Genomic DNA, 288,358 nt, shown 5'->3' with positions numbered 1-288,358 from the left:
AGCCTTTTTGATTTGTTTCTGTTTAAGCAGAACCCTTTGCAGAACTGAGAGCCTGCTCATCTTATTGGAACCATCATCTTGAAGGGAGACAAGCACAGCTTTGAAAGGATTCAGGTAGTATGTGGATAGATACATGAGGGAGCTGAAACCTGAAGATGGATTTCACAAGCTGAAAGAGAATAGATCAAATTCATCCAGCTCCAAACATTGATTAAATCCATAGCTGATGGCTGAGAGCTCAAGCCAACACAGATTTACAACTGAATAAAATTCAGTACCAGAAATAGTTCCATCAGTAGTGTTTGCAGAGCAGGCTACAGTTTCCCCTTCTCTCATTTTTGAGATACTCGGTTAATATCTCATTATCTTGCTTATGGAAGGAAGAGGGAGAAGACGAGTTACATTTTTCTAACCTGCAGTTCAAGGACAATAGGTGCCTCTTTGCTTTTACAAAAAGAGAATTGCCTATAAAATTGTATTCAATTTTTTTTTTTAATAATGGAAGTATATAAATTCAGGAAATATTTAGAGCTATATTTTTAAGACAATGTTAACTAATAATCAGTGAATATGGATAGTTTGTTTAAATTCTTGAAGCTATGATGACAGCAGGCAGAAGTTACTTTCTGTCTTTAAGTTAGCCACATCTGAATAGTTGCTATTTGCAGCTGCAAAGTATTAGGTCATGGCCATTGTAGGAAGCAAGATATCTGACTTGATCAGTCAATACTCTAATGTGATTCAGAGTCATATGTCTCTATCTTCTCTAAAAAGCACAGAAATACAGATGTTACACAAGTAGACCTGATAAAATCAGACTACTTTCATGGTCTATTTCTAATACACAAGGCAGACTGCTACTGGTGCACCAAGCATAAACTCAATCATATCAAATGGTTCTTGAAAGATACAGCTTGTTGTTTACGTTCTGCCTATTGAGAGTTTTGTTAGGAGAAGCCAGGTACTGATGAAATGTCATGGCCTTGCAGGCTCCCTTTTCTCTGATGACTATTTCTTATGAAGTCTAGTTTGTCAAACTGGAGGAGTAAAAGGCAGCAGAATGCCCTGCAAAGTGCTATGATTTCTGTACCAGCAGAGTGTACGCATCTATGTAATTCATACTGAAAAGACATTTGGCATGCCACACGCTTTCCTATGTTGTTGAGGGCACAAAATAAACCAACAGGAGGCATATTTGTTTTGCTTTTTTCAACACAGAAAATAGAAAATGTCAGACTTGACTTGTGCTTAGAGCTTTCCAAAGGATAAGATTCTCTAGGTCGGTTCTTCTCCTATTTAAATTTGGTTTTCTGTTGGCAGAATTACATTCGCTCAAATGGAATCACTCTTGATTTACTCAAGTGTGAGAACAAAACAATCTGATTCCTCTGTCTGTTCCAAATCAGCATTATTGTGATACTCCCAATTCTTTCAACACTTTTATGATTTTCAAAAAATATCCTGGTCTTCCAAAAATTGGTCTTTAATCTGTTTTATCTTGGTCAAGTTCCAAGCTTTGTGTAATTTGTGTTGCTAATATTACCTCATTTCAAAATAAGGCTTTGTACATTTTTTCAGCTCATAACCTTCCTTAATATAATCGCTATAATTGTACTTTAGCAAGAGCACTTGAATGGTTGAGAAAAATATCTTATTAAATCTATGATAAAGTAGGGACTGAGCAATTATATGCTGGAAGGGGAAAAATCACCAGCAACTGCACATTACAAAGGTTGCAAAGTGCCTTGATGAGCTGACTGTGGCTCACTGATTGATGAACAGCAGTAGATATGCATAAAAGAGTGTGGGTGCCTCGAGCGTGTCTCTGCCCTCAGTGAAGTCAGAGAAAAGGGAAAACAAAGTGCTTTACAGAAACTCACTCTCTTGCCTGGACTGACAAGTATACAAGATAAATAATATGCATTAAACATAAGTAGAATGCAGAGAGTATATGTCCTCATCTATACTGTGTTTCAGCATATTCATCCAAATTAATCTCCTGTGCTATTTCTGTGGAGCTATTTAACACAGGACAAATGTGGCTCACTATTGACTTGTATTCTGGTCTGAACCAAATCAGTGACAATAGCTGTGTGAAAACCTAGGACTGAGATCCAGTCCCTTAATCACTCGTGGAGAAGTGGCACAGTTTCAGGTGATGGGGTATCCAGCCACTCTGCCAGAAGCAAGCAGGGAGATTACTAGGAGTAGCAGAAAAGGTGTAGTCCCAATAACAAAAGACACCGACAATGGCATATGCTCCCTCTGCAGCTATACAGTCTTTGCAGAGGCAAGTACTCCACTTATTTCCTAGACTCCATGGGACAACCAGACATTAAACCCATACAACTTCTTTAGCTGCCTCAAATGTAGAAAAACCTTAATCGTAAGAATTTGTCAGGGAAGGAGAGCTATGAGAATCTACAGAACGCAAGAATCACAGTAAAACACTCCTCTCTGTAATATCTGTACACACCAGTGCCCACATTGCAAAACACTCCCAAAGAGCGTCTCCTAGGAACGGCATTAATATCTGCAGTTTCTAGTAGTGTACCCCAGTCTTTGTAACTGGTGTTTTTTAAGGGCTACGTGGCAAATATGAATAGAAACTTACTTTGCCCAATACAAGAAGGAGATGTGAAAAACAACAGCATAGAGGAACAAGTTTTTAAGGTTTAGGGAAATAAAATCTATAGAATTTTAGAGGGGGATGGGCTTTTCTTTGTTTTGGGAATGAGTAAAATCAGATGATGGAGAATTAATATTCGAACTCTTTCATGTTAAAATTTATTTAAGTGTACCCACTGATTTCTTACCTACATTCTGTTTTGTTTCATAGAAAACCCATGCCAATATTGTTCATCTGTAGTGGGCTACATTTTACCCACTGCTATAGCAACAAGTCCCCCAGTTCTCTCTCCTCCGATAATTCCTAGAAGGAATTGTAATTTTCAGCAATACATAGTTCTTTCCTATAGTTACAACTTACAGGTCATGACTAATTACATTCTGTATCAATGGCAAAACTCCACTGACTGGAAAACAAGGTACCAATACTGAGTTCCCTGGAGAAAAATTCACATTTGTGTTAGTAAAGAAATAAACAAGTCCAGTGTCTGTAGCTAAGGCAATACTATTCCTTGCTACTGTATCACACAGAAATTCCTACTAAATCATTCCTGTAGCTTAAAACTTAAACTCTATAGTGACTCAAGGAAATGGAGGATAAAATTTTCAAACCTATTACATGTCAGCAATGGAAGACCCATTTCTGCCAGCTTTTTGATCAATATCTTTCCACTGCTATGTCTTTCTGAAATGATAAATAACCCCCTGTGAAAAAACCACATTGTATACTGGTTCTTTTAAATTTTACTATTTGCAAAGCTGTATATCAGATTAATTTCTTTTTAGTCCAAGTTGTTTCAGTGTGTTAGCCCAAGTTGTTTTCAGTTTGTGATCTGACCCAGATATCCCAAAACCTAAAAGCAGCTGCTTTTATCAACGCATGGTCATTAAGAAGCATTGCACCAAAATAAACAGCATGCTTTCACTTGCATCCTGCCTTAAAACTCAAGAGCCCAAGCAACTTCTAAACCATCACAATTTAGTGGACAACTCTCATTGTCTTGCACTCTCCACTTCTTGTTTCCCTCCATATGACCTTGCAGATGTTCCCACAAAAAGTTATGCTAAAACAAGTAAATTATTATCTGGGAACTTATGTCTGGAACATGGCCCTTTTGTGCATTGATACAGTTCAAGGAGGAGATCAGCATGCTGTAGTGCAGCCCTGCAATCTAAGAAGCTCTTCTGTTTCCAATGAGATCAAAAGTATTTTGGCGTTGGCATTTAGAAATCTAGATACCGATTAAAATTCTGGAATACTTTGACAACAGCTGCTTTAAACAGAAGTTACCAGATGGTAATATTTGTGTGGGTACCACGTCGTCTGGCAAAGAACAAGCTAATGATGCACAAAATGCTTTGATGCACAGCCTTCGTGCAGTAAACTTAAAGCGATATGAGGCTTCATACAAGGATGCCTTTGCAATTATGTGTGATACAAATAATTTTTACCAATACAAGTGTACAGGTAGAGAGACACAAAGTTATTTGGCACATAAGTGGTGTTGGGATTCAAATGAGTAGCATCCCTCAAAATGAGTAATACTTGTGAACTTCTGCGTAAATTTGCGGGAAGCTATAGATCATATTTTAGATGTATTGCAGTGAGGATGATGGGTGTTTGGAATATAAAAATCCAGCAGACATATGGAGATTATAGCACAGGCCTCTTTCAGTCATATTTTGGAAATGGAACACAATGACAGCCTAAAACCCAAAATCCAGCTAAGCCTATCAAGTTTAAGGAAAACCACCAGAAAACTCAGGAAATACTATTTGTATGGGTATATCATCAACACAAACAAGACTAGAGCTGTTCCCTACGAAGAACAACTTTGTATTTCAAGGCAGCTAATTTCAGAGCTATCTGCTGTATGTATATGCATAAGAGGGGCTAATTAAACTCCTTTGGTATGAATGATAAGATTGATAACAGAAAAATGGCAGAAATAGTAAGAGACTTTCTTGCACTGGTCTTGCAAGGATGTGTGAAGACTCTGAAGGCTCAAAGCATCATCAATATCCTGATTTTTTATTTACTGAAGAAATCCACAAAGCGTTGTTCATGCAGAAATAAAAGAAGCAGTACCTATTGAACTGTGTGCTATTTCAAGAAATACGTGGTTATAGTCTGCCTTTCTACTCTTACTCTAGAATTCACATACCATATTTGTAACCAACCTGGCCATGCAAAACGCAAAACTAAAAATAGACCTTCACATGCACCTTGATTTCACTTTTTCATTCGACCCTTAAGCACCTGCACTACAAAAATAGGAACCTATTTAAAGTATATGCTTTAACAGATCAGGTCTCAGTTGGAATCTCCGTGAAAATCATGTTGAATAGGTACCCTGCTGATTTAAATTGCAGTGTTGAAACCTTTATCAAAGAACACAAAATAATGCTGAGTGATTAGTTCAACATTTTTGTGTGCTGGAAAGCTCACTGAATTTGTTGGTTTGGGTTTGGGGTTTTTTTGTTGTTTGGTGGGGGTTTTTTGTTTGTTTTACTGAAAAGTAAGTGCAGTGAGTGCTTTGAATTAAATACTTTATTTCTCGTAAAATAGATTTTTCATAAAATAAGAGAAGTCTGCTGACAAATAACAGATAACCAAAGCTTGCCCAAGGTCAGGTAAATTATATTCATTAATATATACCTGTATAAAGCACAAATATATTACTCATTAGTATTATTACTTCTCTTAGGAAAGAGTCCCATTAAGTATGCATATGCTAACCAATCAACTGTTTAAAATAAACTAGAGCAAAATTCATCAAAGATGGTCTAAGTCAGTTACTGGTTTGTGACTCTGGTGATCATACTTTATTCCTCTATCTTGTGTTTCAGGACTTCTGAGAAAGAAATTAGAGTGATAATTGTTGTCTCTAGAAATTTAAGACAGAATAATCACATCAAATCATATGAACTTATTTATGTATTTTTTTATTTGTTCTGTTGGACCATTTCTCCAGGACAACTATTATATTCAATATCCTCAGTATATTAGCATCCTGCAGTAATGTATTTAAGTTGGGCATGTTTATTATATTTATTAACCAAAGGACAAAAATAACAGAATGAGATGTAATAGAACACATACATCTTGTGTATAGTTAGCAAGCAATATATTTAATTGTTTCTTCTTCATGTTTGTTGATTTCAATTAAAGTCAACAACAGATTCTAAATTCAATACAATTTACTTAGTATAGACCAAATTCTGTTCTATGGGTCTGAGCAACCCTGACCTTTAATTACTACTGTAGCCCTAGAAGTTTCTGCAGCATCAGTGAGGAGTTCCCACTGGAATGCATCTGTACGTCTGCACTGGGGAAGAGAGAAGTGTCCTACACAGCCCTGTGTCCATCAGTAGGATGTCCCATTGTATGTGGCACTGACACATGAAGAAACCTGACCCATGTACACCCCTCATTTTCCCAACACCTGATGTTGGAGAGAAACTCCTGTGCAAGAGTGAAAAAACAGAGTGCAACACTACTATCTGGAATGAGCTGGAGTGAGAGCTACAACTCGCCCAGACTGCCAACAACAGAAGGTCAGGGGCTCAGCATCAGCTGAGGCAACAAGTGCCTGAGGTCACCATCACTGTCCACCGCTCCTGATGTGAAGCTATCAAGTCAAGGATGTGAAAGAGTGGCATATGGCATAGCCTATTCCCATACGCAGAGGGGAAAGGGTGCAGGTCCCGAAAACTTCCACATCTGCCCAGACTAAAGGTCCAGCCAGCTCAGCACCTATCTTTGAGAATGGACACAAGTATGTACATGGAAAAGAGTACAAGAACAGGGTAAGCAAAAAACATCTCTCTTGGCATACCCTCACAGATCTATCACAATACCATTACCTTTTTTTAAATGGGTAAGTTGTCACTGTTTTACCCTGACTTATTCCATCAACTTTCCCCAGAGATGGGTTTAAGCCACAAATTTCACATGCAGCTCTAAATTCCCCTGAATTTTCAGATGAAGAGATATGCCAGGAATTTTAAGTTCATTTTCCCGTAGCTGGAAAATTAGTCTTACAAAACAATAGTTCTCTCCTGTCCAAATACCGTAAGAGAGCACACGTTTTATTCTCCTAAACTGTGCACAATTGTACAATTAAGCTGTTCCTATGCCGTTCATTTGTCATGATTTCACTTTGATCACATCCACACATTGAAGTATCCAGCTAACAGAACAACTGGCTTTTTTTTAAACAGTGGATGAGGAATGATGAAAGTAAAGAAAACATGCATCTGACACAATGTGGGAATTGATAAATAAATAAATTGATAAATAGATACATGATAAAATATCTAAAATGCTAAAGAATGTTAGGGCCTAAGGGGCTTTTTTGCCTCCTGAATTAGCATAGGACTTTTTTGAATGTTACATGGAACTGGGGTTGGAGACAACACAAAAAGTCATTTAGTCCAGGCATTGCAGTCTTCAAATAAAATGTAGATGAAAATTGTAGAAACTGTGGAGGTCATCCTACTGTCATTAAAACAAATTGCAAAACTGTTGCAAGACAGAGGCAGCAGGAGCCAGCTATCTGATAAGTTATTAAATACTTAGCCCTACTTAAAAGTATGTGATTTCTTCGATACTCAGTCTTCAAAGCAATTTGTCATACACTATCTAGTTAACCTTCATTAAATAAGCATTGTTTCTACATTTTGAAAATAGGGTAACTAGGGGTGATTTAGTGATCCTCTAGCAAAACTGGGGTAACTGTGCCTCAGGAGCTGCATCATTCTTTCTGGCTCTGAGTAAATGTCAGTATCAGGATTTAAAAAACAGAATTTCTTGGCTCTTCTTCTCAGGACAATATCCAAAACGCTATCTCACTTTCTATGTTGCATGAAAACAGAATTAAAATAACACCAGTATCTTCCACCTTGTACTATGTATATCCTTTCATTTTAAAAATATTTCATGCAACTCTATCCAAGCTTAAGGAAAAGCACCTCCAATCTGAATCTGAAAGTACCAAGTATAGTATTCCCCAAGGTCACACCCTCACTAGCTTTATTACACCTGTGCTACACCACCTGTTAAAATAGTTACCCTATGGGCTAACTTCTGGAGAAATTCCTGCTTTTGCACATCTGTTGTTGTTAGCATGCAACAATATCAAAGTCATATAAGGCTTGCCAACCTTTTGATCATCTCTTTACACCCTGTGGGCAGACAACAAGCACAATTAACGCAACTCAGTCCCTTAAGTCAAAACTGCTGAGACCCAAGAATTTCATATTTTTCTAATAGCGAATCCATCTTTAACCCACAGCACTGGAACATGAATTGAATATAGAGTAGGCATAATGCCTTAGAAAATATCCTAGATTAACATTTCAATTACTTTTACTACCTTAATAACAAAGAAAAATTAATAAAATAACTGCAGGATTAAGCAGTTACTGTCTAATGTTTCCAGTCTTATTATGATTTGTTCAAACCCATTACAGGTACTTACATATCTCAGTTCTCAGAGAAAGAAAATGCAACCCATTTTTGTTCAAAGATAACGTATTATAACAGGAAGCATTCCTAGTGATGCACAGGCCCTAACAAAACCATCAGCTGGATAGAACAGAGGCAGTGTGCTCCTTAAAGACATTTAGCAAATGGGATTTTCATGTCAACCTGGACCCGCCACTTTTAAGTGACCTATCCTGACCTTCTGCAAGAATAGGCAAATAGTGTTAGATGTTTCCTAGGTTTTTTTGACAAAAATGTCTACACGTAAACATTGCCATGCTAAGCATATTTCTTTTAACAGACTAATATAAAAAAAAGATCCTCATTTATTTTATAAAGATGCTCATAAGGTTTTCCATTTTTCTTATCTCTGTTATCAACTTCAGCATGAAGCTACCATGACCAATTAAGATAATGACAACAGCCTCCTTTAAATTACTTGTTTCCTGCTCTGTTTACACCAGTAAATTGCATTAAAATGTGTCTTCTGAGATGGGGTATTCCATGTTTTGTTAAAAACCTCTGACTCTAATACAAGATCGCTTTATAGCTTCCTGTGTAGGTAAGCAAGGTTTAACACAAATGAGAGCCCAACTCCAAAAATGCAGTTGTGTTTAGCACTGTGTTTGTTACCACATTAATTTCCTGCATTCCTGTTCCAACCTTAATGTCATTTCCCAGTGCAGAGAAGCCTCAGTTGTAGACAGTTTACAGAGATCAGCCTCAGGCCACTAATACTCTGGAACAGAAATGTTATTCTTTCCTTGGAGACCCATGCCATCTCTGGAATGAAGGCTGATTTGTCAGCATACAAACGAGGATGCTAAGTGTACTTCTTGAACCAGGCATTGCTGAAATTTTCCCAGGAATGGTACAGATTATTCTTCCTGTGATATCAGTACTCGAATTACATATTTTCAGAAGCAAGGGAATGACTTTGGGGAGTGATCAGTTCTTCTCCTTTACTTCCCACTACCATCAAGCAGTTCCAGACCTTTTTCCTTGCTCTTGGCAGGCTGATCACTCTCTTTATCTCCCTATTTAAAATTGCGAGGGAGGAAAGAATGTTTTATCACTGCCAGGAAGGAATGGTTGCACAGGGTGTAGGGAAGGGAACATGAAGGAGGGAAAAAGGTGTGTGGGTAGGGGTGGGTTTGGTTCCCTATCTATGCAATAGTCCATAAAGATTCATGCCACGGCAGCCTCTCATAGCACATATTGCCTCATGTAGACTTAAATCATTTTTTAATTTGGAAACTTAACAATCAGTAAGAATGCTAGCTGGCAGTACATAGCAGCTCCTTCATCCAAGCAAGGATTCACATCTCCAAGAAGGACATATTCCTTCTGCTGTCAGTAAGCCATTTTCTACTTTGTGCCAAAGAGTCTGCAGAAGGTCTGTCAGTCAAGATAAAACACATAGATTCAAAAATATGGTGTACACTTGGCCATGCCATTTCCCACCGTCAGCTATACCACTGAGGGAAAAACATATAGCATCTGTGGAGGATATGGGAGAAAAGGTGATCTCCGGTTCACCAGTGTGTGTGAACAGGCAGGAGAGATGCATTGCTTCTACTATCCTGAATGCATCTCACCCCCACACCCATGTTCGCACACAGAATCACAGAAGCACAGAATCACAGAGTGGTAGGGTTTGGAAGGGACCCCTAGAGATCATCTAGTCCAACCCCCCTGCTAAAGCAGGGTCACCTAGAGCATGTTGCACAGGATCACGTCCAGGCGGGTTTTGAATATCTCCAGAAAAGGAGATTCCACAGCCTCTCTGGGCAGCCTGTTCCAGTGCTCTGTCACCCTCACAGTGAAGCAGTTTTTCCTCATATTCAGATGGAAAGTCTTGTGTTCCAGTTAGTGCCTGTTGCCCCTTGTTCTGTTGCTGGGCACCACTGAAAAGAGTCTGGCCTCATCCTCTTGACACCCGCCATTTAGATGTTTATAAGCATTGATGAGATCCCCTCTCAGTCTTCTCTTCTCCAGGCTAAACAGACCCAGCACTCTCAGCCTTTCCTCATAAGAGAGATGGTCCAGCCCCCTAATCATCTTTGTAGCCCTCCACTGAACTCTCTCCAGTAGTTCCTTGTCTGTCTTGAACCGAGGAGCCCAGAACTGGACACAGAACTCCAAGTGTGGCCTCCCCAGGGCAGAGTAGAGGGGGAGGATAACCTCCCTCGACCTGTTGGCCACACTCTTCTGAATGCACCCCAGGATACCATTGGCCGCATTGGCCACAAGGCTACATTGCTGGCTCATGCATACAAACCAGTGCTGAAACCCACAACATAACATGCTGCATTGCATCCTTTGCATGTTCATTCGGGACATGCCAAGAATGACACCTACCCATCCTCCCTGTACAGCATCACATGAGGGACTGTCCCTCTCTCACACCACCATTGTTACAGTTCTGGCATTTCCTAAGCTCTCCTGCTTTTCTCAGTCCCTCTGCAGATGTCGTTGTATCATTGCAAATGGCCTAGGGCAGCCATTCTTACCTTCACATCTTGCACCAGGATCTTCACCAACAGCAGCTGGCATAGCTCATGTGACTCATGATCAAAAGCCATGTATATCATATGTAGCACTGGTTTGGTTGGAAAGAAGCTTTACTTGAAAGAGAAAAGTGAAGAGACAAAGATGGCTGTACCATTCATCTCTCAGATATGTCTGGAGGTACATGTTGCTGCAACAGACTTACAAGTAAACCAACTTTTTTTTTTTTTCCCAATTTGTTTTTAGTGCTCAGGGTTATTTTTGGCCAAGAATGTTATTCTTTGAGTGTCTGAGCTCCTCTGGAGGCTTCTTCTTCCTGTGAACCGTGGACTGGTTCACTGAGCAGCCTCCAAGTCCTGTGTGGTAAGCTATCAGTTCCAGGAAGAATGAGTCAAGTGTTTGCCCACATGAAATTCATTCCCTGTTATTTTAGGAAGAGGCAGAGAGGCTCATAACTCATTCTCATCGCTGCTGGGAAGCAGTCACCAGGTCTCTTGCACAATGCAGTGAACAGAGCTTTCATAGTGATTTAGTCAACATAACGTTACAGCCAAGGTAATACATGACATGGCAATGCCATGGAATATGCCCTTGTAACACAAATTAAATACTTCAATGGATATCCCTGCACTTTACTTCAACAGGGATCATCCATCTGCATCCAGGTTGAGATTTGTTGAAAATATTATGAAACAGATTCTGCTAATTATTTTTAAACTAGTTAGTTAATGAAATAACTGCATTACTAAGAACGACAGTAATAATTTGAATTGCTGTTAATACCATGAGTTAAATCCCACATGTGTCCATCAATATCTATGCCGGTCACTTTTCCTTTGAATGTGAAGGGCTTTGAATCCCTGGGTCATAGGTTTCATTTTGGAAAGGTGAAGGTCAATCTGCAAACCCATATTTGATCTTGCCTTTTTCTAAAACAGACTTAATCTATGTTAATCCTTCCTTTAGCTGTGCAGATGTATTTTCTGCAATGAACACAGAAAAGTGACACTCAGCAGGTTCTCAGGTGAAGATGTTAAATCCTCCACTCCAAGACCAACTTGACACAGGGCCTAAAGCTAATCTCCTTTATCAGACTGCATATTTGTATCTTGAGTGCCACTGAAGAGACTCAATTACTGCAGTGCTCCATATGGCTGGTGGATGGGTTCATCCAGGCTGAGGTACTTTATAACTGTAATGCCTAATTAGCTTCATGACTTCAGGACTTGTAGAATCCACCAGCCCTGCTTACAAAGTCCACAGCATGAGTAAAGGTAGTGATGGTGTACCCCCAAACCGAGCTTAGAGAACACACTTCTTGCACCAAATCCTGCCTTCTCTCACAGGGTTGCACCCCATCATGTAGTTTCATATGAAGGATCAAGGGACGGTGTCCGCTCTACAGAAGGCATGACAAAACAGTAACTAGCACAGAATACAATGCCATATAAAAAGAGAGTGGCAAGTGGTCACTGTAGCTGAGATTGAGGTTAAATTTATTTCTAAAGCTTCTCTGTCAACAAGCTATTTATGGCTTGCCTCTATATTTTTATCCTTCCTGCCGGTTTGAGTTTCTGGATCATTACTGCAAATTAATGATAAAGATATTAGTAAGATAGACTTCCTTCCAGTGGTTGGAAACATGTATTTTAGAAATATGTTCCTCTACCATTCCATTGCAGCCAGAAATTAAAGGTTTCCAAGAATCAAATCGGGCTATTTATATATTAGATGAGAAACACAAAGGATAGATTTTAAAATTTCAGAAACAATAAGAGTAACTTATAACTGTGCCACTAAGATGTACTCTGGAGATAAATGAGCAGATGTAAATACATTTATAAGTACCCATCAGTTTAGCTTGGTTATGAGTAAGAATGCAGATTTTGTACGTTACGTATAAAAAAGATGATGGAAATAATTTCAGCAGCAGCTTGATTCTGCAGTCTTTATGGTGTGCTTGAACTTGCAAGATGCACCATCTCCACTAATGTTCGCAGGCTAGTATAAGCATTGGCAGTTAGTATGTTCACTAAAGAAGTAAAACTTGTGCTTTAGAGAGCCCCTTAAGAGAATGGTCTCCTCCCTAGTGATAGTTGTGTGTGGCAAGGACAGACAATAATACTTTTCAATTCCTGTACTATAGTATCCTTCACCTGCTAGTTTGAATATCACATTGATTCAAATGGGATCCTTTGCTAATGCAACCACTTCACGAGATAAGAGGTATGTTGGTTAAACTCATGTGACTGCTGCTTCCTGGAAAGAAAAATTGGAATAGTAAAGCCATAGAAAACTGCAGAGAAAACTCCAAACACATTAAGGTACACTCGGCTTATAACAATGTCTACTGAAAGACGCACAGAGGGAAAGAAAGCAGAGGACCAAAGGATAACATGAATTTGTATGAAAATCCCACAGATACATTGCCAAAGGCTGGAAGTATTCAGTTATTTCTGATATTTATACTTCTGAAAACTGGGCTTTAAAGCCTCTAAGGAGTTTTTGCAGCACAACTACATTTAAAATCTTAGTCTTGATGTTTGTTTTTACTCCAGCATTGTCTGCCATGGTTGGACTAGCCCTGTATGCCAAGATGGTGACTAAAGACTGTAGTAGGGCAGCTAGAGAAGCTCTTTAGACCTCTTTCCTTTCAGTGATTTAGCAAGAGGAAGACTGTCATAGATTGGTTTAGGTTTTAAAATGGAATGGCATCCCACTTTTGCCTCCCTTACCAATTGTTTTGAATGTACCATGTGCAAGTAGGTGTTGATCTGCTTGTGTTTTTAAGATAGAGGATGGATGGGAGAGGGAAGTAGAGGGGAAGAGAGGGCAGACAGGGAGGGAGGGAGGGAGGGAAGGAGAAAGAGAGAGGAAGAAAGGGCAAGCTGGTTAATGTTTTTCTTTCAGCTTGTTTTTATGAGTCACTCCACTAAGTATTTGCATTAGCAGGTCTCCTGCTGCTGCTAGATCACTCAACTGTTTGTTTAGTTGCTGTGCCTCTTGAAAAGTCCAACAACACTGAATTTTTATACATCTTCCTTGTATTTTACTAACTAAATCTTTAAGAACAAAATAACTTCCCATCACGGTGCTCCCTATAGCAGTAGCAGTCCCCCCCAAACTCAGTGCTATTACTCACTTGAATAAAGACCATACTGATATTTATTGTTGCTTCTTCATATGTTGTCTCCTGACCAAGTTGTATCAGAAAAAGTGAAAATAGCCACATCACTGAAATGTCACAATAATCAAGTTTAAAGTTCAAAGCTTTTTATTCCCAGTTGTGAATTGAAATTAAAAAGTTGCTTAATCTTGAACAACATTTGCAAACCCAAACACTGATTATAACTTTGATCAAATCACTTTGAAAGAGTTTTATCTCTCTCTTCAGGTATAAGACTAATATTGCTCAGAAACATATAAAATCAGAAGCTACATATGCACTGAGACTGACATTGCCTTATTCCTGCAGAATAGGGTCTTCAAAAAAAATCTTGTTACTGAGTTAAACAAGAGTAGGGCTGTAAGGAAAAGTCTAGCATGGCCAGCATGAAAAGAAGCTGCTAAGTCTAAGGAAAGCAAAGGAAGAAAGAATAGCAGACAGCTTTTTCTGTCTTTATGAGGATAACCAGCAATTTTCTGTTTGACCTCCTTTATCTCTTGCTTATCCTTCAACATTCTGAATCTCTTTAACAGTTTTCTTTCAACAAACCGTTTTTGTTTTTTGGTTTTTTTCCTTTTCAGGAGTGCCAGCATAAGATAATTAAATACAAGCTAGAAACCTGCCCATTAGATTAAAAGGCAATAAAAGCATCAGAACTTACCTGTTCACAGAGAAGGATGGTTCAGACAAGAGATCCACTCTATGTGAGAGACTGCGTCCCAAGAGGAGCATTTGTAAAGGAAGCTCATCAAAATAGCTCTATATCTTCTGCATAAGGTGTTTGTTTTGTTTTTCCTTCTCTTCAATCAAAACAATGACTGATAGGAGAAAAGTGAGTGTTTAAAGGATCTAAAAGCCTTGTCTTGGTTCTAAAAGAATCAGCACATTAAGAGCAACTTTTCTTGATTGCAGGCTTATGATCTACGCAACTTTCTCTCAAGCACAGTTCAACCCCAAATAGGGACTGTGTATAAATGGTATCTTCTTTCTTATTACATCTGTTCCCTGTGTGAATTCGGAGATGCGTGTGCTGACTTCAGTAACAAAAATACTTTTTTTTAAGTTACTTGTTATTCTTGCTACACCAACATAACTGAGGGAGCATGAGCTATAGCTCTTGTCTATCATCAACAGAACTATGGGATAATTAAAGGTCTAGTCAGTTATTTGTATGCAAATTAATTGCCTAGGTGAAATTTAAAGCATAGCTTGCCCTTCAGAACATTTGTCACCTGTAGTGGTCTGCTAGAAGACACGAAGCTAGACGATGAAAATGTTTAGTTGCCGGATGTAATCTGAAGACTTTCAGGGAAAGAAAGTCTGTCTTCTGCTTGCCACCTGGGCATATTTTATTTTGAAGTGTCTGGAAACATTGAACATATTTTTCTAGATCTGGAAGTTTAATCTCTTTCCTGTGTAACTGTTGCTTTATTTTAGATACATTCTTGCTCTATACAGCACTTAGGCTCCAATACAGACTTTAGAGATGGGATGTCACTGGGATGACTCTCTTACAGCAGTGTCACTCTCTACTTGAACCTTATAGCAAGACACTGCTACAACTTGTGTTCTGCAACTTAGACTATTTTCTGGAGCATGGTATTGATGTTTAAATCTCTTTAACTATACACAAGGAGCACCAATGACTGGGATGTTCTACTCAGAGAGTCCAGCCGGTGAAACTAGCTAAAATAAAGATGTTCCTCTGCAGTGGCTAGAGCCCAATGAATGGGAGTACATAATAACTAGCAGTTAATGAAAATATTCCTTCAGGTGAAGTGCTAAGATACTATCTGGCCTCTGAAAAGGCTAGATTTAATCCCTTCTAATAGTCCTGCAAAGGACTTGTTTCAAAATTACATGAGCCAATGCGGTTGCTTTGCCTATGGTATTTGAACTTTTTTGCTTAATACTGTGGCCTGTAATTCTTCCACTTTGGTTTCTTTGGTTCCAGTTTCACTCTGTGACACAACTTCTTAACAGCTTCTTTTGGAGCTGCATAATCTGAAAGGCAAGAGACACAGAGGTCTGGATAAACACATCTTTAAAGAACTGCAGAAAATTTATCCTCTGGTCACTTGATACAGATAATGGACACTGGTGATGGAATGTGCATGCCCTGGGCTATATGCTGGTTCATTACGTACATGCGGCTCCCTATAAATTTAATGTGAATTTAACGTACCAAGGAAAGGGAGGACATACCCTTCAGGGTGAATGCACGTTCTCAAAAAAGCCAATGAACTCCTATAATAATGCCTGTTTCTAAGATAATGCTAAAGACTGAATATTGATAAATAAGCAATTTTTATCACTGAAACATTTGCTTCAATCGTTCATATCCCAATCAATAGTATGTTACTGATGGCACAGAAATGTGTTTTTCTGCCAGCTCCTTACCCATCCAATCTAACTCTTAACATTAAATGTGTGGGGCGCAAGGTCTTATTTTTTATAACTCCTTTCAAGAGACACACAGTTAGGAAGCGCTCAAGGGCAGGCTCCTAGTAGGCCGTCCTGACAGTCAATATTGCCCTCTGGTCGCTTCAGTCTTTCTTCCACCTCAGAAAGGTGGAAGGTTCTTCGCTCTGGCATGCCTCAGGCATACAGCCATCATTCGCAGCCCTGACCCCACTCTGAAGCTCTAAATATTTAATCTGATGAGCATTTTATCACTCACCCTTTGCTACCTGTGTTTCTGAAAGCACTTGGGGCGATGCACTGGCTCCCCGGCCGCACACCGCACACGCTTCACTAGCCTTTGCTGCTGAGACCTAGGCTCTAAAAATAAGACGGAAGAGCTATAAATAGGAGTCGCTTAAAGCGTTTCCAAAATGCCCTGTCAACGCTGCTGCTTCGGAGGGGAGACCTCCTTCAGGAGGGGAAGGCAGGGTGGTAGGCAGCGAGCCCACGGAGGGCGGCCGTTGGTGGCGGGCAGGGCAGGGCAGGGCAGGGCAGGGCAGGGCAGGGCAAGGGGAGCAGCGGCCCGGGCCGGCCCGACCGCGGGGCTCCTCCCCGGGCAGCCGCGGTTGCCAGGCGGATCCCCGCGGGCCGGCGGCTGGTGCTGTGCGGGTCTCGGGCCGAGGGATTTCGAGGGCTCCCTGCCTCCTCCCCTCCCTCCGCCTGCCAGGTAACCCGGCACCCGCGGCCCCCCGGTGTGCGCGGGAGGGAGCGCCGCCCTCGCCGGGGGCCGTGAGGGGACGGGAGGCCTCCCCGAGTCTGTGGGGAGGGCAGCGGGCAGCCCAGGGTGCCGGGACCCAGGCTTTTCTCAGTGGTGCCCAGTGGCAGGACCAGCGGCCACGGGCACACGCTGAAACACAGGAGGGTCTCTCTGAACATCGGGAATCGCTTTTCCCTGTGAGGGTGACAGAGCACTGGCACAGGTTGTCCAGTGGAGTCGGCATCCTCGGACACATTCAAAAGCCATCTGGACATGGCCCTAGGCAACCAGATCTGGGTGGCCCTGCTGGAGCAGGGGGGTTGGACCAGCTGACCTCCAGAGGTCTCTTCCCTCTCAACCTCTCCGTGATTCTGTGAAATCCTGTAGAGCCTCGCTCAGAATTACCTTTCGCTCAGAATTCTCCTTTGCTTAAGGCTTTCGGGATTGTGCTTAAATTTAATAAGAGCTTTATAGTCTGCTGTTGCTGCTGCTTATGGCTTTATGGTGGAGAAGGTCTCTTAGGGTAAACTTTGATTGCAGCTAGCAGGCCTCCAGTAGAGAGCTGCCTGTGCCTTAAGAGAGCGAGCAGCAGGGAATTACATTTAATACCTCCTCCTTTCAGTTCTGACATTCTTTCAGCAAGTAACAGCAGGGCTCCCCTACTATGTTGTATGATCTCGCTCTGTTAACTAATTTCGTCTTGTAACAGGAATCCTCTTGCTTGCACAATGAAAAAAAAATAATCATGTGGCTGTAAAGCCTGGTAGTTTAACAGTGCCGTAGTTTTAAACGATGTTGTTTAGTCCTACTGAATGCCCTGCTTATATTCTCATCTAACCTGTGCCTTGTGTCATTTGAGAAGATAAGAAAAAGCAGATAAATAAAAATCAGAAAACTGTCCCACTTCACTATAGGTAGTTTTTTTACTGAGAAGAAGAGCCGGGTCTCCATGATGAAGACAGCCAGTGTTTTGCTGCAGTAGCATAGCCAGCAGCCCATTGCAAATGTTCATGCATCTGAAGATAGTCCCGCTTCACAGAGATTCATTGTAATTAGGTACTTTGTTGTTGTTGTTGAACAGCTAGCAGAAAATGGCTTTTTTCAGAAAATGGAAAGTTTAATTGCAATAGTCCAGTTTTGCTATGCATTTTGGAGGGTTCATTTTATGATGTCTTTAACTGCCAACAAAGTCTTTTTCAGCCAAGCCCTGATGGTATTTGAAGAAACTACTTGAGTACATATAGTTTTTGAATACAAGACAGAGGTGTGGCCTCTCTGTTGCTCTCACAAACACACATGTACCTGCCCATATTTCTTCATATCTTCTCCTTGAAAACACCCATGAGCTTTTAGAGGATCAAATTGTGACCTTGTCGAAGTCATTGTCACCATCATTATGAACTTCAGCAGGGGCCAGAGCTGCAAGCAAATTTACATTGGTGATTGAAAATCGAAAGCAAAATGTACTTGCCTATTACAGTCATTATAGATTTCTTAAATATTTTACTGGGCCAATTCTGTAAAGGAGAAAAATGGAAAACAGATTTTATGGGGGTTTTCCCCGCACATTTCTTAATGAATTACAAAGAAATGAAAATATGCAAAAAAGGTGTCCTGATGATTTCTTGACTAACATAATATGATAAATATCAAGAAATTGCAACAAAATTAAAAAGTTCCCGTCTAAATAAATGGTTACATCGCTGAGATTATAGAAACATGCTCATTCATGTAAGAAGAGCTGTTGGTTGCCCAAAAATGTGGAGACCTGAGATCTTTTCTAAGAAACACCAAGGAATATATAGGTGCTGGTAGGTAAACAAAGACTTAAAGATCTGGCTGGTGCTGGCAGCCTGATCCATTAAGATAATAAGAAATTCTTAACTCTTTTAGTTATTTACAACTCGTTGCCCCCATTCTGCATGTGAAGTTAATTCTTACTGAAAGCTTTTATGCCTGTCACTCAGGAAAGAAGCATTATACTATCATTATGTTCATCCTGCAATATCTGATTAGCCAAGCCAAAACACACAAACATATCATGCTAACTTTATAACTTATAATTCTCCCAAAAACTTGTTGGTCTCAACCTTGTCTGAGTTTATCACTAATATCTGATTGCATATTCTTCCCTGTCCTTCAATACCACATTAACTTTGTGACAGTGTAACTTTAGAGAATTTGGCTGTAAATTATGCGTTTAATTTTATCTCAGCAGATTTAGGTATCAGTGGCTGTCTTTAATTATTTAATTTTAAACTTGGAAGTTGTTCATTTGGCCTCATTAGTCAAAGTGTCACAGTATAGAGTTAACAGGAGTCGTACTTGGAAAATTTGCAAATGTTGAGTTAATATTACTTAGCGCTTCAGAGGAATTGAAATGCTTTCAAGGCAGCTGCTGAAGTTATTGCTAAGTATTGATGAATACCAAGAGCTTGTTTCTCATCCTTTTAATTGTGTTTAGAGATGACACAAACTAAATGATGTATCAACTACACTGTAATGAATTCTAATAGATTGGGAAGAAAAATAAATCTTTATTCAGGAGGTAACTTCTGGGTGTTAGAAGATGTAGTATGAGGATAAGAACAGATGGGGTTGTGTGTGTGTATATATATATATATATATATATATATACTTGCTGAAGGGTTTTTTCAGGTGCTTGAAAGGCAGGATCCTGGTGGCAGAATGCTGAACTAGACGGGCTGCAGTTCTGATAAAAAAAGAGCAATCATTTAATTGACATACGTAACTAAAAAGTTACAGAAAGCTCAGCTTCTTGAACTGTGTTCATATCCTTAGTGATTTATGGTGGCTCTGTAGTTATCCCCTGAATTGGGCTTCACACATTCTCCTATGGGTGGTTTTTTTGCGCTTAGGAACAGATACATTGCTGTTCCTGCTGTCCTTATGCTGGAGGCTTTATGACTAGACAGAGCAGAGCTGTTTTATTGGCTTTTGGCCACTGGCAGGTTTTTTTGCCTACTCTGAAGAAATTTCCAGTTTGCTAGCATCCGGCGCTTCACCCTCCCTTGTCACTGCTGTGGCCACAGTTGTGGCTGATCTTGGTTTGGCTTTGTGACACCTGGCACTGATTATTCCTCACCAGGGCTGAAGGTGCCATAGTAAGCTTCCTGGCAGCCCCACCAAGTGCACAGCATGCCCCTGAAGTGACATAAAGAAAAGGAAAAGTTCCCAATTTTTTTTTCCTGCTCTTCAACCATCAGTCTGTTATTTCTATCTGCTGCAGCTGCTGCAGGAAGAGGCTGTATTACCTTTGTGAACTGTTGAATCTTGTAGCTAACTGCTGTGAGCCAGCAGGTTTCAAATGTGAACTGTAGTTCCTTGTAAAGATCTTATGTTCAAGATGGTCACCTTTGACCTACCACATGGCACATCAGTGATGATTTACAGTCCTGTGGGTTGAAAAATGGAAAATAGAAATAATAGAATAATAATAAATAGTATGACAATTTAATGGAATTAAATGATATTCTTGTCAAAGTCCTAACAAAATAATTGATAGACTTATTCATGTAATTCATTCATGTAATACTGTAGTTTCAGCAACTGTACTGAACACTCGTTATATCTGACAATGCATTATACCTGACGAAAAGGGGGAAAATTCAGTAATTCCTCACTGTATAGAACAGAAGTTGGCTTCAAAATTTCTTGCTTTGTCAGGCAATAACACATCAATGTCATGTCACGTAGAAAAAGTCAAAGCATGCGCATGAGCAGAGGAAACCCAGTTGAGTAGAGGAGAAAATATTTAAAACTCAAGGGAGAGGAGACAGCAATTACCAGCTGCTCTGGTTAAATATTCTTTTCTGTGCTCTTTTTCATACTTTTGATTTCATTTCTTTTTTAAGGTACATTGTTATTTTTAAATGAATATAATTCACGCATGTCCTGCCATGCCTTGGCATTTAGGCACTAGGATAAAATTAACAGAATATGTTGTATGAAAGCCTGTTAGTTAAGAATGCATTTGCTCAGTCCTTTTTTTCTTTTTTTCACTAGGCATTAGTTCCCATTTCAGCCTTTGGAGACAAGAGGAGCCCAGACAGTCAATAAAACATGCAAGACTGGTAGAGATTGGCTTTCTTCTGGGTGTAGGTCAGTGGCCCTGATGCAGCCTGTGGCTTTATCTTGCTCAAAACATCTGAGAGGAGTTATCAGTCAAGCTATACTGACAGAAGAAACCCAGTCTGAATAATTTTTTTCCTAATTTATAACTTGCAATAATATGTAATACAATATATAATATATATGATATCATTTATAAGTAAAGAAGGTTGTAAAGTGGCAAAACACTTTATCAGTGCTGCCTTGCATCTGACTAGAAGTTCATCTAGTCAAATATGTGTCCAGTACTGGCCATAAGCAGATGCCTGGGAAAGTACAAAAACAGGGCAAGAATACAACACTTTCCCCTAATACTCTCCCTCCTCCCTTTGTTCCTTTCTCAGCTCTTTGGGGAAAAGTGGCCTTCAATCTTTGGCTAACCAGTGTGGTGGACACATAAACCTCAGAGTTTTCTAACAGTACTCATCTCTTGTTTCAGTGCTTATTTGTACTTAGATTATTTCTCCTGACTTGCTGATTGTGCTGCGTATTTAAATATGACAGATCAAGACTCGTTTTGTGAGGCACATATCTGCATAGAGTGAAGGACAACTATTGCCCTGAGAAACTTTAAACCTCTGGTTTAACTAGACAAGGCAGACTGGAAGGGAAAAAGGTACGCATCATGGTCTTTGATGCTCTAAGTTATGCACCAATTATAAATATATTCCTAAAGTCATTTCCAGTCTGCTGTTGCTGCAGAGCCAAGGCAGCAGAAGCCTTCATAGCAATTTGAAGCTCAAGGAAAGTTCCACTGCCACAGCACTCGACCCTCTTCACAGGGAATAGAGAGAAAGCATTTGCTTGCTCTGGGGGAGAGCGGAGCATGCTGGTGGAGTAGGCAGCACATCCTTGGCCAGATGCTGCCACAAACCTCCTAGTCAGTAGAGAAAGGGATACTTCAAAGCCATAGACAGTGTCCGAGGTGACTCTTGGGCACCGGGAGAAGGGAGAGACTGTATTGCACCCATCCTGCTAAAGTCAGCCTTCTCCCTGCTGAGAAGAGAAATAGGATTTTGGAAGGGGCATGGGGGTAGAAGTGATTTCAGGGCTTGAATTTTCAAAGGACTCTAAAATAACTGAAGTAATGTGCCAGCAGCAGGTTCGTATCCATCAGCAGAGACAGCATAAATTTATTTATATCTTGCTTTTACCTGCCCAGGATGGGGCCATATTTCTTGTTGATAAATGCAAGCTAAAGTGCTTCACTTACAACGTGCTTATTTTAGAAACTCAGAAAATGGTTTCTGCCTTTATTGAAGTAACTACTTGACTGTGTTGCCCACTGAAATCCATGGACTACCACAGCATGGCTGCCTACTTGAGAGGTAGCTCAGTTACCTTCTCAGGCAATCAAGTCATTTGTTCTTCATCAACTAGAGTTTATATATTAATGAATAGACTCCCTGCTGTTAAGAAGTTCTCTCATTTGGATACTGTGTAAAGGATAACAATTTGCAGATGAGCTCTGGCCCATGGAAAGCCCAATAAGAGCGATTCATTATCCTGCAGGGCAAGAGTATAGGCTAATCAGTACTTGAGCAACCCTCAGCTATTTAATTGGGATAAAAGGGCTGATACAATTATGGTGCTCTTTCTATTTATTTAAGAATCTTGAAAGTGTTACTAGAAAATAATGAACATGTCCTGGATGAGAAGAAATAATTGATCTGTATGCAGCTACCTAGAGATAACATGCAGAAGTGAGTGAAAATGTCTGAGCTCTTATAAAAAGAAAGACACCTTTCTAAAATGTATTGCTAGTTGAACCATGTTCTATTCTGTTAATGAAAAGAGATAGAGAATAAAGAGTAGAGTCATAATTTTTCCACATGCTTTCATGGTTTTCTTATTATTTGTCTTCTGTTCTTATTTTTCTGCCTGTACAGATACCCAGACTATAACATCTCCCTTTTACATCAAAGGGAATTGATGAAGGACTGCCCTGATCTTTCTTCCTTTCATCTGTCTCTTCTTGCTTCTCCACATTTTCTCTCTAGCTACAAGTGGATACCACCCAGTGACAGCAAAGGCATTTGAAACGGAGTGTCTGTGCTCCGCTGAGGGGCCTTGCAGCTGACAAGCACACTGCTAAAATTGGATCCTGCTGATCAGTGGGAGGATGGCCTGGGTCTGGGTTCATGCATATCTTCACAGGGGCTCTCTAGGGTATCCCTTATATAACTGCAACAGTTGCTTAATTTGCCTCTGGCTCTTAATAGTTAATCACGCAGTTTAAGTTATCACATAATTAAATACCACAAAGTACAAACATCAGAGTGTTCGTGCAATACAAGTATGGTAGGCTTTAGTAGAGGCAGTCATCAAGTGGTAGAACTCCTGTTCCACAGGAAGGTCCAAAATTAAGGAAAATAAATGATGCCATATTAGAATGTGTATTGGAATCCCTCTGCTTGTGCCTTTAAATTCTTTTTTTTTTTTTAAAAATTCATTTCTTAATTCATTGAATCTGGAGGCTCTGTCTCATAGGTTCCCAAATGCCAGGGCTTCCACATTTTTTAGTTATTCATACCAGAGTGAGTCCCGAGAAGCCCAGAGGAAGGTCTCCCAGGGCTTCAAGACTCAGAGCCTGGGAATAAGCTGAGTTCTCAAAGATCTCAAGTTTCCTGCTGCTCAACTGGAAGGCCCAGTGACCTGTAGCTTTTGGGTTCACAAGAGAGTAAGGATGGCCCCACTACTTCCACAAAGCCAGCGGGCCTGGAAACGGCAGGTGTTGGAGTGGCCGACAGATGGGAATCTGCACAAACAATAGTCAATTTGGTGTTGTTTTAATGTTCTGGATTAAGTTTGTGAATGCTGCTTCCGTATCTGATGCCTGGTGAGGGATGCAGGCTTCTGCAAGTATTCAAATACGGACCCAGAGTGATTCCAGTCCACTAGAAAATGAATGTGGATTTAGGATGCTGACAAATAATGCATATCAAATAATCAGTTCTGAACGCTAAATGCCACATGTATGTGTCAGATGCTGTAGTTCTGTATTCCTGTGGATGAAGGTCCACTCCTTTTTACCCAAACTTACTCTATCAATGGAAAACCCCTGAGAACGTTTTCAAGCATAAATTCCATTGCTTAATATGTATGATCAGGTCTGTTTCTGTTTCAGAGCTATGCTAAACTTTCCACATTCCCCTGAATGGCAACGGCCTAATATGCGGCTAATTTTTAACCCACTATAGTAAGCAGTGATAAATCCTGGATGAATACGTGAAAGAGGATATTCTATCACTAGTGAATAATAGTACAGGAGACTAGACTGATGCTGAAACCTTCTTAAAAATTGCACTTGTCACTAATTTTTGTACTGAGAGCCAAGTCTTGCGACACACAAAGCCCTGCAAATCTGGGAGCTGATGCTGCTCAGCACCTTACTGGAGGCAAGTACAAAGCTACAGAATCAAACTCTTTGTTTTTGGAGAATGATCCTCTCACAGCAGCAACTGCTTAGCTGTGTGCTTTAATCTATTTCATTGTACCTCATTCAAAATATTCAGAAAGAGTCTGTCTTATGTCTTCTGTGAATGCCATTAGCAATGTCATGTATCTGTGCATTATTATTAGCTAAAATGTAAAAAAGCATCTCTCTCTTCTCTAACTTCCATTCAGCACTTTTACTGTCAACTTTTTAGGTGTGCTATGTTTTATATTCAATAGAAACAATTCCCTGTGAAGCATTTTAGTATCTATCTGTCTGCTATAAGACAGACTTGATTTTTCTTCCATATAATTTACAGCCTGGGTCTCCTGTTAAAAGAACTGTGCATTGATGTGAAATAGCAAAGTATCACACTCACTGATTGAATAGTTTTGTTATAATCCAGTGAAATTAAAGCAGCTTGGCACAAATGAAAGTAACTGCTGCAGCGTTTGTGTAGGGAGACAGATTCAGGTATTATAGAAATGCTGAAAATACAGAGAAACTGAAGACACTACATTGACAACAAAACACATCATTAAATAGAAGTGAGCCTCTGCTAGATCTGGGACTTATTCCCTTACCTAATGACTGCAAAGATCAGGGCTTAATTTATAGTTGGATAGGTAACTATTGAGTATGCAGTACTCAATACAGGTTTAACAGAGATGGTCATAAATTATGATAGATTTAGGAAAGCCTTTCTGAAATTATCCCAAAACACAGCAGCTTCTGTTAATATACCTGAGTTTAAGCAGAGATGAGGCAGAAGCTCTCCTCTCTCTCTCTGTTTGCTATGCCTCAAATGAAAAACTTCACAAAAATTAACACTATTCCTTCAAAGGCTAGATACTACTTGTTTTCTTTCTAAATGTCATGGTTTACCTCCATAACCCCAGCAGGTAACTGAGCACCACGCAGTCACTCGCTCACCCCTCCCCTCCAAGGGGATGGGGAGGAGAATGGGAAAAACCTCATGTGTTGAGATAAAGACAGTTTAATAGGATAACAGAGGATAACAATAATAATAAAAATAATATCCAAGTGATGTACAAATGCAATTGCTCACACACGCAGAGAAAAAAAAACAACAATGCCCAGTCTGCTTCTGAGCAGTGATCCCACTTCCCCAGTTAGTTACGGAGCATGCTGTTCTATGGCAGGGAATGTCCCTTTGGCCAGCCTGGGTCAGTGTCCTGGCTGTGCTCTCCCAGCTTCTCGTGCACCTGGCAGGGCGTGGGGAGCTGAAAAGTCCTTGACTTGGTGCAGACACTACAACTACTCAGCAACAACTAAAAACATCAGTGTGTTAGCAACGTTATTCTCACACAAAATCCAAAATGCAGCACTACACTGGCTACTAGAAATAAAACTAGCTCTATCTCAGCTGAAACAAGGAAACTGAAAAAACAGGCAAAAATAATAGCACCTGTATAGCTGCTGAATTATTTTACCAGTGGTACTAAAGTATGGTTTTACAAAGCCTGTGCGTAAAGCCAACAGGACTTAAGCTTGTGGTAAGGAGCATTGCCAAATTACTGCTGTTAAGAGACTACCCTTTGGATTCAGCAACTCTGTCAGACAGCTCCATTGTTTCACTACCAGACACTTTGCTCTGGAAAAGGGTCGTTCCTCATTCAAGGCCTGATCCTGGAGTTAACTGGAGTATATTGCTAGTGGCATCACCTTGGATATGGTCTGTATGGTATCGGACCACCATAATGAATCATGTGACTTGAACACAATAGGTTTTATACTGTCATCTCATTGGTTTCCAAAGTACCTCTTGCCAAAATCATGTACTTTTTGTATGGCTTTCTGTGGGGAAACACACCACTCCTAGAAGCTTTTAGGGCTCCATAAATCAAAAATGGTTGCAGCTACGGAAACTATGCAGTTTCTTCTCATGAGAAAGAAAATTCCACATACTAGATATTTAGATAAAAATGAAAAAAAAATGTCTTGAGGTTTAGGCACTGGTCTGGTACTCAGGAAATCAAGTTTAATTTCTCTGCCACTAACTCTCTTGATCTTGTTACAATGAACAAATCACTCTTTTTCAGCCTCTGAAATTGAGAAAATGCTCCTCTCCCACCACACACACACCTGCTATTTATCTGGTTTGCAAACTTCAATTGTAAACTCTTTGGGTATGCTAATGAGGGCCTGACTATTTGTACAGAGCCTGGGACTCTGATCTGATTGAGACCTCGGGAAGTCACCAGAGTTCAAACAACAGCAGCAACGTTAGTGCAGGAGGTAACTGCTGCGAATGCACGTGTAAAGGACAAGTTACTTAAAGTTCTGCCACTATAGTGACTGTGTTCAACCATAACAACTGTTTAGTGCCTGCCTCATGTGTTACACATAGCATGCACATATTAAACTAAATGTATTTGGGTCAAACAATTACAATTTTTGATACGTGCTTGTTCCATTGTTATCTCTCCTGACTCAGCAGTTTCCCACCGATGTTTTTCCACTTGAAATTGTAGCGGAGTAACTATTGAGCTAAAATGGTAGGATTGGACACAAGAAGATAAAGAATGACTTCCTGTTCTAAAGTTGCACATGCTTAAGAGCCCTTTCAGTATAGTATCCTTCTACCTGCCATGCCTTTCACGTATGTTTGACATAAAAAAGAAAAAGCCAAAAGAAGTGAGGATTTAGCCGGAGATAATTTATATTTCAAAAGAAATTAAAGAATCAAAGTGATTATTAGTAATACACAGTGAGACGTAGCTAAGCTAATTTGCTTTTAAGTCTTTAGCCAGTATATATGAAGCTATGATTAAGTTCCACTAATTTTCAAAACATGAATAAAAATGCTTAAGGAATGTATCTAAATAAATAATTAAAAAAAATAATCAAATATTTTCATGTGTTACCTTGGATTTGAGAGCAGTAACTGCCTTTGTCCATATCCTGTTGTGACTACAGAAGGATGTTTTCAAAAGACAAAAAGAATCTGACCTTTTGATGATTTTATTAACTTAGGGACCCATGACAATTAGAAATATGAGCACACAGAAAAAGCAATAACATTTACTCAAATCCAATTTATTTCATAGTATTTTTATTTTAAGCCTGTGATCTAAGGTGGCAGAATTTGATGACTGCTCATAATCTTTTCAGCTTTTGTTTTCTGAGAACAGTGTTATGATACTCTCTGGTACCTGCATCCTTTTATCTTTAAGAAGACTGTCCTAGACAAGTGATTTTGCCAAAAACTAAGCTACCAGTGGTGCAGCCTGAATTTCAGAACAGGTTGAGAATACACTCTCTGAAAAAACAGGCTCTTTGACAAGTGTCACCAAATCAAGCTCCAAAGCCTGTAATCACTTGCTAAAGTCCCTGCCCTTAGGTTTTGGTTATAGCTGTGTAAACACAAGGTTTGCCAAGTTGTGGCCGTGACTTTGAAGGCAAAATTTATCCTGAACTGTATGTATGAGAACAAAAGTAAAGGTTTCATTCTTTAAGAGTCAGACCCCTGGTTCCTCCCCCAAATTACAATGTTGCCTTGAAACCAGAGAAAGAATTGCATTGATTTTTCTAGTTCTGATGGCACTTGGCATGTCCTTTGACATTCAGGATCATCTCTAAGGAGATATTTCCTTTGCAATTCACAAATCTAATCAGGCAAATATAAATTCACAGTTAAGCCACTTCTGCTGGTAGACAACCCTTTGGCATATAAAACTACTGAGCTTTAGGCTCCTACATGCCAGTTGGCTTATCTGCTTAAAAAGCATGGACTTTTAAGTGTGGGCTTAAAGTGACAAGATTTATCTGGTGGAGAAGATTATGTATGCACGTCGCATTGGTGACTGGCTTGCTTCAAGTTAACCAGGAATAGATTTAAGCTGAATCAAAATAAGTTTTTAAAGTGGAAAAAGTCTACTTAAATTATAATTCAAATTAACGCTGGAACTTTTGCATATAGACAAATTATTTCACTAATTTAGAAGTAAGTTAAAAATGAGGACTGAAGTTTAGCCTCCACGATCAGACTTCCAAATTAAGGTACCAGCTTCTCCTTGATTTTAGTGGGTGTTAGGAATATGATTGTGTTGAAAACCATACCACTGGACAGGTAGGGACTGAAATCGCCTGGATTTCCTATGAATCTGTGTCTGTCTGACTCCTGTGAAGCTAAGTGGCTTTTGAAATTGAGACTTGGCCCTTTCAGCTGTTAAGGCATACAGTAAAATTTACCCTGTAATTCATCTGAGATTAATTCAGCTGTCAGCAGTGGGACATATCTTTATAAAATGGGCAGAATTCCATGTATTTGGAATTTGTGTTCTTGTGACTTTTACCCTAAATTTGCAGAGTGGGCTTGTTTGCTTAGTTGGGCCTGGCTTTTCTAGGCCTGGCTTCTGTGTTATGAGCCTATACTATTTTGTCGAGTGTCTTTAGAAAATCTTTAATGTTGTGCTTTTTTCCACACTGCTTCCCTTGGGCACAAGCAGCACAGTAGCATACTGAGCTGCTGCTTCTTCTGCCTGGAAAATTTATGTTTAGCAGAGATGATCTTTCAGATTGCAAAATACGTGACATTTGCGCAATGCCACGGCTCATTTTTGTGGCCTGCAGAAAACTGGCCTGTCGATGCTGTTGTAACAGGGAATTTTCTCTCGGAGTATCTGGTCAAAAGGGTCATACTAATTGGTAGGGATTAAAACAAACAGAAGTAATCTGGCGGGGAAAGTAAACTTGAAAATACCAGTCTTTTCATACCTGGGTCAGTTGTAGCAGAGAATTCTGGCCAGGAGATGACTCTTCTGTAATCCCCATAGGACCTGCAGATAGATGATCGTCTTTTTTAATGTTTCCTTAATACGTAACCAATACATTTTCCTTCCCTGCCGAGGGTCCCAGATAGCCATGGTGCCTACATACTCCATGATGGGACTTTTCAGAGGACACATGAGTCTGAAAAGTAGCCGTAAGTATTCAAAGTGTTACTTGAGAGGTGCCTATGTGCTTCAATTTTGGAATAACAGCTTGAATATTACGAGATTATTAAAAATACTTATTTTATTATTGAAACAATATAAAGTAGATAAGTGTTTCTAATATCTGCTATTACAAAAATCTCACCCTCTTAATTCAGGCAAGCAGCTTTCCTGGTCAGGATCTCTGCCAAGCACCTGTAGAAGAACCACTAGAAAGCTGTTCTGCCTGAAGCTTCCCTTCTCAGAAATGCTCTTCTATGATACCTTCCATATAGTTTCAGTCTTTAGTTAGACGCTGGCAAACACCAGGCAACCACCACCCACCATTTTTGTCCTTTCGTCCCTCACTTGACGAAGTCCAGCTGCAGTCAGAGGGTTTTCACTCTCTGCAAATAAGGATTGCTGCATTTCAGGGCCCACAGCGCATTGTCCTACCATCCTCCTCTTCCCACCTTTTTAAAGGAACCCTGAAGGATTTCAAGGAGAACACCTATTGTGTCCCCACCTCAGCAGTCTGCCATACTGGTTTCCTTTATAAAGTGATGTATATGTATTTGCTGAAGGGAACAGAAGCAGAGACACCTCTGTTAGAAGCTCAGAGCAGAAACCAAAGCTCAATGCTTGCCAGTGCTTCCTGTAGCTCAAAACAGGCAGAAATACCCAGGAGGAGACCAGCTTGAGATACCTATACAGCTGAACCAAAGAAAGAGGATCTGCAAAACATTTGTCAGCCATTGACAGGGCCACTCTGCTGAGAGATGATTGTTTTATTGGGTACTGTATTACCTGCACTGAAGCAAGCACTGAGGCCATAGCCATGGGCAAATGTTCTACCTTGTAAAGCATGAGACACAGACTGAAGAGTTGGTCCCTCTCCCCTCCAGATTTAATCTCTAAATACAAGATGAGGCAGAAGACAGATACAAACAGATGCAGGACCGTAACTGTGAACTACTACTTATGGTATGAGATAGCTCTTTCCTTGCAAAACTGGAGGATACTTCTACCAGTTTACAAAAGGCAAAGCCAAGGATGTTGCAGAGATGGTTCCCACTTGCCAGTAACATGAAGGGTAAATAATAATGTGACATTTCCAAGGTTTTGAAGCTTAAGTATCACTGAAGAATTTTTATTTGTTGGTTATAAGTACCTATAGCTTTTTCCCCAAGCTGTGAAATTTCAACTTGTAGGAATTAGTAGCTAGCAATGTTATAAAGATAAACTATTTGCAGTATAGCAGCACTGCAGTTATACTAATCTTTAAAAGAGTAAAATAGTTGACATGTTCTTGAGAATGGGCTTTTTTTTTTTTTGCTCCTATAAGAGGCAAAAGGTAGTGGCTTTGAATTAGCAGTCTGGCGAGGAGCAAAGTCACCTCTTGTGTTTTTCAAAAGCATATTTTTGTTTTTCAGCTACATGGAAAAGACATGTTTTATCACTGTCATTGTGTATCAGTCAAATTTTAATACTCCTACGACTGGATTTATGATATGACATTATACATCTGGACATGATAATTCTCCAGACATGATTTGCAGAAGTAATCTCTTGCAATTCAATCAGTGGAAACTAGGTAAATTAGTCATTGTACAACTACACATTCAGGACTATAATAAATTACTAGGAAAGTCATTACAAAATAGGAAATAAAAAGAGTCAGTGTTGAGAGAGTTGTCACTGTTCTTTATTGCTTGTTCTTGGATCTGTGTTTCCCAGAGATCTTTCCTCATATATAGAAGCAAGATGTAAATGTCTTGAAAGTACAATAGTACTTAGAGTTTAGAAAATTTTCAAAAGCAGGCAATTTTCTGTAGGTAGATCTGTGGTCATATATAGAAAATGTTGTAACTCTGAAATTTTGAAAACTTGGATAAAGCAACTTGCTAAATGTTGCAGGTACATGACATCTATCTAAGACAGCAGAAAATACAGTTTAATTCCATTCAAAAATGGACTTGAGAACTCTGCCTGTCTTTACAGCATACAAAGGGCTGTTTCAATTTGACCTGATGCGTGTTTGCCCCATCATCAGAGCCTCATAACAGGGCCACTTAAATTTCCTGGAAGGTTTCTATTTAACATTTCCCTCAATTTGAAGTTATTCAAAGACGTAAAAGAAAACAAAAGAATCTATTAAAAACTGCGATCTTTCCAGTGAGTTTTAAATAAGATCAGCCTCTCTAAGGGTGGGAAATACTTAGATGGGCACCCACTAAATCTCCACATTTTATTGTTTTTATCCTTAAAAGATCTTCTTTGAGAAATGGATGTGGTTTTTTGTGTCCTCTTTTCAGAGAGATTGAGACACAGAAAGACAAAATGACTTGCCAAAGTTCAACAGAAAGTCTCTGGCAAAGAAAAGAATTTGTGTTTTTTTTTTTCCTTACGTAGGAATAACCACAATGCTGCTTATTGCACAATGTTAGTTATTTTCTGTACACAGGATAGAGTTAGTTTTTATGAAAGACAAAAAAATTAGATTAAACTACTAGTGCCTTGTATATCTTCAGCATTTCAAATTTGAGGCAGTAATTCATTTTGAGAAGAATGTTCTTTTTATAAATGGATTTTCCATCCCTTTTTAATCCTTGGATATTGTTTGGATTATCACATTGTTCTTCTGTCATGCTGCCTTTTTCACTGCGTATATTGAAATCAGGCTGTCACTGCCAATCAGGGAAAGATTTGGGGCATTTCCCGAAATACTATTTTCTTTTCCTTAGTGACAACAGCCTCTAGCTGCTGTGATTTAGGGCATTGCCATTCCTTGAACTCGGTAGAGCTGCCCCACTTTACACCAGCTAGGGATGGTGCTGGATATTACTGAAGAGCTTGTTCCAGTTGCTTTTGCCAGCAGGACGTTACAGCACAACTGGCAAAATTAATGAAAAAAATCAAGTTTTCAAAGTTTTGGAAGTGAATAACTACTGGTCTCAAGCACATAAAAGCTTTGAAAGAGAACAGTACTGATTTTAACTACTTGATTTCTTTACTATGGTACTGCCACACGAGTGGTTTGTTTCCCTGATTGCAATTGGCCACATGGTAAATGCTCATGATTAGGAATTTTGTGAGCTTTATATTTGTCTGCTTCAAGTATCGGATTCCATTGTGGTACCTGTACTACTCATGCGAAATTTCATCAAGGCAAGAGATAAAGGCAGTTGGTCATAATTTCGCACCAAGTTTTCCATTGCTTTACAGCAAACATAAAGTCATTATTTCTATTGACGTCTCTGCACCTGTTTCTGTCGTGGTGTAAGCACTCTGGCTGTGCTTGCGCGTTCGATGAACAATCAGAATGGATGGTCCTGGAGCTGAAGTAACACCACCTTTCTGTGCCTGGTCATGTTGGGATGTGATGCCACACCTGGAAAGCCTGTTGAAAGCAGGTCTTCATGCCAGTGCCCTTCTGGCGGGCTTTTAGTCACTTGCGGCAGCACATTAGTAAATATTACTGAATGAAGCAACAAATACGGGATAAGGTGTTCTGTGCCACTCTTTCTTATGGTGCTTATCCAAAAGATGATGCAATAAGTTGAATGTAGTCAAACTCCTTGGCAGTGAAAAACAGTTTGTAGCACTCTCTCATTTGGTAGGCAAGAGATTTAGACAAGAAAAAGCAACACAGCAAAAAAGCAGCCAAACTGAGGTTAGAAGGATTGATTTCCAGACTCTCAACCCAATGTCTCCTATTCTTTCAAAATACAATAAAAACTTTGAAACTAAGTCATTAACTGAAATTGTACGTTGGGGACATAAACGATGAAACAATCATTTACTTCATTGTGTCAGAAAGCCAAATCTGAATAGGTTGGATGGGCTGATTTTCTCAGCATAAAGGCTATTCTGCATCTTTGGATGAAAGGCCCAAGGCACGTTAGATTTCTGGTCTCCAGTATTCTGTTTATTTTTCAAAATTATTTGCTAGTAACTTTCCATCTACAAATCCTGTCTGATGATTTGAGAAGGAATCCAGAAATAATATTTTTGTTCAGAAACAGGATGAAATACAATGATCTATCTCAGCTGCACTACCAGGTTAAAATTTAAGACGAGTAAATGCTGATCTGCTTCTTGACTTTTTTTCTGGGCTAATGAATTTATGTCAGATACAGAGATAAATTCTTCCTAATCTGAGAAGTCTTGTGGGTTAGAGATTCAGAGGAATGTCATGGTCAGTCTGTGCATAACACATTTCTGTTCCATGTTCTGGCTCCTTTTCTGGGCCCACTTCTGTCTTTGCATCTATCCAGTCCATTTTCCTCACTTCAGAGTGCCACAGTTAGACCTGGTATTACCAAGAGGTAAGATATTCATATACAGTTTTTTACAGTACTTTGTCCTACTCTCTAGTATTAAATCTTTCAAAATGTAAATGCTTTTTATTATATCAGATATTAAACAGAGAGATCCTCTATTAGTCTCCAGAGTTCTATAATATCCAAGGCTCATACATTACTTATTGCAAGCCATAATTCTCAGGTATTCAAAAACATGCAAAATGAGAATAACTTACCACTTTTTCATGTTATATTTTGTGTTACACTTACCTTTTGAAAGAAACGAATGAATATTGACTTGATTTTATTGCAAGCAGGAGAGTATAAATATTAAAATGTTTTCAGAGCCATGGTTGCCTGAGACATTTCTTGCCCCATTGAATGAACTAAGATTTTTACCTCTTGCAGCTTTTTCTCCTGGATCTTCCTGCAAGCTCTCCAACCAGTACATCATTCAAGATCACATGGCTGCTCATTACAAGAAACTGATGTCCGCCAAAGGTATGTACAGTCTTTAATGACAATACCTGTGTTGCTGAAAGATGAAAACATAGTCAAGGGGTATGTTGGTTGCCCTTAGTTTTGGCTGGCTGCTGAATTTCTTCCCCTTTCTTTCCTCCCTGTCCCCATCACTAACTCAACAGTGTAGGAGCATTTAAAAGTGAGGCATAACATGGTGTGCCCTAAAAGAGGAGATACGTAGAACCCTCAATTGGAACTTTAACCTCGTCTTGGGAGAAGCAATCCTAACTGTTGAGAGGCGTAAAGCCTACAAGGTGAAAGCGTTCCACAAAATGATAAGTTCATGTTAGGAAGGGAAATATTATTTAATTCCCCTGTGTTATTTTAATAATGGTTTCTGTTTAGATGTATATGGCAGTTGACTAAAAGGAAAGGTAAAATGAGAACTAGGGCAAGTATTTGTTTAACTGGGAGAAACCACTGAAGAGTAATAGGGAGGTTATGGGTTTTGATGTTTAGAAAGTTACAGTATTGGTCCTAAATAACCTAGAGGGAAGTTCCATTAGCATGCAGTCATGTTTGAGAGGGCTCCTCAAATACTCTCTCTCCTGTAAGTAGCTGCAAACCACTAGAAAGAGAATTTGGAATTAAAAAAATGTCCTACATCAGTTGTCTGGAGCTGAGTAAACTTCCTGGTGCTTCAGGTGCAGGTGAAAACAATTGGAGTTGGATGGTCATAGCCATAGTTAGGTTAATGCAAGACTTCCAGTCCTTGGGCTCCCCAGGCTTTCTAACCAAACAATTCACTGATAACACACAGTGAGCCTTATAGCAACATAGCTGTTGAACAATAGATGAGATTGCTGCTGCATTTTTGCCAGGAGACCAACCCTTTCGTCAATTTGCAGTGTCAGCTGCTTTATTTTAAACTACCTAGCTCAATTCTAGCGTGTCTTTTTATCATGGTATCAGAACCACTATTTAAAAGGTTCATGACCTCCACCGTGCTGCGGTTCATGACCATCCCACTCATACGAGGAGCTGGAGGCTGGATTGCTGTTGTGTACTGCTGTACCTAAGTGCCTTTTGCTTTTGCGTGGCTAATGTCACAGAAACAGCGAACTCTAAGGACTGCAGAATTCACATCCTAGTGCATTGCTCATAAATATACAGAAGCGTCAGGACTACGTAAAAGCAGCAAAACCTGCTGTATATAATTGAAATTTGTTTTATTCTCAACTGGTGAAGGCTAAATGAGGGAGCAAAGATAAAAAAATAAAAGGAAGAAAACAAAGGTGCTTTGCAGTTGTTTTGTCTATTACCTTCTTAAAGCTCAGAAGAAAATACACGGAAGGTATTCTTGGCATAAAAGGAGCCAAGTGCTTTGTTCCTAAGCAGGTTTCAATTTTCTTTTTTCAAATGTCAGACCTGCTTCTCTGTAGCAGAATTCAGTCAAGCTGGAAAGAGCTTTTTAAAGTAGGTGCTAATCAAGATTTCCAGTGGCTAAAATTTCTAATTCTTAGGTGTTTCACCATCTGAAGTTATAGTTCTCAAAAGTCAGATTTGCAGTGTACTACAGTACGAACCTTTAATATTAAAACACTTATTTTACTTATTATAGTGCTTCATCATTACTACAGGTTTTCCTCGTAGAGCTTAACTTTTGCATACATATTAAAAACTGCAATATTGCAAGGATATCAAGATTCTCTTCTGTACATACCTTGATGCTCTGAAGTGCTGACTTGCCACATGTTCTGTACATCCATAGAGGAGATGATAGGATTTTGTGCCTCTGAAAAATATGGTCAGGGCTGTCTAAAGGCCTTCCCCACTATCCTTCTAAATATTATCCAATCTTTTTGAAATACAGCTGCTTTTTTAAATACAACCAGTTTGTATCACTACTCACTCCAGGCAGTGGCTAGCCCTGCATGTCTGAAATGTCGTTTGGAGCACTTGTACAAACTCCAATTTGCTGTGACATTTGGCAGTAATCACAAAAGTGTCTTGGATGGAAAAGGAGTCAGTGTCCTTCAAATTAAACTGGAATATTGAACTTCTCCTAGGTGATTGCTTTTCCCTCTACAGTCAAAAACAGTAATTCCCTATATACTTCAGCTATATCCAGGTACATGCAATCAAACATACAGCTCCATTAACATCCATACCATCTCCTGTATGGATCATGACTTAACGAAGGGTATGCAGCAGTAGAGTGACAGGGCTTCCATGAAGCTCACTTGATTTAACCTTTTACCATGAAAACCAAATGACTGAATAACAGAAAATGCTGTGTGCAAAACTGTAATTGTATAATCAAATAACGCCTATTGATAGAAAGATGATGATGAACTGGCAACCCTGAGCCTAGGCTCACTCTCGGAGCATCACTTGGCAGTTTCCCCTGGCTGATAGCAGCTGTACTACTCATCCCTGAAATATAAACTTTCTGGGTAGCAGTAGATGCCAATGCAAAATGAGTACAGCTTTTCTGAAATTGTAAACTAAAATGAAGGTTAATAAATGTAGCAGTACTGGCTCTTATTTCTATACCTAAGTAAAGATGGGTGAATGCCAGAAAATTCAGACCCAGGTTTGGTACTGAGCTAACAGCAGCACTGCTGAGGCACTTACCTTATGCTTTTACCCAGATAAAGACAAGGGGCCAAATCCTTAGTTGGTGTAATTGTAGTTGGTGTAACTCAACTCACTGCACTACATTTAAGCTACGCTAGCTTCTGAGAGCTGACCATTGGTGAAGATAATAGAAGGAAACAGGAAGAAAATCGTATACATCACTAGGGAAACAATAGGATGTGGTGGTTTGTAGTTATGCATTATTAATAATGCTAGTATCATGCAAACTGGTACCACGTTCCCACAGGGAATTCAACACCTTAGGATGATCAGTTTCATCTCTGTCCATTTTTGTATGATTATTTGTGATGTTAGTGTTTCATTGCACTGAACCTTCTTTTTGTTAATACAGCTGCTGTTGATTCATCTGCACCAAAGAGTTTGCGTACCAGTGTTAAATGCGAGTAGTTCTGTTTTGTTTTCAAAATAGGTCTGGCTCCATTTGTTTGGCTTGGAAATACTTGTCTTCTTTTATGATGAAGGAGTTCTGAAGAGGCATATACATGCTGAAAATATGCATCATTGTGGTTAAGTATCTAGTATCTAATATCTAATCTAGTATCTAAGTTAATAGCTGTACCTAGCACTTGGTTCCTGTTTGCACAGATACATGCTAACTTGCATCCATGGGACTCCTTGATATACATACTTTAGGCAACGCGGCTGTTGGAGGGATAAATTGCTTTAGTTTTCCAGTCTAAACTCAGACCACTGGCCCTTTGAATTCTTTGCTAATCCACACGGTATTTTTCATTTTCTTAAGTGCTTCGTGTATTTCTGGGCATCAGGCATGCTACAGTTAGAGCAGGTTTTGAGTAATGAATGGGATTTTGGTAAGAGAACATTGCGCTGCACCTTAACGCCACCTCTTGGCTGAAGCCTGCAGTACCCAATGTGTAGGGAGAGTCTCTCCTGCCCTTCCTTTTTTGAAAGGAAGAGAGATTGGTGAGAAGCAATACATTCCTCCCTTTCCCTGGAAACAGAGCATTCACTCTAGAATGTGTTTAGTTTTCTTCATTCACCAGGTTGTGAGGCATATGCTACTTCTCTGCATGGGAGCACACACCCTTTCTACACAGAAAAGCTCCTTTTTAAAATGAAATTTAAAAAGCTGGGAAGATGAAAGCTTCTGGTTTTCCACAGTACACACATAGTGGGAACCATGTATCAGAGATCCGCAGTAGGCTATTGCTCTGAGTGGGGTATAATGTACTTGTAAGCAAAGACAGCTCAATGGCAATGGGGAGATGCAGTTTTTCGAGCAAGATACACACAAGCCGAGAAGGCAAACATAACTCTTGCCCATAAAGACTTAGAAAAATGTATGATATGAGATATTCAAAACAGAAGAGCAAAAAAACAAGTTCAGGATCATAACACATCACAAATCAAAATTCTCTTCTCTTTGCTTTTCAACTCCTCATGCTCAACAGTATGTTTTTCTTTTTTCAGTGCTGTCTTTTATATAATCATTTTAAACCTAGTATTTTTAATTAATCATTTTATGAAAACAGTGCTGCAGTAGCAGAATGAAATGTCGCAGAAAGCTTTCTGAGAACATGAATGTTTGACAGAGATGGTCCTGACACAGAAGCGCATGAGGAGTAGAATCCCACTTTCTTGAGAAGATCAAGAGGACACAGAATTTGTTAGCGTTAGCTACAATAGCAAGTTTTCCTATATTTTGTATCAGAGGGAAACATTATCTGTGTTTTTTATAATCTGTGTTTTTTATAATGCTTTCTTAGGAAGGTTTTCCTTTCAAACAGCTAAGCAGGACTGTACTGCTGTGTGTAGTTTCTGTTAATTTAGAAGCCCACATGAGTACAAGGTTCCTGGTGCACACAGAAGCCATAACATGAGATTCTCAGTTGGAGAAAGTGAGGACCCAACATCATTTTTGTCAGTATCCCACAGGGAAAATGTAAATCACCTTTATCATAATATTTATCTTCACTAAAAGATACTATGTATCAGCTAAATCCCTTTTCTGACAGGTTGGCTCCAGAAATGTCTGTCTTGGCAAAAGAAGTTTTGTTCCTCAAAGGATAAAACTCAAAATTTAGAAGTCGCGGTGCAAAGACACATCAGAACTTATGTCTTCTGAAGTGTTAAGCAGGGCAGTAGCACAATGGAGGTACTGTTGCTGCTAATGGCGTTGATGTGCAAATCATTTGTGCAGCATAAAATTACTTTATGCCTACAAAAATAGGCTTCTGTTTATCATTTGCATATTCAAAGACACAAAATAAATGAAAGCTGTTTTGCCAGCCTACTAGAATGATAGGAGGAGAAAACTAATTTTCTACTTAGTAGATTACAGCATTTTCTTCTTTTCATGTTAAATTTTCTCCCACTATTGCTTTTACTAGTTACTAAGTGTGATGTGCTTTTAAAACCTTGAAATTTAACAGAACTTTGACAGATACACATTCTGATGCAGTATAATTTCTTACCGGTTCTAAATCCATATGCTCAGGTAGGTATAACCTTGTTTTCCACATGTGCAATCTGTAGTGGCTACCACCTGTTTCAATGGGTATGCTGCAAGAAGAAAATTCGGATCACTTAGTAGTGATGCAGACATATGCAAACCTCTTAAAACAAAAACTCAAACAGCTGCAGAGATTAGTTCTGAAAAGACAGAAGAAAATACAGTGTTCAATGTTTTGTTTCATTTTAAGAATAAATGCACTGTAGATAAAACACTATAAATAATTAGCTCTTCTGGCAATCCGAAAATGCACCATTGCACAAGCTGTCTGTACTGTTGCACTTCAAATTAAGAACTGTATAGACAATGTGGGAGACGTGCAATGTGTAGGACTTTCTCCTGAATATCTTCAGGTATATCTTGGATTTTAAATTCTGGGGCACTGTTTTCATTTTAGTGCTTCCTTGGGCTTTTTGCTGGTTTAGATTTCATGAAGTGACTAATGTTGCAGTTGGTAAGAGAGTCATTAGCTGAGTTTATTTCATATAAAAAATTCTTCTAATGACCTTTAAATATGGCTTACAAAGCAGTGCAAGTGCCAGCTTTCATCAATTTCTGTGAATAGTTGTGCCTGTTACTGTACTGTCAGAGAAACATTCAAAATGCTGTTGAAATTGTATGAACTTACGACAAAAGTTAGGGAGAAAGAACTAACATGAAGCCTCCTGAGCAGTCCTTTCTCTCCGACATGGAGCTGGCTTTGTTGTAGCAGTAAGATTGCATCTCTGGTGTTCTCAAGCTAAGGACAGAAACATGTAGCTGTACCCTGCCTTAAGACTAGATGTATCAGCTGGAGATGCATCAGAGATCAGGAATACGGGAGATATAGTTCATCGTCATTAGTGTTCTTGTGGAGATAAAATTAAGCTGAGGTGTTTTAAGAGTTGTGAAAGCAGCATGACTTACGAAACTACTGTGACAACAGTGATTCCTCGGCCATCTCAGTGTGGATAGTGTCTGACTAGGAGGATGTTTACATTTCTTACTCTCTGCAGAAGCCACATTTGGTACAAAGAGCATCTGAGGAGTATGGAAAGAGCATAAGGTATGCTGCTGAACACGCCAGTGACTAGGTTTCAGTAGAGTGTCTTAGCCATCAAAAAGAAGAATTTCTGGTCCAACAGAAATGTCAAAGTTCGGGGGGGGGTGGGGGGAATTCCATTATGAGGCATTGCTTCTATTCCAACAAAGGAGAAAATTCAAAATAATTGTTTGAAATCAGATGCCTTATTTATACAGCATTGAGCTTGAGACTGAAATGTGACACCCAGGAAGTCCTGCAAATTTGTCAGTTATTAGGGATTAATAATTAACAATTAATTAATAATTAGCAACTGAATTACATTCTTAGACCTTGGAAGCATGAGATAGTGTTCCCGGGTCCAGCTCTAGAAGTCTCTTCCAACCAATATTTCCATGACACTAGGATGCTCTGCCCCAGATTCACAGAGCCCAAGTTTGAGTCAGATCTCCTGAGGCTGATCAGCTCAGTAAGAGGAGCAGAAACCTTGGCTGATGTGCATATGAAGCTGTCCCAGATGAGCTGGCAGGAAACTAGGAAAAACTTAACACTCATGACAGATTAATCAAAACCAGTGCTAAATGGGGGAATCCATAAAGGTAACCCACACTTCATACAGGAAAATGAGCCACCCAAATCGTTAGGTGGTCCTGCAGTTCTGAAAATCCCGTACTAATGCTCAGCTCTTTGGCTCCATCACAGACTCGGTCCACCACTCCAGGGAAGCGTGGTGGTCCACCGCACCCTGCCTAATTCTCTTCCTACTTTCCCATTCCAGGAACTACAGCGACTCCACCAATGCTTGCTCTGATGGATTGTTTTTCTCCTAGTTTTGCTGTGTCAGCTCTGCTTCCAGAGTATTGGGTAGCAGTCCAGCAAAATAAGCACACCAGTGGTAGGAAGTGGTCGAGTGCTTCAGGCAGGAGTGAATCTGGCTCTCTGGGAACAGCTTTAGGTCCCCGTAATCTTGGTCTTAAGACAAAGCCATTCCTTCCCCTCTCTGTTGAACTAGGATTTGATTGCCAAGCCAAGGTCAACTACTTATAACAGCAAGATGAGCAATTCAGACCACTGTACATTCTGCACAATTCCCTTGCACTTCTAGGAGTACAGTGTATACATTTACCCAAAGGAATTATAAGTAATATTATATGTAAGTACTTGAGGCTAGGTGACTGTTTCTCATTCACCCTTTATGGAGTGTTGATCATATAATTGCTCCACGTGCTGTGACTCATTTTTATAAATATGAAACCCAAACATACATACAAGTGTGCGCAGAAACACATGCTTCAGTAGCTAGAAAAAGGAAGAGTAGCTTTCTTTAAGTGGAATTTTATTTTTCTGTGTACCAGCAGAGTACTTAAGTGCTTAGATATGGCACACAGTGGTCTTTTTATAACCTGTGTTTTTCCCTTTCCAATTCTCTGCATGAGACAGACATTAGTCAAAATAGTAATTTCCATTTGGGTTTTTAACCAGTTTAAAATGAAGTTTCTTTGTGACTTTCAAGACCGTAACACCTGTGAAAGAGAACAAGTTTTTTCTCCAGACAGTTCAAAGACATACAAAATTGCAGCATTTTATCTACAGTTTCTCTGTATAATCTATACAGTCAATTATATAAACATAATTTTATCCTTACAGATGTAGAAATCTTAGCTGTCACTAATCTTGGGCAATTGAACGGATCATTAAGCAATCAGTGGAAATTAATGTGTTTATACATGCAAACATCAATTTTCTATCATTGCAAGTTTATGGAGCATTAGTGAGATGGTTTTAAATAATAAATTTTGCAGTCTGTATAAAAGAAACATGTATACCACCACTACAAGGGAGCTGCAGTGAAGGGAATACCAAATGTATGACTACACTGCGTCATTCAGCTACTGATGATTAAACAGCTAGTCTGGTTCATAAATTCTTCTCCTCGGACTTCGAATCCTACGCTACGCTAGCAGCTCCAGTTGGGATCTGAGTTCCTTTGTGGAACTGCACAATTTAAAGATCATCTTCTGGGGATATCTGCCCAAAATGACACGCCAGCTAGAACAGAGTAAACATGTGATATTATCCTCTTTTACAGGGAGGAAATTAAGACACCAGAGATTAATTAACGTACCTGTGATCACACTGGAGCCTGTTGTAGAGCTGGGAATTAAACATTAGTTTTCTAAGTCTTACTGCAGCGCTTTAATCACAAAACCATCCTTCTCATCAATTTCAGAGTCAGCGCTGTTGAAAGGAGTTTTTGTAAAAGGGGAGGAAGAAGGTAGCGGGAGCTACTAGAGGATGCAGAGAGCAGGAGTCTTGTCATAACCATTGTGCACTGACTATTTTAACTTTGCGTTCCTACTCCACTGCCAAAGGAGAAAGCAGCATACATCAGCAGTCAGTACTTTAAACAGGGATGAAGCATCTTGACATTTCTCTTGTACTCCAACTTCTAGAATTCCTTTCCTCCTTGAATATCTCTGTACAGTAACAGTATAAAAAAAATGCCATCATCCCTTGACAGGCTTGTACATTCCTGTCAGTGATCTGCAGACAGATGTTATGACGCCTACTTCTGGCCTTATCAACAATGTCTTTTCACCACAAAATATAGAGTGACTTAGCTATAGGAAATGTTGTTTGCCAAAGTAATAGAAATTCTAGAAAAAAGTTCTTGATCACTCCTTGGCATAAAGCAGAGTTGACAATTGAGCATCCCTCCACCTGCTGCCTGTTGGCTTCAGGTAAGAGGTGAAAATCAGTAGCTTGACTAAAGTTTTACCAATTTTTAGTAACTTAAGAGATCAGAATCTTAAAAAATCAAAAGCAATGATGCTGGATGTATCCTTCTGTTGGACCTCCTTTTCACAGTGTAAATTACCCTTGTAAATCCGTACTGATATGAGGGATGTAGGGAAATCTGGCCTTTTGTATCAGAAATGTGCTGACACATGCTTTAGACAAGAAACAGAATGGGAGATGCTCTAAGTGTCAGAGTTTGCTCTTATTTGCTTATGCAGGAAGTTGTGAATACTTAGAGGTTAAGAGCGGGTGGTAGTTACAGAGCTCTGAACCTCACCTTTTGAGTCGATCTTATTTATATTCACTAAAAGATTAAGAAAAATAGACTACTTCCCCTACATAAGTAAAACAAGTGCCAAATCTTGTCTTTGCTCGAATAAGAGAAGAAAGTGTTTTCGTTCTTTATTTTGTTGTGGTCTATGAAGGAATTGTGTCAAGTGCTGTCAGCTCCATTGATGTCCATAAATGTGGGTTACGGCCAAAGATTTCAAGCAGTTCAGAATTGCTGGAGTGGGTGGTTTGTTATGGAGAGCCGATTCCTTCTTGCCTTCCTCCTGGGGAAATTCCTGTTAATGTCAGCGTGAGCGCTCGCATTAGCAAAATGGGCAGAATTTGGCACGGGATTAGGAAACGACATGGCAAACAACAACAGGCAGTGCTGCTTAGCAATGTTTCCTGAGTATATCTGGCATTTCAGAGACTTTTCTTCTCCCATAAAATCATTGTTACTCACTCACTTGATAGTATTGCAGCATTTAAATATTGATGAAAACAAATAATGCTGAACCAGAGCTTGGGGCTTAAAAAACACCCACGCACTGTAGATTGATGTACCAACATAGGCTTTTCGTAACGATAGCTGGTATGGCAAAGAGCATCTGAAATCAAATCTACACACTTGAGCCTCACTTACCACTGGTTTCTGCTGAAGGAATGGTCTTGTTTGCTCTGAAATGCTAAAATAATCAGTCCTCACACCAGACAAACTACTACCAGTGCAGACTGGAGCATTCGGCCCATAAATGTGAACATCATGAGTAACTTTCCTTGTCTCCCTCTGTATTGCACTGGCCCAAAATCTGAGATTACATCAGTTAACAATAGAAGCAAAAACGGAGGGAAAAAAAAAAGAAATTTCAGAGAAACTGATAGGTGATCCACAATGACTGACACGTGTCTCAGAGTTTCATAGACACAATGAGAATGAACTGTTGCAGTTATACAGCCTGTTTTTTCCCCAAGTCTTCTCTCTGTTCATTGCTGTTTTACAGAGTTGGGGGGAAAGGGTTTAGAAGTATGTCCAAACCTTATGTATTTACATCCCATTTCTCATTAAACTGTTCCAAAGACTAACTTACCTTGCTATGAGGAACATACGCCTTTTTTTTAGGATGAATTTGTCTAGTCTTGGTAAATCTTTGCTTGACAAATTGTATTGTTTAATTTCTGTTCTGTCCATAGGTGCTTAAAGGCTCAAATAAAGTTACTTCTTAACCACACTTTTGAGGAACTAAACTCATTTGGCTCCATAAATCTGTCACCATGAAGAGTGTTTTCCAGACTTCATCATTCTTATGGATCTTCTCTGCATCCTTCCCAATTTATACACGTTTCTTGAGCAGTAAAGTTTTAGAGCAAGATACGTAATTCCAGCAGCGGCCATCCACCTGTCAAAGGAAACTGCAGTAAAGGCTCACTGTACTTACACACTTGAGATTTCCACCCTTTATAGGCAATGATATTACACTAGTTTTAGCTATACTGTCACTGTGGGAAATTACAGGTAGCTGTTTGTCTACAAGAAGGTACGAATGTTTTTCAGCGACACTGATTCCCAGATAAGACTCACCTCCTTTAAGTAAGAGCCTGAATTTTCTGAAGGGAAGCGTTCCGTTATCCATGCTGAAAAGTATACTGCTTGCCTACACCTGCCTCACTGAGTGATGCAGATGACTTTATTACAGTAAACCACCCCCTTATTATTCACGAGTTCCCCAACTGTACTTGTTCAAGCTTTATCAGGAATGATTTTATAGTTCCTTTCAGATAACTGAAAGAAATAATTTAATAATATAATAGAAAAAACTATCCCTGCATTAGAAACACCTGCCTAACAAGGAGTCCTCACTTCTAATTACATTTTCAGATCTGCCAGTTAGCCATTTTGTAAACACATGTAATTTTTGTAGTGCTCTAATTTCTTAGTCAAAATGTCATGCAGAACAAAGCCTGGGAGCTTACAGAAGTCTTTTAAACCAACACCTTTATCTCACTCAACCACAATCAGAATCTCTCCTTTTTTTCTTATCAAGTTAGCATGATGACTTTTTTAAACCTTTTTGATTGGCGTTGCTCACTTTATTTAATTAGTAACTGAGTCTTGTAACAGCCATTCAGTTGTTATGCTCAGGACTGATATGAGCCTGCAGTTTATTTACCGCTTTTGCTCTTCTTTTTTCCCCGCAGTCCTTTGAAACTTCCTTGTTGTTTCAAAACTCATCAGGAGTTAAACATCAGCCAACTCTTTTAAAACACTTGGTAGGAATTAAACCAGAACTCCCACTGCGAGCCAAAAATGAAGGCATGAGCCAAGGTGTGGATTCTATTTCTAACTATAATCACTGAGTTTTGTAACATCTGGTAAACAACTTAAGGGAAGCCTGTTCCGGCTTTATATCCCATGTTCATACTTGGGCCATAATGTTCTGTCTTAGACCTGAAAATAACCTTCTGTTTTAGGAGGCAGCTGTGGAATCAGTCTAAGGTGTTTGCCGGTTCTTCTTACTATTTAAGATAAAGATAAGCAGAACTGAAAGGCGCTAGATTTTTTTTTTTTTTAAAAGTGGTTTAGTTTGTTTCATTCTGATTGACCAATACTATCTGCTAAACTGTTTCTACTATGTCAAGTAAGTTTGTGGCTGCTGATTTTGTACACGGGCCTTTCACATAGCAGCAAAGGAGACACAAGATGTTTTATTAATTGGCAAGCAACAACTGCCAGGAAAAGAGAGTGGGGGCTATAGTATCTGAATCTTCCTGTGTTTTTCAAAGGACCAGATTTCAACCAAATCCCTTTTGTTTTCTGTACTTTTGTCGCATTGACAAGTACCAGATACCAGTACAAGTACCAGTGAAATTGTAGAAAAGCACCGTTAAATTAACGCCCGGCATAGCAGGAAGGATGATAAATTAGCAAATAAATGAGCTTAACAGAAAGGCTGTTGAATACATTTGCCTAAATGACTGCTGCACTGCCCATGCTGCATGATTCTATTCCCTGGGAAGCGGCAAAAAGGTAGGCAAGAGATACCGGCTGTTGCAGGAATAAAAATAATCATGTCCTGAGAGGAGTCAGGTGACACATTGAATCATGATATGCTTCTATAGGTGAAACCTTCCTCCTCCCTCCCCCAGTTAATTATTCCCAGTTAAGGTTTTAACCATAAACTATAGCCAGTTCTTAAACACTTCAGCTAGAACACGAGATCAGAAGGCAAGTGATGTCTAATTTTTGCTTTTCTAAAAGCAAAAGAAAAAACCCCAAACACCTATCATTTGGGATGCAAAGTTTGCATGTTATTTTCTTTTTAGTTCTTGGTCGTTGCTAGTTGTTGTTAAAAAGTATTCAGAGGATCCCCTGCAGAACGGGCAGATGATCCTTTTCTCCTTGTGTAGCTCTTGCCGAGGAGCAGCCCACGTGGCTGGGCCAGGCTGCTGCGTGTGGCGTGATCACAGCTGACTTTCAAACAGAACTCTAAGGAGTACATGTGAAAGCCAACAACGTGACCTGAAAACCTACGAATGACTTCCACTCTTAGCCCCTTCATTCATGCATCTGGGGAGCATGCCAGGTCACCACGGGGCGAGGTCATTTTAGGAAGAGAAGCGTAGGAGGGGAGAGGCTTAGTAAGGAAGCAGCCTGCAGCGCTGCTGGCAGCCGATGGGCGCTGGGAGCTGGGCGAAACTCAGCAGCCCCAGAATCATGAGAAGGGAAAAACATGAATGAGAAAAAATAGTAGTGAGAAAAGAGAAACTGGAGATATCAGGGCTAGAAGGTGGGGAGGTAAGTAAATCCCTTAGCAGACATGTCACCACACCAGGATGTGCTGCAGGACTCCTCAGTCTGCCTCACGTGGCAGAGGCACATAGAAAACGCAACAGTCTGGGCAGTGAAACCTGGCGCCTGTTAGGTAAGGGGAAGCAGAGCTGCTATGAGACATTCTGGCCCAGAAGCTTACACTAACTACTCAAAAAAATAAAACTATAATGCAGCAGAATAGTACTTGTTTGAATAGGCTTAATGCCACCTGTATTTATAGTAAAAATATCAGTGAAATACTAGACAAAGTCTGTTTAAAACCTGTGGCTCTTTGACCTGGAACATTTTATTTTCTTGTCCTTGGCACGGCTCGGTGAAGACTGACCCGTGCCTCGGGTAGACAGCTGTTGTCCTGCCTCAGCTGCGCACAGACAGCACGTTCAGAAGAGTGGAGGGGCACGGATGTCACTTGTCCCCAAGGCCTCACAACAAGTCATTGGCACTGCCGTGAAAGAAGCCAGGTACCCTGACCGGCGGTACTGTTGCACAGACACGACAGAAAGCTGCCTTGTCATTTTTCTTATGTCTGCAGAATGCAAAGTCTTTAATCAGAATTGGGGGGTACTTTTATTGGGCACTGTACAAACCTAGATAAAAGGGGAAGGTATTAGTCTCTGCATGAATGCGATTGAGCAAGTACATTTTGTTATTTGTTCCAGTGAGTTGTATAATCCTGCTTCCCAGTCATCCAAATAGGATTTAGCATTGTCAACATGTTTTTCTTAATAGGATGATGCTATGAACTCATGTCCATGCAAGACTGGAAAGCCAGATTACATGCCTCGGGAGACTATATATCCGGTTTTAGCTATTTGTGAAATCTGGGTTTTTTTTCAATGACCATGCCACAGCCTTGAGGCCACCTTTCAGGGGAATTGTCAAGAGGTGGTGTGCCCCATACAAGAGCCATCGCAAACTTCAGAGGAGCCAACTGTTTAGCACAGTATCTGAGTGGTAAAAAAAAAAAAAAAAAAAAAAATTCTCAGCTATTCCTTTTCTGAAAGAAGTATCACTTTCTTTAAGATTAACTAAAACCCTGTAACCCTTCTGCTAATTCAGAAATGTGCGATACTAAATTCAGGTCAGTGCATCTCCCCTTCAAAAGAAAATCTGCAGTAAATGCTGCTTTGCCAGGTTACAGGCATTATTCTGACACATTACTAGTGAGATGTGCTGCAGTTACACCACTTCAGAGGAGAAAGAGTTGCTGCTGCTTAGCAGAAAAACTGCAGGTAATTGTAAGCGTAAATTCTAGTGCATTGCCACAATAGCAGTGTAAGGGGGCAAGGGGGCCCTAGGCTAATCAAGATCCAGTCGTGCATTTTGTCAGGAATAAGCCAGTATTATTCAAAGTAACTTCGCACCGCCAGAAGTCACATTTCACCAGCTCACCTGAAGCCTTGCTAGCCCTCTAGAATTACCTGTTTGAGGCATCCTTGCAGCTGCACCCAGAGGGGAAGAAACAGAGCGGTGTCTCTGCTGGCCTGCCTGGCCGCACTGGCATGTGCCGCCATGTGCCAGAGCTCCACAGGGCAAGGAAATTCTGAGCGCGCTGCATTTTCAACCCAAAAGAGCCATATACAGCTTACGGGACGTCGGTGGACCCAACTTTACTGATATTTTCTGTGTGAATCCTTAGTTTCAGCTAGAACTGCTGGGGCTATTATTTTTTAAACACCTTCTACAAAGAGAAAACTCTTGTTGCATATCACAATTCATATCCCTTTTCTCAGAGCTATGCTTGGAAGGAACACAGCAAGTAAAAAGGGTTGAAAATTTTGGTCATGCATCATTCTTGTTTGAATTCCTAAAAGTATGGTTCTGACAAAAGACGGTGAATTGCGAGAGGCTTTGCATTATCCATGAATATGCCCCTGTGGGCCTCTGTGGTCTTGGGTAACTCATATCCCCTTCTTATTCCTATGTATTCTTATTATTATTTTATAATACTTAGTATATACTATAATAAATATAAAAATATATAATATGATATATAGCAATAATGCTTATTATGAGAATAAGTATTCTTATTCCTACTTTCACTTGCATATATTCAGTGAGATTGGAAGATCCAAAGGACTATGTCTGTTTCTGTCCTTTTTGTGTGTGAGATGCTAGCAGAAGCGTCGCTCTATACTTCTCAGCCTGAGTTGGATCAATACAGAAAGTGCACTTTCTTGGCATTACAGCCTGAACAGAGCACAGTGGCAGTCTGGCTTTGGTCACTCAACTCTTAGTCCTTACTTGATTGTCTCAGCTTTTCTTCTGTTTTGACCTGCTTCAGCTCCTGTCTAGGACAGGGGAAAGAGTGCTCAGGCGGTAGAAACAAAATATTGCCATACTCTCTTATCCCTCTAGTAGCTCATTACTTACTGTGTGAGTGATGTAATGGAGTCCTGGCTTGCATTTATTTCAAATTCAGATGTCTGCTGAGCATGGAAGCAGCAAGCGCCAACTATAAAAAGTAGAGTGATTGTCTCCTCTGCCTGATACTTGGTATTAAGAGGAGGAGACAGAACAGTCTTTAGTGGCAAAAAGAAGAATGAAGAGTAACACTGTATGACTTGACCATTGATTTAAATGGAGATGGTTGTGTTTCCATATTTACATGTACAGACAAGGATCAACAGAAAAGAGACAGACTAATTCAAGCCCTTGAGAAATACAAAAAGCATCTTGTACATGGTCTTCCTACCTCACCGTTCAACTCCAGAAGTGTTTCTCCAAGCCAGCAGAAGGTATGTGATATTCTGACAGCATAGAACTTGTCACACAGGTAGTACCGAGTCGCATGATAGAAACTGGTTTCCCCTTGGTTAGCTGTACTCTGAAGTACTGGGGAGTGCCTGTAACACAGCAGTTAAGTGCAGGTTTATTCAGTGTGGCTTTTTATAGTCTAGTTAAAGAGATAATATTTGTCTCTCAGTTTTGCCAACTGGCAGGCAGCTATCCTCTCATCTCACTGTTGCTATCCCTACATGGCCTACAATGACAGGTACCCATGTCATGACTACACGTACATGACTAAAATGGGTCCCTGTGCTGACGGCATGAATGTGCACGTGTCGCTCACAAACCCACATGCGTTCTCTTTGCTCCTTTGGCAAATGGAATTAGAATTTTTAACAAAGTATTACATGGGTGCCCGGAAAAAAAATTGAGTGAATTTATTGAAATAATATGCTGATGTGTGTAACAACACTCTTATTAGGATGATTTCTATACACAATATTTTCAAGAGAACTAAATCCCAATGATTTTCTAGTATTCCCACTGAACACAATGCAGTAACTTTGCACTGTTTTACAGTATTCTCTGAATTTCAGAATGGTATTTACTGGTAAAAGCAAGAGCCTAAAGTAATTAATCAGGTACCAGAAATTGTACAACCTCATGCTAGTGTGAGTAGGCCTATTCTTCACCAAATTCTGCCAGTGGGCCTCACCTCAATAGACAAAACATCTTGCAAAACATTTCATTCTGCCAGTCCGGAGTCTCTGTGGCCCAAAAACGCCTCAGCAGGCTATATTTACATTGTAAAACTTTCTATTTGTTGAGAATTATAGTGGGTTTACCACTAGATTACTAATGATGCTGTTTATAAAGAATGTCAGCCAATTCAAACACGTGCATTATTTTGACTTGTAAGATCTTGCTCCCACTGAGAAAAATAGCAAAATGATAGACCACAATTTCACCTATGGTATTTTATGAGGATAACAATGGCTCTGTTTGGCTTCGAACTCATGAGATGGAGTCATGCTCACACCTGCATGGGCATACAAGGAGAGAGAATAGAAGATGCCACGGAAGACGGTCTGTGAGATTGTCATTGAGACATCAGTTCCATAGGTGAGAATACACAACGTCCAAGAAAGAAAAGAAAATCTCCTGTTCTTCCTCTGTGGGCCCTGGCAAGCAAAATGGAATTTCCCAAGACTACTTGTCATTAGTAACCTCAGCCTTGTAAAGAGAAGGAAATAAAAAGAAACTAGAAAAGGGACTCGCTAACTAGCTGTAGCACAGTGGCAGGGTGGCTTTACTCCTAACTGCAGTTCCCGAAACTCAGCCAGTCATTTAGACCACTTGAGATAGTTTGATTCACACAGGAGGAATTTTGATTCACACAGGAGGAATTTTAAGAAACTGTTTTAAAACTCTTAAAATTCCTTGTGTGTGAATCAATTTGTAGGAGACAGTGTCTTCAGTGAGTTACTTTTGTGATTTTTCTGTTATTTTGTTCTTTAACTTACAGGCAAGGTGGTCACTGTTGGAAAATGGTCACCTACATGTGATGTCTGGTCAGAACAACTGTTCCAGGACAAAGAGAGAGCAGCCCCCCTCCGTATCTTTTCAGAAGTTCACTTCAAGGACTCTGATGCCAGCTCCTACTGCAAGAAAGACTATCCAACATACTGCTCGGCATGCTTTGTCTCAGACTCCTGTTCACAACTCTGGTACAGACAGATCATTTGCTTCACCACTTCTGCAGCCTCGTGTGCATTTAGGCAGTCGCAACAGGAAGAATGCATTGCAAAACTCTTTAAATAAAACATACTCTGGAGACCTCCTTGACAAACATTCAATTTACTTCACAGAAAAGAAGCAGCGTTTTACCCCTCAAATCTTAAAGACATCACACCAATCCTCTCTTGTAAAACAGAGGTATTATAATCCTCCTCCCCAAAAAAAGAGCTCCTCCCCTGGCAGACCATCACTTAAATCAGCAGACATCAGTAATGAAAAGAAAGGAGAGTTGCACAGGTGCTTACTCAGGTTTTTTATACATCAGTGCTAAAAGTTAAGTAATTTTCCTTTCAAATACATCATTTTAAGCATAACTGGTTTTCCCTGTGCTTTTAATCTTTCAGATTTTTAGAAGATGCACATGTGAGACCACATTTGGATCACTTTACTCAGCAGCCAGTTGAGGTTGGTGCACCCAATTTGTTACAAAGAAAAAACAATGGAGCCCACTGTTCATACACAAAAGTTGTCCCAGTTGTGTGGAAATGAAATCGATAATGGAATCATTGGCTTTGGCGGACGTATAAGAACGAGACCAAAAAATCAAATCATCTTGTGATAAGTCACTAAGATTGCAATTGAGAAATCTAGCACGTGTGGCTGGGGCTAGATAGGGCCAACAGACTTCTGTGAATAAAATAGGAACAGCTAAAGTAACTGGTCTCTGGGAACCGCAAATGAGGCATTAGGTGACGTGAAAAACAGCGTATTCCAACACAAATCTGTTGTTCTGAGCTTTGTCCTGCTTGACTGACATCTTGCTGCACTCTTAACGTTTCAAGCAGTCATTTCAGCTTTTGATTGATTTACAGCCCTTCACTCCATCCAACTAATAACAGAAACATCCAGGCAAAGTGCAAATCATTCAGCCTATGGTCAGTGCTGTAGTCTGCCACACGGGACTTTGTCTGGAAGTTGCACTCCATTAGTCACCTGGATTTTTAAGATGAATGGGGGATTAATTTAGTAAATTTTAGTGCTCTTAAAAATAAGGGATGCTTAACAGTAGCCAAAGCCACGCATGATAGTGAGGTTTTGTAAGATTCCTTGGCCTGCCCATCCCTTTACAGCATCAGTGTTGAACTTCTATACAGCTCAGCCGAGGCACCACTGGCATGATTTGTGCTAGCTGGGACTATTCCATTCCTTGTTCCAACCACCAAAACCTTATTTTACAACATCAGCAAGAGAAGCTCCTATTCTCATTTGATTATCTGCAGCAAAAGATAATTTCAATATCAATCTGATTTTCTAAGTCTTCTTTCAAAGGTACAAATGTATTTTGCACATCCTTTTAAAGAAAAAGCTGTCTTATTTGAATGGGGTTTGCAAATATTTACTATTTTGTCAGAACTTCTGATTTCCTTTATAGCATTTGCACCATTTTTCTCAGGTTATACAAGCTTGTTTCCATTTCTGCTAAGAGGAACCTGCCTAATAAGGATACTTTTTCTTTATTTATATGAGTGATTGACACTCAAGACATTTATTTCACATGAGCTGCTCTGTCACTTCAGTATGATGTTGTTGGGATTCTGATACGTTATGAAGTCAGATCCTTTCCTCCTGGTGCTCTTAATGGAAATATAAAATGTTAATACTAAGATAATAAAAAATCTACTTCTCTTTACTTGTTTGTGGCAGAACCATGAATTATGGATTCCCGATTCTGAAATGCCACTTTCTCCAGGATCACAACTTGAAGAAAAGTAAGTTAAATATTTGTTTGCCCCTTTTAACTGTTTCTAAGGTTTATATCAAAATATTAAAGTAGGAATCTAGTGGAAAATTGAAAACATGGCACCAGAGCCAATTACCAATGGCTGTATGTTGTGAGTAGAAGGGACTCTATTAGGGATACAGGGTTCAGCTAATTGCTTGAGAAGTGCGGGATCAGAAAGTTGGAAGAGATTTTCTGAGTCATGCTCCCTGCGCCTTCTTATTCTAGGTAAACTAAATATGTTAAGAATAAGTAAATAATAAATAATGTTGATAATTTATCTTCTGATACCTACACTTTGTGCATTAGAACTATTTTCATTTAACTTATTATTCACAGAAGGCATAGATATTCTTGATTAATGAAATTAACGGATTAAAGTAATGGATTAAAGTAATTAGGGAGTTGACCAACAGAGCTATGAAAATCAGTCATTTAAAAAAGTATAAACCTCGATGGTAAAAAATGAAGACTAATAAATAGATTCATCACTTTTGAATATGTTGGCAAAATTCTTTATTTGAGTTAGTTTAATTACTCTAAAACTGCTACCTCTTTGGATGGTATTGTAAACCTTATTTGTATTCAGTGTATGTTAAAGAAAGATGCTGACAGCTTCTGTATTTGTATAGAGAAGAAGAGGAGCTTCAATTTCTTCAAGATCTTACAAATGATATTTTGATTAGAAGTTGTTATCACAAAAAGTAAGTGCTTTACATTTCTTATTTATTCCTCTGAGTAACAAAATTTTGACAAATTATTCAATCAGTGTAAAGAATTGGTGGGTTTAATGAGATTAAAGTGAAATTTGAGATCAGTTCAATTTGATGAATACTTTTGTGACTGCACTTTATAGGAGTCATGATTTAAAATATGTAGCTGAACAGAAAATATTTTCAGCCAGCCTTGTATTTCCCACTGATTTCCAGTAGAAGCATGGAAACATCATGTTCTCTGACCCTGTTCTCAAGCTCCTTCCCTTATATAGTATGGTGATAGACATTGTTACAACAGTCTCATTCCAGTTCCCAGTCAATCCTGGGCTAGCAAGCCATGGAGCTGCAATGAGTCTTCTCTAGCAAAGTGCATCACAGCAAAAGATTTTGTATTTAGAGTTTTTCCTCCCTCGTGTAAGAGCAAAATAAACGCAGTAATGCTTTTCTTCAGGATGTATGCGCTATCAGGTTAATGATCCACACATAAAGGCTACAGCCCAGTGCACCCCGTGCTGCTGGTGTCCAATTGAAGCATCCTTTTCTAGCTTCATGTTCCGTATGTGACTTCCCATCACACACACACCACCTCGCGCTCCCATTTCTATTAAAATTATCACATTTCTAACATTTAGAGAGGCATGATAAACCACAGGTCTGTTTGTAGGCCTGCTAAAAGCGACAACGCTGTGTGCTCCTTTTCTATGCCATTTCCTCTCCTGCATCTTAAATCAGAGAAACTCTTCCTTTGATAGAGGATTTAGCCCCAATGTTTAAGATGTTGGTCTCTATCAGGTGCTGTGCTTTGATGCTGGAGAGGTGCTAACCCCCTGAAATCAATCAAACTCAGTCTGACACCAAACCAAGATATTTCCCTTTCAATCTAGAGGATTTCAGTTAAAATCCCTAAGGCTCTTTTAAATATATTTGTAAGCGACCGCTAACACAAGTGGTTAGCTTGTTTTCTGAGAAATCAGTTAAAGGTGAGAGTTCTCTTCCTTCCTTCTAGGTATAGCAGTTTTCAGACAAACTTCAAGGCACAAATTAGAAGCGCATTTTCGGGTTACACTGGGAGGAACAGCAGTAGATTTGAAAAACACCGAGTCACCACACATTGAAAAGGCTGCTAGGTACCATGCCTGCCCATACATACAGTTAAAAAAAAGATGACATTAAAATAAAATGAAGCCTCAAAAAGCTACTGTGTGGCAGCCCTCATATTAACAGGAGGATTAGTCATCCTTCAGAAAATAAGGTTTTTTCTCTATGGATAGCGAAAACCAAATGAGAGAACACAAACTTGTACCTGTATGATGCGACAGCAGCAGGGATCGTGTGTGTGGTCCACATTGAGCCCAACTCAGAACACCGTGGGGCACCAGGGTGTCAGTGCTCATGCTTGTAGGGTGAACGGACCTCTCTGTTGACTTGAGATGGAGGTTGTTTAGATGCTGAGCACTCTTCCCTCACAAACACAGGTTACTGAAAATACATGAAAAATCATCCAATGTTTTCTTGGGTAGTCTCTAATAACAGAACTTAATTTCTCCCCAGAATAAATGTGAATAATCAATAGTGGCCTTTCATTTTAAATCAAAAGTTGAATTTCTAAATAGATTTTGTGACAGACTAGAAAAGAAAGACACAACTAATGGCCTCAGCTAACCTGCCACAGGATTAATATGATAGATGCATGTTTTAAAATCTCAATTTATTTAGACCAGTTTCTCTACAGATAAAATTGTAACTGCCCTCCCAATTCGAATACACAGCACCCAACCAAAACAGCTCTGCTGAGCCCTCCAGCCCATTGGAGATATTTTCGGGTTTTATGATTATCTGAAAATGCAACCATTGGGTTAGATTTAACTGAGTTATGATTCTAGAACCTAGAGACCTAATTTCCCTAGTCAGCTAGGTCTTTATTTTTACCGATGCTCATCACCATGGCTGGTCATAGCCATCAAGAAAAATACTGAGAGCACTTTCTGAAGGCATCTCTTTCCTTAGTATGCCTAGTTAACAAAACTGTGACTGTGAAAGTTCAACCTTCAGTGTTTCCCTTAAAAGTTACGAAAAAGGAGGCCCAAGAACAAAGAGACCACGCAAATGACCTTCACAGGTCTAAAACTGTTAGAAGCAGTTCAAAAGTCATCTTGCAGTAACGCAGTATCTTAGGCAAAGAAACTACAGCTACAAATGAATCTGGGAAGAATCTGCTTGCAGTACTGCCCAGTACCCTCAGTAGTTTCACCCAGTTAACATGGTGGGACAGTACTTGACAGTAGCAACAGAGACAGGCCCCACCAAAATACAGAGGGGGACTACTACGTTGCAACGGAGAGCACCAATACTCATATTTGTATTAAATATGGAAGAAGAAGCTGGGATTATATACATGAAAACTGTCTCGTTCAGAGTTCCTGCTCTGCCATGGATGGCATGCATTTGGAATGAGAATATTCAACAACCTTAAAATGTTTAACATTTTACCTTTTGAATTAATTTACAGGTATGGTAGGGACAGGGAGGGGATGGAGCAAAAGTGAAAAGTTGGGATGTATTTTCAATAATCTGAAAGACAGGCTGAGTGGTATTTTTCATTTGGAAGTATGTGGCCTTTGAATAGTCTTTTTTTTTCACTGATGTTCCTTTTTTTTTTTTTTTAAGGGCATTGGAAGATGTATTTCAAATGCACATTAAAAGTAAGAGGCATAACCTTGATGAGGTGAGCAAAAAACATCTATTATTAAATACTCTGTCATCTCCAGTAGAAATGTTGTACATCAATGCTGAGCAACAATTTATGGCAGATCGACTGCTACACAATTTAAATGCAAGGTGAGGAGAAACTACTTCTACAAAAGCAGCAGGAAGGGTGTTTTCCATGGAGGACTAGTAAAGAGATATTTTTCTGTACATTTTTGTGTGTTAGTTTAATAAGGTTTCTAAAAGACAGATAATGTACTTAGCATGCAGAATGGCTTTAATTACATAAAACCTGTTTACGAAGAATGTTTGTTGTTGCACTTTTTTGCTGTGACTGCTGTTTTCTGGAGTAGACCAGCAAAAGACCCACTTGTACGCTATGACTACATCCAGTAAGAAGACCTTGTTTTTTAATAGCTTGCTTTTAGGAGTTTGGTCACCAGAGCAGAACATAAAACTCTAAGTACAACATTAAGTCTCCCCATGTGACGTCTGCCAAGAATTATACACCTCAAAATGCTTATCTGAAAATCTGACATGCTGAGAGGGAAGCAGCCTGTGGAGAGACAATAGGAAATGCCAAGCACAAATACACGGCCACAGTCCTGTCTCTTTCCTCTGCAAGTCTGGTATCTTATCTAGGATGAGCGTAAACACTTCTGCCTGTTTTAATGCAGAGCTTAGAGCCCTCTCTTGAGAGCAGGGCTTATAACTGCTCTTTGAAAAATTGGAAAGAACATACTGTTTTCCTTTTAAAAGAAGTCATTCACAGAGAAGATGGTATTAGCAGTGTCATCGTTATCTTTGCTGTTACCCCAGATTGGTTGAAGCATTTGCCCATGAAATGGGGTAGGCAGATTCCAAGGCCTCCCCAGTCTGAGGAAGGCACAAGTCCAACACCATAGCTCATGAGCAGATGACTCAACTGGACTTTTGAACTAGATACTCTAGGTTAGATAGCAGGAGCAAAATGGGAGACACTAGCACTATAAGTTGAGGTTGCAACACTCATGTTAAAGTCACTAAGTTTTCCTCCTTCCCAATAACTGTGAAATATTAATCCTTTCTTCTTTACGGTCTCTGTATTAAAGAAAGAAAAAAAAAAGGAAAGACAAACACATTCCTAAGGGCCTGGAGCAGAACTCCGAGCTCCACAGAGGGTGCAAAAGTTTAGTCACAGTCTTCCACTTGCATTGCCTGCCAACTGCTTGTTGGAGGGTCCCTGCCCAGTGCACAGGGTTTGAGTCATGGGGCTCTTTCATCCCACACTTCTCCCATGTCCTGCAGGGAGTGAGGCTGCTAATTCTGGCCTCGAGAGGGATTTTATGCTTAAGTCCTCCTCTAGATTTGACTTTAAGGGCCTTTGTACAAGAAGGCATTTCATTCAGTCTGATGATCCAGAGGATTCACAGTTAGGGGCTTGGACTTTGCATTCTAAAGCTCATATTGCTGCAGCAGATTCAAGTGGGAGCACGTCCGAGGAACTGGCATAGCGTGGCTTTTAAACGGGCTACCTTTGCTTATTTGTTTCTGCAAATTTGTAATGCTGCCATTTAGTATTGCACTTTCTTCAACACTAGGCATGTGGGAGTTATACATATGCTTTGCACAGTGAATAAATAGCAATCAAAGGAATTACAAAATAATTAGAATGCAGAAGGTTATTTTGTCTTTCAAAATGCCACAATTAGGAGAGAGATGGTTTTTAGATGCTGGTCTGAGTGACAGTCAGTAGGCAGCAAGAGTGTTTGAGGAATGATCTGAGCTGAGATTAGTAAATTTTAAGTCAGTTTTGTGGGAAAAAAAATCAGCAACAGAGTCTCAATTTGAGGGGATATGTAATTTACATCTGACTAGAGGATGCTGAGCATATTACTATGGTCAACTCCCGCAAGACCCTGAGTGCCTTAGAGATAGAGCTGAATATCCTTTAATAGGAGACTGAAGGTACTTGATTCCTTCTTCCAGAGGGCTCCTAGCACTTCCAGAAGGATGAGTTTGTAAACAGTAGTGGATTTTGACTATATCCTGTTGTGACATGTTTGATATCTAGCAATGAATTGTTCTCTACCTGAGTAGAGCTTAAGCCTGGTGTTTTCCTCTGCAAAAATACCAGCTGAAGACTTTGAAGAAACTCAGAAAAGATGAATAAAATTCAGTGGTGGAGAACAGATTTAAAGGCTTTTAAACCACATATTTGCATGTTTAGTCATCCAACGATGAAAGGAAAAAGATCAAAACTGCCTCTATATATTAGAAGGATATAGCATGTGCAGGAGAAAGAAGTGTTCTTTGGAAAGATTAAATGAGAAGCATAAGCATAACCTACACCAGAAGAAGCCTCTGGGCAATGACATTTATTAGAACAGGCACAATTCCCACAAGAGAAGTAATGGAAACTGAATTGCTTTGAGACTTTCAAAAGTGAATTGGCCAGTGGATGGAAAGGAATTCCACAGCAAGTGGACTTTTTGTCCTACCAAAAAAAAAAAAAAAAAAAAAGTATTTTTCTCTTTTAGGTTCTTGTCTTCAAACCAAACTCTTTTTATTCTCTATCAGTTTTCTGGACCAGACAGACAAAATTAGAAGATGGAAACATTTGTCAAGGTCTTTGCAGTGTTTTTTTACCCATGCTGGATGCCTGCCAACTTGTTATTTGGGTACTTACTTCCCTAGGCTCTGCTCTTCTGTGTACTTGCTATACAAAACCAAAATCCCTCTCCAAGTTCCTGCTGGCACTTACTCCAGCACAGTTTCTGAGATCTGTTCCCTAAAAAACAGGTTTACTGCCCGTTCAGGCAATTCAAATGCATTGCCTGACCCACCATCCATGTTCAGCCATGCATCAGCCAAGCAACACCCACTGCTTACCAGGGAATTTACGACTATAGTACCTGTAGCCTCTTCTCCAGCTTTGAGAAAGAGTAGCACCATCACTCCAGGGAGAAGGATATGCACTCAATGGGATGTTACATGGGGACTGAGGAGTAGAAGAAAGCAATTAATTGCCTAAAATTAATTCCATTAAAAAAAAAAAAAAAGATGGTAACTGCATAGCAGGGAAGGAGAGAGTGAAGATAGAATATACTAAAAACATACATGGAGGAAAGGATAGTGCGTCCAGGACAAGAGCCTTTTAAAACAACTAGCACCTTCCACCTTGATGTTATTCTCTATGTACTTACATGACATAGTTATTGATGTAAAATGGGGGCACAGAGGGCAGTTCTTTCACTGGACTCTAGCCTAAGGCAATTTTAAACCTGGTTCATCAAGGTATGTCTGAGGAACAATTTTCCTTGCTTTAGAACATGTGATTTCAAATAACGTGCCCAGGAGAAAGCATGCACCACTCCTCCCACCAAGATATATGTCTGTTATTCACACTGTTTTACTACTTCTGCAGACTGCATTCTGTGGTCTGCTTAGAATCTTCAGCTGAGGGTGCTTTTCATCTACCCAGCCCTGGAGGTTCAAACATTCCTTTATGTTTTAGAACTATAATTTTTTTCTAGCACACTTATTAAGAAACTGGAGAGTTTTTCTAACACATTTGCGCAGAGTGAACAGGCTCCCCCTTTTTCTGTAGTAATGAAATGGTCTCCACTCAGGAAAGCTTGTAAAAGTTGGGGTTTTTTTTATCTAGCCACTTGCTCAAAACCACCATCAGGCAGTTTTATACCTTCAGAAGCACAAGGATGACATTTCAGCTGCAGAATAGCGGTCTCAAAACCTGATCCATACACAGATACAATTCAAGATGCCATCAATTCCATGAAAAATATTTCCTTACAAAGAAAAAAATGCTGGTTCTTGCAAGGAGGTAAAAGAGAAGCTCTTAGAATCCAGGAGAGTGGGGAAAAATGTCACTCCTGGGCTTGAAATAGCCACTGAAATGGGTCTGTAAATGCATCATTTCAGGAAATTGATAGGGAACTAACACAGCACCTGCAAGGGTGCAGGATCCGGTGCCCATCTGTCTTCCAGTGAGCAAACTGTTCCAAGTAACTTATTTCCTGGAATTTTAGCATATAAAGCCAAAAGCTCCTGAAAACACAAAGTAATATCCTACACTTGTTTTATGCCTTTGCTTTTAGGAGGATCATAAAGCGTTTGTTCTTAAAAAAAAAATTTTAAAAAAAATGCAGTGTAAAGACACCGAAAGATTTACCTCAGGTGAGGGGGAGGTGGAAGACAGCTGATAAATGGCATCCAACAGTGTTACCAAACATTTCGGGGCAGGAAGACAGAATAGCATAGGCAGCTGAATGCAGCAGCGGTGTGGAAGCTGAAAGGCCATCTTATTCAACCAAATAAAATTATTTGCTTTGATTACTGTGTGAGTATAGCCTCAGTGATAAGACCTGGCAGGAAGTCTCATAGGGTCTTTCATAGCTAGTAGCGGAAAGGTCTATTTTTACATTTCTAAGACAAAAAAATCCTTTTTGATGTACCATGCCCCAGCACTATCCTTAGTCACACTGAAGCAGACACAGGAGAAAGCAACCTCCGCTTCATCCCTGGCACTATCTCCTACACGTTCTTTACCCTTCCCTTCTTCAAAGGCCATACCCTTTCTACTTAGCCCATCGCATCTCTTGGGATTGCCTTCGGAGGAGATATATCAGCAGACGAGTGTGGTTTAGGATGCTAATGCAATAATTACTGGCTTAATCATCAAAGTGAATAAGCAATTTACAAACAGTCCATTTCAGCACTGTGCACTGTTACCATTTAAATACAGATTTTTTGTAATGTACCATAATTAGATACTGCGCATGGGAAAGTTTTAAAAGTAAACCAGTAAAAATGAAAATGACTGCTCTGAGATGAGCACAGAACCCAAGTTTATTCTTCTCACAACAGAAAATGTCAGTAAACTGGTATGTGGAAACTTTCTTCCAAACCAGTACTGACCCAGTGGCCCCATCACAGGCAGAAGGGGAAATGTCCTGTGAAACAAATTCTGTTCTGCATGGGACTTAAAGTACGAATTTTGTATTTGGGCAAAGTGGCATGGCTAATATTTTTAGACATTCCAGTGCAAATAGTTTCATTTCAATCTTTTAAATTTCTTCTGAAGTTTCAACTGGACATACTCATTTCACTGCCTGCTGTGGCAGTATATACAGCATAGCTGAACATACTGAAACGTTGCTCCCAATCTTCCCATTTCATATGCACATTTGACTGTGTGCATGCAGTGGCAAATACCAATTTCTTCAAGTACACAGATAGCTGCCTATGCAAACTAGGGTTTCCATATATGGAGACAACTGGAAAATATAAATGGATGAGTGTAACGTAAACATGGTCCATCTCACAACCATAGGACGCATGTACAATAGAATCTTCACGCCTGCATAGCTGACAGCTTTGGTTACTCTAGCCACTGAAACCAAGCTTAACGCAGACCATGCTTTAAGTTATATGTCCACAAGCTCCAAAATTAGATCTAGAGGAGAAACGAGAAGAAAAAGTAACACTCACATAGTTAAAACACAGGATCAAATCTGCTGGCTCAACAGTGTGCAGGTCTGGCTACAAGCTCTCACAGTCCTCAGCCTTCCATAGCCTTGGCTGCTGTATTGAATTTTTCCTTTTTGTTGAAGGTTCACTTTAGGAGTCAAGTCAGCAAAACAGAACACAGCAGATATAAAATTACCTTATAGTATTTACAAAGAGCAGCCTTGCAGATAGATTTTAATAACTTTTAGATTAGTTCAGAAGTTATTGTAAGAATCACTTTAGAGCCACAGAGGGGGGTTTGAAGTTGCTCTTTTCACTGTTCTTGGACATTTTTTAATGTCTTATCTAGGCCATAAACTTCTCAAAAGAAAAAGAAATCCCTTGACATTGAAGACTGCAAATCTCATTTGTCAGTTTAACAAAGCATGTGCCTAGAGAAATCCATTGGATCTCTATCACAAGGAGTTTGGATTTCTCCATGTTTTTTGAACACTAGTATGCTGTGGCCATCATGATTACCATCTCTTTATCAAACAAAACTCCATGGGGATGCTCTAGCAATCCTAATTGATTAACCCGTAATCCATTTTCCACTTGATTCATTCTTACTGTAATATTAGTAATATTCTCAGTCTTGAGCAAGTCAAACTGCACTGGTCAGGTGCTCTCTCAGTCCATTCTGCAATCATCTGCCATTCAGAATCTACTCTTGTATTTTTCAAGACAGGTGAAATTTTGATGGCTTACTAGCTATTTCAAACCCAAACTGCGGACCGCAAGTTTCATCTCCATTTTCCCTTCTCCCATTACGATTGTAATGGATCATTGATTTATTTAGCTCAAATGGTTTTGGCTCTTTGTAAGGCTGAAATAGATAAACACACGGGGTCACAGGAAAACATGCAACAACAACAACAAAAAAGCCTGTTTCGCTCCAATGAATTCTAGAGCTTCAAGCTGGTGTCTCACCTCTGAGGAACGTGTGCACGTGGTAGGCATAACCTTAGACTATACAGAGTCCTAGGCTATGATTTAGTAGCAGTCTTCCACATTCTTCTTACAAAGAAAACGTAAATCTGGTGCTACCTTATGCAATGTGTTTTGTGGAGCTGCTGCTCCATGGTAGCTTACCATGTGCGGGCTCTTATCTTCCCTCAGGCACTTACGGCAGAGGAGGTCATACTGAGGGAAGGGAGATAAAGGTGAGAGCCAAGCGCTTTCAAGCGGTTACCTGCACTGTAGATGCCTAAAGACATTCCTGTACAGGCACAGAAGTACCCCAGATGTTGCTCAAGCATTGCTAGTGCTATAATAGCTGCAATCTTGTAAAGCAGTGCTTGCTTCTAACTTTGTCTGTTATTTAGCATAGATGGAAACCACATTTGCAATGTTGAAACTAAACTCTTCACTGCAAAGTTACAAGAACGTTCCAGTAATACGTTGTGACTCCTGACCAACGCAACTCTTGCGCTGTTTCAGTCACATGGCTTTTTGCCATAGCTGGTTGAACAGCCTTCTGAAATGACCAGCTGTGTTTTGCTCACCTGCACTCACTGCAGTTTTGGTTTGATACTGGATTGCTTTTCACCACCTCTTCCGCAGTCCGGCCTTTGTTCTCCTTCCCAGTGTGTGATGCATTTTCTGCGGAGACTTAGCTATAAGAGAGATAATCTGGACTGCAAAATTTCTTGCAAATGAAAGATAAAGTCTCTGAGACTACTTGAGTGAGCTAGCGGAAATAAATGAATGAGATAGTGGGGACAAAAGTGAAACACCTACTTAACTGAAACCTCATTTCAGTCTTTTTCTCCAGTTAATTAAGCATTGAGGAAAATGGGTGCAGAAAGCACATTTTAAAGCAATCAAGTACTGCCAGAAATCAAACCAGCAATTTGAAACGAGAACAACACTGCTCTCTGGCATCTGACAAAATAAGATATTTGACAGGGAACAATATGTGCAGTACTGGTTAATTGAGAGGTGAGGAGAAGAATAATCATAGCTGCATTACTGAATTTATAGAAGTATCTCCAGTGTACCACAGGGACAATGTGAATTTGTGGAATCCTCCTGCTTGCTACAGCAAGCCAGCAATCGCTTACGTTCCCATCAACATTTTTACAATGTACCCTAGGCAGCAATGTAGAAATAGCAACTGCGGTGGCTGAAACCAGGAGACTTGCCTTTAAAATGTCTGTAGTACCACACTTTCCTCTGCTGGTGAAGAGATACAGGATAATAAACAAGCAGGGAAGAAATCTTCACTAACGCTTGCTTTCATCAGAGCACAGTACAACCTTTTAGCAGTTCCCAGGGTATGGAATGTGGCTATTCCAGCACCAGTCCTACCACAGTTTAGGTTGACTGTGTGTTTTTTCAAAGCGTCAGCATTAGAGCAAAGACAAGACTTTAGTTTTCCCACTTTTTAGTTCTAAGCTGTAGCCAAACACAGTGTGAACTCTACCAAGGAACTTAGATATTTTGGAAGCTCTGGCAGAACTTTCAAGGCTATATTCTCTTTCCTGCAGTTGATTCACTAACCTTCCATTTTTTTCCATGTCATTTTAGCACATTAAAATGATGGTTACACCACAGGCAGCATTCTTCTGTGTCGAAGCCAGCAATGGGGATTGAGACGCCTAAACAAACCAATCATTTGGTACCCTTCCCATTCATGTTAAAAACACTACGTAAGGGGATGTACAGTTAAATGGAAGATTGTTAGTTAGATTCTTTTATATAAATCAATACTTCCAGGTGTAACAGCCTGTCTCAGCAGAAGATTTGTTGATCTGAAGATATAATATCAGGAGCCAGACACCAAACACTTAAATAAAGAAGGGGGTAAAAGAGCAGCTAACCAAGTTAAACAAGGAGTTACGCAAGTAGGAGATCTGGGAGTCACAAAACAGATTCTTTCTCTCTGTAGTTGCTCACAGTAAATTGACATGAAAAAAAAATCCAAAAGGATAACGTATCAGGCATCTCCATTACTACTTTTAGCCTCCATGATCTGAATATAAGTTAATTAAAAGGGATCCAAACTATGCTCCTCAGGAGAACTAAAGTCTTCAATCACTCAGTGCCAGACAATAACTAAAACCACACATATCTTTAAATATCAACAACATGTTGAATGTGAAAACACATTCTTTTTCAGCACAAGGTCAAAAGAATACAGAATATTTCCCTTTGTCTATAGTGAAAAAATTGAAGCAGTCCCCAACCACAATTAATAATTTCCCACTCTCCTGTTTTGCCTCCAAAAAAAATAAGTCAGTAATCTGATGTGGATACGCAGACTTCATAAAAAAGGCAGCCTCCCTTCACAATATCAGACACATTTACAGTGTATTTCATTCGGTACTCAGCAGGCCTTCTAAATAAAGGAACCTTGAAACACCAACTGGTACTGAGAGCAGATTCTCACTGAGCTTTCATCTGCTTAATTTATGAAGCACAGTAGCAGAAAAGGAAAATACAGAAAGCTGCTGATATTTCTGTGCACCCATCAATCATCAGTGCGTTCACCCAAGTATTTCAACAGTTGAATTGTGAATAGAGATCATGATTTGTCTGCTGTTAAAAAAGCTTCCAGGAAGACAAATAAAACAATGCAAAAAGCAAAGCAGATTTAGCTATTTTGTAGCTACATCCTGTTTTCCTGAGTTCCATATAGCTTCTGAACTCTACACTGAAATAAGGACTCGGGTTTGCCTGTAAGTGTGTCAGAGACCAGGCACAGGCACACAAACAACAGAGGAGCTATGCCTATCTCCTGTCACTGGAACTAAAGATACACTAGTCCAGATTTTAGTAAATCTACAACATTGCTTTTGAATACTGCTATTGCAACCTGCTTTCACAGTAGTCCACCATGTATTCAGTTGTCAACATCTTTAAAAAAATTCAAACAGCTGTTTTTAATTACTGTTTTCTACAGAAAATTACTGGCAGCCTTATTGTAATTTATAGCTTTTTAGGATAAAGTGGCAAAAGCAGAGGAAGATGAAGTCATTTTAAGGGTTAGACAGCTGAAATCTCAAAAAGCAGGAACAAGGATCAAGAAGCTGAAACCAGTTCTGGGACAAATTTGGAGTGTTCTCACCACAGAGGTGGCACCTGGGCCATGAAGTGACACTACTTTCCCTACTGTACAGGGAGTTTACCTTGTTCAGCTGTTTCCCTGTCTAAAAGAGCTCATTTGCAATGTATAGTACAAAGAAAATCCCCATTAGATGTGTGTTGCACTTTTCTCCATCATTGCCTTCAAGGTTTTAGGGGACTATAGGATTTTTGTCCAATACGCATGCCTGGGACTAGACAGATTTGGATTCAGTGCAGCTCCAGCTGGTATTTTTCTTCCTCTATTTAAAGTATATTAATTTATATCAGTTGGGCACATCAACAGAATTAGTAAGCTGGATAGCGAAAATGTGTTTCTTATTTAGCTCCATCCTTGCCTCCCACGGGTCGTTACTGGACCAGCAGCCTCTTCTGTGTGATCCTGCTGTGAGCCAGTCATTAGCAAGGGCAGCACTGTACCCAAGAGTGGAATTGCAATGCAATGCAGAGCATCTTCTGGAAACTGATGCTTGAGAAAGTAGCACATGCCCATGCTCCATAAGTGGCATTTCTCTTACTAAGAATTAATTTTAAAAAATTTTGTATGAACTCTACCCAAATGATAGTTGATTAGACTGTGGCTATGTCATGGGAAGCACAGGGCTGTCTCAGGCCTGCCACTGCTGTGCTGTTCCTGTGCTCAAGGCTTGGAGAACTCCTGAGGATCTCTGCAGCTGAGTGGGCTGCAAGAAATCGGGGCAGGATGTGACCTGGGAGCATTTTAGGTACTGACACGAGAGATCAGTTTAAACGTTGGCCCTTAATAATTATCCTGGAAGAGCAGCAGCCAAACAAATCTGCTTTTATGTTTTTCTTTCATTACTAGGTAAAAAGGAGAAGAATAGTTCAAAGCCTGAAGAAAGAACTGAACATCACAAACCAACCAGACCCTTCCATCAGCTGTAAGGGCACACGGCAAAAGGACGCCAGCATTCCTGCAACATGCTTTTAACCTACAGCTTTGGGCATTTCAGAAAGCATTCAAAATTAGTTAGGACAGCAAACTAGATTTTACACTAATTACAAGGTAAACCTTGGGCAAACAAGAAAATGAAGAAGAGATCCAGCTAATGCATCTTCCTGTGATGTAACACAGTATCGCTATGGCAACAATCAGGTTAACATGCTAAGAACAATACCAGAGCACTAAAGACTGGCATTTTTACAGGGACTTTCACAATCAGAATAGAAAACCAGATACAAGTGTCCTTTCATTCCTTAGGGATAGCTGACACTGACAAAACACATCCTATGCAATCCTCTTACTAGGAATTCTGATGAGGCATTTTGATTTTTTTTTCCTACTGCACATTTGATTTACGGATAGGTTGGAAACAAAGTTTTCGATACAGCTTTCAAAACCCTACATGAGTTGTGACCTGAAGTCTCTCATCAGTCTGCAATAGGATGTAGACTATTAAGTCCCATTTTCAAGTGATTTAGGTATTAAGCTAAGTAACTCAAGATCTCTTGAAAATCTTGACTTATATTAGCTCATATGCCAAAAAGCTAAGATTAGCTAGCACTATATTACATGCTAGTTTCTGAAAAATAACAGGCATTGTAATCTTTGAAAATGCAAACATTTCACACTTACTGAAATCTAAAGGCTTATAAATTACAAACATGGCCAAGTAGGAAAATATGTAATTACTAAAACCTCAATTCTTTATTTTAGTGATGATATTTACTTACTTCATTATAAAAGAGTTGTTTAAATTTGTCTGGTTAAGATTAGAGAGCTTTCTAAAGATAGATGTTTTTCCACACTCTTCTCCAAGTGGGACACTTTTCAAGGCCCCAGATTAAAACAGAAAAACAATGATTGGGATAAATAAAGCACATCAGTTTTGGTTTGTTTTTTTTTTTTCTCCTATTGTCCACTATCGATGCTTTTTCACATCCACACTTCTACCTCAAGAGAGTTAATTTTTTAAAAAAATTGCTACAATTCCACACATGATCCCTAAATAATGTGAAGATACGAAACTTTGGCTGAAATAATTTAACTTTTATGAGCAGCTTTGTTGGGATACTGACAGAAGATGAGGCAATCAAAATGCATCCTTTAAGATGGGCCTCTTTCACTCTCCCTGGAAGACAGATGCCTCTAGGCATAGTGCCACAAGGATTGTTTTAATTACCTAAGACTCAAGTTAACAAAAAAACTAGAGATGTTAAGAAAAAGCCATGAGATCTACTGATCCAACCCCAACCACAGGTATATCTAGTTACTGAGGGATAGCTTGTAGATAAAGTTTTTGTTCAATTGAACTATATGGAATAATTTGGTTTGTCTTATTTTGTTAGACTTGAGACAAATGCTCAATTTCTTTAAAGGTCTTTCAGTTAGACTGATGAGTAGGTTATTTGTTCTCATAAACACACAATGCTGTGAGCAAGGCAGAATAATGGTGCGTATGCATATGTAAATAGAGAAACACACTCTGAGTGTAAAACTAACTCGACTTCAAGTAGAATCTTACCTTTGTATCATTAGAGAAGCACTTGTTATACTTTGAAAGTTGAACTTGGAACAAAAGTATTGGCTTTTATTTTAAGTTAAGGAATCTCTTTCAAGGAGTAGAAAACATTATTACCCACTTTTGTTGAAAGGAGAAACAACATCTTTCTGACGGAAGAATAAGGTGAAAATAAATGCCTCTCTGCTGTGCAACTTGGAGTCAGGGCAATACTGCTTACATACAGGAGCTTGATTTTCCTAATACCTGGCCTGAGGAGGCAAGCATAAGCAATATGAATTAATGGAAAGTAATTTCTGTTCAGTTGGATAATGACTGGTTTAGTTGATGTCACCCTTTTCTCTTGCACAGAATTGCTCTGTGCTACTGAGCAAGCCCAATTAGACCTTTGAAATCCACAAGTACAAGCTTGTTGTGGTGAGCTTATTTCTAATGAATCGTCCTAAATCCAAGTGCACTATCATAAACTAGATGGACTTATTTTCTTACATTGATGATACCAGAATCTTAAACACTATTTCTAGGAGACTTACCTTCTTTTTGGAATCTCAAATAGTATTTTTCTTAAATGAAAAGGGATTAAGAGAGGGCATTCTATTCAGATATTTCTTGACACCTGACCATTTCTCCAACACATCCTCTCTCATTACATCAGGTACAAGTCTGCAATGATTTTCATATAAAGTGACACATTTGAGACCGAGCATTGTCAGGGTGAAGGGTGACCTGCAGAGACTCAGACTGGCTGGCCAAGGGCCATTATGCAGAGGTGAAGATTAACATTGTAAGACCTTTAGCTATGGTCAAAGCCAGTGCCAGTGCATACCAGGAAGTACAAAGAGATGGACTGGCACACGCTCAGTTTCAGGGAAAACAGACTCCTCTCTAGGTTTGTTCAGATCAGGTCTCATCTGCCTTTGCACAATGTTATTCCAGCTGGAAAAAGAGATACCAAGACACTGTGCACTGGACCTGTGCACTGGATGCATCTTACATCTGGTCTTATATTTGGGTTTGCACTTGCAAAGGAAGTCACTGCTTCATTTTGAATCATCCAATAGTGTTTGGCTCATTTTTTCTGGAACCTAATATTTTTAGAGATACTTAGGTATCTCTATATCTTAGTTTCCATTTGTAAATCAACCTTCAGTACACAGAAAAAATGGCAACAATGAACTACATGGCAACATGGTTTAATTTTTTAACAGATTTATGAACAATTATTTACAGAAAATTCTACATGGGATCAATTATATCTGTTCCTTCATTACTATTCCACAAGTTTGAGTGACTATTGGTATTAGTAAATATTCAAGAACAAGCTCTGCAGAACCCATATATTGTTAAGCATTGGATAAGACAAAATGGTGCCCTCCATATAGTTATGATATTTATTTCACAAACTGGTTTTTGATCGTCAGTTATTCTGAGTTGTGATTAAGTCCACATAGATTTACTGCACCTTACAATCTTCTTTTTGCTCATCTTGCTCAGGTAGTCCTTGTTCATTTAGAGAATTTTTGGCTTTGTGCATCATACGACTCTCCCTAATATTATCAGAGACAGTTTTTGAAGATTGCTTATATGGGCAAAGTGGTGACCTTGAAGTAGATTTTATTGGTGGAAAAGCTGTTACTGCTTGGGACCGCTGTTCGTCATTTACCTGTAACACACACAAAAACTCCTATTTTACTGGTAATGGAAAACCATATTAGCTTTCTGCAGCAGGTCAAAAGACTAAATATTTGGAATTTGCAAAAAACCAAATATATATGTATATTGAAAACAGAAAAATATTTTGAAGACATTTATCACTTTGGATATACAATACAGTGAGACTTGATAACAATTGTTTTGGTGTGGTATAAGATGGAATATCTGCTACACAGCTGGCAAGCTATTTGCTAGGAGCAGAAAAAAGCTAAACCAGGAACAGACAGTACTCTTCATCTGTTTATTAAGGTACCAGGTATTGTGTACTGAGATCTGTATTTCATTTTTCCTATACATATTCTGCAAACATAAAACATAGTTGTCACTCTTTTTGCTGACATCTGGACAGAAACCATTGCTTTCATGTTTTAACTGATGAGCAGTCAAAGCACTCAATTTAAATTCTACATTAAATTCACATAGGAAAGTGAATAAATTTGCATATGAAAATGACAGGGCACATTTTAAACACCATGAGAAATTTGCAACAGTTTGAAACTGGGTGTCTGAAATGAAGTACGTATAAGTGCTTGTCAAAGAGAAGGAAACAAGGCTTATTTCACTTTTAAAATAAGACACACCGTTTACTGTATTAATATAAAAAGCATGAAACAACAGGTTTTGATGGTTTCAACAAATGATGAAATTATATTATGAGCAATTCCTCCAGAAATTCCCAGATGTACATCACCTTGGTATAAAACAAACACATATATCCAGCAATGCCAAACAGAGAAGGGCACAAATTCTTAGACCTGATGACTTCCGCATATTTACACTTGAGGAAAAAAAAACCAACCCTGAAATCTTAATTTTGCCTGTATAGTGGAAGGTAAGGAGTAGCCTGTCCTTAGACCTAGACAATACAAGCTTAGGCAAAGAGGAGGACTGTTTGGGATATCCCTCCCCCAGTTAAATTAAAAACAATTTATTACTGATTACTTGTTATTTGCTGTAACCTTGACTATGGTCAGCGAGAACCTACAACAAGTTTACACCATGCTGGCAGGTGATTATGACAGCTTTCTGCAGGCAAGGCTTCCTTTCTTTTTTGCACTACTGAGTTTCTTTACAAGCAACACCCTCCCTTTGTTTCTCAAGTTACAGGAAAACATACATAAATGAGTGTAAATAAAATTTATTGGCATCACTTAATGAAACAGTAATAAAACACAGACCTCCAGGCAATGTCTGAAAGCAGCAGCAAATTTTGGCAAGTAGGGTAATTAACCCTTGAAACAACATAGACGAATTCAATGAGTTCGTGCTCTTTTCAAAAATACAGATTTCCTATTGCTATAGCTCAAAACAAATTATGGCTCTGACCTGACTCGTCTTCCCAAGGGTACTTTCTGGCCTCAAAACCTGTACATCCACTAAACTCTGTAGCTCTTGCCTTTACTTACTTTTGGTATCTTGCCAACATACATTATGTGCTAACACAAAATAGCTGCAATTTATAAAAAACAAACCAGCAAAACTAGTACTCTTGCTTTATGGCTTCACATTTGGCTGTGTGGCAGATTTCACTTATTGCCAAGAGAATGCTTTTGTGTAACCTGGCAAACTGGAAGAATTTTTATCTATTGGGATATTTCTATGTAGCCCTTAGTAAAGAAGTATCACTATATAATAACTATTCTCAAATTCTTATTGCTTAGCTTGAGATAGCATGGTTAAAAACTTTGGAGATTTCAGACAACAAAAGGTCTATTTCTATCCTAAAGCTGAAACATTTTTCTCTATCTGCAAAGGATTTGCATCAGCTTAGGAAGAACACCTTATTCTGATGTACTACGAAACATTTAGCAGTGTATCATATTACTGAAAACACTTGCAAAATTAATGTAAACTTCAGTTACTAAACTTTTCTTAGTAAAAATCAGCTTTCAAAACCTAACGCTGTAGTATTTATTTGTTCTGATAACCTTAAAATCTGGTAAGCACTAAGTCTAGTTTCTTTACCATCTAAATGTTCCCTACTTACATGTTTAACGGTCTCTCAAATATCTATAGTTATTTTATAGCATCTTGAATCTGGAATTCCAAGAAAAGTTGTTAGAAGAAAACTTTAAGCCTCAACTCAAGACTCTCAGAGGTTAATTCTTTTGCTGTTTACTTTTTCTGAAACCTAAGAAACCACAGTATAAGGAATACCTGCTCTTTAATATCCATTATAAGAAATTGAAATTATACCTGCATTTAATTTACATTTCTTAATGGGTTTCCCTATGAAGTCACAAATTACATCACAGGGACAATTTGCAGATTGCTAGCACGGTCAAAACCTCTGTCATGCTTTAGTGATTCAGGATTTATGATCTTATCTTCACTGTATTGCTGAGAAATGTAAAGAACAGTGATATGTCCACAAACTTACTTGGCAAGATGAATACATTTACTGAATGTATTAGTTTTCCCCATGGCTTTAATACCCAGATAAATTTTTTTAAACTTACCTTTTGTGGTTTGCTGCCACCAGCTGTCGAACAGGAGCGCTCACCAGGATTATCTGGTCTGCATTTTTGTAGATCTTGTGTAGGCAAAGGCAATTTCTCACTTGGGGAAGCCAGCTGGGGACTGGTTCTTAGATTTAGGGTTGTTCTACGTAAAATATAAGGGCTAATCTTTCCAGTGGGGATATCAGCAAACCCTGAAAAATAAACAACTTTATTAAAAACAGCTAAATAAATTACACTTTCTCAAATGAATCTTCTTTTTTTTTTCAGAACAGGGATAAAAATAGCTGATTAAAATAAATAATTTGTTCTGTTGAAGTAAACAGATTAAAAAGATTGCTGAACAGATCTCATGTATTCCAAAATTCACATGCAAGCCCTGGAAACTGTAGACAAGGTACAACAGTAATTCTATAGCAAAGTGTTTGGTGTTTTTCTTTACAGGTACATTATTATCTGGAGAATAATTTCAGTCTGAAAACATGTACTGGTCTTACTAGAATTCAATCAGAACACAATACGATGGCATGATATTCTTGATTTTTCGTATTTTTCTCTACATAGAACTACAGTGTTATAGACTGTCTATTATATCTCTATTTAGCCTAGAAGTCAAACAGTAACTGGCACATATGTCCTCAAAACAGGTGTATTTCCAGAAAAATAATAATCATAGAATCATAGAATGGTTTGTGTTGGAAGGGACCTCAAAGACCATCTAGTTCCAACCCCCCTGCCGCGGGCAGGACACCCTCCACTAGACCACATTGCCCAAAGCCTCATCCAACCTGGTCTTAAACACTTCCAGGGAGGGGGCATCCACAACCTCTCTGGGCAAGAAAATGAAAGACTTAGAAATCTTGACTTCTGGGAATGATCACTGAAGTTGAGGTGATTCACTATCTCTATGTAATGATTGCAATTGCATTTATTATAAAGGGGTACTTAATAGGTAGTTGAACACACAATGTATTTTTCAAGCCCTGATTTGTGCAATCTTCTCAGTTATTTTCTGCTACCATGAACCCTTATATGGAATATCAGTCTACCTAATTGCATTCATAGCAGAATGAAACTGAACTCCCGTGAAGATGTTAATATATTACTGCTGCGAGCAAGGCAGTTACAACTCAGGGAATTTTAATCAATTTAATGTATTGCCAATTAGCACACTTTTAATTACTGATTCTGGTATTGAAAGAAATAAAAGCACACAAATAAACAAACACTTGGGGAAAACACCTCGGCTTCCCTCCAGACACCTCTCCTCCCCAGTTTCTGGTCTCCAATTGCCTTACCACATGTTATACTCAGTCCCTTCTGTGGGGTGACAGGAGTGCAGGAGACGGAGTCAGATTCTGCTCCTTGTTTTTAACTCAGTTGCTCAAACATGGCGGAACCCACCAACTGTAGTCTCTTTGGGGCCGTACCTCCTCCTCAGTCTCCTCTCAGCCCCCCTTGGGCCACCACCACTGCCCTCGGCCCCATAACCTGCTCAGTATGATACTTTGCTTCAGCATCAGTCCCGTCCCTCCAGCCCTGCCATTGTTTTTCCCTTGTCTCAGTATTTACCACCCTTTCTTACTCACATTTTCACAGAGACGTAACAAACACCTCTGACTGGTTCCATTTTGGCACATAGTTTTGTCCTTCGGAGCCAGCTGGAACCAGCCATGTCCAGCACAGGACAGCCCTCACCACCAACCACTTGCCAGTCAGAACCCACATAGCTATTAACCACCTCTTTCATCTTGTAAGGAGTAATACTGAAGGAAACATGGGGCTATGGAGGGAGGAACCATGACTCCATCACAGCACAGTACTCTAGCACTCCCAACTTGTGGCCTTTAAGATTAGATTCACTCTACATCTATTCTCCTGTAAGGTTCAGTGAATGGTTTAATAATGCTTTTCAATTACTAGAGCAAGTCTTTTGTCAGCAAAACTTTGTTGCTGTTACATATCATATGCTTAGCCTCTAATACAAGCACCACAAAGAACTACCAAGTTGTGACTGCCAGGACCATTTAACTCTTAGGCAAAACGGTAGTTATTAAACCAACACGAACATTATGCTGGCCTAACACCACAGCTCCACAAACACTAACTTGGCACTAACTGGCACATCTCCCATTGACTACTTTCACCTTCCATCATTGTCACCAAGAATACTTGCATAGTCATCTACTAACCCAGAGTAAAACTAATTCAGCAAAAGAAAAGAGAAAAACACACCTGCTACGCTCAGAGAACGTTTGCCTTTGTAAAACACTATAAATACCTTTTTTCACTACTTCTGGAAGACCATCTGGCTCATCGTCTGTGTTCTCCTGACCCAGCAGATTTTGACAGATATCATCCTTCCTTTTTTTTTTGGATGAAGTCTCTGGCACAGGGGATCTTGGTTCTCCGTTATCCTTCCTGTTGTCTTCGTATCTCCGCCTTTTACTTGAAAGCTTAGTAGTATCTTCATCTGACCTCATCTCTTCGACAGACTGATTGCTCACTGTTAATGAGTTACCTGAATTCAGCAAAGGAGTGCTGACAGCATCACTTGTTGGCTGTTTCAGCTGAGCACTCAACAAACTAACTTGTGTTTTTAGCATCTCATTTGCTTCCTCTAGTTTATAACATTTAACAATTAGAGAGCAGTATTTCTCCAAGTTCTCATTTGCTTCTCTGGTTTTCACTTCTGTAGATTCCTGTAATTCTTCCAGTTTTAACTTAATTTCTTCCGTAATGGCATTCTCATCAGCACCTTTCAAAGTAAAATATTGTTATTCATATAATCGACGTAAAAAAATAGATGTATATATAAGAATTTATAATGCAATGGTCATACATCTTTTAATTAATTATACATGTTCTATAACTGTGCAACTATAAAAATGTCAGTGTATAACAAAATCAATAATATCTTAGATATAATAATGTATTTGCTAAATAGAGAACAAATATGCAAAATTTGAAGAGAACCCTTGGCCAATGCATGGGCATTTTCCCTGTCATGTCCCTGAATGCTCAAGTTTGTACTCCTAACTTCTTTCAAGTATCATTTACAAACAGTGCATCACATGAGATGAGCTGAAATATAGTGAACAAAGCATGAGAGTGAGAGGGGAAAGCTTGCTGGAAAATGATAAAAGAAGTACGTAAGCTTTTGTTATTAAGAAAAACATTCCCTTTCTTCCTTAAGTTACTTTTAACCACAAAAATGTAATATTTCAAATATATATTCATAATCCAGAGTTGCCTCTGATACTTTACGAGAAAGAAGATGAACTAGATTTTCAAAACATTTGACAGATTTGCCATTGTACTTATTTTATACTAGTTAAGAATCATGCTCTGTATTAGAGCTGCTTATGCAAATGGGCATTTTAGGGAAAAAAAGTTTTACAAACTAATGCCTTGCTAGGAAATCATTAAGACAATCTAGATTCAGTTACCTTCTTTCTTAAACTTTGACATAGCTAGATTTTTCTTCTTTAACAGTTCGTCACGTTCAACTAGTTGTTTCTGCAATATTTCCTTTTCCTGTTCCATCTGCTTACAGGATTTCATCCACAGCTGCACTTTACTGTGAGCAAATTCATTTTCCTTCTTCAGTTGAACTATAATGTTGATATTTTCAGCCTACAAAGTAAGAAATGTAGTTATTACACCAGAAACATAATTCTTCCATTTAAGCATTACAGTGTCAAATGTATTTGACGATATTGGCTGTAGAGCATGGTTGTAATGTATACTTGTTTGCTTGTTTCCATACAACCTCATTATAGCAGCTCCTTTACTGCAGGAAACACGAAAGTCCTCTTACTAGACTGGTACATACAGGTGATTAACTCAGCAGAAAAACAAGAATTCAAATACCAGTAAGGAAGACTTATTCTCTTCAGCTATACCCATAAATTATGAATGTTCAGATTACTGATGTCAAGACTAGCATCCTAACTATGAGGAGGCTGTATGAACTCTGAGACAGTAGTCCTTTTTCCACCTGTTGCCACTTCATTGACGTGGCATAAAAAAGCACTGCTTTCCAGGTAACAAATCTCAAACCAATAGTCTAAAATTTAAAGTGCACTCTCCTAGTCTGAGTCTTCTTTATTCTTCTTTTTATCCCTAATACATCTTATTATCACAGAGGCAAGATAACCCCGGCCTGCTTTGCGCTTTAAATTCCAGCTCAAATATACTATTCTGAGCAGCAGCAGATCATTCCTTTCCACCCACTTCCGCTCTCCTGGGCTTCTGCCTGCTCATCTGGTACCGACCTGTATGCAAATACCACACAGTGAGCACATCTGGAAGCCCTGTATGCTACATTTACGGTACCATGGGTACTGTTTGCTGTCACTGGCACATATCCTATAGTACTACATCATCGGACTGCTAGCATTAAACAAATTAACACCACAGTGGAGGGCCCTTTGGAATAAAGAACTGTTGAGCACAATGAACATATTGCAATTCAGTGTTTACTTGCAAGTAAATTGAATTGATTATGTTTCTTCAAGAGGGCATTTAGAGACACACTCATTGCCAAAGTGGGAGTAGAGAATTGGAGCCAGCAATCACATACAGAAGGACAAAAAAAAGTACATGAGAAAAATGCAAGGGAAAATTAATACAGAAATTCAGTTATATGGACAGTTAAACTCCACCTGTGCTACTAGAAAGCAAACCGAGCACATTTAGAACTAGAACTGTTCCCAGCTGTCAGTTGTTCACAGTATGTGGAGCTCATTCTATCATCACTGAGAACAGTTCTGTCATTTAGAGAATTATACTAGTTAATTGCAATGAGAATTCTATATAAAATGGAATTTATAAACTCTAAAGAATCAAGAGCAATGTATCAAAACTAAAGCTTAAGACAGAACATTGTATCTTTTATCATCAAAGTCATTTACAAATGGAAAAGAGAGGCACTGCAAAGTCTCTGAGTGTGTTCTAACCACGTCATAACCCACTTGCAGTGTTCAGCATAGACAATAGACTGCTGCGTTTAGTATCACAAACCAATTCCAGGTGAGCTCACTCATGGCATATATAACAGAATTTTTCTAATGTAGATCAATAGTAACAATTTTGCCTCCGTGCTCCATATTCTCATTAATGAAACAAAGACTGTATCAACGTCAAGCCAAAACTCTGGAGCACTGGTTCCCAATTCTACATTTGCCTTGGGTGTCATGTAATTGGCAACGCTTACGTAATTTTTTTCTTACCTTAGTTTTTAGGAGTTCTCCTAAAGTTTGATTAGCTTCTTTAAGGGAATTATTTAGTTCTTCTTTATTTGACTTCAAATGCTCAATTTCCAATTTTTGTGAGCTAATAAAGTGCTCCAGTGATTTCATCTTATCTTGACAGGCCTCAATTTCTACTTCATTCTAGAGAAAGAAAATGTACCTAATTGCTATGATACCAAAAAGGACATTGAGTTGTATTTTAAAGATGTGCATAAAAGCATATCACAGCCCACAGGAATTCCACAGCAAATGTGCTTGGTATGTTTTGAGGAGTTTAAAACTGGAAGAGTAATTTTTCTCAAATTTACATTTTGAACACCAGAATCTTGCCTCTAAGAAGTCTGCCATTAGAAAGCCATTATATTTTACCGTAGCTTGCTCTTAAATTTTCATTCTTATGAATATAAAGTAAATTAAGAAATAATTATAGTAAAATGTTTGCCTGTGTCCTACTAACCTCAAGTACATCTTCACAGACAGATATTTCTGCAGAAAAGATGATGGCTTACTGTATGCAGCATGGCTGACACGCATTTCCAAAAAATTTGCCCTTATATCCTACAGTGGTTAATCTTTCTTCCCCATTCATACCAAAACAACCATTTCCTGGACTAAAACATACTGTTGCTTTCCCTTTTTCAAATGTATAGTCCCATATAAATTTATATATATGCTTAACGCTTACTGAGTTCTCAGGTAAATTGACCTTTTACTGCTAGCTATATGGAAAAAAGTTAATTTAATACTCACTGAGTTCGAAGGTAAGCATATATAGAGTTTGGAAAAATTGTTAGCAAAGATAATTTCTTTTGCAATAGGATCAGCAAAATTTTGTAAAATACATAGAATTTAATTAAAAACTTACAGCACCATTCTTCCCATTTTCTGATTTACCTTTCGGTTTGCTTCTGTCAGAGCATCCTGATGCTCTTTCTCTGCTTGAAGTAGTCTGTCTTTGTATTCTGATATTTCTTTTTTCATTTCACTTTCTTTTTCTTGTAGTTCTTTCCAGACCATCTCCAAACTCTTAGTCAGTTCATTTTTTTCTAACATAGTTAGATGCAGCTGATTCTGTAAACAGTAATAGCACATTCTTTGGTATTTAGAATTTTCTCAATGGAGAAACAGTTGACCCATTAAACTATTTGACTTACATCTGAAATATTTGAATCTCCAGAAACAACTTGGTAAGAAAAAAGTACTTAACAGTGGCTAAACACACTTTAATCAAAGAATGGAACGCCTGAACACAAAGGGCAGGATAGGAGGCAAAGGAGGGTCTTCTGAAAAACATTATGATCTGAGTGGTATGCCGAGTGCAAGTTTGCAAGCAATGTTAAATCAAGCAGTACTGCTAAAATTAAAGCTTAACCTCTCCAAACATTGTTCCCTCTCAGAGTGACTTGAGAGGTTAAGGGTCACTAGATCACTTTCCTCACCCTCTTTAAGATGACAAAACTTTCTAAGCATTTTAATTTTGATCCATTTTTATAACTGTACTTTTTGGACAGCTGGCCTGTATTTCCATACAGGATTTCTGAAAGTTGCAGAAATCTCTTTTCTTTTCCCACTCAAAATCCTCAGCACCACAACAGTAGCAAACATCTGGTTATAAAATTTTGTAAAAAATGTTAGTAGGTCACAAAACCACTTAAGCTGGTTTAAACACATAATATTGTTCACAAATAAGACCTACAGTCATCTAGATGGTAAAACAGCCTCTAAGAATTAAATATAAACAAATTAAAAATAAAGACTCTAAAATTGTTTCTCCCTTGACTTTGTCCTAACAGTACTTTAAGACTATTGAAACAGTGAAAGTAGTTTAGTTTTAAAACAAACTTGAGGAACTTGTTACATTTTTTATCTAATATCCTCAGTCTGATGATTGAATGCCTGTAGTAGAGACAATTTCTTGGCACTGAATAATTTCTACATATCCACCTGTGGCCTTTATGCCAAGAAAACATAGTTTCAATAGAAGGAAGAGGGGAAAAAACTATTACTTAATCATTCTATCTCAAAAGAGAACATTAATTTTTTGGAAATTCAGAAGCAAGAACTTCTGATACTGTACATTAGCACAGCTCCCTTAACCAACCTCCACACATTTACTGTACTTGAGCAACTGGCCTTGAACACAGAAATACTACACATGGAGTAACTAACTTTGTTCTTTTCTGAATGTTCTTGGATAAGTTGCCTTTCTTCAGCAAGCTTTTTTCTTTCTGTGGTAAATTCTTCCTGTAATTTGGAAATCTTCTGTTCAGTATCACTTAGCTTGACTTGCAGTTCAGTATGACTTTCAGTCAGTTCATTTACCTGAAATTAAATTTTCCATAATTATTTTTAACAAGTGTCATGCCCTCCAAAGAATTTTCTTATATGCAACAAGCAGTTTTTAAGATGGGTTATTTTATTCCCATAGCTGGTCCAACTCCAAGCAAGTCACAACAGGCTAACACTGTTTTCACATGGCCAGTGTCCAATTGTTGTTTCTCTTTCTTTTGAGCTCCAAAGTACTTATTCTTGATATAAAAACTCACTCACCCAATACTAATTTGTCTTTCCTCTTTTTTCTTCTACAGGAAAGAGGAAACTATCCCGTATTATTCGATTAAACTTCCATGCCTACTTTCGAGCAACCTTCCCATTCATCCTACACAAAACAATGTTGTGCTTTCCAGCTCTGTAACTTCAATGCAAACTCACGATTGCATTGAAAACATAATTGTAAAAATAGGATGCTTACTATAAAAGTCTGAGGTTAAAATTATTTTAAGATATAATTTATTAAGGAAGTGGTAAGCCCAGAGGAAACTTCATCCTCCTTCTTAAAAAGGGAACCCTACCCTAACAGAAATGGTGTTACCTTTTTACATAAAGTGCTCTTTTCACAAAGTGTAGATTCCAGTTCCTTCTCAAGATCCTTATAAGACACTTTTAGAACATTCAGGATATCCAGAAAGGTTTCATTATCAGAAAAATGTTGCTCCTTCAGCTTCAACTCAGCAATCAAATTCTGCAGCCTTTTTTTTTCCTGGTACCAACATTCCTGCTCATGTTGCATGTGTGTCAGCTGTAAAGACAGCTCCTCTGTTTCTTTCACCTGCTTTTCAAGAGCACTGCTTTCCTGCACTTTTTCATTGAGTTTTTGTTTACAATCCATCAATTCTTGAACAAGTACTTCCCTCATTTGATCCAATTTGATATTTTCATTTTTTATTTCCTGACATTCCTGTGATAGTGTTGTTTTATCTTGCTCAAGACGAGCCACCTGATTAATCAAGACTTGCTCTTTTGCTCTAGCATCTGCTTCCTCCTTGCAAGAAAACTCTAATTTCTCACTTATGTCTTTGAGCTCGGATTTCAGCAATATCACGGTATTTTCAAACTCATCCTTGATTTGCATCTTTTCTTCCTCCTTTTCTTCTAACAGTTTTGCTGTAGTCAAATTTGAAGACTCCAGTTCAAGGATTCTTTCCTGCTTTTCTTTTAAATCTTTAGCCAAACACTGTTTTTGTGAGGTGAGGACATCAATTTCTGAGTTAAAACATTTCAGCTTTTCAGCCATCTCTTCCATTTCCACCGTTAATGTTTCTGCTTCTGCTTTAGCAGTCTCTGACTGAACAATTGCATCTTCGAGGTTTTTCTCTGACATCTCCAATTCTCTTTCAAGCCTCTCTATTTTATCCATAAGAAAGTCAGCTTTCCGTTCACTCTCTTTCAGCTTTTCAGCAACGTGGTGTTTTTTCTTCTCATCGGATTCAATTTTTACTTTCAGCTTCTCAATTCCGTATCGCATTTGGTCTACTTCTTTCTGTGCTGAACTGAGTCTAGCAGCGAGTTCACCTTTTTCCATTAACAAGCCTTCCAAAGATCTAGAAAGCTTTGAATTTTCCATTTCTGATGAACTTAATTTACTCTGCATCATTTCTGACTCTCTTACAAGCAGCTCTTTCTCCTTGTTCAAATCTGCTGCTGTGTTTTGGAGTTTTTCTTTTTCTAAGGCAAAAGACACAGCATCCTTTTCTAAACTTTGCAATTTCTGCAGAAGATGATCTTTTTCACTTGATAATTGATTTACATCAGATTTTGCAGCCTCAAGCAGATTTGTTTGTGTTCTCACTTCACCCTCTAACCTTCTAATGAATTCAGTAGAATCCACCTTAGTTGACTCTAGCTCTTTTAATTTCTCTTGTAGCTTCTGATACTTCTGATCCAATTCTTTTTTATTTTCAGACAAAATACTCAGTTCTTGGCCAATATGGTTTCTCTCAGCTGTGACTGAAAAAAGGTGCTCTTGAAAGGTAGAAATAGTTTTCAGGTTAACTTCCCTCTCCCTTTCTAATTGCTGACATTTTGCCTGGAGCATTTCAATATCATTCTCTGTGAACAAGGCATGGTTCTCAATATTAACTTGCTCAGATTTAGGCCTCCTCTGTTCATTTTCAGCTGCAAGAAATTGTTCGTAACAATCTCTCTTGATCATTTCTACCTCATCCGATGTGTCTGCTGCATTAGACGATCTAACTTTATATATCTCCAGCTCAGACTTTACTTTCTTGGGTTCTTTTTCTAATGACACTACTCCAAGAGATAATTGCTGCTTATTGACAGATACTGATTCTAATTTTTCCTCTATGTCACAGTTTCCTTCCTTAACAATGACAGTAGCTTCCTCCACTTCTGCAAAAGCTGAGCTCTTTGGAGTTAATTGTGCATTCTGAAATTTCAGCTCCAAGTTTAATTGCTCAACTTTCATCAGTAAATCAACATCTTTACAGCTTTCTTCTGTCTCATAGATCAGCTTTTCAGCAGTTTGTTGTTTTGCCTCCTCCTGAAGCGTTTCAGTGGTTATTTGATTTTCAAAGAAATCCCCTGCACTCAAAGACATACTGCTATTGGAAAATGACAATGCACTGGCATGATCTGAAGGGTTAGTTATTTTTCCTGACATATTTCTACATTTGTGTTCTCCAGAAAACTTCTCAGTATAATCTTCCATTAATCTTGCTTCAGCAGTCCCAGCTCCATTTTCACACACAGAGGTATCTCCTACAGCCATTTTCTCAATGGGGACTAGTTCAGGTTTATTGCTTTTCAGTGCTGAATTTTCAATAGGCACTCCCAACTGATAAGGGCTCTTGTTTTCTTGTTCAGTGTTCTGCAAGGGTTAAGAATCAATCCATTAAAAAAGGAATAGAAAAAGAATACATATAAGACAAAAACCAAGGTGAGTTTTAAAAGTTTTCTTAAACCAGTAAAGCTCTTCCTCTTATGCGAAATAAATAGATAGCATCCCTCTCTACTTCAGAATCTAATTTCTTACGGAAAGGATTTACACTTACTTATGCACACATGCATCTTTGGCCAAAAGGTTTTAAGGATACTGAGGGATAAATTTCAGCCAAATTTACTAAAAGATTAAGTGCAAAGATACCACATGCCTCCATATTTTGGGAAAATGGGTGTCTACGTGACAAAGAGAAAAATTATTAGTATCACTAATGGGTGAAAGGTTTACTGCCCACCTTCTATTAGACACCAGAGAATCTTCAAGGGACACAAGCCCAAATCCTCAAACAATCCCCTTCCCAAGTTACCACTGTCTGTCAGAGCTGGGCTTACATTTGGCGCCACCTGATGCTCTCATTTGAAACAATAAAAATAAGTAACTTCAAAACTTGAGGGCTCAAATAAAGAACTGGGTCTGAAGGCAGCACCTAAATGATCTCTATTGAGTACTTCATCTTAAGAAGCTCCAGCTATGTACAGTGAGGAACAGTATTTCCTTCTTGAAGTGTTTATGTATCAGTGTGGATGCTCTGTGTGAATTGCAAGCAATGCATACAAGTGAAAGATTTTCTTCTCTGCAAGGAACAGTTGCTTGGTGTTGTGCATTTGGCCAAAATGTAGACTTTCAAGATGCTCTGGCAACAGTGTTAAACTTTAATTTCTGAGTCTATGTTGACTGGGCACTGGAGGCCGCTTGCACCAGACCTATTGGTAAAAACTGGAATTCTCACAAGCAGAAAATGCACCTGTTAGATTTATTTTTAAGGGGAATTAGTCTAATAAACTGTATGCAAGAATTAAACTGGTTTTCCCCTATTCTGAGTGAAGTTTTGATTCTTCCACTCCTTACAAGAAGCAGCAAAATCTAGTTCACTGGTTGCACACCATCTACAGTGCTGAAAAAAGGCAGCGCTGACTCCCAAATTTCTTGTTCCCTTAGACATTCTAAAGAAATTCAGGCAGAAATGAACATGAACTGTTCTGCTACCAGCTCATTCTGGTTTGCTGTTGACAGTGCTAAAAGGAATTAGAGGTGTGGTAGCAGTCCTAGTTTACTTGCCCCATGAAGGGACATGGGAAGTGTATGCTTCTTTAACAGACTGTGTTAAATCAGAGATCTAAGCTTGTAAGCACCATACAGCTGCATACAGTGCATGCACACTCACACAGCAGGTTCCACACTGACACAGGCCTGAAAAAAAAAAAATCAAGAAATTAGTGAAAAGTGTTACAGAACTCTAACAGACTAAACTTGTTGGTTTTGTCATCATGTGTTATTTCTCATGATACCAGAACTCAAGGTACAGATTATTTTTCTACTTTCTCTAAAGAACAGTACTGCTTCTATGGGGCACATTCTTAAACACATGTAATTTCAACATTTACATTTGGCCTACCATAAATCAAAGAGTTTACATAAAACTGATTTGCCTGACAGCAATTACTTACATTTTCAATATCCGTGCACAGCAGTGAATGAGAACTTAAATCAAGGACTTGTAGTTGGAGTCTTGCTGCTTCCAGCTCCAAAGACAGATTCTCAGTTTGTTTTCTTTCTGCTGCCAGTTTGCACTCCATCTCCATAGTCACATTATTCAGTTTCTGCTGCCATTCTTCCTTGTCAGATTGATTTTGCTGTTTGAGATGATCTATTTCTTTTCTTTCAGAAAGTATAACTTTTTTCAGCTCTTGTATTTCCTCATTTTTCATATTCTCTTGAATGTGAAATTGGTCCTCCAGCACCTTGATGGCCTTCTTATATGTCTGACACAGCTTCTGAAGTTCTTCAGCCCTACTCTCAAGGTTAGATTTTCTAGGAGTACTCCTCCTGAGCTCTCTAACAGAGTCCCATTTGTGATCATTATGACAATTTTCAACCAAAACTTTTGTTGCATCTTCTGGAATTATTTCTGCAGAACTATCCGGCTGATTCATTTCCTCTGTCCATTTGCACGTACCAGTGTTACAAGAATCAACCACCTCACTCACTTCTACAAAACAAAGGCTTTCAAGAAGATCTGAGGAAGAAACTGTGGACTTCGTTTCATTTAATTTAAACAGCGTGTCATTTTGGCTAGAAGATAGTGACACTCTCATATTACCTGTATGAGCATTGCTCAGACTTCTTGACAACGCAGAATTTTCTGCCTTCAATATTTCAATACGAGACTGTAACTCAAATATCTTTGAGCTCATACTGCAATGTTGTTCATATAATTTTATATGTTCATTCTGGAAAGACAAAAGCTTCTCTCTTATTTCAGCAAAGTGTATTTTAACTTCTTTGCTGGACAATTTTAAATCTTCATAGTCAGAACTGGGTCCAGTACTGCATTCTTTAAGTTTGAAGGACATTTCCTTATTATCAAAATACAGTCTCAGATCACTATTATCACTTTGATCCATAAGTTCATCAGGAAAAGTCACTTTCTCCGCTTTTAAATTTTTATCTGCATTCATTATGTTCTTTTCCTCCTTTGCCACTTCATTAATACCTGTGATGCCACTGGTTTTTGAGTCTTTCAATCCAAAGGCTAATACAATGTTCTCACTCTGCAACCTATCACACATTTTCTCAAGCTCACTCAGATTGTTTATCGTTGCCTGCAAAGAGGATGCCAGCAAGACCAATGAATAACATTCATCCATTCCTCTTTTGCCACAATTCTGGGAATCACTATCACAATTATACTCCAATGAGTGGCCATCTTCATCTATTGCTGTAAGTGGGGAATTTGAATTTTTCAATCCTTTAACAGAGAGTAGTTCTTGCTGCAGTCTCTCTCTCTCTCTCACATTTTTCTTCAGTTCTTCTTCCATTCCTTTTAAAGCAGTCTCCAGCTGCATTACTTCTAACCTGTAGTTCTCTAGGGAGAGTTCTCTGTCCTCAAAATCCATTTGAAGAAGCTCAAGTTTAACTTGGTATTTGTTCAGCTCAGCATCCTTTTCTTCCATGGACTTGCTCCACTGTTCTGAATGGAGTCTCTGTTCACAACTAACATCACACATTAGAGGTTCACTTTTTGTTTCTAGTTCCTTCCCCAATCGCTCCTTGTCTTGAAATACGATAACGCATTTCTCTTGCCTTGTATTTTCTGTTGCCCCAACATTTAACATTTCCTGACTAAAACAGTCAAGCTCTGTAGAAGAAACACATTGGATATTGGAAAATTCTGACTGCAGTTGCTGAAGTTCTTGAATCAAATCCTTTTTTATTTCTTCTGAGGCTATTAGTTTATGTAAGATATCTTTATTCTCACTAAATACCTGTTTCTCTTGTTCTAATTTTGCTTTCTTTTCCTCAAATTCAGTTGTCTGCTCTCTCAGAACACTCATCATGTGTGCATTTTCTTCTTCCACTGATTTATACTTTGCTTGCAAAACCTTAAACTCTGTTTTGATTTCTTCAGTTCTTGATTCAATGTTTTGTCGTTCCTCCTTGTGTTTTTCAGACATTTCAGAAATTATTTCTTCTGTTTCCTTTAAGCTATCAGAAATATTTTTATTTTCTTCCAGTAAAGTTACTTGTTCTTGCTCTAAAGCTCTGCTTAAATTCCTAAGGGTTGCATTTTCTTCAGTAAGTTCCTCAATTTTTTTGCTATATGAACAAATTGTTGAAGACATGTACTTCTTCTCTGAATCCCATGTTCCAGACATGAACTTCAGCTGTCTTACTGAATCCTCAAGCAATTTATTATTGATCTTTAAATCCTGAAGCTCACCTTGTTGGTTTTCTAATCTTTTATTCAGAGTTTGCAGTTGCATGTCCTTTTCCTCAAGAATAGCTAAAGTTTTTTCAATTAATTTCTGACGTGCTGATATATCCGCTTGCAAGTTACTAATGTGCTGGTTAGTTTCCATCACAAAGCTTTCATGCATCTGTTCTACATTAAATAATCTTTCTTCTGTTTCATCCTTTATTTGCAGCAAGTCTTTATACTGCTGATGATGATTTGAATTCAGCTGCTTTTGAGCCACTACAGAAGTCTCAAGAGAAGAGATCTGATCTTGTAAAATGGTCAGATCCTTAGTTTTTCCTACTTCTAGGAGAGCTCTTGCACATCCGTGACACTTGGCAATGGAGTTATTTGCTGGAAGTTGCATATTATCTAAATCAGTTTCATCCTGACCACTTTGTAAATTGACTTCTCCATCTTCTGTCATTTCTGAAGTATCTTTTGCTTTTACAAGACAACAGATTTTTTCATATTCACCAAGCAGGTCATTATAACATTGCTGCCTTTGCAGTCCTTCACTGGCTGCTAATTGTAACTTTTCTTCCAGTGCGCCAACTTGGTTAGTAAGCTGGAATATTTTACAGGACATATTTTCTATTTCTTTACAGTACTTTTTATCAGAACATTCTGCTTTCCGCTGCAGTTCATCAAAGGCATTTTTTTGTTCTTCTAATTCTGCACTTTTACATTCCAGCATGGCTTTAAGTTCTCTAATCTCTGTGCTTTTCCTGTCACTTTCAGTTTCCATCATTCTGAGTTTCTCACTATGCTCATGATTTTTGATTTGCTGACTTTGAAGGGAACTCTCCAAGTCATTAATATGAGTCAGCATACCTTCCTTTTCAGACTTAAGTTTATTTATAAGATTATCGTTTTCATTTTTCCATTGAGAAAAAGCAGTAGCCTCTTTTTGCTGTTCTTCACATTCTCTCTGCTTGCATCCAAGGAGTCTCTGCAAAGCTTCTGATTCTTCCTCCATTTTACTTATTTTACAGTTTTGTTCTTTAATATGATTTTCTTTTTCCTTGAGCAGGTCTTGGGTAAAATCTTGTTGCTTTTCCATGTCAGCTAAAGCTATTTTCAGCTTCTCCAGTGAAAGGGAGCTTTCTTGCTTTTTAAATTCCTCTTCTAGTAACTTCAGCTGTGCTTCCTGAGAAGTATTCTTATCTGTAAAAGAAAACATCATCAAATCTTTCCCAGTTGATACTGGCGATTCTACTGATAATTTTCTAGATGAAATATTACTATTTACTATTTTCAATTCTTATTCTAGTGCAAAGCATTACTCAAGTTATATCACTGGATAAAGGATTGTTTATAATACTTTAGGCTATGGGACACTATGTACACATAGACATTGTTAACTTTCCACTCAGAAGTCTGATTCAAGTCTGCACTCCAAGCCGGTCACTCCTTACTTCTCAGGTACAACTACCCATTGTTTCTGTGTCTCACTTTCACCAAGTTTTTATATAAAAGTAGCACTGACTTTTTTTTTGTAACAGGACAGGTCTAATTCCTGTATGTGACCTTCTGCTGGATCAGTCTTGTACTCCGTTTCTGCCAGAGAATGTCAAATTCTACACATTTTTCAAATTGTTACAATTGCTTCCCTGCCTTGATAGGAACAGGCTAAGAACTACCAAGGATAAGTATGGGGGGGAGTGGAGGAAGGCATTACATTCCACTGGCTAGCTGATAAAGGCTGCAAATTTTCTATACAATCAAAAACAAATCATCAGATTAAAGGCAATGAAAAGTTTGGTCATTAATTTTAAGGAGAACAGAATCAAATTCGAAAGCTTCATTTTGAAATCTTAGATGAAGTTTGCTTGGTACACAGACACAAGTGGGGTGCACAGAAACAAGTGGGAATCTATCCCTATTTTAGCCAGATCCACTAGGACTACAAAGTGAATTTCAATTCAATTCCTGAAAAACTGTGTTCTCAATTAGAAACAAACACTGAAAGCAAGAGTCAACTATCAGTGGTTATGTTACATTTTCCTACCTTTTTTTTTTTAAAAAAAAAACTCTGTGAAACACATAAAATAATTACAAAACAGCAGTTTAAATAGATTCTATGAAATTCAGTTTGCTGATAAGTTCAGTATATTTTAATTTCAAAACTGTGTATCTTCAGAAACCATGTAAGTTCATAGACAAAAATTCATTTCCATTTAGAACAAACTCCGTGTTGGTTAAAAACACTAATCATATCCCACAGTGAAAGCCTTTTTACTTAATTCACAATGAAACTTACAGGATTGCAGGAAACATACATCATTAAACATGCAAAAGGAGTTCTGCAAATTTAAATACATAACTCACTTTTCATCTCTTCTGCAAAACTCTGGCTCTGCTTTAGAGTCTGCTTGATTGTATTTAGTTCTTCTTCAAGTTGGTGGATCTCTTGCAATTTTTTTTCAAGTTGACAGTTAAGAAGGTTTTTCTCCTGCTTCACTTCCTAAAACAAAACCAAATAAGATCATATCTCATGTCAATTGCCAAGAAGATCAAAGAATTCAGTTCATTTAAATCAAAGAAAGATATTCCATTAGGTCCTATTAAATCTTTGGGCAGCTATGCCTGGGTTCCTAAGCACTGCTTGGGAACATAAGCTGAACTATTCTTAACTAGTTGACAGCACCTGAGAGATCCTGCCAGTTGACGTAGTTAGCAGGCCCCTTGTTTGCATAGGGCAAACAGCTCCACATGACCTGCCCCAAACAGATCAAGACAGGACATATCCACAAAATCTGAGTTGATGAAGTTAGGCTACTTTCCCAAAGTAACAAAGGAAACAAATCCCTGCAATGGCATCAAAATTAACAAGAAATTTATAGATCACATTTCACCTATTATCTCATGTAGACACAAATTCTCTTTCCACTGAACATCATCACAGCAACACTAGTCAAATTTTATTTAGAAGTGCTTACTCTTTCAGAGAGTTGTTTTGCCATTATTTTATTTGCCAGTATTTTCTTCCAAATAAATTGAGTTTTAAAAAACAAACAAACAAAACTATGTAACTATATTCCATCTAGGAAGCCAAATAAGAGTTCTTTTAAGGAAACTAATTCTTTTTCTCCAAACTCCTGTGCTGTTGGACAACAGATGGCATGGAACTGGCATGGCCCAACTGGAAACAGGCTGTCAATTATTCATCCGTTTACTACTAGCAGATGGGCAACAATTCACAAAAGCCAAACTCAAGAAATGGAAGGGTCTGGACGAAAAAAATTAAAAGCTTGCTGGCATGGCAGGCTTGTTTTTGCAACAACATAAATAAATCACCCTCAGAACATGATTAAAATTGTCACTCTCACTAACGGTTACCTTCCCTTCTACTCATAGCCTTCTGTACCCACAGTTTAAAAAAAAATTCAGTCACATAAGTTTCAGTGAAGAAAGTTTTCTAGTCATCTTAACAGTAATTTTTCAAAGTAGTACAACGTCCAAAACTTCTTACATTCAAAGCACCATGCGCAGATGCAATACAAGCACCCAAACTGACCAAATCTGTTAATGAGAAAATCTAGGGTGATCTACAGAAAAAATACAAACAAGTTTAAGGAATTAAAGTGGCTGAAAGGTCCAATTATTTTGATTTGGTGCAAATATTTCCAGTAAGCAGCACTCAGCAAAATCCAAGAACCCCTAAGTATCTGATAGTAACTAGCCATTTACACTTCCCAAAGCTATTAGCAAAAGAATCAATTTAGTTTCAGTCCAGTTATCAATTCTACTTGTATGTCACTTTACTCAAGTTAGCCATTCTGCAATCGTCACTTGAAAGCGAAGACCAAACCAAAGCAAAATCCAGAACATATATACAGGTAGTCCTACTATTCTGGAGAAACTCTTCACAGGGCAGGCTTATGAGCAGTTTAGGGACTGACTGATCAATTTTTCCAGGAATACTTATGGGCTTGCTTGCACCATCAAAATGTAAACCATATGCTAAGATGCCAGAACTGCTAAACTATTAAGATATCACCATTGCAAAGCTTAGTAGTCCTTAGACTAAGCATATCCAGTATGTCTCACAAGTGTATCTGTTTTGCAACTTTTTTTGGAACACCAGTCTTATTATACAATAATAACTAAACACAGTAGTGGATTAACCAGCTGAAAACAACTGTATTCTCCACTGGGTAGTTAGACTATTAGTGTAAGACCACAACAATTTCCCTTTAAAAAAGGAAAAGGGATGCCAATCTCACTCTTCTTTTCTTTTGCTATAAACAAAATCTACCATCAACAAAGCCTCCAAGACTTCAAAATAATTTGATGTAATTTTTGCATTATGCTTATTTATAAGAGTGAGGAAGACAAGTCATGCCCTAGGTTCTGCTGACATATACCATACCTTCTCACGTGCAGATCTTAAGATGGAGAACTGTAGCGTTACTGATCTCTTCAATATTACAATCTCCTACAGATTAAGCTTCTTTATAAATTTATCGGTCATGTTCTAATACAACATCACCGTCACCAGCTGTTCAATTGTCTAACCAAGACAAACAAATATGAAGAATCTGACTATAGTTACAGCCTAGTAAGATGGATACAAGACTGGTAGATAAAATGAAGCACTCAAGATTTTGCGGCCAAAAAAAGGTATTTCTACAAATTAGATACTCTCTGATAACAGGATCTCAAAAAACTGTATCAAATTTAACCTCACTCCCTAATTTCAAAACCAGAAAGGGCATGAGCCCACAATTTCTGATATAAACTTTCATATTTGTAGGCAAAAAAAAGATCACATTAAGAATGTGCAGAAACTCGATGGAGGTTTCCTCCTCTGGGATACATTGGAGGAAGAAAAATTGTCTTGATTAGCCTTACCACTGGAAGACACCGGTTACATTTATTTACTAAACAAGTTTAAAGGACCGCTATCTGGCACCAAGGCCAAGTGGCATGGAACAGCCGTATCTGTACCAGTAAGTCTTCTGTCTTCCAAGACAGGTGGCTCTAACCAAACTGCTTGCTAGGAATGGTCCCATGCTCACGTGAGCTCCCAAACCATGCCTGGGAATTGTATGAAAGAGTGCTAGTCAGCTGGGCCAAAGCCAAACAAAGTGCTGTTCTAACAATTAACAGTATAAATAGTCACATTCCAATAGCTGGGAATGTTCCCACTGTAAGCTACCAGTATGAATGTACCTGAAGTTGCACAATTTCGTACAGCTATACCAACGTTTGTGCTGATCTGAACAAACCCCACTATTTTACTTTAAATTTGTTCATAGAATTTTGACAGGTAAATTTTTGGCAGAAATTATGCCAGGTTATTTTATATCTGCTCATGACAACAGGCAACAAGCAAAATAAGAGTGTTTAAATAAAACAACCTGACATGGATTACATAGGTATTGAGCTCACTCTCTTTTTTACCTCTGATTCTCCAAATAAAGGATAAAATTTGCATTAGGAGGTCTCTAGTGGCACAACTGTGACAATTTCAAGTGTAGGTGCTCTAATTGCCACCAAAGCAAAACAACATAACTGAGAAGACAAAGGAGACATTAAAGTGAAAATATTTCTGCATGTGTGAATATGAAGTAGTATGGCAGCATACAAAGACTTCTCTGAATCTATCTTAATTTGGGGGAAGTTTTTAGAGCAGTGTGTATTAGTTACACTGTGTTTCTTCTAAGAAAAATGGGGGGGGGGTTTAAAAGAGGATATAGTAAGTCTTTGCACAACATCACTGAATTTGGCAGTGTGCATCAAAGCAGTAGTCAATGATTCTAGAATCTACTTTTAAAATCAGACAAGCATTGATACATTTTTATTTCAGGATCAAAAGCAAGAATCTCTTGAAACAAAAACCTATTTTTGATAAAAGATAAGTCCAACATGAACTAGAACCATGAACTAGAACCGTATCAGCAGCATTACAGCAATGAATCCTAACTGCGCAGCCAGTTCCACAAATTGTGTTAATCTACATGACGCCAGTGAAGATCTCATTTTGTGTGACAACTAAGATACCTTATTAAGACAATCCATAGAAGTGTTTAAAGACTGCTTATGGGAAAATAGGCTATGTGATTAAATGCTCGATAGTAGTAGTGTTTACGGATTGCCAATTTACGCTATTAATTCTATCAGCTACTCCTCTGCATTGGTTACCTCAAAGCTTCTTGTCAATTCAGTTTCCTTAGCCCGGGCTGCTAATAAAGCCTGCTCTGTTCTGCCCAACTTTTGGGCGAGATCACCAGTATCTTGTTCCAAGTGTTGTTTCACTGCCATTACCTGTAAGTAAGTTGAAAATCGATATTGTATTCACAGGCATATATAACTTTTTTTTTTAAAAAAAAAAAAACCCTCCTGTTCTTGAACTTCAACATTCTATTACAAAATAAAACTACATTATTTTATCCCACCATGAACCTAAGGTTGCTTTACTGTGTTTTGGAAAATAGCTGCTTATTGCCTTTCTACTCCTTTGCCTCTGGCTAGAAAGATGGTATATCTCTAAAATACATATATTTCTAGCCTGGCTGTAATTGGATTAATACATCCAACTTGCAGTTACATCACCATAATGATATCTGCAGGATACAAATGAGATAGGCTTTTCTCTATTACATTCCCAATCAGAAAGTTAGGATCATAACTGCACATTATCAAATCAAAAAAGGAAAAAAGTCTATTCTGAGGTCATTAGGTAATAAATTAGCTTTCTTGGAGAAAGAACTGAAAGGCATCTATTTTTCTCTATATAAAATGAATTTCTTCAGTTAGCATATACAAAAAGAATATGCATATAAAAGAACCTCCACTGAAAACATTTGACAGAATGCATTCCCATGGCTATATTTCTAAAATGAAACAAGCCTGCAAGAAAGCTGTTGTCAGGTTTAGAAATGCTGTTTCAGTTCAGCCTGCCTGCTAATGGGGCTTCTCAACATAACTTTCAAAAATGTGGCCCTTTTTAGAAATTCAGTTAGCTCTGCTGCTTTATAGCTGCTCTCGAGTTTTTTTGAGGCTTTTAAACATTCCTCTTTTCTGGTCACCCTCTCTCTCTTCAGGCTTGTGCTGCTTTCCAACTTCCTTAAAATTATTGTTTTGTGACAACTAATGTGTTCTAATAGTTAGTTGCTGCCAAAGCTGTGGAAGACCTTTGTACTGATATGTCCTTCTTACAAGCCCTGACACTGATACGATTTTGTGAAGAACCAGTTCAGGGAGTTAAACTCATAGCAAACACTTGCGCCTGTGTACACATATGCTAATTTATATATAATTTTTTTCTTTGCTCTTTTAGCTCCTGTATCAACTCTCTGCAGGGTCACACAAGAGGTAGTACTGCTAAAAAAATACCAGGAGTGCATGGCCAGGGTGTACAAGTTGGGGCTGTTGTTCCAAAGGGTAACTACCTGTTGATCAGTTTAGCTCTATCATCAAACTGCACCTCTGCACATTTTCTATATAAGGTGTGTCTTGTGATCAGCCTTAGCTGTTCCTCTCTCAAACAGATTTATTTTAGCTGCACTGCTGTGCATTCACATCTCCTTCCCTGTGAGGAGCAGACAAGCCCCAAACTTTTAAAAGCCTGTAATTCACGTTTAAATACATAGTATTTCAGTGAAAAATGGTAAACACAAAACAGCTAAATACAAACTGTACAAAACACTAATACAAGTCCCCACGTGAATTATTTCTAATGTATAATTAAACTAAGGCAGTACTGTTAAAACAACTAAATATTAGCTCTAGTAGAAGATTTTAATATAAAAAAAGCCTACTTTGTCAAATTCCACCTGCAGAGCATTGAAGTCATTTTTGGCTTGCTGTAGCTCCTGATTCAGTTTGTTTCTTATCTGGTTGCACTGCTGATCCAGTGTTTGTAAGGAACGTTGCTGACAAGAGAGTTCCTAGAAAACAGTGGTACAGTAGCAAAGAAATACATACATAACTGCAACAAGTCTCTATTTTGGTTACTGGAACGATAACAACTGATTTTCATTACTAGACACTGCCTGCTCAGAGACACTTGCCTTACACAGAACAACAGCTTAAAACCAACTTTGGTGCATGCTGCAAATCCCACGTGGGCAAGAATGGTCCTAACACAATTTTTGTTATCTGCTTAAAAAGTCCATTATGCTAACATTCCTACCACAGAAAGGGGAAAAAAAAAATTTAAAACTAGTGAAAGTAATGCTATTAAAATTCTTAATCTTAAAGACAAGTTGCATATAAGCATCACATTACACTACAAGTGGACGAATTCATCTCTGCTATTATTTACTTACCATACTATAGGGTTGATTTTTTTTTTTTAGGAAAATTTAAAAAGTCTTGAAATAATACCTAGCATGGAACTGAGCAATAAGATAATCTTACAAGGGCAGTCACAGAAACAGCACAAAAAACAGTGTTTCCAAAATAGACTTCCTGAAATCTGTAGAAGGACAATATAGTTTGTATGGATCTTATGACATGCAAGTAGGCAACCATTAGGATAAACAGCTGTATTTCTCATTTCTCATGAGGCCTGTTCCTATGCCTTTGGACCTTATAGTTGTGATTCTGCACAGATTTCAGAGGTTTATTAGGATGTAAAACAATAAGAGGCATGACAGTAATAAAAAGCAATGAAGGAAAACACCCAGGATATCTATCAGCAGTAACCACTACGCAAAAGCTGCAATATGCTCTACTAACAAATTATAAGATCCTTTTGAATGGGAAAAGGCAATAAAGCTCTTGTGCTTCTCTTAATAGTTTTAGATTATAGGCATATATACAAATAGTTATAGACAAGCTGCTTCACTAAAAGACACAGTACCATACAGTGACCAGTCAAACAAAATGAAGAGGCGGGGGGGAGAGGGGAAGGAAATGTTCACAATGAAGGAACTAGAGTGGACATTTTCTGCAATGTGGTTCTGGCTCTCAGGTGCACAAACACCCTGCACACAAGTCAGTGTATTTTAGTCAGTCACATCTGTGAAATGGTGCCAGCACCCTTTACATTCTGCTCGAGCAAAATCAGCATAAGAGGCCCAAGCACTTCCTGCACCAGTAAGGCAGCCAGTAATCAAACAGCTCTTGTTTATCAGGGAAAGTATGGATGAGTGTGAAACTGTCATAAATAGAAAACCCGCAAAGATCAATGTTAACATATATGTGCATATACACACACATACACACATATAATTTAGCATTTTTCTATAGAGAACCCAATATAGGTAAGTCTGCAACTGCATTCCCACACAAGAAGGTGACAGAAGCACTATACAATTTAGAAAGGAAAGATGTGACACCAGCTAGTGTCATAGTAGCTGACACTAGTGACTAATGCTGAGTAAAGTACATACTAACTCCAAAGAGTTCTGCAAAGCGCTGGTCTGGAGCATTTCCTGAGCTCATGCAAGAAGGCCCTTTGGACCTAGTGCACTCCTTATTAATGAAATGATGAATTCAATGTCTTCATGTCCCCAGGCATTCCAGTAATTATTTCTAAAGCTAATAGACTGAAAAGACTCTGTTTTTTTTAAGCCCTACGTGTTACAGTATAAGAGAGAAACTGCAGAAAACCTTTTCTTCTTTCTTTAGATGAATGTTCACAACAAACAAAAGAAGTGCTACTAAGCTGGGAGGAGTGGCAGATACACCAGAAGGTTGTGCTGCCATTCAGTGAGATCTGGACAGGCTGAAGAGTTGGGTGGAGAGGAACCAAATGAAATTCAGCAAGGGCAAGTGTAGGGTCCTGCAGCTAGGGAGGAATAACCCCAAGCACCAGGACAGGTTAGGGGCTGACCTGCTGGGAAGCAACTCTGTGGAGAAGGACCTGGGAGTCAGCAATATGCCCTTGTGGCCAAGGCAGCCAATGGTATCCTGGGGTGCATTCAGAAGAGCGTGGCCAGCAGGTCAAGGGAGGTTACCCTCCCCCTCTACTCTGCCCCGGGGAGGCCACATCTGGACTTCTGTGTCCAGTTCTGGGCTCCGCAGTTAAGGAAAGACAGGGAAATACTGGAGAGAGTCCAGTGGAGGGCTACAAGGATGATTAGGGGACTGAAGTGTCTCTGAGGAAAGGCTGAGCTGAGTCTGTTTAGCCTGGAAAAGACGGAGAGGGGACCTGATACTTATAAGTATCTTGGGCGAGCGTCAAGAGGATGAGACCAGACTCTTTTCAGTGGTGCCCAGCAACAGAACAAGGGGCAATGGGCACAAACTGGAACACCGCAAGTTCCATCTGAATATGAGGAAAAACTTCTTCACTGTGAGGGTGACAGAGCACTGGGCCAGGCTGCCCAGAGAGGCTGTGGAGTCTCCTTCTCTGGAGATATTCAAAACCCGCCTGAACGTGATCCTGTGCAACATGCTCTAGGTGACCCTGCTTTAGCAGGGGGGTTGGACTAGATGATCTCCAGGGGTCCCTTCCAACCCCTACCATTCTGTAATTCCTCTAGTTTTAGATGTCAAAAAAATTAGTTATGCATATCTAAGCTAAAAGTATAGGCTTCTCCTTTTGCCAGCAGGCAAACACCCAGCTCCAGAGTGCAGAACCACATCTAAGGTGTCTGGAATAACCTGCCTTCTGAAGGTGCCTCTGTCTCTGCAGAGTAGAGACCTAAGTAACAAGCTTAGGCTGACACCTATATTTCAGATGTCCTAAGTAAGGTGATATGAATCTCACCTTTTCAATTTGAAGCTTGGAGGGAAACATTTAAATAAAATTTGAGAAAGAACATTGGAAACTATGCCCTGATGCAAGTGCATCTCCAAAACTAGGCTGTGTCAGCATCAGAACAAGACCTGGAGCTTCTCAGGCCTTTCCGAATGTTCATGAAATGCATTCCTTGATCTAACCTGCCTTCTAGAAGCAGAAATGTAATAAGCAACACACCAGCAAGGCTGAACAAGATGGAATTCAGTAGGACCAGCACCACTACCTAGGTGTCATAGAAAGGAAGAATCCCTCCCTGAAGAAAACACACAGATCAGAATTTCCACGATATTACACATATTTGGATGCCAGAATGTGTAAAACAGAGTCTTGCAACTGGACTTGACAGCAAAATATTATAAATAAATGAACATTAAACAAACTTCATAAAAGCCTGTAACAGCTCACAGATCACAAACACTACAGAAAAAAAGAGAGTTATTCACAGTTAATGGCCTTGCTGAACAACCTAGAATGACAGTATGTGGATTTATGTATTAGTCTTATGAAGGCCTTTTTGTTTCTAACTGAAAATAAATTTGCTTTAAAGGAGCAGCTCCTGTGCATGACACCTAAACTGCCTCACATGCAAGCTATCGGCTATTGAGACAAGCTGTAGCAACAAACAACCCATGCAGAAGATGATGTGCTACTTCTCTGAAAGAATGTCTCGGAAATACCATCTTCTTAAATGATCCCACTGATCAGAGTGCCAGTGCCCAAGGGGCATGCATCAGGCATAACAGAGCCAGCATGGACTGGGTTTGTAAGGAGAAACCATGACATAAACTTCATGAGCCTTCAATCCACCTTTTGATGAACACGACTGCTATGTTTGAATCTTTCAACAGTGGTTTTTTCATGCTACAACTATGCAAATACAAAGATCAGTTCTTCCTGTTTACCACTTCTAGACAAAGCTCAGTATCTCTTTGAGATCCTGGGCTAGCATTTAGACTAACATACTTTGTTAAACCACTTTTTCACTCAAGCACCGGTAGCAGCACTGTTCATTGGCCACTCCAGCAGAGTTCTTCTGCCAATTATTCTATCTTTCTGGATATAGCTTGGAGAAAAGGTTTCAGGTTACACATTTGACACAACAGCAGTCGTCTTCAGGGCAATACCCTTACCCAATCCCCAAAGCAAACTTAAAATACCCATCTGAAATGGCACTATTGCTTCCAAATCTGTCCTCGGATTTCCTAATGCTGATTATGTTATTAAGCTGAAAAAGAAAAATACGAAGAGTTTAGATCTAATCCAAATCAGTGTTAGTGCTAAACATAACTTCTCTCCAGAAAAGTTCCTGGGATACTGCTACACTTCATCTCTCTGCAAGAGCTGGCATGAAGGAAATGAAAGACACTTATGCTAATCCTGTATTTTACCATCTTCTGCTCACAAAGCACAATTAGAATAGTAGAGATTATCCTAAAGAAATTTTCTTATGTGCAAGATGCATGAAAAATTAACTCAGATTCCACAGAAATAACTGAGTCAGTTATTAAGTTTGAACTCACATATACATAATCCTGTGAACAACAAAGCCAGTGAAGCCTAGTTTCTCATGGGTTTGTATCTCAATTGGGTCTCACACATGTTCTCTATGGTCTAGTGAATACTAACATAGTTCCACATCTCCCCAGTAGCCTCTCCCCTCTATTGGCATGTTTGTTTTCTGTTTTTCAGTTACCTTTGCAACTTTTACCTATCAAATGTGATTGCAATTAGCTGAAAAGCAGACACACAAAATAAGCCATGTGATTTCATCTCCTCAGGAAGTCAAAATTAAAGTTCTTCTTGCTTTACCTGTTGGTATTCCTTCTCCTTTGCCTTTATTTTCTGTTCTAAAGACTGATGAGAACTCTCAGCATTTTGTCTTTGGCAGTTCAGTTCTTCTGACAATCTTTTCACCTTTTGCTCCATCATTTGGACCTATAATAATTTAGTTATCAATCGCAAGTGTTAAAAACACAAGTGACATTTTATTTAAGTTTACATGCATTCATATAAAAAGATTGATTTTGCCTACTACAATTGTTCTAGCATTCATATAACCCACAGCGTAACTTTAATTGGTAACATACAAATTCTTAGCAATCCAAAGTATTAAATTTATACTTGCTTATGTTAGTGATAATACTTACATATATATAAAATAGATACATATGTAGAGTTAGGTGTGTGTATATATATACACACATGTATACACACACACACTAATAAAAACATCTTCAGAAAATCAGTGTCTTTGACAGTCTACAGAAATGTACTGTATCTGACAGTAAAAATGGATTATATTTTCAGTACCTCAGGTTGCTATGAACTAAAGAATGACCACTAACTGCTAAACAACATGTTTAGACTGAAAATAAATGGATACTCCACTGAATTTCAGAGTGATTCAGCACATTGATTTTGATAAGAAAAAAAAAAGAGGCAACTAGTTTACTTCAACAACAGAAGAATGTTTTTCTCAATTTAAACTTTAATAAAAAAATAAATCAGTAGTCTATGTTCTAGGTTAACCCTCACATTAAGAGTATGTCAGCTTGTTATCTAATTCTGTTTATTATGTTAATATTACATTACCTAAGGGAGTGAAGCAACATCCACCTAACTCCCTGAACACGAAAACTCATTTTTATTAAAAAAAAAATCTGTTAATGCAAAATATATACTTCCCCCCCAGGAGTAAGAAAAATGGCAAAGGGTGAACAGGACTGTTTTCTTTTCCAGTAACATGAGTTAGTGAAACAATAGTTCATCTACATCATAAGAAGGAAAGAAGCAGGTAGTAGTATTGGTATGTCTGGTTATTAGGCACAGACTGCAGGGGTTGTGAGCTCCTGTAAGATCACATGGAAACTTGCCTGCAGAAGGGCTGCAGACCTCACAAGCTGTGAAAATACTTGACAACACAGAGGAGGTGCTGTAGTCAAGGTCTGTGAACAGTACCAGTGACAGAGAAGTTCACAAGGGGCATGCCAAAATTAAATTCAAGCTATGAGGCAGGAAACTAAAATGCAGAATCTCAGTGTGGTTCTACATCCAAAGCCCGGGGGGGCAGGCAGAGATCCAACTTCAGTGCAAGAAAGAAGAAACAGAACAGAAAGGAGCAACCTTCAGATGGCAGGACTAAAGGAACCCTCTGGGATAAGATGCTGCGCTGCACCTCAATTCAAATAGGGTCGGTCAGTCCTACTCCTCCTTGTCCTGCCCCAGGCACGTTCCTAGCTATTTAACCTCACCCCCTCCCTTGTGCTGGATTTAACACCCCTTGGTTCCTTAGCAAAACAATTCAGCTCTCTTAAACCCATAGAAAATTAATAAGACAAAACTAAATTTGTAATATCCTAGTAATTTAGGAAGCAGAATTGAGTCATTTGGGGAATCAAATAAATGAAAAGAGACTTTTTCAGAAGAACTTAGCTGTTAGGTTGGGTCAGCTGTCTTCCCACAAACTCACCGTGATGACAGTGCCTTTATGTAGTCAATTGACTGTGTCAAGAATATGATTTTATTTAAGATACCTTACTCCTAGCCAAGACTTCCCCTAAACCAGTTCCTCACAGAGCTACCAACAGCCAAATGTTGCTGTCTCTCTCAAAAGGCAGACTGATCAACCCTCAACATGAAAAGGTTTATTTTTTTTTTTTTTTTTTACGGACCAATACAGAAGTTGTGGGAAACACCAGTTTTCCAATATACTTAGGTAGCATGTAGAAACCTACTGACAAAGATGGATAACAATTATTATACCCTGAGAAGATACACACAGAGATGTCTTTTTCCTATCCTGTAGATGAATCAAAGTAGTAGCAAAAAGTAGAAAGATCGTAGATTCATTTTGGTTGGAAAAGACCTTTAAGATCATCAAGTCCACCACTAAACCATGTCCCTAAGCACCACATTTGGAAATAGGAAGATTCAAGGAATTATGACATCTGTGCACTACTTTCAAATTTGTCAAATGCTGTGAAAAAGGAGTTTAGGAAGGTAATGCAACTTGATTAATCAGGAAAAAGAGAAAACTCTTCTTATTTGTTATCTTCTGCAATTTGAATTAAATGATTTTAAACATTGGTATTCTCTTCATCGCATGATTATGAGCAAAAACGTGAACCATTTCACATTTTTATATGTATTTAAATACACTCTGTAAATTCTTGGTTAAGCAAATTGTACTATCCTACCGGCTTTTTTTACTCTGAAATCCCATTTAGAAACTACATACATTCTCAATCTTGAATGGCATTTTTACCTAGTTTTTATTTTACACAAGTAATTTACAATCTAAAGACTATGCCCCTGCAACATCCTGTAGTATAAGCAACAGATACTGATTTTCAGCCAAAGTTGCCTGACAGAGTCTAAGGTCAGAAGCTGCCACCAGGTGTCATTGTTGCTCTATGCAACTCAGAATTTTTTTTTCCCCCCAGAATTCCAGTCAATCTTGCCTGAGGATGAAAAAATATGTCTTCAGGTGGTATAAGAGCCTTCCAGAAAATGGGAAACTGCTTATGAGTATTTAAATTTTCATAGGTAATATATCAAACATATACTTCTCAAAACCTGATCCTCAGCAAATGCTCAAGAAACTTATCCAAGAACCTTGGTTCTTACTAAAATGGCTGAAAACTGGCACACATTAATACTGGGAATGAATTGTAAGGACAGTCAGAAGATGTGTGATGCAATATTTTACCTGTGTGGTAGCTTGATCAAGTTGTGTTCTCGTTTGAGTCAGTTTATCTCTGGTTTTGCTCAGAACTTTATCTTTCTCTGTTAATTCCAACTTCATTCTGTCCAGCTGCAGTTCAGTCTCCTGATATTTATTCATATGGGATTTCTTCACTTTTTCTTGAGCTTGCAGTTGTTGTTCTAGGTCTTTAACAGTAGAATTTAACGCTGAATTTTAAAAACAGCAAAGATTAAGGATTCTTTCTGCTTTGAGAGGCACATCTTCCAGGTACTCAAATTTCCAAGTGTCTACGCATTCCAAAATATTTAATGTTTGATAACAACCCAAGTTCCTGACACAAGCAGACACTGTAAAGTGTTCAGCAAGCTAAACCCAAAACTTTCAACTCTCTTCTACTACTACATCAATGACTGAAACTATCAAGACCAAAAGATAGCTGACTAAATCAATCATTTCCACTTTGTAATATATGAGAAGACAGCAGAATGCGAGGTCAGGTGCAAAGACAATTTGTTCCTCTGCTGGTTTAAAAACAACAACAAAACCAAACAATTTAAACACACAGAAGCATGTCACTTGACACATCTATTTTAATCTTTTTTTATTTTTAAAAGGAAAGATATCCACTACAAACATTTGTTTGGGGCAGCTGCGAACCTCTGCTTCAAAGACGCTTTTCAGCTATTGGCCATCCATAAATACAGTATTTTCTATTTTCATCTTTTTTCTGTCCCAAAGCAGCACACATATAAAGGGAAACCAAGTCATCTTGTCACATTATACCTCAGTAAGAGTCTACCTTCCAAAATCACAACATAATTTTACAGTAGAAAACATTAGTCAACTACAGAGAGTGTTATCTAGAATTACTATTATCTTGTAATTCTTTTTATTAAAAACCCCCTGTCTTCCTGATGCTAAATTTATATGGCTTCCAAATTGAAAGTGGCACCTAGATTGAAGTTTTACATGTCAGTATTTGAATAAACAGTTTGGGGAGTACAGGAACTTGTAAAACAGTCCTACGAGAAACAGTTAGTATAAAAGCTGGTCCAAATAGTAGGCTTAAGTAAACATTCACCAAATCCACAATAAACCATTTGCTCTCTTCTGCTCTATCAGATATCAGGAATGAGTATTTCTTCATGTCAATACGCGCAATACAAGATCATATTTTGCTTTTTCATTGTACATTTGACATCGTACTTCATTCTGTGCTTCCAGTAACATCCATTACGGACCAACTCAGTTATACATTAAGCATGTTCAATCAGTGAACTTTTAACACCGCTTAGTCATAAATCTAAAGAGTCATACAAAATTAAGGAAGCAATATAATTGAATTTGACATGAGATGTAATGAGATCCTGAAGAGTTTTTAACTCTGTTTTAAGAGAATTGTTCCATGGGCAATGGAATTACCGGAGAAGGCCATTTTCCTTTTATATGATGTCCCCTACCCGCCCTAAAAATACAAACTCCTCCCTTCTAACTCTCACATCCCTTATGTAAAAGATACTACAGTTTGTGGATAATCCCCATGTACTGGCTGATCACTGAAAATACACACACCAGCAGCCAACTGGGCTAGCTGCCAAAGGCAACAACAGGTATCTCTTTTCCTTGCTAAAGGACTAATTTCAATACCTCTCTTCTATCCACACACCAGCTTTCATGAAACCATATAGGAGCCTGCCTCTGGGTTTTAAAAAAAAATATGTCATATACCTTGGTTCTGTGCTCTTAGCTGGATCACGAGTGAAGTATTGCAACTCTCAGCAAAGCTGTTGTCGAACCCGTTCTTCTCCAATATACTAATATTTGTTTCTTTTTCCCATGGAAAAGAGGATGTTGTAGAACTTCCCCTTGCGGGTATTTCTTGATTTCTAGATGGTGTCTTTTCTTGTTGCCATGAAAACACAGATGAGGAAGCCTGGTGCCGAGCAATCTCCCTGTGACTCAGAGAGCTTTGAGGTTGAGGCTGATTTATTTTCTGTGTCCAAGAAAAAAAAAAAAAAAGGATCAACCTTTACAAAGCTCCATATCCAAAATATAACAAAATAATTAATTTATTAATAAATAGATAATAGGTCATAGTCATTTCACATCTTTATAACACCACATCATCCACCAGCGCAAACTACTGATTCATATCATTATTTTTATACTACATAAATTAAATAACTTTAACCCAACTATCCAAGAATAGCTGTTTCTTATAAACACAAACGAGGATCTCCAAAAAAAGCAGTTTGGTCTGTGTATCTTTATAAGTAACATACCCAAATTTGTGTCTCTTTCAACAGAGATCTCATCATTTACCTCCTACTTTTTTTAAAAGTCAAAGCCTACATTTTTACAGGCAAATGCTGACACAAGTAAGCTGCAAGAAATACAGAAGTCCAGACTAACATATCTGATATCTGGCCCACATTTAGCTCTTCTGGACAAATACAGGTAAATTCAGAACAGACTGACTTATTTAAACTTAAACACAGAATACCCCAAAATTGCAATAATAAAATATGCCAGGTACCAGTTTTCAACCTCTTCCTACAGAAAAATTAAATAGAGCCAAAATACTAGGTGCTTTTTTTTCTCCTTCTTAAGTGAGAAAAGCCCTCAAACACTAAAGCCCCTATTGTATTTTTAACTGGATTTTCAAGTGCCTCTGATTTTTTTTTTTAAACTAAAGCCCTAAACCAGGTAATACCCAGTCTAACTTCTCTAGTCCAACCAGAGAATATGTTGTTATGTAGCTGTGCTAAGACCAGAAATCTATATAGTCCCGAATACTGTCGCCAGTCCTGTAAAGAGCATAAAAACCTAACCATGTTCCAAGACAAAAGTTTAAATCCAGGAAATTAAGAGGAATTAATAATTTTTACTGAAATACATTACACATACTTGCTCCTTTAGATCTGTCCTTTTGGCCTTTTTTACAATGCTCTGTGACAAAGAGTTCTGCCTTTTAACACAGTACGGTGTAATAAAATAGTTTTTGTTCTGAGCCTGCAGAGCTGGTACTGTAATTATGCCTTAGGCAAAACATGAAAATGACCATTCTCTGTTTTCTCTCTTAATCCTCACTCATCTTTGTACCATCCACTTCTACCATATCTGTTTGGAGATCAGATGAACAGAATTAGCAAGGAATATTGAAGATGTGAAAGCCATTTGGCTATATATGGGCAAAGGATATTTTCTCATGAGTTCTTAATTCTTTTCCTAAAATATTCTTTCATCATTGCTGAAAACAATATCGAAGCTTTCGGAGAACTAGCAGCAATAATTACTGAATTGCTTCCTGGAATCATCTTATTAAATTTGGAGCCTGAATGTACCGGGTATGCATTGTTCAGATTATGTTTTCCAGATATATTACTTCACTTTTTTTTTTACACTGAATTTTACTTACCATCTTAATTATTGCAGTTATTTAGTATTACAAAATACTGTGCAGTCTTCAATCGTATTATTCAACCCTTTCAGATCACTAATGAATACGCTGAATAGCACAGTTCTCTTTACCAATCCTTTTCAGGCCACTGTTGATCATTCCCCAGCTGTAAAAACTGACCATTTATTCCTAGCTCTCAATCTTTACCTTTAAATTGACAAGAAGAATTCCCCTTTATCAAAACTGTTGGGTTTTTTCAGAGTTTTGTGGATATCCAACAGTGTTATACTGAGTCACACTTAACTCACACATTCTCTGACTTACTCTTAAAAAGCCAAAACCTCTGAAAATGTGAGGCATGATTTCCCTTTACAAATAAATAGTTGATCTTTTCTCCATACACCATACCTGCACATGTATCAAACAAACATATTGCTTTTAAGTTTCTAACAATTTGCCCACGACAAAAAGTTGGCCTCACTAAACTACATTCCTAGGAATCAGCACTGTAAGCTTTTTTAAAAAAATGGCATCATCCTTGTCACCTTCCAGTGTCAAGAGAAGAATGAACTAAGTTGCACATCACAGTGATTCAGCAGTCCCACACTGCAGTGCCTTAATTCATGGGTAAATATTATCTGTATCTGGTGATTTTTTTATTACTATTCATTTTATCAATCTATTTTAAGACTACTTCTGACTTTTGAGGCTGTGCCACAGATTCAACCTCAATAAAGAAAGGCTCTGATATAGAAAACTTCTTAAGCCTTTAGATAATAAATATCAAATAAAAAAAATATTTCTGCTTTTCTGCCATGGCCCTTTTTTCCTTGAGGACTTTCGCATCTTAGTCATCTATTGGCCTTAGAGATTCCCTAATACAGTTCCTACTAATGTGTTTGAAAAATTTACTAGTTTTTTATTTGCTAGGTGAAGTATTTCTCATAATCTTTTCAAGGCCATTTTATTATCCTAACTTGGCAAACCTGGCATTGTTTTCTTTTGTCCTTGCTTGCACAAGACTTCCAGTTTTTAAAGGATGGGTTCTCATTTTTCATGTCCTTCTTTCCTTTGCTATTCAATTATGCTGGCCTTTCTGGATTTTTCCAGATTACTTCTGAATGGCAGTACAAACAGATTAATTATCTCTTTTTTTTAAATTATACTTTAAGTGATGCAGAATATATTTCACTAGTTTTCCACTCCATTTTCCAAGTTCACTCAGTAGTTACTTTCTTAGATATCACACGTAGCATTCTCAAGAGATACTTACCTTAACCTGGATGGTTCTCAGTTCTAATTCTAGCTTTTTTCTTTCTTGTACTTCCTTCTTGTATTTTTCTTCTAATTCTTCAAACTTAGCATCTACAGAGACATGATAAAGACTTCTTCATAATCTAACTTAGTACTTAGGTAACATTTGTTCACGGCAAAGAAAGAGGTAAACAGCATGCATAGTATTGAACCCATCAAAGTTTTTCAGCATAGACAGCATAAGGGTGTCCGGCTACAGAACAGTTCTCCAGTTAAGAAAACTTCCTTTCACTTTTCCAGTTCATTCAAATATTTTAAGTCTATTTGATATCACTAATTTGAAGATAGAAGTGATGCTTTGAAATGCATACAGTGCATAAATTGTGCAGATCATCATGTGTAATAATAGCCTAAATAAAAAATAATTTTCTAAAGAAATAACACATTTGACCGTTGACTGAACTTTAAAGTACCTGTGGTACATGCAGGAAGAAATTTGCTCTTCACTACATGAAGGGAAGAGCTGACACTAGGAACAGGCATTCAGAAAATTGCTTCAGTCTGTTGATGGATATTCCTATTACTATTCAACGTCCATCAACGCTGAAAAGATGTAATATTTGCATTAAGTGTTTGACCTGCACTAATAATTTTTAAACTAGGAACCTATGGTGCTATGAATTAGACACTCTCATAATAAGCGATATAATAGGGACTAGGCAACTCAGTGCAAGTGTAAAGTTCAAAATACTCCACCTTCCAAGAAAACAGACAGTTAACTAGCTGTACTAGATGAAGAAAAATTCAATTACCATTATGACTTTGAACTGGTGTTAAAGGAGCAGTAAAACTTCTCTGTGGAGTGCCACTGAATGATAAGTCTCCTACAATGGATGTTTGCTGACTTCTCTCAAGCTCACTTTTATATCTGTTTAGGAAAGAGGCAGCAGCAGAAATTAGTAATGGAAACTAAAAGGTTAATTATCTATTTTTAAGAGGCTGAAATACACAAATAAATTATATGATTCTAAGAACTTAGTTTAAAGATCAAGATATGTCCACTGAAAATTTTTAGGTATTATAACACAGAAATATGAAGAATACATTTTACTTAGTTTCAACATATTTAACCAATTACATAGCAGTCAAAGCTAAAAAACCAAACAAACCAATCCAAAGTAGATGAAAACCAGTTAGAACCACTTAAGATCTCACTGTATGAGGCTGCAGTCCAGCTAAACACACCCAAATCATTAAGCACTGACAATATAAAATTCTTACTCTTCAGTAAGCATCTTTATGGTAGGAAACATACTATTATTCTATGTTCTGATACTGTGTACTTTGATAAACCTATGCATACTTCATGAAAATGGAAGGCAATACCTTCCACCCAACAGTGTATTTTTCATGCGTAACGTTTACATTGCTACCCAAAACACCACAGAAGACTGCCCAGTCCAATGATTTTTCTAAGCCTGAAGAATTACAAGCTCATTCATGGAAACCAGATAACTAGTTTGGAGGTTATACAGCAACTTTCATTCTGTCCAGCAAGCACAGGTTGATAAGACAATCTGCAGGTTTCAGGCTGCAGCATATCACATTAGTGACTCCACAACTTGCCTTTCCATTTCCCCTCCCTTTTACAGCACAACACTAAGAACTCCTCTCCCAGTGGATTGTCAGTTGCCAGGAAGTGGTAAATGATCAGTTATCAGCATAAAACGAAACAGAATCAAATACAAAACCAAAACTGATTACCAGGATCAAGCTACATGTAGTAACTAACGATCTTTTGTAGTGGACAATTATGCAAAGTAATACAAAGGGAAGGAAGGAATTCAGTAAACTGGACTTAATTTTGGGAATGGATAAGTAGAACACATATCCTTAGCCCACAATCTCTGCGGCCCAACATTTGACAGCAGATATGGAAAACACGTGTGGTTCTATCAACCCTGTTGAATCTCACTAGATTCTTCTTTGACAGATCTCAGCAACTCCTTACACAAAGCTGGTGTTTCTACACGCCATAAACTGTGCTGTTGAAACATAAAACCTTCTCACAGCAGTCGAATACTTTGACTATCTTTAGTTTTCCCAAGGAGGGCGGTGGTCAAAGGGAAAAGCCAGAACGACTAACACAGCTTCCTCTTTATTTATGTCTACTAGGACATGTATGAGGCGTACCATCCAAAAGTCAAAGGAAGTAGACATACTTCAGGCTATAAGAAGCCTCAGACCAAAACCAAACCATTAAGAAACCTGGTATCACAGACCCACCCATTTCTTCTGCATTACTAGTACTAGCACAACAGTTTATTGCATAGGCAGGATACTCAGCCTCATTGATATACACAAAGTTTCAGAAATACTTTTATTTAAGAATGGATGGTGCCTCTAATATGAGAGCAAGTTTAACAGATGACAACATTTACTTCGCTATGGGCAACTGTTCCATTTGTGTAGCACCCTCAGATGAAGGATTGTAGATGTGTCTGCATTACAGAAGATTCTTTGACTATATGAACTGCATTTCATCTCTACAGACAGTACACACATACTGTCTTAGTAATAACAGTGTTTACAAGCCAAGGTGTTATGAATTAGGCACTTCTTTCCCAAAGCAACTGGATTCAGTGATTCAGTCACAGCACCATTGCTTTTGGCAGCTTCCTTTTCCACTCCAGTAGACGTTTATGCCTCCTTCTTCCAGCAGTCATATTTTATTGGTAGACTTGATCTTACAGACAGAATTGTCCGTATACTTTCCTTGCATCTCCAGGCTCTTTGCAGATTACTTTTGCAAAGCAACAGAGTTGTGCTAGGTTGGGGTGGGATTTTTTTTACACTGGTTTTTTTTTTTTTAAAATCACAGAATGAATAGCTCCCTTTTCGCATGACACTGCAGAGTTCCTCTGAATTAAACAGGAACTATAGGTACTAACTGCTTCAAGTGGCACACAGACTTATGTAGAAGTTATATGTAAAAACAGGCCAATGTTTTGAAATTTTGGTCACAAAATCTGAATGAAGTATGAGATGAAGAGAAACTAAAAGACTATGAAGGACATATTAAATGAGCAAAACATTAGAAAATAACCATTGTACCTAGGTTAGAGACATACAGCAAGTCCTCACCTTTTCAGTTCTTGTTCTAGTCTTTCGATTTCTTTCTTGCTGGAATTCAGCTGCCCTGACTGAATGTTGACTTGAGATTCTTTTACTTGAAGATCATATGAAATTTTCTGCTTTGCTTTCTCAAGATTATCACACAATTCCATCAAGCTCTGGGTCTCTCTTTTTAGTGTTGCAGCTTCATTTTTTTCATTTTCAACCTAGTTGGAATATAGACCATTTCAAAAATGTCTCAAGTCCTCTCTACACTCTTCTACGCAATTATTATTATTTTAATAACACAAAGTTTACATACTGTTATTTTTTTTCTAGCATTTCAAAATCCTGGCAACACTGAAAACCTTAAATATACACATTGTTGAAATATTCTTGGGTGTGAAGAAAACCACACTTCCTAAAATTCAACTCAGTGACATTAACAAATTCTAGTTATTGATTAGACAGAAGCTCATTTAAAAATTAATCAGTCTTTAAATATTAATAATCCACACTGGTCTGCATTCTTCATTGATCATCTTGCTTCTCTTTCCAGCCTATCAACTTTAGCAACCTTGACTCACTAAACAGAGAATGCACAATGATTATCAAGAGTCACGGCTTTGAAACTGGCAATAGACTCCGACAGCAGAGATGTCCTTCTCCTCCTCAGTAGCTTCTAAGGGGCAGGCCACAGTCAGGCTACATATTTGCGCAATGTCATTCTTTTGATGGAAAAGTAGTAAGTATTAAAACTCGCAGAAGCAGCAACTAAAGCACAGCTATTCGAGCGCACCCCTTCTTTTTGTTTGGGGAGCACAGCAGTTCCTCTGGATGGTTGAGGCAAGTACCTGGAAACTCACAGGAAGAAACTCAGAGAAAACTACTAGGCTTAGGTTTTGCTAGAACCTTGTAGCAGCCTAAAATGAATAAAAGGTAACATCTGTAAATTGCCTCTGAACTGTATTCAAACATTACAAAATGAAATTCAACCAAATGGGTCACTTCTGATCTGAAGCACAGCAGGACACTGACCAAGAGGGTCTCTGGGTTTCTGGCTAGAGAGCTGACAGGGTAGAATCAGATGACATGTAAAATTACAGCCCTAAAAAAAAAAACCAAACCCCATAATACAGTCTGTATAAGGAAAAATCAGAGAATTACATAAACTAAGTAGAAGATGATAGGTATCTGCAGGCAAGGTGAAACAGTAAAACACAGGCCTAGTTGTTATCAAGATTTTTAACAGGCATAGCAATAAAGTAATTTCTTTTCCTATTCATAAAGAGATGTAGGAAAGCCTCAAAGTAAACGAACACCTGGAGATGGACAACCATGCCAAACATGGATAGGAGGCAGGAATTCTATTAACAGTCAATGAGAACTAAACAGAAGGGAGAGTATGAGCATGAAGAAAGATGAAGATCAGGAGTTTATATTTCTATGCTACCTTTCTGGTCAGTCAGTGGGAAGAAGCAAAGTACTAACCCACCTCCTAACAACCACCAGATAATAAGTATTTATAACTGTGTTTGGCATGGAGAATGACATTTTAGGGAAATGACTGCAGTACCTACGTTACCTTCTGTTTTTGTTTTTGCAAAGCTGCCTCCAAAGACTCTAACTGGAATTGTCTCTGCTGACGCTCCTTTTTAAGCTTGTCTACTTGACTTTCCAGCTCATGAATCTTCTGAAGGACTCTGGGAGAGAGGCCTTCTTTCCATTCCTCCACAGCCCAGCTCATATTGATGGGATTCTTGTTTAATACAAAATGGATGTTACTGTGCCTGAAACACAAAGACAACTACAATCAGACCTTGAAATAGGTTAAATAAGCCTCCCTTTTAAATAAACTGCATTTTTAAACTTAGCAGTGATTAGAATACAGTATTTCACAACCACGCAAGCTTCCCAATCTAAACACCAAGCAGCAACTTTTAATATTGGGTCCTATTTTGACACACTTCTGTCCAGTTAAGATGAGATTTAAAAACCTCATGTTAATCAATCACCTAACAATAACAAGGTTTATATTCTTATAATTGCGAATCATAGAATGGTTTGAGTTGGAAGGGACCTCAAAGATCATCTAGTTCCAACCCCCCTGCCATGGGCAGGGACACCCTCCACTAGACCACGTTGCCCAAAGCCCCATCCAACCTGGCCTTGAACACTTCCAGGGAGGGGGCATCCACAGCTTCTCTGGGCAACCTGTGCCAGTGCCTCACCACTCTCATAGTGAAGAATTTCTTCTTAATGTCTAACCTAAATCTGCCCTCCTTCAGCTTAAAGTCATTGCCCCTTGTCCCATCACTACACACCCTTGTAAAGGCACTGAGAACGCTCTCTACTGGCAGAAATAGCTGTATGACACTTAGCCCTCAAATACAAGTTTGACACACTCATACAATTTTATTTGTTATTGTTGTAATTACTCCATCTTTAGGGAACCCGGCATAGGCTTGTTTTGTCGAGACACCAGCACAGCTCAGAGATCGTTTGTGAGAGAAAAATTGCCTCAAAATAACTAAAACTAGAGATCAACAATGGCCAGAGTCCACCCAGGACCGAAGGACTCGAGTGTCAGGAACCTCGCCGGGCTCAACCCTCGGCTCAGGGAGTGTCTCCGCGGCCTTGCCACCGTCCCCTCACGGGGACACACCGCGCCGAAGGCAAGCCCCGCACGCACTCCCGCCCTAGGGGAAAACCGGGGGCGGTGCCCCGCTAACGGCGCTTACCTGCCCTGTTAAGGAGCTAGAAGGCGCTGCGAGGCGCACGGCGTACCGCAGCGCACCGGCCCTCTCGGGCTGCCTGGCACCCCCACCGAGGCGGGCAGCCGCCCTGGACCCCCGCCCGCTTACTCACTTACTGTTAAACTCCGACCGGGATCCAGCGGCAGTCACCCAAACTCCGGCCAGCCGGCTGACTGGCTAGCGGCAGTCGGACCCCCACAGCCCCTCACCGCCGGTAGCAACAAGCGGAGCGCGGCGTCCCGACCACAATTCAAAGCTGCCGCTGCCCCCGCGGCGGTTGTGCACGCCCAAGCAATGGCGCGGCCGAGCGCGCTGATTGGTCCCGCCACGACGCCGCTCGCCATGCGGACCTCGCCTCGTTAGCAATGAGGACGCAGCGCCGGGTCGCCGGCCCTTGTGATTGGCTGGTTCGGAAGCATTCAAACTCCATTGGAGGTGGCAGCGCAGGGGCGGGGTGAAGGCGGTTCGTGATTGGCCCTGGAGTCCCTTGTCCGCAGCTGGGCGGGGCGGCCGCCCGTGAGGGAACTCCGAACACCGCCCCGGGCACTGCCGAGGGGAGCGAAGCCGTGCGACCGATGCCCCCCCACCCCACCCCACCTCGCAAAGCCAAACCACCGGGAGAGCCCCGCGGTACGGCCCGCTAGGGCGAGGAGGAGAGGGCTGTGAGGAAAGCGCGGCCGGAGGGATAGCAGGTGTCGGGGAGGGGGGGTGTAACGGCAGCGTCAGACCCGTTATCCAAATTCACTTTCCCGATCCCACAGAGAACCTGAGTTTTGAAAAAGAAAAGAAACCTGTCCCGATACTGTCCTGATGATAACCCATTCACTTGAAAAGATCTACAGAAGGATCACGAAGTGTTTTAGCGTTCAGTTCTGCCTAAACTGCTCCCGGGGCTTGGGGGTCTTCTGAGCGGCGGGGGAGGCAATTCGGCCCAGTAATGCGCATTTTCTACCGTAAAATAGAAACATCCAAAGGAAAAAAAACCCAAACAAAAAAAACCACAAAACCAAACAAAAAAACCCCAACAAACACTTAAGTGTTTTCTAACATGGATCACTGAATGCAAATGGCAACAGTGAAGGCTTAAGGATTTTAAAGCTGCTGTGAACTCCCCCGGGTGCCCGTGACTGGCTTCCAGAGGCTTCCTCTAGTGTTCCCCGACCTGAGCGGGGGGGGGGGTCGGGTCTGAAACAAAATGTTTTCCATCAGAATCTGGGGATTACTGATCTGATTATTATTGCACCTAATTAAATGTCTTGCTTCGCATAATCGTTCTGAGAATATTTACTCAAGCACTGTTCTTTTAATCATATTTAGGAAATTGAGTTAAACAAATATTCCTTGATAAGTTAAACAGCTTGCCAATCAGTTTGCAAGGGTTCTAATTATAAATAAATACAGTGCAACAAACTCACTAGCACATTGTTACAAAATCTCCAAACTAGACCCAGAACAAAACAAGCTATGGAATTGATGGAACTGATCCATCATAAATACCTCTTAACAAATGACAATTAAAAAAACCCAACCAAACAAACAACAAGCTAGAAAATTCTGTGCTTAACTTCAGGCAGCCTTAGAGATGACTGTGCAGGCATTACTGAGGGGATAGCACAGAACAGCAGAGGAGCAGGAACTAGTGGAAGAGTGGGAAACTCCTAACATAGTACTGGCAAATAATTCATGAAAGGCAAGGACTGGCCTGAATCGAAGGGGAACCCCCACTTGGTGAGCAAGGGGCAAATGTTCTGTAAGAAGTAAATACTCATTATATGTTATATTCAGTAAGTGTTTTCTATGTGACAGTAACAAATGTTACTTAATCAATTGTAACCATCAACTGCAAAAGTTGAAAGAGTTTTCAATTACTGCATATGCTATAGTGGGACCACTGATGGACACAGAGCACTAGCATTTAAAAACTACTGCATCATGATGAATCCCCCATGGAAGGCTTCAGCAAAACAGCTTTAACTTCTAAGACCAGTGGCATATTTTTCAAAAGGGGAAAAAATGAGTAGAGACAGCCTTCAGGGTTCTCACAAGGCATGAAAAATGAAAATTAGCTGGTATGTGCAGAGCTTTTAAGATGGAGTCTGATGAATGCCTGAATAGCTGAGGCTTAAAAAAAAAATAGCCTGACCACTGTTGTAAACTTAAATATGAGAGAACACTTGTTCTGAAGCCTGTTTCTAAAAATGGTCAGATTTGTGATGGGTTTCTGTTGGCAATGAATTACAAATTAATTCTTTCATATTTAGCTTCCTTTACTTGACTATTGCAGCAATTATTTACTAATTATCATGAAAGATAAAAGGACTCATGAAGAGTACAGAAACTTGCTTTTTCTTTTGCTATATCAACCTTATTTTGCACAGTAGCTTCATAAGTATTACAAATATTAGTTATCAGGAGTAAGTATAAATTACAAAAAATTAGTAAGTGTAAGATTGAAGTATAAAATACAAGAATAAGGTCAAATACTATGAACAAATAATAGCAAGTTATAAAGGCTGTTAATAGTAACCATAAGTTCGCCTAGCACTTGTAATTATTTTTATTACTCTCTGTTGGCTAGAATTCTTGAGGTCTTTCTAAGAGGCTCTCAAAATTCCTTGATTCGGAGCACCCCATGATTTTGAGCAGAGAAAACTACCTCGGCCTTGTGAAGTGCCTTTTCTCTGTCCTTGAAATTCCATTCAGTTCTTACCAAATGTTAAAAATCACCATTTATGTTTCCTCACCTTCATTCCATACTACATTTTTTGGTAAAGGGCCAGAACAGTTAGTAGAATACAAAAACCACTAAAGGTTGGATTCATATTACTGCAGCTTATGCCAGAGCACACAATGGAACAAAACCGGAAAGGAGAGAAAGGAAAAGAGCTTCTGATGAGAAAATCCCACCCTGCTTGGAAAGGACCAGAAACCAGACAGAGCTTTTCCCCCATATTCTTCCTTGCCAGAGTCAGAATTTGTCAGGTAAAGCCTATTTCATATATATATATATATATATATCTATACATATACACACACATGCACACACATCAAAGAGCACCTGAGGAGCTGGAGCAATCCCATTCACCCAAAGACAGAAATGGGCCAGGCATTGTGTCTGACGTGGTTCCAGCTTCCCAGCTTCCCTGTCGAGGCACTAGAGAGGCAGATGGTCTGCCAGGCTGGGGGTGAAAGAGAAGAAAGCCGGACCATTTCCCTTAGCCTCACCCAAACCCCACCCTGTACTAAGTGATGCCTCTTGCCTCTGGAAAACAAAATTCTCCATCTCTGCCAATGCGGGTAGGTAACTCAGAACATGGCAGTTTAGGTGTTAGTACTAGAGTTGTAAATTTAAGTCTGTTCTAATAAAGCCCAGTGAGCTACTGGGCTACTTTGTATTTATTTGTATTTTATTTGTATGTACAACTTCACTGTTGTAAAATACATTTGATTGCGTATATACCCTTAGATTTCCTATCCTTCATACAATTGCATTTCTCCACAGAACTCATACCTGGTTCAGTGAACAGAACAAATGTAAGGGAGAGTGCCATTAGGGTGCATAGAGAACCTTACACCTTAGATTTCAACGTCTAGTCTTACGCTTGTAAAAAAGGTTGAAGTGACCTGCACAATCTTTTTTACAGTTCATTAACAAAATCAGAGACCACAGCATATCACATATTATAAACTATAACTTTGTTCCCAAAGGAAACAGGGCGTTTCTCTAAGTGTGTATTATAGTATTTCTTGCCTACTAAGGGAAACTGCTACTGAAGTGCTCATACTGACTAGAGTCAACTGGATGAATGTACTAATGGATCAAATACCAACAGCTGCTCTATTTTTTGGTGATCACATTGTCTAGGATAGCCTACTAAACATGAGTGGGTAGGTTTCCTAGTACTGAGAAGGTGACTGAGGTTACCTGGCTCGTCTAAAGTGACACAGTGAATCACATGCAGGTGCTGGACAGGAACCCAGGGGTGTGGCTCTGTGGCAGTTTAAAACACCTGGGAGGCAATGTTGCCACATTCCTACCCTCCCTCCCATCCCTCACCTGCATGCTGCCACTGCTCCCTTATGACAGCTTTGGTGCTGATCTGAACTGCTGGGCGAGATGGTTAAACTGGTAAAGGGTATTACACTAGGCAAAGACCTTTCTGGTAACATCAGCTTGTATGCAGCTTGGGTCTCCAAACCGCTGCACAGTGGGGTCAGATAAATGCCTGACCCAGCTCAACAGATGGAACAGGGATATGCAGGAGAGTGGCAGCAGCATCTTAGATCAGTTAAAATATTATGTCACAACACCCTAAGTCCCCATGTTCTAATCCCTAACACCTGTCATAAATGATGGTAGGAAATCTTCCCACAGTAAATGCATTCTTGTGTTTTAGAACATGAGTGTTTTACAAGGATAAAACTATATTACAGCTTCTGCTTTCATTTATGTGTCTCTTACATATTAAGTGCAATTACTCTGAATAATTTTCACCACAGGAAAATATTCTCTGACCTTTGCATGCAGTGTAGCATTATTATGATTTTTAATAGTCTACAAACTTCTGCAGAAGCGTTAACCTCTGAATTTAAAGCTGCTGAGCAGTTACACTAATAAACTCATTACTACAAGCAATAGTAAAATTATTTAACAATATAAAGAATTGAAAATAAGGAAGGGCTGTTAGTTGTTTAACACTTGTTAGTATATTGGAAAGGTGAAGGAAGAAAGCAAACATATAAAAAATGTTGGTTATTTAAGTGCACACATACTGTCTTGACCTGAAGAACTGTGAATGCTTTGCAGCTACTAGCAATGGTTACAGTAGTGAAAAGGTATTTATGTCTTTCCTTCCTGTTCTAAAAACATTATTTTTAAACCCTGTGAATACAGCCATTAGCATAACACTTAAAGAACTAATGTGCAGTGAAGAAAATGATAAATAATTACAGCAATTATAGTGTGATATGACACATCACGCTCATATTGTCTAGGGCTTCAAATTACCAGTTACTGAGCTGTAAATAAAATTGGAACTCTTTTTCTTCTTAATGGTAAATTCTGTCTTTTTATAGTTCTGCTGCCAGCTAGAAATGGCAATACCAAGCAAGTCTTTCACACTACAGATATTGACACAAGAAAAAAAACCAAACATGATACTATCAAATACTGCTATATCTTATGGGCAAGGAGTAATCAGGGGTCAGGGGGCATTTGGTAAGATGAGAACCTATTTCCTTTATGGCCCACTCCTCCCTGATTTTCACAGGTCCATACCTTGCATCTCCTTTGGCCCTCATTTTTGTTAGGATTGTAGTCTTAACTGTACACAGGTACATCTACTCTAAGTATCATTTTTTTTCAAGCGAGAGAGAAAAATGGTTAAGAAATAAATGCACTACATATAAACTAAAAGACATACACCTTTCATAGCCATCTCTGCCTCTTTCCATCTTTACTACCAACTTTTTTTTAAACAGGGCATGTAGAAAATGTTCACTGGTGAGTTACGTTACCTCTTTCTCTTGTAAGGACTCTTAAATCTGTTTTTTCTTTGGTTTACCTTCAATAATTTTCTCCCTCTTTCGCCTTTAACTCTTCCTTTTTAATTTCTCTTTCCTCAAAGGCCAACTCTCACAGTGGTACATGGCCATCATGTGCATGAATGCCTTCAAAAGTCTAAGTTTTGCTTGTTGACCTCTCTATTCTTCTAAGTTCTTGATCAATTATCGTGGCTGCAGTTGCTATGCCTAATCTCCATTTGAACATCCTATTCCTATGAGCTATCTAAATTAAAGCCCTGAGCTCATACTTTGTTTCTCTTTTGTTATGGCATGTATATCTATATATATAGCACACTTTGATGTAGGCATTATCTGAGAATCTATACTTGCTTCTTACTGTGTTCACCTACTGGTCAAATCTTTTATCAGTCAGTGAAATAATTAAGAACATCACCTACACCACTCATGACAAACTAATCAAATCACTTATTAGCCTCTACCTATCTTAATGCTGTATCTAAAATCTTCCAGTGTTTTTCTGTTAAAAGGTTGAATAGATAAGACAAAAGTTTGCCTCCTTATCTTACACACATCGTAACCACCTCAACATTTCTTCTGCCATTTTTACAGGCAAGTTCTAGAGTGAGTTTTCAGTCACCCAACTAACTGCAGTGGGAAAGCCATCTCAAACAGCCATAGGTTATGAACCACGAACTGAAATGATTCAATAGAATAAGTAAATATGCAAGAAACAACTGCATTCTACATCTTAATGACTGTGGTTATCTATCACTTGATCTCCTCACCTCTTCCAAGTCTAAATTCCAACAGTTTTATTGGTAATTCTCATACCATTTTTGTATTAATCCTTTCCAGAAAAATGTTTGTGTGTGTTTAAAATCTTTCCAGGGTATCTACTGTATCATGGAAATGATAGCATAGAAAATAATCAATATTTAAATATACCTCTCAGTATTCCCAAATTACTCTAACAGGAAACATGCTCTGAGCTAATTTCAACCAAAAGTAAGAATGAGAATCAGGGCTCTATTAGAAACAATATACAGATTTCAAAAAGCTGAGGTACATCTAGCTGACGTTTTATTATCACAGTGCCCTTCACTGTTAATTTCAGAAAGTCTTAAAATTCAGAGTTTCATAGTACTCTCATATCCAAGCATGGTCTTACACTCCTTTCACAGAGATAAGCAAACATTAATGGCTCAATTCAAGTTACACAAGTTTGTGACAGTCCCAAAACCACATTTTAGATTATAACATTAGCTCTACGCTTTCTCAAGAAACCATTTACCTCTAAGTGGCAACCAAATATTTTCAACTGGGTGCCCACAGTCAGACACCTAAATCCATGCTGAGATGCATAAAGATTATGATTATCAGACATGAGCAGCCACTAAAATATCTACAAATCAGTGGTGTATGCTGACTTCTAGGAATGCTGCTAAATTAGCTGAATTAAGTTCTGTAAAAGCTAGTGATTTGTTTGTTTGGGATTTTTTTTTTTTGCTCAGGAGACCACTGATTTCAGAAATCTGAAGACCTAACAACGCTAAATGATACATTTAAAAGTATCCAAATTGTAATCCATACAAACTGGGAAAATGCTATTAATACTGTCATTAGACTCTTCTAGCTTGGACAGCACAGAAAGGTCTATTGCTCGTCTAATCCCATTTGGAGTACTTAGAACCGTGGAATCAAAAGTTCACTACTTTACTCACAAATGCTAAGAAGTTTTTCATTTTACAACTCTTACTGAAGAGCTGAAAAGAGGCACAGGTATTAAGTGAGTCCTCAGGCAGAATACAACTCTAGGCAAACTAGAATATTCAACACAGCATAGTTTATTTGCACGGATAATCAAACAAGACTTTTTCTGGTCTACAAAACTGGGTGCTGGCTTACTTGTGATAAGCCGTAGAGTACTCTAACATGTTAGCTCATGCTTGGTGGCAACAGGTTTGTTTTCTGAGATTGTGTAATCCAAATTCCTTTTCTAAGAGATGATTCTGAGAAGCACTATTAAATGGAATAATTAATGAGAGCACAGAATACTAGAGAAGTAAACCTTTTTTTTTTTTTTCTTGCTTGTGGTAAGCTTCAAACATTAAAAGTATCAATTTATAAAGAATGTATATGATTTTAGGAATGGGAATTTCTGCTAGTGCACCAACTTTCTGCTTGCTTTACAGTCAGGTCAGCGTACCCAACCACAGTATATGACAGAGATTTTAGGAACACAGTTAGGGTCACATTTAAAATACAAATCAGGAATGTGTTGCAATTGCATTCTTTGATTTGATTGTAATGTAGATGACTGTAAGACTAATTAAACATCATCTACTGTTCACAGGAGAAACCACCAGCTGTTGCTTAAGCACAGTTTAAAGACAGTTTTATATGAAACAGGTTATGACATGGTTTCACCAACCAACGAGGACTGAGATTTTTCCGTGTTATAACAAGACTCTAGAATTACTTCAGCCTCTGTTAAAACACATTCAAAATATGTTTAATATAGGTCTTGCTAGCAAGGTGCTAAGACACTTCAAAATTCATTGCACATAGCTTCAGATAACACTGACATTATAAACGTCTACTGTATTTTGATCCAGATAAAATCAGTTTCCCTCTGCTGGTAGTTAACCATTTGGTCAAGCTGAATGGTGCTGGGCTTTCATTTTCGCCAGAGCTTTGAGACAACACTCAGGCCTGTCAAATCCACAATTTGGAAAAAAAAAAAATCTCTCCTATACAATGCTTTCATCTGCAAATCATAAAGGACCTTCTTAAGATCGCTATCATCCCAATTTTTGGAGAAGAAAACAAAGACACTGGGATGTGCTGCTACATGCCCAAGATCAGACCAAAGACTGGTAGCTAAGGTAACTGAGGAACAGTCCTATATCAGTGCATTATTTCCCATCTACTCTACTATTTTGTAGAGCATCTTAATATAATGATCCTGATGAAACTGTAGAAGAAAACAGTATAAAAATTAACTTATACCAGAGCAGAGGGAATATTTAAGAGGGAAATTCCATAAATCATTATAGCAAGTCAATAAACTCTAAATATAACTTAGAGTTGTCACCTTAAAAAAAAAAATAATGCTGTAACATGATTCCCTAGCAGCATAGAAAGATAATACATAATCCAGCCTACATATAATTGACAGAAGATTAACCATCAAAGTTTTGTGGACAAATTTGAACCAGCACATGGGTTTGGAACCAAATCAGTGATTTGTATCATTTTAACATCACATTTTTGAAACAGCATGAGGAACATCTAATCTAGTTTTAGTATTTTATGAATCCACTCCCCACATAGCAGGTAGGAGCTGTTGGTTTTAATCCAAGGGTCACATACTCCTGGCAGCTCTTGGGGAACAAAGATGTATGTAAAGATTCCAGGTTTCAGTAGTCTTGGAAAGCGGTAGTAGCATCAACACAACAGATCTCCTTATGGAAGACTCTTTGCAGTAACAGGCTATAATCTCTGGGAAGTTTGGGATTTCCAAAGCACCTACTGCTACAATCTGTGAGAGTAATACAGACATTAATCACTGCATTAAGTAATCTCATGAAAAAGTCTGGTCTTCACCATCCCCAGTTTCAGGAGCTTCTCTGGTTGGAAAATTTTGAAACACATCTCATTTTGCAGTTTGTTGAGCTGACCTTTTAGTGAAAGCTCTTGCTGACTAGTCTGATTTTATTTATTCTAGCTGGTTTTATTTCTTCTGGGGAATGCCACACTGCAGGTAGCCAACACATAAAATCTCCCTTCCAAAACCTTTATCTGTCAGCACGTGTATGTTTCATGCAACATTATTTTGTTTGCAGTTACAGTCATTAAGTAAGTTTTCTTGAAATGCAGAGACACCTATAAAAGTGAAAGTGACCAGCGTGGCAAACCAACTAAAAGACTTAAGGTAGCCAGCACACCACCTTGAGGCACAGATGCAAAAGACAATATTTATTGTCTTAAAACCAACATCCTTACACCTGCCCCAGCACAGGGAGAACCTGACAGGAATCTAGTTTTGATGCACACTACCCTCACGTGCCACTTTCAACTCAGTAGGGGAAAACTGTTTCCTGGCATAAAGCTGAACTGTATAAATTCAGAGCACAGTGGCTCTATGATCCATCTTATCATCTCATTCTGACACCTCATGTTTTTTCCAGATTGTTACTCAAAGCTCTGTATCTACACGCGGTCAAGTATAACTCAAGCTAAAATCTTAAATGGTGTCACTTCTTAGTGCCTCAATGTAGCCATCTGTAAAATAGGGATAATTACTTCATTAAGGTGTGGTGTTTGTAAACTGTTTGAGAGTCTCAGATGAAAAGGACTTTCCTTGCAAAATGTAATTATAATATTATTATGCCAGAGGTAAGGCATAGGCCTGTGATGCCACATACAATATTTAAATACAATTAGTTATCTATCAAAATCAAGAATCTGTGCTATTTCTTCCCTCTCTCAGCTCCTGATCCTCTTACCATTATTAATCTGAGTAATCCTGACTCCAATGAATCTGCTCACGTACTCCTTCAGTAAGGTGTACAAGTAACAAAACAGCAACTCAAAAATAGTATCAATTCTCATTTATTTTTCATAACTTCCCCTGTTTGTAAGAGTCCTTAAGTTCTGGTGTCAGTTGTAAAGGGATACCTCCCTTCGACATTTCTGCAGGCGCCCACTGGTACCAGAAGTACTAAGTACTTCTTTTCAGAATACACTTTTCAAAACGTGTATAATTTTAACTAAATGTAGTCTAAAGCAAAAATAATTTTGCAAATTGCCCATCAGCTATGATGGGCAAGAGCATCTGTGCATCATTTCTAATATCACACCTTTCTTAAGCCTACTTGGTCTGGTGTGATCCATTCAACACCTCTTGGTAGCCCCAGCCTTCGTGATGGTACTCCTTGCTTCCTAGAGCGTGGCGCCCTCTCTGCCCCTTCTCTTTCTTACAGCAGACATCACATCTGCCAAGCACCAGGCGTCCTGGGCATTTCATGTAGTTACCAACCGCCGCGTTTCAAAACAACTTCAGGTTTTCTCCTGTTTGCTTTCCAGTGAGGCACGTGCGCAACCATGACTGTTTTTCCATCGCATCTCCTGCAGCAGCCTTCCGTGCAGCTGGAGGTGCAGGGATAACCACCCTTCTAGAAGTAAGGATCACATGGTGAGTGGGACACAAAAAGGGCTAAAATGGGGAAAGAGGCTAAAATGGGTAAAAGGGCTAAAATGGGGAAAGCAGGAGGAGTGAAGTTAGGGAGGGCTGGAGAAGAAACGATGCTGTAATGCAATACTGAGGGAGACTGATGGGGGTTACAGAAGGGCAGAAGAGGGGGAACAGGGAAGCAGGGTGGCACCCTGCCCACGTATAGGAGGGCTGGAAGGGGCAACGCGGGAGCTTCAAGGCCCACGCGTGCAAAGCCTGCCTTAGCGCCGCTCCCTACGCACTCCGTCCCACCCCGAGTCCTTCTGGGGGTGCTCCCCCCGCGCCTCCTTCCCGGCCGCGCTGCCCCGCCGGGCGCTGGGCTCGCCCCCGCGCGGCCCCCTCCCGCCGCGGGCCGGGCCGACACGTGCGCGGAGCCCAACAGCGGGTCGCGGCCAGCCCGGGCCTCGCGCCGACACGCGCGGCGGGAGGGGCGGGGAAAGGGCCGGTTCCCCCCGGCGGGGAGGCGGGAGCGGACGGGACGGGAGAGAAGAAGGCACCCAACGCCTGGCAGCTCTGCCCTCCTCGGGAGAGCTGCAGCCGGCACCCGCCCGGATTGGCAGGAGCCTGTGCCCTCCTCTTCCTCTCTCCTTTTCCCTCCTCCGCGGGGTGGGTTTCAGCCCTCCTCCTTCCTTGGGGAGGGGGGGAATAGTTTAAAAAAAAAAAAAGAAAAAATAGAGAAAGAGAAAAGAAATCCCAAGTCGCGTCCCCGACGTCTCCGGGCCGCAGCGGCCGCCCCACATTCCTGGCATTCCTGGGCCGTGACTCCCCGCGCCGCCCCGGCCCCAGCCCAGCCCCGGCCCCGCCGCCTCCGGCTCGCCCGCCCGCCGGCCCCGCTCGCCCCCGCGGGACACCAGTCCCCTCCCTCCCGCCCTGCCTCCCTCCTTCCCGCACCCCGCGGGCGGCAGCAGGAGCTTAGGGCGTCCCGGCCCCCCGCGCCGCCACCGGCGGCCCCAGCTCCCGGCCACCCCGCCGAAATTCCCCGCGGTGGCCGGGCCGGGGCGGCGGGAGCGGGTCTCCCTCCCCACCGCCCCCGGGGAGCGGCCCGCCGCGCTCCCCGCCCGCTTCGGGTCCCGCCGGCAGCCGCCGTCTTCCGGGCCGGGACAGCCGCCTCCCGCGGGAGCGCACAAAGCCGGAGCCGCCGCGCTGCCCGGGCGGCCGCCGAGCAGGTAAGGAGCCGCCGAGTTTGCTCGAGTTTGGGCTGGGGCGCGTCCCCGCGCCTATCATCCGCCCGCGCTGACTTTGAAACAATCTGAGTTACGCCTTTTACTCCGTGTGTGCGATAGGCAATATTTGCGTAAGGCTCCTTATGCTCTGCAATGTGCAATTACAGCTCAGCGAAGTATACGCTGCTGTTTGTAAATTACGCAAATAGCAAAGTTTGGATTGCAAATGCCAGTCAGTGACCTGCGATAAAGGAGCCTCGGACAGTCCATCTAGCTTGTGAATTTAATCTGCTAGACGCCCAGATAACATGGCATTTGTATAATCAAGAGGTATTTGTAAATAGCTAGGAATGGGCTCTCTCCTGGGCTGCTCGTATTTACACCGCGGCATGCCTGTGTTTGTCTTCCCCCCGCCCAGGGGTTTACCTTGTTCTTTGTTAGTTACAGTCAAGCCTAAACTGGCCGTTCGTCTTCGGCAAATATGTAACGCCGAGTTATGCAGAAAAGATCGCAGCGAGGCAGGGAAGAATGACATCTGCTCTCATTTCTGATGTGGCAAAGTCAATGAATTTTTAAGATCTCAAACTAGCTCTCTTTATTGGAGTGTATTTGGGACAAGCGTTACATAATGTATGTGTGGTATGTGGATATAATGTGTGCTGGAGCTTTCCTATAGAGAACGTTTTATCTCTGCTTTGCACAAAATAATCGTATGTTGCCATTATAAGCATCTCTTTGGCTGTTTGTAACTTTAACAAGGTGGGAACAAACAGTGACGGGTAAAGGCTCAGATTCAGTATGCGTTCCCCAAAAAGTTTACTGCGACTTTTGGCACATACCTTGAAATACTTTTACCAGAAGCCAGTTCTTTTTTTCATTAAGCTTCACGCAGGTAATCACTACTGGGTTTGGTTATTATGAAAGCACTGTTATATACTGAAGTTCTTTAGAGTTTGGAAAAATACACCTATAAAATGGCTCCCCCCAAATCACAAGTCACCTGCCAACTTCTATATTATGAGAGAAGATAGTCAGGTCGTTTTGGGGAGAGGAGAGGCAGTCCCAGCAGGGACTGCTCTCTGGTTATCCAGCTGAGAATGTCCTATCAAATATGAGTGACAAAATACAGATTATACAGCTTTTGCTCTTGCCCTCTGGGGGGTCTGTAGCTGACATCTACTTGTTACATGGTGTAAAATAAAGTGTGTGTTGATATTATAGTAATGCAAATAAGCTTTAGGCCCTGTTCTGTTATTGGCAGTACTTTCTTGAACTTTTTTGTTTCTTTAGGAGGCTGTGCCAGAGTTGCTTACAGGCAGAGGGCACTTGTGTGTATCTTATGGGTCATGATAGAAAAGTTGGGAGCTTTGCAAACTTACGGTTTGAAGCACAGCCCATCAGCTAAAAGGTAGTCCCCAAAATCTGTGGCAGAGCTTGTGGCCATCAATTCTGCCACTGCGTTTGTGTGTGAGAAGCTTGAAAGCGTGACTGACTCAATGCAACCTCAGAGGATCTAGTAGTGCCAGATCAAGGCCAGAGCGAGGACTGCAGGACTGATCTCAATACTGAGCAAACTGAGCTTTTGTATGTACATTATATTTACAGTTTTAAATGTGTCTTTTAAATGTTTCTGTAATAGTAGCAAAAGTAGCTTTGGTGCAGTGTTGTTCATGAGGGCTAACTAGCAACCAGTGTTAGTACTAATGACTGACTTTTCTCCTGGTCATTCTTGTCCAGCAGAAGCCCATGAGTCAGTTATTGTGACTTAGGTATGGAATGGCTGTATATGAAATACATCTGCTTTTGTGCACTTAGCAAATTGACTTGGCCACAAGTGGTTCCTCCACTGTTGGAGAAAGTATTTAATATTAAAAAAAAAAAAGTTGTCTATGTACTTCTGGTAACTCTATGGTTTCCTTTTTCTATGTTTGTCTGGCACCACTACAGCCAGAGGGGCTGCTCTTGATTCTGTTTCTCTTCATATCCAGTGAGGCTGTGTTTGATTAAATGTTACTTAAGTAGCTCATTTTAATCTGGATTTAAGTTTAGCATAGATATATGCAGCGTGAAAAGTGTACTTGAATTCCAGCTCCTCAGCTGGAAGCAGGTCTTTCCCTGTTGCAAGGGTTAGTCAGCTGAGGGGGTTTTATAAACTGCTGGTAGTATACAAAAGGTAAAAAGTTTTCAGCAGGCAGTGCTGCTCAGTAGCATGTGGGTCCTAGTCCTGCAAAGACCCACCCATGTGCTTAAATTCACATTCATGAATAGCGCTTTTGAAACCACGGAATTTCTTTTATATACATAATAATAAACATGTATACAAGTCTTTGCAGGAGCCAGGCTATAATACTTAGTATGCAATGTATTTATGCATGTGTATCCAGCTCAATTACAAGAAGATTTCAAATAAAGGCTTAATTTTTATGCTGAGCAGATGCCATAGAAGTCTTTTTTTATGTTTAAGTCCACCGTGAAGTGCAGTCTGCCTTGGCCTATTACACTTTGTGGAGTTCCACTGGAACAGCTCCTGATCTTTGAAAACAAACCATTACCTTGTAGATGTTCCTCCTGTGAAGAGTATGCCTGTGCACAAAATTCTCTGAAATTTTGTGTAAAGGTCTAGTTCCATTTTTTTCTATTTACTGGTACTCTATTCAGAGACGCTGTGAAAGCTGTTGTCTCTATCTCTTATATTTTAAAAAAAAAACCACTAAAAAAAAATTAAAGACTAGATCCTAAAAGAACTGAGGTAGACTTGAGCTGAAGTCCAAGATCACGATAAAAGTGTGATTTTGGTTCCACTGTCTAACCCCTATCCTCCTGCACCTAGTGCAGGAGACTCAAAACTCAGTGGGCGTTTTTAGCTGCTTCTGGTTGTGCCAGATCCAGTCTGTGTCCAGAGCGAGTGTAGCCTGTCCTGTGGGGTGCCCATCTTCTGCTTAAGGCCTTCTGGTTTACTGTGCATTCGGAGCTGAAGAGGTGATCTGTGAGGAGACGTCTCACACGCTCTGAAGAAATAGGGTTCCTCTCAAATGTGGAAATAGCCTTGGGAGCGGGAATTGCCATCCATGACTCTTCCCCTTTCCTCTGGGCTGTAGAAGGCAATGAGAACTCTGGAGTGTGAAAGCATCGATGAATTTTATGTCCAAGTGTCCCAAAACTGACATTTAGGTGCTCTATCAGGTCATGGGAGTTTTGTTGACTTGGTCTTCATCTCTTTTGTGAAATAGTGTGATTTTGAGGCAGTAACACTACACCTTTATTTTTGGGTTGTGTGCATTATTGGGATCATTATTTTCTTTTTTCCTGTCTCTTGATAGTATTGGGCTTGACTATCTGGTCTTTGGGGATAGTTTATTTTTTTTTCTTTCACTCTAAAGCTACCTGACAAAATGGAGCTTCTGATTGAAACTTCTGGATAGTTTTGTAATAATAAGCAACCAGAATGCAAAATTTGATCTTGCTGAAAATTTTTAAGCTAAAAGATGTAACAAGGTACAGCTTATCTTAAATACATGAGGAATCAAAATTGGTTTTGACATTATTTTTTGGATGAAAATCAGATTTGACTTTCCTTGTTAAATGCGTACACGTTATCCTTTTCTTCTGCTTGCACCTCTTCTGTTTACATAAACCTTTAGGTAATTTTAATCTGTTTATTCACAGTTGATGCTTTGGTAGGCAAGAAATCTCAGTATTGGTTTTACTGATTCCTTTAAGATAGCACACTTTGAGCTATTATTCTTTTGAATTAATGAGAATGATTTTTCACTAGCTAAATCTGTTGTTGTTTTTTACTTGTTAATGTGTAATGGAATACATTTTTAAAGCAAACTTACTGAATTCAAGGATGACTTCATGTGAATGTTTGAAGGATTAGGAGCATTTTAATTTCATTGTCTTCAACTTTCAATGTCCATGCATAATATAATGGAATTTGGCTCAGTTTTAGTGAATTGGAAAGATTAGATTGTAGTCAAATAAAGATAATGTAACTATGCAAATGCAATGCCTTGCCTTCTGAACAATGTTTGTTCGTATTTTTAGCTTTAGACGCAGAGGAAAGTAAAGAAGGCTTTAAGATTGCTCTTTAAAGTACTTTTCGAGGTCAGCAAATTAATGCTGAAAGTGCCATCATGTAAGATTACTCTTTAAAGTGTTTATCATGGTCAAGAAATCAATGCTAAAAGTGCCACCTGGAATTAAGGACACAAGACTATGATGCAGCACAAAGCATGTAAAAGGAACATTGTTTTAAAATATTATAATTTTTCCCCCTATCCTTGCTGCCCTAATAAGCAGTTGTACATATTATAGTCAACTGTATATGAAGAACTTCTGAAAATACCTGAGGGACTTTAAACTTAGCATTAATTAAGCATAAATTCGGCTAACATTAAGAAGGTTTTCTAACCAAAGGATTTTTCTGAAGAGAGTCAGGTATGTCACATGTTGGATGGATGATGCCCTGGGAAGAAGAGAACACCCACCCACAGCCCCCCTCTGATGTCCTGTAGCCATTGTGACAGTCTTGTGTTCTGCTCACGTGAAGAGTTTAGATACTGAGCTTTGCTCAACACCGAGCAAGTCTTTTGGAAACTACAATTCTCCTTTCTAGTTCTCAAAAAGTGTACTTTTTCTTATGACTAAGAATACTTTTGTGTGTGTGTGTCAGTAACAATGTAAACCTTAAATTACCATGTGATGTAGAAACAACTCTGAAAAGAGGGTGGTGAAACGTGTATGTTGGTGATCTAATAAACTAGATGAATGATGGTGTGCCAAAACTTGCTAATGATGCAAAAGTATTTGGATTAGGCAAGACTGAAGAAGACTGAGAAATTGTAAAGGGAATCCAAGAAAGCTGGGTAAAAGGGAAGCATAGCAGATGATGTTGATAAATTCAAGAATATGCATGTTAGAGGGAATAATCAAATTACTCGTTCATGTTAGTGGATAGTAAATTAACTGTATTAAGGTGAGGAGAAAGATTTCAACAGTGTTTTATTTGAACTTGTGTACCTCCCTAATGCTTAGCATTGGGCAGAAAAAAATAATGCCACAGTCATGCAATAGTGTGTTAATAACACAAAGAACATTATTAAACTGGTGCTCATATTCACCTGGAATAATCAATTTGTGATCTCCCATCAAAGAAGAGAGACTGGAAAATATTCAGATGAAGTTGAGCTGAAAATATTAGTGTAGCTTTGTTTTAAGGATGTCAATTAGAGGAGGTAGGGTATATATGTGCAAAATAATGTTTGGCCATTAATAAGTAACAATGCCATTACCCTTTGATACAATGACTAATTATAGGGAGTAGTTTGAAAGACAAATGTATATACTACCCCTAAAATCACCATGTTTTAAAAAATACAAGTGATTGTAATACTTACAGCCAAAGGAGAGCATATAAACCAGGGCCCTGGTAGGGTGAAAAAGAAAAGTGAATGGTTCCTATGGTCAGGAAGAATAGTCACAGCTACAGCCGAAGGGATGTTAACTGTTATGCTCCAGGACATAAATCAACAGTCTCTGACAGAGATTAAGAAATTTACCTTAGGACAGATCATGCTATTGGTGTCTGCTGTGATATTTCGTATGTTTTCTTCTGGAGGACATAGGGTAAGCTGCAGTTAGAAACAGGGTGTCGGGCTGATGATTTGACCCACTGTGGCAATTTAATTTTCTGTATTGTACTGTGAATGATGGTGGCTTTAATTAAATAGTGGTGGAAGAGAAAGATTTCTTTTTTCTGTATGTTCAAGCTTTATAACTTGGGCTTCAACTCTTTAACACAATAAAGTTTGATGTTTTAATTTACTGAGACATGCTCTGCTGCGGCCTGGGCTGGCTTATAGAAGAACAGGAATTACGATTAGACTTAATTTAAAAGGCAGTTAGCATTGGTATCTATTATTAATCGATTTGGTTATGATGATCAATGCTTTCTAGTATGTGTTTTAATGGACAAGGAGTATTTTGTAATTTGTGTAGTTGATACAAATATTTTTGTAACAGAATGATAGTTTGTGTGTCTGACTGTGACAGATAGATGAACCAGTTTCTGGAGGTAACTAGATCCTCTGTAACTTAGAGGGTATTTCAAAGAACATATTGTCGAAGTAATAGCATACCAACACCATGGAATTCTTGCACATCTACAGACTATAAATGTTAACCTGTTGCAGAAGAGAAAGTGGGGAAAAATTGATTTAGTAGTAGGCACCGTGACTGATGTAATAACGCCTCATGTTAACAGATTAGTGTATATAGGATATAATACAGTTAAGCTTTGTCTGTAGAAGTTTCAGAAAACTATACTATAACCCAAGGTATAAAAAGCAAAGTGTTTTGTAACTTTTAGGTGTTCTGACCAACCAGAATGAGCTGTCTTACAGGCTGCCTGGCAGCTATCCACAAAATAAAATGTGGACTGATTTTCTGACTTCCCTGTTGAAAAGGCTAAAGCTATTTTGAAGGTAGCCTTGCACTGCTTTTCTGAACGCAGAAAATAACATTAATGGGAAGGCCCTCATTTGTGAATATGTAAAAAAGTGATGCCCTCTTTTGGGACTCCATCCTTGGAACGCTGGGCTCAATTCAAAGCATAGCTATCTGAAGGACACTGGGTAGGGCCTTAGCCCAGGAGAAGTTGGCTGTGTAGTAGAAGCGCGAGGTTACCAGTAGTTGTTTTAACTTGTGTTTGTGCAATTCTTTCTTGTTTTTACAACTGAGAAAATAGTTTGCATTCCTCAGGTTTTTTAGATTAGCTCTTATCATGGAACTCCCTCTTTTGAGAGAAGGCATTCACTACCTTGTAGATAAAATGCCTTTAGCTTTTTATTGATGATGATGATTAAGCTAGGTTTTTGGACAAGCCTGGGCAAAATCAGGAGACTTTGCCAATCAGAGATTCAACTAACAGAAGCCAGATCCCATTTTTGATGTCTACCGCTACATGCCATTTTCATTTTGACCCCTTCCCTCAGCACTTTCATTTGTTCTTTCAATGTAAAACTGTATCCTGCTTGTAGTGGAAATCCTGCATTTTTTGAGTATGTGATATGTAGTCCTTATCTCAGGTGCTTTAAAAGCGAGACGATGTGTAAAGGAATTTCTACACAAAACTTTGTGCCTGTTGTTTACCACGACAGAGGGAGAAAATAGGGAAAAGCAATATATCCAGTGCCCTAATTCACCTTGTGCTGAGGAAGTGTAAAACTTCTGATGCCTTCAGTGGGAGCAGGTTATGAAAGTCCTACCCTAAGTATAGAAAAGAGAGATTTCCAAGAAAATCTGACTTTTCCCTTAAGAGCTTTCTGAAATGCTCAATGTGAACAGACCTGCCTCAGGAGGAAGAACCCTGATGAGCTTTAGGGGAGATGGAAATTTATTTCAAAGGTCCTGGAAAACAGGCATCTGAAATTATCATTGTTTTTTGTTTTGTTTTGTTTTTTCTTGGTTGGCATACTTTAAGAGCTACTGAGTAGGACTGGTGTCTGTTTCCATTCTTCATAGTGTTGTGAAGATGCAGTCTGTTTAGGAAAAAGCTTTGGTCAGCTTACCAGATAAAGAAGTTGGCTGCTAACTTAAGGGCATGGCTGGTGCAGTCTTCTGCTGGTAGGCAGACATATTGACAGATTTCAGAGCTCTGGTAGGTTCAGAATGGAGGGTGAACAGGGCAAGTTTCTGCTTGTGAACAAAACAACTCATGTAGACATATTTGAGTAAAGGTCCTGTGATTCCTTGCAGCTTTGCCAAGACTGTGTTGTGGGAATCTCTGATGGCAGAGGAAGCTAAATCACTGTATTGATACTTATGTGCTGCTGCTTCCCACTTTGTTGTGGCTCTTTCTGAGAACAGAGGAAGGCAATGACAGGTTTTCTTGCAAGTTTTCTTACATGTGTCCGTGTTCCTCTTGGTAGCTTGGTGCCCCAAAGTGTGTTTGTGCATAGCTGGAGGTCTTGTTTGTAAAACAGAACTAAAATATTGCAGGAGAGCATTATTGAGGCAGGTTAGCATTTAGTATCCAAATACTAAGTATGTTCATTGCTAGTAATTTCACTTCCATTTTTTTTATTTTTAATAACTTTCTGACAAGCTGGAAATAAAAGCTGCCATTTAAACATGAAAGTTATTTTTGCTTGTTACATATTTTAGGGCTTTGGTATACAGTTTAACGTTTCATACTACTTAATGTTATGTAAAGTGTTCAAATAAATAGAATGCTGGATATGTTGAGTTAGATTTAATTTAATGATTAATGATTTTAATTCCTTTCTGCATTGTAGAATGTGCTGGGAGCTTTATAAATAGCAGAAGGCATAATAAGTGTCTTGAATTACAATCTAAGGAAGAGGACAAGAAATGGTTTGGTGCAATAGGCAAATAGTGTGTTGGGGAGACCTGGCATGTATCTGAGGATCTTGGTTTCTTTGGTCATAGCCTGCCCTCTATAGCTGGTTCATTTCTCAGAAGTTTTTCTGGTTTCTGTATTTAATTGGTAAATTGTCATAAGCGTGTGCATTTAAAAATGCAAATTCAGGAAGGCACATTTCCTGCAAATGTACAGCTTGGTAATTAAGAGACAGTTGTTCCACCTCAGGACCTGACCTTATGAAGTGATGAGCATTTCCCTGGAGCTCGAATGGAGGGAGGCACGTTCAAGGAGGATGCAGCAGGATTATGAGAACTTCTCTACTTGTTATATGTTAGGTTTGCTCTAGCTCTTCTTTTTGTTCTTTGTTACTGGTATAGTAACCTAAAACAGTTGCTCACAGAACAGCTCTGAGCTTTTGTAGTACACATTTGAAAGCATAAATGATTAATGTGTGTAGGATGTGCTTTTAAAAAACATTAAACCTTGCCTAATGATGGCCCAGTTGTTTCTTCTGATGTACAAATGGGTTTATCCAGAGAGACTGATACATTCTTACAGTTTTCCTAGAACCTGACTTAGATATGAAGATTGCCACCCATGCACTAATTGATCTGTCAAAACATCTGACAAGGGGTAGGTACACATGGGAGACAATTAGTCATTTTGTTCTGTTAGTCAGTAATGTCAACTTCTGTTGATGTTATATAAGATTTCTTTCTGACTTTTGTATTTTCAGCTTGTGGTACAACAGAAGTTTGTTAACATGTAGCTTAACTTTCGTGTTAGCTTTATGTGTCTTTGACAAGTACTGCTAACTCTCTGCATACAGCTGTGAAATTTTGCACTCCCCCCCCACGCCCCCCCCCCCAGTAATACACTGAAATAGTTGTGAGTAGCAGGACTGTGAGCTTGCAATAATACAATAAGTTCCATGCAAGTAAATCTGTTAAATGAATGGGGCATTCAGCTAACTTCAGAAAACACTGTGCACTGTTAAATACCACTTAATTTTGCTTTCTCTGTTCTCCTAAGTAGTGTGGATTTATAATGTAATTTAATTTATTTTTTACTTGGGATGAAATCAGGACAAATGCATTTCTCAGTCTCTTCATGTTTTATATTGCAATCAAACAGAGCGATGGAGGATATGACAATGACAGGGAAGGATATCCTCAATCATTCTGATATTTTCTTAGGATGAAAAAATGGACTTGTGCATGGTTATCTTAAAAAGGCTTTTTGCCACAGCCTGAGAGCGCTGTAGCTGCAGTTTGGAGAGTAGAACCTGTTACTTTTGTTGAGTGCCTTTTACAAAAGTTAAAATATGGGAATGAAAATAAAATAACTTTTAAAACTTACGTGTTGAAAAAGACCCTTTGGTAATACAGGGAATAAAGTAATTTTATAAAATTAAGGCAGAATCTAGATTGTTTATTAGGGAAACCTTCCTGATAATGAACTCTATGATTTATTGTATTAATATCTCAGGAATAGTAGCTCTGTTGTGGGGACCACATTAAAATTACTCTAGACAGTCCACTAGAGTGTTCAGTAAAGAGTGTATGTCTCTGTCAGAAAAATGGAAAAGGTTCTGGCTTTGTAATCAGATAGGTCTCTTTCTTCATAGTGGTTTGAAATAATAAAATATTTTTAAAATTAAAACCATGTGATATTAGCTCCAGTAATCATTATTTTTCTGCAGCTCTATTAAGGATGCTCTATTTTTGTACTTGGGCATTTAATACGTGTTTTTTAGGAAAGAATCCGATAAAACAGTAGTATAAAACTAGTCCAGAGATCTTTATGTAATTAGTTTTGGCACCTTCATTCGCCAAGTGATCTCCTTTGCAATATTTCATACCTTTGTATCTGCACTTTGATATGTGCTTCATTTGCTTTATCCTGAGCCGTTTGACAGGCCATATATTCATTCATTCATGTATATTTCTGCTCCAGCTATGACTGTCTTGAGGGTGATGCCCAAGCTAGTTTCACGGTAGCTACGTTGGATGTTTTGTACACCAGGTTTCATCAGACATCATCAGACCTGCTCTCTACAATGTGTTTTAAGCAAGGTGCTAAATTCATCTCATGGAGAACCTGTGTGGATAGGAAGTGTTTGTATGATGACTTAAATGTAGGTTTCCTCCACTGCTGTCTCGGCGAAGTTATTTTACTGGCATGTGTGGTGATCTTTGTGTACAAGGGTCAAACCTAGAAGAATTTGATCAGTGTAACAAACTGATTGTGCTGGGTATCAAGTGCTAACTGCAGCGGAAGGGACTGAGCACCAAACAGTGCAGAATCTGTTCTGGATGATGTTGTCAGTGTCTTCATGCATCAAGTCCTCTGCCTGTTAAGAGACTGAGGAGAGCTTGAAATGTTTGGTGTGGGTGGTTTTTTTTGTAGTTTTGTTTTGCTTTTTAAGACGTAATATATCTCTCATCCCCATAATGGTAGAGAAATATAGGAAAGGCAAATGAAGTTTATAAAATATCAAAGGTATATGGCTTAAGAGTAGTTCTGTCAACTGATTAAAATTATTAATCTGTAGTCTCCCAAATGTGATGTGCTTTATTACAGGCTATGTATGATTGCATTGTGTATATTGCCACAACCATTGTGGCATTTTGCATTGGAAGAGTGATGTCTAGACATGGCTGTAAGCTTTACCTCTGCAGTTTATATCTCTCAGGAGTTGGAAATGTGTCAGACAATGAAAAGGTCTCTTTGTATTTAGGAGACTTTGAAATACTGGAATCAATTACAGTATTTTATTGCAGTATTTGTCTGTATATGCCTTTAAAGACTACATGTCAGATCTTTTGTGTTATATTTTCAGTGATTTGTATACTTTCATCTCTTCCTGACTTAAGGAATATGGCAATGCATAGTGGTTCTGATGATCCAGTGGAAGTGTAAGCAGAAGACGTTATCAAGTATGTGGAAGCAGTTCATGTACTCAGTTTGTTTAAATGTAGACGCGTTAGCTCATGAACAGCGAGAACTTTACAAGGACAAACTGCGAGGTCAGAGGAAACTGAAAACAAAAGAATGCCCAATTGCCATGTCTGGTAAGGCTGAGCACTGATTACTCTGTCCTTGTCCTGCCAGGATCATGATAACTGTGTCTTATGTCCCCTGACCAGGTGGACTATAAAACATTGGTAACTGAGACTTGGTTGGGTTAAATTCAGACCTCTTCCTGGAGATAGTTATGGAGCAGCGTAATTAGACAAAAGGGACTCAGAGTCTTATGCAAAAGAAGCCAGTGCAATCCGCACAGATTCTAAGATATGAAAGGTTAAGTGTTGCAGTTGGGTACATACTAGCATTGTTACACACCTCGCATTTTTGTTACATGCTAGGAGAACAGAAAATTACAGCTCAGTTATTCAAGACTTTAGTAAATCTAGTTAATACCTCATATTTCTGACACATCTGTCAATGTGATGTCACGATTATTTACCTTGGCACCATAAGCTCCAAGCAGGAAGTCCAGTTGGTGAGCACTGCATCCCAAAGCCTCTGGCATATGCTTGCTGGCCCCACTGCCACCAGTGTAACCTGCAGCCCTGCTAGCCAAACTAGAGTGTGCATGTGAGTAGAGATTTGCAGAATCGGGACATCAGTTTGTAAAAGGAAATTGCATTTCCAAAGGTGAGTGTGTAAAAGGGGTCAGTAACTCTTGACAGCTTTTTGCAAGGTAAGTTCTGTTGTATTAAACCTGGAGGATTATTACTTGCAAAGTCAGTTGCTGTGATTTTGTTTTAAAACCAAAAGCTGTAGTGATAAGACTGATGTGCTTAACCTGAGTTCTTTTAGCACACTTTTTTAGCTAGATCTGGGAATAAGTAAACACCTAAAATAATCTCTGCTTTTGTCATCTCTTTGGTAGCGTGCTTGCTTCCTGTGTTATGAAAGTCATCGTTAGATTAGCTGTGTTTAAGCTTCCTGTCTCAACAGGGTTTTTTTCCATTATTTTTACAATCTTTTTCAGGAGGTACTGATATCATGTTTCTGTAATAAAGGTTTCACTTAAATTATGTTGTTGGGTTTTTTTCCTGTTGGGATTATTCATGTTTTTCTCTCCACTTTCTTTACTTTGTCTAAAATAGCTTTCTAACTCTGATACTTTCTCAGATTATTTTTTTTTTTTAATGGCAGATGCTATTGTGATAACATGTAGGCTAAGAAAGTGTAATACTACTTCTGTCTGGAATTGGTGCTCTTCAATAATTTGTACAAAAAGCTGAATAATCTGTTTAGCTGTATCACTTATTCTCGCTCTGAAGGACCCCAGGCTTTTAAATGAACTTCTAAGTGTGGTGTGTGTGCTGTAAGAGCAGTGTCCTACACTGTACCAAAGCCTGATTGCTCCAGTTTGCATGAGTCAAAAGAGGTCCTTAGCATATTGCATCATGGTGTGGGTATTTTGGTTGCTTGCTTTCAGTTTGTTAGATGCCTGTGTGCCAGGAAGAGGGGTAAACTCACCTGTGTGATATCTCAAGTTGGACAATAAAAATTACATGAATGGTGGTGTTTACCTGCTCTAACCAACCATTATGCTACTTTTCTTGGCTTATTGTGGGGAAAGTGCTGTTGTTTCATAGATCACCCTTCAACTGTGACCTCTGGCTGAAAAAATAAGTGTTTGAGATGCACAGTGTCATGTTGGGCTTATCTAGGGTAGAGATTTGAAATATATAAGTCTTGAAATATATTTTACATATTCTCTTACCATTAAGCATGAAAACTCTGGGCACTGAAAATAATTGACATGCTGGATTTCACATGTGCTCATTTACTTATCAAAGCAAAAGGTAAATATAGACATGAGGTTTTAAAGCAAAAAGTGGAGCTGAATTTTCTGACCAGTGGAGTAGAACTCCTCCAGAACAGTTCCACCTTAGTTAGACCATGGACAAACGTTTTGCCATTGCTGCGTACCCTGCTCAACCTTCTGCATGTCTCTTATTGTTAAGTTTCAGTTACCATTAATAGATGGCAATTGCTTGCCAGGGTGTGTGTTTGCCTATAATGTTGGTGAGATTGCAACTTTTAGTGTAAGTAAAGATTGAAGTAACACTTGAATGTGAAGGTCTTTTAGGCTTGTGCTGAGGTTTTACTCCTCTGATTAAACTTTTTTGGCTTTGCAGCTGCTGCCTTGCCAATTGATGTTTCTCTGTGGATTTCACATCAACCCATGTGTTATTGCCATAGAGTGTCCATTAGCTCCTTTTGTGTTCTTTTGCCTTCACATGTAATACTGAATTTGGGAGTTATCAGCATAATATTTAGATTTGGTTTTTTCATATTTTATTTTTTGGGATGCTAAATATAGTTTCTTGATTCATTGCATGCTAGCTGTTACCTAAAAATTCCAATGACAGTTTCTTTCTGTGTTCATTGATTGCTTTCTTGTATCATCTAGGCTCTTTCTAAATATGACACTTGTGGTAGAGTTGAATGGGAGTGTTTCCCCCAGTTTGACGCCAGCGTTCTCATTAATCCACTAACTCAATTCTATGTTTTCCTAATCTGTGGCAGTTTAGGTATAAAATCTTGAGCTTGCTTCATAATGATGCTTTTTCTTTGTAGTTACTAACTGTCAATTTATTTGGTTCTGAAACCTACGTGTTATTTTAGTAAGTGACAGGTTTATATTTTGCATTTTTAGCCTATGACCACAGTAACAAGTAGCCCCTTCCTTCCCCTAAAAAGATAGTTTCAGGGTTATCCTAATTGATTGCGTTCACTCACTTGCCTATGTTGTCGTCTTCATGTGGGTGTCATTGTCTTGATGGTAATGAAACAAAAGCCCAATTAAATCTAACGCTATACTGGGAAGTAGCTTGCCAGAATTTGACAGTAGAACAAAGGACGTTTCATTGACAAATTTCTTCAGAGGAAAATGTCTCAGTGGAGGTCTGTAAAGCAGCACATGTGATTTTAGGCACTTACCAGCTATCACTTTTAAATTATTATAAATCTGTGGCTGAGCCTTCTGCTCTGAAGATGTGACTCAGAACACTACTTGTGCTGGAGAGCTAAGTTCCATCTACCAACAACATGAAAGCCCCCTCGAAACACCATCTTCCCAAAGTAGGCGACATGAGAGTAAGCAACCTCTTAGCTTCTTGGAATATTTCAACACAGGGCTATACGATAAAAAGACAGGATTAAAATTTTTCTTTTTTCTAAAAAATATAAGCTTGTATTAATATTAATTTGTATTAATATTTTTGTTTTAAAAGCTGTAAATCTGAAGAGTCACTTTAGGAGTGCAAAGAGAAGAATGAATTAGAACAATGTTTTTTCCAAGCTGTGCTTTGCATGGCTGTTGGCATTCATCCTGCTGAGTAAAGTGGTTTGAGAAAGGGGAGGGGACACACAAGAGGAAGAGGAAAACTGCCCAGAAGAGCCTGCTTCAACAGGAGACTGTAGAATAGTTATAGGACCACTGCCTTATTGGATGAAAACTTGCAAAATGTATGAAAAGAGAATTTCAGTTGGGTCCCCAGCTTTCTCTTTCCTTTACCATTAACTTTTTTATTTGAATGCCGTAGCTGTGTATCACTGTGTATCAAAACCAGGACAACAATTGTCAACAGCTCCGAGTATGTGTGTAAATTATTATGTTTTATTTCCACCGAGCCATAAACACTCTTTGTCCTTTGCCTTTTACTAGCTATTGGCTTGGCTATTCCTTGTGGACAGGAAAGCTGTGTTTAATGCTTTGTAAAGTGGCCATCAGTTCCTTGCTTTTATCTCTATTCAGCATAAATTATTTTCGGCAAGGCCACAGAACAGTTTTGGCCAAGATTTGCAGGTGTCCCTTGTGGAGAGCTATTTCAGGATAAAGGCTTAATCTTACTGTTTCTTTCCTCCCCTTCTCTCTGTTTCATCTCTCCTTGAAGAACACTAATCCTGAATGATAGGAGCCCATGGTTGGTCTCCTCCCTCCTCCATGGCTCACTTTTGTTGTTGGTTTTTTTGTCATTTTCAGAATTAACCCTCAGCTGGATAGGCTGAAGCATATTCTTTTACCCTTAAGCTTGGAAACTTGGTGTGTGCTGCCATTGCAATATTTCTGAGGGGAAATTCAGCCCCTAATTATCAAATTAGATGCACATTCTGGTTCTTTGGCATGACTTTACTTCTGCCCATCTGTTAGGTTGGCACTCTGCCCTCTCAGAAAGTAGCCGACCAGTTTCAGCTGAGCAGAGGAGCCAACCAAAGATGGGTTAAGAGAGGCAGCCCGCAGAACACTTTATGTTCAATTCCTCTTGCCAAAAGCTCTTCCTGTTTGCAAACAATGTCAGCTTAAGCCCATATGCTTCATTACATGGGATGACATCTGTGGAGACAGATGCAGGGATGGCAAAACAAATGACATTTGATAAGGAAGGGCATATGTTATGAAACCAGACGCTGCTATGAGTTTAAGACCCTGTCTGTGCTGCACGTGTGCACACAGAAATATAGATTGCTTGTGTATTTTGTTGTGTGAGTGCATTCATCAGCCAGGGTTGCGCCTTTGAAGTGCAGCAGTGTTCAAGGTTTGTGGTAGGTGTAACTGCAGTTTTATGATTCGGTTGTTGCAAATTATTAGCCTAGATCAGTATTTTGCTCCAGTACTCTTTGAATGGTAACATGCATTAAAGATCCAGTAGTTTACACCGTGAAAGGAAATATGTATGGTTAATGCCAATGAAAGAGGCGGGTGTTGTAGACAGAGGATTCTGCTGTGGACCATCTTTCTGAAGGATTTCGGTGTTAAAGTCCAAAATGTCTTCTAGGAAATCCACTGATTTCAGCATTTAGAAACACATTATTTGAAGGTGAATTTTACACGTCTAGGTAGAAGAGATGTAAAAAAACCTTCTTTTTGAGCAATCTCTGCACCTTTGCTAGATTATGCTGCTTTTTCACCAGAGGTCAGATTTGTCTAAAACTACTTTTCTCTGCTTTTTGGATTTACAATGTGAAAATTACATTTAAAAATCAGAAATTAATTTTAGTTATTGGAGACCTTGAAGAGATACCATCAAATCAAGATCTAGTTAACTCTTTTAAACTGACTTTCACATTCTTAGCGTGTCTGAAGCAGAGTAATTTATATTTCTACTTCAAAAATGTTTTTTGTTGTTATGTGTATGATACAGCAACATATGTACAAACAACAAAGGACATGGGGTTGTTCTTGGAGCCTCCCAGACCACCTGTGTCAAAGAAGTGATGGGAAGTTACAGGAGAGGAGAAGGGAGAGCAAGCAGTGGCCCTAGCACAGCGACCTGGGGGGGTCAATCCTCTGACCCGAAGCTGGGAGGACATCAAAGAGAAGTGGTTTCAGAGAGCCACCAGCGAGCAGGAGAGGAAAGAAAGGGATTCTCCTGTAAAGCAGTTTTGGTTACCTGTGCTGCTGCCTCCAGTAATTCTGAGATTATATTTAGCAGAAGAGTGATTCTGCAGTGGTAATAAGGAAGCAGAACAGTTATTAGTAGATACAGAGAAAGTTGGTCTCAATCACAACAGCACCAAATAGGAAGGGGAAACAGCAAGCGAGGGCTCTCATCGGTTTGCGGCGAGACAGGGAGGACCTTAGCGCATGTGGAAAAAGTACCCTTCTCTGACCGTCATGTATCCTCACATTGAGGGTATCAGAAAGTCGATTGTTAGATTCAGACCTTGAAGGAGAATTAGTACCCTCCTTGTGTTCTCCAAATCGCTAAGGCTGATGAAAAAGATAGCAAGTTTTCATTAAATAAACTTTGCGTGTAATCCATCTTAACAAACTAAGGAAAAGATATTTTCAAACATTTTCACTTTTATTTCCATGGTCTTCAAAGTGTTAATCACAACAATTCCAAGCAAAATGTTTTGATGCTGAGATGCTGAGGTGTAACATAAAGCAATATTTATGTTACTATGACATTCATAGGGAAGTTAATTTCTTTCTGTCAGATTTTAGTGTGAAATACTATTCACTTGGTATTTAATTTAAAATTTTACATTGAGTAAATATATTCTGTTGGTTTAGAGCACAAGCAAGCAAAAAAAAAAAAAAAAGTGCAGTATTTGAAATATAGGCCTTATCAGCCATACTTGAAAACTACATTTTTAGTGTTTGGGAGAATGGAAAACACACCTTTCAAAGAAGATGAAAAGGTACTGGCAAAGTGAAGCCTTCCATTACAGAGTCAAAATATCTTGCACATGGGTATATTTTCCATATCCCTTTAAGAGAGTTAATATTTGATGCTCACAAAACTGAGAATGTTTTTTGGTATTTTGTCTGGCTTTTTATTGAAAAATATTTATGTGCATGAAAGAATGTATTTAGAGATGTAGGACCTTAATGAGTAGTCGCAGAAATTGGCCTCATTTCTCTAACAAGCTGTTTTGAAGTTCTTATACATAGTTGGGGTTTTTTTGCCTTGTTTGAGGGACTTCTTGTATTTTCCAAATCAGGTCTGATAATTTTGGAGAGTGACTTCCAAGTTTTCAGTCATTGGGATTTATTTTTGGAGCATTTCTTGGAACAATGACAGTCTTTCCTTGATAGCTTAAGGACAATGTTGTATTTGCTAACTATGAGCTCCTAAAGTGTATAGAGCTGTTAAAGGCTTGGACCGAATGTGGTTTGTTGAATTTACAGTGTTGTGGTGGGGAAACCAATCTGGAGGAAGAGGATTTCCTTATTCATACTGATACAATCACTTTCTCTACACAGCTTTTTTTTCTGCACTTCCAGAAGCATAGTTTCACTACGAGTTTGTATTAGACAAAGGAATTCTCCAAAGCGTTGAGGAGCATCGGTTTCTCTGGTTGGTTTCGGTTATTAAGAAACTTTACCTCATTTCTACCTCTTGTACATCTCAGTTATTTTATCTGTAATACCGAGGAGTGTCAGTTTCTCTGTTTGGTTGGGGTTATCAAGATACCTTGAGTACCTCATTTCCACCTCTTATGCATCTCTGTTTTATGTGTAATAAAAGAATAATAATAATAATATCTAATCCCCCCCCAAGTGCTCCATCACCCTGATAGAAAAGATACTGCCAAGTATCTTTTTCTGTATACTGTAAGGTATTAAGTTACACTCTTTCCTTAAAGTGCCTCCATCCAAAAAGTACAACCACTTCCCTATTTCATTTCAAAACTGGTTTAGTAGCCGCAAAATGCGATTTCTGACAGCTGTCTGGACTGAATGAAAATTCAGTGCAAGTAACAGGGATTAAATTTTAGAGACTGGCATTTCTTTTCTCACTGTATTAAACTGTTAAAAATTGCACCTATTTGTAAAATGTGCATATTTATATTAAATTGTCTGGGTTTTGGAGAAATACAGTGCTTCTGATGCATTTAATGTCAGTGGTTTTTATACAGTTTGCGGAAAAGTTGGCCTTATTTTGATGTAGATCTCTCTGCCTGTACATCTACCTGTACTTCTTCATATTGAAGGATCAAAAAAGTGTTTTATTTGGTTATGTGATGAATTGCATTAAGTTATTGCTTAGGCAAAGTAGCCAGAGGAAAGGCTTTGCTTGGCCTGCACAGTATTTTACTGGCAGCATTGCTGGAGACAACAGGCACTGCTAAAATGGAAGAAACTTGCTTGACTTTCCCCTTGTTTTTTTCCTTTGTGCATTGACTGTCAGTGTTGCTGTGTCTTTTGTATTTAAATATTGCTACAGAGAGATATTCTGGGCACTTTTGGTTTTTTGTGGCTTTTGAGGTTGGCCTGAGTTGATGGGACAGGAAGAGGACTGCTAGGCACATGAGGCATTGCACAAGGTGCTTTAGTAATGGGAATTGTCTTTTCTTCACTATTTACTTTTGGAGAATTGCTCTTCTTGCCTCCTTATATTGCTGTTAAGTGTTTTCAGTGTGTTGATCTTTCCATGCAAGCTCTGACATTCTGCCGGCCGTGGGACCGGGCTCTCCACTCCAAACTCTGCAGGCCAAGCCAACCGATATAGGCTGTTTGTTGTGATTTTAGGATCAGCACTCAGAGAGTTTTGAGGAAATCCATTGCCTGGTGTTACCAGCCCAGCAGCTGCGTGAGACTTCAAAGCTCTAGCCTGACACACTGGAGAAATAGTTTTCATTTACAAAAACTCTCCTGTCAATGCTTATTAGAGAATTTAGATGTTATGAACTTCCTTAGACACATCATCACCAGTAGTGATGGCTTGCTTTGAAAAGCCTGTTTGCTTGCCCCTCTGGTACAATAGTGGCAGCTATCTCGAAAGGAGGAGTGGGACAACTTTGAGATACCATCTGGACCAACTTGGGGATCAAAACAATTCTATTTTATAGAAACTCTGAAAGAAATCCCAAAAATTGAAGGCTGCCACATCTTGCTAACCAGATGCTCTATGAGCGCTGAATACATTGACACCTGCCAGTAACGGGGAAAACAATGAGGTGTATGACTTGCTACTATTTTGAAACGTGCTAAATTAAAATGACAGATCTACTTCAAATAGGTAGTGTCATTGAATTTATATTAAAAAAAAAAAAAAAATAATGATGATGCCTGCATCGTACTGGCTGAAGAACAGAGCAGTAGAACATTACCAGAAAAAAACAATTTCCAAATCATCTTGGAAATTCCATTCCCTTAATTATTTTCTTTACAAAGACAACTTGCAGCTTAGCTCATGGTTGTTACAAGATTCAGAGTGGTTATGGCATTGCAGGTCTCTCCTAATGATATTAATCCTAACCATGATAACTAATGATATTAATCCTCTGATGCAAATTTTCCGCTACTGTGATCATTTGTGCACAGCGCTTTGGAGACAAGGGAGAAAAAATGTCAGCAGCTAGATGGTTACTTGAGGAACATGCAAGTTAAACACCTGACATCTGATGAGTCACCCTCCAAGTATGTGTGATTGAGTGATGGTTAACTGATTGCTGCAGTTGATTAAGAACAAATGTATCTGAAATGTGAAACACTTTACAGTGCACTTCTTACTACCTTCAAAAATAAACACCCATAGTTTACAGACCTTACTACAAGCGAACTGGCTGCAAAAAACCCCACAGCTGTCCACAGGAATAGGTTTGTGCATGAAGTATGTGTTTGCTGTTGCCAAGCAAGTATTTCTAACATTTTTAACACACTTTTAAAATGTTGTTGTTAATTGTTTTCTAATGATAATGAGCCTTGATGAGAATTGCTACACCTGGTTGTTTTCTGGTTGATTCCTTTTTAATGAAGACACTTGTCTGTTCAGAAGTTTCCACGCGATCTTGACTTAAAACTGTATCCAGGTTCTGATTGTAAGAGCAAAATGTAAATGATGTACCAACATTTTTTACAGTCCACATGTTCAGCAAGACAAAAGTTCAATCTTCTGGCACAGACACTAGGCAGGTAAGATATTAGCATAAATCATGGTGAGATACCTTCTGTAATGTGCATGTGTTGAGAACACACAGAGATAGGGATTAAAGTTTTGCCCTGTCCGATGCAATAGCTAAAGTCAGAGGTTGTTGTTCATCACAAAGTTTCATTTAGCTGTATCAGCTTTTAAGAGAGAATAGGATATCATCTAGTAAGCCTCAAACAACTGTTGTAAATAATGAATCATTTCAAAATGTGATTATGGTTGTAATCCTGCAGGATGCAGGTTGGGCCTGGACATTGACAAACAGGTCTGTTGGAGAGGCAGAATGCCACTTCACCTCCTGCAGCTGTGTTGTCACTGACCATTACTTGTACAAGCAGCTGGTTATTCAAGTGCTTAAATATAGATTGAGGAGCTTAATAGTAAATAGCTATTTAAACGATCAGTGTTTCTAATACAAAACTTAAGCCAAGATTTACTGTTGCAAAAGATGTCTGAGCAAACAGTAATGATACTATGGATTAAAAAAAAAAATCAATGAAAATATAAATAGTGAAACTTTGTGTTGGATTCACTAGCGTTGCTGGAATGTGAAACAGTAGTCCAAATTAGTTAAAGTGTTTATAGATGGATTATTGAAATGATGAAGCTGTTTGGAATGTGGGGTTTTGAAACAACTAATCCAGGGCAGTGCTTATGTTTTGGTAGTTTTGTAGATGCTTTTGTATCTTTGGAAGGAGTTATGACCATTGTTTCTGGTATTGTACATACTTAGTGCACAAGCTTTTAGTAAATTACCATTGTTAGACTCGCATCTTGTTAAACAAACATAGATTGAAACAGATTCCATGCTGTAAAAACAACCTCATGCACGCCAACTTCTTTGTGCATGTGGGTTATGTATCATTTCCCCTCAGGAATTAACAACATACCTTGAACTCCACTTTTTAATTTGATTGAAAGAGAGCGCCTTACACGCAGAAGAATAAAACCTCTTGGACTCTAATCTCTTAATCTCCATAAAATGTTTGAATGTTTAGCTTTGATAATATAAGAAACAAATCTGGTGGTCCGTAGCATTTCTGATGTGCATTCCCTTTTTTTGCAGCAAAAAGAAATCAAAGCAGACATAAAACAATGTATGACAGATGGGCTGGTGTTGGTAAGAGTTAGCCCTCAAGCATGAAGAAATTCCATAGCTTTAACTCTCCCTTCTAATATGCTAGTGGAAAGTCATTTTGGTGGCCTGATGATGATTCCTTCGTCAGTGTAACAATTTTCCAGCCAGTGGGCTCACCATGCACTTTGTGGACTTCTATATTAGTGCTTTTGATGCCAGAGAAGGGACTCTCCAGGAGTAATGTCAAGAAATTGAACTTTTTGGCTATCAAGCTTTTGCACTTGGAGGCAGATCTTCTGAAAAATATGTGCTGTCTTCCTTGTGCTTGGGATCAGGAACTGGTTGAGATTCAAAATCGGGTGACTGAAATGAGAAGATGCATGTAGCAGTCCCAGCTCTACCGTAGCTTTTACAGTCAAAGAAACAGCTTTACAAAAATAATCTATCCAAAGGAGAGGAAGATTTTCAACTCTGTTTCCTACATATATTTCCAAAGGGAGGCAGTTCTTGGGGTCCTGCAGGATCCAAAATGGAACTTACTTTCCTCCCACTTTCCTCCAGGGTAGCAGGAGAGCACTGAGCCCTGTTTTTGGCACACACTCATAGGTGAGGTGATCACCAAACATGTTGTAACTACTCTGCTATAATTAGTCCTAGTGCAAGGAGGTTCAGCTTCTGATTTTTAAGACTCTAGGGCTGGAAGAGTGGTTTTTTGTTGTTGGTTTGTTTTTTGGTTGGGTGGTTTGTTGTTGTTTTTTTTTTTCTTTAGTAGGTGCAGTGGTTTGATCTTTCCATTGTAAATATCTCATACAACTAGCATGTCCTGATTGTCTAAACATGGGTAAAATATACATGTTTTAGAAGCAATTTTAGCTCTTAAAGTAGATATCTGCCCTTTGAATTGAACCACTTGTCCCTGATATTTTTCCAACCTTTGGGATCTTACACTGGGATTTAAAAAAATAAAAAAAAATGGCTTCAGAGGAGGATTGTCTGCCTGAAAAGTCTGCTCCAGAAAGGCTTGTAGGACCTAATCAGAATAAGAAACAAAGAAAATACTGGCATTATATGATGTGTGGATTAGATTGGCAGGAAACTGGACCATGCTTAACTTTACTTGTATGTACTGAAAACAAACCGAACCCCACACCCACACTGTTGGTCTTAGTCTTTAAAGTTTTGTTGGCAAAGCTTTGCCTTTTAGGAGTGGGAAAACAAGTCATACCCACAATAGACACTGTTGTGCTGGCAAAAAGCTCAGTGTAGTCTCTGCCAGTTGAATGAAATCCTTTGGCGTATGTATTTTATTCCATTCAAGGAAGAGGCTTGGCTGCCCCTTCCCTGCGCCCCATCCCTTTTTCTCCAGCCCAGCAGAAACTGTGTCTCCAGTAGTGGGATTCATGGAGATAACGCTGCCAGTGCAGTCTCTTTTGAGCATTGGTAAGCCATTAGAAGAAGCTGCCATCGTCTCAGATCTTAATTTGGTTTAGCAGATAAAGAGTAAAGTGCTATCAGAGGAGATAGGGAGATCACTCGGGTGCAGAAATTGCATGAAAAGAGTAACGCAAGTCCTGTCAGAAGTGCCAAAGCTTCTGATGAGATTCCTTGGGACTTGTCAGTCTTAGTGCGCCGACTTAACTTTCTCAGTGAGACAGTTTTGCCTGGAGGCAGCAGTAAACCATCAAAATATAACAGGATATCCTGGCATAGCAGGGAGAAGATCTCAGGGATCTAGGTTTCCCAAGGCTGTGACAGGCTGATGTAAGCTATTACCAAGTGGGAGCTCCAGTTTTGGAGTGATTTTTGATTGTTTGTTTTCTTTTTTAAAAAGAAAAAGTTGCATGGTTTTTGCACACCAACAACTGCTCGTGGAAGATAAGAAATTGCAGCAGCCAAAGCTTTAGATTTATTGCTGTGGTCAATTTCCTGTTATTTTTAATAGGATACGGTCCCTCCACTTCTAAACTAGTGAGCTGTATCAAAGAGACTGTATCACGTTTCAAACCACTCTGGCTGTTGGGTCCTGAACACATGCTCGTGACTGGGGTTTGGGCTTCCTAACCAACTTTATATCTGGTTTAACTTTCTTGTGTGTGTGTGTGTTCATGGACATGTTTCAGCTCCCTGTTACGAGGATTTTTAGGAGTCTTTGTTCGGTTTGTTTTAAAGTTGTATTGTTTGAAAAGAAGAATTTGTGTTGAGGTTTGCTCAGTGCAGACAGTGGAAAACAAGGACTACCTGATTGTCAGGGCATCTCTGGCCCGGTGCTCCAGCCTGGGTCACTGCATGGGTCGGAAATTAGGGAATTCTTGGCTGACTGCTGGGAGAGATATTCAGCCACTTTGCAGTGCCTGAGTGGCTGGAACAGGGGGAGGAAATCTGGCTGGTAAACTTTTAGCAGATAAAATTTGGGTTAAAAAGCAAGGTTTTAACAGAGGGAAATGAGTGCCACGTATCATTATTTTCCCTTGATTAGTTTTATTTGGATTCTTCTGGCTATTTTCATTCAAAAACATTTTGAACGCTATAAGTAGTCAAAATATCCCAATGTTCTCATGTGTGATAAAAATAAGGAAACAGAAAATTGAGCTGGGCACTAACAAAGAACCACATAGAGAGTTAGAGGAGGGAGATCAGCTGGTCTGTAGTTTATGAGGTCTTGGTAGGACATTGAGATGGGGGTGTTAGTGCCCTGCATGGGATCCAGCATAACTTGCTGAAATTGTGTAATGCAGTTGCAATTTGGCAAGCTAAATTCGTACTTGTGATTGTTCAGTGGCTATTTCTAGACTTTATAGTAAATTTCAAAACTACCCTTCAAAAAAATGCTTTGTTATTTTGTTTTTCAGTTGGACTTTCTACAGGCCTTTTGTTTTTTGGTGGGTGTGGGTGGTTACTTTGTTCTCAGACTATCTACTTAAATAAAATTCATTTTAGTTGTATATACTTTAATTTTTTTATTAACTAAGATAATTAAACTGTAAAGCACATTGAACAATAAATGCATCTCTGACCAATATTTTACCAAACTTAAGGACAGGGTATACATCTCTTGGGATTTAATGTTAGCAGCTTCTCAGTTTGGATAATAAGTTTTCAGTGTCCATCCTTAAAAGGTCATGAGCCTTGCCATACTTTTGATATCATGATAATCCAATTATTTTTCCTTTCTCTGCCCTTCTGGATCAGATGCTTTTGCCTTGTGATAATGATATTGTCAACAAATAAAAACAAGCATTTAAGATCATCCCAAGATTACTAATTTGATTTCTTATGACAAATACTTGTGATTGGTACATTCCTGTGGGGAGTTTCTGTGTGCAAGAGCTGAGGAAGCAAAATAAACATAATTTACAAGTCCAGGTGACCTGGAAAATCTAAATAGGATTCAGCATACCTTGAGGACTGGTAAACTTCTGTCTGCTGATTCTGGACAAGAGATCAGAAATGCAAGGCAGGTTTCACTTCTGAAGGTGAGATAGCAATTCTTCTTTTGAAGGATCTAGTTAATAGTATATTTAAAGAATGAAAGTGTTTTATAAATTGCATAATACTACCTGAAGGTATATCTGAATTATAAAGCTTGTTCATAATTGAAACTAGCTAACTCAGTGGCTAATTAGTTTGTAATTCTGAGGAACCTTGTTCTGTTGACAGGTATAAATTTTGCTCGTAGTGGAGACTAGTGACTTTTAATAAGGGAGCGCTACTACCTTTAACAGCTTCTTCAGGTAAATATAAGGGCCTTTTCACATCTTAGTTTTGGCACCAGTTTTCCAGCACTGATACTCCCATTTATAAGGAGGGTCCGGCCTCCTGCTCCAGAACCCATAACATACCAGGTTTTATCCATTTTCTCTTTGTAGATGCTTGCCTTTGTTGTTTACTGGGACCTCTTCATACAGAAACAATGTATCCTATAGTGAACATAAATATTTTCCTTTAAAGGTTTCAATATATTTATTATGTTGTCTGAAACTAAAATAGAAAATAAACTTGAAAATGCAAGCATGCATGACTTGTTTGTACAGTTAGAATGGGAAAAAATTTATACATAGCATCCAAAATATTTTAAAACAGTGCACCTCCAAAGGTTTTCTGTAGCTGCATTCTCTACAGAAGCCTTCATGTTGCCTGTTCTTATTTTTAAAAAATAAAAGAATGTTACTTTTTGACTTCAGAAAACTCTTTACTAGTAGTCTTCAATGTTTCCTGGCTAGTTTGCTTGCTCAAGCAGATTTGTTGGCTGCTTATAACGTTCCAGACCATCTACATTTATATCCAGATATTTGTTTGGAGAAATATGACTTTATTTTTTCTTAGAAAATAAACAAATTTCAACTGTCTCTTGGATTTTTTTGTTTTGTTTTTCAGTCTGTTTTCCCTTTGGGATGTTAGTAGTACTTTTCAGATGCTGGATTTTACTCCTTTTTGGTTGCAAGAACTATAATACATGATGATGGTGTCATTTGCATGCAACAAAACTATCTAGGTGCTCTCTGTTTCAGATTCTAGATATGAAAATCACCCAGCTAAATTTCTGAAGACTTCTCACCAAATTCTATAAGCCAAAACCACAATGGCTTTGGGAAAAAATGCATTTAAATTACAGGCAGACGTTACAGTTCCTTTCCTGGAGTCATACTGATGCCAGTCTCGGTGCTTACTAACATGGCATAGGGCTTGAAAATGGCTGTAAAGGTTCTAAAGGCATTATCCTTCTCAAAGCTTTTCCATTTTAGAAAAATTAGCTTATCTAGCTGGCAATAAGATGTGATAGCTTTGACTGCGGTCAGTCCATTTCAGATGCAGAGCCCACAGAAGCCTTTTTCCCTCATGGGCACTTGTCCAACTCAATCCTTACTACCTTCTGCGCACGTCATGTACTGTCATAGTTCCTTTCTGTATGACTTGTAATAACTATTTGTTTCTTACCATCTTTTTCCCTGCTGCTGGAGCAGGAGAACTGTTTGTCTTTCTAAAATTAGATATCCATGGATACATATAATATTTTTCTCTGTTTAAACTTGGCAGTTTAAATTGCGTATGGAAAAGAAAAGTGTGTTCCACTACAGGAAGTCTGTATGCTGTATTCTTCATTTACAGGAGAATAAAATGTTACCCAGATTATTTCACTCTTTGTTCCGTAGAAGGAAAACAATACTTATATAAGCAGGTTTATACTAATGTCTATAGCCAGACTCTTCCTCTGTTTTCATTGTGCTGTATTCAGGGTACCACCCTGTGAAGGGGAGCTAACTGTATATTGGGATAGTGCTAAGGCACATCATTTTAATACCACTTCAGAGTTTTTATGTTGTTCCTGTCTTGTTTCTCCAGCTGAAAGAGGGTGTTCAAACCTCCTCAACTGTGTGGACTGTTCTTTAATGTAGGTCGTCTTGCCTGAACATCTCCCTTCAAGATCCCGGACAATCTTCTCTTGTGTTTGTAATTTCTTAAGTCTCCACAGGTAGCTGTAGTAGTGGTAAGAAATTATGTAGTACATTATTACTTTTCTTGTCTATAAAAGTAATTAGATCCCCTTAAGATGTATTAAGACTGTTCCAAGGAAAAGCGAAGTGAGAAATCAGGAGGTTATTTGACATCTAGGGTGGCAGGCAGCCTTGATTTCTGCCACCAGGCCAGAATGGGCTACCTCACCTTGTTAACTTTTTGAAACTAGTGTAATATTTTTCACATCTGTACACAAATATATCCCTCTCACTTCTATGAGGTACTAGATGAACAGAAGTGAACCTTCAGGAGTTGATAGCAATATGCAGTAATTGCTCTCTTCTGCTCTGTGAATAATAACCCACATAAATGGATTAGCCTGACTCTTGAAAATGGGTAATGAGTAGTTATGTTGGGCCTCTGTAGTGAAGGAGCTCAAAGAGAAATGAGGGTTGAGGTGGTTTCTAGCTCTGTTTTTGATCAGTGGTAAGAGTCCCATATTTTCGTCCATTTTTTTGTGTAGAACACAAGTTAGGTGAGTTACAGTTGCTTTTTACTAGCTCTCTACAAAAAAAAAAAAAGTAGATGAGCTTTGGCTGCAGTGGAAAAAAAGTGCAGCCTGAATTGGGAAAGGTGTTTAGAAGGGTCTGGTCTTCTAAATTATGTATGTTACTTAGGATTCATGCCACCCACTGTTTTACTACTTCAGAACGCTTTTGAAACTTGTACAAATTGGCCAACAGCTGGAAAGTTTTTTTGCCCTTTCCTATCTGCACTGAAGAAATGTTTTCTCTATGTTCTTTGTTTATCTTTGCCAACCTTTTTTTTTTTCCTCCTCCCCACTCTGTCTCCACTTTATGCCAGACAAAGTGTTAGGTTTTTTCCCCCTGTGCGAATGGAATATTTGCTCTACCTTAAAAAAAAAAGTTGGAATGTTTTTCTCCTGTAAGGCTGGATACTTTCATACCTCATGGTAAGGAGAGGGTTCTATTTGATTCTTACTAGCAGGCAAAACATCATTTAACCCAGTGACCTGAAGAAGGATTCTGCAATTTGGACTTGGTCTTGTGGCTCTACTAATTAATTTATTTTAAGTTCAGTTGTGAAAACATGGTAGAAGATTTTGTGCTGCCTTTGTTACTGTCAGAAGATATGTATCTGCCAGTGCATACATCCTACTGCCAGATAAAGTGATTGGTTTACTTGAGTGTTTAGAGGTAATAACGAAGGATTTTGAAATTTGTCTGTCATGAGAAGCTGGTGTCAGGATGCTACATCTCCCAAGCTGGCACACGCTTGCTCTGGTAAGAACTGAAAATACCTGCCACTTTTCAGAGTTTTAATTCACTGCCAGTTATTTATGGTGCAGCTGGGTTACCGCTTTCAATAGCTATGAACAGCTAACGCTGTGTCCTGCAGGAGCTGATGGTTCAGACAGGATAACGTGGTTGGAAAGAGGAACAAATCCTTTCATGCTATGGTGTTTAATGGTCCCCAGTGACACTTTGTTGGGAAATAAATGATGATTGCCTTCCTCTACCAGAACACCTGATGGAGTAGGAGGATCACAACAAGAAGCAGGGTTCTTGGACTGTCTTTCACATATTTTTTTTTTAAATTTTTTTTTCTATGACCTTTTGGGATTCCCTGTCAGTCCTCAATCTGTGAGGATTTGCTGTTTGGTTTGGGTTTATTTATTTATTTATTTATTACCTATTAGCTACTTTTCAAAACTCCACTTTATTTTCTTACTCTTTCTTGATATAATTGTAATGTTTACACTTGGATATTTTGCAGTATTCTTTTTCCAATTGAGTTCTAGGCTTTGTGTTTCTAACAGTTTGATATTATTTTTGGCATAAACTGTAGTATTAAGAGCCAGCTATATTTTACTCTGACAAGTTTATATATTAAAGTTTAGAAAAAGGACTGAAAAATGTAGCGGCTTGATTTTGGGGTATGTAATCAATGGTTGCCAATGAAAACTGGTGTTATGAAATCCCATAAGGATATATCCATATTCCATCAAATCTTCTTGACCTGGGACTGAAGAGAAACACAAAGGTATATGAGTAGTCATTTAACCACATTTCATGTTCCTTGCTTCTAGAAACTATAAAAATAGCTGGGTACAATAACAATAAATTCATTATTCTTACAAGGATATCCTGAATTTGACGTGCCAGTATATGACTTTGAACTTCAGTCTTACTTAGAAATGGAGGTTGTTTTGAAGATAGCCCTTCAGAAGGATTCTCCTATTTATGCTATGTGAATGCCTGTGTTATATTTAGGCACTGAAAATACTTTTGGACTGAGTGTCCTGTATTCTGCAGTGGGGGGGAGTGGCTGGGGAAGATATGAGCTGCACTTTCTTTCACGAGGATACTTCAAACTCTTTTCCAGCGATCCTGTTCTGTCTCAGAGTCAAGGCTGAACTGTGCTGCCTCCCGTCTCTCTCCCACAAGAGCAGGTTATAAATCCTCCTTACACTGGGGTGTGGGACGGTGGTTTGTACTGCAAACATAGTTTTTATTTAGCTGAAAGGGAATACTTTAAGTCTGTCATAATTGAGCTGCATACCTTTCCCAACCAAAGCAAGGCAACATCATGTCTTCATAATGTCTACTGTGCGGAGGGCTTGATATTTCTCCCCCCCCACCCCCACAAGTAGATCCAGTGTGAACTTGGAAATAGAGAACTGAAGGTCTTGATTCATATTTTGTATTTTCATTATAATCTATCAGTATCAAGAGGGAAGAGCAGAGCTGGTGGTATCTCTGAGCTGACTTGCACTTCACAGGGATTGTCAACAAATTGCAGGAGTTTCTCATTCCTTACTCTCCACAGTCTTTGTAATGGCTTTATCCGTCACTTCATCCCTGGCATCAGTTCTGTAAATAATTACCCCGTGACCCTTTGGTCCTTAGTAACTCTTTCAAAAGCACAGCTAATAATTTTTTATAAAAAGGGCAGACCGGTTAATTCTTGGCAAGTTTGTCTCGGAGCCTTGTCTCTGCAAATGGAGATGATGAACTTTAGCAGTAATAAACAGCTTGGGTGGAATTGCAGCGCACTGGCCACTTGGCAGGGAGTGCTTCTCTTTCCCTTCCACTGACACTGTTGCCTCATATACGGTAGATGTTGCTGTAAGACAACATCATGCGTGGTGTTATCTGATCCGGTTTTTTCATCACACACAGCAACTTACTATTCCACGATGATAGGTATTTGTATTATCACAGACTCGTCTTTGTGGTAAATTGTTGAATAAAATGTGCACTGGTATCACATCTTGGTCTGCAGTTTGATTTCTGTTCAACTTGTTGCCATTCTGCACTGGTTCTAGAAAGACTGTGGTTGGAGACATGTCTCAGTCCCATGCTGCATAGGTGCAGGTTAATTGATTTCACAGGAATGGTGGCCACACTTAACAGCACTTCAGTAGGCGTGAGTGTCTTCACAGCTGCCAAGGACAGGTTTTACTTCCTTTTGTTTAATGTGACCAGTACATCCATATGACATTGTCTATTTCTGCAGTAGAACTGGAGATTATGAAATTTAATTTCTTTTTTTCTTCAAAGTGGACATAAACATAAGGTTTCTTGCTATCCATCTTGTAGCTTGTGGGCTTGCTGTGCTAAATCATTTAGCTCCTTTAAGGCATGAGTGTGATCTGTTGTCCATGTCCATGTTAAGCTGCAGAGGAATGTGAATATCAGGCTTCAAGTTAAAGAAATGAGATGCTTCCAACTTGCTAACCAGACATGGAATTACAGGAAGGGCTGTACCACATGGGCTTTCTCCACTCTTTTTATTTTTGTTCCTTGTTTCTTCTCTTGCTTCTCCCAGCATTCCAGTTAATGCTGAGTGTAAATGTTAGGGATACCTGGTCTCCTTAGACTTCTGCAAGTCCAATTATGTGATACCAAACAAGAGAACGTGGTATGTACAGAGAGATTGTTTAACCATTTTTTATTTTACTTCACCTTCTTCTGGTGCTTAGGTTTTGTACTTATTTATAAGAAAGTAAACTTACATCATTTATATAGTTTTCTTTGCTTGTATTCAGTAGCACTTCAATGGCCACTGCAATGGATCAGAGTCCTACTTGTGCCACTTATATGTACGTGCATGTACAACAAATACACCTACCTGTGGTCATACAGAAGATGTTTTGATTTTATGCAAGTTGTGTTTAGATCTAGGTTTCTTTCATAAATCGTGCAACTTAAATTTGGAGTAAACTTACTGGTTTTTTATATGAGAACTAAAAGTGAGACTGAAAGTCCTGCTTCTCAGTTTTAAATCTGAATTGCTTGTAAAGAGCAGCAAAATAAGAAAAGGTTAATGTTAGCTGTTAATGTTTGTCTCCATTTTAATATACAAAGTCTATTTTGTAAGCTAGGGAGGGTCACAAGCTTACAAGTCAGTTTTGGCTCTTTGTTGCTCAAGTCATATGCTAGAATGTTAACTCAAAAATGGATTAATCTGAGCAAGGAATAATGCTGTTTTATTTTAAAGAAGAATTTCTTTTCAGCTCATGACCGAGTAAAAGTTTCTGCAAAGCATTTTTTCCCTCTGAAGTGTTACAAAGCAAGTACCTTCTCTAATAGGGTCAGTTAACAAGAATTAGGCTATAATCTCATTAAAAGCTGATAACCTCAAGTATGATTCCAAATAAAGCTATCATCATAAGTAGAGGGTGAATATTTTGTCCAGACTTGGGGGGAAAGGTAGTAAAGCATTTATTGCAGCGCTATTATGAAAGCTAAACAAAGAATGGCATGCCACAATTTTCAGAATTTATTACTGTGGTTTTGTGTATAAAGCTGTAACTTGTATTTTACTCTCCAAAACTAATACAGTTTTACTAGCCTTCAGTGCAAAGCTGTTCTCTTGAATAGAATTAATGACAAATAATGTTAGAGGAAATAAGCAGCCAATCTAAACTTACCTATTATAATACTGTTATAACTAAAAAAAAATTATACTTCTATACAGTGAAACAATATGGAATTACAGTTTGTACAATTCCTTCCTCTGGCAATGCAATTAGCAGCACTTATTGGAATGCTGTGGAAGTAAATCTGTAATTTTTCTCCCAAGCTCCTTTGAAAGATTTTGCAAAACATACTGGTGCTGAAGGATTCATATTGATGGCTTGACTGGTATTTGAGGCGTAAGCATTTCCTTGTTAAAAGTTATTAGGAAAAAACCATGACATCTGTTGTCAATAATATCTCAGTTCCTATGTGCTGACCAGGTAATTGTTTTCAAATCTTATTTATCAATGCGATCTGCAACAGAGATGAAGGAAGAACACAGAGGGCTGCTCACAGAGAGGGGTGCTTTTGTAGCCTTGTAATTCTGAGACACCGGTCAAAGAAGTCAGTCACTTCAAAGAAGGCTCTCAGTACCCCCCCGCCTTTAGCCATAAATCTTACTTCTAAGTATTTTGACTGTTTCAGGCTAGTGTTTAAGCCCACACAGTGGGCATTGGAAAATAATCCTTTAATACAGAAAGAAAAGTACCATTAGCTCATTTCCGGCAGCTATTCTGTATTTCAGATGAGGCGTTTTGCTGTCGAAACAAATGCAGTTATTCATAGACTATTTACATCAAGGCCTATATTCAGTAAAGATAACAGATTTACTTTCTTCATGCATGTGCCCACAATATAATCCTCCTTTGATAGAACTTGAAGGAATTTTTTCAGTGTTTTGTAGCGTTGATGCTTTAATGCATTGAGTAGTGGAGGGGCTTTTTTCCATGGAAGTTCAAAGGTTCATGTTATGATCTTGCATGAAGTATCTACTTATGTAACTAAATGTGCCCAGTTGTGGGTTAGGATGTACAGTGTACATACTTTTTTAATTTTATTTATCCTCTCTCTCCCTCCCTCTCCTCCCTTTCTCCTCCACCCCATCACACTTGGCTCTTGTTGCTTATCTGCAGCCACGCTTCCTCCATTGCATTATCCCAGTTCGTTATTTAATACCTGAATGGGATTAACTGAGCCTCTCTTGGGAAGTAGACCATTGCTCTGCACTTCGAGAAACGGAACAAAGTTTTATTCTTACTGTAAGCCTGCAGGTATGGGTCTTGCTTCACTTGGTGCCAGTCTGGTTACTGACATCAGTGTGGGCAGCAGTGGGTCTTGTTTCCATAAGAAAAAGGGTGGATGTGCAGTTTGGAGGGGCCACCACACTGTTTACATTTGATTTGTTGCAAGTCGAGTGCTTCTTGCTGATCTTTCCCCTCTCCCCCAGTTGTACATATGATTCTTCAGGCTTTACAAGACAGATTTTTTAAGAAAACGTTTTCTTTACTGGTGGGAATCCCAATATGTTGGAACCTTCTTACATTGAATATGTACCTTTTTGACTTTTGCAATCTTTAGAGTTAGAGGTAGTGTGATACATTTTGGAATCTGTAGTTATAACTCAAGTTTTCCTGTTTTCTGTTAATTTGAAAGACTTTATAATCTCCCAAATACATATATTAAAGGAAACAAAGGAGAATGGGAGATACACAAGCATGACTACTGTTTGAGTAGAAATTGTAGAGACTCAGTTGTATAAGCCATATTAAAATCAGAAGAAAGGCAGGAGCAGAGATATCACACCTTTATTAAGTGCATAGGACCATATTTTGCTGGGGTAACACGCCTTCCTGGCAGGGTCTTGGCTGAAAGCAGCATTGCGTTAACGCAGCTAGGCAGCTTCCAGTCTTCAGCTGACACCAGGATGGTGGTACCTGTGGAACGAGCTGCAGAGGCATATCTTGCAGTCTCACAAGTGTTGTGGCTATTTGCCTCTTAATCTCCAAGTGCTTTCTTGTCACCATCCCATTGCAAAATCCCAATACAGAAGTGAAATTGCAGCCAGCTCTTGAAAATAGGTATTTTTTTCATTAAAGCAGGATAGATGATGTTTAAACTTCTTTGACTTTATTTTTAACAAGATTTTTATTGCATCATTTGAAATTATAGAACAACTGCCACCAGTTTGTGCTAGTGCAGGTTTATCTAGTGTGAATGTACTAGGGTGTATCATTTTACTCCGTATCTGGTTCAATTACTCACCTCTATTAAAGTTATTGCTTCTGCTCTTTGTGTTATGCTATGTTTAGAACTTTTATTTGCAGTTTTACTCATGTCTTTCTAACATGAGAGAATAACAAAAACATGCTGTAAGTTTTTCTGTGGTTTTCACTAGGCATATCCTTCCCTGTTTTTATAATGGTTTTGCATGCCTATCAATCACATTTAGCAGGAAAAGTAATCTCCTGTAGTCACTATAGATCCAGCGAGCCTGAAGGAGTTGAAAACCTTTCACAAAGGTAACTAACGGAAAAAAAAATTAAATGACACTGATACTATGTTGCTACTGATTGTAGCCATTGGGGTAAAATAGGGACAAAAAGTGAAGAATCCTCACAAATCTTCTGAGAGGTTTTAAGGCACTTGGATGTAATTTATTTTAGATAGTTGACCCTTACAATAATGGTTGGGTTTTCTTGATCTTTGATTACTAGGAAGTGTTTAGTAAAACTTTAGGATGCAGGACCTTGTGCCTTTGGTGCCTTTTCTGAAGGGCAGCACTTAGAGAACAGGTGTAGTACCGGGTCTGAAAGAAGGATGTCCCAAAATACCGGTCTCGCTTTTCTTCTGAATGGTTTGTCTGTGTAGGAAACATAACCCATTTAGATTCTGCAATATTAACTCCTCTTATGGGCATTCAATTACAGAATAAATTGCTATCTTTTTTGGGAAAAAAAAAAGTTAGTGCATTTTGAATCAACTGGCTATTTTGGAGAAAGTAACTTTTATTCTAACATAGCTTTGCCATGCAGGAAGGATGGGAATGTGTTCTGGGGTGTACCCTTGCCTGCTGAGACCAGGAGCCTTCCTTGGGCTGTGATTTCACAAACTACTCAGCTGACCTGACTGACTGCTATCAATTAAGGCAGAATCACTCTTATATTTCCTTCTCTGAGCTGTGTGGTTCTGCTCTCTTCCCTGTGCCAGGTGAGCTACTCATGCTATCTCTAACTGTGAGCTATTTAAACTCACTAAGCAGAAAAGGATCCTATTCTATTACAAAGTTAGGGAGGTGAAGCGGCTCTACCAGGAGGAGGTCCCAGCACGTTTCCAGAGCTGGCATAAGACTCGCTGTGGTGATGCGCTCTGAAATTAAGGGGGGGAGGAAGAAAGAAAGAGAGAAAGAAAAAAAAGAGGTGGAGCTGTTGCAGACACCCGGCATGCACAGGTAGACAGCATTTCCTACTCAGTGAGGAAAACTACTGGGGTCTGGCATTTTGTTTTGTTTTAACTTTAGAGGACAAAGTTTGACAGGGTGTACAGGTGAGTGGTAAAAACTTCACCTTCATTACTGATATTCTTGTGGATTAAAACTGATCACAATGGCAACCCAAGTGTCATTTAGGTATGTTACTTGGTGCAGATGTTACTCCTGACTTGAAAGCTTACACTCAGAGTCCTTCATCAGTAGTTGCATTATAAAGATCTGTTGGATTGTTGAGGGTATTCTGGAGTGATGAGTAAGGCAGTAAGAGATAAGGCACTAATTTGCAGTTTGAGAAGTTCAAATCATTTCAGTGATAGAGACTGTTCATCAGACTGACTTAGTGAGATCCACAAAAATACTTGGTACTTGTGCACCTTGATGCAGAAGAGTAATTAGGTGTCTGCCTGATAGATTTGTATCCACAAAACTCCATAGAGCTGTTCTGTGGATGCACAAGAAAGGTGTTTTCACACAAAAAGAGTGGTGCTTTAGCAGGGGAGGAGAGGATAACAAAGGGTGCACCTACTAACATTTATACACTTCAGAGTTACTGAGTACATACTCTCACAGGTATTGCAATATAAGAGAGGAAAGAAAGGGTAGAATTTTAACTGGTCCAAATTGGAATGATTCTTTTGACTTTATTTAAACCTCTCTAGATGTTTTATTTGTATTTCTGCAAGCAGAATGTGACCCAAGTGGGATACAATGAAAACACATGACAACTTAGATATAAAAAAATCTGTTACAGCAAAGATGGATCTGATGGAAAATGGATTTTTTTTTTTTTCCCTGGGAAGGGAAAGCTGTGATGGAATTGGGAAAGTAGAAATGCTAACTGATGTGATTTTCGATCTTTGGCCACTGTGTATTGGTGTCTGGTGATGCATAGTAGTAGGAACAGTAGCAGTTGTCTTCTGCTTTGAATGTCCCAGAGTCCTTGGCATCTGTTGATGCACATGGGTGTGGGATCTCTGGATGCTTAGAGACTTTGAAAGTTCTGCATAGGATATAGTAATAGTTATAAAAATGAAATGAAAGTATCATTTTACTCTTTCCAGAATGTAGAGGTGAGAACGTTATTGGTTTTCTTACTATTTGGATTATGGTAAGACTTAAATCTCCCAAAGAATTTTTAAAGATTTAAATGCCTGGGGATGAGGTCCATGTCTTGCCACAGACAGCATAAACAAGTAGTTGAAATTAGTGGCCTTGCAACAGAAGGCTTGTGTTATGTAAGGGTTAAAACCCGCTTTCATCTGTCCAGAGATGAATTTGACTTCTGAGACTTTATCCGGCTTGATGGAAATTCCACCCATAACTGAGTGGGATACAGACACCTTGGTAGGTACAAGAATACTCCTTGCCATGCTCTACCTGCATAAAACTCTCACACGAGAGCAATCAAGGGAGAGTAAGCTATTTCACAGGAGAGATTTCCTCCTCTAGAGAGAGCTCAACTAGATAGAGATGGACTGTGCCAGATGTCCTCTCTCCCATACACTGTTATTTTTATTCTTCCCTAAAACTGTAGGCTTGCGCACCACTTGCTTACATTAAATGCTGCGGTCTCGCGCCCAGCCCAGGGTTACATACTTCTGTTAGGTGTGCTGCTGCTCCTGCAGTGCTAGGAATGCTGGAGGGGTGCCACGTGCTGTTGGTAAATACAGGCTGCAGTTTGACAGTAATTGCTTTCTTCCTGGAGTTTCAGAAATTACGTACAAAAGCAAATGAAGTGAGAGAAAGCATTCCGCTTTAAGTGCATTTCATATCAGATGCTATTTTTTTTTGAATGCGGTACAGTTAAATATATGAAGTCTGTAATAGAGGAGAGCAAGTCACGTTACTCGGAAATGTCCTGAGAGTTAGCTTGGCCTTAATTATTTATAAGCCTTTCTTCTCTCCTGGTCTTTAAATAAATTTAAGGAAGGAGGAAAATGCCCTGTGACTGGAGCAGTGCCCTTCACTACACAACGCAGCTGCTGCTGTATGGCCTCCTCCTCCTGAAATACGTAGCAGCTTCCCTTGCTCCCTTCAGTCTGTCTTTTAAAACTGCTAGCAAAAAAATCTGGCCAGTCCCAGCTGACTTTGGGAGAGTGAAGGAAGAATTTTTTGTATTTCTGGCTGCTTTTGGTTTTAGGTTTGGAAAAGGTGTGAAATATTTATTTGCTTTTTGTGTAGTAGTGGTTTGACCTGGTTACACTGTAATGTCTCCTAAAGAAAAAAAATACTGTTTTGGAAAGGTGCAAGTATCTGCATCAGGTAATTTAAACCCCTTGAGAGATTTTTATACTTTATACAGAAACTAACCAAGTTTTCTTAAAAATCAGAAGCAATTCTGGGTTACATATCACAGTGTGAATCTGACCTAGTTCTTCATGTGGGACTGGTCAGTGAAGAAGGCTGGCTGCTAATAAGATACTGTTACTTCTCCAGGTCATGATAAACCTTTGTCTCCCTAAACCACTACAGCTGTGCCATCTGTGGCTTGAAGGTGTTTCAGGTTGGTGCCCAGCGTTGTGCTTGGAAGATATTCTTGGTTACGTGAGATATGTGGTTATTTGCTACCTCTGTCTATGTGAATAACAGTATTCTGTTGCTGAACAACGGGGCAGTGGTATCTCTTGAAACCCGTTTTGTACAGGGAAGGATTTCTTGCAAGAATGCTCAATGATTTCTCCTCTCTCACCTTGCAAGATGCAGTGGTGGTGTGGGGGAATCAAATACCGTTGGAGAGATCATAATCCATATCTGCTGCCTTTGCACAGGCAATATGCTGGTGAGGCTTCTGTGTGTAGTTATTGAGTGGGATAAGTCAGCATGTCTTGAGTTGTGACTTACATGGCTTATATTAGTCTACATCTTTAAGCTGCTTTCTAGTGAAAGCTGTTAAGAGAACTTATGTTGTGCTTAGGATGAGATCATGGGTTAAAAGTTTAGTTTTATTTTGTGTCAAGTCTATTTTCATTCTTTATCCTTTTTTGCCACCTTCAGTCTTCAGTGTTACCTATAACCATTGACTTTATCCATATGGCTTTTTCAAGTAAATGACAAGAAATAGGATTCCAATGTCTGTGATAGCAAAGGAGTTGGCTGCTTGTTCAGTTTTTTTTTCTTGGTTTGTTGAAACGAGAGAATATTAAACTTTACCAAGAATCCAGTAAGACAAGGTATCTCTTATTTGTACTGATGAAACTGCATTTGGGATGGATGCTTTTTGAAAAAGCTGGTTTGATTTTACATTTTGTACACAATGTTTGTTATCAAACTGTTTCAGAAGAAATATTTTTGCAGAATGAAGTTTAGCTTTCAAATGAGCATGTGCTGAAAGGAGTTAAAGGTTTAAAATGCAGTCAGAGCACTCTGCTGGCCTGGTCCTGCACCTGGAAATTATGTTGGATGCACCTGTGTCCCTTCATGGCCCTGACCAGCCTCACCTGCTGGGGCTTCCACGCCCCGCCTCAGCCCACATGTCTGGGATCTCCATTTCAGATCAACCCAGGGCTCCCAGTCCCTGTCTGAGCTCTGTGGTTGCTGGTCCCCAGCTCTGTCTCCTGCTGCCCCAGATGGGGCTCCCTGGGTGGCCCCTGGACCTGGTTCAACCCTGGCCATGCCTTGTTGGGTCAATGGACCCATTTCCAGCACCCAGCTCATCTCCAGAAGGACTGCGCTGCAGTGGGTGAGGCTAGTGCCTTGCTGGGGTCACCCATGGGTCCCAGCTCACTCCCCATCCTGGGGCAACCCTGCTGCTGCTGCTCCCTGGCAATGCCCGTGCCCACACTGTCATCAGTGCACACCTGTCTAAGCCTTGTCTTAGTCTCTCAGACTTACTTTCTGAGATACTTGAGGGTTTTAGTGCCAGGCTTTTGGTTTTTAGTGGGACCTGATTTCCACTTCTGATTTTGAGATTTTGCTTTTGAATTGGTATTCATATCAGGTATTAGTGATGGCTCACCTAAAGATGAGTGGTTAGATGGGCAGGTAAATTGTATGTGCTTCTGCAAAGCCCTTTTTTATTATTATTTTTGTAGTTGTGCTTTCTGGGATATGGTTGGGGAACGTTTTTGTTTTGTGGTTTGTTTTTTTTTTTTTTTTTTTTGCTTTATATGACTACTAAGTAAGTACTTTAAACAAAGGGAGTTTCTATTTAACGGAATGTTTAAACTCCCAAGCTTATGCTCCTACTAAAAACCTTGTTTAATTCAGCACGCTTGTTAGAATAAGCTTAACTCGCAGAGAGCAATTGATACATCAATTTGAAGTATGACAGTGGGAAGAAGAAGAAAGAATCCAAAATAATCAAAACATGGGACAAAAAGAAAAAAGGAAAAATACCCAAGGTTTGTAAAGACCTCAATCTAGTTTCTTTCCAGAAAAAAAAAAAAAATTAAATAGAAAATGTCAGTTTAAAAGATGTCTTGTCTGTCTCTTTCACACCTGAAATATTCTTAAAAGAAATCCTTTTTTAAAAGCAGAATGAGTTCATAGTTATCTGATGAGTTTTTTATAGGCTGGCTTTAGTTTTTTTGTTTTAATTGTAGTGAAAGTGTGAGTTTGAGGAGGGGAGTGTTGTGAACGCCTGCATGGTTTGGCTAGCTTGGTTAGGGACGTGGCTGCTCCTGGCAGCCCTTTAACCAGGAAAGGAGATCCTGTAATGAAATAATCCTTCAGCTGGAAGACCAAAACCCTTGTATCTCCAGTCTTCTCCTTTTTTTTTCAGTTGTCCACAAAATAACTGTGAATAAAAATGGATGCTTCTGATGCCTTTAAGATTATACAAACATAAAGAAGCTGAATACTCTGTTTGTTTAGGAACCTGTAAGGACCAGGGCCTTTGAGATCTGATTTAGAAAGCCTACCAGAAGCTTTCTGAGTGTCAGCTTAACAGAAAACCCAAGTGGAAAGCTGGCCAAACATCGAGAAGATATGTAAACAGAGAAGTTAGATGTGCATTGAGTTGAGAATTAATAGCTATTACAGGCTGGACCAATCGGAGCCAGTTTAAACTCCCAGCCTCACCATCTCAATTCATTCTTTAATTGGAAACTAATTTAAGTGTGACATTTCATGTGAAAGAGCTGTCGTTGGGCATTCATGTATATTTAAGTGAAATGACAAAGTAACCTAAACCCTGTTATGCAAAGTGCATCCATTAACCTGTTTGTATGTCTGCATCTGCAGAAGATGGTGCTGGCTGACTGCCCTTGGTAGAATTGAGGAGAAACTGCTTTTACCTTACTGCTTCTTGAAAAACAGAGGAGATATTGTCCTTGTTTACCTGAGCATATGATATAACTTAGAGCAGTTAATTTACAATCCATGTTGACATTTCTGTTGTACAGAAATTGGTGGGTTTATTCCAGAGTAGCATGTTTGCACACAAGTCTTCTGGGATGGCTTATCCTGTGACAGCTGTAGTGTTCAGTGTGTCTGATGAACAAGGCCAATCACTTTTACTTACATTCATTTCATCTTTAGGCTACTATTAACTATGCAATTACTGCACAGAGGATGGCTCATATTCTGCAAGGAAATGTGAGCAACTAACAGTAGCGCAAGATAAGATTTTTTTCTTTTAAATGAATTGGCTAGCTAAAACTCTCCATGTGTCTGACTTAGAATAATCTGCAAAGCCTGAGACTGAATAAAAGTGCTATTCTTGATAAGACATAGTCCTCCACACCCGTCATTCTTTGTAATTTCCTTCCATTCTTCCTGCATTTCAACTTTGTGCTGTAGTTTTGGATAGGTTGGTAGGCAAGGTAATTGCCAAATAGTTGGCTAGGGGGTTAAAGCACTAGCCCAGCCTGCGTGTTTTAGTGCATAGATCTGCTGCCGTTCTCCTGAGTGATGTTGGACAAGCTGGCTAATGTTTGTTTCAATTCCTCTTCTGTGAGTCATGGGTAACATGTCCCTGCCTCGTCAGCTTGTTGTGAGGATTTATTCATGTGTCTTTGATGGCTTCTGATGTTACAGTGATGCAAGGTATAACAGTTCTCTCATGCAATCATGTGAAAATAATACATTATGTCTGTACCCACGAAGGTTAGAAATGGGAGATTAAACTACAGCGGCTAATTTGATAGGTTTGTTTGCACTTGAGTCAAATAGCACATGCCCCTTCTCAAAGTCTCTAGGCTTTTCTCTGGTAAAGCTAGTAGACTATCAGGGTAGTTGCACACCTGACCAGTGAGAGGTTGGTTGTAGTTTTCTGTTTGTGTGAGGTTTTTTTGGTTTTTGTTGCTTTAACTCTCTAACAAATGCTTTGGATAATACATTTTATCAAATATGTGATAGTTGTGTTTCTAGCATAATGATAATCACTGTAGTCAATCAGTCTGCTTCTAATAATCTCCATAGCAACTACATTCAGTAAAAAGTGAAAATAACTGATTCATGCAGTTCTATGCCAAATGACACATTTGAGCAATGTACTATCTGTTTGAAATGTCATATCCAGCTAAATGATGCATACTCTGCTGGCAATGCTTTCCGTTGCTTCTCTTAAGAAGCAAGGAAATTGGAGCTAGGTTTTGTTTGCAGCACTGTGTGTTAAGAGAAATGGACTTTTAAATGCCAGCGTTAGTGTCCCTCCATCTCTTTCTCCAGAATATTCAAACAAACCCAGGAAAGCTTGATAGCAAGTAATTTGCTTTTTATTTCTTTCCTCTCTGCATGTGGAAAGTGACATTTTAAAGCTGGTTATGCCAGTGCAAATGCTTTGTTTTGGTTTAGCTTGAACCTGCTCCTAACTAAACTACTTTTTTAAAAAAAGAAGTGGATCTCGCAGATGAGGATCATAGCTTCTTAAATGTCATTATTTCTGTATCTCTACTTCTTCCATCTACATTGTATTTTGGCTTAACAGTTGCATGTCTCTGATAAATTTTAGGAGGAGTAATAAGAATTATTACTAGAATATGTGTTCTCTTCCTCCCACGCAGTTTTATCCTGGTTTCTGACAGCTGCTCCTGCAGTTACTCATTCCACCTGAAAGGGTGAAATGCAGAATTGCTTTGGGAGCTGAAAGTGAGCAAAATGTCAGGGATTGCCTCAGAGGAGCCTTCTCTGAAATGGCTGGGATGCTTCTTGCCTTTCACATGCATACTTTAGGTTTGATTTTTTTCAGAGGTGCTGAGTGCCTGCATTTCCTGCTGACTTCAGCCAGCCTTTCTTCTTTCAAAATCGCACCTCTTTTAAATGCCTCTATTCCTTAGCTTTTTAAGCTAGCTTTCAAAGCTGGCCTGAGGGCACCAAAACTTAACTTGAAGATTATGTTATAGACCCCTGTGGTGGGGGTAATGGTGGGAGAGTTAGCACCTCTGGATGTGTGCCCTGTAGAGTTGCTGTTTGCACTGAGCTTCTCAAAGAATGGCTTTGCAATTAAATCTGTGCTTTAAATTCAGTGCCAAAATAGAATTTTGAAAGATTTGTTATATAAGGTGTTCTTTTGGGAGGTGTAGTAAGCACCTGGCAGTCCTGTGTGTGAAGGTGTTTATTTTACAGTTGTAAACGTGACTCTTTTCCTTTAAGCTTTTTTATTTTCCACTGATCTTTAGGAACATCTTATTTCACACTTAACTCTACTTACTTGTATGTATTTTGCAGAAATTCCTTGAAGCTTGCCCTGGGAATGGACAGCTACCTCCATTTCTGGAGGAGAGTAGTGCCAATTGAAGAAGCCTTCAAGGCAAGTCGACAAGTGTGCTGATAACTCTCAGGAGAGTACAGGGAAGGGGCAACCTTCCGGGCCAACAGCCATGCCTTTCGGGCTGAAACTGCGACGGACCAGACGCTACAATGTCTTGAGCAAGAACTGCTTTGTGACGAGGATCCGTCTGCTGGACAGCAATGTGATCGAGTGCACCCTCTCTGTGGAGAGCACGGGGCAGGAGTGCTTGGAAGCTGTCGCTCAGAGGCTAGAATTACGTGAGGTAAGAGTAACCTGGGAAAGACCATCTGTCACTGTATAATTTGACACATTTTTAGCTCAAGCAGTCTGTTTGTTTGAATCATGTTATTCTCAGAGCTGGCCAGATACGATCAGCAGCTGGAGCTTGGACAAACATGTTCTGGTTGCATGAAAACTGAAGGTAGAATGGCACTCAGGGTTTTGTGCTGTTGCTCATTCATCATAGTTTTGAGAGCTCTTTGAAATATGAAGATGAGGTTTCTTTGTTTCTTAGAAAGCGATGGGTGTTACTTTCTGAACTGGGGTGCCGAAGGCCAATTACAGTAACTTTTATCTGAAGGTAACCATGGTTTCACCACCACTGCTGGTTGAATTATGCTAGGGGAAGGAGACCACTGGCTTTTAAATATCCACCTGCATATAAATATATTCTTGTTACTAACATCCTGAAAAAAGCAACAGTTGTGTTACTAGCAGGAGCAACTAGTAGCGGTTTGAAGATGGTGGATTTTTTTCTTTCTTTTGTTACCTGAAATATTTCACATCTGAAACTCTGAAAGGTTTCTTTTCCCAATGCTTCTGAAAAGGTTGAAGAAACCCAGTCTTACTTTATTGAAGACTAAAATCCTTTATTTTCTACCTCTTGCTGTAGAGTTCAGTGTTTATTTTAAAAAGGCCTCAACACTTAGAAATATCTCTCCAATGTGCATGGCACCAATGAACTGTCTTTTCTTACCTTCTGTGGGATCCTTGCATGTATCCTGCATGCTTCTAGGCAGATCAGAAGTTGAAAACCATTGCCTGAAAATTGCTGCATTATCATCTGACTGTCCTGGCTGATGCTTTCTGTAAGCACACCTGGGAAATCTAATAAGCTTGCAGTGTCTTACATCTGTTGGTCTGTGACCCTTTGTAATGGTGGCAACTGGAAGGTAGCATACAAATAACTAGTTCAGGTGAAAACCAAACAAAAACTCCTTTTGTATATCAATAATGATAAAGAATGAGAGAAGAATCTCTCTCTGTGTGGGTGTGTGTGTGCAGAATAGACAGGAGAATGTGTAGGCAGGAATAGGGCAGAGAGTCAGAATGTCGCATAGTGATTTTTCATACTTGTTTTGGGTTTTTTGATGTGGATTTTAGTAGACTCATGTTCCCCCTCTACTTCTAGAGATTAAGATCTCCCAGTAATTACCTTTTTCTTTTTTTTTCTTTCTGTTGGTGATGCTTTTGGGTGTCATTAGGTCCTTCCCTTTCCTTCCAGTGCAGAAAGGAGTGAAATGAATGAAGTGGTTCTCCTTGTATTCCTTGTGGGCTTATCTAGTTGGTATAGCAGAAGTCTGGGGCCTGATCATTCTCTCTGGAGGTCCACCTGCGTTTGCGAACAATAGCCCCATCAGCGGGTTAGCATTCTTTTCCACAAAGCATTTTGTGATTTCAGAACGTGTTTTGTTCCACTTTGGAACAAAGCCCGAAATTTCAAAATTTTCCAGAGAAGAGAGATTGGACAGTAGAGTAGCAAAGGAAGTTGTTTTGGTTAGTGTTCAATTTCATGGGGGTTTTTCTATTGCTTTGGGTTTTGCCTTTTCAAAATTATTTGTGTCATGCAAAAAGAAATATGTCAGCACTAAAAGTTTGTGTTTCAAGATAAAAAATATTTTAACAACACAGAAGAGAATGCTTTGATGTTGTTGGAACACTTTTCCCTTCTTTCATCACCCTCCCCACTTTTTTTTTCTAAACAAAGTTTTGGCAATGTTGAACAAATTTTGTAAAGTTCAGATTTCAACAGTACAGCATTTTTTGACAGAAGGTTTGGGTGTTTTGGTTTTTTTTAAATCTCTTTTCCTGATTGATTCTGGTAGCATTCATTGCTGCTTTAAATGTTTAGGAGAGAAGAGAATTACCAGCCTCTTTCAGCTCTGAGAGGGTCTCCCTGTATCCTCTTCTGCTCCTTTCAAGAGGAATAATTGCAGCTAGCAAGCTTGGACGTGACTGGTGCTGGGTGCTGACCTTTCCTTCAGACCCAAAATTCAATTATTCTGCCCCTGTAGTCTTCCTGCCATCATTTGTGGGGAAACAAGGCTGAAGCAGTCATTTGGTGACTGTCCCCTTCCCTCTCTAGGCTTACCATCTTTTTTGAACTCACTGGCCAATCAAATGCTACAGAAGGGTTAAAAATAGCTTGACAATGCTCAGATTTCTACAAGATTTGTGCAGCTGGATAGCTGAGTAGAGGAGAGAAGCCCGTTAAGTGTACCGAAGAGAAAATCCTTGCAAGTGTCTATATTGGAGAGACATTTTAAATTCCCCAAATGCAGCAAAAACTTCAGCTGGAATATGCCCTTTCTTAGAAATCTTGATTAGCAAACTATGATGTACAAGTAAGGAAGAAAATAAGCTTCATTAAATCCCACACTCACAAAACAGTGCTAAAATCCTGTTTGTCTCCTCCATGCAGTCTTAGGTAAGAACATGTGTTCTCTTAAAAGTAAAGATCAATTTTTGTTTGATACCTCAGTTTGGTCTTGCATTTAAATAAAATCCAGGTGTACCCCAACGTTTACCTTTGTGTTAGGAATACATCCATGTTTCACTCAAGCCAATTTCTTAGAAATAAATAAAAAACTACCCAAACTCCCCCTGCTATAAAACAAACCTGTTTGAGATTACTGTATGTATTGTTGTGAAGGACTGTCGATCATTATACCACACATGACTGAAAAACAGTGTCTAATGGATTATGCATATTTCTATTTGATCTCTGGGGAATGCAACTCCCTCCCTGACTGAGTCAGGGTTCAGGAATAGGTCAGTAGAAAATGTAGCCATGTAACTACTGTAAAATCTGGTTTTATCCTTTTCGGCAAAGCTCTTGACAAAGCATCAGGTCTTCTAGTTGAACAATCACTGGTTCTAATAAAACGAACTCTTATGTCAGCGTTATGTAAAAAGTAAAGACGAGAAGAAGGGATGAAGGCAAAGAGAGGAAAGACAAGGTCAGAAATGTAATTTAACAATCTCGTATGTATGTGTACAGGTTATAAGAAGGATTTTTTTTCCCAATATAAGTCTCTCTAAGTGAGACTAAGTGAACCTGCTTGAAATAGCAGAGTAATCTGTACAAATCTGTTGTGAGACTTCATGTCTCTCGTTCCTTTTTATTCTCCTTAATTCACTTTATAAAATGATAAAAAGTTTAAAGTTGGCTTGAGAGGGGAGGGAAGAAGGTCCTTCCCAACCAAAATTATTCTTCCAAGCTGAATTTCACAATGGTACCTCCAGCACTATGATGCTGCAAAACCCACCCCAAAGCAGGTGTATGGTGGGCCGAGCATCGCAGGCAGATGCTGACCACTGTGCAGAGGTGGCCATTTGCTGCCATCCTGACCTTTTATTTGTGCCCTAGAAGGTGTTCCCTCCGCATAGGGCACTACTGAAAACCTGTGTTCAGCAGCCAGGTTGCCTCGAAGTTTGGCTTGGTTTGACTCGTCATGCCAGTGAAGCTGGGATGGGGTTCAGGCGGCGCTTGGACAAGAGACCTTCTAGGAACAATTAACTGCCATAAATGGTGCCTCCCCCTCTGTGCGAGCGCCTCAGGGTAGCAGGGTTTAATGCTTTTTGCCCAGAGGAGCTGGAACTCTGCCTCTTTCTCAAGGATAAATATTTAGTTGGCTGCTTAGCCAGATGCTTTCATAAACACCGAGCCTGTCTGGTTGGATCCTTTCGAATGAGGTTTGCTGGTTTTAGTAAGTGTCTGTCATCTCCTGTTGTTGGCAATTCTACTCTTTTTGCCGGACATAAAGGCAGGGGCAGTTCTGGACTTAGAAGCATGGCTAAGTCCAAGTCCAAAACTAGTATGTTGTCTCTTGAACTGGCAGCTAGAATGTTGTCTCTTTTAAGACTTCTCAGCACAGGTTTTCTGTATCCAGTTTTCCTTTCTGCCTCACCATATTTCAAGGATTGCCTTTCAATGTAGTGTTGTTGGGGCGTGCAGGTGCTTTGGTTCTTGGCCACCACTTTAGCAGAGGACCACAGTTCCTGGAGGAGTGCAAGCCAGTTTCCTTGTACCATGTATGAAGTCATGTGTGGTAGGTAAGAAAAATTTTAAAACCTTGAGAGAAAATTAATGTAAACTCTTTTCTAACAGAGCTCTTTGTGTGTTTGCAGATGAGGCAGACCAAAAGCACTGGCACCTGACGTTCTTTGTCTGCAGAATGGATGTGTATGCATACGTTTAGCATTATAAAAAGCTTTCCTTCAGTGTGTATCACCAGTCTGTCAACTGCAGCTGGAGGAAGATTTTTTTATTTTTTGGAAGTGAAAGCATCATTCACTTTCTTTGCCACTTTGACTGCTGATATACCTGCTAGAGCAGCCCATGTTATTTCAGAGTCTGCCAGGTGTAGGTGTAGATATTTATTCCATGAAAACTGGAATGAAGTCAGTGGTTTTGTGGGCTGGAGTGTATGGCAACACATGACTTGGATTCTGTAAGACCTTCTGGACAGTCATATGCCTGGTCATAGCATACTGAACTTGATGGTCTGGCCATTTTCAGTCCCATGTTCCTCTGTTCCTGTTTGGGAATTATTGTTGTTCCTCGGGGAGAGAGTCTCTTCAGGCATTTGCGGCGGTGGCTATAGAAGTCCTTCCCCACTGTGAGTTGTTAAAAAATGCTAACGTTTTCAAGAAGGAAAATTCCTGGCGACGGGCAGCTGACATTCAGATAACTGTGTTGGTTGTCTCTCCAAAGTGCATGCATTTGTGACTTGAGCTCTGCTCTGCAGTCCCTGTGCTTCATCTGCAATTGCTCGATGCTCTCCAGGCTGCTTTCCAGGAAAACAGTTGTCTTTTTGTCGTGGGAAATGCATGCTGCTGTGGTCGGTCCACTGTATCTGCTGTAGTCTAGAAGCTTAAACATTGCGTTCCCTTCACTTTTTATTCCTTGGAAGTGATTCAGGATTCTGGATTTGGTACTTGAAGAGCCTTTCTACTGTAGCAAATCTAAATTTTTTGTCCCCCTGCTCCCACTCAAAGGGGAGGGACTGTGCTCATTTGAGCTGTTTAATTGCAATACCCTTAATCCCTTGAATAACTCTTTTAGACTTCGGACTCCAAATCATCGTAGTTGCTAGATGCTTTACTTGACACTGCAAATTTGGGTCCTGGGTGATGTGAATGTTTACCTTTCAAAGTAATAGGGAAGCTCTGTTTTTACAGCTCTGCACTGTTTCTTGCTGAGGATGAGCTGCCCTGCAGTGATTTTTAAGAGTTTGTGTGTTAAAGGATTTCCCTTATGAGGTGGTAAAATCACTGTGGGTTTTTATCTACCTTCACATGAATTCCTTTGCTGTCTCCACTGTCCCTCCCACCTCCATTTTAATCTAATTTCAATCATGGTGAGCTTGTCAGAAAGAACTTCTTATCCAGTGATGACTCCAGAGGGGGAGTGTATCAGTGAATTGGTTAGCTTTAAGTTTATCCTATGGGAGATTCTGGCTTCTTGATTTATTTGTGCCCTGGATTGATTGATTGATTGAAGATACCTTTAAATTCTGGAAGGAAATACTACATTTATTCTCTTCAGAAAAAGAACTAGCTTGCTTTGCTGTACCAAACTGACCTTGAAGAGAAAGGACGGAGCAGTATTCAAGCTATACTGCAGATTTGTCAGGCTTAATTGAGGAATCAAGTTGAATTAGTTATCACCTTAGTTAAATGTTAGTCTGGACGTTTTCCAAAGTTGAAAATATGCACATAATGAGACCCTAAAGTAAATACACCTGCACTCCAATTCAGAGTTCTTGCATGTGATGCTCTCAGCTATAAAATATTTGGAGCAGTGTTGCCCCTGCTGGCTTGTTGTTATTTCTAAGCATTTTAATTTTTCAATATTGCATTAGTTGCCCTTGTGTTGTTTGCTAAGTCATGGTACGTGCAATGGTTTTGAGAGAAGTATCCTTACCAAAGTGAAACAGGCTGTTGATGGTGGCTTTTGCAAAGTATAATGGTTGCAATTTGGTTGCTACTTTTGAAGCATTTTTATTTAAAAGCGTGAATGTCTGGGAAATCCAGTTGGTGAAATCTTGATGGTTGTTTTATAGGCCAAACTTTCAAATGTATTAAAAGTAATTTCAAATGAAAGTTTTATAAAACAGCAAATAGGGATTTTTCTATTCTTTTGTCTCAAGTATCATTATTTAAAATGTGGTGCTATGTTAAGGGATTGTCACTGCCTGTGGAAGGATCGTTGTCCAGGTAAGTTAAGCTATAACAACAAAATAAGTGTTTTATTTGTTTTAGGGTTAATCTAATCCAACTGACTCCAGATACAATGAAAACTTTTCAGTAGTTTCCATAAGATTAAACACCAAGAAAGAATAATTTCTTGAAATAAAATGAGAGAAATATGCAGAAATATTAATGATCCCGCTTTCAGATCCTAAATCTGCTTGGTGTCCACTGAAGTGCCTCTCACAGTTTCTGTTTCGTTCCAGTGGTAGTACAGAGTGGTATTTCATATTGAAGGCATTGCTAGAAATCTCCAGATGCTGTCAGCTGAAATACTGAAGAAAAAACTGTTGATACAAACTTCACAGTTAAGGCTACAGTCAGATTTCCAAGCAACTGATGGATTAGTTGCTTTGCTAAGCATGAACCCTTTTTTTTTTTTTTTTCCACCTTTTCATCAGATCTGTAGTCACAGTACTTGCTGTTAATTATGGTATGCATTTGCCTGCAGTAGTAGATCAGTGTGTTTAATACAGTGATTTAAGGGCTTTTCGACAGAATCCTTCATGATGGATTGGCTATTCCTTCAGCTGCTTATTACCAATTTGTAGTATTTGAAGCTCTAGTTCTGAACGCCCTCCACCCCAGCAACAGTCCTGTGTGGCTTATACAGGAGGTACTACAGCCAGTGAGATTTACACAGGATAGGAAGTAGCTGAGGTTTTCAACCTGGTATTTCTGTAAGAGCCTAGAGCGATCAACTTGTGTGTGTGATGTGCATTTTAAGTGTAATAACTTGTCCGTCATAAAACCTTGTGAGTGCATTTTTAAAAAAAATAGTGAACATGTTTATTGGGTAAACTGTTCTGGTAATGGTAGATATTTTCTGACATATGCGTGTGGGTTTGCATTCTTTTTTTATAGTTGGAAGAGTCCTTGTCCTTTGCCTGCAGTGGGCCTGATCCAAAGTCTCATGAAGCCTTTGTGCTTTGATTCAGACTTCACGTTTACCGTCTGGTCACAAGGCACAGGTGTAAAAGGAAACGAAGACTCAGGACACTTTCTGTAAATCATTTATGTCACCTGTGCCATAATGTGAGCTAGATCTCTTTAGTATGCACTTAGGAGAGATGGTAAGGGGCAGACAGTACTCTGTGAAGTATATTATGTTGTAATATGAATTTGTCATTGTTTTTAAGATTGTCCTAAAAATAAAAAAGGACAGTAGAAAAGAAATTATTCTGATTTTGCATATGGAAAAAATTACACAATACCATCTGTTCTTATTTGCATTTGTGTCATTGATTGTGTGTGTGATCTAGCTGAAAAAGGTAAACTGACACTGTTTTGTTTCGTTATCTAGACACACTACTTCGGCCTTTGGTTTCTCAGCAAGAGCCAGCAAGCCCGCTGGGTTGAACTGGAAAAGCCTCTGAAGAAGCAGCTGGACAAATTTGCCAATGAGCCTTTGCTTTTCTTTGGGGTAATGTTCTATGTGCCCAGTGTTTCCCGACTGCAGCAGGAGGTAACAAGGTATGTGGTTTCCTTCTGTTCACGCTATTGAGATATAGGTGGGAGGGAATGGACAGTTGCTCTGTTTCTGGCATTCAGTATTTGCTCGGGTATCATCTGGTCTTTTCTGATGATTTCCCAAATAGGAAAAAATGCGAGAAATCACCACTTGACTATATTGGGGGGGGCAGTATTGGTGAATGATTATACATGACCAGCTGCAGAAACAAAAACAGAATAATAGATATTTGTTTAAAAACCTGACATAAATTTTAAAAGGGACCATGGTGACCATACTCTTTTTCTGTAACCTTCTGCTGATTAAAAGGAAGCCATAGGCAACTTTGGCATCTTTCTGGGTTTTGCCCATCCCACTCCTGATTTTTTTTTTTCCCCTTACGCTTCACAAAAGGATTAAAATTGTTAGAGGGTATTAGTCCTTTAATTATGAGCAGGGTGTACCTTTGCAAACAACTTCAGTGGGAATTACTCTTTTATTCAGAGCCCTGTACTGCAGTTGTAACAATGCAACTGTTTTGAGGGGCTATTCTTGTAAACCACATCACTGTGTGGTTTTTGCACATCTGTGCTGTATTTAAATTAAAAAAAAGAGAGAAAGAAAAAAAAGCCCACCTCACCCAAAAAGGGGTGGGCTTGTTTTCTTTTTAACCAAAATTATTTCATTTATCTGTTCTAGAGCAAAGTTGCATCAGCACAACTTGAGGTAAAGCCTAGAATAAGTAGGTGAGGGCTACAGGGTGGCAGAAGCCTCCACACTGAAAAAGTGTTCTGTTGCTACAAACCTGAAATTCACCATGTAGTCATTATGTCTAAAAAAGATGTATAAATAGTGGAGAAAGAGTGGCTTTAATTCTAGAAGGTGTGCAAGATGTGAAGCCAGTTTTTTATATTGCAGATTGTGTATTTTAAAGGATTTTTTCCTAACACTGAACTGGAGGATTGACTTCGGTAGGATGCAAAAGATTTGATTCTTAAAATGTCAGCTGTCAAGCAGTCCCTTGACTACTGAATATGCAGAATTCTTGCCAAACAGTGGGCTGAAAGCATCAGAAAATTTAAATTTCCCTGGGAATGGACTGAACATCAATGCTTGTCTGTATCTGTGCGTTCCTGCTTTGTACGTGTTGGGAGAGGGAAGCCTCATACCTTTTCCTTCAGAATTATTAACGTGCAGTCAGAATGTCTGAAATGTTCTGTTGTTCGCTTTTGTCGGCCCAATCCTGGCATAGTTGTGTGCAAGGAAGCATTGTAGCTACTTGGATGCTATTATCTCTTCAAGCTGCAGCCTGCAGTGCTGATTGCTCATTCATAGCTCACCTGCAGAGGTGTATTTGCTCATTCTGCCCAGGTTGGCAATAACAAAACATTTCAGTGACAATTGAACTTCGCAGCACTCTCAGTTGGAGTGGCTGCTGAATTGTTTTTCTTTCTGAAGTGATTGATAACATAAGCTACAGAGTCTTATAAGTGCCTCTTACGTTTCTTTAAATGTCTGTAGCAAAACCAGCAGCTTACTAATGGATCTCACACACAGAATAGCCTGTTAAGATTTTTTTATTTTATTTTTTCCCCCCTGAAGTGGAATTGCTTCACTGTAGATGATGAGATGGCAGCAAACCTTCAACTGTGCAATGCTAGGTAGATGTGGTAAATCTCATGTTTGAAGCAATGAGTGTGGGGGCATGGAGGACTCTTCTGAAAAAAATGGTGGGGAAAGGCTTAGTCTAAAGTGTGATTAGATGGAGAGATGGGAAGGATTTGGTAGATTTTTTTTTTGCCTTTCCTCTTGGTAGACTGATAAAACTTTTTTTTTTTTTTTAAATTGAGACTGGCTACTTTTAGGATTAGGCTTGATCATGATACGATTACCTGTGATGGTGAGGTAGGCACTAGACTCACCCACTCAGTGCCTATGTATTTGACTTCTGTTTACATACAAATGACAAATCTCTCTTCAATGCAAAACTCATGACTAGACGCTTCATCTCCTTCTGGGAAGCTGCAGAACCACCACAAACCAACCAACCCAACCCTAAAACAAAACCATCACCAAAGGCTGAAGCTGTAAGCTAGGGACAGCACTGCTAGCAGTGAACCTGTTACCTTTGTAACCTTCTCTTGGCAGAAACATCTCCAGCCCTGAGCTTGCCTGGCCATGTTTGGAGCTTGAGGTGAAACCCATCTCTCAGTCCAGGCTTTTAGTTAATTCTAGACTCCAGAATTTCCAGGGTTGATTAATATTCCTTAAAGATGATGGAAAGTCTTCTGAGAATACTTTAGCAAACACATAATCCACAAGCATTCAAAAGCCAAGGAATTGGTTTACTGAGATGGTTTACTCTGCATCTGACCCGTAGCATTATAGACTTTGGCTTGATAGCTGGTTTTGAGAGATTCGTCCCAAATCGAATATTCCTCCCTGCTTCCAGCAACTGCAGCCCCCCACACCTCATGTGTGAAGCGGGAAAATGATCCAAGGTTTTTAGGTTTTGTTGGTTGAGAGGAGCATTACTTGTTCGGTGGCTCTGAGGCAGTGTTCCTTAATCATATTCATTTGAAAGACCATCTGACTCTTCAAAACAATCTGTAGACCATTTTGTATTCTGCTGTTGTTTGGCCATTAGGACCAACAGGAGGAATCCTTGTACAAATAAGACAATTCATATTTAGGTGAAGCCATAATAATTTATTTATAAAATCATAACTTCTTTACATTTGATCATTACTGTTGGAAGTCTAAAATGCTAATTATGCCTGCAGGCTCCTGGATTTTAGTTGCCTGCAGGCGTTGGTAGTGGTCAGGAGCTCTTCGTGGTTTTGCTGGTAACTTTCTGTATTGCACAAGCCAAATGTGGATGCAGAAATAAGGGTGAGTAACACTACTCCAAGTACTATGTCCTCCAGTGATAAACACACTCTATGGAAACCCATCCATATGTGACATGCTGGTAGAGGAGTAGAATAGTAATCTAGTAAGAAGTCCATGCTGTCCTTCAGAGGTACAATGTGGGAGTGTCAGTTGACTTGATGAAGCTAAACGCAAGTAGCAGTGCTAACCATAGAGTTGCAGAGCAGTTGAGGTTGAAAGATACGTCTGGAGATCGTTTGCTCAGAGCGTGATCAGCTAGAGGCAATTGCACTAGGACTGTGTCCCGTTGGGTTTTGAATATCTCCATGGATGGAGAGACTCCACACCTTCTCTGGGAAACCTGTTCTAGTGTTCAGTCACCCTTGCAAATAAAGAAGGAGGTTGTATGTTTAGAAGGAATTTCTTCTATTTCAGTTTGTGCCCAAATGACCTCATCATTTCAAAGGTATGGATGGATATTGAGTGACTTAGTGGGTGAATGGGTTACCTGGTTTGGCCGTGTAACTGGTTATTGAGGACCTGTAGAGCTGCAGGTCTCTGTCACATAAACACAAGCACAGCCATGACTTAATGTGGGATGCCTGTAGTTAATTTGTAAAAGGTATTTCTGATAATATGGGAAAGAAGAGCCTGTGGGGTCCTTGGGAAAGAAAATGAAAAGACAAGATTGCCAGAGCAGTTTATTCAGATAACAGCTCTTTGAAGTCAACCTCTGAGCCCTGCAAGAAAAGATGAGGCAAAGAGTACTCTGGGGGACACATTGATTGTTGTAGTAGGTCAGATCTGACTCTGTGCCTTGCAGTTCTTTGCTTCTTTTTTACAAAATTGACCCTTGCTTAAAGATGCAGACATTAGTGGTGTGCGGTTTTTTCCCTCCTCAGACGAAGTGAAGTGCAACATTGGGACAGGGTGAGAAGTGCCAGCAGGACATCGTCAGTCTTGTTCCATGAGTGATTTTGAGTGCGAATGGTGAGGCTTCTCAGGATGGCTGTGTTTCTCCACCTGTGACGGAAGCTTCCTGTGGATGTCCTAAGGAAACGTACAGAAAGCAGCCACCAATCGTAGAGTACCCGTCTCTTCTTTCTGGTCATGGCAAAGAAATAAATGTTGCTGCTCTGCCTTCCTTTCAACGTAATAGCATTATACTCTTGGCATTGGGCCCTCTCCTAGGAGAGCTATTTTACTTTCTAGTCCTCTTATTGCTGTACTCTTTCTACTCCGTTTTTTGTTTTGGGTTGCAGCTCCCATCTGTACATATCCCCTGTTCTTAATCCTGTCTCCTCCAAGATCTCAGTGACTCCAACATCTCTCCAACATCTCCCCAACGTCTGCTCCTGGCATTCTACCTGCCCCCAGTCCCACAGACATCTTCCAGGGGAAATTATTAATTAAAGCCCCATGATAATTTTGTCAGGTGTCAGTAGGAGTTTCACCATGTTGTGATTGCTATAATTTGAAAATTTCTAGAAGAATCTGTGATAAACCAAATTAAAAAAACCCAACCAACCCACCAAAAAAACACCTCTCTCCAGGCTTGATGGCAACTACAGCAGGAGCCATTTGGGTGGGAGTATGGGGATTGGCACGTTAGCAAAAGGCATTTTTCATGGAAGGCTACTTAGACAACCTCTTTTTAGTCATCCAGCTGTTCTCAGAGTGAGAAGCCATCACAGGTGGAAATGCTGTGCATGCTTTTGGCATATTTAAAGCACCTGGGATCTGCATACTGTCTGATATAAAGCAGTCTTTGTGATGCCCTGTAGAGCAGATATTTGCATAGATTAGAAATATAAATCTGCCTTTTATTTTCTGCTAACTCCTCAGAGGGGAGGCATCCTTTCAACCATTTATTTAAAAAAAAAGTCTTTGTACAGTGTCTAAAGCAAACAAGCTTGCTTTCACTGTGCTCTTGTTCCAAAACCAGAAAACCCACACACTCTTGTAGCTTTCTGAAAATGTGGGTGCAATGCTGCTTTCTGCACAAGTATCAGACAATCCATGGCCTCTTTTTTTTTTCCCCCCTCACAGTTCTAAGGGAAAACTGAAGTTATATTTTGTTCCCTACAGTATCTCTATCTTCACACGTGATACTGCTGTGCCTCCTGTGAAGGAACGAAGCTGTGCTTTGCTCTGGTTTTTTCTTCTTGGAAGAAGCTTTCAAGTATCTTACTAAGTTGTCTGTACCCAATAATATCCAATGATGTTTGTGCTGTTGCAGATTGGGGCATTCTCCCATGAAATGAGAGCAGTTCCTAGTCTGGATGCCACCAGTGGGGCTGGGTCCCTGTGGGGCTGTGCATGGTAGGTCTGGTATGCACGACTCTGTAATGAGGGATGTATTCCAGCATCTGCACTGTGCTGCATTGGGCTTTTGCCCCAAGTTCAGCTGTCAGCTCTGCTTTTTCCCTGAAGAACATGCTGTACAGCTTTCCTGTGGAAAAAAAACACAGAGTGTTTGGAATGGGATGGCTGCACCTGCAAAGTGTGGGAATGAATGTGTTTGCAGGTGGAAAATTAGAGCCTGTGGCTGCCAGGCCTGTTTTCTGGAGGGCCTGTCAAAAATCAACCTCAAACTTATCCTTCTTTAACCAAGTGAATGTTTATTTCCTCTGATGTTTTGCTGCTTTATCTTTTTCTTCACCATTTCTTGTAGCTGTTTTTTTCTGTTTATCTTTTAAGGAAATATTTCTTCTTTGCAATTCCCCACCTTTCCCTTTCTTTATTTTTCTTCAAGTGTTAGGCGAAGAATTTTTAAACAGATGTTCTTCTAAAACATACAGAGCTACAGACTCTTAGGACTGTGTGATTTTTTAAATCACATGTGGATAAAGTAGAGGGGAAAGAATTAGTGTCTGACTGATTCATATTTGCAGGGAAAAAATGTTCTGGCAAATCTACTTTGTTTTTGTTTTAATAAACTCTGGACTTTTTTTCCTTCCCCTCAAAAACGTCCTCCTTAAATGTTTCACCTACTTGAGCTTATCTTTGCTTTTAGTCTGCTTTGCTTTATTTTTTTTGAACAAGCTAATGTTTCACATCCTCCTCTGTTGCTAGCTTTTAATACAAGTACAATCAGCTGGAGTTTTGTACCAGTCACTGCTGTCTTTACGGGGTGCTTTTAATTGCTGTGTTAAGGCTGGATATCACACATCCTCCTGTGCCAGCCTGGTTTTGTGGCAAGCTCGGTGATGTGCAACTCTTTCGGCTGTTACTACACTTCTAGTAGACCAACAGGATTTTTTTAATGCCAATGGTTCTTGAAAATTCAGCAATGCTCAATTTTTTTTTTTTTCCTATGAAAGTACAGAGAAATATCCTGCAGGATGGGAGGAGGAGAGAGATATATGGTTAAGTCAGCTGGGTTGGCAAAAGAGTGAGAACGGAGTGAGATATGGCAGGTGGGAAGGTGAAGTATTTAAAAAACAAAAGGCCAGAGTTTGGTCTCTTACACCTGGAGATTTGTCAGGATTTAACCATTCAGTATTACTAGTGTAACTGAGTAGAAAAAAAGATTGGTTTTCAGGCAGCAGAAACCTTACTGCCTTGTCCAAATTTGTCTCTTCCCAAGAACCTCTGCCATTTCATGTTTACAGTGTACTTCCCAGCACATGTTTTAAGAGCGTACCTGCTTTCTTGGAAAGATGGTATCTGGGGGCAGGCAATGTAGCTTCCAGAGAAATGAATGCAACCAGTTGCTCGTTGCTCTCTTTTCTGGGAAATGTCATAACTACTGTCAGAACATGTGCCGATCAGCTGTGCTATGCTTACGGAGCTCTGCTCACACCCTGCAGGAAAGGCCATGACACATTGCACTAGAAAGAACTATATGGCTTGTCCAACTGAAAAGATGATGCACCTCTTCACTAAGAAGCAGGACTGTTTTCTTCAACATAAATATGATATTAATCATCAGACTATTTCCATGTTTTTAACTATTTCTAGTTAAAAGTCTCTGTCGGTTTGCTTTGTCTGTTTCTTATATTGGACTGGATCCTTGCATAGCATAAACCAGTGTAGCTCCTTTCTTCTAATAGAATATTATCAACTTTATAATTATATATATTTTATATATATCATATTCCTGTTTTATAGAGAGCTATAGGTCAGTGGACTGTAATTTTAAATGATTCACATGAATTAAGACAATCACTGCTATACATGGAAGTTGTATCAAATGAACAGAAAAGGACAGGATGTTCTGTCAGAATGGCAGACCTTAGAAATGGAAGATAATTTCATTCAGTGAATCCTGTCAAACCATTTCTTCTCAGCTAAATGATTTAGAGAGTCAAATTACTGGATAATTTTTACAGGGAAATAGTGGGGAACAACTGTAAAGAGGCATGGGGTGCCAACTGACCTACATGTGGTGGTACTAATTATTTCTTTTCTAACTGAGGGACTAATATACAGTGCTGTAGGTAGGTGCTGTGTTGTGAAACTCAGTAAAAGAAGAGTTAGAGCAAGTACCAACGTAAAAATTTTATTCATGACAATATTCATGAGACACTGTGGTGGGGACTCCCAGAGGAATCAGCAGCTCTGGAGCTGAAATTTTATAAATCGACAGGAGGCAAAGAAATTTCTGCTGGAACAGAACCCTGTTTTGGTTTAGACTGCAGTTGCTAGCCTGCCTGACCCTACAGATCTCGATCCAGATCGCAGTCCTGGTGCTGATCCTCTCATGACTGGAACTGCACCATATTTCCCAAGGCTGGGAGAAAGGCAAGCTCTGGGATTCATTGCTAGGTGGAGGTAGTCGTGAACCCACAGGGAGTCCTGAGTCCCCAGGGATCCCAGCTCTCTTCTGTTGGACAAGATTGTGGATGGGTCCTGAAGTAACTTGGTAGTGTTGACCTTTGTGTTTTTTCTTCAGGCTGCAGGAATTTGGGACTAAACAGCAGTGCTCTCAGCCACCCCAGCTGGAGTCAGGCAGGGGAGCAGCTCTGGAACTGCTTGCAAACTAGATGAGTCTTAAGAGCCCTGGGTGGCCACCCAGGCTTAGACAGTCTGGGGTATTTGCATTTTGGTGCTCCTTTGATGGTTTTATTGTTTTGTTTTAATTATTAGACTTTTTTAATATTAGTGGCTACTGCAGCATAAAAACCCACACATTAGGTTTGTAGCCTGCCTGGTTGTAAACAAGCTGATACTTAATTAGCTTTAATGTTGTTTTTAGAGGACAGCAACAACAAATAACGTGCAGTATTTGCTTGGGTCTTCTTATGTTCGTATTATTGCAGCATATGTGTTGTTTTGCTTTTCAGTGATATTCTTGAGTTGGTTCTTTTTGGATATGTATTTTAGTGGATGTTTAAACTTTGACTTAAAAATAAGAACTCCTTCAAGGCAGGCCTAAGATTCAACATTAATTCCTTGTTTATAAAATAATTTGCTGAGGAGGGCAAACCCTTCTCCCAGCTGACTTTCTTCAGTGAATGGGGAGCTTGTTCTCTGAGTGTTGGTTATTGAAAGCTGAGCTCTTTGTGCCAGATATTTTAAGAAACTGTTGACGCCTAGATCTAATCTATTACATTATACTGTGCTTTTAGACCAGAAAGTGAATGTGTTTTCATGTGTGTGGTTGGGCAGTACATATGTAGCAATTCTAAAAAATAGTGTTGCATAACAATAAATACAGTGTTGGATACTTCAGCCTGCATTCTTGCTTTAGTGTGTTTTGAAGGCAATGGCTGTGATGGTTAGAAATGTTGTAACAGGAATGTCTTGGCATTAAGCACTATCACATTTACATATGATCATGAAGAAATAATACTTATTTTATGTTCTGGGGCTTATTCACGTGTTCTTACATATCACTCTCCTGATGGAAACTATTTGTATGTCCAATTTTAGTAGAAAAGATACTTGTGGAATACTCTAGACTTTTTATGGGGTCCTTTAAATGGCAACAAAGGTTACATTTTGAGTTTCTACTCTTCTCGTATGGTAAAGATACACCATTTACACACAGTGCCGGAGCTTCCTCACTGGTCTTAGGTAGACCAGCTTAAATCCTTCCATGCCAGTTGTGCTGGTGGAGGCATTTGCACTTGGGAAAAGGCACTTTGTATCTTCCTTTCGTGCCCATCTGGGCACATGTGCTGTTAGAAACACTTGTTGAGCCTGTATGTTGGTAGGGCGGCCTGGGCTTGCATTGAATGCTGAGCAGCCCTTGCTGACTCCTGTTAGGGGGTGAGGAATGTGGATGGCTTTTACCTTAGTTGGGAACCAAAAATTATTCTTTTTTTTTTTTTTTTTAAATTCTGCACCTTGGTAGAACAGTGCAATTTTATTATCCATGCCTGTGATTTTTATTACGTTAGGATTTTCCTTAAACTTTGCAGCTCTTGAAATGAGGTAATGATATGAATTTCAGTCTGGGATTTTCTTAGATGTTCAAAACAAAACTCAAACTAGATTGGTAACACAGCAATGAAATAAAGGCTTAAGAGATATAACTCCAAGTACTCTATAGCTTTCAAAAACCAGAAGGAAAAAGAGCACCTAATTTTAACAAATAAAGAAGTATCATTCTTCAATAATAATGTGGCTTTGAGGGGGATCGATTCCTGGCCTGTGAAACTTGAGAGATGACAGTACATTAATTGTGCATCCATTTCAGAAGTGCAGAGGGAGACAGATGGATAGAAAATGCAGGTATGTGCAGCAGGACAGAGGAGGAATCATAGAAGGGATCCATAAGGACCGTTGAGCCCAACTCCCTGTTACACGCAGGACTACCTAAAACTAAACTATATCACTACGAGCGTTGTCCAGATGCTCCCCGAACTCTGACAGGCTTGGTGGCGTGACCACTGCCCTGGGAAGTCTGTTCCAGTGACGAGCCACCCGCTTGGTGAAGAACCTTTTCCTAGTGTCCAACCTGCACTTCCCCTGACTCAGCTTCATTCCATTTCCTCGCGTCCTGTTGCTGGTCACCAGAGGAAGCAACTGTTTATGGTTAGGACACAGCTGCAAACCATCATGTTAAAAATGTGTCTCGAATTGCATAGAACAGTCAGGACTGAACCTTCATTCCAGAAAGAAGAGCTGAAGGTCCATGAGACTGTTTGAACCTGGTACTTAGGACATTTTGTGATCCGTAAAGAGAAGGAAATAAATGAAGCATTTTGAAACTTGCTTTGGAGGTCTAACCAACTTCTGATGCAGGGGAGAGAGTCTTCTGCCTTCCTGCAAGGAAATGAAAACCTTTTGAGTGGCCTATATGTTTATTCTGTGATATCTGACAGTTGAAAGGATGCTGAGCCTAGAAATCTGGTCTTCTGTTTTTATCAGCGATGAACTTGCTTTGTGTAGGAAGCTGTGTGTTTGGATGAGTCACACCTACTGCTTTTTGTTTCTAAGCCCGTGAGGAAGCTGTCCTCGCTGCTGTTAGCGATAAACACTTGTGTTACGTGGATCGCTGGCATAACCTGGAGCATCAGTTCTATTTAAATCCTGTCCGTCTTGGCCCTTGGCTTTCCCCTGTTAGATTTCCCAGTGCCACACGCACATGCGGTTGCGTATTCTTAGCTGTAGCAATTGTTAACAGTACTCATTTCGTGTGTGTGTGTTTTTATGGAAAAGCAGTTGAAAGTCTGCCTGGATGATCTGAACATGTCTCCCTGTTCCTGTTTTGTGTTTGTAGCAGGTTATCTTACATAGTGATTTTAAATCGTGCTGTAATTGGCAGTAGAACAACTTTATGAAAACTGCAATTTACTTTTTGGAATAGAGAGTTGCATCCTGCTTTCTTTGAACTGCAGACTGTTTTAAGGTGAAAGGATAAGGGTATGGATAGTAAGCTGCTGCTTACACAGCTGGAGGATTTGTCAGAAGAAGTTGTATTTATCAACATGACCCAGCTAGATCCACTCCTGCTTGAAGACTCTACAAGAAACCTTCAGCTACATATTTACTCTCAATGACTGTCAGGCTTAAGATAGGATGTGGAGATACAAAATGGCAAACAAAAAACTGACTTTGTTTTATTAAAGTTTCATTTCTAAACAGAAATAATATTCTGTAGACTCGAGATTCAAGTCTAATGCTTCCTGACAGATGCCATCACCATGATGGACAGGGGGCTCCCTGCCACTTTCATTGCCTTCTCTCTGAAGCAAAGACTGAGCTTCAGTCGGGAGGTTTCTGTAAACTTAGTGAAGAAGTTTCTGCTGTAGTGGCTGCTGAGAGTCATCTCAATAGGATCAGTTTTGACGGCTTTTGTTCTCTGAAGGTTGTTAGCGTATTGTCATCTTCTTAAACCAGACAGAGACAACTAAAAGCAAGTAGAGGGATTTTTTTTTTCCTGAAAGGCAGAATTGCTCATTTCATTTAGACTTCATTGCATGAAAAGAAAAGATAATTTGAACTAAATTAACTGTCACTACGTTTGAGGGGTGAAAAAGCTCTTTATTTCTTGGTGCACATACGCTTCTTTAAAGCGAAGATACCTTTTTAAAAATCTCTTTTCTCTTTGTTTCATTTACTACTGACATCAGGAAGAGCACTGAGATTACAGTACTTGGGGTTTTCCTGTACCTTAAAAAAATGAAACAGCAGCAGAAGCAGGAAAAATGTAGTTCCTTGGCTTTGCTATGCAGCAGTTACAACATATAAAAAAATTTGTAAGGACAATATTGTTTTCAAATGGGAATGCTACTATGTGCTGAAAAACCAGCAGCATTTCAGGGCATCTGCTACATTGTCTTTTCAGTGTTTCTAGTGGTCTCAAACTGCATCGAAGGGCTTGATTCTGAGCTGCTAGGTGGTGTTAGTCAGGTGTCCCATTGGGACTGGCCACAGGTAAGAATATTTAGGGTCTGGAAGCACTTGATAAGTGTGACAGTGGATGCAGTTCAGTTTCGTGGCTGTGTTGTTGCATTACATCAGTATAAATGTTGTATATACAGGGATCCCTCTGAACTGGTTGGTTGCACAGAGCAGAGGACTTGGTTTGTAGCAGCATGGAGGAGATGCAAGAAGTAATTTGCTAGCCTAAAGATAACCCATATTTTAATACACTTTTATGAAAAGAAACAAGCCCATGGAGTTCTAGTATCAAACAAGTGACATGCTGGTACTAGAACTGTTTCCTTTTGCTTCCTTAATTGAGGAGAAGAAAGAGGAAAAGAAAATAAACTCTTGTTGCCCATAAAGTAGAAGGAACATTTGCATAAAATGAGGCAGTTTCAAAGTAAAGGTCAAATAATGCTTGATTACTTATGAAAGCTTATCATCCACTTCACTTGCGATTGTCCTACAAAGGCCCTGCCCAACTTCTCACAGCTGGGTTCTGACCTGTTACATTAGGGTGTCATTAAGCCAAGCTTTTTTGGGAGAAGGCATTGTGCATGTTTATTAATCTATTTGTCAAATTTTTAGGCAGAAGAAAGGAGCGAGTTATTTCAGCAAATACCTATTTGTAATTTCTCACTTGTGGCTAGCAGTGAGGAGTTTGGGAGTTATTCTGAAAATTACTGAATACATAATGTCTGTTCTCTTCTGTGAAATTTTAGTATAATAGCTATAGAGATAGTTACTGTCATGGAGTAATTTTGCTTTCCCTAGAAAAAAAAATAGATGTAAACCAAAAAATTTAAGAGAGCAGGAGAAAGGATAAGAAAAGTGGAAAAATAGAAAACACTTGTCATCCCCAGCTGCTTGAGTCACACAAGTGCCCATCAGCCTTTATGCATCTCCTCAAATGAAGATGAAAAGGATCATTCCTCTTCTAATCTGTGAACCGTGCCGCTCACTGCCTTTGTCATTTAGGCTATTGCAAAGTGCTTGACTGCCTTTTTTCCCCCTTAAGGTGCAGTAGCAATGTATATCATTGCAGAATGAGGTTGCCCATTCATTAAGGAGCACTGTGTACACAGTGAATATTATGGTGTACCTCATAGGTTGGTATGCTGCTTCTGACTTATCTCCCAGTGTAGTTTAAGGCGCTGGTTTTGACAAATGAATATGTTACCTAGATTGGGACTAGGATTCTCCTGTTTATCTTCCCATGTGATGCAGTAGCAGTGACTAGCAGTTTCTACTTAGGGAAGTGCAAACTGCTACGGAATATACTACTTAGTCTTCATGACACAGACCAATCCTACCTCAGTCATGTAATTTCTCCTGATGAAGCCTCAAGAATGAAGGTTGCTCTAGACTTCCTGTGTAATCAGTGAGAAGTGGGCATTTCCACAGCGTGATTCAGGATTCCTCTGTTGTGCATTACTTTCTGCAGGTGATTCATTGTCTTTTTGTACTGTGTGTTTTGAAAAGGGAACCATGGCTCACTGGTTTTCTATTTAGAAGTCCCAGATAGATGTCTGAAATTTGGCTACAGAGTCAGAAAGAGGGTCAAGCTAGTAACAGCAACCTGTGAGCAAACAGACCTGTGCTTTTTGATTGGGGTTTCTAACTGCTTTTTAAATTTTGAGAATTCAGTAGGCAGTGGAAATCTTGGTTACAGTAGCACTGCCAGTCTTTGATTAAATTTATTGAATTTTGATGGTTGTACTGCAGGCTGAAGCAAACTTTTTCCCTTCTCTTGTAGCTGAGACACAAACCACAAAAACTAGTTCTGAACATACCCTTTTTCAGGGAGCTGAATACCTTTAATATTTTTTTGCCTTGCTGGCAGGGTATAAAGCTAAAGGAGCTGCAATTGGATGTCAGTACAATCCTGAAGTCTGTGAATGTGTTTAAAAGAAGCATTTGTGTGGAGGCCCTTATGCAGCTGAAAATCTCAACAAGAATTTGGCAGAAATCTCAGTGTCGGAAGATGGCAGATTCCTGTGCAGTGAGATGTTTACTGGTTCACTGTTTTATCTTTGGCAGCTGGTTTTGCACTTGATATCTTCAGCTGTTTTTGAAGCTTTTACAAAGAATAATTATTCATTTTATGAAATCAATCTACTTTACCAACCCAACAGGGCACTGATTCACATATTTCTCTGCAACATCCTGTTGTTATCAGAGCTGTGTTCATTTTTGCAGGGTTGCATCCACTGGGACGTTAGAACTTCCTGGGCCATGGTTTTATTGCTTGATTTACTGGTGCGTGGGGTGACTGTTTTCAACGATTCCTGTGAAAACACTAGGTCACCAAGCGCTTTGGCAGGTGGAAACAACCTGAATTTTCCTGTTTTTGGCTGGCAGTGAGCACTAACGTAGGTCCTTCAACAATCTTTTCCCGGGAATATGAACTATTGATAGGTGGCAACTTCATTGTGTCACATTTCAAGCAGTGTTTTCTTATTACCAGGGCAGATTACTGTAAAAGACATTAGTGAATGGGCTTTCTCAGACATTGATTATGTGAGGCTGGGATACTACCTTACCTAAAGGTTTTACTGATAGGGTTTTTTTTAATGGGTACCTTAATTTCACAAGCAAGATTTCACTGCAGGCTACTAGAGCTGTTTGGGTTTTTTGGGGTTTTTTTAAAGTTCAGGTTAAGCACACATTCTGTAAGGTTGAACGTGTTCACTTGCTCTTTGAATAAAGTAACCCCTGAATACACTTGCATGCTGCTCTGCACCCACAAACCAATCATTTTGTGATGTGCTTCTGGATGCTTACATATGCATACCGGTTGTTCACTGGTATATGTGTTCCCTCTGTTCGATTTTGCATCAGTGCACAGCGGTACATTTAACCAGAAAAGGCTGGTGGACTTATGTCATTCTGGAGTTTAGAGCCTAGCTGGAGGAGCATATTTAAAGTACATATAGAAAAATGAGACAGGGTTTATGGGACGTATACAATATGTTTTATTACTCCAACTGGCATAATGGGGTGGAGGGGAGCACGGAACAATCAGAACTCTTCATGTTTGTTTTGTGTCCAAACAATAATTTAGAGTTATGCCTGTATTTAGCTCAATTTTTAAAGAGAGTTATCTATTTATTTTCAGTGTTGCAGAGTATGAGCTAGAGTATACATATGTTCTAGTTAACTCACCACATTTTTTTACCATGATATTCTAACCTGCTTGGCCATTAACCTGGCTGGCTACCAGAAGAGTTTTCAAACTGTTGACTCATATTGCTTCCATATGTAACTTAAACCACCTTTTCCCACAGTGGAGACAGCTTGAAGGTGAGCTGCATTTTCTTTTCAGGGCAGGGAACAGCATATTTTGAACTGAGTCAACACATATGAGTAAAGGAATTAAATCTAAGCTATTATTAACTTTTGGGGGTCTAATCTCATTTTTGCTGAAATTTTTCCAAATCAGGAAAGACCAACAGGGTTTTTTTGTGCTCCTCTTCCCCATGAGGTTTAGTAGTCTTCAGCATACATAACTATGGCTCATCTTTTCATTTTTACATCTCTATGAGGATGGATCTTCACAGCTGCCGTTACTTTTATGCCATCTAAGGATTTGCTCTGTGTGTGTGGGGCCTGATGTTTTGAGGATGTGACTAATTAAGTGGGAAATGACACATAGGCTGCATGCCATGTCATCTTATTGAGCACCTATATATAGGTGGAGCCTGTGTGTGGTTAGAGCTTCCATTCATAGTTGGAGCTCATGTTTTGTGTCATGCAGCAAAGGAGGGGGGGTGATGGCTAGTAGAACTGCTCTGCAAAGGGATACAGAGTGGTACTCTGCAGTGTTGGTTTTTTTTTTTGGGGGGTGGGGGTGGGGTGATAGGGTGGAAGAATGAGAGTACTGATCTTCCTCTACAGCGTTTGAGATCTATGTATGAAAAGCAGTATGTGGCATTGCTGCAATTCACCTACCTGACTCAGTTCTACCTGGTGTTGGTTTTAGTTTTTTTTTTTTTTTTTAAATTATCAAAAAAGAAAGTGAAGCCATTAAGAAAAAATAGTCCTCCTGTATTGTAACCTTTGGATCTCTGTAGCCAAATGCAAGCATTTTGTTCAGCTCAGGAGACTTGAGCATGTAGTTGAGCGTGTATTTAAGCTTAACTACGGGAGTAGTCTGAAGTCAGTAGGACTGCCATGTTGAACAGCAATACTTCCAGCATGCGCTTAAAACCCAAACCAGATGGATGCGTGGCCATGTGGCTAAGAAACTTAATTCCCAAATGTTTTATTCTGCTGTTTCCATGTAATATTTATGCTTGCATTGAATGTTGTTTTGCAGCTGAAAACGCTAAAATACAGATCTCTTTGCGTTGTATAATTTTGATTGTTTTGCTTTAGTTTTGCAATCCCGTTCCAGCCTGTATGAGGATGAAAGCTATGGTGGTGTCACCAGGGCCTGCTTTTGCTGGACTCCAGCTTGCAGAGACCAAACATAGCCTTGCTGAGAGATGGGGCTTGGAAGGCAAGAGAATATGGCTTCCCCATTTTAAATTTTTTTTGCTGTTTTTTACTCTAAAAGGCATGTTGGAGTTTTGTGCTGTATAATTCTTTAGGCATTTGGATTAACTCTGATAAAATTATAGGTGGTTGTAAGGGAGTTTATTGTGCTTATAAATTGTACTGGGGCTCCCTGTAATTTGTTATAATTAATTCAAGAGTTCAAGGGCAGAAAATCAGGATCAGGTTGTGGCATGCCTTCCTTTCTTGCTAAAGCATGCCATTACTGGCCTTTTTATTTAAGGTTTAACTTTGAGTTTGTGGGTTTATTTGAACTTGGAGTATCCAAAAAGTATAATACACTCTTAACAAAAAGTACAAGTACAGAGGATGGACCTGTTGCGGTTGGGGGGTTCCTTTTTAAATATAGAGAAATTGGTGGATACTGTAAAGCTGCATTTGCTGGCTAAGCCTCTTGCAGGAGGAGTGCGTGTTTTGGAAGGCTTGTGTCATGTCTGCGAGCCACAACAAGGCCTGGGTGCATGTCCGTGCTTGTGGCCCATCAGCAACGGCAGGTAAAGAAAAACACTTGCAGAGCGCTGCTTTACAATCCAAGCTCAGTCTTTTGCTGCCAACAAGAGTGCTGAGTGTGATGCTGTTATCTTGGTCTAACTGCTAAGGGTTTCACTAGCCATCCAGTTAACACTGGACACCAAAGAGCCATGACACTGATACTAGGGTATACTGAGAGCAGCTGCTTATATACGAGAGGTTATAAAGCATGTGTTACCCTCCTACGCAGTCCCGTGTCTGTTTGCAATACATATTTTATTTTCTTTTTTGAATGCTCAATTTTGCTGCAGAAATTTGACTTCATTGACTGATTCACACCAGAAAAAAAGCTTATTGCTCCTAAAATCCTCATACTTTGTATTTACATTTGAAATCTGCCACCTGTGTAAAGAGTTGGTGGAGGTAGAGCTCTGAAATTGTAATAGACTCTATCTTTTTGGGAATGCATGCAAATGAACAACTCTTCAGTAGTAAGCTGATGAAATAGAGGTGGTAAACAACAACTAAGCAGTGCAAAATTCTGATCAGACTATTTGTAGGTGCACAAAGGTTTTCCTGTTCTACTATCCTTAGCCAGGAGTTGACTGTGTAGGTGGACCTTAACCTTTGGAAGACATTGACCTTTGGAGGGAGCTTCACTGGTCAGATGTGGTAGCTTACCTTTCATTGTGTGCCTCATTGCAGCTCATGGAGCAAGCCAGCCATTGAGGCAGCGTGTTAGTTGTCCTTATGTTCACAAGTTGCACATCAAAACAAATGGAAAGTGACCGTCAATGTGAAATGAGCCTGGTTTAGCCAAATCCCCTTTTCTCCCCTTTAGCTATAAACTGTTGCTTTTAAAGAGAGCGAGCGAGCGATGTGGAAGTAGGTGATAGGAACTGTGTTTTTGATCTGTCCTCTTTTTTCAGTCCTGCATGTGAAAATGATGCTAACCCAGCATTGTTGTGTCTCATTAGGAAGGGGAAAAGGAATGACACAGATCTTTCCATGTATTTAATTTATTTTATTTTTAGTTTCCGTCATGTTTTCCATCCAGTTGCTGGAGGAAACCAGGATGTAGACAGTTGGATGCTGCTTTTGAACAACCTCATTTCTCAGTTACCTGAAGCTAACCTTGACCTACCTTATAAGGTTGTTATGGTCAAGGAGTTCCTACGCTAGAAACTGTTATGCCTGTGTTTTTACTATTTCATTGTCAGTTTGAGTTTCTGAAGGAATTTCCTCCTGCCTGTGTGACAAAGGCTCTTTCGTCTCCTTCCCTTTTTTTCTTCCTGGCAAGCCTGCTGATCTTTCTGAAGGTCTGTGACAGGGTGTGGTAGACTTGTTCTCAATAATACCCTTCCAAAAGTATTACCCTTTAGTAGTGGAAGCATAGCCATTGCTTTTTATATTCTACCACAAATCCCAGATAAATGGCTATTGTCTAGTACTGCGAAACATCAGACTTTCACTGGGAGAGAAGTTGATGAAATTCCAGAGGAGCGAGCTGGAGATGTTCTGTTTATCAACACCATCTAATTTTTTTACAATGGCAAAGACAAAGGTTTAGCACTGCGTTACTGACAATGACATCATCAATGTATGTACCTCTTTTTTTTTTTTAAAGTGCCTTTAGATTAAGATGTGCTGATTGAATCCTTGCTTCTAAAATGTGTTTCAGCATGCTCAAACCCAGAAATCATAACACCATCTTTGCCAATATACTGAATGCTGTATCTGAAAAGACCAGTCTTGTCTGCCTGCCTGCCTTTCTTTCACGCCATATAAAATCCAGTCCAAGTTTGCAGTCAGTTTTGTTGCAGTATACTGAGTGACCCACGTGAAATAAGCAGCATCCAGTAAGTAGTGCTCTGGATAGAGACTTGGGAACAAAACCTACATCTCCAAACCTACCTTGGTTTCCTGCCCAAGTTTATACAAGTAACTTCACCAGGCGTGTGCCTCAGACACTCTATTTATAAAATTAGGCTAATACTCATTAATACTATTTAAAGCATGTTTTTCTCAGAAAAGCAACCAGTAAGAGTTAAGTATTATTATGATTGTCTCAAATATGTAATAAATAAAAATAATGTTTTGGTCATTATCAGATTCCTTTGCTCATTGAATAGCTGAGTCATTGGCTCATCTAACTCAAAGGCTGAGAAAATATGAAAGACTCTGTGTTTAAAGTAAAAAATGGGTTTCTCTTTAAAATGTAGCATATAGGTAGGTAACTGTTGCTAAATAGTATCAAAGCAAAGATCATGGCAGATTTTAAGGTGTGAGATGAACAACAGACACATCAATATCAAAGCCAATGCTTAAAATAATTTTACTAAATGATAAAAGGCCTCTGTTCTAAAGAAACTACTTCCCCTGTGGGCAGATTATTGCATAAATGTACATTGCAGCGTCTTTGCTCAGAAGCGTATTACCATACTAAGATAAACCCAAATGAGCTGAGTCGGACTGTTGTTGTGATGCAGTGAGACTTTTATTGTGTTCCTAATTTTAGAAGATCATATTGTACTCTAATTCCATTTTTTTGTTTGGTTTTGGAGTTGGAAAAGAGCTGAAGGTCTTGAGCTAAACCACTTGTGGGCCAATCTGTTTCTCCTCTGAGTCTCAAATACCTCTTATTTTGGGGATATGAAATGGTAAAGCAGTTCTCATTTCCTCCAGAGAAGTTAAACTACATAGCTATGCAGTTATCCAATAGATAGGCTTGACGCCAAAAAGGTACCTAATGAGTTATAAAAAAGTTAGTCATGCCACTAATTGCATCATTAGAAATGATTTTAAAGGAATTGTACCTCTTGGGTAACTAATACATGTTTTGTAGTGCTTTGTGTATTTTGAGATACGCTCAAGGTAAATGTTTATTGGTATTGAGACTGTAATGTATTTATTCATACTGGCTTGAAATTTCCAGAAAAATATATTGATTAAAAAAAAAATATTAAAAGTGTTTCCTGCTGCACTAGAGATAATGTGTATATTCCAAACCCTTCCTGTTCCTGATGCACAGAGAAGGAAAGTAAAACCAGGGAAAAATAACAAAAATCCAGACTGATCACAGCACAGCATTCAAACACTATTAATCCTTATTATCTCGATCCCGTCACCTTTTTGTATAAACGTATAGATCTATGTATATGTATGAAATATATATTTAGACTGTAAATCCCTGGGGCAATAAGCATTTTTTGGTCTGTTCTTGTAAGTTTCCTAGCAGAGTTGGATGCTGCTTGATTACTAAGGCTACCAGGTCTGATAATATTGAATAATTATTAATGAAGTATTTGCCTTGCAGTTCTTTGTGGAAGTCACTGGTAGGAAAATTGTGAAGATACAGTGCACCAGGGCAATTACTCTGCAAAGCTACTCCATGTTCTTAGTTTTGTAAAACATCCTTTAATTTCTCTTGAAAGATCTCACTTCCAATGTTGATCAGCCCAGGTTCTGCATGGCTTATGACATCTGAAACATTGGTAGTTGAAGAAATCAGTAAAATTATTTTCTGCATATATAAAACAGCAACAGAGGTTATATATTGGATAAACAGTGGTGTTGGAAGGGTACAATGAATTCAGTGACACTATACAAACACCCACGTTCTTTTTTTGAAGTGACAGGAGAACAAACACGAATCCTGATCTTGGGAGGTCTGTGCAGAATTGTATGGGTGAACGGAGTTTCTTCACGTTTACACAGTATAGCTGAGTCTGAATCTGGGTGTTGCAATTAAATTTTAAAACAGTATCCTTATCTCCTGTTTACTAATACTATTTGAGGGGTTTTTTTCACTGATCTAGTATGGATTGCTAAAATGCAGATGTTGATTCTGGAGTTCAGATATTGTCTCATAGTTGTCCAGTTGCAGCTTATTTACTTTATAAAAGTGTGCTTTTTTGATGCAATAGATGCAAATATACTTTTAATGTTTTCTGTGTTGGCTAAATAGAGTTGTGGGAAATGATATCCTTATAATTATGGCTTTGTTCAGACTTGTTGTCCACTCCCATTCCCCTTGGAATTAGCTACAGGCTGGCAAACTGTAGTAGCCTTTATTACATAGAATACAGAATAGCTCTGCTAAAAATGTTTAACCCAAAATGAGCAACGAAGGTGAGAGATTTCCGCTCTCAGCCCACTTGGCTATGGTGGTGTCTCTTCTGCCCCGCACTCCCCTAGTATGCCATAATGGCTCTGCAATTAAAGCTTTGCAAGTCTTAATTTTGAATTTTTTGCCTTTTATTATTTGGGGGTGCAGATTGCAAACTTCTCTTTTGTTCAGTTTCCATATGCTGTCCCAACTAAACCACCTAATAGGAGGTTTATGAAATGCATGTTTTTATCTGCTGTTCTGGAACAGCTTTCCTCAATGTATCTATAGCTGAATAATTTTTAAAATGTTTGATTTCCCTCAAATTATAGATCTACTTCTGCAATCCAAGCGAACAAAGAGCAGTCTCAGCTAGCATAGTGACATAATAACAGCATTTAACATAATTTCAGATGGAGGAGCCTCAAATCCTTGACAGAATATGGGCCAATTTCTCTTCTCCGTTGTCTGGGCAGAGAGCCTGACCACAGTTTTGTAGCACGGCTGAGCCATGAATCTGTGGCTGGTAGAGCTAATAGAGCATTCTAGCAGAGCTTCCTCCAGGGTACACTCCTCCTCTTCCTTGACAGTGGGATTAGCCACTCCAGTTCCTGCCTTGTGAAAGGACATGTCCCAGTTTGTGCCTCATGTGGCCACAATGAAAGGAGATGTCAGGGGACGCCTTAGGTGGCTGACCCTTGGCACTGCCAGTCCAGGGGTAAAGATGAAGCTGGTACAGACCGTAGGTTTCTGCCTCAACCTTCTTTGGGTTATCTTGGCACTTCTGTTGAAAAAGGTGTCAGAGCCGTAGCAGGTGATTGATTGCTTTTCAGTGCCATTGCCTGTAAAAGGTGACAACTTTCTCCATGAGGTTTTTCCTGATGGATACATTAGTTAATGTCAGAGAGCTAATTATATACATCTTTTAAACTCTTACTGCGTGTCAATCTACAATATATAATAAATCCTAAACTTTTATTCTGCTACAGTGTTAGTAAATGCAATGCTGTACCATAATATTGTGGAATATTCCTATTAAGATTTTTAAATGTGATCTGTTCCTGACAATCAGGGTGAAACACCTGTAAGTGGGCATCTTTATTGCAAAGTGGGTGCTGACTGCTGTCTTAAAACAATTTTTCTAAAGTATCAGTAACTAAGATTGCAACTAAAATCCCACATCATTGTTTCTTTTGAAAGTCTTGATCCTAATATTTGATACTACAGTAACTGTATTGACATGGTATTTTTGTTGATGCTTACCTAAATCATCCTTTCTATGGTTATCTATAGTTTTGTGGGCACTGTGATTGAAATCATGACTCCACTAAAGCTGGTGACATTCTTGACTTCTATAGAGCTAGGATGTCACTATAAGTTTTTACGTTGTTTTGACTTTCACATAGTCTCTTAACTTCATGTTTGTTTTAACAGCAGCTCTAACTTCATGGCAGATGAAGTTCTGTTAGACTAGAATATGTAACTCGTGTGTATATGTAGCATTGACATAATTAGCCTGCTAACAAGTCTCGAAGACCACTTGCTCACCTGCGTACTTGATAAAGCAGCTTATGTCAAGCTTGTATGAAAGCGTGCATATTTTCAGAATTGGGATTTAGTCATTGCAAAGAAGTGGAAACAAGCTGATTTGTCTCTTGGACCGAGCAAGTGTGAAACCTGGGGCTGAAGCACAGGGCTCCAGCTGAGAAGCCGTATGCTTTTTACAGTGCGCCTCTCAATAAAATTTCAAAATCCCGTGAAGTTTTAATCTTCATTAGGCTGTGTGAAAGCCAAATTAAGCATTTTAAATGAGATTATATTTTTCCTGTTTGAAAATGTTGTTCTACCTTTTGTAGGGGAGAGAGGGGAAGAGGAAGCCTAAGACCAGTAACCCAACAATTACCTTTTAAGTGCACATAAAAATTGAACTCCGAAAGGAACTTCTCAGACATGAAGAATATGTGCGGGGGCCTTCCCTGAGAGGATTTCTCTGCCCTGTAGTGCTTGTAGCCTCTGAACACCCTGCTGCCTTGAGAGTACCGGTCTGGTCAGAGCATTGGTGCTGTCTAGTGGCAAGTTACTGTATCTCACATTGCTGACGGAAGAGTTAACTGAAGAAAAATGTAAAATGCTGCATTTGATTAATAGCCCTCAAAACATGTCTTGGGTTATGCTGGTTTTGAAGCACCAAGGTATTTTCTAATGTGTCCACACAGAATTAAATGGTAATATTTAATTAGTATAGTTAAAGCAGTGCAGTCCCTGTAACGTGGGTGTCATTCTGTGAAGAAAATTAACCCTCTCAGCTGAAACCAGGACAATGGGTTACAGTGGTTCTCCTTACCAAGAAGGAAAGGTTAATTGTATTGGTACTGGGAAGGTGTCTTATGCGTGCACACACACACATCAGAAATTGTTAAAACAAGACCGGAACAGTCTCTTTGCTAGTCCCAAGAGCTCAAAGGTAAGGTCAGTTGTGGTGTGCTGGTTGCAGCCAAGTCCAGTTAGGAGTTTACTGCCCCCAGTCTTTCTGACAGCTCTTTGCTGTCTGCCTTGCAGAGGCTGCAGTTGCTGAGACTGGCTAGCATGCTTGTGTACTATTTCTTTCTAGCCCGGTTTATGTCAAGCAATTATTTTTTAAATCCATGCCATTTTGAGGGTATACCCTTTGTGTTAGAGGGGGTAAGCTGTCATGCAGCTGAACAGAGCAGTGACCTCCTAACCTGGTTCAGCTGCAGCCAGAACAGCATGTCTGGTCACAGCCTGAGAAACCCCTTTGGTTTTGGGGGTTTTCTAACTTGGGCCACCCAGGTGCATCAGTTACTATCAGCAAGTCTGGGGGTTGGGTGCATGAGGCTGAGTGCACACGTGGGCTGTGGCTACGCTGGTACGGTACTTCTACCGTTGGGCTCACACCCGATAAGTTGTTGCATGTTGGCTGAAAAGGAATTGTGTTTCATCTCAGTTGGGACAGGTTACATATGTCTGCACCAAAAGGTTTAAGCTGATGGATGTGAGATCGTTATATCGCTGTAACTCAACTGTATTTGATTATTGGCACATCAGTGGCCGTATGGTGTCTTTGCAATTGTGGCTATAATTTCTTCAGCTGCCTGTTTTGCCCCTGTCTGGTTTTACTGCCCATGCCATGCAGGTAGCTCAAGGGAATATGCATCAGTGCCTGCAGAATAAAAAGTTGTGACCCATTAACGAAGCTGTCTCCACTGGGCTTTAACCTGATACGCTGGAGGGACTGGTACATATCCCTGCTGCTTTGGCCAGCTCTGCTATGGGTCTCATCCAGTTCAGTGGATGGGAGGGATGCATGGATGGGGACACTAACTTGTTAAAGCTTTTTTGTGGAAAGCTTCTTGTTGGTCTTCATCTACTCTATTGCAAATGTAAGGTGAAATGTGTAAGTTCTGTCACTGTGGTTAAAACTAACATAGTTTATCTTGTTATTAGTTACTGTGGATCAACAAGTGCATCGTATTATAAGCTGGGTTTGCTTGATTTGTGTGTCTAAGTCATTCTTACAGATGGGAGAATGGGCCATAGTTAAAGTTGTGTCAGTAGGCCAAAGTATATTGCTAAAATTATGTTTCTTCTATCAAAATGGTGACGCTGGAGCAAAAACAGGAGAAGAAATATGGAACAGCCTCTTTTTGTATTGATGGTTGCATGGTCTTTACTAACCTCTACAAAATTTATGGAGGAGGTAATCCCAGCAGATGTCCCTCTTCACGGTGGTCTAGGGAACGCAAATTAGAACTTAATTTTCCTTTTCATCCGCCTGGAAGCATTACACATGTAAGGATCATATTGATTTGTTTTGGTAATGTGGAACTTCTGAAGACAGGCACAGACTGCTGTTTAACAGCCTGACCTGTTTGTGGTGAGTTTTTCTTGCTTTCAGCAGTCTTTTGTTCTGTAGAAAATGTACAAACATATAGATGTTCTAATTTGTGCTCTTTTTTGTTTGTAGATATCAGTATTACCTACAAGTGAAAAAGGATGTTCTTGATGGCCGATTGCTTTCTTCATTGGAGCAGGGAATTCGACTAGCTGGTTTGGCAGTGCAAGGTAAGATGATGTGACCTGATAGCCCTCTTCCAACATTGGCTTTTTTGATTTGTTCTGTATGTTGACTGGGCACTAACTAAGGCCTTGTATGACTCCTACTCACAACAGCTGGGTTTTCTGTTGATTTAAAAGTGCATAGGTGGACTGCCATTGATGAAACACTCATACCCTCAGGGTAGGAATGATGGACCACATCACAGAGTTCCAACTTTCCTATTTCTAAAATCCATGTTAGTAAATCTGAACAAAACTCCAGTTCTTCCAACCCCAACCACGGAGTACTGTGGAGTAATGAATTTGCTTCACGTTCTCTGGTTTGAAATGCAATTACATCAAAGAGCATAGCAGCAGCTTTAATTTTACCTTTAATTAAAAACTCGTTTTGCTGTATAGTGTTATCTGAAGTATGAAAGAGCACATGACCATAATTGTTATGTGAGTTATAAATTAATAAACTACTTCTTACAACTTGATTTTTATTCCAAGCCTTCTGAGGACATCGATAAAAGTGGGATCACATAATGTATGTGGGCAGAGGAGGAAGCCCTGTATTTAGAGAAAGTGTGTTTCAGTCCATCCACGACTGACTACGAGAACCTAAGGTAGAGTTTCAGCAATCATGCTCTAGGCATGTCCTCTGATGAGAGGGAAGGGGGAAGTATATATATATAAATAGCAATCACGAAGATTTGACTCTTGAAAATTAAAGGTTCAGTGGAGAGTAATGCTAATATGATCTTCCTTAGGCCAGTAGAAACTCCATTTTAGTATCTTATTTCTTGGTTAAAAATTGAAGAAAAAATGTTTCCTGTCAAATCTTGAAATGTTTTATTAGTAAAGGAAAATATATGTGTAAGATTCCATACTGAATCTTGCAATTTAGATAAACAAAGTTTTTGCAGTGGGCAGTTTAGGGCTGAACACATACTGAATATGTTTCTCTGGTCCTGTGTTTTTGGAGCGTTTTGCTAACTTTGAGAGTGAGTCAGTCTTTGTAAGCAATTTGAAGTAATCACTTTTATTCTGATTTTTCTATATAATCTATTATATTTCAAAGACCATTGCATCACAATGCTGCACCTAATCTTGTTTGCTTTATTTCTAACCTTGTATTACTCCCTTTGTCCTTTGCACGTGATGCTACTAAAGGTATTTGAAATACTTTTTTTTTTTTGAACTTACAGACTCTGTTTCATGTCCATTTTGATTTCTTTCTGTTTATGTTAAAACATAACTCTGAGGTGAAAACAAAATGAAACTGCATTTTTTGGCATCCTGCAATACGTGAAATTGTCTAGAAGCTTTGAAAGAATGTTTAGCTAATATGATTTATGGTGGGAATTTCCAACTTCTATAATATGAGGATCTTGTAGATGGCGTTTGATCCAGTTCAATTAATGTAAAATAAAAACCTCCTGGCAAGATATTCTTTTGATATAAGCTGTTGTACATTTAACAGATAGATAAATATAGGCTTTGTTTTGTTTTTTTAACGTAGTTTAGCCTTCAGGAAGCATTTTCAAGACTCAATGGTTTCAAGGATATTTAGACAAGAATCCTCAGCCCAACATACGAGTGTGAGCATGGGGATCAGTACTCTTAAAGAGATGTAGAAGAAGTAGAAAAGCAAGTAGAAAGGTGTGTGGGCCGCAGTTAAACTGACATAGTGCCTGTGTTGTTATATTGGCTGTAGAAGACCTTTCCTCTCCCCACAAACCATGTTGGCTGTTGACAATTTTTAATAGAATTGGCTGGTAAAATTATGCATCTTTTGTATAATTGTGTAGAATTGTAGCAGAGATAGGTTTTTTGGTTTTTGGTTTTGGGGGGTTTTTTGCCTGCTCAGGGCTGGAAATGTTGGAGAAGTAAAAGCGTGCACCATTTTTTAGAGACTGAGCAATCTCAGCCTTGTTAAATGGTGGTATTAGTTCATAAAGGATACAGAAAAAGAGACTCTTGCACTCTTGATGGTTAAGCATTGAAAATGGCCATAATATTAGGGATCAAAGGAGAGAAATTATTTGTTGGATGTTATTTGATCTCTAGTAATAACATTATTATTTTCAGACCTCCATGTTAAAAGCTTAAGTACAAGCAGAAATCTTTGTGCTGGGTTGTGGCTTCAGAGGGAACTCACCCACTTGAAATTAAGCACCTGCGCAAAGGTTGAGTGTGGTCTTCACATGCGTGGAAAGTGCTAAAATGTGTAATTGTGTTGTTTTTTCAGCGGATTTTGGAGACTATAATCAGTTTGAATCTCATGACTTCCTCCGTGAATATGTCTTGTTCCCTATGGTGAGTTCCTTATCCCCCCTCTTTTGTGGTCTTTTATGAATAATTTCTCCATGCCTCAGAGATGGCTTTGTTGATAACACAGTAAAAGCACCAGCGTTGAACTATTAATAGTAGAAATAAACTTTGCTCCCCAAAAGCTGCTGTATGCTTGATTGTATCTGAATGAATAGAAGCTGTGGAAATTCAGCTTTTTTCAGTTCCTGTTAAGCCTCCACCTAGGAGTAGGTCTCAACAAAAGAAATTTATTTCTTTGAATCAGAAAAGAATTTACAGCTATTTAAAAAGGTGTATATTAGCAGTACTGCAGTATTAGTAACATGGCATAGCAAGGGAATATGAGGGTTGTTGATGTAGTAAATGTGTCAGAGGACAAATCATGCAGCCTTTCCCTGAGAGAATGTGAATTTACATCAACTGACTATTGGGCTGAAGTGAAGCATGAATCGGATCTTCTCAAAATGTTCTCCAGGGGCTGTGCTGTAAATTGTTTTAAATTTACATTATGAACCAGCAAATAATTTGAATGCTGAGGGTAGTGGTTTAGGTCACTAATGATGTTAGAAACTCTGGTGACAAATGCCAAGCACTTGCAATCCATGACAGCAAGCCTCTCAGGGAGGATGCATTAGAGAGAAAAAAAAAAAAAGCTTGCTGAGGTTAAAGGCTGTCTTTACCTTAGATGAACAAGTCCATCAGCACAAGTCTTGAGTGTAAGCTTCATAAAATGTAAAAGATCTTGGAATTCTTTCTAACTGGAAAAAGAATTTGGAAGTGGGGTGGGGTTCCCATGCCCTGAGTGTAGCTGCCTAGAAGTTAAGGCATCTGGTTTCCCTCTGCAATTAGTGGAGCGGTAGAGGGAGAATGATTCATCTCACTGTAATTTGAAGGCTTGAGAAGGGCACTTCCAGAAGCATTTCGTCCTATTTATCGGCACTTTTTGTACAGAAACTGCAGTGGATAGTCCGTTCTCAAGTCCAAAAAGCTGACAGCTACACAGTGCCTTGAAGTGAAAGTGCAATTTTGAGCTGGTAGACAGAATTCAATTCCACCTGGAAAAGAAAGTCAGCAGGAGAAAGGGGAATTAATGAATGTGTAGAGAAATCTGAATATGCTTTGTATAGCTAGAATGTGGCTTTATTGACCTTTCACTAAGAAACTTCTGTTAGCCTGACTAGTGGAGCAGGATTTCTTTGCTGGGCCGCCTTTATCTATTGATAAGTAATTGGTGATCTTGTGTATAGTTGATGGCTTATGAAGTCATGTATGATAGCCTAAGTGGGAAAGAAGGTAGCTGCAAATGTAGACAGAGAAATGTGTCATCAAGCTGTCACTTTGTAAATTACTGAACTTCTGCAAAGTTCTTTCAATATACTGATACTATTTTTCTATTCAGAAAAAAATTAGGGGAGGATTTAGGCGTCTGGATGAGCTTTCAGGCGGTTAATTTATGTGTGGTTCAGCAGTTTACTCTTTGGGCCCATCTCCTAAAACCTCCATTTTTAAGTCAGCTGCCTACATCGTGCTGTGGTCAGCTCTCTTCTGTTTTACATGTGCTCGCTTTGCGGTATCTTGCCTTTCATCCATGCTACTATTGCCAAATTTAAGAAAATCAGCAAAGTGTCTGCTTTGTACAGTCTTCAGAAGCCTACTCTTAAATCGACTGTTTCTCTAGACATTTCTTTACCTACTTGTTTTTGCTCTTCTGGGGAGGAGTGCATAACGTAATAATAAATATTTCACTGTAAGTTCAGTGACAGTTGCTAAGTGCTGCAGATATAAACTAGTCCTGAAGCAAGTGGGAAGATTTGAGTGAATCTCGGGCATAGAAAGAGCCTCCAACGAGAATGTTGCTATGAATTCATTAGTGAAGTGAGCTGGTGGATGAGGGAGGGGCAGCTACATTTGTACTGTTTGATCTTGTGAGGCTACAATGTGTGTCAAATGGCATTTCTTCAGCAGGGAAAAGAACAAAGTTATGTACATAGTACACCCCACAGGTGTGTAGCTGTGCATAGGCATGTACCATGCCATTTTTCATTAGCACGCTACCGCTTTCACATTTTTTTGTGGCAGAAGCAAATATCAGAGGGAGGGCCCCATTGAGCAAGAAACAGGCAGTGTATTTAGCTGCATTACATGCAGCCTTAAGGCTTTTTAAAATAAAAATAAGAATTTTGAGGTTTTGCAAGAAAGTTTTTCAGCTTCCTTTTCTTTTTTGCCTTGACTTTATGAGCAGACTTCCTTTATTAACTTGTTTCCAGTTATTTCCGAATTGTTTCTACCACACATTATTAAATTTCCAGAAGATACAAATTTCTGTTCAGAAATGTGTTGCAAGCATAAAGTACATTTTACTACGTATTTGAAGAGGTAGCTAAACTTTCAATCCCTTTTAACATGGTGAAACCTGTAGGTTGCAGGACAGAAAATAACCATGACTTCGTTTTCCATGGTCTATGCATTATTTTGGGCTGTTTCAAAAGGTATATATTAATTTGTAGACTTCTAAGTGTTTTTCAAGACTTGTTTGGTCCTTATCCAGGAAAAGATCCCTTATCCGTGCTCTATACTCTGTTCTCTATTTTGGAATAATAAGCACCTTAGCCCTACCCAGTATCTTTTTACTCTCCCCTAAGAAAAGATATTTTAAAAAAACCAGCCCTTGTTTTCTCCTTGCACATTTTCAGCATCTTGTGCTCTGAATTTTCAAATAGTTCTCTCTCTGTAAAGAGCGTGAACAAGAAACAATCCTGAAACATCTGCCATCATAACTCGTGTCCTACGTTTTGTCATCTCTCTCTTTGGATGACTAGTTTTTAATGCTACTTCATATTTTTACAGGACTGGACCCAGGATGAAGCTGTCTTGGAGGAGCTGACTCAAAAGGTTGCTCAGGAGCACCGAACTCACAGGTGAGCTTGACATGTTAAGATTCAGATTATTTTCTTTTTTATTGTCATCATCCTCTTAGGAGTTCCCTTCTTCCCCATGCTTTTTTGGCAGGGGTAAACCAACCTATCTTCATGTACTATTATGCCACGTCTTGCTGGATTTTTAATTAGTCTGTTACAAAAGATTATCTGCCTCTTAATCCCAAATAAATGAGCATTTGCACCATAAGGTTTAATGAGCATGTGTAACACTACTAGTGCTATGTAGTAGACTCCTTTCTCTTCTAGGTTTCATTTAAATCCTGATGATGAAAGACCCTGTGACTTGATCAGGGGTGGTCCAAGGGTCTGTCCAGGGGTTTTCTCTCATTCAAGAGGGGGGGCACACAAATGTTCTCAATGTAATGGAAATCAAAATAACAGGAGCTGGGTTTTAAGTCTAGTTGTGGAAAAGATACAATCTACTGTTGCTAGTTAATGAGCTAGGAGTGTATGTATTAGTGCTTCAGTACAAATACCTTCTTTGTGAGCAGGCTTCTTTCCTCTCATCTAGGTGTTTTAGTAGGGGAAGTATGCAAACCTCTAGAGTGCTGTTCTTAGAAAAATGGCAATGCCTATACGTCATCGGAAATAATCTTTTGTGTTATATTATGAGTTTGCATTTAAAGCTTTATTGCGTGAAATGCAATAGGAATATTATGTGAAGGGTGCAGCACTCCCCATTACATGACAGGAAATGGTTGTAAAGGGGCAAATGCCAATCTCTCTGAGCCTAAGGCCTTTCTCAGTCTGAGTTTCAATGCAAGCTTGGGCCTTTGATGCATCCAAAGGGTTAGCTTGCAAGCTGACCATGAGCAGGCCTGGGTCTATTCTTCTCTCTCTGCCATGGGCTGCTTGTGTGATCTTGGTTAACTCAGACTTGAAAGGAAAGATTTCCCTCCCCTGCTGTTCTTTTTAGAGCTATTTCTGCAGCACAAAGAACAAATACTTCTCCTCACTTCAGCAGGTAGATCACATTCTACCTCCTATCTCTCCCTCTTTCTCCCAAGTATTTGTCTGGTTCCTATATTTCTGTTTGTAAGCTCTGGTAAGGAAGAGCAAAGAGGAGAAACATTAATAGTGGCCTTCTTTTGGAGCAACGTGCAATCTATTCTGACCTGCCTTTGAGAACTGAAATCTGGCTGAATTCCTGACCTGTGACAGCAGCATGTGTAGACACGTGTGTAAAAGTTTTCAGGTGGCTTGTTCTCTATTATGAAAGAGAATATTCTCAACATTTGATTTAGCACATGTGTTTTTGAACAGCCAACATGAAAATGTAGGTCTTCCCTTTTAAGTCATTTTAAGCAACTTCAGTGGATTTGTATAATATTTATGCAAAGTAGGACCCCTGTGGCTCAAATTGGCCTTCCAGAACTAGACAGCACTTGATGCAATGGCCTGATGCTTTATTAAAGTCTGGGAAATATTTGATGTGTGCAGAAGAAACTGAGTAATACGATCAGTTCAGTTTGTTCCTCCTGTAATTTGAACTGTGCTTTGTACCTTACCTTAGCAACTTTTAGTAAAATTCCTCCCTTTGCTGATTATGATGCTAATGTTGAAAGTGAGTTTGGTGTTGTGCATTTCTAGGCAGCATCTCCCAAAATGTCTTCTACAGTGGTTTGTGGATATCCCATTTTTTCACTAGTATTTTTTGTGTGCATATAATATTGAACCATTTGCTGCCTTTTGTTACTCTAATTGCAGTGGCATTACAGCAGCAGAAGCTGAGCTAATGTACATCAATGAAGTGGAACGCCTTGATGGGTTTGGACAGGAAATTTTCCCTGTGAAGGTATGTTAGTGTATATTATAAAAGAACTTCTGAATCAAACAATGCCAGCATCTGCAGCGATCTTTGAAAGGTGTGCAAATCATGTTTGTCCAAGAGAGAGAACTTGTTTTGCTGTTGTGGAGGGTGAAGCGACTGCTGGTAGTTTGAGCGGACATTGCAGCATGAGGGTATCTTAGGCCTGTAGTGTTACTTCTCCTCCACCAAAATCCTTTTTGCAGAAGAGGTTGCTATGTGCTAGTGCCTGCTCACTTAGGAAGCAGAGATGCTCCTTGCTTTTCTTTGAGTGCTGGCTGAGGGAGAGTGGTTGCAGCAAATGAATCTCAGCTCTGGTCTTTAACAGGATAGGAAGATTAGATCTTTTCATGTCTTTCTAAGTTGCTATTTGCCAAGCGCTAACTTTACCTTTCCTTAGTTTCTTACGTGTGCATGCAAATCCTCCGCACATTTAAAAATTGAGGGGATGTTTCAAGGTTTATTTTGCATTTGTAGCTACTTTCCCTGCTCTGGAAGTCCCTTTCTCCCATCAATGGTCTGCCTGGCCTTATGGGGCACATGCCACTGTGGTAAAGTTGTGCTAAGAATTGCATTCAAAGGGAAAAATTAAAGATTTCTCTTTTGTTCCTGTTAGAAAATGCTATTAGAAATGTCTGTCTGTCTTTCTGTATCGATATTTGTGTGTATACACACACCACACACATATATATGTGTACAAATACATACATTTCCCCCATTTTGGAAGTCTTTGCCTTCTAAAGTTGCCTCTGGGACAAGGCAGAGGAATGTGTAGTCCTCTAATCAGACTAAACTGAAGACTGTCAGTTGTAGTATATGTGGAAGAATGCTGGTGTACGCAGTGCTGAGAATTAATGCATAGGCTGGGGTTTGCAAATTGGCATCCATCATTTGTTTGCAGAAGGCCTAACACTTAGCAGTTAGAAACAGGTGCATATACTCCCTTGTGGCCTTGTGGGGATCAAGTACGGCAAGGCCAGAAGAGCAGCTCTAATCTATTAAAATGCAGGGATGCCTGATGGTGTGTAGAATTTGCTTATGTGTAGTGCTTTAACTTCTCCTATCCTTTCTTCTAGCAGTTCTTTTTAACCACACTCTTTGTGTTAGCATGATTTTTATTTACCGCCTTAAAGTGTGAGTCAATTACTGTATATGCAGCTGAGGGGGAGCTGTTTTTGTTGATAAATGTAGGAAAACCTTTTTGTCAACAGCATTAAGCTTTTCTAGCAAAAAAGAAAAAGCATTTTTAAGAAAACAACTGATTGCAAAATGGAACAGGAGCACATGGTTTTCAGACAGGAGCCTGCAAGGAGACATGGGTAGGCACAAAACCAATAGAACTTCTGAAAAACAATGCAATAACAGTGTACATGATTTGGTACATGCAGATGAATATTTAACCCAATAATTGAAAAACAATGGAGGATGTATCTGTATAGAGATACAAGTACTTTCTAGAGTGACATGCTGTGAACTTCTACACAGAGTACTTAAAAGAAGAACTGTGAAGGGTATAGCTTTTGAGAGGGATTCCATCTCCGGGTGTGGTTTTCTGAAATCTCAACATGTTTTAACAGGGGACTGGAGAAATGCTGTGAATGTGAAAGAGGACTGTTGCTTTTGGGAGTCAGATGGGCTCTAGATAGCTGTAATCACAATGACAGGGAATATGGGCTACTATACAATGCATGCCAGTTTGTGGTGTGCGTGGTGTTCGATAGGGGAGAACCTTGGGCTCGTTTAGCCTTTGTCTATTCTCGCTAATCAACAAAATTAATCCAGTTAAGCGCTAACTGCTTTGAAGTAATGAAAATCAGAGTCCGATCAAGCAGCAAAATGTAGATTAGTCTAGAGTTAGCCCTGCATTCATTCTGAAGAAGGGCTTCTCTCTGCTTGTTCAGCATGCATTTGGATGCATGTATTGGCCAGTTTCTTTATTAAACTAAACATATATCCTTTCTCTGCAGGATAATCATGGAAATGACATACACCTCGGTATCTTCTTCATGGGAATCTTCATAAAAAACAGAATTGGAAGGACAACTGTGATTTATAGGTAAAAACTAGAGCCTTCTGTATTTAAAGCGAGCTTATTTTCAGAGCTCCATGTGTGGGGCCTTTTCCTTACTTACATATGTGGCTTCAATAGTGCCAATCCTCTAACTAAGGAGTAGTCACCTCGCTGTTTTCAGAATTGGCCTCTTGTCCATAAGAGATGCGATAAAGAATAATTTCTGATGTCTGTGAATGGGTTTGACAGCAAGAAAGACATAGTTGTCTGTCATGTATCTTGTTCTACTTACAAGGCTTTGATCCCTTTTCTTTTCTTGCCTTTATGTCTGCTTCTTTGATGCTTCTGAATGCAAATCTGTTAAACCTCACGGTTGGCAGCCTAGGCACTGAACATTTCTGAAAATCCGGTTGCCACGTTTAGGTGGCCCCACTGAAAAAAAGCTGAACTTTCTCATTCTGTAATTTTGAAAATCCTGGCTGTGTCACTTGTTGAGGAGTTCTGCTGTTTATTTTGGTTATTAAGAATCACTTAAGCCTTTCCATTAACTTTCTTTTGGGGCTTTTGTTACTTCTTAAAAAAGTTTGTTCTGTATGAAAACATTGCTAGAAATTGCCATGATTCCAGGGAGGCTAGGGTTTCATTCATTCCTCTTTCCTACTGTTTGGTGGGTATTTCTGTTACTGTCAGTGTTAACTTGAAGTGGATTTTTACTAGTCACTGTTATTAGAATACGAACATTTGTGTTTTATGAGGAGCACTAATTTTTAGTCAACAGCTAAGGCTTGTGTCAGATGTGTTGGGATTTTTTTGCTTTAAAAGGTCTTTCAGTGGTCATCTTCAAAAATGTTAGGGCTCCCTTTTCCACATAGCTGATGTTTTCCATATTTAATTTTGAGAATAAATTAGATAATCCTTTAACTGTGCCAGGTGATAAAAGCAAGAAATTTCTTTACATGTGGAAGTGATAGTTGGTGCTGGGATCCTTACTCTTTGGAAATATGCACTTCAAGCATCCTGCCATGACATGAAGAGGAATGCATGCTACAAACAGAACAAACAAGTCCTTTCCATCCCCCATGGATTGCATGCAATGTACGCAAATGTCTGTCAGCTATTTGTAAGAAGATTATAACTCTGATCTTGGGTAACGTGACAATTACTTGGAGAGAAAAAAAAAGAAAATAAAAAGAAAAAAAGAAAAGGTTGCAAACATAAAACCAGAGTATTAACATGGTATGCATAGCCTACATAAACATGTTGTCAACTTAACCTTCTTTAGGAAGAATTGACACTGGACAAAAGTTGGAAACAGCATTTGGAGAGGAATGGCACTATTTTAAAAAAAAATAAAATTGTCTGTTATATGTGGTTAAAACAAATCAGTTCAAAAATGCCACAGTTCAATGTAATGTTTATCATTAATGTATTTTCAATGTATCTTCTATTGTGAGTTTTCAATTTGGTGTTTGTAGAGTGAGCTTTTAACTCTCCTGCTTTGGGTTAAGAGCTGTTTCTCCTTTAATCAGAGCATGACTTCCTTATGTTCCTGACCATGTTTCTTCACCAGAGAGCTACTGAAAAGCTTTCCCATAAAATGAGACTAATGTTGACTAAGGATTCTTAATGTGTTTGTGAAATGTTTGAATGTATGTGTTGGCAAACTCTACCACATTTTTTTTGTCAGGTGGAATGACATTGGGAATATAGCACATAACAAGTCTTCAATTGTTCTAGAGTTGATCAACAAAGAAGAGAACGTGCTCTTTCATACAGTAAGAAAAAGACCTAATCAGTGTTATCAAGAAAGCTACTTACATTAAAAAAACCCACGCCCTTTAAAATTCCACTTTCCCAAAGGGACTCACTCACCATAAGCCCTCCTCTAGCAAAGTTCACATTTTACTTTATGCACAGAGCAAAACTGACTTTGTTTAGCTACCAATATTTGTATTCTCTTCCAGGCATCCCAAAGTATACTATGCTGGGAAGTCTCTAAAAAACTGAAGTGCTTGAAACATCCACAGTGCCACACTATCTTTCCTGCTGGCCTAAATATAGCAGCATAAGCAGTTGTAGAAACTGGGCATAAGCTACCACGCGTGCACGTACTGGAACTCGGAGGGCTGCAGTGCTGTTCTGTGCTATTTAAAATCACTTCACATCTCCCTGAACCAAGGCCATTACAGAAACTGGACCAGCAAGCTTGAGCCTATTTTTTTTTTGTGTGTGTGTGTGTTGTCCCTCCTCCCCTCCCACTGTGACTTAGGAGTGAAGTGGCAGCATGTAAAGGCATGCCACTGTATTTCAGTAATTCAATGCCTTGAATGCTCTTGAGGGCACTAGACATGTTCTTGGCAGCCAGATTCTGTACATGACGGACCTTACCAAGCATTACTGTGATTGGATTTTTAAAACTGTCTTTGTTACTTCTTGGTAAGAATAACAAAATGAATTATTATATTTAATTTTTTTCTATTTTTTCTTGTGTTTAAAGGATGATCTTGAAAATGCCAAATATATTTCACGGCTGTTTGCAGCAAGACACAAGTTTTACAAACACAACAAAATCTGCACAGAGTGAGTACTCTTTCTTCAGAGTTGTTTTCTGATGCCTTGCTTTGGATTTGCTCTGAGTTTTGGTGTGTCTGGTTTTGTTTGTTTTTTCTAGTCACTTGTGTCAGTTATTCTTTTCCCCTTTCCCTTTTTTTTTCTTGTTTTGTTTTAACCACCATCAAGAACAGACAGTTGAGAATGAAATTCCATTTTGAGCCTTCTGAGGCTTGATGTTCCCCAAGCAGCCAAATCTGACAGTGTGTCTTAAATTGAAGCCCTTGGTCTCTGCCATTCATAACCCAGTGTGTTAGTGTAAACTGGAGTGAAATGTGACATATGTTAACATACCAAAATGTGAATTGCAGTAGCATTTTGAAGATGCACTACCCATTTAGCAGCTAAGGTCAGTGGAAAACACACATTGTCATCTTCTAATTTTGGGCAGTATAATTTATCTGCTTCTTATGTGCACCAAACAAGGGAGGAAACCTGGGAACATTAATCTGCATAGCCATACTAGCATGACACAGCAGAGACTGTAAATCTGAACCCAAAGTCTCATTTAGGCTCTACTTATTAAGGAACTGGCCTTAAGCTAGTCCTCTCACACAGGTGGATTCATCCTAACTGAACGAGGAATTAATGACACTTCAGTTATAAGTCAAAAGTCAGTTTATTAGCTGAGTATGTTTCATTTATACCAGCATGCAGCAATTTTAGTTTGAGATAAATTTTGCTTTGAGAAGTTAGGGGTTTTGAGAAATTTTCATGATGTGCAGGGTTTGTATAGCAATGAGAACATGAACCCCTTGCAAAACTTACCAGCTTAGTTAACTGGAAAGTTATGAAGAAGTTCATCTCTATCAACAGCTCTAGTTAGAGCTGGACATGCCATCTGTTTAGCCGGGTAAGGCCATCTGTTGGAAAATAAAGCCAAAATGATGAAGGGAAGATTGGAAGGTCTAGCTTTCTAATATTACATATGTACACAATATATTAACATACGGTGAGTTTAGAGTATTGGGAAGACCAATGAAGTGAACTGCAGAGTGTGCTCTCTTAACTTACAGAAAAGAGCATCTGATTAGATTTCAGATGGCATTTACAGTTCTTAGGAGGTGAGCAGAAGACCAGAAAAGACATTTCTTAGCAGCATATAATGCATTTCAGTAGTCCAATACTAAATTTAATTTTAATGGTTTCAGAAGAATTGAGTTCAAAGGAAGCTCCTGGTTGTCTCCCCTGTGACAGTCAAGAAAGAAAACAAAATACCATAGTCTGTCACCTTGGAGTATTTTCCCATTGAAGCTGTATATTGGGGTCAACAGAGGGGACTGTTCTGTTACCATTCATAATCCCGACTGCAGAAGCAATAGCTTTTGATCGTGGTTATTTCTAAACACTGAGCCATAAGTGTTTGGGTACCATGAACTGGATGTATGTAGTGACTTTGTATACAACTTACAAATCTTTGGACTAATAAAGATAGGGAACGTCATGAGGTCACTGAACGAAATACCTGGAATTTAAATGTATTTTTGCCATTAGGACAACTCTCCTTACCACAGTCTAATGTTGTATCAGCTTCTGTGTTAGGGCCACAGATATTGATGACAGCATATGCCAATCAGTGTGTGTTTTCTAGCCAAATAATTTTCCTGCCCTCTGTTAAAATGATAGCTGTTTGTTTTCCTGTGTGCGTTTCCTCTAATCGCACATAACATCATTCACCAGATCAGAAACTGTAAGAGGACAAATTCCACCTTTCCTCTCTTCACGTAAGCACTATATTTCTGCCTCCTTCAACTTGTTTCTTTCCCTTCCCCATTTCTTTTCCCCTCCTACACTCCTTGTTCCTTCCACTGCACCTGGCTACTCTAACATTGTATGTGGCTCTGCTAGCATTATCTAACCAGTTGTTTTTTTCCCCCTCCTGATCTGTGTGCATTGCTTTGAAGTGATTGCTATTAATTTCATAAAATTGTCATTGTTTTAATGTTCACCTTAAGTCATCTGAGACCGTGCCTGTGTGTGATGTTCAGATTTTATTGCTTAAGAGACTTGTTTGATTCATTTTTAAACCAGAGTTTTTCTTTCTTGTGTTTCCAAGTAAGCCAAATAGGATAATGAACACAAGGCATGTATATTTTGGCACTGGAATACTTTATTTAGAGCAAGACCTAAATTATTTTCATTTATTCATATTTTTTAAAAATCTCATTAATGAGAAATACTTGCAGATTGTTCACCTCTTGTTTTTCCCCATTCATTCTTGAATCAGAATTGGAATATTGTAGTTTCTAGTATTTCTCTTTTTCTTCCACAGACAATCAAGTTCTCCTCCTCCTATCCGACGACGGCCCACTTGGAGTAGGTCATCCTTGGTATGTGTCACGGTGGGGTCTTTAAGAATGTCTATACCATTGCTAATGGGATGGGGCATTGTGTAAGATGGAATACTTTTGAAATTTCAAATAAGCACATTAACTCATTTGTTGTAGGCAATATGATCGGAGTGAGTTTCAAGGGTGCTGGTTGCCCAGGTTGATTAATTTAACTGGATAATATTCTGAGTATTAAAAAAATACGGTCTTCAAGGCATTATATTTTTATTTGCCCTGCAGAAACTGAGCATCTTTTCTACTGGATTGAATTTATATTCCATATGTAAAGAAAATCCTCTAGAAAGAATTTCAAGCTTCTTATGCTGTATACAAACCTAGTCATTACATAATTTTACAGCTTTTCCTTTCGCATTTCTTCCATTCCTCATGTTTTTGTATAAAGTCTACTTAGAATTTATCAACTTCTTGGGTTAAGAGCCTATCTACTGTGATTTTAAGTAAAGCTATTATAATCAGTACAGGATTGTGATTCAGAGTTTTTCTTAAACTGTGTTTGTTTCCATTTAACTTATCTCCATAAATACTGTAAATCTGACAAAACTGGATAACTGTTTCCTGAAATCTTTACTAAAAACATCAGTGGGAATCTTTTTTCCCAGTCAGCTCTAAGGACGCATTTTTGGATCCAAGTTTAACTTCTAGTGTGTCAGTATTTATTACAGTAATTCAGAACCCTTTAAATAAGAGTAGCAACAGCACTTTGCTGGTCCCTTAGACAGAGGGCAATATTATCTGTATGCAGGTTGCCAGTTTTCATTGGTGCTATGGGTTATACTTGCTTTGTAGACCTTCCCAGAGTGATAACTCCATTAGCCTGTTGCTGCGAGGTGGAAAGTTAATGTGGGCAGGAATGTTTTCTTGACACATCCCTACAGTGTGGTTACAGCTTGTGAAAATGTTCCAAAACTAAGCTTAAGCAGGTACTAACATTAGGATAGCTTTATCTTTGTAGATTTCAGCACGGGCTGTTTTCCTGCGTGCATATATATGGTCCATTAGATCTAAAAGTTGCATTCTGTGTTTCCCAGCCATTGGCAGGAGAGCTGTTGTAGCTGGCTCTGGATTTCTTTGTCCTTTCATTCTTATCATGTTTCTAAGGTGTCACGATGCAATACACAGGCCATGTATTATGTTCCCTGAGACATATTTACAGTATTTTTGGTATCTACTAATTTGGTCCCTGGAGATGACTATGAAAAACCGAAGGTGAAGAAATGAAATGTGTTTTGCATTCTTATGCTATGGCCTCAGATATATCACAAGAGGAAGAAGAGCTGCCTTCTATATTATGTATGAAAAATGAAAATCTACTTTTTGAAAGGACAAAAAAATCCTGCTGCCTCTTTGTTTTGAACATAAGCATGCAACAAGTTTAAAAAAAAAAACAAAACAACGAAGTCTCAGGAAGATCAAGAGGAGGAATGTGTGCTCATCAATTAAAAAGTGAACTGGGCTGCTAACTGTTCACGTTGAACTTTCAGCTGCTTTTTTCATAATTGTTTTGTTAACTTGTTGGAACAGTTCTCTTTGGGGATTAAAAAAAAAAGCCCTCTTGACTGTTGTCTGCACTGTACATACCTTTATACACCTACCTATTCATTTGTCTTGTATGGTAATAAATCAGTAGGCGTAAGTGGGAAGTGAAGTGGGATCTTTGGGATGAGGCTTTGCCACTTCACTGAGGGTCATGTTCATTACTTTCAGATTAACACCCTTTATATGGTTTTGGCATCATAGTGAACCTGTATTTTATTAACTATAAAACCATTTTATGCTGTTTCTTTTTCCTGTTGGGCCACTCAATGATGCTGGTTTTCCAGCAAAACCTCCTGAGTGTAGGAGATCTTAATATTATGATATGTTTAATTAGCTGATTTAAGAAAAAAATAATAAAATCCAAGTGATCCTTAAGTTGGATATTGATGTTCTGCAGACCTCAAGCTTCTCCTGTTTTGTCAGAAGAGGCAGGTGGGCCTTCAAAATAAAACAAAGCAAAGCAAAAATCCCACAACAGAATAATCCCTAACTTCTTGCAGATACCTTCCATAACATCTATCACAAAGCAAACTGTCTGCTCTGGATCTATACGTTCCCCACAGAAGTTACTTCTTCCTTGCACTTTTCATCTGCCCACTCCCACCCCCAATTGTTAGGCTTTCCAGTATCTTGGTTTGTTCCAAGCTAAGCTCCACTGCTCGGGTTGTCAGCAGCAGGATCCTTTGCCCAGATTGTTCAGTGAGAGTAGGGTTTTGTAGCCTTGGAAGTAATTGCTGTAGCAGAAATATTTCCTGTCATCTTGCAGCTCTGGCTTAACACAGCCATTTTGTATGCAAGAATTCATATCTGTGCTCAGTTTCTTTGATTCTCATTCCTTGTCTCCATTTACATAGAAAATGTAAATTTAACCCCTTCCCCACCCCTTCTTCAGTACCTAGCTTGTGTGGTGCTCATTCTGTGCATGTGCATGCAAAGATAAATTATTTGGTGTTTCTTTTTTGCCTTGGGCACCCACAGTATTCCTTAATAGTTTGAACTATTTGAATCAGCCTAGATGAAAAGCCCCTATTCCACTGTTAAGGAAGACCTATTCATGAGATAAGAGTGTCTTCCTTCTCTTCCTGCTCACTTTGTATATCAAAGTATGTTTTCATAAACTTTGCTCAGTGACACCAGACAGGACATTACAGTGCAGGTGGTAAAGTGCGGTTGCAAAACACATCAGTTTACAAATGGACAAAGCTGGTGAATATGTCAGCTGTGATTTATTTTGCTGTAAATGATCTTGCTGATTTAATGAATTGCCCCCTGTGATACTTGTTGTGTTAAAAAGCTTGTTGCAGTGCAGATTGTTGGGTGAAGGCTCCAATTCATTATCTGGGGAATCCAATATTCACGTAATTTGCAGTTATCTTAAGTCTGTATGTGCTCCTATTGCTTGTATAACAGTGTTCTAGGTCCTTGAATTTGTTCCATCTCCTACTTCTGTCCTGATTAGGTGTTTGGTTTGGTTTGTTTGAATTCTTCAAGGGCAAGGAGCTTTTAATAAACTTTTGAAAAGTTCGAAGTGAGCTGGGAGTCTGGATGTTGTTTTCTGAAGTGGTTGAGCTTAAAGGAGTCTTAACTGCACAGCTTTGGGCTCCGTAACAAAATTTAGCAAATAATTTACAAAATGTTACTCTCTGTTCTATAAAGAAATGCCAAGGCATGTGTCTTTGGCTGGGTAAGAGAGAGCAGTATTCAGTGGAAAGGGCATAGAACCCTTTTTCCTGTTTCAGCTGCAAAAATTGTAGCAAACAAAGTTCCTAATGCTTTTTTTTTTCCTTGTGCTTTTATTTCAGCCAAGACAACATCCATTTATACTGCCTCCTATGCATGTCCAGTGTGGAGAACACTACACTGAAACACATAATTCACAAGGTACTTAGAGCATATATTTTTCCTTTAACGGACTTAAATTTTATGTGTATGCAAACAGGCTCCTACCCTTATGTCTAGATTTCTAATGCTGTTGTGGTGAAATGGGAGTTGCTGCTGGAGGAGAGCTAGCAGTTTTATAGTTAATGTTGCAGTAAGTCTTCTGTTTAAAGTCCAATTTCAGTTTTCAAATTTCTCTAAAATGTTTGTGCATGATTATATGGACCTTAAACTTGGTATTGCAGTTCAGTGAGCTGAAAAAATGATTTCTAAAGGAAGTATGATGGCTTTACTCAAAGGCAGTGCCAGCTGGGGCCAGAAAGAGAAATGGAGTGAGGGGAAATGAGACAGCAAACATCTTTTACTGTAGGAGCAATCATAGTGTCCTGGTCACGAAACTGTATATTTAGGTAATCTTTTTTCTGCTTATTTTTCACCAACATCTGCCTGCATTTTTAGCCTTATGGACTTAAGGAAGGTTAACTATTTTTTTACCCTGCATTTTACAAATAAATCTTCTAAGAGGTTGTACCAGCTTACTTTGATGAAGGCTGGGAATGGAGCCCAACCCCTAAACATCTTGTTTCACAGCCTTAACCACACCACCTTTCGGAATACACATAGCCAGGTCTGTTAGGCTGTGTTCTTTCCAGTTCATGAGAGGTACAGCTCTTAGTCATGCCTGATAGCCTTTTAGAGTTGTGGTGGTCTGACTAACTTTCAGGAAGAACTTAATAAGTTTTGAAAGGAGCCATTCAGTATAGTTCTTTGCATACGGTAGAAGATTTGACTTAGTGGCTACTACTGTTTTACTGTGAAGCAGAGGCTCTGAAGGGGGATAGTCTCAATTTTAGAAGAATTGTAAAGTTCCCTTAGTTTTACCACGGACTTCTCTGTATTGTTGAAGAACTAGCTGATTTCAGAGTTTTGGGAGCCACTACTATCTTCTTATGAGATTTGCAACACAGTCTTGCAGTAAAGTTGTGATCCAGGACATAATCTTTACTGTCTTGATTCCTTCTCTTTTCTTTCTTTTTTTTTTCTTTCTTTTTGTTTTTTTCCTCAGTCTTGATCACCCTGCTGTGTTATAATTCAGATCCTCAAAGCTGTTGGTTGGTCTGAAGTAAGATTTCCAATTCCATAGTCCTCTCCTACTTCAAATCACAGACAGTGCATCAACAGAAGACAGGAGATTTTTTAGGATTACCATACACTAGCAGCACTGGGTTTTTAAGGTGGCAGCAGCAGTAATTTATCCTTCCAGGATGCTGAGGGAGGAGATGCCCCTTTATTCTTCCTTGCCACCCCAGGCAGAAACACTTCCTCTCTTTCCCCTTTCATGTCTCCCCCAAGGATCTGAGCTACCATATTTTGCTAACTGCTGGGAGTGTTTACAGGAGTAGCTTTGTTTTAGTTCTATTTCAGTGACCCAAGGATGCTCCCAAGACCAAACATTCTCTGCAGTTGTACACTAAGCTGTTTCTGTAATCATTGGTGCAGACTGCATTTGAAGTTTTGTTAACATTGAATGAGTCCTTGTATGTTAAAATTGTCAACATCTTTATCTCTGCTCTACACAGATAGCATTTTCCATGGAAATGAAGAAACTTTCTACTGTAGGTCTCAAACCAGTTTGGACAGGTGTCCAATGGACTTCAGCTACTTGAACGGTAACGGACCCAATGGGAGCGTATGCAGCGCCCACAGCATGAACTCCCTCAATCGCTCACAGAACTTCATCCAGGCATCTCCAATGTCCTCAAATCTGAGCATCCCTGGAAGCGACATCATGAGAGCAGATTACATCCCTAGCCACAGACATAGTGCAATCATAGTACCATCTTACAGGCCAACGCCAGACTATGAAACTGTCATGAGGCAAATGAAGAGAGGGGTGATCCAGATGGATAGCCAGAGTCAGTCTTTGAGGAATCTCAATATTGGAAACACATATGCTTATAACCAGCCGGAAGACCTAGTTTACAGTCAGCCTGAGATTAGAGAGAGACACCCTTACACAATTACGTACGGGCCCCAGGGTGGTGGCTATAACAAGCCTGTCACCCCGTCTGACCAAATGAACCCTAATAATGCTGCACAAAGTAAGACAGCAGCCAGTGCCATATCCCACACTGTCAGCACACCGGAGCTGGCTAACATGCAGCTGCAGAGCAGCCAGAGTTACAACACCGCTCACATGTTAAAGAACTATCTCTTCAGGCCCCCACCTCCGTACCCACGCCCACGTCCTGCCACTAGCACGCCGGACCTGGCGAGCCACCGGCACAAGTACGTCAGCGGGAGCAGTCCTGACTTGGTCACTCGCAAAGTCCAGCTCTCGGTAAAGACCTTCCAAGAGGACAGCTCGCCAGTCGTCCGTCAGTCGCTGCAGGAGGTCAGTGAGCCCCTCATGGCAGTGAAGCATCATGCAGCTGTGAACAAGCGCCATAGTTTGGAGGTCATCAGCAATATGGTACGTGGTATAGAAGCCATGGCATTAAAAACTTTAAATGCCCCTCTGCCGCGCAGGAACACTTTGCGGGAGCAGGTGCAGCCAGAAGAGTCGGTTCAGATGGGGCATGAAGTTCAGCAGGTTCCTCATTATCATCACAAAAAGACATTCTCTGATGCCACGATGCTGATACACAGCAGTGAAAGCGAAGAGGAAGAAGAAACCCCAGAGTCTGTGTCACGGATAACAGCCCTCCATGAGAACATGGAGTATAGTGCTCAGCTGCAAGCTGCCTTGGCTAGAATACCAAATAAACCTCCTCCAGAGTATCCTGGGCCTCGTAAAAGCGTCAGCAATGGAGCCCTGAGGCAGGACCATGTTAGCATTTCTGTGGCTGTAGCCAGAGCCAAGGCCATGAGGCCGGGGCCTTCCAAAGCCATTAGTGTTTCTCGAACTGATCAAATGGCAATAAATGGGTCTTCGCTCGGGCCCTCTATCTCGGAGCCTGATCTCACAAGTGTGAAGGAGAGGGTCAAGAAAGAACCTGTCAAGGAAAGGCCTGTGTCTGAAATGTTTTCTATTGAGGACAGCATTATAGAAAGAGAAATCATGATGAGGGTAAGTGCCTTCCTCTGTTGCAGTGACCTCTTGGAAGTTAGTAATCGTCTAGGTCAGTCTCCATACCAGAAATCTGGGAAGATGTTATTTGTTTAAAGTTAGGAAATGCGATACTAAGTGCCACGCGCAATTTGGTTTCGTGCGTCTGTATGACCACCGAAGAGGCACTGCTGTCGGGCTTGTCTGCTTCCTCCGCTGGGGTCACTCGGCTGCTGGCCAGATCCATCTCTGATCCAGGTGACGATGCCACCATCCTGGCAGCAGCGTCAGCCCAAGGTGGGGTGACCAGGTGGCTGACTGCGAAGCCCCCGCCAGTGCCGCTCCCCTTCTGTCTGCGCGGCACTCTAGCCCCCGCAGATTTGAGGGCAGGATGAGTCTGAAATGTGTTTGCTGAGATGGGCGGCAGATTGTGTTTTGGCGGGAGCATTTTCTTCCTTGTTTGCAGGGATGTTAAGTATCACATATAACATAATGGAAACTCTCGATTTTTTTAAATGCTCTCTTTGATTGCCTTTTCTGATACTTTATATAACATAGTTACCTGAATAAAACACTAGTAGTTGTAGAATATGGATTGCCAGTTTTGCTAATAACTAAAGGAAAGACCGAATATCTAATTATAGACGTGGCAGATGTAGAGGCTGGGTGGTTGAGGATCTGGATTGTTTATTTTTTTAAAAAATGGACTCAAGTATGAGAAATAGGGTCCTTTTAAACTTGCAGTGAATTTAGAAAAAAAACTATTTAAAAGCTTCAGTGCCGCTGCAAGCATGGCAGAAATCTGAGGGGTGCTTACCCTTCAGTGTACCCTACCTACGTGCTTGGTGTAACACTCTGGGAAGTGCAACTGCAGTTCCAGAAAGCAAAGTGTGTGCCATGGGTCTTTTTTTCAGAGTTGAGATCTGAAACAAATTAATGCAGCATCTAAATGGTTCAGAGCAGAACAGAGTTTGTAATGTGCTAGATCAGTAACTAGTTAGATTTAAATACTACTGTATATTCAAAAGAATTTTCTAAACATATGTATAGTGCTGCTTGTTTGTTGGTGATCCATACACTGATGTAATGGTTAGGAATCAAACTTGGGCCACCAAGTTGGATCGTGGAGACTGAACTTACTCTTTGCACAATCTTAAACTTTAAATGTAAAGTAGATACTTGACTATAAAATGTAATCTTTCATGAACAATTACTGTAAACATTGGTGTAACAACAAGCATCAATATGCTCTTTTGATCTTCTGAGGAAGGAAAACATATTGAGAAGAAGAACCCAAAGGATTTTAGGATGGAAATGAAGGTAAGAAGAGAGCTTAGAGATGTTGTTTGAGTAGTCTTCCTCTGAATAATCATTCAGAACAGCCTTTGGTCGAAAGGTGCTGCTGTTGTTTTGAAAGTAAAGGAGTGGTCTTAGCATTAAGCTTTTAAGGTGGTTTCAGCCTAGATCAGCAGTCTTAACACATGCAGACCTTCCTTTTGTCACAGGAATCACATGTTATATTAATGGTAATTTGATGGCCTTGATCTTTTAAACAGAGACTTTTCTATTTTACCTTGCAATTAGTAATAATAATAAAATCCCCAAACGAAGGAAAAAACCTTGCATTTTCCTGCTTTCTGGAATTAAGAAAAGAAAGAGTGGGTTTAGATTCTTCTTTTGCTTTTTTGTTTGTTTTTTTTTACTTAGTACTCTGGAGGAACCCAGTGGTGAGGAAAAAAGCTCACAGCCTTTTGAAAAATCAAGGCATTTACATATGTCTGAGGGCATTCAGGTTCAGTAGTGTGTTTCCAGGCGCTGAGCTTGGCCTGCGTGGTGACCACAGCTTCCATATGCATGCTGAGAACCAGGCTTCCTTTGTGCTCATCTCTCCTTCCAAATCCGGCAGAAAGAACAACGGCAGAAGGCAATGGAATAAAAGATCCATAATTTGTCTCCTTCTAGAGATAGTCTGTCGTCTTGCTTAATCTTTCAGCTCCCAGTGGCTTAAGGAGGGCAGCAGGATGAATTTAAAATTTATACTCGGGTTCTCTGCGTCACAGCATAATATGATGCATGAATACGATAAGCGATATCCCTCCCTGGCTGCTGTTATGTTCGGTTTCTGGAATTTGTGAGCTCAGTTTTTAGTGCAGAATATATCATGGGTGCTATTTGAATCACCATAATAGCTGAGTGCATCAGAAGACTTCTCAATTTAAGTATTACCATCATTGAAGAGAAACAACTCTCCTGTGTTTTACTGTTTGTTGTAATAGATTGAAATTATTGCTTTTTAAAAGATGCCCCAGGTATCTTGGCTACGGTAGTGCTGCTTTAACGTAACAGGGTGATGCTTTGTGTGTCCTACATTCAGAACAGTGTTTGCAGAAAAATGCTTGAGATTGTATTTGTATGTCTTTTGATGGCATATAAACTGTATTATACGCTGGGATTGCTTCTTTGAAATTAAAATTCTGTGCTCATGTAGGAGCAGGCCTTTGAGGAATAACAGGAAGAATAGAGGTTGTATTTGAATTTATGATGCTAATGGTGATCATCTGCATTCCTTGGCCAGAGAGTTGCAGATTTTGGAGATTAAAAAAACATTCCAGCATTTTACTGGCATTATAAATAATCACACAGAGATGAAAACGTGCCTTTTCTTGCCAAAAGAATCTAGAAAAGCAGAAGATGGCAGGCCTGGAGGCCCAGAAGAGGCCCTTGATGTTGGCAGCACTGAACGGACTCTCAGTTGCTAGGGTTCCAGTGCCGGAGGACAGCCAGGATGAAGTCGCCAAGGTGCCGATGGATGAGAGGGTAAGATGGAGGCTCATGAAATGTTGCTCGTTCCCTTTGTTCCCAGCAGCATGACGGTTCTAAAATATTAAAATTTGATTTAAAATGTGAAAAAATGTCTCTTGAAAGCTTTCAGAGCCATTAATGGAAAAGGTCTGTGGTTAATACTGGTGTGTCTTTGGATGCTGACAAAGTGTTAAATGTCTTGAATATTTATTGAAGCTGGTGAAAATTGAGGCTGTTCGCTGTTTCACGTGACCATACAATGTCATACAACATCAAGCTGTAAATCTAACAGTCTGCACATTTTTCACTTGATCAGGCAGTCCTTTTTACAGTGATCGTCCATAGATACCTCCTTTTGTGTTCTGATACAACTAAGGAGTTCAGTTAATGTCTCTAATGGGATTAAATTAAAAAAGAAGAATTGTTTGCCTCCTGATGTTAGTGCATGTGGGTGTGTGCATATATATGGAATTTCAGATATTAAAACCAGTTGCTGCCATTAAGATTTGAGAGTCACGTTTGCAAAGACTCTTTCTGGCTTTCAGGATAGAAATTTGCAGCCTTGTGTTGTCTGGTATGCAGACGACAAGAGCTTAACCTCTGCCTGTATGTATGTGGGGTTTTGTTCAACCACAGAAATTGCATGCATGCAAGTTAGGGAGTATTTGGAAAATGTGGACCACATCACACTTCTCACAGTGTGATCTTCATCCTGAAAAGATACTTGTACAAATATTTTAAATTTATCTGTTGTGGAGAAATTACATAGAAATTCATACTGAACCAGGATTGTATTTAGCATGGTTTTGCTTTTTATGGTATCAGTCTTAAAAAAAGTGGAGGTGGAATGTTAAGATGTAAAATTTGCTTGTGGCTTCATTCAGTAGAAATAAGATTGGGTCGTATCCTCAGATAACTGCAAGTGACAAAAGAAGCGAGCAAGAGAATGCTATGGCTATATATTGAAATTCAAAGAACTGATGGATGAGTCTAGTGGTAAATGTTCTTCCAGGAAGAATTAATGGATTGGTGTTTCTTTTTGTTAAATCTCAGTGCAAAATCTTGAAGAGGAAGTTGGAAGAGGGGATGGTGTTTACAGAATATGAGCAGATTCCAAAGAAAAAGGCAGATGGGATCTTCACCACTGCTGCCTTGCCTGAAAACACTGAGCGCAACCGCATCAGGGAGGTCGTTCCTTATGAGGAGAACCGAGTAGAGCTGGTGCCGACCAAAGAAAATAATACAGGCTACATCAATGCTTCACACATAAAGGTAAAAGCTTTCTTGAACCTTGCTTTGCAAGTGAAGGTATGTGAAAGCTTTGTTTGCGTTTCTGGATGCACAGCAGCATTTTCTGTAACTCTGGAAATTCTGAAAAGGTAGCTTGGTCAGAATGCATCATTGTACCTTTGTGTCAGCATGGGCATCTCTAAAGTCCCCTGTCAACTAACATGCATGAGTTGATTTATTTGCTAGAGACTGGGAAGTCATTTTAGAAAGGAATCTTTACTTTTTTATGCCCAGCTCTGCCAGCTGGTTGGGGAATGTCTCTATTGCTTAATGTTGGAAGAGATACCATGTTTCATAAACCTCATGAAAATGTGTTAGATCAGCCCCAATACCTCCAATGTAATATGGTTGTCATGACCCTGTACCTGAAAGAGCGAGCAACTAAGTGCAGGGCGAGGAGATGTTACTCCTAGAGAGGAATATATTCAGAGTTTTCACCAGTGGAAGTTTTCAAGTGAGACAGCTGCAGGTAAACTTCCTCTACTCACTCAGTACGTGTTCTGATTTATCAGACCCGATAGCCATGCGGGCCACTGGGGGACTATAAACAACCCATACAGAATGAGTCCCTGCAGCTGAATGGTGCAGTGTGAAAGAAATACTGCACAAGATTTGACTGAAATATTTTTTCCATTTACTAGCACATAGGATATGATTTTTAAAAATCAAAAATGTAGCTCCATGTATGCAGTGCCATGCCCAAAGAAAACATATGTAGTTATGAGTAATGCATGCTCAGATAGGTACTGCAATTATATATATAAATAACATATCTCTTCCTTTATCATGAAAGTTGAGTGATTTTTTAAAAAAAAACACTTTTTAAGTATGCATTGATAAAGAGAACACCTTACTAATGAGATCCCTGTGTCTCTGCTCGGATACTGCCTTAGACTTCTGTGCTTCAAAATAGGTTTTCATCAAGATACATCAGATTTCTTCTTGTTAATTGAATGTAGAAATAATTTAAGATATGGTCTGACTCTATTACTTACAAACACGGCCAGTCTTAACAGTGAACTATCCTGCAGTGGCTGCAGATACTGTTTTTTCTGTAAGCTTCCAGTAGCAAAGTCCTTCGTTGGCTTTTACTCTATCCTGAGAGAAGTAACAGCGGTCCTCTCCCTCAGATGACAGATTCTCTTGCTGTCAGAGAGGGCTGTCTGCTTTTTCTCATTGTCAAAATCCAAATTAAAAAGAAATAATTAAAAAAAAAATAACAGGTCCTGTTAAATTAATATTTTCCTGGACTAAAAGTCTTTTAAAAGTTTAAGGGGACTTGCTGGCCTCCTTGGTTGTCATTTACAGTGTTAAATCCTGTTGATTGAAAACAATTTCTGAACGAGGATCCTGGCAGGCTATCACTTTTCTCCATAGCCTGGTAGGTAGCAGATACAGAGTTTTTGCATAATCAGACATTGCTATGATGACGGATTTCTGAGCCCAAAATTTTTCATCTACTTTGTTAGGAGGCCAAAAAAAAGAGATTCCTACCATAAATTATGCCCACAAAGCCATACTACCCAGAAAAGAATTTTCCCTGGCCAGTTTTGAGGCCACATTTTACCTTTTGTGTCAGTGTTGGACACGCACGCATCTCGCATTCATAGAGCACCCAGGAACACAGAAAAATGTTTTAGTGCATGACAGTGGTCCTTGCCAGTATTTTCCTCTTGCACTCGTAGTGGCACGTACGGAAGCCAAGCAGATGTGCTTTTGCTTAGAAGGTGAAATCGCATCTGTGAAATTTACCTCAGTAGCACAGTGTGTGTGTGCGTGTTTGCAGCCCAATATTCAATTTTTAATATCCTGCAGTCAGGACATTAGAATGCAGTAAACATTCCAGGCATCCCATTCCCTCCAGACTATTTATGGTCCTTTCATATCATGTGCCAGGAGGCTGGATATTTGGACCAGAAGTCAGTAGACAAAGAAAACTCCTATATCATCCTGATAACATCCATGCCTGGAGGATTCCAGCTCAGTCTGCGAGCCTCACAGTTTTACAGCATTTCTCTGCTTATTTACCGTTGACCTTCACTGTTAAGATACTAAGATCATCATCTATACCAAAGAGACAAATTGTAATTAAATTTATGGATTAAGCAAAAAAGTTAAGACCATGTTATGTGACTATTTGGGTCAGGCCAGTATTAACTTAAAAGTCTCAGTAATACTACACCAGCACTCACGGCTGCAGATGAGCATGCAAGCGCAAGACCAGTCCAAGTGGAAGATGCTGGTTAGTGCTGTGCAGTTTATATTCATTCCCACCTAGTACAAGAACTTGAGGAGTTTACCTGCATTGCTCTTGCAGATTTTAAGCATCGTTTGCAGAGGAGAATGCTGCATACTAGGAAATAAGAAAATGAGCTGCTGTACGGGGTTAAAAAAACATTTTCAGTGCAGTGAAAAATTTGTGATCATACAAATGCTATGCTAGTTACAGGTGTAAAACCCCAAGTAACTCAGCTTAATGAACAGCTGTTTGAATAACAAATAAATCGATTCTATTTCTGAAAATGTATTCAAAGGCCTGTACCTCAAACGTAGTATACGCTTAAACTTGTCAGAGTAATTGATGGCTCCTTGTAACGTTGTCCGCCAGCACCTTGATATTTATGGATGTGTCAGCATTTCTGTTGTAAATCATCTTCTCCGGGATTTATAACTTTGTTGTGAGAAGTGGCTCTGGGCTAACATGTGGAATTAAGAGGTCTTAGCCTGAGAAGGAAAAATATTTTAACTTTCCAAAATAATTAGTTCATCTGGGTTTGCTTTTTGCTAGTAAGCACATTTTTCAATAATATCTAGTAGCTCTAGAAGTGGTTTGGCTTTTTACCTAAAATCTTGAAAAAAGGTTGGTTTGGTTTTTATAAACCTTTCCTGATGTTTTGCAAATAATCTGTTGTAAAGTAATAATTTTTTACGCAGAACTGATTTTTTTTTTTTTAACTGCCTAAGTATTAAGATCTACCTCAGGTAAATGATGCAGTGTTTTATACTGGTTAACTCAGAGGTACTGCTCGGTCTATAGTGTGTAAATCTGTGTTAGTGCTTTAAAAATAATTTCGTTATGTGTTGTCATGCACATACACAAATATTTTTCTAAGATGTGGTTGGTAATCCAGTTATGTATTGGGAAATAGACTTACATGACTACAGCTTTAGATAATTTTAAATTTCATGTGGCATTTGAAAACCATTTAATGTGCTGGATTTACTTTATAGTAGTTTGCAGCTTCTGAACTGAAAAAACCCAAGATGAGTGAGGAAGAGTAAGTTGAAATGAAGCCCATCTTGATCTCATCACTAGCTGGCAACAGGCCTATCTGTGCTCTGCGTTATGTACAGTGTGGGGGCAAAACTGCCCCCTCTGGGGACAGCTTGGCCACATCTTCAACAGTGATCAGTGTAGTAAGAATTTGTTTAAGAAATTATTTTTTGCCTGAGTGGGAAAAAATTGAGGGAGGTCCTAAACAGCAGAGGCCTTTAGCTTTCCTTGCGCAAACTGTAATTTGCATCCAGGCTTCCCTCACCACTGTGTGTTAATTTGGAGCAACGTGATGCTTTTTTAATGCATATAGACACTTCGTCTGGTGCTCAGTTTTTCTTTCATCATGTGTCTGTCACCAAGCCCAGGGAAGTCAGTCAGCTGCATATTTGTACTTGAGCCATATCAGAAACAGGGCCTCAAAAAAACCCCCGCTTTTTTCAGCTGTATGATCCAGATGCAATGGCAAGAAAAATAGATGACATTTTGCTCAAAGCTTTATGTTTATGGGCATCAAGAAAGGACTTGGAAGCACCAAAGAACTGTGTTTTGTCAGATTTGCTCTTATCAAAAGGATGATTCTTGTTCAAAATTTTGAACAAAAGTGGAAGAACAGAGTAGTAAAGGTTTCGTTATGGTCTCTTTTGTTTAAAGGGCAGTTCTGGCACAGACACTGCCGAGAATTTGGGCACTGACTTTATTTTATTTTTTTTCTTTATTCCCAGGTGACTGTAGGTGGAGAGGAGTGGCACTACATTGCTACCCAAGGGCCTCTGCCACACACATGCCATGACTTCTGGCAGATGGTGTGGGAACAGGGGGTGAATGTTATAGCCATGGTCACAGCTGAAGAGGTATGTAAAGTTACAGAATACAGTTCTTTCTGATGTGAGCAAATCTCCTGTTATCGCTTCTCACTCCATAACCTGTTTTTTCTATCAACAACCCTTTTTCCTCTTACCCTGTTTGAACATACACTTGTACTGCTATAATACTATACTTTGTAGCTTTCTGGTACTCAGTTTGGCAAGTACTAAAGCAAAACAAGCAGAACCCCCTTCCCCCTTGCTTCACTTCAGTTTGGCCAAACCAAACAAAGGTGTTTCCATTGGAATGCGAGAGCTGAACTGCTCCTGGTTAAAATGACACAGACTTCCACCCTATCCAAGGCCAGTTCTGCATACCGTCACTCTTATCAGCTGAAAAGAGACCAGAAGCTGCTGTTTCTGTAGAAGTGTCCATGTAAAAAAAAAAAAAAAAAAAAAAAAAAAAACAACAAAAACCCCCAAACCTTTTTATTCTTATGCCAAGCAAAACAGTTACTTCTACTGTAATCCAAGAACTATGTGCTATGTTAAAAAAATTGGCACACATTGCTAACTAACACTGCATTCTGCTTTCTGCTTGGTTGCTTTTAGCAAACACAGGGAGTGCCATAGCGCGTCAAGTCACTGTCCAGTTCCCAAGGCTGATCAACAACAGATACTTAGAAGGTGCTGAAGAGAATCCCCTTCCATTTAAAGGAGAGGCTTCCCCAGGAGGAGAATATTTACCGAGGTGTTGTAGGCAGTAACTGGCTTTTGCCACGAGACAAGAGTTAGTTCTTAAAGCATTTTTACACTTAGAAATATTATATGGCTGAGAGTTTTAGTGGATATTTTCTTTACTTTGTGGGATGCCCCATGCTCTTTCCGCAGTTTGAAATAAGAATACTTGGCTTATCTGCAGAGTTTTATACCCTTTGTAGAGAATTAAAATTGCAGGAACTAATGGCTATTGTTTGTTTGTTTTTTGGTTATTAAGGAGGGAGGAAGAAGTAAGAGTCATCGTTATTGGCCTAAACTGGGCTCTAAGCACAGCTCAGCCACTTACGGGAAGTTCAAGGTGACAACTAAGTTCCGCACAGACTCCGGCTGCTATGCAACTACTGGTCTGAAGGTCAAACATCTCCTCTCTGGACAAGAGAGGACAGTGTGGCATTTGCAGTATACTGACTGGCCAGACCATGGGTGCCCAGAAGAAGTCCAAGGCTTTTTATGTAAGATTTCTTTAACTTGCATGATAAAATACATCAAGGAAAAGGTTTCTTACACTGGATTCAGCTCACTGCACCTAGTTAGAGCTGGGATTGGTATTAAATGGTCATTGCCGTGGCATATGAAGGCCTTGACTAGGTTGTACTTTGTTGTGATTTGGAGGTAAAAAAGTGAGGTTCAAGAGGTAGGAGCTAAGGTGATTGGGGATTTTGGTCCTGAAAGACCTGACATAACAGGAGGAAAAATCAGAGGCAGCAGCAGTGCTAAAGACTCAGGAAACTTTAAATAATAGGATACCTCTGCTGGGTGATCTGTCAGTGTAAGTTATTGCTACTTCGCAGCTACCTAATGAGTGTAGTTGATCCTAGGCTGCACACAAATGTGATTAGAGAGGCCTGGGTGAGAGAGGTTCAGATGTTAGTGAAATACGGCACAAGCCCAGTTTCACAGGAGGCCCCTGTTGCTGACAGCCAACATCTAGTAGTCCAGAGGCACTGGACTCGTTGCAAAAGAGCAGAAGGCTCCATCACGTAGGCAGTAAGTCTGGACTCACTGCCGCTCTTCTAACCACGTATACCTAGGCAGTGGTAAGGGCCTTCCCAATTAAATATGGTCCTGGTTTGTGCATTGCTGAAAATACAGCCCTTATATTCATCTGTAATGAGTTAATAGTGCTTCCTACTTCTTACCAAGTAATAAACACTACCATATTAAGTAATAGGAATTCAACCGTTATTTAACTAAAGCCACATCTCTGGCACTACAGTAAAATGTGATGCAGAGATCTTTGTTACCACTGAAGGAGTGTGTACATGGTGTACTGATGCGTTGGAGATACCTGCCCTCTTAATTCCTGAAAGCTTTGCAGCTGCAGCTAAGTCCTCTTTCAGCAAGGCCCCTCAGTACCACGTCAGTCTTGACACAGCTACAGTCCTTTAGTGATCCACTCTCTTTTGCGTGATATTAGCTTGGTGTAAATAACATGTTCTTCCTTTCTCAGTTCTGTCATCAGGGCAGAAAATAAAAATGACATTTCAGCTTTGGCAAAGGAGCGCCATGGGATCTGTCTTTAAGGCAAAGCTATTGCCCAGTTCCTAGTTTGTTTCATACTTTGCTTCTCCTGCCGACCCACATAGCTGTGGTTGGGCATGGCACTAAGTGGAACCTGATTGTCCCCGTTTCCTCTGTCCCATTGTTTGCCACCATGTACAGTCCCGTTGCGCTGTGTGCGTTAAAATGCAGCTTTTCTGATGCTGGTAGGCCTCCAGCCACAGCCTGCCTGCGTGGAAAGGGCTGCTCAGGCTGCAGTGCCGTGACGCCAAGAGTCAGGGCAGGAGAGTTTGGCTTGGATCTCGCTTTCCACTCTGGTGGGAAGCTAAGTGTCTAAGAGTTATGCATTTGGATGTATCTTTCTCGGTGAGGTCCATCGTCTTTGTCATGCATCTGGACTATGCTGGAGTGATGTTTAGAGATAGGAGTCAGAGTTGTAGTTTATAGTGTGTTTATTTAACCAGGTGAGCTTCCAGTATGTAAGGTTCTCTGTGCAGTCTGACAGTAGAATGCATTGAGCACTGGGAGAGTCACACGACACAACTGTTCTTGATTCATGCACTTTCTAGAAATGGCTTCAGGGAAAACAAAGACAGTGAGCTCCCAGAAGGCCTTGTAGCCATTGAGAAACAAACCCTGAGCGGAGAGGTGGGTGACGTTCTGCCTCACTGTGGAAGGGAGGAAACAGGGCAGATGGATGCTCGCTTCCCATCTGATATTGGCTTTGACAGGCAGTAGTTTCAATGGGACTTAGCTGTTGTTTTGATCCCAGCCTGTTAATAGCAGGAATCACTGTAAGTAATGTCTAGAATCATCTGCTTAGGGGACCTGGAGATTTGCAGAGGGGAAAACAGAATTTAATTTTTTAAAAGAACTATTTAATTTAAAGGAGCAGACTCCCAAGTAATAATTGACACCCAGCTGGTACTTGCTGGATTCAGTGCTGTTCGGTGCGCCCTGGCCAAAGTAATTAGTATGTTGTAAAAAACGTAAATTATTGCCACTTTGACAAAGAATGACTTCTCCGTATTCTTTTTTTTTTCTCCCAGTTTTTTACATTTAGACATATAGATGTTTGCAACCTCGTCTGCATTTTCTCTTGCAGCTTACTTGGAGGAGATACAGTCAGTGCGTCGCCACACCAACAGTGTGTTGGACAGCAGCAACAACTGCAACCCTCCTATCGTGGTTCACTGCAGCGCAGGGGTAGGAAGGACCGGAGTGGTTATCCTCACAGAACTGATGATTGGGTGCTTGGAGCATAACGAAGTAAGTCAGCTTCTTTCTCAGGACAAACCCTGAGCTCATTCCTTGACTAACTAGCTACATTTCTGAGATTAAAATTAAAAGGCATTGAAGTGCTTTCTTCTGATTACCTTTGTGAGACGAGGGCCTTGAATGCAGCAGGCAGAGATTTCCCATGGCAGGTTACTTGTTGTAGTGTTCTGTTGAGTTGATATTATGCATTTTTATTAGTATTCTTTTAATACATTCAAAATTAGGGCTTTTTTCTCTGTCTTAAGAATTTAGTCTAATTCATACCTGTATTTAACAGTCTAGAGACAGTGTGTTTGAAGGACTACCTGAGGGAGGCTAGAGAATAATGTCAGCTTCCTTGCTCTTTTAACTAAAGTTTTCTGCTCTCTAAATTCACTCCTTGGACTCCCTCCTCTCTCTTGTATTGTCTCTAATCTCATCTGTGTCTTAAGAAAAAGGTGTGTGTATGTTGGGGAATAGGACTTTAGGAACTGCAACCATTATTACAAGATTAGTAATACAGTCTGAATTCAAGACTAAGAGCACCAGCAGAGCAACCATGTGTAGCAACTTGCTTTTTTGTCTGTGTCCTGCATCCCTGAGGAACTGTCCAGAAAGTGCATCACATCTTGAGTAACAATGTGCCACACAGTTTTGACACGACAGCTATTGAAACTGGGGATTTCTGTTGCCAAAGAAACTGCTCAAAGACCAAAACCTCTTGTAGAGATAAGAATGCAGCAAGAGTGACAAATAGACATATATCATCTGCCCTCCCGTTAATTATCCACTGGGTGAGTTGCTTGAAATGCAACCAGACGTACACACCTGAAATGCTTACCTACTTTCTGTGTTGCCATAGAGTTATAGATTGGAGCCTTTCTGCGCAAGACACTGTGCAAAGTGCAACTTTCTGGCTCATTCAGAAACACAAGTCCTAAAGTAGGCAAGTACCAGTGCAAATTCCTCTTCATCACTATTTTTAAAAAAGGTGATGCAAGAAGTCATTTTTTTGTTCTCTACTCTGTCATCCCTGTCCAGCAGCTTGTCGTGCTGTAGTTATAAGGTCATCTGGAGATCCTGGGCTGGGTTCAGCTGTGATGAACCTCCTCCAACTCGGGTTGGGCCTCACTAGAGGTGAAGCTGTCCTGTAGATCTATGTCACAATTTACGCTTTTTCTTTTCATTTGAGGGGTAGGGTAAGGGGCGGGGGGGGGGAAGGGGAAGAAGGAGCTGGCCTGGACAGAGGGGACCCACAAGTATGTGCTTTGGGAATCCTGCAGCCTTTCTGTGCTGGCTGCTCTTCAGTAACTGCTCCTCTGTGGGGCAACAGCTCTGGCTCTTGAGCCTGCTTGACTTCTTTCCTAACGCACGGGCATCTGGAAGCGACTGCTTCTGTTCACACGGCAGCCATGAAAGGTCTGCATGCCAGAGGAAGTCCGTATGGTTACAAGAGCCATACCTAAACGGCTTGTGAGCGTTGTGTAGCTGTGTCTGCTTTGCAGTAACCTCTGTATGTCAGTGGCGCACCAGGAACAAACGCTAACAGTTGTGCAACGCACAACTGTTGTTGTTGGCCACCTCAGTTTGTCTGCGGTTTACATAAGTCACCTATTTGGCAAAGAGTAGCTGAGTAGCGAGTGAAGACAAAGGCGGTACCACAACCCTTGACATTCAAAAGAATTCTCAACAACTTCACTAGGAGCTGATGGTAGTGCCCAATAATAAGGGATTTCTCTGATGTCCCTTAATTAAAGCATTCTTTTGTCTTGATTAATGGTGGAAATCATCATTAATATTAAAGACAATTTTCCTTAAGGGCTTTGTTGCTCTAGATAGTGCTAAGTTAATATTTTTGGTTTGTTAAAACCTAATTAAAAAAAAGGTTACAAATCATAACATTTTGTTATTAGTAAAGCAGTATGTTTTCAGTTTGTGACAGATACTGCATTCTGTACAGAGAGGGTTCCTTTTCATGCAACAGTTTTACTAGTTTATTTTGAAGCAGGATTAATTGGGGTTTTTTTCTGAAATAAAATGACTTATTACTTAAAATGCTTTAGTCTTATGAATTGGTTGATTTCCTCAGACGTGTCCTAGTAAGTAGATTTATTAGCATTAACATTTTAGTGGTGAAGGAAAAAAGGGGAGGGAGGTTGAACATCCTGATCCAGACCATTTTGGAAAGTCTGCAGCAGTGCTGGAACTAAAACCAGAACTCTTGGTGTTGAGGTTTCAGGTTTAGGTAAAAAGCCATGTTTAATCAAATTCTATACAGCTTCGGTCACTGTGGCTTCTGGGCAATTGCTGGCTGAGTCTAAAGCTGTGTATCTCGTTGCACGGATATAGTTTCAGTAACTTGCTGTATAGTAATATGTCACATCATTATATCTTTACTGCTGTAGACACGTAGAACAAGAAAGTAATTGAGATCCTGCTCTACCAGCTTCTAGTTCAGACTTGGCACGGGGACATCATTAACTCATGATAGCAACTGCAGTGCGTTTTTATAGGGGAGATCTTTTAGTTTGGGAGTCAGAATTGAGTAGCATTTTTGTTTGTTCTTTTTGCAAATGCCACCTTAGCAAGGCATTACGTGCCTTTTTTGGACATGTACATTGTGATGAAGGTGAGTTTGAAGATTCTGCTTACCTGAAGTAAAATGCTAAGTTGACTACAAAATAGCAAGGGTGAAGAGGCAAGACAGGTTTTTCTTTCGTTTCTGAGGTAAGTCGAAGCCTAATCCATTTTGCGGAGGTGCGCAGATCACTGTGTGCCCAGTAAAACTCAGCGAGCTGTCAAGCACCAAACTGCTGAGAGGGGAAGGCGGTGTGCAGGTCGAAGCTGGTCTGCATTTTTGTTGCAGCTGTTCAGGTGAGATCAGGTTCCGTGTGACTCTGCCCAGCAAGGACCGCGTGGCTTTCGTAGGCATCCGAGTCCACGGGGAGGCTTTCTCCCAGTTAGCCGAGTTAACTGGAAAGAGCTTACATTTTCCTTTGCACCCATTTGAAGATAATATGACATTACTCATAACAAATCTTTACGGTTGTTGACTCTAGAGGTGTCCTTTTAGAACAACTGGTTGGAGTATGTGGCAGAACATTTCGACTTGTTTTCAGAAAATGATAGCCTATGAGTTAGGGCTCGTTTACACAGACTGGAGAGTCTGAGTTTTATATATATGGACAGAAATCGATATGCAGCGTGATTTTATTTTAAACTTTCCAGAAAACTTCCAGCGTGCATGGAAGCAGACTCCATGCTCAGCTGTGCTTCCAAGGGTTAGCAGCAATCTTAATTTCTCTGTCCATTTTTCCAGGCATTGTGCTTGTAACATTTCTCATCCCAGCCAAAAAACTTGCTAAGTTCATTTTTGTTTACGGGATGGCAAACTGGCAGTACAAACTGCAGTTTGTGTGGTCTGATAGAGTAGCTGTTACTCAGTTCTGCATCTTGAACTGCTTAAGAGCTTCCTCATATCTTAGTGCTTGTATTTACTGCTGCCATAGAAAGTTTGTATCCCAAATCTTGGGTCATATGACATGCCCTTTGAATTTGAGCCTGGCAGGCTGAGCTTCATGGCTCACTGACTTCTGAATAGCTCCTCCTGTACCTGTTGTAACAGATAAAACGTAACAACATTGTAGGTTGTTTGCTCTCTAAATGCTGGAGATACAATGGTAACACCTAATGAAATTTGCAGTGATTTCTAGCACTTTACCTCCTGGGCCTCTGTTTCACACAACTCGCTTGTTTTTTTGATTCGGAACGTTATAGGGTGCACGTGCCCCAGTGCGCTCGATGGGGTTTGGGATGTTTTTTCACAGGGGATCTTCCTTATCTGCCCCACTTACTGTGCTTTAGTTCCTGTTGCAGAGCATTTTCAGGGCATGTGAGGGAATTTCTTTGGGATGAAACTAAGCCAGAAGACGCTCTCTTGGAGAGCACCTCACGTGTCCCAGCTGCTAGTGGTCATTCAGTATATGGCAGCAGACCAGTGCTGGCCTGAAGTCTGCACAATGTGTATTGGGGTCCTCGTTTCACTTCACAGAGGTGTTTCTTCTGGAGCATTACTTGTCTAGCAGAGACTTGGCTGTGGGAGATCAGGTGTCTGTGTTTCTGGATCTTTTGGTGACAGTGAGTTCCCTTCTCTTTTAGTGGAAGGGTCACTATATTTGCCTGCACTTTTAATTTTGTCCAGGCAACCTTTGTTCTTGTGATCCTGATGCCTGTTTGCCATTTGAACAATCTCTCAGCTCCTCCCTCTGAGTAAGTTTGAGCATGGATCAGAGCACAGTATGCAAGTGGTCACGGGGCCTGTGGATGCGCTCGGTGGTAGAGTCTGAACTGAGCTATATAATCTTGGCTGTTTTAAGTTTTGTACTAGACCTTCCTGATATATTTAGCCTTTAACCTGAGAAAATACGATATATTGGGTTTATTTTACTGAGTTGAAAATAGGTATGTTGAAGCAGAAAAAAAACTCCAAAGAGAAGCAGCCCTTTAGGTGTTCAGCTGATGATCTGCTGAGAGGTAATCAGTAGTACACAACTGGAAGACAAGTCTTTGGTCATCTGTCCCCTTACATCAGTCCAGAAATTCCCGTGAGCTTTAGTGGGGAAAGCATTGGATGCGCAGTAACCTGTATATACTACTGTAATATTCCTTGAAATGAAAGGTTGGGGGGGGGGGAATTGTTGTATTTCACTACAGTTGATTATAATTCATTACATTATATAACTACAATACAGTTTCCTGTGTCATATAACTGATACTTGAGACAATGATTGTTTGATTTAATGAACCTACATCCTTATGCTTTTATTTCTTTGCTTTGCAGAAAGTGGACGTTCCCGTGATGCTGAGACACCTGCGGGAGCAGAGAATGTTTATGATCCAGACCATAGCCCAGTACAAGTTTGTCTATCAAGTGCTCATCCAGTTCCTGCAGAACTCCAGACTTATTTAATCTTTTCCAACATCCCAGACCCAGCTTTGTGGATCTGACTGAACCTTACGTGATGAACGGGGGGAACTGCCTTGACAACACTGTGTGCATATATTGCACTTTTTAAAGTTGTCTTGAAAGTAAGGAATGATTGTTCTTTACTAGAGTCTCCCGTTGATTATTTTATACAAGATATAATTTATTTTTCTTGTAATAACTTGTGAATTACTTTAATAACTTGTAAAACTTACAGTGACCTTCAAATTGAACCACATTTGACATGACTGGTCTGCATTGTAACATGTCCATAGGGAAAGCAATCCTTTGTAAAAGTAGTTTACTGGCTTTTATTTTGCTACACAGCTTCTGAAATGAACAGTTACTTGGCAGTGGGCATTTTCTCATGCAAGAACGTTTTGGGCCGAGATACGTGGCTTCCAGGATAAAAACAAGAGCTGCTAGATGTCAGCTACGGCTCTGTACGAGCGGAAGCTGCGCAGACACGGTCCTGGGCAGGGACAGGCCATTGTGAGGGCAGAGAGTTTTGGGTGCTAAACTGTTCAAATTCCACAAGAATTATGGTTTTAGATTAGTCCTTGAAAAAAGCAATATTGGATCTTTTAAATGAGTCCTTTGCTACTGCCTGCAATCCTCAAAGGGATTCACAAGAGTTGAAGCAGTGCAGGGGGAAGTGCAGTGCTCCAGAGCAAGCTGAAGTCAGTGAATGAGTCTTTCTGGTAACTCCGGTGGGCTGCGGGTTGAACAGCAGAGGAAATGCAACTAAATGCAGGTGGAAAAACCCCCTCAAATCAAACACCTTCTCATGAATTACCCTGCAAATTTTATTGCCTTGAGGCTCCCCTCCTGTAGAAAAGGAATCTCATTTAAGTTAGGCATCTCTGGTTGCCTTAGTTTCACATGTGAACTGTTGTCTTCAGCACTGTAATCATTCTATTTTCTACTCCCTTGAACTTTGTCAAAATGATCCATATGGTCTTTCCTCCATATCAGAGTTCTTCAAATAGTGACCCTTGAGACCATTAGCTCAGATTCTGCTTTGATTCTTCCCCCATCACTGTCTTGAAGTTTATGAACATGTGGAGCAGTCTTCGCTATTGGCAAACCTCACTTTGATAGGCTGGGTTTTGTATTAAATTGCACAGATCATCCGTCTTCTGTTTGGTCACTTTGGATTCTTCTTCCTATTTATTATTTCTGTTTTATCCTGGTGTGGTGTTCAGGGATTGCAGTTAGGATTAGGAGGATTTTGTATAAATACATAAAGGAGAAATAGTCCTTGCCTGAAGTTTACAATCAGAACAGAAAAAGGGAAACAAACCTCCTCCACTGCATAACCAGTGCGCAGATTCTTAACTGGCTTGTCCCAGGCCAACAATCAAATCTGACAGAGCTAAAAAAAAAAAAAAAAAAAATAAAAATCCATGTGTCCTGGAAGTATCTTGGCAGTGAGACCTGTCCTCCTCTCTCCTCCTCGGCCTCTGTCCCTCAGCATTGGCTAGCTGTTTTGTACAACTTAGTGTATATTCTTTTCTCCAAACTGTTTATATCACTGGAGTAAATCACCTTATGAATTACACTGCAGTGTGTGCACAGTAGGGTTTACTTACAGTTATGTAGAAGTGATAAAACTGTGATTTAAAATTTAAAGGAAGAAAAAAAAAAAAAGGTTTAGCAAGTTGTGGTGGGACTCCCACTCTGTTATTTCTGGTTCCCGCACTGCACCTCCTCACACCGACTCCTTTTTCCCAGCTCTGTACGCTGCCACCCTCCTGTGGGCAGTCCGGCCCTGCTTCAACTCGGCAGTGCTGTCGGATCGCAGGAGCGTGGAGCAGGCTGGAGAGGAGCCCTGCAGGTCTCTGGTCCCAGCCCTGCTCACCCCAGGGCTGTATTAAAGTAGGATAGCTTTGCCCAGGGTCACGTCCAGTTTCAGAAATCTCCAACGGTGGAGATTTCCCAGCCTCTCAGGGCACGTGATGCACTGCAGTTACTCTGTAACCGTGAAATTATCCGTCTTGATATCCCTTTCCCAGATAAATGTAATCTTTGAGTCCCATCGCTGCTTTTCTGTTGCATCCCCACCTCCAAAGCCCTCGTCAGCGTAGAAAGGCCTAAGGCTACAAGCACTCTCAGCTTCAGCGCTGAAGGGACCTTCACACCTACCTTTCCCTAAAACCAGTGGGAGCTTAAGCTAAGGCTCTGTACCAGAATGTTTCTGACGTGTATTTAAAACTGCGCTGTGCTGATGTGGTGCCCTGCAATACAGGCCTAACAAGGTGGCAAGGGTTCTGGTGGAGACCTCTAGCTACCAGCGAATGGTGAGGGGTTATTTAGCTGTAATATCTTGACCGTGTTCCTTTTAGGCATCAGTTGAGTTTTCAATCAACTTCAGTTTTCCTCTAATTTCTTCTGCCAATGCCAACATATCTCTTGTTAAATTAGCAGCAACCATTTAAAGTCTTTTCAGCAGCATCTGCATGATAATTGCACAGAGATGCTTTATATCTGGGAAGCAAGCCAAGGAATAAACCTTGAAGCAAAGTGTATTAAATTAGTTATCTCGTTATAGCTTTTTGAATAATTTCCTAATGATGAATTAAGTTTGAACTCAGAGCTGTCAAGTCCCATTGCTCCACTTGGATGTGAGAAGTAGAAAATCAGGAGGGAAAAGAATCTGTTCCTATGTCTTATTATTTGGCTCTTCTTGGCTGAAATGTGTACTTCTGTTTCTACAGTGAGCACGGGAAAGCTATTGCAGAAGAGAATGTAGAGAGCTGTGTTTAAAAGGAAGAAAATTAAGCAAATGTTTTTTATGCAAAGATGCATCATAGGTGTCTTAGAAAAATATTAATTACAAAATGGCACCAAACATCCTTTCCAAATTAAGTCAGTGCCTATTAATGAGCTAAATAAGTGGCCACATAGTAAACAGTCATTTCCAATTAACTCTTAACGTGGCTGGTATGGTAGATAGAGGCCAATGTGACTCACTTTTTCCCCTTTCATTGTCAAAGAACGGTAATTTTAAACTTTTCCTTTCATCTGACTTCAACATATTTTTTCCTGCTAGATTTTATCTTGACTAGATCTGCTAATATCCTCAGTGAATTGGGCTGGTGCGTGTCTTCAGAGGTTCCTTTCCTCCCCAGCTTGCAACCAAACCTCGGCGCACCGGTGTTTTATGATTGAAACGTGATAGTTTTGTAGGGGAAAAACTGAACCTTCTGACTTTGAACCTGTTGTCATTTTATCAGGCCTAAATTGCTTGGGCAGTATTTCCTAACCTTTAGGGAGTGACAGGAAAACGCATTTTGCATCCAATTTCATTAGTCATAGCAGGAATGAACGCGTGAGACTAAAAGCAACAGTGCTGTTTAGTTTGTGTCCTGCAGGCTTTAAGAGCAGAGTCCTTAAGTAGGAAAGGACAGTTTGGCGTTGTTCTCTGTTGCGTTGCATGGGTTATTTTAACATCAAAGCATGGCAGTGGGTAGGTTCCAGGAGACCAGTTTCATCCATTTGGAGTAAAGTCTGGATTGAACATCCCACAAAGATGCATCGCCAATGAATGGAGGTGCACCTAAAAAAGTTTGACAGAAGCAGCCTTCTCCCCAGGCGCCCACGTTGCAGCCTGGCACATTTAGCCTACACTCCCCAATTCTTTCTGAGAGAGAACTTGGAGTGGATAAGCAAGTCGGGCTTGAGAATCCATTGTGTACGGTTTCCTTTCTGTCCACTCTTAATCTGCATTTAATTTTGCAATTTAACACCTTTCTTTTTGTCTTTAAACTCTTACCAATGATAGTATTGAGGTTGCTGGCATCAAATTTTTGGTCAAACTTATGGTCTGAGCATTTCATGCCCAATGTTGTCTGATCAGGGATGGGGAAGAGGACAACTCAGTGCTGTGGGCGTCCTGTTTCCCTCCTCCACAGGCTGCGCCGGAGGATGGCGGACATCAGCTGCTCAGGTCCTGCTTGTTCCAGCTCCTCCGCAGGCCTGCCCTCCACCTCCTGGCCTTCATTACCCGAGGAAAGATGAAGCTTGATCACGCAAACTTTCTCCTGTATAGGTACACAGGGACCCTAAAATGCTCAGCCTTATCGGCAATACCTTTTCCCTAAACTAGTTTCAGCTGGCAGGAGACACATCTGCGAGAACTTATTCAACCTATTGCTAATGCAGTCCTTTATATAAACTATATTGAAGGACATTTCTGTTCCACTTATTTAAATAAGTTGTCACAGCTACAAATATTATTAAATATTTGCATGATTTCAAGAGCTTTTTATTTAATTACTTTCTTGTAAACAGACAGAAATGCAAATGGCAAAACATAGGTTGGAAAAGAGTGAGTAAGTCTCAGTGCTTCAATGGAGATGGTCATTTTAAGCTAATACGTTAGGTTTTGATCCAATACCTGCTATGTCTGCGTAGCCCACGAGCGACTCCAAGCTGATGGGCAATCTCATACTTGGATATAGCACACAAACCTATGGGGAAAATTCAGCAGCTACTGCCTGTGCTGCGTTCTCAACAGCTCACTCCCCGCTGGTCTCCTCGGAGGAGATGACCACTGTATTAGCTGCTGTCAGTCTCTCTAGCAGTTTGTGAACTGTGTGCTCAGGAAACGGAACCGTCAGTACGGCTGACGCCTGCTGTAGCTGCTCTCGTGCATCACCAGGAGAGGTCAGAGTCAAATGCTGCTGCTCGTCTTTGTGAAAAAGAACGCTTTACAGCCAGAGAGCCAGGGTGGCACCCGCTGCATCAAATAAAGGATGCATCATATCGAAGGAGCAAATACCCAGAATTGAGCGTGAAAGGGAAGCGCTGCGTGCAAACATGATTTGTCCACCCCTCTATAAAAATAGACTATACATCTGCGGATGTATATCCAAGTCAGAGGGAGTTTGGAGATAGATTTTGATGCCAACAAGGGAAAGGCTGCAAGTCCAAAGCCGCAAAGGCAATTGTCCCCAGTTCAGTCACAGCCTTGTAGAGAGGTTTTCTTATAGAACCTGGTGCTATGGGAACTACAGGTGCCATCCGAGACTTTGGAGAGGAGGATGTTGGGCACACAGCTGCACGCAGCCATGGCTTGCAGGGCTTGTGATCTGAGGAAGGGAACAGCTGGCTGTTGGGCAAACAACAGAAGATGGAGATCTTAACCATGGAGAAAGTATTGTTAGATTGTGAAAGAAACCATTTAGTGCACAGGTCAGAAATAGCAGTGTTAGTATAAATATTTAAAGTAAATAAATGTTGTCAGTGTTTTTAGAGTATTGGACTACACTTCCCTTGGTTCCTCTCAGCTGTTTTTCAGCTGGCATTTCTCTGAGGTTTTGTTGCCTTGTGCTTTGTGCACCCTCACCGAGAGCTTCTCATGTGCTACAACAGCAGGATTTTGCCTTTGGAGGGTGAACTGCAAGTCAGGGCTAAAAATGCACCTTTCACTGAAGAATCCCAGCAGTATTTAACAGTAAGGGAAAGACAAATACTTCAGCTCACCCCTGAAATGAATACAGTGCTTAAGAGTTTTACTCTTCCAAATCACCTGGGTCAGGACTTGGTGTTTTGGACACCCAGCCCCAGATATTTCAGGGGCAGCATTCCCTGACGAGGCAGGCAGGAAGAAGAGGAAGGCTTCCCACAAACTACTTCCGTGGCAGGTTGGAGGGCCCAGCCACCATCCCAGACAGGGAGTTAGTTAACACTTAAGGAAGAAATAGGAATGCATCTAGGAGAGGGTGCTCAGCCCCTCCAGCACAGCTGACACCAGTCCTTCAGGGGCTTCCTCAGGCAGATGTTGCATCCTGCTCACTATGTTTCATAACTGCTGATGGATCCATCTTCCACGAATCGCATTACCTTTGCTGTAGAACCCATTTGTTCCTCTGGCCTTCACAATGTCCTGGGTTGGTGAGTTCCACAACTTCATTATATATTATGCCTATAATATCTTCGGTTTTGTGTATGTTAAATGAAAGTATTTTCTTGCTGCTACTCCGTCTTTAAAAGAAAACAAATCTTCGGTGCCAGAAACACTGTTAATAGGATGTTTATCCTGTTGAGATTGCTCCATATGGAAAATATGTTTTCCACATTAGTAAAGTACCTTTCTTTGGCTATTTTACAAAGGAAAAAAGTTTACACATGCAGATGACTCTAATATTCCCCTATATAATTGTGTGGGACATGTGTTACATGAAATAACATGTTTAAGTTTTATGTCACTGAATTTTACTGTCCTGTTTTACTTCAGTATTTTGATGCTTCCTAGTTTTTTTGTTCTGTAATTCCGTACATTACAGTTTAGGACAAAACAGTGATCTGAATCTCACGGCCTCATTGTATGTACACATTTTGTAGAGAAATGAGACACCAGTTATATGCCCTTCCTGGCCCCTGCTCCCTCCTCTTAGGGCTGAATGGCAGAACTATTCTATGCCATGGAAAGCCTTTAAAAAAAAAAAATCTATGCATGCTATTTTATATTCTAATGTATTATTCATATCAGTCCATAAGCTTATGCTTGTCAGTTTTATCTTGTGTATAGAACTGATTACTTTTGACAGTATTTTTGCACTGTTTCTTTTCTTTCTCTTTTTATAAAGTTCTATTCAGCATTAATTGACTGCAATAATTTTCTTACCCCTTTCACTGCCTTTGTGTAAATAGTTTCTTACATGCTTTTGCAAATATGAGAACGTCTTCAGTCACTAAGTTTTTTTTGGTAAGGCTGTCCTTCATATTCACAGTATACAATAAACCATTTTTTTCAAGGAAAACTCTGCTTGTGTTGTTTCCTGTACCAGCTTAAGGTTCTGTATTTGCACCTGTTGTGCTTGGGTTGGTTTCCCCTGTTGAACTGCTGGGCACGGCCAGGGCCGCAGTGAGTTTTGAAGGACCTTCTATATAGAGTAATGCAGATTTCACAGGGGCGAGGCTCCTCCTGGTGCGCATGCTAGGCTAACCCCATCCTTTGGCGTTGATAGTCTGGGCTCTTGACAGACGTTCTGAAGGGAGGGTGCTATTTCCCTGGACAAGGCATTGCTTGACAAGATAAAGTTTGGATAAAAAAAGTCAGCTAGCTGGTGGCCTCTTGCTAGGCTTGCCTGTAGCTAAGTGGCCCTGGCTTTTTGGAAGCATAAGATCTGGTGCAGTTTCATGTATTCCAGCAACAATTGCTGGCTAGAGAGCAATGAAAGCTTTCAGCAAAATGAGCTGACAAACCCTTGCTTTCTAGCAGTTTCGCTTTCAGAGCAGCACTTACAAGAAAGAAAATATGATGAAGTTCTTAATGGTGAGTGATGCATTCTTCTTATCATACTTTATAAGCTGTGAAAGCAGTAAGGAACGGTCATGTAGTTTTATTGTGCAACATATTTCAACTTAGGTGCTGGAAGTACACAGCCACACTCTCCTTCCTCTTCCTTCCCCAGCCTTAAAAGCAATCTCCTGCCATTGATCTAAATGGAGGAAAAAACCCCTCTGGTCTTATATATGGGCAGAGAAAGCAACGTCCTGGGTTTTTTCCTCAGAAAATGTTCCTCTATTAGAAGTAATTGCTAACGTATTAATAGTTTGCCTCCAGTGGATTAGAAGGTATGACAATAAGGAAATACAAGCTCTCCTCTGCAATGAATCCACTTTAACTTGTAAAGGGGATTACAAAGGTGGCAGTTGCACAGTTTGTCTTGTGCAAGCCTTCGAGCTCCCAGGCAGGCACCAGCATTCTCTGCACCGGGCAGGCTGAGCTCTAGGTCCTTAGAATCATAGAATGGTTGGGGTTGGAAGGGACCTCAAAGATCATCTAGTTCCAACCCCCTGCCATGGGCAGGGACACCCTCCACTAGACCACGTTGCCCAAAGCCTCATCCAACCTGGTCTTAAACACTTCCAGGGATGGGGCGTCCAAGGGATGAATCTCTGCAGATGACCTGGCTGGGGGAACGTTGGTGGCTTTCCTCCACAGACTGCATCACCCCTGTTTCCCCTTACCTTCAGGTAAGCCACTGCAAACAACAATGATTTGTGACAAGAGGAACAGGATACTAACGCAAACAAAAAAACCCACGTGGCTTTTGCTGATTAATTTGTCAGATTAAATGAAATTACTTAGGCAAAAGTAGATGTCATAAAACTACTGCGCTCATGTAAGTGTACAAGTAGAATCAAGAGAGGTCAAGACCACTTTATTTACTTTACACAAATAAGATAAACATTAAAATCCATGAAGAAAAAAATGGCCATTTTTGCACATGAGCTGTCAAAAGGCATAACCTTTAAGAAACCATGGATGCTTCCTTAAAAAAAAAGGCAATTGTAGCTGTGTGGAAGGTAGGAACATTTTGCAAGGCCTAAGTGTGTTTGTCATTCCAATTATAGGACAGAACTGTGTTCATACTCTACCGCTTATCAAAGCACTCCTGAAGGTTTCCATAACAAGGCTTTTTAAATAAAGGTTTGAAGGATTGCATAGATTCAAAGGCTCAGTGGTCCTCTAATTCCTTTTTGATCTCTGAAATGTATGGATGATCTTTCCCGTGTGCTACTTCCATGATAGCAATTGCCTATGAAAAGAAAAAAATATTCACACAATTGATTCACATATAACACCAGGCTATAAATACTCTCTTTAGAGGTTTGAAACAGTCTGACACCTCTAGCTACTTTTTGTCCCCTTGTAGTCATAAACCCAGTAGGAAATAAAATGAAATTCAAAACTAAGTAATAAAGGTTTTACATTCAGAGAATACATCTTTCATCTTAAAGGATCCCAAAGCACCTTTCAAAAATGATATTCCTGACAAAACTACTTTGAATGCAACCAGCTCCAGGACAGAAAACTGCACCTGGGGTGGGTAATATTCTGGCAGAGGACTTAACCAGTATCAGATGGAGCTCTGTTCCTACCAATTTATCCTTCAGCTGTCAGACTGAGGCACAGGCCTACTGCAGAAGTTACCTTAAAGCATTTCAGACTCGATTCTGTAAACCCTCCACCAGTTCCAGGGGCAACCACTGCTTTACGAAGGAAGCAATTGCTTAGGCAACCACCGAGGCAAAAGCGAGATCCTGTCAGCTTCGGCCAGACACTGCTGTGCCCGACTGCCTGCCGTTTCACCTACGGCCTGCGCTGGTCCCAAAGGTGAATGTTTCAGGCAGCCAAACCCACTGACTTGTGCTTTCCTGCCACTATCCACACTGTGCTGCAGAGTGGGTGTAGAGGCAAGATTTCCGCTTGAGAAAAGGACAGCAGTGGCCCCAAACAGATACAATCAAAGGCAGCAGTAGGTAGGACTGAAAGAAGCAAGTTCAGAGTAAGCCTATTTAAAGACCACAGTGCTAAGATAAAGCAAGGAATTGCAGCATCCTAGCCCTCAGAGCATTTAGTCATTTTCTCCTCGGGGAAACTTCTATGGAGTTATGCTCTTCTATTTGTTAAGTCAGTACAACAAGAGGCTTTGGTTCCACCTCGGCAGCAGTGAGAAATGACTCATTCCCCCTCCTGCCCAAGAGAAGAGAGGAGGGCCTTCTGCACCAGCCACTTGCAACCTGACAGAGAACAATGGCTTTGTTTTTCCACTAAATCCCAAACACCAGGGGCTGGGATAACTTTGGGCAGCTCCTGCAGGCAGTTTTTGGAAGTGAGTCATTAGAAAATGTTTGTGTTAGGAAGCTAACTATGCCAACAAATCTACCTACAGCTCCCAGCCCCCCCCCCCCCAATGCTCCTACTGGCACAAATCCCAGTTTTAGTCAAAGCTTTAACACCACAGCGAAGGAAAACCTACGCTAATTTTAAACTAGGTAACAGCTAGATTTCAGAACATATATTCTTGCAGTATCTTTCATCATGGCTGGATGGCTCTGGTATTGCTGGCTAAAAACTTGCCAGCATCTAAAAATGGAAAAAAAAAAAAAAAAAAAAAAAACCACCCACGTGACATTCCACACCAAGTCATTATATGCTACAGTAGTCACTGATGCTTAAGAAACTAAAATAAACTTCTGTCCAACAACAATAGGGGAAGAAAGTCAAGAAAGATGGTACAGACTAATAAACATAAAAGAATAAAAACCTATAGAATAAGGAACAGACTTAGAAAAAGGGGTGAACAAAAATGTAAACCCAAATGCCGTATTTGCCAATTTCAGCGTTACCAGATGCATTGAATTCCCTTCAGCTATTTAAAAACCAATTGGTTCCAGAACAAATAACCACCAAAAGCATGCCTAGTTTAACTTGGCCATAGAAATCGGAGACTTCAATGAAACACTATGTGCCTTTTGTAAGAGCCAAGCATTTTTTCTGTCCTTACCTAGCAAGTAAGTGAGGAGAAGCTAGAGTTCTGCTTCATTACACTAGCACAGCTCTAGCTCACTGAAGAACATACAGCAAATGTTTAAGCATAATGCTCACTGCAGCTGCTGCAGTAGAAGTCACTGTGAAAAGGCAAGACCCCCTTGTATGCGAGAACAGACCTATACTGCATCTTTGGAAAAATCAGAACTGAGCCAAAAAAATCCAGTAACCAAATACATGAACACATGGTGCATTTCCTACCAAGCCAGGCTTACTGACAGAGAAGCACGTAGTGTTTCAATGATCCCATGCTGCAACTGGTATTATTAATGAAGAAACCAGGAAATAAATACCTTCTTCAGGGCATTAACTCCAGCCGTCCTGTTCTCCAGTGCCATGTAGAGTCTCCCTAATTTCAGCCACATGGAGGCAACGTTCAGCGAGTAGGAGGGATAATGTTTACTGTGACAGAGAAAGGAATTCAGCTTTATCAAACCTGGCAGTTTCATAGCATTTTCCCAGCACCCCCCCAGCCCCCTCTCAAGGGGCAGGAAGCTGCCTCTCGTTGCCCCTGCCCATTCACTGCTCATCCCCTCTGCCATGACTGCCAAGAGTCAGTGCCAATTGTGTCTGGGATGGGGACGCCTGTCAATTGGGAATTGAACTGAAACCACCATATGCCTCTGAACAGCTGTCAGATGGCAATGACTTTCTGCCACTAGTTTTAATCTAGCCAGCTACAGACACTGCATTGTTACGAGTTTTTGGAGCCACCCTATGCCCACAGAAGTAACTCTGCCTTTTCCACAATAGTTGGTCTTTGACGGAAAGTGAGGGGCCCTCGGCAGCACGTACAGCACCCGTGCCATTCTGTACTCGCACATACTGAGCGAGCAGAGTCCGGTTCAGCAGAGCTGACCTGGAATGCCAGGCTCAGAGCCAGAGGAGCTGGGCAAGTCCCAGGGAAGATAAATAGTACTGAGCCCCCGGGGGGGGGGATGTTGGCTCCTTTTTTGTATTGCTGCTCTCTGCCAAGTGATCTGTGACTTTACGTTGGCATCTGCTCCAAAGGGAGAGCTTTACTTACGCTCCCCCCAGCTGGCAAGAAAGTCACGTCTCAAGATGAGAATCTGCTTGGGAAATTCATGGCAGGATCAGAAACAGTGTGTAACTGGCTGGCTCTAATGAACGAGATCACTACTGTAAAAACACAGAAAAATTTATCGGAGAGAGCATTCATTTTTTCCGGCAGAGGCTGCATGCTGCCTTGCCCTGCGCGGGGCTCCAGCCTGCACATTCTCCCCAGCTCCAGGGCAGTGGAGACCAGGGAGGGACGTCAGGGCACCCATAGCCCAGAGCGCAGGAGCTGAGCTCGGCTCCAGCTCCCTCTGCTGCTCAGCCCCAGCCTGGGACAGGGCTCTGCTCGCCCGCAACCACCACCACCGTGCTGCTGCAGAGAGGACTGGGAGAGGGCAGCAACAGCGGGCTTTGTTCCGTTACCTTACACAAAATATTGACTGCAGATGCAATTTGAAGCTCTGCTTTAGTAAAGTATTAGGGTACTGTAACAACAGTATTTATCCAGCTAAGCAGAACTAGCACAGTAGCCAAGGTGGTACAAAATTATTTTGAGAACTCAAAGCAAGGATTTCAGAGTCACCTTCTGCCATGTATTGCAGACTACATTTCGACAGTAACAAAATCTGTCCCAGCATTTAAACATTCCTTTTTGAGTAGTGATGTCATGGGTAGCATGTTTATACAATATGTACTGAGAGAAGTGATCTCTGCCCAAACTTGTCTTAATTATTCAGATTACTGAATTAGAGCACTATAAAAAAATTAAAAAATAGTCTCATATTTACCTGTACGGTCTGATAATTTTTTGCCCATAACGCAGTGCACCTTCCCAGTCCTGCACGTAGAGACAGACACCCATGGCCTGGTACATCATATGTAACATATAAACATTACTGTCTTCAAACACTGCACCCATCTTGTCCAGGCTGAGCTCACAGATCTCCAGTAATTCACTAGGAGGTATGAAAAAGTCAAGGAACCAAATACATAGATGGCCTCTCATTAGAGAACTACCTGGTAATGCCAAAGAAGAATTGACTTAAACTTGTTCAGAATGGCTCTGAGAAGTCCTCTTTTCTCTCAAACAGCATCAAAGCATCTACGCTACAACCCCAGAGCTACTCTGAGAGGTAGTCTATACTCAGAGATATTCTGCTTGTGAGATTATTCCCCCTCCTACTGGGATATTCTACAAAACTAGCTTTCAGAAGCAGTTTTCGTGAATCACCACCACACTAGCTATGTGTCAGAAGAAGGGGGAGTGAAATTCCCCACGTGGTGGGTACTGAATCAGGCATGAGATAGCTTGGTCTGCTTCTGGCCCAACAAATCTTGCGGTTTCGTCTGCATTGCACCGCTGTTACAACAGGTAGGCTTGTAACCATCAGCAATAGCTGCAGCCTCACGCACAGCCTCTCAAAACCAGACAGTAGTACAGCAGACGAACACAAGCACACGCCTATGCTCACTCTAGTCTCTGGCGTGTTGCGTGGAGGCAGCCGTATGCTGCACTGTTAGAAACTGAGAACCGCACAGGAAGGAACAAACGCGAGGTCTCACAATCCCACATCACCTGCAGTGTTAAACTGCCCCTTGTCTCCAGGGACAACTCTTCAGACACAAAGAGGACAGAGGTAAGTTTAACTTCTAAGGGTCACAGTATTTCTCCTGCAGGTACTTCCGAAGCAATCCAGCAGGTAAGATTCTTAGGTCACACACCAAGCAAGTAGAGTCAAGGTGAGACAAAGGATATATTTGTAGTGTTTGGCTCGCCTGAATTCCTCAATCACGTTCCTGGCGTATTTGATCATGTCCCGTACTGTCTCTGCTGATGGAGGATCACTCAGCTTGCGGATTTCCAGTTTCTCTTTGTCCTGAAGGAAACACAATGGACATTATAAATGCAGGTTCCAAGCCCTACAAATAAAGGTGCACCTGCTACACAAAATTACTCTAAGAGACAGATGGGAACTTAAGCTCTTCAAAGGGTGTAAAAACAAAGGTAGAATGTGCACCTGCAAGTTTTCTCTAAAGCCTTGGCCAGGAATCCTAGAATCCTCTGCGCCTTGCAGTTCACCTGCCATTCTTTACTTCCAGGAAGTCCCTTTCTTTTGAAAGATCCAAGAGCTTTTCAATTTTGTGATGAAAGCAGTTTTACATAGGAAATTTCACTGCTTCCAAGAGATTAGGGATTAAAACAGGTTTAGTTTTAAGGCTAAAAAAGCCCAAATACCAAGTGATAGCTCAGCAGAAAACAAGATGATATTAAATAGAGAAAAGGATCCTTCATATCTACAGACAAAACCACATTTCTCCATATTTTGCTATTTCTGCTGGACAGCTCCACTTACTCTGTCTAACCTACTACTTCATGAAGAGTCAGCTGCAATCTGGAGACAATCTTTTACTGTTTAAGCCTCATATTGTTGCTAGATTTCTTTTTCCTTTCTTATGTAATCTGCCAGCTGAGAGGGCTATAGGGAACTCCTTCCAGAGCTGAAGGAGGCTGAATGACAGTTGATTCCAAGAGTAGCATGTTACTGGAAATCACAGATGAAATCCTGGCTTCAGTAAACTCAGTGGCAAAATTGTCAAGGTAAATGTGGGAAAAAACATTACGGTATGAACAGAATGGCCTCAATCAAGAATATTCAGTACTATCTGGAGAAAAAGTTACAAAAGATGACACCATTTAGAGAAAGATGGTGGTTGTTTGGTCAGTTTTGAAAGCAGCTCTTAAAAGGACACCTTTGTGAAAATGGGAGGGAAAATGATCTGGAACTTCAGGATCAGATTAAGCCACGCAGACTGATCTTGGCTGGAACGGCAGATAAGCCACACAAAGCTCAATTCTCCTAGGACCTCCAGTGACAGAGGTCCAAATGGTTGCACAGGTACAGTTGTTTCAGTATCTGTTGGGTTTGGGTATCTTTTTTCTCCCCCATAAGTGCTTTTCTTCAAAATAACTAACACCTTGTTTTATGGAACACTGTCTGGATGTCTGCCTTTGTCCTTTGAAGGGCACCAGGTGATGTCTAATGAACATAAACACGGCCTGCACATCACAAGGGGCTGCGACCAGGACCACCCAGTCTGTGAGAAGACCGGTATGATGCCATTGCAGGCGTCTCCAAACCATCCAGCAAGGTCATATGACATCACCTAGAATTGACTGAGATGTCCCAACTGGGAACTGCAGCAGGACTCTATCCCAGAACAGGAACCACTGCCCCAAGCCAGATTCGCTCGCTAGATTCACTCACTGGGAGCTGGTAGAAAACATGCAGTTGCGGGGAAAAAAAAAACCAAAGAAAAACGAGTTCTGAGCTAAATTCTTTTGACCAGGTAGCATAGACACAGGATAATTACCTACTTTTCACAAACTTTTCATCTTTTCTTTGTAGCTCAACTTTAAATAGGCCTGTACCAGGAAATTTCCTGATGTGTCACAATTAGTGGAAAGAACAAGCATCAGAAAGTCTTCTAGACAGAAAAACGAAATCACCCCCTTCCCTATTATCCTACTTTCCAAACTCTAATTAAAACAGATAGAATATTACATCTAAGGACCTGGGTAGGTGCCTTCACAGTCAGAAGCATATTTCACACTAATTTTATTACCTTTTCTTTCGTAATGCACTCCCTGCAATCACAATCAAAGAAATACGAGTCTCTTAACCGGTCATTTCTGTCTTCTGTGGGATACAACAAGTCAATATAGCTGGTAAAAACCTACATGGTAAAAACACAGCAGTCAGTGAAAAGCAGTGCAACTATCCAAATTTATCACTACTAGTTCTGGTATATGTAGTATGACGAGTACATATTCATGCAATTTGTGAATCCCTGCAGCCACATCACCTGCCTGTTCCCTCACATTCCAAGCCTCTCGGCAGCATCAGGAGTTGCCATTTGTGAATGCAATCTGACAGAGAAGTGTTTCCTTTCCTATTCGTTATGGAATTTCCCTCAAATATTACCCTGGCTTAAACCCAGGACAGCAAGATTCAGGTGTGGATAAGGAAACTATCACAGCATAAATCTCAGGCTCCTGTCAGACTACAAAGAGATGCCTACTTTTCAGAAGTAAAATAATGATTTCAGGTATCCAGCCTAGGATAAATTACAGTGGCCTGGTTTTTTGGAGGCTGGAATCTCAAATTTTTCTTTCTGAAAACCTACAAAAATTGGGGCAACAGCAGTCACTAGCAGCTTTAGAAACTTAGAACAAGACCTTTAGATCTCTGAAAAGAAGAGAGGCCTGGTGCTCCAGTTCTAGGAGAATGAATATCAGATTTACTTCAGCAGCAATATTTTAAAGCAAAGAAAATCTGCTTCTGAACAGTTTAAAGGCCCTTCACATACACTATTCTTAAGTTTGTCTCTACTTCAATGGTCTTCAGAAAAGAACCCCCGCAACTAGCTTTAATGCTCTGTTTTTAAAATGAGATCTCCCCCAAGAAACATGTCATATGCACAGCGCAGTTGATCATTTTGCAGACCAAGGAACAGCTTTAGTTCCATTCCCTCATAGTTATTTCAAATGTTTTGCTCAGTCTTTATGCTGAAGGTTTCTTTCTTCTTTAAAGTGTACATGTAATTATTTCATACAGTACATATTCTCCTTCTTACTCTGTGTGATCTTACACTTTCCCTCACACTCCTCTCCTCCCTTCCCTATTTTCAAAGCATGCAAAATGCAGCAGCTCCATTTACAGCAAAAACTTTAAAAATGTTGTGATGCAATGGCTACATTGAACCTGAAGATGGAGACACAGGCCGCAAGACCACACAGAGCCCAAGCAAACCCACGAGCTCACATTTATAAAATTCTTAAGTGTCAGAAAAGCAAATGCACAAAAGCCATGAGGTCCTGGAGAACTGATGCAGCTTCTAAGACGAAAATCAATCAAAAAAAGATGCCAAGCAAGGTAAATACTCCACATCTCTACCTCTCACAGTAAGCCCTCCCCAAAAATGCTGAAAATGTCCGGGATTCCACAGTAAAATTCCGAAACCAAGATCAGTCCTTGTCCATTACCACCATGCATTTGCAGTGACTGCCAACATCACAGACAAATCATTGTTAGTAAATGGCATAAAAAGAAGTTGCTCACCTGAGTCATTCACCCTCGGCTCCAGCAACTACACTCGCTTTGTTCACAATGGTGAACAGCTACAATCCACAAAAATAACCTCTCTCCCCTTCTTCAAAACTGGTATCACATACTTCAGAAAGCGGCAGGAGTTACTAAAATCAAATCTGAACTTATTTTGATCAGCATTAACCTTGCCCACTAAATTAACAAATAAGCCACTGAAACTCTATGCAAACTCCATCCCCAGAGAGAATGTTCCATATCTTCATCCCCTTCAGATATTTGAACATCCTCCTCAACTCTGCTTAACATCTTTTTTTCTCAAGTAAAAAGCAGCTCTGCCCCTGAAGACTCCCTGCCAAGTTCATTATTTGGTTGAGAAAGTTTCAAGGTAAACCCAGAGCCTTAATGAAATTCACAGAATTCTATCCATCACCATTCAGCTTCACTCCACCTAAAAACACACTCTTGTTCTTCTGCGACTTCCCAGCAAATGCCACTGAGGTGATATGACTGAGTCCCATGTTTTGCGGATACTCTGTCCAAACAGAAGTCAGAGGACTTATCTGTACCCGTTTACCTTGTTTATTCTGGCTTCAATTTCAATACATTACTATTATACTGGGAACTATTACAGCAGTAATAATTTGCTTTGATCTTGTAATTTCAAAGCACCAGCCAAACATCAGTAAACTCAGCCTCATTTTACAGCTGGGTAAACTGAGACAGAGGCTGGCAGATACACAGTGACTGCTGCAGGTGCCTTCCCGTGTTTTAGCACAAAATAGGATACTATCTCTAAGAATCACTTCAGTCCTCTAAAGCCACCCCAACTTTTCCAGAGTAACATCTTACAGTTCTCTGAGAAACAAGATATCCTTGCTCCCTATTATTAAATTGTCATCGAATTGGAATGAAGCCTGAAAAGCAGGATGAATCCTACTTTTAGGATGCATGCGTACAGAATACATTCAAACACGGTGCGTTTACCTCTTCTCCAGGCTCAATCTCTTTAACAGCTCTGACTTCGGCCAACGTCCCCTTGTAAGTTACAATCACATTTGGGCAACAGCTATGGTTCATCAATGCAACACTGTAAAAGTAGAAAAGTAAACCTTTTCCCTCACCACCCCCAAAAGCAACAGGCAAAAAGTTAAGCGCCACTTCACAAAAAAAAAAAAAAAAGTCTGAAAGACTGAATCAGTCTCTCTCTGCAAGCTGTTCTTATTCTGAGGCTTAACACAAAGGTAACCTTGGCAAAATCTGTTGTACTGTTATTTATTCTAATGATACGGAGAATGGCTGTGCTAATGAATCATTACAATTTTTAAATCCTATTATCGCAGGACTAGGCAAGTTATTATTCTCCCATTCTTACAGCGCTACAGGACAGCTGACAGGGGTGTTCATATAGCTTAACTATCAACATCCTATTTAGGTACGTATGATAGACAATTTTCCTCAGAGGAGAAAAAGTCATCTAACCTAAAGGAAACAAGCAAATACAGGAAAGCAAAAGTCATTTGCTGCATTGCAACTTAAGATAGGCGTTAAAATTTTAGCTGGCTTCTGTGCAAACATAAACCGAATCCGTGTTTGAAGTGGGAGGGAAGTGATCTCTGCCTGTTACACAAGCACACAACTTATGCAAAAAGTTGGACCGCTAGCAAAAAGCACTCCCCCTTACTACCAAGCTTGGAGAAAGTGCAATTTGCTGCTTATATGAGGTAAATATTGTATAATTTTAATTCTTTCTCTTCCAATCTACCAAAATAATAATAGTCTCTTCAGTCCTTTTAGCTCACAGGCATAACTGTTAAGTAGGAAAGATCTGGCTCTTACATGCTGAGCACTTACAGACAAGGGATGGCATTGGACGTGTTTCCAGAACATCCTGGTTTAATACTCTCCTCTCCCCACCATGCCTCTGATCCTAGGCATTTCAAGGCCTTAATTTCCAATCTGTAGATCAGGGCTATGGACTTCAAACAGACCCGCCTGAAGAAGGAGAATCTGTGAAGCAAGTACTATCTACTACTGTCTGTATGCAGCACTTAGGAAAATCAGGTCCTGCTTTAATTCGGCATCTGTGAGTTTCAGATTACTTTGACATAGATAAACTGCTAGTAATCTATGCCTCACAAGGAAGTCAGCCTTAGCAGACAGTGATAATACTTTCAGTACGGGGTTTGCAAAGAACAGGGGCACAACATTAAGTGGGAAGGACAGACTTAAATGGAAGAAATGTTCCTCAGCCTTAAAGAGAGCTGTGCTCCCCCGTTCACAAACTGCAGTTAGCACTTAACATCTGCAGTTTATTTGTAAAGCTAAGCAGCTTGTACATATTTTTCCACTGTCATAGCAACATAAAGCATTGCAGTTTTTAAAACATCTGAGGAGGCTGAAAGAAGGTATGAAAGGGATTTACTGTTTGCCAAGGAACAAAGGTAGAAGGGATGTTGTTCAGAGAACACCAGGTGAAGGATTAAACTCAGCCAAAACAGAGAGTTGTGAATAGAGCAAGTCACCTGCAATTCTTTTCATTTTGCTTTGATCGCTACGTGATGTCCCTGTCCAGAACCTGCTAGCCAAATAAGTAATTGTTTCCTACCAACCTGCATACAGTTCACAATCTAAGCTTCCAAATTACAAGTACAGTTTTACCAAAATTACCAGATGTAAAAAAACCCGAAAACTGCAGCAAATCATTGACCACATTTTATTAGCAAAAGATATTTAAAAGAAGACAAATTAAGTGTTTAATTAAATTTCTTTCAGTAGAGATCTACTCCCATACCTGTGCAAGAACCTTTGTTTTTAAACAAGTTAATTTTATTTTTAAAAATATTAAAATCAACCTACTCAGGAAATATGGCTGATCCCAGATGAGAGAGTTCTTCATCCTCAATTGTGAAGCCATTGCAGTTAACCTAAGGAAAAACACAAAGAGACTAGATCGGCTTCCGGTCAGCTAAGTACTCCACACTCGCACCTCACATTCTCATACTGCAAAGTCAATTGCAGTAATTTGCTTACAATTTTCTTTCCACCTCACCAGTACTCACAAGGAGCTACATGACATCTCAAAAAGCGAAGTGAGGACAAAGTCCCTATCCAAAGGAACGTGCGGGACACTAAAGAACTGACAGTCCAATACTCGAGCCTGCTCAGTACACAACATTTAGGGGATTGCTCCTTGGAAGGCCAACCACGAGAGGTAGGGCTTGAAAAGAGCGCTATAAAGTGTCAGACGAAGCAAGACCATTGCAAGCACGAAATGAAGACTGACACTGACAGGGCAAAGAGACTTCATTTAGCCATGACAAGTAAAGGGCCGAAGCAGAACTACACACACAAGGAGCCATGTAGGGATAAACAGCAGCAAACTCAGCCGGGCTGGGGCAGTACAGCGCTTTAAGGCAGCATGTGTTACAGAGACTTGCCACAATGACATCTGTCATCAAGGGCAGCGCACATCAGCTACAGCTAAGGCACATATGAAGAACAACAAAGGCAGTGAGAAAGACTTGAACCTAATAAAGACATAGAATAGGAGGGGACAGAAAAAGGACAGCGTATGAAAGGAAGTGTATTCCTAATTTAAACAGACACAGGATCAAAAGAGCTTGCTCACAAATGTTTCTTATAGAATAGATTCAAGCAGGTTTTAAAACCTTCTCCCTCTTTTATTCTCACTAAACTCAAGGGAATCTTACAGGAGTTTCAGCTTTGTTTCATGTGGTTTGTGTGACTTTAAGTGACCAAAATGCACCTTAATCAAGTACTTTATTCCACTTTCACTGCAAGTCACGTACATGCCAACACAAAGAGAACTCTCTCCATATTCATCGACATCTCCCTACATCATCAAATTGTTCACAGAAGCGCCAGAAAAGCACTAAAACAACTACTGTCACATGGCCAAGTCCAGCTGAAGCTCCAATGGGCACAGGAGCAGTCTATCAAGTACAGTGTAAGTATTTGTTTTGGAAGGGTAAGAGCTGACAACAAACGCGACCAACAATGATACGCCCCACAAGCTGGAACGCAGCTCAGATTGGATTTTAGAAATACACAAATACTTCCCAAAGCCACTCCTCAGGTATGAACTGTTCATGATGAGTTCACAATTAAGGAAAGTGTCCTGTTTCTCTGATTCACTCACCAGTATCTTTGCTTGATCTTTATCCTGCTATTTTTAGCAAGGTACCGTCCAAAGGCTCCCTGTCTCTCAAGATGAGCATGCTACTGCACTAGCCAATATATGAACATACCTGAACCAAAACCAAAATGTAATTGCTGAATACAAAAACAATAGAAGGGAAGATTATATCAACAGCAAGAACATAAGGCTACAAAGGCTGACATGAAGAACAGCTTGATGATTCTGAATCACAGGGAAATATTTAAAAATATGTAGTGAGTTATCATCAACTCCCCTCCACTAAGCCAGGGACAACTCACTTCTCCAATGCATCACACCAGAAATGACACAAGAGGAAGAATTAGAAGGGATGAGATACCACTGTTTTCACCAGATAAATGCATGACTAAAAAAGGCAAGGTGGAGGGAGTAAAGAGACAACAGTGAAGAAAAACAGAGCTCGAGATCGTTCCCAATGGTGGAGAAGAGAATGCACAGAGGGAGGCACGAAATTATGCAAGGTCTTCAAGGAAAGGAAGAGGTGTTGGAACTTGAGACAAGAGAGCAATTCTTTGAAGATTATGACAAGGTGAGACTGAGGAGGAAGAGCACTAGCCTCGAGAGCTATGTTCCACATGGACAAAAGTGAGTGGCATGATACCAACAGCTGAGGAAGAGAGCAGTGAATGGCAAGGATGCTTTGGACAAAAATCTTTGCTCCACTCAAAAGGACAAATTACACCTTAGCTGTGTTGAATCATAGAATCATAGAATGGTTTGGGTTGGAAGGGACCTCAAAGATCATCTAGTTCCAACCCCCCTGCTGCAGGCAGGGACACCCTCCACTAGACCACGTTGCCCAAAGCCCCATCCAACCTGGTCTTAAACACTTCCAGGGAGGGGGCATCCACAACCTCTCTAGGCAACCTGTTCCAGTGCCTCACCACCCTCATAGTGAAGAATTTCTTTCTAACATCTAACCTAAATTGACCCTCCTTCAGCTTAAACCCATTACCCCTTGTCCTGTCACTACACTCCCTGATAAACAGTCCCTCACCATCTTTCCTGTAGGCCCCCTTCAGGTACTGGTAAACCGCAATTAGATCTCCCCGGAGCCGCCTTTTCTCCAGGCTGAACAACCCCAGCTCTCTCAGCCTGTCCTCATAGGAGAGGTGCTCCAGCCCTCCCATCAGCTTCATGGCCCTCCTCTGGACTCGCTCCAACAGCTCCACGTCTCTCCTGTACTGGGGCCCCCAGAGCTGGACGCAGTACTGCAGGTGGGGTCTCACCAGAGCAGAGTAGAGGGGCAGGATCACCTCCCTTGACCTGCTGGTCACACCTCTCGATGCAGCCCAGGACACGGTTGGCTTTCTGGGCTGCAAGCGCACGCTGCCGGCTCATGTTGAGCTTCTCATCAATCAATACCCCCAAGTCCTTCTCCTCGGGGCTGCTTTCAATCCAGTCCTCGCCCAGCCTATAGTCGTGCTTGGGATTGTGCCGACCCACATGCAGGACCTTGCACTTGGCCTTGTTGAACTTGTTGAGTAAGAAACAACATCAGACAAAGCCCACAAAAAGCAGTGAGCAAGGAGTCAGAGGTATCCAAGTCCCAAATGCCTGCCCTGAGCCACAGCGAGGAAAAACGCCAAATGGAGGACCAAATTAGACATCATGAGGCCAGAGATATCCATACTATTACTTTTAGATCAAGTTAACTAATTATTAGAAAGTATGTTTGTACATATCAAGTACAGACATGCCTCCCCTTCTTCTAGAAAGGTTTATGCTGGGGCTAAAACCTCAAAAGGTTGTGTCCTATAAAACACTTCCGAGGAGCATCCAGATGACCTTTGGAGATTTTAGTTCAAAAAGTTGCAATGTCCACAGTGGCAGATAGTTGCCTAATGATCAGGATGAGCTTAAGATGACACCCTTGGGTGTCACCAGAGAAAACCAAATGGAGTATCAGATCTGGTAGTCAGCAGTTCACAGAAGTCTAACTAAGTACCATGATCAGGTGGAGCTGGTCCAGGACAGGAAGTGGACATCATTATAGCCAAAACAAGGTAATCTTTGGGGATTACATTCTAACAAAAAAATTCAGAAACATCACAAGAAACTGGATGTAGTGATGTCTTTGAAGTATCTTTCTGACAAATCTAAATTGTAAAGTCTTCAAAACAGAAAAAAAACTTTTCATTGAAATGTATAATTAGAAACAACACAATGGATGATGACCAGATGCTAAACATGCTAAAGAATCATTCCCCTACAGAATAACAGTACCTCTGTATTAAGGAAATAGTAACTGTACCTCCTTGTTGGTAGATGCCCAGCTCTACCAACCAGGGTATGGCCATCTCAGCTTTCACCGCAGCAGTCAACATTTGCCCTTATCTCAAAATATTAAACTTTTTTACTCAGATGTTTAAAACTGGCTTATTTTGAAGTACAGGAGGAAAAAGAAGAAAATGGATCTTTCAGTATTCCACTGGTGTGTTATTCCATCCACTACAATACATTCAATTTAGAAAAACAGGTGAGAAAAAAAGAGGTGACACATTTCAGAAGTTATCTAACACGACATCCTGCCCTTCCTTTATCTCTCCAGATGACCAAACTACCTGACTGCATTTAAAAGCCACACACCAGATAAAAGTTTCAGCCTGCTCTTTCTACTTCTCTGAAGTTTACTCCCTGTGAAGGTCAAACACAATGATGACCTGACCAGCAAGGATTTCCACAAGTTTGAAGCCTGAAAGAAGGATTTTGCCTCTGCAGGGTCTCAGACCAGCAGCCTTCCATGTAAATCCAACAACAGCTGCACTATGCTTGGCCAACAAGAAGCCTAACTTTGACAGGGTCTAATACAGGCTGCTTCCCCTTTTCTTGTGTTTGAGAAGCATCTCATAGAAAGTCGGCAGACAAGAGTCTCTTCCCCTCACTGCTGAAATGGGGCATGGCCAGTCACTTCTGCTCAAGGAAGGGGATCTTCTCCATCAAGTACACTCACCTCTCCCTAAGATAAGCAGAGAGTCCCATTTCCATTGCCATTAACATTTTTCCCCTTTCACAAAGGCTAAACTCCTATAGCACCATCCACCTAAGCAGGCTGTGTTCTAGCCAACTTACTTGTGCAAAGAGAACTACAAGGGCAGCATTGTCAGGGTACTCCAAGTGCTTTGAGTAAAAGTGATGAAGAGCAGCAATGTCGTTCTGAATCAGCTCTCTCTTTTCATTGTCTAGTTTGTCAAGGTCTGTGGACAAAGAATACATTCCATTTCAGTAACAGGAAACTGCAGCTAGACTTAGGTTAGAACAGGCCCAGACTTAAACAGAAACCCCTCGAAGAACAGCTACTTGGAAGTACTGCAAGAAGCGTCTGTTCTTCCATAAACGTAATGCTGCTTCTGCCAAAGCCGCACGTGTGCTACAAGAACATGCAGGATTAGAAGGCATTTTCTAACATCTTTACATTAGCAGGTAACTGGACACAAATTTCCCTTTCTTGGGAGAAGGGTTAGAGTCTTTAAAGTGCATTTGTTAACCCAGCAAACAGACCAGCCAGCGCTGGCCTTCTAGAAGCCTATCAACTATGGGTAGCTGTCCTCAGCTGTGTAACACAACTTTATGAGCTACCTGGTCCCATCTACTGTGGTATGAAGTCACACTCAACATCACACTTCTTACAACATACTTTACATAGTGAAACTTCCTCATACAGACCTAATCCTTACCAGTACAAACCAGCCCAGACTCCTGCTAAGGAAGGCTGCTTATGCCTGCTTTTAAAAAGATGTGGTCTTTCCCAGCACAGAGGCCCTAACTATTTGTGGCCACGTGCGACAGAGACCTAACAAAAGCTGGCAATAACGCTGGGGCTAGTCACCAGGGCTTCCCTTCGCAGCAAGAGGAGGATAACACAAGGGTGCCCAGGAGTGCAATCCACCTGACCTATTGCAGGCACCTGCTTCAGGAGGTAACAGTGCCTGAGAATGCCCGTGTCTCCATGCGCTGGGGGGTGACCATCAACAGAGGTGTGTTTAACCTGCAGATATCTGAGGATAACAGGAGACAGCAGGAACATCAGTGGAAATGTCCCGGCACACCTGCCAAGTGTATTCCCTTATGGGTTTGTTCAGAGATTTACCCTCAGGCCCATGACAGGTTCCAACCAAAGCTGTGGCCACTGAACCTTTTCCTGCCTGGTCCGTGCAGAGCAAGTTAGATGATCGACCATACACTCTCAGTCCCCTCTTCTCTCCTGAAAAGCAGAGTGTTGGAATGTTTTTTCCTAATCCTCTCACAGTGGCAGTGTCACCAGCTCACTCCTGCTCTAAAAAGCCAGCAAGTCATCAGTCTCTCCTCTCCAACTCAAAATAATAGTGGAGAGAAAACCATGCAGAAAGAGAACAGGCTGCACAATGGTGGAAGAAAGGGGAAATTATTTGTAAGAGCAGATGTGAGTGACAGGAGAGTCACAAAAAATACTGAGGAAAATGAAATGGCACAATTTGATGAGAATTAGGACAAATCAGAAATAAGAAACTTTGAGCTTCCAACTGACAGCCAGGTGCCTTTTCCTCTCCTGTGCAGGATGTTGCATAGCGTAAAACAACTGCTGAACATGGCAAAGGTGTGCTGAGAGATGAGGAGAGTCAGCAAGGCAGAAGGAACAGGAGTTCTTACTAACAAAACCAGAAACAAAACAAGGGCTCCTAGAGGACAAGGGGCACATTGCAACAGAAAAAACATTTTCGCCTTTTAGCTCCTGAATTAATAAATTATTGAAGACAAGCTGCAATGCAGAAGAATATACAGAAATTACTTCAGCACTTACCCATCCTCCTCAACCTCAGTCCTGCTAACCTACCTGTAAAAATTATCCTCGCCTTAGGCAAAGTCAAATGTTGGCATTTTTCCCCCTTATTTCCCCAGTTGTCCCAACAGCTGTGACAGCAGCTTTTATTCAGGAAGCAAGTAAGAATGTAATCTTGCTGTGCTTGGTTACTCTGCTACCTCAAGTCTAGCAATGACTGCATTTATTCAGCATTTTATAACAGGTTTTGGAAGCCATCAGAGTGAGAAATGTGAATATACAAACCTATTGTCTCCTCGTACGTTACCCCCAGCACTAAGAAAGAGAAACGACAGACCAGTGAAAACTATGCCAGGATGGTTACTAGTTCCCTACCTGCTCAATTTCTAACTCTGCCTCACCGGATGTAAACAGTAGCCTTCCAGTTAAAAGAAAGCCATTGCCTCATCTCCTTCCTTGGATTATTTTGGAGCATTTAGGACATGGAATTTCAACACAATCATATATAACATGTCAAATTTGACTGGCAGTGACAGATACTGAAGCACAGTCCAGAGGGTTCTGCAATTAGCCCCTTAGTCACTGTCACCATCAAGCAACTGTGCTGTCTCTGATTTTATGCCTCCTGGTAACAAATACCAGCTATTTTAATTTTACAACATTACAATTCTCAAAAGACACTAGAGTACCAGAAAAGCCATGAGATGGATGTATGCTACATAATTAATTCTGTCTAGGTTTTCACCCTTGTTTCACAGCCCCCACAAGCAACCAAGGAAGGAAAGAAAGAAAGAAAGAAACAAACAAACAAACAACACTGCACTTTCAAAAAAAGAGGAACCATGATTCTCTTTGTTTACTCCCTTCCTTCAACAGGAGTTGGATGCTCTGAAAGGTTTTGATGGAGGGGGACCAGGGGGAAGCAAATCGTGAATATAGATAACTACCTCTGTTTACCTGCAAACCTTTTTTACTTACGCGATTCAAACTCTTTTACAGCAAGCAGCTTCTCCGACTGTGTTCTTTCAGGGTGAATTTTCTAGCAATAAGGGGAAGAAAAAAACAACAAGAAAATATTTTAATGTTTTAAGTTGGCAGTTTTGTCTACTCATTCATAAGCTGGGAACTCCTACCTGTAAAACAAACCCAAATCCACGCTGTATGGAATTTATAGAAGTTGATGAACAGCAATGAGTTAAATCAACTGCCCTTAGTAAAGCCATAGAAATATTCTCTCTGCACCAAATTAGGCAGCCAAAGATTAACTCCTATCAAATTTATATACAGTATTTTAAATATGTCATTTGCTTTGTTCTAGACACCCAGAAAGCTGCTAACAATAGCAAGCAGGCAGGAGACAGGCTTTGCTTTGAGGAAAGTGAATAAACTGACTGTTGACAGAGTTCAAAAGCAATGCTCCATTGTTGGCCTAAGGCCACTTCTTTGTAATCTTGGCCATTAAATATGGCTTTGCAGGTGGCCCAGCAGCTGAGGTTCAGGGACTATGGTTTGCATATTTAGCTTTCATATGACATGTAGGGTTCTCCCCCCTCCCTGTAAGTGATAAAAGCACAAATTTATTCCAATGACTTTTTGTCATTAAACATTCGATTTTGTTTGTGGATCACCACTAAACCAAACTTTAATTAAGTCACACACACATACGTGCACACACACATATCTACACACACAGCAAGTATGCAGCTACCTTCCCAGCAGGCCACCAAAATCCTCACTACATACAGTATCCAGGTTGCCCTTGTCACATAAGCAGACCTCAATCACACAAATACGCTTCAAAGAGGATTTGTTTTTGTGGAGAGAGTTTAGAGCTCCACAAAGATACACAGCATAATAACCTTGAAACTCATGAATCCCATCCCCTCCCTGTAAGCGCTTGTATTATCCTCAGTATCCATACAGTTAGGGGACACTGAAATGGAAGTTGACATTGCAATCTTATTTCCTTACTAATAATGTTCTTGTTCTCCAAAGACCAAGGCCCTGAGATTTCCCTCTCAAACTCTGTTTTTCATCGGTTAACTCGAGTAATCGTAAACACTTATACCTGAATCTCTCAGAGGTGTCCTTGGCTCACAAATGTACCAGGACGTACACACTACACAATGCTACGCAGATACAGCTGAAAAATAGTACAACAGCAAATTGCTTCATAAAGACGTCAGTGCCTGCAGACAGGTAACACTAGGAGCACTCCTTAGAATGTAACCACACGTACCAAGTCTCGTTCTTCTTTCTCTTCACCAACACGGCCTTGGTGCCACACATGTAACCAAGAGCTCCTGTCTACCAGAATGGAGGCCAAAACACCATGCACATTGTGAAACTATCAGTAAACTTTTCCAGACTCTGTTCAACAATACCTTGGCCATAAATTACAGCTACACAGCCTAAAACCTCACTAGCCTTTCACCATCTGCCCCCAAAACTCTCCAGCTGGACTATGGTGGCCCTGACACTGTGGTCTGATGGTCAGTTCGTCCAGCTGTTCATGCTCCGTATTACACCCGTCTGTACACAGGAAGCTAGTATGTATCTGCTTTGCAGGGACAGTTACTGTCGGTCAATTTTCATTTTCCTGCCTTCCCTGGCACCCAGAGTAGGAACGTACCTCCCAAGTCTAGCCTCCTGCTCACCTGTTTGGCAAGGACCCTCGCTGTTAGCCTCACAGTCTCCGAGGGATTCCAGTTCCGCCCAAAAGCACACATGGCGGAACACTCCAGCTTGTGCATTGGCCAGTCTTCCTTCTGAAAATGCAGAAAAATATTTTAAAAAAATAAGCCATGAAGATAAAGTGATGAAAACGAGGATGCAGCAAGTCCTGCCAGATCCTAGAGGTCAAGTGAAATGTGTTTCCTTTAAAAAAATAAGATGACGCTCACTAAATCTGAACAAAAGCTTGAGTCACATTTAAGGGGTACAGCTATCCTGCTTTTTTCAAACAAATTCACAAGGGATGAGCTAAGGTCAGAACATCTTCATTTATTCAACGGAAAAAAAGAATTAAATGACGAAGAAGCAAACAGACAACATGATTTATAAATCACCAGTTCTTATTGTTCAGATCAAGCACGTGAGGACAGAGTAGGTCTGAGCTTGATGGCTTTATTGGGTTCATTTCCATTTAATACCTTGGCCCCTCATTATGAGACGACCCTGGTGTAATCAGGAGTAATGTGTCTGAAGTCAATGGATTCACAATCACTCTAAGAATCGGTATATGTAAGGTCAAAACCAGACCTACTGGATAGAATTATCAGATTTTTTCCTTAAATGTTGTACAATAACAGTACGGCTAGGCAACGAAAACACACTAATAAAGGCAAACACATTTTAGTTAAGAATGTGTAGCATATTCCTAGCTCAACATACAATAACACTTGGAGTGATGGCACAAGTCACTGGCTTTTGGCACTCTATGGATTTCCTCCAAAGCAACAGAATCTTTCAAAGATGAGCACAGAATCCCAGATTAACACTCTGCACTGGCACACAGAGCCTGGCATGGCATATTCTCAGACTGCATCAAATTTCATTTTATGTATTTGTTCAAACATGGAAATATTCTTATTTCTATATTCAAGCAATGCAGTTATTTATTTCTATGTCTCATCCCAGACACACATTTACAGCACTGTGTTAGAACAGACTTATAGCATTCTGCCTGTATAGGGAGCATTGAGTTTTATTTTCACACCAGTTTTAAACTGGTGGAAAACGGTAGCAGAGGAAAGAAATCACAACAGATCCCACAAATTTATAAGTGATTGAAAGCAAAAACTTGAAAAATTTTTTGCAGCCTCCAGAAAGTTCTTAATTCCGCTTACTGTGACTCACCCAGTATCACAGACCTAGTCAGCCTACTCAAAAAAAATTTAAAAATAATTAAAAAAAAATAATCAATATAGCCAGAGTGACTGAGTGGCAGGAACAGAAAAAACACAGTTTCCCCCAGCTGCCAACTCACTGATGGCAGGAGCCATTTGAGACACCCTAGGCTATCCAAAACATCTGTGTAGGACCAGTAGATACAATACAGGTCTACTGGGAGATGCATTCTTGTGGGAGGTCACACAGGACAACGCAAGGCACTTCAAACAGCCAGCTCAATCAGGACCCCCAGTGTCTCCTGCCTTGGCTGGTCCACTTATTTACAGGTTTTGCAGATAAAACAAAAGCTGAGATCACCAATTTCAGAGTTAGTACACCAAAAGTTCTTCCACTGAAAATGGCCATTTTAATTGCCCTGGGTATGGACAGCTTTGGGAGTTTATTTTATTAGGAAAAGAAAGGTGAACACCCACCCCAGCCTCACGTATGCTGCAAGGGTATTGAGCCCCTCACAATATCAACTTCATTGTCCTTGATATCTCAGTATGGTACTTCCAAAAAAAAAAAACATGTACAGGCTGCTTGAATTAAGCTTCAGTGTAAATGTTCTAAAAGGATGCAGCAATACAGACCAGGAGAACCAAAACAGTATATTATACCATAATCATGTCATGTGAAATTACACTCTCAGCTCTCCTACAGCTGTCACACTACAAAATGCATCCCCTGAGGGGTCTGTTTCCTATGTATGCCCCAAGACCTTCTTCTGGAAAATTCCCCATAGCCTTTGCTTAATAATCCACAAGCTAAAGGCTAAGAAGAGACACAAAGGAAGACCTCATGTCTCACCCCTTCTTGCACACCCACAACATCCACCAACTTCAGCGTGATTGCTGGATGTGCAAGAAGCAACAGCACAGAACCCAAAGTTTTGTAGGACCCGCATCCACGCACACCAGTTAAATAAACAGGAGAGACTACCTGATAAAACAAAAAATCAAAATGCAAAATCACGTGCCTGTCTCAAAGCAGTGTTTTTAAAAATCCGTTTGTTCCCTTTATTCTTTACACATTGTTAATTAAAATCTTTCCCCAGGCAGATTCATACTGAGTTATATGAACTAGTAGGGAGGTTAAAGGGACAAGATACGGCTGAATTGTGCAAAATGAGATAAAAGCCTGAAACACCACAAGAAGAGAGAGTACTGATGACTGAGTAATACCTGGGATGGAAATACTGTGACAGCAGCTTTCCCTGCAATCACAGCAGGACTGCATTTTTCATTCTTTTCCACGTTTTTCTCTAAGTAGTTTGAATTATAACAGGTAGCATTGTTCTAGTTGAATCCCTAATGCTGCATTAATGATATTTTCTTCCTATTTTCATCACATCTGCAGTATTTTTCCCTTCATGTAGGAGTGAGTGACAACATTTTTGGAAGGGAAGTTCTTTAAAGATTATGCTTTTCACATCAAAGCATGGAAACAATCTTCTCCACCAAGTTCTTTAAAAAGATTCTACCATGCAGGACTACTGGATTAATTCCCAGAACACTGCCATATAGCTCAGCATAAAACAAAAAACCAAAACACCCAAACGACAATACATAAGACTCAAAAAAATAAGACTCGAGTCCAAACAAATGTCCTCATACCTCCTTCCTCACATGGACCTTTTCAATAGCATTAATTTCTGTTGTATTTCACTTCATTGAAAAGAAACACATACAAATACCAGACAGAAATGCTGGGCAAGCCAGTATAGGGGTTAAGCCCACTTCTTCAAAAGCTGAAGGCCCACTTACGCTCAAATGGCATCCAACTCTTTAATTAAATTTCAGTAAGGCAACTTCTGATGTCTGATATTATCCGGTGAAGTTCTCTAATACAGTCCTTCACCAAGAAATGAAGGGAAGAGTTTCACATGTCTTCACAGACATCCTTCCCTAACATCATTTACCGAACGCTGGGCCGTAGAGGGTATTTGACTTCCATGGGTTAAGGTTCAAAAGGTTCACAGGAGACATTTACCAAAGAAAATTACATAGAGAAAGTTTCTGGATAGGGGGACAGACTCTTTGCCAAGGCAATCTTAAGCAGGGTCTTGCAGTGTTACATTCCTCTTGTGCAGAATCATTACAGCAAGAATTTCATATTTTTTCTACAGCTCACTAAAGAGGAGTGGGCAATTTCTACAAGGTCCCATTTAAAACACATCTGCTTGATGCTAATCCCAGGTCTACAACTACATTTGGAGGCTTACTAGCTGGTTAGCAATACGTTTCCCTTACTCCAGAAATATCAACTACAGCACTCTTTAACATGACACGTTAAGAAAAACCTGCAAATATTTTGTTCAAAATATATTGCAAATATGGAAAGTCATGACAAAAACATCTCTTTCTGCACTTTGGCTAGCTGATCTCCACTCTGGGAAAAATAATAGCTATGTGTAATAACAGAAAGAGGAGCTCCAGTAGCTGGTTCAAGTTCACCAGTTCCACAATTGCAACCATGTAACCCTCTTAAAACATTTCTCTTCAGAGTGTTTCAGCAGCTAATTTCTGAGGAGAAAAAATGAGCACAGGTCTCCTGCTGTTTGACTAAAATTATTATAATTTAAGAAGTCAAGACCCGAACAGCTGCAGATGGGGTCTGAAAGCCACCGCTATAATAACAGGCCTGCGCTTCGAGGAGGCAATAGTGGAGAGCAGAACGGTATGAATCAGCTAGAAATCACAAACCCTTTTAAAAGGAGAACTGGATTAGGGGCTGGGAAAATAAAGATGCAGCAAACCCTGGCTAGATCCTACCAATTCACAAAACATTCAAGGCAGCAAGGACGGGCAGTGAAGACATCTTCCCCTCTCATGTGCCCTGCATCTGAGACTGAACCTACGCCTATGCAAACATCAAGCTTAATATAGATCAAACATAAGATTATCTATCTTAAAAGCAAAATAGTAGACCAAAACAGGCAAAAGACATGTGTTAGCACTAAGGCGACTGTGCCAGGGCCAGCGTGCATGCGTACGTGTGTGTGTATAGAGTGTGCCCTAAACCAATCAGCCACCGTAACGCTGCAAGACTGTCTTCCCCTAGGTTCGGCCCCTCAGACTACAGCATGACACCACCTTTCCCAGCGACCAGGGCAAAGGAAATACACTGCAAAGCAGGACTTGGTCAACACATCACACACCTGGCCAGATGTATTCTCTTACCACTTGGGGGATCTTCAGCAAGTCAATGTATCTTTGTGTACCTATACTCCATTTGCAAAAACAGAAATGCCACAAAGACTGCTGGGAAGCTTCATTCATTAAATGCCTGGACAGTATTTTAAGAACCGCAAAACACAGATACTATATGGCTCAACAGAGTGCGAAATACATGCAGTGTCACTAACTTTGCTTTTAATAGCCACGTTATTCTGAAAGAGGAAAAAAAATTAACTTAAAAAAATAAAAATCAAATGAACAATGCCATCACAATTCTCAGGTACAGCCCTGTCCTTTTATCAGCGTTGCATGAAGAAGTCTCACATCCATGGAGGCAAGAGGGACACATTTACTGTACATATCAGTGTTACAAGTTCAGTATCAAGGCACAGATGTCCTTTTTTGGCTTTGACAAAGAATTGCTGAACTGCTGAAAAGTGCCTTTGAACAAGACAGGGATGAAGATGCAGCGCAGATTGTCTGTGCGGCACGTACAGTCAGTGGAGACTGGTTTCTAGAGAATATTATGCTTGAAGGTAACTTTGACAGGATGTCAAAGAATTCAGTCTCAGCAACATTCATAAATTTCATCAGACTGACTCAGAAGGGCCCAAAACATGGAAGATAATGTTGTATCAACTAGGGAGTCAAAAGCCATATGCATATCACCAGTAAGAGTGAAGTGCTAATACCTCTGCTTGTCATACTATTGTCTAGACATCACAACACCTAAAAAATGGCTTTATATCTAAAGCATCATACTACACACCACCAGGTAGAAAATACTTTAATTCATTAATTTATCAGACAGACAGGCTTTTGCTGAGCATTATCTCCTGCAGTCTTAAGGACACTCAGTTTGAGCAGTTCAGTTTTTTATTCTTGCAATATGCCCCACTAGAGAAAGAATATTCTGACCACAAAAAAAAAAATCAAATTAAGAAAGCAATACATGTACAAGACACTACCCAGGGGAAAGAGAGAAAAAACCCTCCTTGTTCTTTAACATAAAAGTATAAGCTTTGACAAGGCTAGAAGTCAGGACACTGAGGGAGGGACTGAAGAAGGGACTTGGAGGTAAAAGCAAAGGACCATGGATCAGCAGAAATAAGTTCCACTACTTCCACCATGATATCTACTTGTTAATTTTTCTGGCACAAATCACTGAGCTTTCTTTCTTCAGTAAATCTTGCTTACCTACTTCATAAACCATTGTGAAATTTATATGGTAAGAGAAGAAACTCACGATCTCAGATAAAAAGGCTAAACAGCCAATAAATTGCTTTTTTCAACTATTTCCTTCTCTCAACTAGTTAAAAGCTTCCTAAGAAAAAATGTCATATGAAAACATCTTTTACAAATAAGCATTTCTCATGAATGAATAATGGGTTTTCTCTACAGTCTTTAAAACTCATCCAGATTTCTCTCAAGAGCCTTAAGGATGCTCATATAGTAAGCATTCTCTTATTTCCCAGCAACTGCCAGCTGTCAATCTTTCAATATTCTGTGAACTATTCAAAATTTTGTAAAAAACTTATTTAAGCATTTTGAGTCCTCCTGGTGCTTCAAAACCAAAAGGCCTTTTGATTCACCCACAATTCACTAAGATTCACTGGGAAGGCAAGGTTGGCTTCACAACTTGCGCAATGGGCGAATAAGATACATCCTTGAAATAAAAGCAGTAGCCATCTCTAGAGTGCCTAGGAACTGAACAGCACAAATCGCAACATCTCCGACCAGATAACGACAATGGAGAATAGCAGCACACTAGCATGCAGGAGAAGGTTCAGATTATTTATAGCTAACACATAGTTGCATGCCAGACCTTTGGTGACTCAAATCCTTCACGAGCACTATTCCATACTCTGTGCCCAGCACCACGGATCTTACATCACTTACATTATTTAGCTAGCAATCCAGTTGAGTTTTTCACACATAAACTGGATAATTCTTCCATATCAAGTTGAAACCCCACAAAGGTTAGATACTAGTTGTGGCAAAAATTTTTTTTTAAGGTATTTATTCTAGTTTGAAGTGAAAATGGACTTAAAACTGCATGCAAATGTTTTGGATGTCTTCATATTGCTCTACTCTAGTGTACGCTTATATACTCTTTTCAGGGGCTTTTAAAATACAAAGTATACAGAAAGAATAAAAGTTGCCAGAATGAGTGAGGTAGTGAGAAAGCATGGTACGTTTCAAATGGTTATGGCTACTGTCAGCTGTGGCCACCCAAAATATTTGCAGAGATTCTAAAAAAAACCCCAACAAAACCCCCTTAAGATAGCTATTTAGTGATTTAATTTTTCCATTAGACACAGACTCTCCTACCAGTTTAGCGAGCTAATGTTAAATTATCTGGTTTGTGCTTAAAGAAAGAAGTAATACAGACATAATTAGCGGGCTGACAGGCAGCTCTAATCAAAGTCTCAGTGGTACCATGCCCTGGAGCTACTGATCTTGAAAGACTCATGCAGACCATGTCCAAATCCTGTAATTGTCCAATGCACAACTCCATGGTCAGCATCTGTGGGATTCTGAAACTGACTGGACTACTATTAACCATAGCTACGATTAGAGACTTTCGATGCCACACAAACAAAAAAATGGAGTTCAGCAGCCCCTGCCCTCCTTCCTCCCGCATCCTCACAAATTGCATTACCATACCTGACATTCCACATTGCAGTAAAAGGCCTGCTTGCATCTTCCACACTTGGACAATCCTTCTTTCCTTAAAAAGAAAACAGAAGTTATTTTATTCTATAAATCTGAATGAAATACAAATGTATCCTGCATCACTTTTTGCACAATATTTTGCATTTCACAATGAAAACTGTATTTTCTTCAGAACACTACAACTACAGCTTGAATCCCATCTTCCAATAGCAGACACCATTTTTAATTGTTTAGAGTGTCAAAACCAGTTTTTCCTAACAACTGTTATTATGCAAAAGTGCTCTGCTGTCCTGATAAACTGCTGGGTTTGGAAACATGTTATTCTCTGCTGTTTGACAGACAGCATCCTTTTTTGCCACTATATGATGCATACTGATAGGTAACTTTTCCTTGTTTTTCAAACTTCCCAACTGCTCCGTATACATGCTCATCAACATTAACCCTTTGCACCTGTGCTGCCAGTTCCATTGCTTCTCTGTATAGTTACAGAAAGCATGACCATTGTTTTGTGAGTAACTGCCTCCCAACACCAATAAAACACGTTGCATTACTAAATACACTGTTTGATCTCCAGCCACCACATAGCCCACTGTCCCACTAACATCTGCTCCACTATCTGTGTATTCTAAGGTGACCTAAGCCTCACGCTCTCTTTTTTTTTATATTTGTATATATCCCAACACAGGGAACTGCCAAAAGGAAGGTCCTTTTCTGCTTCAAGGTGTATGTGTTGTAGCAGATCCCATCAAAAATAGAGCAAGTGTTACCCAACACACGACATTTTGGTGTGACAGCAATAGGGATCTCTCAGCAGTATTGAATACTTTAAAATGTCTACACACCCTCCCCAGTATAAGTTGACAAAAAAGTCTTAAACTGAGGTAAGCTCACTGGAGTAAAACAAGGGTGAGTGTCCTCATGGAACATAATAGCGTACAACACTTCAGAGGTCACTGGCATTTGGAGTCCATAAAGCATAGCAAGTCTTGACATCCTCTGATTGTTCTTGCAAAGTAGAAGATGCAACACGAGTGCGTCAGGCTAACATCGGGACTCTGCTTGCTGACAGTATGCACCTCAACCACAGCTGTGTATTTAAAGTAAATACTATCAGATGCAAATACAACATTCTAGTCTCTTTCTGCCCATTTTACTACAACAGTTTTATGGCCACTTCGCAAAATTTCTCTAGTGCTGAGCCCACAACCTTCCTCCTAACACTCTTCTCAAGTTCACGCAGCACAGTTCCGAATCTAACACATGCTAGTCCAGCGCTAATGCAACAGGGCCCAAACACAAAACACATTTCTGAGCATTGGCAGATAAAGTTACATCCCTGAGATATGTTTCCTCTTAGTGGAACCTCATCATCCTGGTGTAAAATAGGTTCAGACTACCCCACTGTAACTGCTGTGGTATTGCATTTGGTATATTCCATGATCACCGTGCTCCTCCAGAGCTCCACTGGAGAAGCCTGCATGGAGAACAAGCAGTGTTTAAACAGACTGCTCCTGGAGATGATCTTTAAAAGCTATTCCATGAGATTACTATTATCTCTACAATATTACTTCATATCAATGGAGCATGGAAAGTATTCCTTGGTCTTTTTACAGAGAGAAATCTTCTGGATGTGATAAACAAAACCAGCCAGTTTCTTTGACACAAGGGGATTTGTGGTTAGGCACAAGAGAAAAGAAAAAACAAAATTTAGGGGCTACGAAAAGCCACTGGTGCAAAGGAGACGAGAATCACCTCAGTTCTACAGTTCTTCATATTAATGGGACTCGCTTCACTGACTTCACTAGGAACTGTATTAGGTGCTCATAAGCAAAGAGAGGGGTGAATAAAGTGAGTAAGTCATAAAGTAGATAACGTAATGAGGAAAGAAAAAGGACAAGGTCAAGCGAAAAGAGAAGAAAATGAAAAGCTTTAAGTGAGTTAAGATGACAGGACAAGAGATGAAAAGACCTACTAGAGTGTGATAATTATATTCTTCAGTCTGCCTCTCGGTCTACATATGCACGCAATACTTACGTATTGACTAAAATAGCAAAAGTACAACAGCTGTTTTGTTTTACTGAGGCAAACACTAACATTTGTTCCAAGTTACAACCAGGTAAGCACTGTGATTCTTCAGTAAGCTGTCAGAAGTCAGGCAAGTACTATACCTTTTAAAAACGTGATGTGGTATGACGCCACTGCATCACATCTAATTTTCTAACGAAAACCCTAAAATGCATTTTTTTAAATTTTTTTTTCCCCCTGCAGCGGCTGACATTGAGAGGTTTACGGCAACCACTGGAATACTCGCAGCAGGTCAAACCGCTCCTCCGCACAGGTGAGGAGGGCGGCTGCTGCGCCCCCAGAAAACTTGAGCACCCCACAGCCTCACAGAGCTGGGAGCCAGGCCAGGCGCGGCCAGGACGCGGGCCTGCCGTCAGCGTGCGCAGCACTCCAGCTTCAACGCTCGCAGCCACTCCGTAACGAACCTCTCGCGCTGCCTGTGCTTTGCCCTAGTAACAGTAATTTGCCAAAAACTAAGTTTTCGAACAGAGAAGCAGAAACATAGAGGTATTTCTGTATATATAATTACAGAGATATATATATTCCGTTCATATATATTCCATCTGCATGCAAAGCATGAATTAGGCAACTGCAGACCCTCTCTCCCATTACATTCAGTGAAAATTACATTACTACAAAACCTGATGAAACTTCCCGTGAGAGCGAGGTGTCAACATAACCACCAGAGCACGTGAAGAGCAAAACTTCACTGTTAAGCAAGGAAAACCAGTTTTGAGCTACAAGTTTCGTCACGGCCCTGCCGGCAGAGAACCAGGGAGGGAAGTTTTGCCAAGAAAGGCCCGCGGAGCCCCCCTGGCAAACGCTCTGCGGGGCACGACTGCCACGATGAGCACTCGTGGAGCAGCGGCCCGCACGCCGCTGACTGACACGGCCACGGCCGGGGAACGCGGGTGGCCGGGCCGCCGCTGGCTCGGGGCGGGCCGCCGCCGGCCGAACCGCGAGAAGCCGCCCCGGGGCCGGGCCCCGTCACCACCCGCCGAGCCGCCACCGCCCCCCGGGCCCGCCCCAGGCCTCTCCCGGCCCTACCTGGCGAAGCAGCCGTCGCAGTGGCTGCCGCGCTCGCTGACAGTCAGCACGGCGGCGTAGGCCGGGCAGCTGAAGAGCAGCTCCCCGATGGCGTAGCGCCGCCGCGCCCGCAGCCCCCTGCCCTTGCCGGCGCTGATGAACCTCTCCAGGCCGCCCGGCTGCGGTGCCGCCTCCGAGAGCATCCCGCCACGGGGAAGAGAAGGGGCGCCGGGGCAGGCCTTCCGCCGGGCTCCCCTCCCGGCCCGCGTACTCTGGCAGCAGGATCCCGGGGAGGCCGCGGCCGGGGCCCACCGGGTCCTAGCGCGCTGCGGGGCTCCGGAGGACCGCTGCCGCCTGCCCCTGCCCGCCGTGCAGCGCGGGGAGCGCCTCCTCCGGGCGGCGGGGGATTAGCCGGCGGTGACCAAGGGAGGGCGACCGGCGGCTGCGCACCCAGGAAGTCGTCTTCCCGCTGCGGCCGCGGCCGCGCCCGCAGCTTCGGTCCGCTGGGCGTCGAACCCCCGGCCGGCAGGCGTGCTGGGAGAGCCGCTCGGCCCACGCTCCCCTCAGCCCACCCGCCGTGGGGCTGCCCGCCCGTACCTCCACTCAGACGCGGTGGAAGTCTCCCCGAGACCTGGCCTCGACAAGTACGTCAAGCAGCGAGTGCCCCAGGGAAGGGGCTCGCCCCACCAACCTCATAGCCCCTATCTAGAGTAACAACATGGCCTCCCAAGACAAAGCACTTCAGCCATGAGCAGTTTTGCTGTTCAGGTCATGGGGGGCTTCAGGTGCCATGGCCTGCTTGATAACTAGGGCAGGACTCGGCTCACACAAGTCCGGTGCCGTGCAGGTTTCCCCACCGCCTGTCCTGGTTTACACCACGTGCTGTAGGGCTGTAGTGGCAGAGGGACCCCTGTGTGACCCATTTCTCCGGTGGTGTGAGGAAGCAAGGCCACTGAACGTGGTGGGGTGGGCAGGAGATGACAAAACATGACGGGAAGGGGCCTCTGGAGGTGGCCGGCAGTGTCCCAGTGCAGCTGGGACAGCTCCAAGAGTCCAGCCAGGGCCTTGGCCAGCCCAGCGCTGCCGTGCATGGCTTGTGGATACCAGATTTAGGTTACGGCTCAGAGGCTGGAAAGCTGACCATTCTCTCCTAGTATTTTAGGATAATGTTCTGTAGTCTAAGCCAAAAAAATCCCACAGAATTAATGAAAACCTGTCATAAGGGATGGACTTTTCTTTATAATGAATCAGTCAATCGGCAAAGAAACAACAAAAAGTCTGAATATGACAGCAACAGCCATGTTGTAAATACAACAAAACCTCCAACAGCAAGAAAATACTGAATTTATGCAAAGTAAGAATTCCTATCATAGAATTATTAAGAATAAATCTATTACTGAAATTCAAATGCAACCCAAGGGAAACCAATAAAGCTCTCTCTATGAAGAAAAGTGCTACAGCTTTGTGCCCAAGTATTTTGCATATAATTATCGGTTGTACAACACACTGATACAGCACTAAGAGAAAATTTCTTTCAGAAATACGAGTAAAGCATTGACGTGAATGAATATATTTTGGGTGCCGCTTGTAGTTCGGGAACAGTGTAGATTGATGTAAGCATCCAAAGGTTGTAATCTCTGCTATTAGTATCTGCGTATTTAGTTTTGCGCTAACATATTTGTACAGTAAATCATTGGTAAGCTCCTTTTTGACTAAACATACCAGTTGAAACTTGAGGCTCAAAATTTCCACGAGGAAGTAAATCAATAAAGTGGAAAGTAAAGTAGTATGCTGAAGAAGCAAACTCGAAATAAGAAATTAGCTTGCAAAAGTGCTTTGAGAATGTCGCTAAATAAAAATAAAAATCAGTCCAGTAGGATCTAGATGAAAAGACTAGATTTTAATCATATTAACAGTGCAGTATGTGACAGAGCTATTCGTTTTCTAAAGCTACTCTTGCGTCGCTGAGCTGAAAACCTAGTCTTAAAATTAAAAGAGCAGAAGTAGTCTGTAGCTATTCAATATTAATATTCCAACCCAGTCTGTAATTTCAGCTAAGTAGAAGTAGAAACACTAAAACAACAGCAGAGAAAATAAGCATGCAAAATTCAATCTGCAAAACATGTAACACGTGCTGTACTGCCCCATTGCAGACACGGGGTGACAGCCACAGCGGGGATGACAATGCTGAGGTGCGAGGCACTTTCCCCAGCATCACAGATGTCCATCAGGCTGGGTGCTGCTCATCCTCCTCTGCTGCCAGCACCCGAATGAGCCACGTCAGAGCTAACTCAGCATGCCACCTGAGCTGCAGTGTAGCTGTGTCTGTATCTGCCCCAACCCCATCACATTTTCAGCTGTGAAGCACCTCCCCAGCTGCGTAATCTCAACTCTTTGTGGAGCCACCCCAAGAATCAGAATTTGGAAGTACTCTAGTACCCTAACAATAAAATATTCCATATAACTAAAGTATTTTATATCTGTTTGCATATCTTTAACATCTTTGATGTTCTCATCCATCGTAACATGATGAAACTATTGGAGCCACTGCAAAAATATTTTGCATTGTTTGAATTAGTTAAAACGTCACTTTTTACAAGGAAAGAGTGAGCAATGAAAATAGGTTCAGTCATTGAAAAATATGCTGTCACCCTCTACCACTAAGCTAAATGTTAATCCTGATCCACTGCAGATCTATGGACAGCAGGGATGGAATTAGTGTATCCAGTTAGAATACTAAAAGCAGTATCTAATTGACTAACCAAGTACAAGGACTGCCCTTTACTCTGTATCCCAGTTCAGTGTAGATTGTGGATATCTAGCTCAAAGGTCTGGACTCTTAATTATAGGCATTTCTACAACTAAGTATATTTAAAAATAGTAATTGATAATGTATTCACTTTATGAATGAATTAGCATTAAATGGGAAACTGCCCTTATGTTCAATCCAGTTTGATTAATTGATGGGTCAATTATAGATAGACGAATAGAGTCACAGCTCCTAAAACCATCTACTCTGACTTCTTATACTGCCCAGGCTATTGAATTCCTTGAACTAATTCCTGCTGAAAGTAGAGCAAAACTTTTAGGAAACAGCCAGTCTTGATTTTCAAATGTCCTTAATGAGTGGTTTTACAAATAAAAACCCCTACTAAACATATATGCTTTATTTGTACCCTTAATATGCCCAGTTGTCTTTTCAGCTTCTGGATCTTGTTATAACATTCTAAACTATTTTGAAAAGTTCTCAGCTTTTTTCTCTCTACATTAGTACTTGTAGGCATTGGTAAAATGAAATGATTCAGCATTTGTTTCTGAAATCTGAAAACATAGCATTATATACTCCAGTAGTGAAATCCAGGTCACACTGAAGTCAATTACAAATTCTTACATTCTTTAATGAAGTCAGGATTTAATATTTGTTTCAAATAATGCTGTGTCCAAATAAAAAAGGTCTAGCAACTCATAGGCATTATCAGATCACTTCTAAACGACACCTTGTGCTGGGTCATAGGTTTCTCTAAGATTGTGTAGGTTCACTGGTGAGAAGCTTGTGAGGAGGTTTCTTTTTGGGGGAACCAGCTGGGATGATGGCAAACGTTATCACACTTCTGTTCCACATTATCACCCTTGTTGAACAGCTGACAATTTGATTATGCCTCAGGTAATGAGGAAAAATTTGAATTTCAGTAGCTCTCTTTTTTAATAAACAGTCATTTAGTTTTAAAAACAAAAATAATAATTTACTAAATAGGCTTTATTCCACCCTGAAAAACGTTGCATTCCAAGAGATAATGCATGAATTTATTCACAAGAGTGAAATTCAGCACCGGCCTGCAGCCCCATTCAAACCCTCCAGGAGAAATTCAACCAGCTGCCTGCATAGCTTTTAGCTTACTTTGGATATTTTCAAGAAATAAAACTGGTTTGATAAGTTATTAATGAAAACAGTTTTGTAACTACTTTGTTAGTGTATTTATCCTGTCCCCCTTTTTCTATATTTATACAAAACCTGTAAATAAAACATAGTATTTTGGCTCTCCCTATTTTATCTGTGTTTTCATACCATGTTCATCAGATAATCTGAACACGGGGTTTTTATGAATCAGTTTGAATGCCTAAATAAATATCGTTTATTGCAAAACACAGACTTGTTAATCACTTTATGAAGATTCTCAAGGCTTTAGCCATATAAATATGCATGCAACTGCTGAATAAATAGCCAACACCAGGGAGTTTGAAGCAACCAGAGGAAGACTGGAGTGCTCTCACTCCCCACTGCTCACAAGATGAGTGGAGGAGTCTGTACCCCACAGGATGTGTTGAAGACCTGGCAGCATCGGGTGATAAAATGATAGTTTGCTAAATTATACCTTCCATCTGCAGAGACTTGTACTTCTCATCTCTTCTGTCTTTTTTTAACTTCCGTTACGTCTGTTTTAAATATGAAAGATGATGGCTCATGAAAGGATGTGAAGTAGGGTATAGTTTTAAGAAAGTCACAGAACAAAGCGTCGTGCCTGCTCTTTGAATTTCTTGAAATTAAGGAGTCTTTAGAAGCAGAGCTGTTCACCTTCACTCACAACCTTGGAGCCGCTCTATGGAAAACCGTGCCCATTTGACAGGAAAAGATCCATCCCTGTTAGTCACTTTTAGTTAGGCTTCATCACTTAGTCTTCCAGAAACGGTACCGCTGAACCGCAGACTCTATTCTCCAGGAATGGCTGCACGCCCTGTGCCCAAAGCTGTCTTTTTGTGTTACGTGTCACCGCAGACTTTAGCCAGAAAGGTTCTGAACTTGGAAAGGGAGCGGAGAGTCACTCGCAAAGACACAGGGCCCTGAGCAAACTGGTGGGTGAGCTAGGAATAAACAATAAAATCAGCTACAGGGTGGGTACAAAGAACAGGCCAGCAGCCTATGGGGAGAGAGAGGACAAAGGAAACCGTATATAACCTTTTCTATATTTAATGCAATTATTTCCAGACAGATCTGGTTTACTAACCTTGTCTTCTTTGTCTTCCCCGCCCCCCCAACTGTTGGTACCATCGGCTGCTTTCAGCTGGCCAGTGCAGGTACTGACAACAGCATAGCTAGGGCAGCTGGAAGCACGTCGCACGCTGCAGTCCGAGTAACAAAAAACTCAGCGTAAGCTGGTTTAATAGGCTTTGTGGGCAGATTTCCCGGCTCACCCTAAACTGTCCTGCTGTAGCTAGGCAGCTGCTTCTGGTAACTTGGCAATTTATGGGTAGTTTGGGTTCAGAGATTTGCACCTTTTCAGCAGGTGAGTGCAAGTCTATGTTATTCTTTGTGAACCAGAGATTAAGTGTGAAGGTAAAAACTCAGCAGGAGCTGGGAAATGCTGCCTTTCAGAGGGGAAAAGTGCAGTTAATCAATTTTAGGAAATAACCTGCAAGGTGGGAGTTCAGGGATGACAACAAGTTCAGAATTCAGTAGGGGCTACAAGCATGGCGTGTCACCAGTGTGTCTCTCAGGCTGGTGTGCTCCCAGCTCCCAGCCCCGGAGGGGCCTGGGCTTGACATTCAAAATCTGTCCTCGTGTTATCTTCCACATCTATGCCACGGATTGTTGACATGTTGACAGTATTGACATTGCCCAGTACTGATACACAGACAAAAATGCTCTAGAGATGCCCTGGCTCCGTTGATAGTCAGGCTGTTCCCAGCTAAAGACGACTGGTGAAAACTGGAGAAGCCGGGCAACCCATAGAGATGTCTGTCTCTTCTCTTTAGAGACATTTGTGATAGTGAAAGACCCAGAGATTTTGAAAGAGGTTCCTCTTTTTTTTTTTTCATGAAAGGAACAAACTCTTTGCCGCCCTCACTCATCAGTTACCTCCTACAACTTTATAAATATTAACAACCCTACTGCAAGTCTTTACAGGGGAGAATGTGGACCTAGAAGAAGCAAAGACTCAAGTTTCTGCCTAGTATATGGACGTAATTTGCCTGGGTTAAATATATTTTAATCCACTCATTTGAAGTTTACAAGCATTTTTAGTATGTCATTACAGAAAGCCTGTACACAAATTTCCAAAGACAAAAAGTGACAGCAGCACAAATGTGATTTCAGGAACATATCATGATGACAGAACTGGATGACTGTGGGGAACAGGCAAGGGCAGCTGTTAGGTGTGAATGTGACACTCAACACTCAGATGCTTGCAGTTCACAATTTGCTTTTATCAGAATCAGCAACCTCACAACTGCCATTCTGTGTTAACTCCAGCCTGCCCCTGGCAGACCTGCATTAACCTTTGCTTATGGAGCCACGGCAGGACTCAAGCAAATAAAAAAATAGAGTATGTCAGATTCTCCACTGGTGTAAATCAGCATCTCTCCACCGACTTTGAAGGAATGGCACCTGCTCGCTCAAGCTGAGGATCTTACCCGGTGCTACTGTAGCATCATTAAGTTGTCACATTCTTCCCCTGCCTCTCCTTTTGTCGTCTAGCTGCAACTTTTCTGTGTTGAAGACCAGAGAAGGATCTTTGATCCTCTGATAACTCCTTGAGGCTCCCTAAGATAATTGGCCAGGACATTTCCCGAGTTATCCAGGGTCATTTTATCTGCCCTTTTACTTGGAGAGGGATCACAAGCAAGAGAAAAGTCTTGGAGCCCTCACAGATGCAGACGACCTGCATGAGTGCTGCCATGCGTAGTAGGTCAGGCACCCCTCCTGACATGAGGGACACCCCATTGCCACTGGGCTGGGCTTAACCTATCCTGCTACTGATGTGGAAAGAGGAACCCTTCAGGGTGACCTGGGCCCTACCACTGCCTACTTCTTTTGTCCCAGCTCACTGGGGGTGCTGGAAAAGAAAAGTGGGTGAGCTGCTTTTCTGCCGGTGGAGGTATTTACACACTATAATCAAGCAATCTCTCCATATTCTCTAAAGTTCTCATGGTAAGGCATTTTCTTCAGTTCTAACAATGATTTTGGCAGCTATTTTCCAAGCCTCTGATTTTTTTCAGCTTCGTTAAACATAATCACTGAAACTGTGTGGAGTTTCAGTAGCCACACCAATGCTGTATAAAGATGTAATGTCACATCTACGCACATATTGGTTGCTTTTCCTTTTATATGTGCGAGGATTGCATTAACAGTACAATCAACAGTAATTTCTCTTTAACTCAGCAACAAAAATGCTCAAGTGCCAGGCCTAAGACTGACCCTTTCCAGCCTTGCTAAAAACACCTTTATTCAGTGATGACTTCCCAGTGATAACTCATTTTTGAGATTAGCCACTTAATAAGACCACTGTTCTGCTAGTGGGTATTTCACTGAGACTGCACAATATTATTTTTAATCAGAATGTTTTGCAAAATTAAATCAAATGCCTTACAAATGCCTCAGTATATCGCACTGAAGCAGTTACCTTTTCAGCCTAATTTGTAATCTAATCAGGTTTGTCTGACAAGACCTATTTTCCATAAAACCATGCTGACTGGCATTAATTACTTCCTGTCCTTTCATTCTTTATCAGTTGAATCCCATATTCTATTATTTTGCTCTCCCCTCACCTCCTCTCCAGTTTGATGGTAGGTTAGCTGGCTTATATTTACCAAGGTCATCATGTTCGTCCTTGCTGAATACTGGCAAAACATCAGTCTTCTTCCAGTCTTCTGGAATTTCTATATTATTTCAAGACCCATTAAAAATTAACGTGTGGAAGGAAGAATCTCTTCCACCAACTATTTGAGACTCCTCAGGTGCAAGTTATCTGGGCCTGATGAATTACACGTTTTTATCACAAGTAGATGTTTAACATCCTATTTGGTTACTAATGGACTGAAAAAGGCTTTGGTTGCCCGATATGATACTGCTGTCATCCTACTTTTTCCAAATCGAGGAGAGACATGTTAATTGAATATGGCTTTCTTCATTATTAATGATTTTACCACCTTCTTCTGGTAACTGGCTAATTCCGTTGCTGGGATTTCCTCTGTGTGTAATATACTTCAAATACTCTTCTTTTTTTGTCCTTTTTTTTTTTTTTTCCTTGCTGGATATGCAGATATCTTAAGCTTCAGTTTTCTGTGTGTCATAATTTCCCTTTTTCTTGCTTTTGCTGGAGGCCACTATTCCTCCTTCTAATCTCTGCCTCCTACAAAATGAAGTAATAGCTGGACAGAGAGAGGAGGGGAAAGAAAGAGTTCATTCTTCTGCTATCTTCAAGGTCTCTTTAATTATAACTAATATTGTTCTTACCTTCTTACCTTACTATCCCAGTTTAACTTCATGAATGATTTGGCTGCACCCAGTGCTCTAAAAAGCATTGAATGGATGGATTCTGGAAACCAAAGAGCCTTCTTTAAGTATGCTCCAGGTAGAAGCAGTAGGAGTGATACCAGCTTCCTCTTAGTCCCTTTTCTGGTGTTCCCTATTGACCGAGGGGTGCATCTTTCAGCAGGCTAATTCACGTCCAGGTAGTTGGTGGTTTCTCTGTCAACCACCTCTTCTACTTTTCCTTCTCTGACTGCTTTTCTACATGGATGGAAGCTGAGAAGACACAGACTTTTTTACTGAGAGAAGAGCCACCATCCATCATCAGATGACACACACTTTTACTTCTTGAAAGATGAAATCTGGTCCGGCAGAGTGCTAAATATTTGTAAGCGACCCCACGCTGAGAAGCATCACACCACCAGCAGCTAGAAGGCCTCCAGATGTGTTTATGCAGAAATGCAGTGCTCTCCCAGCTTTGAATTTGTTACCAGCGAGAGCTGAGGGTACAGACTGCATTTGAAAATGAAGCCAAATGTAGAGTATTTTTGTTGCAATCAATCACTTGGGGAATTCTCACTCCTTGCAAGAATTGTTTTGTAGGTAGTTTTGGTTTTGGGATCCTTTTTACTTTGCAAGGGAGAAAAAAAATGTAGCCAAAGCTTGGGAGTTTTGCTTTGAATGAAAGTAGGCTTGTGCCTCTGTTAGGTTAATAGGAAGGTAGCTACCACACCAGGTACTACTATGTCACATTTACACTTAGCAAAAGAGTTATTTAAAAAGAGGTTCCACCCCAAGCAGGTGCTTGGGAGCTATGCTGTTAGCTGCTGGCGGAGTCTACACTGCTACTAGGAGAGGACCTGGGGCGCAGCGCTGGCTCCAGGGCGAAGGGGCTCGGCCTGGCTCCCGTCCGTGCTGCCTCCACCTAACGCTCTTGGCAGCAGGCCGGCTGTGTCCCCTGGGCCGTCACTTCACGTGGGCTCGCCTATGGGCCTGGGGTGGTGAGCCTTTGGCCCGAGGAGAGCACTCGTAATTTGTGGTGTCTGTTCGATGTATATGAAATGACATGGGCCCTAGACGGTGGCCCCTTTGGTGCTAGATCCACTGAACAGAATGCTGCGAGCCCAGGGATACAGCACGGGGGGAGTACTTGGAGGGCTTGAACGTCGTGGGGATGGGGATGGGGATGGGGATGGGAATGGGGATGAGGATGGGGATGGGGATGGGGATGGGTAAGGGAGGTCACACAGTACCGTCTTGTCTGTACTGCCTCTGGGAATGTTTTACGGAGGAAACCATCTGCCAAACTGCCAAGGCACTGGTTTGGGGATGTACTTAGGGCGGTCCAGAACAGTGCCATAGAGTAAGCTATCGGTGCGAACTGATCAGGGATTTCAGGTATTTAGCACTGTGGAGATTTACATTGTGAAAGTATTTTAGATTCAGAACAAATATGTTTTGGATAAATACTTGCTTCTTCCTTGCCCATTATCAGTGCTTATTAGCTTTCAGAGTTAAATGACAATGGCAATAATAATTATAGTAGTAAAACTAGGAGAACTTTTACCTTCAGCTGTGACTGTCCTGCAGGGTTATGTCACTGAGAAGTCTGTGAATGCGGTGAGAAAGGAAGCCTACATGGGACTGGGAGCTGCCAGACTCCATACATGTGGTTGGGGCACCTGGACTGCACAGGGCAAATGGACTGTAGGGCCCAGGCATGTGGAGGGACCAGTATAGAAAACATGACTGACCAGATAGAAAAGCAAATGTCCTTTAAGACAACAATTTGGAAAATCTCAATATATAAGAGAAAAAAGGAGGCTGTTCAGCAACAGATCTGGTAATACAGCTGGGTTTAGAGCCACCCAAGGATTTGGTGCAAATATGAAATGAAAGTAAAAATATATTGGTTTGATTTCTCTTAATCTGTTTCATTCAAAATAATAAAATTAAAACCAGGAGTGCATGGACAAATATATCAAACATAAACTCTCTCCCAGATAATGACTGTGTTAACAGAAGGTCAGAATCTCTCCAGACACTAGGAAACTAGAAACAGAAATCAGCATCCCCACAGATTAATATGGTACTTTTCCTGCAGTGCTTGAAGAGGAGTAGGGCTTGCCCATACTCCAAGAAATATTTTAAATGATCAAAGGAAAGACAGAGAGCAGAAGATGCATTAGGATTACAATATTAACAGTTGAAAACTGTTCAGCTGGACCCATAGTACCAGCTTCAGCAACCACACTTGTGACATTAATGAGACTCTACTGCTCAAGTGAGTCTGGGATCAGTGTTGAAATCACAGCTCATCAATTCCAAACATATTCAGAGAAAATCCACAGAAACAAAACTTTCTTAAAGAAAGGAAAGAAAATGAGTCAATGCAAAGCTGCTTCTCAAGGGAGTTATGTAAAAAATTAAAAGTAAATACTCAAAGACATGCAGAAACTAGATGAATTGAAACAGTCATGAAAGCAGCAAGACAAGATACTGTAGTCTCAGGAATGAAATAAAGATTTGATAATAAAACTAAGTGGGTACATTATCCACATAAACACTTTGGGAGTTTGAATTTATCCCTTTATATGACATCTGATGATGCTTTGGATGGTATTGAATTGTGATTCATGTATTCAGAGATCTTTTTACACCATCAAAGGCATCCTCATGAGCTAAATAAGCTCTTGATGAGTCAAAACTGACACAAAATAGTTGCTCAGCAAATCAAGTTAGTCATCTCAAGGATTGCTGCAACTTGTATTTTTTCTCTGAGTCATTTTTAAAGACATTTTGACTTCAACAAACCTTTCTGTGGCCCCTTCTCTTCAAGCCACAAAAACTGGAATGGGTAATCCTTGTGGCAAGAATCAGTGACTAGAAGTATTTGTCTCAAACTGATAAGCTAAAGCCTGCCATTTTGCTTTATGCATCCATCTCCTGCCTCTTCAAGATTAAAACATGGTTACTCTATGAAATTCATAGAAGAGAAAAAAATAATAGACCATGGCACCTTCATTGGTTCAATTACTTTAACTTCTAGTCTTCTATACATTTCTTATTATACCCAGCATTTGCCTTCAGAGATGTCAAATTACTTATTTCGATCACTACCTCTGTAAATGCAAAAACTG

At 40.0% G+C, this 288,358-nt stretch overlaps 4 protein-coding genes and 1 long non-coding RNA gene across 11 annotated transcripts; 3 read left to right on the top strand and 2 right to left on the bottom strand.

The window, feature by feature from the left end:
• Nucleotides 1-16,782: 16,782 nt before the first annotated feature.
• On the top strand, nt 16,783-37,260 carry LOC129205419 (uncharacterized). Its single transcript, XR_008576726.1, has 4 exons — nt 16,783-16,923; nt 29,394-29,468; nt 34,170-34,262; nt 37,216-37,260. It is a non-coding gene; the product is annotated as an uncharacterized LOC129205419 (long non-coding RNA).
• Nucleotides 37,261-47,121: 9,861 nt separating this feature from the next.
• On the top strand, nt 47,122-68,140 carry LOC129204956 (spermatogenesis-associated protein 7 homolog). Its single transcript, XM_054821796.1, has 8 exons — nt 47,122-47,240; nt 49,893-50,014; nt 51,532-52,040; nt 52,148-52,208; nt 53,448-53,512; nt 54,156-54,227; nt 56,907-56,964; nt 67,366-68,140. Exons 1-8 carry the CDS (start codon nt 47,180-47,182, stop codon nt 67,489-67,491), a joined length of 1,074 nt encoding a protein of 357 aa, XP_054677771.1. The 5' UTR covers nt 47,122-47,179; the 3' UTR covers nt 67,492-68,140.
• A 1,314-nt stretch (nt 68,141-69,454) lies between these two features.
• CENPF (centromere protein F) lies at nt 69,455-113,660 on the bottom strand. Of its 3 annotated transcripts, XM_054822377.1 has the most exons (20): nt 113,532-113,660; nt 112,245-112,449; nt 110,690-110,886; nt 108,358-108,473; nt 107,565-107,656; nt 104,620-104,884; nt 102,895-103,097; nt 99,996-100,121; nt 95,254-95,382; nt 93,635-93,757; nt 89,816-89,951; nt 85,197-88,651; nt 81,322-83,616; nt 80,619-80,771; nt 79,344-79,520; nt 78,429-78,590; nt 76,644-76,830; nt 75,476-75,952; nt 73,195-73,388; nt 69,456-70,685 (listed from the first exon to the last, which is right to left on the bottom strand). In XM_054822377.1, exons 2-20 carry the CDS (start codon nt 112,404-112,406, stop codon nt 70,476-70,478), a joined length of 8,859 nt encoding a protein of 2,952 aa, XP_054678352.1. In that variant the 5' UTR covers nt 112,407-112,449; nt 113,532-113,660; the 3' UTR covers nt 69,456-70,475. The 3 variants fall into 3 exon arrangements, with proteins under 3 accessions (XP_054678354.1, XP_054678352.1, XP_054678355.1); XM_054822379.1 differs by lacking the exon at nt 80,619-80,771 and having other exon boundaries at nt 69,455-70,685; XM_054822380.1 differs by lacking the exons at nt 69,456-70,685; nt 73,195-73,388; nt 75,476-75,952; nt 76,644-76,830; nt 78,429-78,590 and having other exon boundaries at nt 79,350-79,514; nt 80,615-80,771.
• An 11,230-nt stretch (nt 113,661-124,890) lies between these two features.
• Nucleotides 124,891-245,474, top strand: PTPN14 (protein tyrosine phosphatase non-receptor type 14). 4 transcript variants are annotated; one of them, XM_054819873.1, is made up of 19 exons: nt 124,891-125,343; nt 168,587-168,912; nt 176,488-176,657; nt 201,447-201,544; nt 203,772-203,839; nt 206,681-206,751; nt 208,480-208,567; nt 210,547-210,635; nt 212,278-212,365; nt 213,088-213,170; nt 215,473-215,530; nt 218,890-218,968; nt 220,546-222,035; nt 224,688-224,831; nt 225,870-226,088; nt 230,106-230,234; nt 231,184-231,418; nt 233,572-233,735; nt 238,564-245,474. In XM_054819873.1, the coding sequence occupies exons 2-19, from the start codon at nt 168,739-168,741 to the stop codon at nt 238,690-238,692; spliced, it is 3,576 nt and encodes a 1,191-aa protein (XP_054675848.1). In that variant the 5' UTR covers nt 124,891-125,343; nt 168,587-168,738; the 3' UTR covers nt 238,693-245,474. The 4 variants fall into 4 exon arrangements, with proteins under 4 accessions (XP_054675848.1, XP_054675849.1, XP_054675850.1 ...); XM_054819874.1 differs by lacking the exon at nt 124,891-125,343 and adding an exon at nt 126,786-126,924; XM_054819875.1 differs by lacking the exon at nt 124,891-125,343 and adding an exon at nt 153,742-153,969.
• Nucleotides 245,475-246,845: 1,371 nt separating this feature from the next.
• SMYD2 (SET and MYND domain containing 2) lies at nt 246,846-277,462 on the bottom strand. Of its 2 annotated transcripts, XM_054819877.1 has the most exons (13): nt 276,995-277,408; nt 273,875-273,938; nt 266,795-266,905; nt 265,116-265,176; nt 264,159-264,191; nt 262,451-262,575; nt 258,037-258,104; nt 256,165-256,267; nt 253,697-253,807; nt 251,829-251,949; nt 250,861-251,035; nt 249,349-249,457; nt 246,846-247,259 (listed from the first exon to the last, which is right to left on the bottom strand). In XM_054819877.1, the coding sequence occupies exons 1-13, from the start codon at nt 277,174-277,176 to the stop codon at nt 247,179-247,181; spliced, it is 1,344 nt and encodes a 447-aa protein (XP_054675852.1). In that variant the 5' UTR covers nt 277,177-277,408; the 3' UTR covers nt 246,846-247,178. The 2 variants fall into 2 exon arrangements, with proteins under 2 accessions (XP_054675852.1, XP_054675853.1); XM_054819878.1 differs by lacking the exon at nt 264,159-264,191 and having other exon boundaries at nt 276,995-277,462.
• Nucleotides 277,463-288,358: the final 10,896 nt, after the last annotated feature.

Source organism: Grus americana, chromosome 3 (assembly GCF_028858705.1).
Source record: "Grus americana isolate bGruAme1 chromosome 3, bGruAme1.mat, whole genome shotgun sequence".
Taxonomy (NCBI): domain Eukaryota; kingdom Metazoa; phylum Chordata; class Aves; order Gruiformes; family Gruidae; genus Grus; species Grus americana.
The sequence above is the reverse complement of the archived record's forward strand: the minus strand, read 5'-3'. Positions and strand labels throughout refer to the sequence as shown.

Bases quoted from the DNA above. Each gene is read 5' to 3' on its own strand.
- LOC129204956 (XM_054821796.1), top strand. From the start codon at position 47,180: ATGAGAAAAAATAGTAGTGAGAAAAGAGAAACTGGAGATATCAGGGCT. The intron at 47,241-49,892 runs GTAAGTAAATCC...TTACATGTACAG, and splicing joins CAGGGCTAGAAGGTGGGGAG to ACAAGGATCAACAGAAAAGA. The intron at 52,041-52,147 runs GTGCTTACTCAG...TTAATCTTTCAG, and splicing joins AAGAAAGGAGAGTTGCACAG to ATTTTTAGAAGATGCACATG.
- CENPF (XM_054822377.1), bottom strand. From the start codon at position 112,406: ATGAGCTGGGCTGTGGAGGAATGGAAAGAAGGCCTCTCTCCCAGAGTC. The intron at 95,383-99,995 runs GTAAAGCAAGAA...ACTGTTTTCTAG, and splicing joins AGGAGAAGGAATACCAACAG to GAACTCTCTTGTCAGCAACG. The intron at 75,953-76,643 runs GTAACTGAATCT...TTACTTTGAAAG, and splicing joins GTCAAAGTTTAAGAAAGAAG to GTGCTGATGAGAATGCCATT.
- PTPN14 (XM_054819873.1), top strand. From the start codon at position 168,739: ATGCCTTTCGGGCTGAAACTGCGACGGACCAGACGCTACAATGTCTTG. The intron at 213,171-215,472 runs GTGAGTACTCTT...TTTCTTCCACAG, and splicing joins CACAACAAAATCTGCACAGA to ACAATCAAGTTCTCCTCCTC. The intron at 226,089-230,105 runs GTAAAAGCTTTC...CTTTATTCCCAG, and splicing joins TCAATGCTTCACACATAAAG to GTGACTGTAGGTGGAGAGGA.
- SMYD2 (XM_054819877.1), bottom strand. From the start codon at position 277,176: ATGCTCTCGGAGGCGGCACCGCAGCCGGGCGGCCTGGAGAGGTTCATC. The intron at 273,939-276,994 runs GTAGGGCCGGGA...TTTCTTTTTAAG, and splicing joins TGCGACGGCTGCTTCGCCAG to GAAAGAAGGATTGTCCAAGT. The intron at 264,192-265,115 runs GTAAGTAAAAAA...TAATTTTTACAG, and splicing joins TGTAAAAGAGTTTGAATCGC to GTAGGTTAGCAGGACTGAGG.